At 41.3% G+C, this 288358-nt stretch overlaps 5 protein-coding genes and 1 pseudogene across 6 annotated transcripts; 4 read left to right on the top strand and 2 right to left on the bottom strand.

Moving 5' to 3' along the window:
* The first annotated feature begins 2886 nt into the window (after window positions 1-2886).
* On the top strand, window positions 2887-18930 carry tmem248 (transmembrane protein 248). Its single transcript, XM_080436352.1, has 7 exons — window positions 2887-3233; window positions 4405-4563; window positions 5353-5641; window positions 7929-8079; window positions 11870-12053; window positions 13808-13951; window positions 17426-18930. The coding sequence occupies exons 1-7, from the start codon at window positions 3231-3233 to the stop codon at window positions 17444-17446; spliced, it is 951 nt and encodes a 316-aa protein (XP_080292478.1). The 5' UTR covers window positions 2887-3230; the 3' UTR covers window positions 17447-18930.
* A 33618-nt stretch (window positions 18931-52548) lies between these two features.
* On the top strand, window positions 52549-202471 carry doc2b (double C2-like domains, beta; the record flags this gene model as incomplete). Its single annotated transcript, XM_080436351.1, has 10 exons — window positions 52549-52876; window positions 128582-128661; window positions 142389-142412; window positions 159443-159517; window positions 170012-170121; window positions 182613-182739; window positions 196688-196845; window positions 198995-199076; window positions 200835-200931; window positions 202335-202471. 10 exons carry the CDS (start codon window positions 52549-52551, stop codon window positions 202469-202471), a joined length of 1218 nt encoding a protein of 405 aa, XP_080292477.1.
* Window positions 118648-119744, bottom strand: LOC308091051 (adenylate kinase 2, mitochondrial-like; annotated as a pseudogene). The gene is made up of 2 exons: window positions 119176-119744; window positions 118648-119006 (listed from the first exon to the last, which is right to left on the bottom strand). The product of its transcript is annotated as an adenylate kinase 2, mitochondrial-like (transcript).
* A 14995-nt stretch (window positions 202472-217466) lies between the features above and the next one.
* On the top strand, window positions 217467-240393 carry castor2 (cytosolic arginine sensor for mTORC1 subunit 2). Its single transcript, XM_080436292.1, has 9 exons — window positions 217467-217770; window positions 226159-226229; window positions 227873-228066; window positions 231842-231974; window positions 233910-234033; window positions 235062-235172; window positions 236857-236939; window positions 238038-238132; window positions 238724-240393. The coding sequence occupies exons 1-9, from the start codon at window positions 217658-217660 to the stop codon at window positions 238787-238789; spliced, it is 990 nt and encodes a 329-aa protein (XP_080292418.1). The 5' UTR covers window positions 217467-217657; the 3' UTR covers window positions 238790-240393.
* A 1710-nt stretch (window positions 240394-242103) lies between these two features.
* On the bottom strand, window positions 242104-253157 carry rcc1l (RCC1 like). Its single transcript, XM_080435645.1, has 12 exons — window positions 252979-253157; window positions 250424-250715; window positions 249656-249785; window positions 249059-249187; window positions 248422-248488; window positions 247884-247935; window positions 246255-246339; window positions 245890-246071; window positions 245377-245464; window positions 244562-244735; window positions 244308-244393; window positions 242104-244175 (listed from the first exon to the last, which is right to left on the bottom strand). The coding sequence occupies exons 1-12, from the start codon at window positions 252984-252986 to the stop codon at window positions 244098-244100; spliced, it is 1371 nt and encodes a 456-aa protein (XP_080291771.1). The 5' UTR covers window positions 252987-253157; the 3' UTR covers window positions 242104-244097.
* A 1075-nt stretch (window positions 253158-254232) lies between these two features.
* Window positions 254233-287700, top strand: mybbp1a (MYB binding protein (P160) 1a). The gene is made up of 27 exons (XM_080436388.1): window positions 254233-254537; window positions 256458-256553; window positions 256813-256896; window positions 257008-257082; window positions 257353-257460; window positions 258240-258430; window positions 259827-260021; window positions 260547-260664; window positions 263399-263688; window positions 267070-267180; window positions 267693-267818; window positions 268644-268850; window positions 270529-270637; window positions 270944-271034; window positions 272553-272710; window positions 274395-274502; window positions 275018-275185; window positions 276821-277000; window positions 278567-278727; window positions 279995-280129; window positions 280380-280461; window positions 282972-283103; window positions 283714-283782; window positions 285050-285163; window positions 285330-285443; window positions 285761-285885; window positions 286341-287700. The coding sequence occupies exons 1-27, from the start codon at window positions 254346-254348 to the stop codon at window positions 286708-286710; spliced, it is 3909 nt and encodes a 1302-aa protein (XP_080292514.1). The 5' UTR covers window positions 254233-254345; the 3' UTR covers window positions 286711-287700.
* The last annotated feature ends 658 nt before the right edge of the window (window positions 287701-288358 follow it).

The following is a 288358-nucleotide window of genomic DNA, read 5'->3' as shown; positions in this document are numbered from 1 at the left end:
GTAGCGTGCTATCATTCTAAAGCAGTAGTTCTCAAGCTTTAAAATGTAATTGAATACTTTATTGATTGAACTTTATTAGAAGTTTGTAGAAAAAAAGCACATGAAGGTACAGTTCAATAGATCGATAGATAGGTCAGCTAATAGGATTTTTTTTTAAAAACAAGAAAACCATTGGCTTGTTTCCATTGGGGTTCTTTGTACTCAATTCATAGTGACATTAAATGACAGACAGATATACTCTACTATGCAGAACATCATAAAAACAGTTTAGGAAAAAGAAAAACAAGAAATATGAACAGTAAACAGGTTTTGACAGGTCTCCCCTTAAAGGGATATTTCACTTTTTAAAAAATTGGGTCATTTTATCGTCTACTCAGGCTTATGTGAGCCCCCCAGACAGTTTTTTAAGTTGCTTGATTCAGTATCTAGATATTTGATATTCATTTTATCAGACACACCCCCTTCCTATACAAACCCATTATAACTTCAAACTTCAAAAACACTGTCCTTGGTTCTGGTGACTCATCCTGCCCTCCTAGAGGGGGCCGTGTTTTTTTTATTGCTTTTTTCATTTATTTTATTTGAATGTATTTAATTCTTTTCATTTTCCAAAAAATATATAAAAAATAAATGAAAAAAGTAATACAAAAAACACAGTCTCCTCACGTATTAGAAGGACAATGTCAGTCACCAGAACCAAGGACGGTTGTTTCTAATGAATCTAACATGTTAAAAATTTAGTTTGAAGTTACAATGGGTTTGTATAGGAAGGGGGCGTGTCTGGCAAAATGAATATCAAATATCTAAGTACTGAATCAAGCAACTTAAAAACTGTCCGGGGTGCTCCCAAAAGCCTGAGTAGACGATAAGATGACCCAATTTCTTTTAAAAGTGAAATATCCCTTTAATGTAACTCTGTTACTCTATAACTCTGACAGTATACGAATGGAGCCAAATGGACCCGTTAGGGTCCATTTGGTTCCATTTGAACACTGTCAGAGTTAACTTACAGACTTGTAAGGGTCAATTTAGACCCCCCTAAAGGAACCAGTATTTGACAGATACAAAGAGGATAAACCAAGCTTTCTGTACAGCTGTAATGTTGGTGAGTTTAACGTATGATTAATACAATCAGATTATAAAAGCACTTTTCTGTTTGGAAGTGTTCATGGAATTATTCACTGTGTGTTATTTCAGGAAACAAGATTAAGTTCCTACATATTAAGTGAGAGAAATGCCAGCAGCCGTGTCAAATTGAATGATGAATGAATTCCATTCAGTTCTGTGACCTCAGTGCAGTGGAGAGGACAGTGGTACAGTGGACTGGACCTTTGGTTTAACTGTACCAACCAGGGGACAGATCTCATGGCCACAGATGTACATGTAACCCAGTTCAGCAAACTAGATTTTATGTTCTTTCTATCATGGCATTAGGACAAGTTCAACTACTTAAAAACAAACCCCCAAAAAAGTTCTGTTTGAACTATTAATACTAATAATACAACAAGCATGTAATTGTATAAACAAGTTCATATAGGTGGAACGAGTGCTCTATTTTTCAATAAGTAAAAGTAGCAATACCACAATATAGAAATACTGTTTCAGTGAAGTAAAAGGCCTGTACTCAAAAGTACAAATGTATTTGCATAACAATATACTTATAAAGTAAAAATGTAAACATAACAAATAAATATACAAGGTTTCTGACCGACATGATAGGCTATACACTGCCAGTGGATAAATGCATTTTTACAGGGTTTGACTCTGGGTCTTGAACCCAAATGCAGGCAACAGCAGGCAGAGAGATATAGTTCCATGAAAACATTTATGAAGTTGAACTCAAAATAAAAAAAGGCGCATATTTCAAGATCATTCTCATCTGCCTCTGCCAGTCACGTGGTTGTATTATGTAATACGTTGTAAACACAACGCTGTGGTACTCTGGTATCCTACGTTCATTAGAGGAAAAAAAGGAAAAGAAAAAAAGGTTTCCTACGTACATTGCGTACACCATGGCGATGGCGTACATGTGGTGAATACCTACTGTATCACAGGGAGGTTGGGGCGTATACGGCTACGGCAATGCGGGCAACCTAGAACAAAGATACCAAGGACAGGCCAGCAACGTCATAAAACAAGCTGAACTGGCCAGATTGAGCCCTTTTGCAAGTGTGTCCCAAATGACCAGTGGTGTAAAAAGTACTCAAATATTTTCATATTTATTTTCCTCATAAAGTACAAATGTAAAAAGTACAAAACAAATGTGAGTACTTTTTCCACCACTGATTATTAGTGATGTTTGTGACCTATCCTTGGTGAGTATGAACGGGGGATGTCGGCAGGGAGAGGTGAGTATAGGACCAAGATCAGTGTTGCCAGGTCCGCTTATTATAAGCGATTTTTGGCTTGTCGCTTGTAAAAACTGGTATTTGCGCGTTGCAGTTTTTTAGGCTTGTTTCTATAGTGTGACTTTGCTTATTTAGGCTTGCTTCCAATGTTTTGGTTTTATTTTATTTTTGTAATGTTTGAAGCCAATGTTCTCAAACATGTTAATGTCAAGGACCCCCAAATTAATATGTATTTGTCCTCGCCTCGGACCCCCATCATTTTGTTCTAGGGGACCCTCATACACGATTTGTGTTGTTAGAGAATCATGTTTAAAAAATATTCCACATTTTTCACATTTTCTTCCACATTTTTCTGATAATAGTAGATGCAGATCTACAAGCTCACAACACGTCGCGGTGCGAGGCGTTGTGAGCTTGTTAGATCTGCTATTTTCAAATTGCCGATCATGTGGCCAATAGTTGCTTCTTTTGGGCTTGTTTTCATAGACCTAGTTGCTTGTTTCTCTCGCTATATCTGGCAACTCTGGACCAAGCTAGATCATTGCGTTATGCAGACCTCAACTCACTGCATCCACACAGCAATAATAACACATCTGGCTTAGTTAGCGCAGTAAGAACGCTGTCATAACGCGAAAAGGATGGGAAAGAGCGACCGTGGAGAGAGCCTGTCTGTCCCCATCATCACCAACACCCGACCTTTGCTGTGTGACTGTCCTGCTTCATATCGCTGCAGCAGGAGCGACTAAAAGCTTGAGGGAAGAGACAGGCAGCAGCAAGCTAGCAGCAAGGCTAGCCTGCTAGCCTCACATACACACATAATTATTACACCCCGTCTCAACCTGCAGGCTGGCTAGCGTCCGTCGTGTGCGCAGAAAGACCAACATGGTGAGAACCGATGCTTTTTGTGATGATGATAGTGTAGCGATCTCACTTCTGACACCAGTGTAAATATCTGTGATGTAGCCTACATGTAACTATACTGTCTGTCTTCAAGACAGTCTTTATAGCCTGGTGACGTTAATGTCACTGTGGTAAATAATAAAGGGCCAAAGAAGCTGCCCTGCTGCCAACTTTAGTTAGCTGGTTAAAGTGGGATTGTGCTCTGATTAAAACTGGAGGAGACGACACAATGTGATGCTGTGATCAAACTACACAATGTGATGCTGTGATCAAACTACACAATATGATGCTGTGATCAAACTACACAATGTGATGGTGTGATCAAACTACACAATGTGATGCTATGATCAAACTACACGTTGTGTTGATAACGGACAACTGACAGCTCAACACAATGTCAAACTACCAGTCAGCTAACTGACAGCTCGACACAATGTGATACTATGAACACAGCTGACAGTTACCTGGCTCTCCATCAGGGTCATGTTGACAGCAGAGGGTAGGATGGATAGGCCTAAGTTAGTGTTACCATCACAAGCATTGCATTAAGACCTGAGGCCGATTCTACAAATGCCTTCTAAATCAGTAGTTTTCACACTTTAAATCTTTTTTTAAAATGTTCAAAAATGGCACGTGTACAAGCTCGCAGCTGCTGCGAGCTTGTAAATGATCTGCTGTTTTTGAATAGCCAAAGCTAAAATCTAAACTGACACAAATGCTTTACCGGTTTTAATGGGTTGACATTTTTATTTTATGTTGTTGTATTTGATTCCTTTATTCAGTGCTTAAATCTTTTTGTGGTATTTGTATTTTTTGCTTCCCCCATCTTGACTGTCTGCAGCCTTTCAAATTTGTATATTGTTGTAAAACACTTTTTATTTGTAATTTTGAAAGATGGCGCTTTATAATAAATAATGTTATTGTTGTTATAACAGAGCCTCACATCTTGAGACTTGAAAGCTTCTCTTGTCGACAGTCAAAGAATGTACATGTTAGAAATCTTACTTGTCCTTGCCCCTTGACAATGGCTGTCCATCCTTCAGTTCTGTTCTGTAAATCTTGCATGTCATTGTCATTATTAGCTGACCATGTTCTTTTGCCCATACTGTAAAATCCCTTTGTGGATGAGGCTGAACTAATCTGATCTGGTTTACAGGTTTACCTGTTGAATCCTTTTGAGCACCTGAGGAGTTGCATCCACAGCCGTCCACCGCTGGTCATCTTTATGGTCAGTGTCAGCGCCGTGGCCATCGCCTTCTTGACCATCGGTTATTTCTTCAAGATTAAGGAGATCAAGTCTCCAGAGTTGACGGAGGTAGGGGAGATACCTGTGTTTTATTTTAGTCTTTTTTGCCAAACTGTAGATTTGAAATTGAATGAACATTTATAGGATTATGCTTTAGTAATCACCTTGCAAAGAACAGTTCTTTGGACAAATGTGTTTGTTTATTAATAGAAGATTTAATTTGGACAACATTGCAGCCATTGTTTCAAACCCCCAATCAGTAAATTAAAAGAAGCAAGTGCAAGTTACATTGCTGTTTTCAGCAACCCAAATAATCCAACCTAAATTGGATTAAATTATTATTTAGTATTAACTGCTGTATTGTTCAAACTTCCATTGTATATCTTTAACCCATTAAGACCGGGAACGCATCTGTCATTTTTTTTATTTCTTTGGCTATTTTTGGAAAAATCACAAAAACATTTTTTTTTTGTAAAGCGAACATTTGTAACTCATATATATTCAAACTAAAGATTTGCACACATTTCCACGATAAGAAAATACAAATATAGCATATCTACAAGCTCATAGCGCGGCACTATTTTTCTATTGCCAAAGAAATAGCCAGTCTTAATGGGTTAATAACAGTGTAGTGTAGTAGATTAGTGGGGCCTGTGCTGTTGTTTTATGCATTATGTGCACTCTTATTTCGGATAGCTTGTTTGTCTCCTATAATTTGCTTCCAGGATGTTCAGTGCCGTCTGCTATCATTCGAAACCACTGCTAATGTAATAAATTACAGAGCCACACAGTATCCGATTGTTAATCGCAGTCCATTCTTCCCTCCGTCCACGTGCACTCACGCTTACACACCCTCAGGACTGGAACACCTTTCTGCTGCGCTTCAACGAGCTAGACCTTTGTGTGTCCGAGAACGAGACGCTCAAGCACAACCTTAACGAGTCCACCACATCAGAGAGCACGGTGGTGACCAGCGGCCAGGCACGTTCCAGCACCCAGGCCACCCTCTTGCTCGAGGACTCTGGTCCCATCAATATCTCAGTCCCCATCACCCTCACGCTAGATCCCCAGCGCCCGTTCGGGGGATACTCCCGCAACATCACCCATCTTTATGCCACCGTGCTGGGGCAGCAGGTTGGTCTCACTGGTAAGTTGTCCTCTACACCAGGGCTGTCCCGATTACAAAGTTAAGTTGACGATTCATTCATTTATTCCTGCGTTACCCAGAATTCCATTTGTTTTCACCGGAAGACGGAAGCGTTTCAAAAAGCGTTCTTTTAATTGTTTTATACTATCTGTGGATCGTTTCTCTTAGCCAGTGGAGCTTTAGTTACCGTGAGCTGTGTTTTCTTTTTCTGTTGTTTTTCGATCTTCAAATGCTACAATCTCTTAAAAACAGCGTGAGATTCCTTTTTGTTATTAGCGCGGTAGTTCCTGGCCAAACAGGAAACCGGTGTGGTAGTTCCTGGCCAAACAGGAAACCGGTGCATTTCCTTTTCCGTTTTCCGGCCGGATGACGTCATTTTCGCGGGAAAGGCTCACCGAGACACATTTTCAATAGAAATTATAATAGAAAAGGCTTTCGGGGGTGAAATTCATGGAGTGGGTGTTGTGAAACATTTGCCACTCACAAAATATATACAATTTAACTTTAGTTTTGTTGAAAAAGTTACCTAGTATTACTTTAAGGCTTCATAATACAAAAAAATACTTAAATATACAAAGAAATTATACAAAAATAATTGCGATTATCTCAAATAATAGCGATTAGACGATGTGTAATAATTGTGACTGGCCTACTCTACACTGCAGTTTTCACTTGATACATTTCAGCTTTCACTGGCGTTGGAAAAAGAAATGGAGTGTCCTCTATTAATTCCAACTATAATTGTGATTGGCTGGCTTTAATAGATCTAAGCATTATTGAGTGTTAGAATATTCATGAAGTTACAGCCTCCATCAAGCGATGAATTAACATCATCCATCATCATGCCTCTCTGTAAATGATCTATACCTACGTTTCCCCCCCTTTTGTATAGAGGTAATTCAGTCCTTTTACAGGAGTGTGTCCTTTTATTAATGGGTTTCAAGTTACCTCTTTGCATGATGACTTGAACTGAACACGGTCAGCAAACAGAGGCAGCATTGTGTCATTTTGGCTGGTTCCGTGTGTGTCCTCCTATAATCCTGTAGGTTCCAAAATGCAGAGCAAAGCACCCTAAAAGGGGATACAGTTGAAGTTCAGCATTTTATACAGTATGTTACTCCTATACCCTTGGAAACTTTGGTCAGTGTTTTTGAACTTTGTCTCTTATAACAAGAGAACAGTATGTGTCTACTAGTGTTTGATGTCACATGGAAGTACAGCCTGGGCTCCCGGTCGGTGGATGGATTTTAAGGATGTAGTGCTTTGGCACTTTTTTCATCCCTCTAAGGACTAAACGTTACTCTTATCGACCACCCGATATGGTTAAAATGTGTCTTTTGTGGTGTTTAAAAATATTTTCTATTTTTGTCAAAGGAGACAGACAAGTAGCTAGAGAAGTGCTTTGGAGAGACTACAAGTGGGCGGTGAAAAATGTCAAATTCAGTGTTTGTGTACTGGTGCCTGGTGGATGTGTCATACAGTTTTTGGAAGAAGGGAAACTATTATTTTGGAGGAAATAGCCCTGTGGCTGTCCATCTTGAACCATTTGGCTAGATTCTGGCTAGCTAAGTTATGTGATGTGCCCTGGACATGCCTCATCTAATAAAATCTGATCATTTCTAAACAACCCAAAGGGCATAAACAAGGCCTGGTTTTGTGTAGCCTATAGGTTTCCTAAAAAGTAAAGTGTTATTTCAAAGCACAACTCATTAAGATGATGGGGGGTTGTAAAGTTATTCGCTTTACATGTGTCACATTCTGATGGCAGTGAAACTGTATCATGCTGGTGTGCTAGAGTGACATACTTTCTTTGACTAAAGGTCAAATAGATCTGAATAGCCACAGGATTATTTTATATTTGAACAGTGGCCACCCAGGGCCAGCCCATGTTACGAAAGACCGGTTTCGTAGAGTAAAGAAATGATGACAAAAGAGTAAAGACATCTGAAATGCATGAACATCTCGATGGTATTAACCCATTGATACCTGGAACGCATCTGTGTCACTTTAGATTTCTTTAGGCTATTCAAAAATAGCAGATATACAAGCTCATAGCGCGGCACCGAGTGCCGCGCTATGAACTTGTAGATCTGCTATTTTTGAAAATTCGAGGAAAAAAAAATTGGGTTTTTCTTTCAAATTTTTTTTTGGATTTAGAAGACCTTTCTAGAATCTTCTCAGGTCTTAAAGGGTTAAGACGGAAATAGTCTGGAATAACTAATAAAGGGGAAATATTTAAATTGCAGAAAAACTACAATGCTTGTATTTGTTCTGTGTTTTTCCGCAGGCCGGGGTGCTCATGAGGAAATGAACATCACTTTCACCCTACCAGTGTCTTGGAGTTCTGATGACTGCGTATTGCACGGCCACTGTGAGCAGGTGGTGTTCAGCACTTGCATGACCATCACAGCGGCAAGCAATATCTTCCCTGTCACAGTGTGAGTTGGACTGCTTCCCTGACTCACAGGGGACTTTTGATTTTTCAGCTGAAAGTCATTTTATTTCGCCTGTATCCTGGCTGTGCTTCTGTTCCCTTCTAATGACCTACAGTAGTATTGACTATTTACACCACCCAGTACAGTTCTACTTCATTTGAGAAACAGTACTAAAAAACCCAATCCTCTTCATTTGTATTTTATTTTTATCTGCAACATGGCAAACAGCCTGATTATTCTCAGAAACCAGAGGGTTTTGTTCAAGTAAAAATATCCACTGTGTGCGAAGTGAATCAGGCCACACAAGTTCATATCTGTGAACTTTACTGATCTGAATGTTCTGTGTTAGGCTTATACTTGCGTGCCAGTGCTGTGTATCAAAAAGATACTAGATCTACAGTACAAGCTCACAATGCTTTGCGGTGTGAGATGCTTTGTGAGCTTGTTGATTGGCTATTTTTGATGTAGTACTCAATGTGAAACCAAGCATAACGAAGGCATTAGTGGTGCTGTGGTAGTCCACATTCAGCTAGCCCTTCCAATCAGTCACTGCATCTGCGTTGGCAGCAGTGTCCCTTTGCTAAAATGCTTTTTTTAAACTCAAGGATGTCCCATATGCTTCTCCAAGAGCATCTGCATAACCAACATACCATTTGGTGCATTGACTTTGCCTGCGGCAGTGCAGTAATACTTTGCTTTCAGATTAGAAATTGCTGCTAAATTAGCTGTCAGATTAGCTGTCATACATTGCTGGCTACTTTGACAAACCCATATCGAGTTGAGAAAAGTAATGGTCTCTCACATCTGATCTCACGCAGTGAGATCAGATGTGAGAGACCATTTACACAACTTACAAGCATACTCTTTTGTAGCTGATGGAATTTACAGTAGCTGACTACCTACAAGTGCTCTGCCAATGACTTGCAATGGATGTGTTGCGGCACTACTGCATCTTCTGAAATAGGAATAGCTTAAAGGTGCAGTAAGTGATATTATAAGTGTTAAAAACAAAAAGCTATATAGTCTGATAGTAATCATACCTATAGAGTGTTTGTTCAGTAACAAGGGTCTCCCTGTCTCTCCAGCTCTTTAATAATGTAACTGAAAAATGTGTACTTTCTCCTGGTGTAAATTGTCAATCCACCTGAAAATGTACTTTCCGTTTACTAAAGAGCTGTAGAGATGTAACTTCAGACTCCTGTTACTGGCCAAACACTTCACAGCAATGAAAATAAAATCACTTACCCTACCTTTAATTTGTGAGTGAGCTTTGCCTAAAGCTGATGTTTGCTTTATGTACCTGAGCAATTTTTGAGAATGTGGACCATGAACTAGAAGAGGCTTTTTTACAAAATGCATGGATTCAGGAAGTATTCATGTATTAACTGCATCTATCTATAGTTATGGTGTCCTCCAGGCCTGGAGGTTCGTCATTTTAGGGGCAAGGCCACTTGGCCTTTGCTGTTGTCCATTTTTTGAGGGCACAAATTCCAAATGCCAGGGCAGGAAGGCCATCAAATAAAACAAGATTTTAGTCCATTGAAATAATTAATTGAATTTAAGGGTTAAGGATGATTTTAAATGTAATATGTAGACTATCTGCAGTGAAATAAATACATTATGGTATTTACAATATGATCCATGCTCAGCCTTGCACCAATCAGAGTCACTGGTTTGGTTTAAAGATGGGGACTCAGGGGAGTTAAGAATTCAGAATCTCAACAAAAGACACTGGTGTCTACATGACAAGAAAGAGGCACTGGTGTCTACATATTGACAAGAAAGAGACAGAGGAGAAAGTGATACAGTCAGCTGGGGCATTAAGGCCACTGTGGCCTCAGGGTATGCCATTTTTTTAGGGGCACAAGGCCAAACTGCGGGGCAACGACGGCCATCCTCTCATTCACTTATTTGTTCTGCATCACATTTTGCAGTACTTTTTTTTCTCCATATACCATGGATTACCACTGAAAGTTTAGTTCAATGGCAATATAGAAATGTAAGTTCAGCACAAAATATTGGGAAGTAATTTCCCTCTGATTTTAGAAACATTTCATGGGGCAACTTTGACCTTTGCCCTCGTATAATAATTCACTCAATGATGAAACATACTAAACTATGTTTAGACAGGATTCTAGTGCATCTTTGGACACAATTTTAAAAGGCTGCTGGCAGATCTACAAGCTCAAAATGCATCGCTTCGTGCCTCGTTGCGAGCTTGTAGATCTGCTACTTTTGATACTTTTGTGTGACACTGTAGTATGATCAAGTAGGGCGTTAATTTATGAAAATAAAAAAATAAAAGTTAAAATATGGAGATAAGAGGTTTCTGCCTGACAGCAACGATATACAAACTTCACAGTTAAAAAGCAGCAGCGTGGGGAACAAGACAAGACCCAAGCTGGGTGCGCCAGACAGCCAGATATGGACACATCCGTATGCCACAGATTAACTAGGCTGGCACATCATAAATTGTCTTTTTTTAATAGACTGCTTGCAAGTCTTTTGATTTGTTGCAGGGCAATATTAATTTCAATGAGAAACGGTGCTATCACTTATGTGCACATTACAACAGTGCTGATTGCTTCTCCTGCCCTAGAAATGTTCAAAAGCAAACTCAGAGTTCTTATAGAAAGTTTGAGATTGATGTAAAACAAATGTTTATTTCATGACAACCTGTCAATTTAGATTTGAACCACTTTAACCATTATTTTATACAAAAAAATAGCAGATATACAAGTTTATTTGACAAACTGATGCATATTCATTTTAGTTAAATGCATGTCGTGCATCATTGTTCCATCTGTTCAGGTTTTTGGTTAATAGCAGTTAAAATGGTAAATGTTGCATTTATATAGAGCAATTTACAATGTGCGTTACATTCACAGTTCACGCACTGATGGCAGAGGCAACCATACAAGGCACGAAACCTGCTCATTGGGCTTCTAGGGGTTCAGTGCCTTGCTCAAGGACACTTTTAAACACGCAGCCAAGGAGCAACCAGGAACCTTGTGATTCCTAAGCGGCCACTGCTGCCCCAGTTCAAACACATGGAAGGTTTTAGTGCCCTTTGGCCCTTTTGAATAAGCCTCACTCATTTGGATATCGTTGATGTCGCCTGTCAGGCAGAAACCTCTTATCTCCATATTCCAACTTTGTGTGTTTTTTCGTAAATTAACGCCCTACTTGATCATACAACAGCGTCACACAAAAGCATCAAAACCGCGTTTCTAGCTTGTAGATCTGCTACTTATGAGGTTTCCACCCGACAGTGACCGTTATACTGTATGGTGTTTATCCGAAACAAGTCACGCAACGTTTGGATGCTTACCCAAATTAGCCTAAGCCTTGTTGATGGTTCTGTGAATCTACAGGTGTTGCACACTTTGGGTGTAATTTCCTTTAATGGTGTGGTGTGAACTGTATTTAGCAGTATAGTAATAATTATAGTATAGTAATTTAGTGAGCAACAAGCTCACAAAACTATACTCTACACAGTAAAGCATTGTAGTTGGTACGAAAATAGAAGAGTTGGTCGGAAAATGGGATATCTGTAAGCTCACAACTACTGGACTGTATAGCAATCTAGTTGGTCCGAAAATTGCAAATCTCCAAACTATGCTGCAAAATAGCAGAATTGGTACCAAAATAGCTAGATCTTAAAGCTCACACAACGTGTCGCATCACGATGCGATGTGAGCTTGTAGATCACTTTGATACACAATTTTGGTACAAATGAGTATAAAAGAACAAATCAGGCTATAGGTACTGATGTGTGTATTGTGGTTTGCAGGCAGCCGCCCCACTGTGTTCCTGAGACGTACACCAATGCCACATCCTGGTACAAGCTGTTCACCACGGCTCGTGACTCAGACACGAGATACAGCCAGGACTACAATCCCTTCTGGTGTTACAAAGGAGCCATCGGCAAGGTGTACCACGCACTCAATCCCAAGCTCACTGTCATCGTTCCAGATGTGAGTGGACACCTCATGTTCTCTGTCTAGTTGGCTGTGTGGAGCAGTCTCTTGATTATGGGTCTTTGACTAGCCTTTGTTCTACAGTATGTATTAGGTCTGGTATCTGACCTGCTCTGACCTTTCTCCTGTGTTTCTTGATCATTCTGTTCTTACTGGACTCTAGATGAGTCATCCTGTGTCTCAGTTTAACGATAGCAAAAGTTCACTCATTGTTTTCTAAACAGTTATGGGAAAACCAATTTCCCATAACCGCCCTTCTTTCTTTTCTTTGCAATAAAGACCTCCAGAAAACAGAGGGGAGAGACATTTAGTTTATTTTAGTATAGTTTATTTTAACATGTCTTCCGAGATAACTTGACCTAATTTGGTGGGGGGAAAAAATCTGCATCAGTAACATTTGTAGTATTTGCCCCTCTGAAGGGAATAATAATGATTATTAATTAGACCTATTTTATTCCATGGGGGAAATTTGTGGGGTGGGGGAGCAGTTAGGGGTTAAATGTCTTGCTCAGGGACACCTCGACACATTGCCGGTCCGGGAATTGAACCTGGTACCTTCTACTTTTTAGGCAGGCTCTCTACTTATTTATGGCCGCCACATGTGTTGTTTAGAGGACCCTCAGACACACACACACACACACACACACACACACACACACACACACACACACACACACACACACACACACACACACACACACACACACACACACACACACCCCCACACACACACACACACACACACACACACACACACACACACACACACACACACACACCCTGACAGATAGAAAGCATCAATGACAGGCCACTTAATTGTTCACATTGAAGGTGGGAGAATATGAACAGCTAAAGGCTGCATCACAATCATTCATCATTTAAAAAGCGCCACACAGACCTGAATGAAGCACACACACACACGCAAGCGCAAATGCACACACGCACACGCGCAAGCACAAACGCACGCACACACACACGGTGGGACTGTTGAATTTTATGTACCCCCGTCTCTCTCTCTCTGTTCTGCACACACTTTGACTGGCAAAGAGCTCTTGAACTTGAACCATGAACTTGTAGCAGGTTAGACTAATTTCACGTCGTTCTCATTATCCCATGTTTTTGCAGCTTAAAGTGTTGCCATCACACAGCTATACGTGCAGAGGAAGACAGGGCTGTAGTTTCACAGACAAACCGATTATTTTCCAGGAACTGATCTAATCTAAGAAGAGAGCCAAAATGACGTGATTACATTGCAGGTCAGGTGGAAGTGTACGGTGTGGTATGTGGTCAAAATATTGCAGCACCCACTTGATTTGACATTTGGTTAGTTTTTTATATTTATTTTATTGTTTTTATTATATTATTCATTTTTCAAAACACATGCTATAACAGGGGTAGTGGCGTGGGCTGCACAGTTGGCTCTTGCACAATTTGGCCCACGGCCCACCTATTGGCGATCCATGGTCCGGGGGCTGCTAACAGAGCCAGCAACAAATGATTACCGTATATTTGATTCTACCATGAGGCACACTGAGACAGCTTTTGTCATTTGCTTTTCAGTTACCTCTACTCATCTTTAAGATTTTCTAAAATGCATAATAATTAACCCTATTTTTGTCTCAAGTGGTACTTTTCTTTTTTTAAAGACTCAATTGTATTTCAAATACTGTTGAGTGTTAATTACAAAGGAAGAAATAGGTCAGTATTGTTTTGTGATAAAAGTAGCTTTTGCTTCTTCTTTTTTTTACCAGGATGACCGCTCGCTCATCAACTTGCACCTGATGCATACCAGCTACTTCCTGTTTGTCATGGTCATCACTATGTTCTGCTATGCAGTCATCAAGGGCCGACCAGGCAAAGTCCGGCAAGCCAGCCCCGACTTCTGCACTGAGAAGGTACAGCAAACACCTGCAATAACATGTGTAATACGACACCGCGCAGCAAGCTCTCTGTCACGTTTGATCACAGCCGCAGTAAAGCAAGGCAGCCCAGGCCAGTTCCGAGAGTAACCATGTTAAATCCCCATCTTGATGAGCTATGGCCTTCTGACCGAATCTGGCCAACCAGCTGTCTGTTCGACAAACAAAGTATTGTATTATGAAATTGTATTATGAATCAACAATCTATGATGCCAGCTACAGATGGCTCAATTTTCAAAAGAAAATAGTTTGTGAATTTGGGCTTTCATAGAGATTGACCTGTGTTTTAAAGTGCATTAATACATGAAAGTAGACAAATTGAGCAAGATGTACTGTATGTTACAATGTCTGCACCATTGCTTTATTCATCTAACAATATCTAATATAACATACTGGAAGTTGTTGTTATTATTAATTCATCTAACAATATATTCTAATATAACATACTGGAAGGTGTTATTATTGTTAGGCGAAAATAGGCAAACGTTTGACAAAAACAGCAGATCTACAAGCTCACAACGAGTCGGTCGGCTATTTTCGGTGAAGAGATTTGGTCTAGAGGGGGGAAAAGGAGGAGACTGAGAATAGACCCCTGGGGGACTACGGTCAACAAAGTATATAGGGTTTAAGTGGTTACGTTTACATTAGTCCAATATCAGTCTTTTTTTTTGTTACAAAAATGTTTGATTTTATTACAATTTTATCTTTTTTTCTCACATTCGTTCCACTGCATGGGTTCTGTTCTGCAGCAGTGATATTAAGACACATACTAAATTCTATTGCAGCCAAATACAGATGGCTACACATCCTCAGCTCATCGCTCGTTAATACATACTTGCTGTTAATACATTACCTGCCAAATACTCACTCATGCAATGCAATCCTCACTAATTACTATAGTTTAAGGCCATTAGTTGATTCAATGCAATCCTCACTAATTACTATAGTTTAAGGCCAGTAGTTGTAAATAGGGCCAACAGAGCTTGTGTATTTTAAGATAGGTTAGAGGGGAACCTTGGCGATTTTCCCATTATCGAGCGGACATTCCGCATGCCTGATAGCGTGAAACGAATGACGTCAACAGTGGGTATTCTTTTGCCGCACTATATTATTGAGCTTCTCACAACAGAAAAATGGAATTCCCTATAACTCCGGATCCTTGTGTCTGGAAGTTGAACCCAGCTCAACTTCACTTTGTATCTTTTGTAGCAGCTACAAACGTCGGATGTTGCTTTGTATCTTCATGTCGCTGGCTTCCATTGAAAATGAATGGCAGCATGTATCTTTGTATCTGCCCGTGTGAACGCAGCATTAGGAACTGGAAGCGCCACGGCAAAATGCGCGCGCAAACAATCAAACCCACCACAAAAAAAACCCCAACTAAAACACATATGGACTCGCAACGGGAGACCTGAGAGAGAAGAAAAAGACGGGGGGAGTAGTCAAAGGAAAGGTGAAAGATAACGGCACAAAGCCAAACCACCGCAGAGATGCCTGGCAACCGGTGGTAAAAATGGAGAGTAAAGGGAGAAGGGGGGTGGGGAGGGGGGACTAAAAGCACTAGGCACGGCTGACAGACATCTAAAGCCTCTGATTTATACTTTGTGTTTCGCCCCGAAAGTAGCAGATGTACAAGTCAGGGGGCAACATCAAGGGAGGGGGTAGGGGGGGGGGGCAAAAAGGAGTAGACAAGAGAATCAAATTGATTAATCAAATCAAACGAAATAATTTTCTTTGTACTTTACCTACGTGACCATGATGCAACCTATGGTTTGTCGACTAGGGTTCGTGATGAAAGCGCCTGCTGAATGCCTGAATTGTAAATTGTGAATGGAATACTGATGCCTATGTTTTACACATCCTTGTCCAATCAGTGCTCACCTTATCCATAGTAACCTGCTTAGGAAACCTGAGCAGAATTCTGAAAGTGGGAAGTAAGACCGGCATTGGCATTAAGTACCCTTCACAAAGTGCAGAGCATGGACCACCCTAGTCACTGCTAGTGAGGGGACTCTGGCCCACTCCATTACAGCCTGCAGGCATTAAGCAGTCGGAAGTTAAATCAGACTCATTTATCACACGTGTCATTGCAATACTCCAGTGTTCCCACTTTCATGGCCATTTTCACTCTCATCTAATAGCGCTTGTGTTGTTTAACCACTTACAACCGGGCATCCCTATTTTGGGCATGTCATTATAGGCAAACATTTTTTTACATTTTAACAATTTTTACTTTCCCTCACAATGTTTGAAGGCTTGAACTTGTACTTGTGTGCATTCATTTAACCTCTGTTAGTGCAAAATTACACTTTGGTAAATGTTTGGGTTGTGTAATGTATATATATATATCTTCAATAACTGCTCCACTGATTAAAAATGATAAAACAGTCTTCCCATTGACTTGCATTGCTTGGTGAAACACACTTGTGTACTTTTAGCACTCAACGAATGCAAACAAAGCAGATTCTGCCAATGTGTAACATTACAAAACCTGACTGACACTGCAATGCTTTTCAATTCCAATTTTATTATTTGAATTAGGAAGACGATTCGGATCAATGTGTTTGTTATTGTGTAAGAAATGACAATAGTACCTAAAAAATGCTGCGTCAGATTTTGTAATTGTATACATTGGGCATAATACGCTTTGTTTGTGTTTTTGTTTTTGAACTAAAAGGGTGTTTCACTGTGCAATGTAACTCAATGGGGAGACCATTTTGGATTATAATTTTTTTATCAATGCAGCAACTATTGAAGATATCAATATTTGGAGTACATCATGGCAAGAGTAACCGCAGAACCCAAATCTTTACCAAAGTGTAATGTTGTTGTCCCTGCCAGGAAGATACCAGAAAATACAAAAAACGCCACACATCATTTTAACCACTAGATGGCGCACTAAGCTAGGTTTTCCCAGACAATATCACAGTCTCTGTTGCAAAAGAGTGGCTCAGGTGTCATTTTGTGTTGGTGTCAGTGGTGGAAAGTAACTAAGTACATCTACTTAAGTACTGTACTACATCTCGGTGTCAAATATTGTACTTTTTACTCCACTACAATTATTAGAGCATTTTAGTTACTAGTTACTTTGTAGATTTGGATTATTACAAAATATACATTAACCACTTCAGCCCCGTTTAAACTTTGGTTATTCTAAAATAGCCGATCTACAAGCTCACCTGTGAAACCTGTGAAATGGGACATTCAAGGGTATTCATGGGTATATGGGTAATAGTACCCATAATGGGTACTATCACTTTTGGTATATACTTTTACTAAAGTAAATTTAGAATTCTGGACTTTTACTTGTAACAAGAGTATTTCTACATGGCAGTATTGATACTTTTATTGAAGTAAAAAATGTGAGTACTTTTACCACCACTGGTTGGGGCGTACCGCCTGCAGTCATCTGTCTTGTTGAGTGATGAACCCGTCTCTCTTGTCTTTCAGGCGGCCTTGTCAGAGGGTTAGAGAGAGAGACATCACAGCACCGTGTCCGAACTGAACTGTAAACATGGACAGAATGGAAAGAAAAATACATACCAGTTGCCTAGCAAAAGCCTGGAAATACAATAAGGGGCTCAAGACGCTCTGTGAATGCAGTTTCCTTGCAATGTTGGAGTTCTCCAACCAAAGATATCCAAGTGCCTGTATGTATGGTGTAAATATTTATAGGAACTCTGAAATTCACTACTTTTTCCCCCTCTTTTTTTTTCTTTTGCCTGAGTCCCTCTGTGCCATTGATCTCAGAACATGCAGTATATCGAAAACCCAGATGCAAAGAAGTGCACAGTCATTTTGTTATAAGTCAGTGGGCCTCATTTATCATTCATGATAAGAAAAAAACCCTTTGTACATAAGAACTTTTTGTTCATCAAGTTGGACCTATTTGGATTAGAGTGTCGTTTTCAGTTTTTGAAGACTGTATGAAGATGTTTCAACTCGAGTGAATAAAGCGTGAACATGTTTGATTTAATGTTTGTTTGATTAATCAAACATGTTTGAACCTTTAGATTAATGAAACATTCGATTCTAAAGGCTGAATATATGGGCACCTATTTGAATATAATAATATGAACGATTTGCATAACAATGATGAGCTTAATAACATTGCATTTCATGCATAATGCAATGCTCTACTGTATATGTGCATTTGGTATTTATCTTCCTTAAGAAAGATACAATTGTTTCTGTACACAACAACTAAATTCTAATTCAATAAGAATTTTGAAAGCCTATTTAGACGATCCCCATGTGCTCAAATTGAATGATTTGGCCGTTGAATTATTATCATAATCTTTGAACAGGCATTTTCCAAAGTTTTAGCAAAACTGCAAATGAATGTGTCCTGCATGTTTGAATGTGATATTCACTGAAACATTTGCACAGTTTAATTAAATATCACTAGCCCTGTGCAATTCTTTTTCGTTTCTTTGTTTCTTTCATCTTTTGGTGTTTGATTTTAAGCGGCTGCAATGTTTGCATTGGTCTTCATTCAAACAACCTTGCAAGTTTTACTATCCAGGAGACTAAACAGTCAACTCTGAGTTAATTTTTAGCATGACTGCTCTAGACCCATACATAATGCGAGCAACAAACCGAAAGATAAATGAGGTCTATCGTCTCAGTTTCACCCTGTACTCTGACATCTGACCAAGCCCATTTTAAGGGCAATATCCTTTGCCTAATTTCCTATGTCCAGTGGTGGAAATACTTTTGCTTCTTTGGATGTGGTCACACTGATTTTTTTATCCTCTCCCTCAGTGTCTTCATCATTCATCCACTGCTTAATTTTGCTTGCTGCCAAAGCCCCACAGCAGTTTGTCTCAAGAAATTATAGGCTGGCCTTTTGGCTCCTAGCGTTATAAAATGTGCTATAGATCTTATTTTTCCAGCACCTGGAGGAAGCAGCATATGCTTTCATCTTTCCCTGAATGGACTGAATTGTTGGGGGGGGGGGGAAGAAAAGCTAGAATTGAGGCTTTTCTTTCTGATATTAAGTGGCCAGTTCCTTTTTGTTCAACTGTCCCATTTTCTCATTTTCCAATAATGTTTAGCCTCTTGCTTGAAATCAAACTTGTGATCTCCTTGTCATTATAATGCTGTGAATGTCAAATTACCTTTGATTTATAGAAGTTTAGGACATCTTCATTTTAAGCAAATCAATATAATTTGCACATGTTTTTACATGTGTATGTAAATAGTCATACTAAAATGTGTGCACCTCTTGATTTTTGCTGATTTACTGTTGTTGTAATACGACAATGTAATTATTTTTGGATCGTCTGTCTCCGATCCATAAACGGTACTGTATGTAGTATTCTATGAACATGAATAACAACTTATTTTATAGTCTTAACAAAACCTGATATAAGTGGCCTGCCCTAAACATTTATGAGGGTGGGCTAGAGTGAGTGAGTGCTTACTGAAGCGTGAAAAAAAATCTGTATTGGTGAAAGGCGGCCTTGGACAGTAGTTTAATGAAATGCTTAAGACTCCAAAACAAAAGCTAAGCATCTTTCACTGCAGTGGTATTCCATCAGTCATGGGATTTTCACACTTAAGTCGGTGGAGCTTATGCAACATAATTTAGCTGAGCAGGGCATAAAGATTAAACAACCTCAAAAGTTTGACCGCATGAATTGTCCATCCAGGTGTGCTCGCCCAAGAATGAAATATGGATTTATCTCATGATTGGAATGTGGCACACTTTAAACGCATTAGTGATTCTGACAATCATATGTTTCATTATACATACATGTTCAACACATCAACTCTTATCCCATTCATACTTCCAGGACCTCAGTGAATACCATGATAATCTATCAGAACCCTGAGTCATCTTGTAGTTCTGTGTAGGTAAGCTTTGAAAACCTGTCTGTAAAGTTATAGTAAAAAAAAAAGAAAAAGACAGTCCATGTCCTTGGTTGGTGTACCCAAGCTACTGGAGGCATATGCACTCTTAGGCATGGATTTATATTTAGATAAATGCCTAGTGTCACACCCCCGAAAATGGCAGCACAACACGTGAGCTTGTGGATCAGCTATTTTCTGAGTGCAACTAAGTATAATTCCCGCTTTAATCTCCCTACGTTCTTAGTAAAGGAGAAATAAAAACACACGGAAAGGGGTACAATGCTCACCCACACATAAGCAAATAGTCTGAGACCGCCTTTACTGTCTTAGGTATGACGTAGTAAAAAGTAATACATTTTACCTCTGTGTTTTAGAATTGTTCCATTATGTACTTACTGAATGTACTTTTTGCAGGCAACATAATTTGCTACGGTAATGCAGCATTTATCAAATATTTGAAAAGTAAGGATTCCATACTATTTGAAAGTTAATGTAATTTGAGTTTGTATTAGCTTGAAAGACTTTAACTGGACTGATTTTCAGTTTTGACAATAGTATTCTTATTTCAAGTTATATCTTTTTTTCTGTGGGAAAACTAAAAATCTTGTTTTATTGTCAGTTTTATTGAAAACATTGTACATTATTGATTGAGTTGCTTATTTTTTTAGTTATTTGTTTTATCTGTGAATGAGTGAACCATTAACTCAATCATTTTTGTTTCAGTCCTGAGGATTCTGATACCTCATTTTCCACCCAATTCTTGATACACTGCTCCCACTTTTGCTTAGTATTGCATCCTGTCCGTTTAGGTCTTCCTAATTCTATTACTCATGATGTTTTAAGTTTATTGTATGCATTTGTTGTTGCATTCATCATCTCTTCCATTTTGAGTTACAAATTCATCTTTGCATTCACTAGCTTACACGAGGGAGCTCACTTTAGATGGAACTCTAAATGAAGTCACTCAAAGTGGAGCGTTTGAGATTATTGCCAAACTGTCAGCATTAATGTTGACAACCGAAATTCACCAGCTTCTTGCGCCTCTGTTGTTAAAGCTAAAATCCTTATGTTTGTTCAGTTGTCTCCCTCTCCTGGCAGAGAGAGGCTATTGCAACAATATCCGAACTACAATAAAGATGGTGGTGCATCCAGTGCATCAATCCTGTGTGCCGTCTACTTCAAATAACTTTATTGTCATTGTCAAGCAACAGGTGTCCTACCCAACACCAGGGTCTAAATTTCTCAATGGAAGAGCAGGCAGGAGACCTCCAACCACTGCAGACGTGCTAGTTTAATGCATTAACATACTCTACCATACAGATTGGTTCAAGTCATTTTTGTTAAATTAAGTCCCGGATTGAAGCTTTAGCAAATCATATCCGTTTTGTTGCAATGGCACCTCCATATTTCCAATTGTCTTAACATAATGGACGTTTCTTTTGTGTATTTTGATCAGTGATTTTTGTTTATAGTTCTATATATGATATCATATACTGACAAATTCATATTGGGTAAAAAAAATAAGATACGTTATGATATTTATCACTTCTAGCCCACTAGATTTTACATAATCAAAACGACTATTTCCTTGAGGCAAGGAAGGCAAAATTCTGCTAGGATTAGGTATTGATCTCACTTTACTGGCTTTATTCAAGGTATACATTTATATACATATTTTTGAAGTACTGCATTGTTGGAGTCATGGCATCTATAGGAGTATGTCAGTGTGGGATGTGTTCTACTATGTAAAAAACTATCCGATTGGATTCCTGGCATGATCTTAGGTCTAAATGTTAACAACCTCTGCTTCGTGGCCACCATTTCACAATGTTTTTTATTTTCATTCATTATCAGCACTTAGAAGCAAATCGTTGCTGTCGGGCAGAAACCTCCTATCTCCATAATTATTCTAACCTTTTGATTTGTTTCCGTAAATGAATGCCCTGCTTGATCATACTACAGCGTCACTTAGCACTGTGTTTCGAGCTTGTGGATCTGCTACTTTTGCTGTTTTTGAATTGAACCCATTGAGACCTGAAGCCGATTCTATAAATGTCTTCTGAATCCCAAGTTTTCTGAAAAAAAATATGTTTCTATATCAGTGGTTCTCAAACTTTTTCATGTCAAGGACCCCCAAAATTATATGTATTTGGCCACCGACCCCATCTCAAAATATTTTGTTCCAGGGACCCCCCAGAAGCAAAGATTTGAGTTACAAATGTTTGCTTTAGAAATATATATATTCAAAGATTTCCACACATTTTCACGATTTTTTTTAAAATAGCAGTTCTGCAAGCTCGTGAGCTTGTATGTCTGCTATTTTTGAATAGCCAAAGTGTAAAATAATGCTTTTTAGCTCAAATCAAAAAATGACACAGATGCGTCCCAGGTCTTAATGGGTTCATTCCTGAAAGTTAACAGTTTTGGACAAAATGAGGTTTCCACCCGACCACGACGAAGGTATCCAACCACTTATGTGCCTTCTGCACTATCAAGCTGCATCCTCTTCCCTGTACATAGCACCATAGATTTAATGTGATTAGGGTCAAAAGTTTGACATTGTGCCGGAACCTTTTCCTTTCCAGTGGAACTGCTGTAAATTATTTCAAGTTCAAATAAACTGTCCTCTGAAATTCAATTCGTCCTGCGAATTTTTTATCTCGCCATCTAATCAATTATACGGCTTTTCACCATCTTTTAATTAGGGAGATTATCATCTCAATGGTAATGGATAGAGAAATAAATCCCCTTGAAAAACTACAATAATAAATGCAGAAGCAGCATTAAATGGTCAGTCCTTGTGGCTGACCAGTATGCTATTATGGCATATGGTACAGTACCTGTGGTCTAATGCAGTGGTTTTCAACCTTTTTCACATCAAGGACCCCCAAATTGACACATATTAGCCCACAGGCCCCCTTTTGAAAAGATATGCCAGGTACTCAACCATTTTGATTTCTCGGGGGTCCCAATCTACACTGTATCATCATCGTTAGTGTTCATTTAACTCTGAGAGTGTACAAAATGGACCCGTTAGGGTCCATTTTGTACCGGTTTGTCCCGGTAGTTTCGCCATTTTGTATTTTTTTGTTCCATTTGTACACTCAGAGTTACAGACACATAAGGGTCAATTTGGTTCCTAACTATTAATTTGGCTGGGGACCCCCTGGAACCCCCTCAAGGACAACTGGTGGTACCCGGACCACTGGTTGAGAACCACTGGTCTAATGGTTTCACATCCTTTCCTATCCTCTGCACGACAACAATACCAACAACAACATAATGTTGAATTTTATATTAAAATTCAGAAGGCATTTGTTCCAAGACAAGACAAGACAAGACAAGTTTACTATTAAAAAACGATTAACCCATTAAGACCTGAGGCGATTCTTTAAAAAAAATCAAAATCATAACAGTTTTTGGAAAAAAATCTAAAGAAAATGTTTTCAAGATTTTTCAAAAATAGCAGATCTACAAGCTCATAGCGCGGCACTCGGTGCCGCGCTATGAGCTTGTATATCTGCTATTTTTGAATAGCCAAAGACATCTAAAGTGACACAGATGCGTTCCAGGTATTAATGAAGTATTGCATTTGAATTTAGATATTTTTCAGGTTTTTGGTTTGCGTTTTAGTATAACCATGTTAGCCCATTGATTACTTTATACATTCGGATTATTACATTTTTAGACAATTTGATGTGCTAATTCTGTGGCAGAGGCTGGAGGCAGATGCTTCAGCCAGTCTTGTCTGTAGTGGTTTAACAGCTATTGCAACCAGATAAGGAAATACAATGTTCTGCCCTTTTCTTAATCCATTAAGACCGGGAATGCATCTATGTCATTGAATGTATCTTTGAATATATATATATATATATTTTAAAGAGAACATTTTTAACTCCGATCTGTGCTTCTGGGGCGGGGGGGTCCCTGGAACAAAACATTTTGAGATGGGGGTCCACCGCCAAATATATCATTTTTGGGGGTCCTTGACATGGAAAAGTTGGAGTAGGCTACCACTGATAAAGCAACATGTACTGTTAGGATTTAGAAAACATTTTTAGATATGTATTTGTGTTTTCTTTTGTTCCAGGAACTCCCATGAAGCAAATATTTGAGTTACAAATGTTCACTTTAATATATATATCTCTGCTGTCCGGCAGGAACCAGCTAACTCCAAAATGTTCATTTTTCAGGAAATGAAAAAAACAAATGGAGTTAGGAGGTTTTGTTCATCATTGATAAGAACAGCTGAATGGACCTCCAAGCTCACAATGAGGTTGGAGGTCAAAAGAGGGTGGAGCCTGGAGTCAGCAAAACCAGCTAACTCCACCCCCCTTTGCTGGTGTTAGCTGGTTTAGCAGAAAGTTTGAGGATCCAATGGAGTTAGTTGGTTTTGTCATAACATAAGCACTTTTTAATACTTTTCATTGGTTCAATATTTTTTTTATCAACACACAGACGTAAAGGGTGTTCAATGGCACTGATTTATGGAAAATGAAAAAGCGGAAAAATGGAGTTAGCTGGTTCCTGCCGGACAGCAACGATATCAAATATTTGCACACATTTTCAAGATTTTTCTAAAATAGCAGATATACAAGCTCATAGCGCGGCACTCGGTGCCGCGCGCTATGAGCTTGTATATCTGCTATTTTTGAATAGCCAAATAAATCTAAAACGACACAGATGCGTTCCCGGATTGAATGGATTAATTCCAATGCCGGTCTTACTTGCCACATTCAGAATTCTGCTCAGGTTTCCTAAGCAGGTTACTATGGATAAGGTGAGCACTGATTGGACAAGGAATGTGTAAAGCAAAGGCATCAGTATTCCATTCACAATGTACTATTCAGGCATTCAGCACAGCCGACAACAAGCAGGTCAACAAACCATAGGTTGCATCACTCCTCAGTCCTCCCCTCATCCTTCTCGACCTATAGAATATCGTTCAAGCAGATCTACAAGCTCAAAACGCATTTGTTTCAAGCGCAGCGTTTCAAGCTTGTGGATCTACTACTTTTGATGCTTTTGTGTCGTGCTGTAGTGTGATCAAGTAGGGTATTCATTTATGGGAAAAAAAACACAAAAAGTTAGAATATGGAGATAAGAGGTTTCTGCCCGGCAGCGATATGTAAGATATCGTCGCTGTTGGGCGGAAACCTTGTGCGTCCAAAACTGTTACTTTTCAGAAATTTTGAAAAAGTGTATGCAATGTAGTATTGTTTAGTCACAAGCCCTTGTTAATACTTTTCATTGGTCAGACATTTGTAAAACCCACAGACAGACTTAACCACTTTGACTTATACTTTACACATTTTCAAAAATAGCAAAAACAAATAGTGACGCGTTGTGAGCTTGTAGAACTACAATTTTTTTGCTATTTTGTGTCACACTGTAGAAGAAGTAAGGCATTAATTTAAGAAGAAAAAAATACGTAAACATTTGAAGTATGGAGATGGAGGTTCGGCACTCAAGTGGTTCGCGTCCTACCTGACTGGTCGGACCTACCAGGAACTTGGCCCCTCCTTTTTATGGCGTGGCTCTGCAGGAGGCTAGCCATCTATGTGTGTGTGTGTGCGTGTGCGTGTGCGTGTGCGTGTGCGTGTGCGTGTGCGTGTGTGTGTGTGTGTGTGTGCGTGTGCGTGTGTGTGTGTGTGTGTGGGCTGTTCTCCTCCTCTCCCTCTATCACAAAGGTTGAAGAAGAGCGCATCGCTGCACGCCTGGCTGTAATCTCACAGTGGATGTCTTCCCACCACCTCAAGCTGAATGCAGATAAGAATAAGGTTGTAAGTCTTGCCCTATTACAGGATCTCTCCACTCCCATCAAGAAAACCCTGGTAAGTATAAGTCAACTTTATACAGTGCCTTTCAAAACAGGAGTTATACAGTACAAGGTGCTATACAATGAACAAAAACATATATAGCCAGCTGTCCTTCAATGCACCAATGGTGACAGTGACACAGTCACTCGATCCAGTATTCAACTTCGACACTTCGAGTTAGTGTCGAAGTGTCCTTGAGCAAGACGCTGAACCCCTAATTGCTCTTGATGAGCAGGTTGGTGCCTTGCATGGTTTCCTCTGCCATCGGTGTATGAATGTGTGTGTGAATGTAATGCACAATCTATGTAAAGCAGTTAGGATAAAAGCGCTATATAAATGCACCATTTATCATTTAGTATTGTACTGTTCAACATCTGGTGCCAATCAAAAGTGTCCATTTGATTCCATTTGTACACTCTCAGAGTTACAGACCCATAAGGGTCAAGTTGGTTCCTAACTGTCCCCCTGGGGGTCCCCGGAACCCATTTTTGAAAACTACCAGGGATACCAGGGGCTCCCCAGCAAAATTTTGTTAATAAAGCATCACGATCATTTTAACCCCTTTTTCCATATCTTATACTTCTTATACACATTTTTGCAAAAATAGCAGATATACAAGCTCATAGCGCTGCACCGAGTGCCGCACCATGAGCTTGTAGATCTGCTATTTTTGCAAAAATGTGTGCAAAAAATGTGTGCGAATCTTTAAATCTTCTATTTTTACCACAAATATTTGCTTCTGGGGGGTCCCTGGCACAACATATTTTCAGGTGGGGGTCCGCAGCCACATACATATCAATTTGGGGGTCCTTTGGCACGAAAAAAAGTTTGAGAACCGCTGCTCTAGAGAGACTCTTCTCCCTCCTGGCTCTCAAGCTGTGGAATGACCCACCCCCCACCCCCTCCAGTCAGGACTGCAGACTCACACACTCCCCCATTTTTCCACCGCAGCCTGTTATGTACACAGATTGTTGTTTAGACAGATGCTAGGTGTGATGTTCACCTGGTAACCTGGTTAATTTGTAGCACCAAATTGTTTTCTTTGCACTCACTTGACCGTTTACCCTGTCATTCGTTGACTAGGGGGGGGGGGTTCATTCATGCCAATTCTCTCTGGATGAGAGCATCTGCTTGACGCTTTTTTCACGTTTTTGTTTTTTATTTGTGCCAGAAAAATGTATCTGTTAAAAGAAATAGTGCTGCAGCGAACACTTATCCTAGAAAACTTCTTAGAGAATTCGGCTCAGAGAAACAGGTGTTCCAAGCAAGATAAGGGAAACCCCACCCCCCACCCCCCTCAGCACTGTTGCTATGGAATGAACAGTACAATCCCATGGGAACAAAATGACCAAATTGTACATGTGTGCAAATGTGCCAGAGTCAAACAGTGGTCAGTAATCCCAGAACAGAACTGCAGATGGTTTTGCTGTGCAAACTTCAGTTATCATACTGTATAGCTGTCCTTTATGCCAGTGGTTATCAAAGTGGGGACCCCCCAGGGGTCCTTGATGGGGTTCCAGGGGGTCAACATCAGTTTAACCACTTTAACCCTATACGGCTTTTTGAAAGAATCTTGAAAACAATTAGAAGAATTTGGAATATTAAAAAAAAAACATTATATCAACACAAATCTTTTATACTGTAGCACAATATATTTTCAGATGGGGGTCTGCGGCCAAATACATATTGACTTGACATGAAAAAGTTTGGAAACCACTGCTTTGTACAAAGGTTGGAAATCTGCTCCATGAAAACCAGCTTCTGTAATTACTCGTCTGCACTGGTGGACAAAGTGTACTCTGTATCAGACATTGGCGCATCTGGAGACGCACATTACCAACACCACGTTCATCCTGTTTATAGCCTTAAAGCTCAGCATTCAATGCCATCATCAACCACCTCAAATTGTTCAATAAACTCATACAAAGAAATGTTCACAATGCTTCGCCCTGAAGGAATATCCTTGACTCCTCCAGTCTGTCGAGGTGAACAAGCTGTCGATTAATTCCATTGCTCTGATATAATAAGAATGTCTGAGTGTCTCTGTTGATTCTGTTTTTATTTCGGGGGTGCAGTGAGTGTAAATGAAAGAGGAAAACAATTTTCTGACAAATTGCATGTCTTGTCTGGTGAAATCTGATTAATGGTTTCCTAATGAGCGCTCCGAGCTGGCCCTGACACTCTCTGTCACCCATAAGGATTCTGTATAAATGAACAAATCAATGGTGACCTTTCCAATTAAGCTTGTTCATAATTATCCATATTGACACGAGGAGCTCTGCACTTAATTTTCAATCAAGACACCTTAGTTTTTTTTGCATACACACTGGCGGGTGGAAACCTTGTATGTCGTTGCTGTCGGGCAGGAACCTCTTATCTCCATATATTTTTTAGCCGTTGTTTTGCTGTTTTTTTTATTTGAATCCTGAAAAGTAACAGTTTTGGAAATACGAGGTTTCCACCCGACAGAGACGGGAAAAAAAACGTTACTTTTCAGGAAATGGAAAAAACCTGAAAGTTCATTATTAAGTCAAAAGGTCAAACCTACAGATACTGTAGAGTATAGACATAACAATTTTCAACCAGGCCTCCATATTTTGGTCATGTCATTATAGGAAAATATGTTGCATTTTTCTTTTTATATTGCGAAAATAACCAATGTACATAAGCTCACAGTAAATCGGCTATATTCACTACCTTGCGTGAAATGGCGACAGTATAACATACAGGGCATTACATTATGAAAGAAGGAAAAAAGGAGGGAAAAAGAGATGAAATTATGGAGCTGCAAGGTTTTCTCCCCAGCTGCAGCGACTGATTGCAAGTGCACACATTCAATATCATGTGCGCTGTCACACACTGACACTGTTCTGCGGACTTATTGACATAAATGAACATCAATTCTCCATCACTAATTCACACTTGGACACGTGAATGCATAGAGGCATCTGTTCCAGACTGCGAGTAGGTGACTCACCGCCGCCTGCTGTCTATCTCCTGTTTCGATATGGTGATTTAACCCATTCAATCCGGGGAACGCGTCCGTGTCATTTTTAGACGTCTTTTGGGCTATTCAAAAATAGCAGATATACAAGCTCATAGCGCGGCACCGAGTGCCGCGCCATGAGCTTGCAGATCTGCTATTTTTGAAAAATCGTGAAAATGTGTGCAAATCTTTGAATATACATATATTTTCAAAGCGAACATTTTAACTCAAATCTTTGCTTCTGGGGGTCCGTGGAACTTTTTTTTTTTATTCTACAGATCCTAAATCCTAACAGTTAAAAAAAAAAAAAAGTATGTTGCTATATCATTGGTGTTCAAACTTTCTCATGTCAAGGACCACCCAAAATTATAGGTTTTTGGCCGCCGACCCCCATCTGAAAATATGTTGTTCCAGGGACACCCAGAAGCAAAGATTTGAGTAAAAAAATATATGCATTCATAGATTTGTACAAATGTTCAAGTTTTTCGGCCCGGACGGTTGACAGTGTGTCGCGGGTTCGACTCCCTTTGCTCCGTGTCACTCCCCATCTCTCTCCCCATTTCCTGTCAGCATTTTACTGTCCTATCCATTTACTGTCCTATCAATAAAGGCATAAAAGCCAAAAATGTATCTTAAAAATGCAAGCGCTATGAGCTTGTAGATCTGCTATTTTTTAATTGCCAGATAAATCTTAAAATGACACAGATGCATTCCCGGTCTTAATGGATTAAAGCTCTTATGCAAGGAATCAAGTGCTCACAGCCACGTCCTCCCATTCTCCCCTCGGCACACCGCTGGGTGTTTCATTATGCAGCCCTGCTCTGTCACTAAAGAGCCACTTACATTTATGAAGTTTAGGAATGTCCCTTCACCAGCCCTAGTGCTTCATTGAGACTGGTTCCCTCCCTGTTCATTGAGACTGATGCACTCATTTCAACAACCAAAGCACAACAACAACATATGGTGAAGTGGATAATATCGCCGCTGTCGCGGCAGAAACCTCTTTAATATCTCCATAATTTAACTTTTCTTTTTCTCGTAAATTAACGCCCTACTTACACATACTACAAAACATACATTACCCACTTAAAGGGGTAGTTCACCCCCAAAATAACTTTTTTTCTATTGATTACTGACCATCTGGAGCCTTGAATTCATAGATATTTTTTTGTTTTTGTCACATTCCTAAGCCAATAATTTGATTATAATAAATGTGTCCCCATTGATTCCGGTAGGAGACACAAATGCATTTGTGTCTCCTACCGGAATCAATGGGGCTAAATTTATTATAATCAAATAATAAAGGAAGGAATGCGACAAAAACAAAAAAATATCCATGAATTCAAGGCTCCATGGGGTGAGTAATCAATAGAAAAAAAGTTATTTGGGGGGTGAACTACCCCTTTAAGGCCTTTAATTATACAGTACATTTCGGCCATTTGAAAATAGTCGATATACAAGCTTACAATGCGTTGCGATGCGACACATTGTGAGCTTGTAGATCAGCTATTTTCAAAAGATTTTTATACATTTGAAAACTTGTGAAACGGGACATTCTGCATAATGAGTACTTTTACTTTTGGTACTTTAAGTACATTTTGATACCAATACTTTTGTACTTTTACTCAAGTAAATTTTGAATTCCAGACTTTTACTTGTAAGGGCGCGCTCCCACCAAAACATGGTCGGCTAGCGTTAAACGCAGGTTGTGCGCGGCCACAGTTTTTTTGCAGCCAGCGGATTCTAAAAAACGGGAGAGACGCACCTGTCACTCACTTTCAGGACCCTCCCCGTAGCCCGCACCGCCTTCTGCCTTGAGCACCATGGTGCTTCCTGAGTCTTGGGACGGTCCGCCTTCAACTCACCCGATTGGACAGAGGGGGAAAATCAGCTCCTGCCTCCAGCAGTTTTATGCTTCAAATGGACAAGTCGTGTAGAGCAGATAAACGCACGGTCTGCGCGACATGCGGAAAGATCCGCTCTTGCGTGAATCCACGCATTTACATTGACAATGCATTGGCAGATTCTGCCCCAGAGGTAAAATAAAAGTGCGGTGGGAGCGCGCCCTAACAGAGTATTTCTACATAGCAGTATTGATACTTTTCCCACCGTTGAACTTGAATCCTGAAAAGTAACAGTTTTGGACAACAGTTTCCGCCCTGACAGAGACGATAGGTGGAGATGTATGTAGATCCCATCACTTTGTTTGATGTGTTCACTAAAGCAATGACACTTGAACTGTTACTAGCCTACATGCCACATGTTGTTTTCAATTGCTTCTGACTGAGTGCACCAGCCCGTCAACCTCTCACTGTCAGTGTGCAGAAGCATTATCATCTGTTCTTTGCTAAAGCCCAGATCCGCTGGCTATAAATACTGTTGTTTTTTGGAGACGTCAGGTCCAGTCAAGCCCTTGGGGGGTAAAAAATCCCCATCATTATTTCAATTGACTGAAACGTTGTTTTGAGAGGGTTAACAAGTGTCACCGCGTAGAGCGTCACGCTGTGTTGAGATTTACTGGTTTTCTTTTTTTTTCCAAATAAAAAAATGTCTCGTCGCTGTCGGGAGGAAACCTTGTGGGAAATCTCCAAAACTGTTACTTTTCAGGAAATGTAATAAAAGAACCTGTGTTCCAATGGAGCCAATGTAGTTATTATTTAGTCACAAACTCTTGTTAATACTTTTCAATGGTTCTATATTTATAAAAAACACACTTAACCGCTTTTTAAAAAATGCAAGAAAAAGCCTATCTACAACGCTCACAACACATAGCATCACGACGTGTTGTAACTGTGAGCTTGTAGATCGGCTATTTTTGCTTCTTTTGTAGGACGAAGCAGGGCATTAATATACGAAAAAGGCATGAAATACGGAGATAGGAGGTTTATGCCTGACAGCAACGACATATGGTTTATGAGTGCTTTCATCTGCTCGGCGGAAACACCATATTTACAGTATTTACGAGTTACCGGCACATGAATGCCCCTCAAAGTTGTAATTACCGGTGGGAACTCCCGGACTGCGTTTGGTTATTGGTTTCAACATGCCCTCGTTGACTTGCCCTCGGGACTTGCCCTCAGGGCTGCTGCTGTGCCATTCAGTAAGTGTAATTCCGAGTCAAGTTTGATTTGCATGAAAAAAACTGGAGTGAACTTGGTGCGATCGACCCTCTGGGGCTGAGGGAGCCAATAACAATGATGGTCACTCCAGAGGGTTTTTATCACCCACAATGCATTTATGCATTATTTAAAATATATGAGTGAATATATGAATAAATTGAGCAAGGTAGCTTTTTCAATCAGTCGCTTTCTTATTGCAATGCCAGCTTTCATATATCGTTGCTGTCGGGCATAAAAACTCTTATCTCCATATTCTAACTTTTGGTGTTTTTTCGTAAATTTGCGCCCTACGTGATCATACTACAGCGTCACACAAAAGCATCAAAAGTAGCAGCATCGATAGTTTTGAGCTATTTCTTTATTTCCATCCTGAAAAGTAACAGTTTTGGACATATGAGGTTTCTACCAAACAGCGACAATGTATTCAATTCATCTCTCATAAAGTAAACCTTTTATATATCTATGTACTGTAGCCTGTTTATCTCACATGCCCAACAAACTTTACATTTACTCATCTGCTATGCCTGCGTTGAGGTTTTGTGGCTTGATGACATATTTTAATAGCTCTGATTGTTTTCATATCGTTATAGTTTCTGAAGAGGAGATGGAGTGCCTCATAAAGTTGAGAAGTAGAGACTCTTTTTACAGGGAAGCACAGTGCTTCCAAACTGTTTTAATTTATATCACAGTATTGCATCTTATCAATGAATTTCAAGATGATTCCAAAGACATGATAGATCTGATGCAAATTTGATCTGCATTATACAATGTTGTTGTTTTTTTGGGGCTTTTTTATGCCTTTATTGATAAGACAGTAGGCAGCAAAGGCCATCGGGATCGGGACTCGAACCCGCGATACGCTGTCAGGCTACACTGAGCCTAGGTGCCAGGACCGCTACGCCAGCGGTCCAGGACATTATACAATGTTTTCAATGTACACAGAATACAGATGGATTAAAGTTCTCAATCCCCAAGACTGATCAGTCATTTGGATTTCATAGAGGCCAGCATGTCTTTCTCTTGACCAACTGGCCCGACGCAATGTGAGCTTGTAGATCGGCTATTTCGGTGTGCGAAGTATAAACCAAGCAACCGACTAGGGCATAACCCTAACCCTAACCCTAACCTGACTGGTAAAGTCAGGCCCTACAGTATTAATAGATCATGTTACACTTACTCTACGTTGAAAGAGTATTTGAATTGGTCAAACTAGCAATAGAATACCGTGTTATGTTCAGATCGGTCTTGGAATGTTTCATAAAAGTAAAGGTTAAAGTGTTCAATCTGCTATTTCTGCAATATCTGCTTGGCTGTACGTAGAAGAGCAGAACATGCAGTATAGGTTTAGAATGATAATATACCAAAATATCATAATTGCACATATGGTGCTAATTGTTTTGGAAACAGAGTGCTCGTGTGGGGGGTTGCTCTCACGCTGTTTTACAAATCACAGATTGGGACTTGGCCTGACGAAACTTCCCAGTCGTGACGTTTTTTTCGCTGTAATCCCTGTGTACAGTTGGCAGGCATAACGCTTGACTTGAATGGTCTTAAGGTGCCAACAGGAAATGTGCACAGACGATGGGCCTGCAGGGGAGGCCGACTGGGGCACATACATGTAGGCAGCCAGGAAACGGGACAATCTGAAGGACAAACTCAAGGTCAATGGCATACATTTTGCCCAAATGCCTTTTGTTTTGGTAACCGTATTGGCCAGTGCTTCTCAAACTTTTTTGTGTCGTGGACCCCCATCTGAAAATGTTTTGTGCCAGGGACACCCCCAGAATAGAGGATCTGTGTAAAAAAATAAAAAATAATTCACATACATTTTCAAGATTTTTCAAAGGTATTCAAAAATGGCAGATGCACAAGCTCGCGTCGCTGCACAAAGTGACGCGCTGTGAGCTTGTACATCTGCTATTTTTGAACAACCTAAGTATAATGGATAAAGTGGTTAAAATGATTGTGTCGCTGTATTAACACATTTTGCTGGGGACCCTCTGGGACCCCACCAAGGACCCCTTGGGGGTACCCGGACCCCACTTTGAGAACCACTGCCGTAGGCCAAAGGTTCTCAAGTTTTGACCACGGACCCCCATAACTCTGACAGTGTACAAATGGATTTGGTTCCATTTGTACACTGTGACTGTCATGAGTTACAAACATGTAAGGTTCCATTTGGTTCCTAACTGTAACTATCCATTATTTTTGCTGGGGGACCCCCTGGAACACCCTCAAGGACCCCTGGGGATCCCCGGACCCCACTTTGAGAACATAAAAGCTACAGTATTGATAATAAACCACAATGGTTCGCGTTACCGTGCTGTGTAAAATCATTAGTGTAAATGTGTAAAAACTCCAGTGAGTGCACACATGGAACCAAATGGACCCACTCACGGGTCTACTTGGTGCCATTTGCACCAAATTAACACAGTTTATACTGTGTGTATACTATACAGCAGTGGTTCTCAAACTTTTTCATGTCAAGGACCCCCCAAAAAAGCAGATTTTAGTTTTGTAGTTTTAGTCTTGTCATGTTCTTGTTCACCCGTCTCCTGTATTAAAACACCCAATCGTGGGTTTTAAACACCACCTTGCCTGGCTGTCCTGCATTTTGACTCGTTCTAGGTTTCTGTTTGCCCAAGCTGTATCTGTTTTTAATAAAATGATATTTGGCTGCGCCGCCCCCCCATCTCAAACATGTTTTGTGCCAGGGATTTTTCAAAAATGGCAGATCTACAAGCTCATGTGCCGCGCTATGAGCTTGTATATCCGCTATTTTTGAATAGCCAAAGTGTAAAAGGTTAAAGTGGGTTACCCCTGGTGCCCCGCCAAGGACCCCTTGGGTCCTTGGCGGGGCCCCTTGGGTCCTTTGAGAACCACTGCTATACAGGACCTGAACCACCCCCAACCCCCCCAACAGGAGGGGCAGGGTGCATAGTGACAACAGCAAATAAACAGCTGACAGTGGCTTTCCCCTGATGCATGAGACATGATAAAGTCGCCTGTAAATATTGGTAGATGTGGATTTGTGTTTACTTATTTTTTTGGGCTTGTTTTTTTTATGTAGTTGCTTCCAAATGTTTTGATTTTTGTTTTTAAACCAGTGGTTCTCAAACATTTTCATGTCAAGGACCCCCAAAATTAATATGTATTTGTCCGCGGACCCACGTCTGAAAATATGTTTTGCCAGGGGACCCCCATACCAGATTTGTGTTTAAAAAATATTCCACATTTTGCACTTCTTTTCAAGATGTTTTTGAAAATATAGTAAATCTACAAGCTCACAACATGTCGCGACACGTTGTGAGCTTGTAGATTGGATATTTTCAAATAGCCGATATATGGATGTACTGTGTCGGTTTAAAGTGCTCATGTGGTCGCTTCTTTTGGGCTTGTCTTCATAGACCTGGTTGCTTATTTCTCTCACAAAATCTGGCAACGCTAACAGCCACTTGTCTGCCAGGCGGCCCCCCTTGAAATGTCTGGTGGGGGAAGAAACACACCTCCTCCACCAGCACCACATGACACTTCATCTAGTCATCATCCTCAACCGGAAAGTTATGTGCAGCAACGGCTGTATTCTACAGAAGAGTCTGACACAAGGTACGTAGGTGGGAGGACTCAGAAACAGAGCCCTGTGTTCTGGCGTGGCCAAACCCTTCAATCTCACGCCACTGAAAAAAACCCCAGATCTATCCAAATCGGAAAACAGTGGATAGAATGGAGTGGTGGAAGAAGTACTCCGATTTTCCTTTTCTTTATGTAAAGCGACTTTGGGCACTTAGAAATGCGCTATGTAAATCTATTATCATTATAATCAAACAGCCGAAGTATAAAATAGGGCTTAAATGGTTAATGCATGTTTTGTAATAATCTTAATCAATAAAAATCAAAAATAACTATTAACTAACTAAAGCTATCAAATAATTGTAGTGGAGGAAAAAGTACAATATTTGCCTTTGAGGTGTAGAGGAGAAGCAGTATAAAGTACAGAAAAATCACACCCAGTGTGAAGTGAGCGGTGCTATTTATGAGTTATTAATTTCATCATGCTTCTCGGTAGCCACGAGCACGTCCTGCGAAGTGACGTGCTTAAATTTTTTACATTATTATTAATTTCATCATGTGTCTCACTAGCCAATCACGGCACGTCCTGCAGAGCTTAGCCTATGGGCGTGTTTTCCACAGCATGGCGTCACAGCGAAAGACTAATTTTTACGACGGAAAGAAAAACTTTCGCCACGGATGGGTCCTAAACCCTCTTATAGGAGCGGTTACACCGCTCAAAAATGGAAATACTCAGGTAATGTAAGTACCTCAAGTACCTCAAAATTGTACTTAAGAACAGTATTTGAGTAAATGTACTTACGTAAATGTTTCTTTCCACCACGGATAGAATGAGCAAGCTGCATTACAGTGAGCTGGGAGTTGTGATTGAGTGATGAGGTAGAGCGTTACGTTACCACCAGAGCCCATTTGTGTGTTTCCGACAGGGTGGGAACCAAAATGTGATCGAAAACGTTTACTGTATATCAGTCAGCAAAAACGGAATAGAAATGTATGGAAACGTTGCATAGGTAATGAGCACTGCACAAAATAATAAAGACATCCATCTAAACCTGACAGTTGGCGTAACCTGTACTTGTGCTACAGCTGCTGTGTTTGTTTGACTGAGTAGATGATGTGCACACCTGGGTGAGTCCCTCCCCTCTATGGAACTCAATGCAAAACAGAAGTAGCAGGAAACATGTTGTTTTTACCAGCAAAATGTATTTGGAAGAAATCCTTTGGTAAGGAGAAAGAGATGAGGCACCCTGGAGGCCCAAACTGATAGACTGCTTGGAATCTTTGAGAGAGAGTGGTCGACAAGATGTAAACATTCAACGTATAAATATCTTTGTTGTAGCTACTAATCTTCTAATAACATTGTCTCTGGTAGAGATGCAATTTTGTTACTTTTTATCCTTTTTTATCCCTGTTGAGTGTCTGTGCATTTAAATAGACGCACAGACTCTTTCCATGTTGTTGTAAATAAAATAGAAATAAAAAAAGCACAACAACATATCGTTGCTGTCTGTTGGAATTTGGAAACCTCATTATGTCCAACATTGACGTGATGCGACACATTTTCAGCTTGTAGATCTGCTATTTTTGCTACTTTTCTGTGACACTGTTCTATGGCAGTCATCATACAATCATCATCATACTGTACAAACCTCTGTCTGTCCCCAAAATCGTGTCTGTCTCCAAAATCTCTTCTGCCCGGTCCTCCTCAGTGGCTGTAGCAATTGATCGGTATTTGCACACGGTCATTGACCATTATTAGCATGTGCACGGAACTGCTATGCCCGTTTTTCACTTTCCCAAAATGTAAGCTGTTAATTAGCGTTTTTATGTAAAATAATTCGGGCTACAGGAGCTATCGTCGGCATGCTTACAGCCGTCGCCATGGTTACAGCCCCCCAAGCCATGGGAGGAAGGGGTCCTCCTTGGGGCCAAAAAGGTTTGGGACTATTGCTGTTCACCACAGCACATAACCCAAAGTCTGTTAATATATACCTTGACTGCACACATCCCCAGTATGGACCAGTATTAATTAATTCACGAAAAAAAACATAAAAAGTTAAAGAGGTGGTGCCATGGTTTTGCACTTTTTCATGTGTCTATGAGGTTGATAGAACTTCATTAAGCCCCCTGGTGGTGTTTTTATGGTATTTTATGTCTTCTCTGACTATTTTGAGTTTCTTCCTGGAGACTGAGACCTTGAGGGTCAAACGTGCCAATAGAAAAACAGCACTTTAATGACACAGTAAAATTATACCCCCCCCCTCATTATCATAACACAACAGGTGTGGGCATGAGGAGGAGGAGGGACTAGGACAGGTGGGTGGTGCTAAGGTGGTGGAGGAGGTGCTAAGGTGAGAACCAGGTATACTGAATGAACTGGAGGGGCGTGTCCACATAAAAACATAATTTTAATACTTTCTGTACACTTTTTTGAAAAAAATCTTCCTCCTAGTATAACCATAATACCTGATGATTATGTTTTAGGGGGGGGGGAATCACTGAAAATCTCGGCACCCCGTCTTTAAAATATGGAGATAAGAGGTTTCTGGCCGACGACAACAGTATTTGCGTTGTATTTGTGACTGACTTATAAATAGTGGTGGTCTAGCAGCTGATGGATAGGTGCAGTCAGAGATGCAGCCTGCCAGCCTATTTCTCATTGCTGCTCCACTGACCTCTACAGCATGGCTCGTCGCTTGGTCGACATTGTGCCTCCATGCCTCACCTACCGAATCCTATTCAGTTATGCACAGTTCACACAGGAGGTAAATGTATTTCCAGAAGGATATTTATTGTTGGCAGTTGCCAGCCAAAGTCACGTAACGCCAACTCTTAACTCATAACTCTCTCATACCCACCCGAAGAAGTACTCAGATTCTACTTAAGTAAAAGTAGCAATATAACATAAAAAATACAAGTTACAAAAAAAAGGCATGTATTTATTTACTTAAAGTACCACAGTAAAAGTACTCAAAGTATTCAAAATCTACACAAGTGGGTGAGCTTGTACAGTAAATCAGCTGTTTTCAAGTAGTGTAAAATAATGTTTGAGTGGTTAATATATATTTTGTATAGAGAGCTAAATCTGCAAGGTAAGCAGTAACTAAATATGTCATTCTGCGCAAGTGGAGCTTACTATGACACCGTGCTCAGCTTGTGTGTCTGTGTGTCCGTGTGCACTATTGTGTGCACTGCCTGTGTGCAGCCAAGTAAATGTCCAATATAGACGTACCATACATCAAATGAAAGGTCTTTGAAAACTGAACACACCTGTCAAGGTTGCGTTTAAGCCCGCCCCTTCCCCCGGAAGCCACGCCCCGGAGAAGGCTCCTAAAAACTCCCCATTGAAACCCCATGTTAAATGAAAAGTGCCCGAATCGCTCCCAAACTTTTTCTACCCCCCCTAAGTGGGGGTCTACGAACGAATACTTTGGCCTCGGATTTTGGCTCCGCCCCCCGGAAGTGGGTGAAACAGGCACTTCAAACACTTTGTTGAATTGTTCAAAAACATTCAAAAAAACTTTTTTTTGAATTTGTATTTTTCTAAGATGCTCCTTTTAACGCAGATTTGTTTGTTGTTTTTTTTTGGTTACTTTAAAAAAAACTAAAATCATTAATATATATATATTTTTTGCGTTCGCTTCCCGCGTTTGCGCGTCTTACTTGTATAACTGCAGAGAGTTGAGTAAAAAGTACAATATTTGCCTATGAGATATAGTGGAGTAGACGTATCAAAAAATGAAAATACTCAAGGCAAGATAGTACTTAAGTACAGTACTCAAGTATCCACCACTGATAACAACTGTACTCTCTCTCTCTCTCTCTCTCACACACGCACGCACGCACGCACGCACGCACGCACACGCACACACACACACACACACACACACACACACACACACACACACACACACACACACACACACAGAAGGCGTGCCTGTGTCTGCGAGCACAGTCCAGTGATGTCTGGGTCACTTGAGGTGAGCTTCATTCTAAGGTTTGGTTCATTATCCATCCTGCATGTAATTAGTTTTTAATGGATGGAATAATAGCAATGGCCCACTAAGATTCACTAAGCTGGTCGTAAATAAGGTGTAAATAAAGTTACTAAAGGAGGGTGTATTTTCTGTAGGCAAAGGGGTGTGTAAAAGGGGTGTGTAAATCCCTCACAGGTGTACAGTATGTCATGATGAATCTGGACGGCTGCCAGCTGGTCGTAAAATCTCAAGCGCGTTCCTGAGAAGTTCATTTGCATTGTTCCACGGCCCATTTTGCACCATAAAAGACAACCGGAAATGAAATATCCAACTTCAACTTCACCGTGTTGAACAGTGTTGCCATATCCGCCTATTATAAGCGACTTTGGGCTTATTTTTTTGTGAAGTTGCTTGTACATATTGGTAGTTGGAGGTTGCAGTTTTTTGGGCTTATTTCTAAAGTGTAGTTGCTTATTTGTAACCTGACTCTGCCAGATGGAAGAAGCTTGCGTCACATTTGTTTCACAGGCTACTTCCACCTGGGACCTCGGTAGCACAATCGATGAAGGGGCGGTCCCTTTTTTTTTCTAGCTACTTGGCAGGTGATTGGATGATCCCGCCCCTAGCAGCCGCTGATTGGTTTGAACACGCAGCGGTGCGGGCAGCTCTACTGTCTGAGCGAGTCCAGATGGAGGCTGTATTGTGAAGTCAATACCGCCCCCATCTGGCGGAGTCAGGTTAGCTTATTTGGGCTTCACTGATGCCATCACTGATGCCTGTTAAGGTTAGCTGTTGTAGCTAAATGTTTCATTGTTTATAGATTATATATTCACCGATACAATTGTATTTCTGCATCTGCCTGATTGGGCATCGACTATATTCAGAGGTGTTTCTCAGATACTAAAGACAGTTTAGGTACCATTGCTAATATGCCATTGTAAACTCACACCTGCATCGAAGGCAAAACCATCTACAATCATTTACATGACATTCGGTTCTTGCTGAAGCTCTCTCACAATGCTGTGGTACCAATCAAAAGAACCTCTGACATTTTCAGTGAACCTACTCAGTCAAGGTGAACTTAGGTTGAGCTGAACATGAATCGAACTTGATCAGTATACAACTGTTGAACGCACGCACGCACACGCACACGCACACGCACACACACACACACACACACACACACACACACAGTGGGAACATTAACAACTAGAAAAAGTGCTCCTCGGAGCACAAGTCTCCGCCAGGTCAGGTAGGTTATTATGGCCTCCTGGTGGCGCTATAATAGGCCAATGTGAAAATAATAGGTGTCCTATAATAGGTGTCCTAGGCCGTACACGGCAATCGGACACTGCATGCATGATTTGAGGCATTTTGTTCTAAAAATGTGTTTTGCTAAATTTGACCTGCTGGTGGCGCTATAACAGGCCCATGTTAAAAGGGTGGCATTTGTTCCTCAACGTAGTGCAAATGTGCATTCAAAGTTTCACCGCAATCGGACGCTGCGTTCATGATTTGCGGCATTTTGTTCAAAACGGGCCAGTCCAGCATGTCAATGTTAGCCAATCAGGATGGAATATGAAAAATCAAACAGATCCGTCTTGATCACATGACTATAGAGATCATGTGTACTGATTTGCGTGAAATTTGGATCAAATCTGAAGGTTTAATATTTTAAAAAAATATTTACGTAAGTCTGCCTCCTGGTGGCGCTATAAAAGGCAAATGTGAAAAATGCAGGGGAAAGGTTTTTCCTTGGCCTTTAGAGAGTGTGCATACAAAGTTTTGCACTGATAAGTGCAGTTATAGGTAAAAACACAAATCGGCCTGTTACAGCGCCACCATGAGGCTGATTTGAACATTTTCAAATGGCATTTCTTCCTCTGCCTAATGGGAACGTGTGTGCAACATTTCACAGAAATTGCATGCTGTGTTCATGATTTGAGGCATTTTGTTCGAAACGGAGTACTCCTGCAAACTTTGAAAGACAATTTTTGCCAATCAGGATGGAATATGAAAAATATGAAATGAGCCGTTTCTTTTAATGACTATAGAGATACTGTGTACTGATTTGGGGGATTTTTGGCCAAAATCTGTAGGAGTGCTGTCCAAAAATGTGTTTTGCACAAATCGGCCTCCTGGTGGCGCTATAAAAGGCCCATGTGAAAGATTTGGAGCAGAGGTTTTGCTCTGGTATCCAGGGAGTGTGTGTGCACAGTTTCGCTGCGATCAAGCCAACGGTGCCAGAGATTAGCTGTACACAAAATGACAGAATGACGGACGGACACACGGACACACGGACACATGGACGGACAGACAGGGGGTAAAACATACTCTCGCCATGCCTTTCGGCCTGGCGGAGACAATAACTGTTTTTCAGAAGGGCGTGCCTGTGTCTGCGAACACAGTTCAGTGATGTCTGGGTCACTTGAGGTGAGCTTCATTCTAAGGTTTGGTTCATTATCCATCCTGCATGTATTTAGGTTTTAATGACAACCAAAGTCTTGTCCAGTTGGATGGAATAATAGCAATGACTATTAATGTCAGTATGTTTGCCAAACTGCCAATTTAATGTTGTGGTGCCCACCAGGTTTAGGTGCCCACTCCTGTATCCTGCCGAAAAGTTTACAGGAAAGGCTAAATATACTTTAAATCCCATTTCAATTATCTCAAGGGCAGATATGGCAGATGAAGATAATTCCATTTATAGAAGTAATCTCTCAGTATTATGTTTATACATGTATTCGACTTCATATTTAAATATTTGGCAGATTCCTCTGCATACCAGAGGGGGGCTCACAACCAGTGGTACGTGTACCATAGTTTGAAAACCACCGTCCTATGATGAAATAACCCACAGGAGGGCACAGGTGATTTGTGAATGATTGATGATGACTGATGATGATGATGTTTCTGGGTCCCTCTGGTGTCATGCACTGATCCCGGGGAGCCAGTAAAGGTGTCCAAAAAAACTTGCCTCCCCGCTGTCACAAACAGCTCGGAGCTGGATAGAATGAAATAGCTTTCTGTTTATGTAGTCGCTGGAGGTAGGACCTGCGGGTGCCATTATTCTTATGTGGCACCCGTTTAACAGCACACCACACAATTTCTGAATGCTTCAATTCTGAGCCAGTACGTGCAGGAAAGCCTTCCCCAGCTGCACCCAGCTCATTTAGGAAATGCATACTATGGTAAATGGTGCATGTATACAGTATAGCGCCTTCATCCAAGGCGCTTTACAATGATTGCACATTCACACACACATTCATACATACACTGATGGCGGAGGAAACCATGCAAGGCACCAACCTGCTCATCGGGGGCAATTAGGGCTTCAGTGTCTTGCTCAAGGACACATCGACATTAACTCTGGGGGAGCCCGGGAATCAAACTGGGAACCTTCCGGTTCCCAAGCGGCCGCTCTACCTTCTGATGCCCCTATGCATCCACTATTTTGCATGCTTGTTTTTGACATAATTTCAGTTGCATGGGTCACCAGCAAAAAAATGCATGGGTTCCAGAGGCTACCAGCATACAGTAAAGGATGCCCTATTACAGTGGTTCTCAAAGTACGGTCTGAAGACCCCCGAGGGTCTCCGGGGAACCAAATGGACCCATAAATGTCTGTAAGTCTGAGTTATGGGGGTCCGTGACTCAATGCAGAACTTGGGGGTCCTTGATAGCCTGGCATGGCCAGATTAATATCACTATCTGCCAAGGGCTTTTTTTTTTGTCTTGCACTGGCAGATTCGTCTGGTTTCCAGGCTAGGTCCTTGAAATCAAAAAGTTTGAGAACTACTGCCCTATGAGGCAGCCAATACACAAAGAATGTCCAGTCAAGGTTCCCAGCTATGGGTATTTTATGTGCCAAGTGACGGCCTGAAATCTATCATGATAACCTCCTTGCCGGATAAATCTCCAATAAATGGAACCGAAGTGTTCACCCCAGCATAACGGACAGTCTGGAATAATAAAATCTAATTCCTGAGCACTACTGAACATAATGAAACGCTAACAACCTGCTTTCCTCTCGTTTCAAATTGAACCAACATACATTATATAAAAAACTGACATGCTTCTGAGTCTGCAGGTTTCTGCATTATTTCTATATAAAAAAAAAAGCAGTAATTCACTAAACCTACAACTGGTCGATCCATGGTAGTTTGGCTAACAGTGTACAAGCTTAGGTGTCTTCCATTTAAATCCTCCCGCAACCACTTTCCCTCTACTCTCCAAGTGGCCTCTATATGACATAATGCTGTTACTTAATACCAAGGGCTGAGAGGAAGTGGAACTACTAATGGTGCAGAATTGCACTGGAAATACGAGCTTCCAACATAATTGTGCACTTGAAGGCACGGTGTGGAACTGTTTTCTTAAAGTCAAGCTGATACGAGATTTCGCGAGTAGGCAGGACATACCTTTGAGTGTTGAGGTGTGCACGTCAGCAACAACAAAAGGGAACAGATAAATAGCAACCGAGAGGTGGTCTTGGAAAAAATAAATAAAAATAGGATAAATAGGAACACAACAGCTGCACCTGAGGCGTACACCAAAGTGGCAATGTTATCGACCAACACAGAGTATACTGTATATACTGCACTCTCAAGGAGAGAGATAGCATAACAAACTACAGAGCTCAACTGACTTGGGAATAGTTGGGATGCTGAAAAGTGAAAACTATCAAACTTTTCTTAGCTCAAATATTTCCAGAAACATATATTTAGTGTACTGTTTAGCTGTAAAATAAGATTGTAACCTGGCCACCATGTTGCATACGGCAGATCAAAAACGTCTACAGCTCACGTCTGCAGCTCACAACGTGTCGCACTTGTCGATCTGCTATTTTATGTGAAAGCTTTCCCCACAATATGTGGTTAATCAAACGTCGTTTTCTTTCAGCTAATTTCCATCAGAGGTCGCCACAGCCGCTCCATCTACTTCTGTTTTCTGCGTCTTCCTCGCTCACTTGCACGTCCGCTCACTTGCATGTCCTCTCTCACCGCGCACTTCATGTTTGTGAATAACTTGGGTCAGGGTCTCGCGTAAGTAGCAGAGCGGCTGTATGACCGCGACCTATTGAGAGTCAACCCTCGATCAATGTTCCCTTTAAAAAAAAAAGAAAATTTTAAAAGAGTAAAAATAGACGATCTACAAGCTCACAACGCATCGATGTTTTGAGCTTGTTGATTTGCTATTTTCACACACTATAAAATAACTATCATAATCGTTTTACTTCGATTTGTTAAGATATAAGAAAATTATATTAATCGATTATCTGATTAAGTGAAAAACTAATCGATAGAAAATCGCTAAGAAAATAATCAATAGTTGCAGCCCTACAATACATGGGACTATTTTGTACAACCATGACTTATGCAAGGCACTTCATAATCACTTGGACATTATTCCCCATAGTTCAAACTCCACTTTGCAAAAACATGAATGCTTGAGTGGAGTTGTTTGCAGGGGTGGGCGGAGGGGGGTAGCTTAATTGATGGTTTTATTCCCATTAGTTTTAAAGAATCAATTTCACCAACCGTCATGCTCTTCAAGTTCAAAACTAGCCAAGGGGAACAAATCTATTATTGGCAGCAAATATACTTTCTAGTGGAGACATGGCTAAAGCTAAGCCTCTAAAGAAGCACAGCAATAGGAAGAAAGTGGCAGTGTTGTCCTTCCTTGCACAACAGTGTCAGGCAAATTGAACTAAGAGCTTATGGTGGTAATAAAATAATTGAAATGTGGATTTGAAAAACTGATATCAAAGAACAAATCCAACATTTTGTTAACCACATTAACCCTGTAGTAGTACCTTTTGGGCAATTAAAAAATACTGATATTTTCCCAAAACATTTTCTACAAGCTTGTAGAAGCTTGTCTATTTTCACTATTTGTTGTAAATAAATATATTGAGCCTTAAAGGGCAAGACCACTTTGTTAGAGGTTTGGGTTGTGTAGTTACCTTGCCATTATGTAACTCCAAAGGTGGACAAGAAATCAAAAATAATTGCTCCATTGATTAGAAATTGATAATTCAAAATATGCTCCTCATTGACTTACATTGTACGCTGAAACAGCTCTCAAAGTCACTCTTTTAGCACGTAAATGGACGGAAACAAAGTTGATTCAGACAATATAGAACATCACCAAACCCAGTTTTTTTATAAAAATGTTAGCTTCCTGTTGATTTTGCTATTTTTATTTAGAAGAAAACCCGGACTGGATCCGCGGATCCGGATCCGGATCCGGATCTTCAAATAGTAAAATCAACAGGAAGTTGACATTTTTATTTTAAAAGAAAACAGTACTGGGTTTGGTGATGTTCTATATTCTCTGAATCAGCTTTGTTTGTGTTAGCTTATGTGCTAAAAGAGTGACTTTGAGAGCTGTTTCACCGTACAATGTAAGTCAATGAGGAGCATTTTTTGAATTATCAATTTCTAATCAATGGAGCAATTATTTTTGATTTGTTGTCCACCTTTGGAGTTACACGATAGCAAGGTAAATACACAACCCAAACCTCTACCAAAGTGGTCTTGCCCTTTAAGTGATTAAATTGTGAAAAACACAGGTAGTATGTCAGGAGAAGAAGGTGGGAATGGATTGGCCACATGCTCGGCTCCAGAAGCCCAATGCAAGCATCACCTGACATGTTCTTAGATGGAACCCCCCAAGGCACAAGAAAGAGAGAAGAAGAAAGAACACCTGGCGCGTTGGGACCTCAAGGCTGACATCAAGCAGTGTGGGCTCACATGGAAACAGCTGGAAAACAAAGCCCAGGATAGAGGACCCTAGTGGACTGTAGTCAACGGCCTATGCTCCAGGAAAAGGAGCGATAAGCACAAGTAAGTAAGTAAGTAAGTAAGTAAGCAAGCAAGCAAGCAAGCAAGCAAGTATTTAATAAAAAAATCCCCTGTGTTAATTTAGCTCTCATGGTTTGCAAATGACACCAAATGGATCCACATTTGTACACTATGTATGTGCACACTGAATCCAAAAGTGGCATGTCCTGTGCCACTATAATAACCATCCTCTCCAATGTGGCATAGACTAAATTGCACAGACCTGCTTCAAAACATCTGCTTATCTTTGCCTATTCATTTGAAATAAAATATTCTCACTGTACTGGAGAGAGCAGAAGGCACCCATGCACTTATAGTACACCTGGGCAATAATATATCACAAGGTCATTTAGGTTCCCAAATACCAGGCAAAGGAATTATTACTATTAATTAATATTAATCAATATGCCATAACATATTCACAGGGAAGCCATGCCGTTATTGGACCCTGTCTTATTTAGAAAAAAGGAAAAAAGCATTTATGAATACTTTATGAACCTAAATTCAACGTATTACCATATGAACTTGAACTTCAAGTAGCCTCCTTATCTCATGGCTTGGTAAGGCATGGAAGTAACATGATTGTTGGCCATGCAGCTAAAGGGAAAATGATTGGACCAAATTGACTCACAGTGTACCGTACGTATACTTGAAAGTGCCTTGAATGGGACATTCATAGGGCTCTCAGAAATCTGTCAAGTGTGTTTAGTGTGACATGTGTGGCTCATTTCTACAGCCTGGACCTTTGGCTCACAGATAGGGATGCTTGGTAATCCGCATGTGCCTATGATATCTGTCCTTTGAGTGTCTTTGGTTGATAATGACAATCAGAAAGAGCCTGTACAGAGTAACGTCAGTAGATGGGAATGTTCGGGGGAAGAGATTCTCATATTCCAGCTCTCTGTTACTGGGTCATGATTATTACATAATCGCCCGATCGCAATTGTTTACGAGCTAATCGTAATTACTTTGCATAATCATTCGAATCATTTCCATTCATCTGTAAAAAGAAAACTGCTGGATGAAATGAACAGAAAAGTCATATTTCCATCATTATTTCCACGTTGTTGTCCGTGCCCTTTTAACCACTTTCTTTCAACCTGGCATCCCTATTTTAGGCTTAGGACAAATATTATCTCGTCGGGTGGAAACAGTCCAAAACTGTTATCTTTTTATGTTTCTGCCCGACAGCAACAACATATATTTTTATTATGTTGAAAGATTTTCATATATTTTCAAAGAAATACAAAAATTAGCTTGTAAATTGCCTATTATTGCTATACGGTATAAGAGAATGTGAACGTGATGCCGCGCCATGTTGAATTAATAGCGCCGTTCCTCATAAGAGGGCGTCCATCGAGCTGAAATGTATTCTTAATTTTTAAACATTTGTTTTACGTTTAAAATCATTTAGGTTGTTGCCTATTTTGTCCATAGTGCATTATTTATTTTGATTATTGGTACCAGTCATTTCTTTGTACTTTCAGTGACAGGCATTGTATATTTAAAGGTCAACTGTGTAACTTTTAGTCTATTTTGTAGCCTAGTTTAACAACACCTCCCCTGTTTGTACACACAGTTGCTTAGTTGAGCTTTAAGTTATTTGTCATGTCTGCACGGTACAGTTGTTGTTTGCAACGCCTAAAAGGCAAACAGAAATGTAATTTTTATTTATACGCATGTTCCAATTAACACATTGGGTGCCAGAGGTTTATTCAAATATTATACGTTCAGTGCTGGCTATTCTTCCATCCACTTACGTTGATACGTTTCGTGCTGTAGAAGCCCTGACGCGGAAGTGCATGTAAACAAAGCGTGCGTGCAAGACGGCGGAGGGTCCCGACTAACGCCTGGAACAATAATATTTCTAACGCGATCCTCCATTGCAGAGTGATCGCCGATCGAAAACGGCTCGCTTCCACCACGTTAAAAAGAAATGGAGATATTAAGCTTTTAGTCAAGGAGATAACATTGGAAAGGCCGACCGGAAGGATTTTTGACATGGATCCACATCCGGCCTCTCCTTCTCAGAAACTCCTTGGATGATCCCAAAGTTTCGTTAGAGCGCCCCACGTGGGCCCAACGTATAAAAATAAAATTGGGTCAAAAACGGTCCGGACCGTTTTGGGCACTCCTCGTTTGGATTCTCAAAAACGGTCCGGACCGTTTTTGGCACCCGATGTGTTAAATCATTAATTTCAATGATTTGTATGACAATTAACCCATTAAAACCGGGAAAGCATCGGTAACATTTTAGATTTTAGCGTTGGCTATTCAAAAATAGCAGTTATACAAGCTCACAAGCTTGTACATCTGCTATTTTTGAAAAAAAATCTAAAATATTGAAAGAACTACTGGTTCATAAGGCATTTGTAGAATCGGCCTCAGGTCTTAATGGGTTAATGGTCAACTAAAATGTCCTGATGGTGCCTGCCCTATCCGTTAGCCCTGCTTGGGAGGCCTATATCGCACACAGCTTACCAAGCCCTTCACCAGGTGGGATGAGATATCATGCCTTTTCTCCCACCATCATATCACAAAACACCTCATCTAATATAAAAGAGTCTGCTTATCTCCTCACCCCTTTTGCAAGATTTCATGTCCATCCCTTATCTCCAACTTTAAGTCCCAAAATAATCATCTATCATCTAATACCCAGCTCAGTCCAGCAGAGGTGCTTCAGCACAACCTTGGTGGTGGTGGTGTTTGTGTGTGTGTGTGTGTGTGTGTGTGTGTGTGTGTGTGTGTGTGTGTGTGTGTGTGTGTGTGTGTGTGTGTGTGTGTGTGTGTGTGACTTCATCCTCTCTGAGTCACTGCCAAAGACATTTGCACAATATCCTATTGGAGAAGAAGGTAAAAACATCCGCACACTGGTTTAAAGCTCCCAAAATGTATTTTCTTTAATGGCGAACGTTTCAACCTTATAGGTCTTCATCAGGCAAATATGCACACAATCTCCTCTGTGCACAATATCCTACTTGCCACTTTTCTATTTCTGTATTCATGTATATTCTCATAATAAATATGAAGCTTGAAGTAGTCAACAAGTAGTTAATTTGCACAGCCAACCAGAGGACAGCAGCAGGGGTAGCCGTCCTCGAATTCTTTAGTCTTTCAGACAAAGCGAGTTTTTTCAGCCTAGCCTTATTGTGTTCTCCAGCACAATGGGAGTGTGTATTATGTTTGTCGGACACTTTTGTTGTACAGTATTCATTGTATGTAGCCCTCGTGAAAATTGAAAAGGACATTGCAATTAGCCTGTTATCACACACTCCTCAGGCTGTTCAAGGAAGTTAATTACATGTGCTATTTAGTGAATAATTTCCTCCCTCCACAAATGGCCCCTATAAACTTAATATGGCCTTAATAGTCCTATAAGTCACTGAAATGATTACTCTATTATTCAGTCATCTGGAGGACTATGATGGCGCATTGAACAGATATTTGCAACGTCCCCTGGTTTGCTTCTGATCTAATGACCTGTGTGGCATGACCCTCCCTCTAAACTCAGCTTACTGCCTCCGAACTAAATCAAGAAAAACAGGGAGCAAAATAAATTATATGGATCTTGCAATCCAAATAGAAATGGCGTGGCTCCAACGTATACTCGGACATCATGTCATCATCAATGACATATCGTTGCTGTCGGGCAGTAACCTCTTATCTCCATATTTTTACTTTTTGTGTTTTTTTGTAAATTAACGCCCTTGATCATACAGTGTGACACAAAAGCATCAACATTTGCAGATCCACAAGCGACGTGGTTCGAGCTTTTCGATCTGCTAATTCTGCTATTTTTGAATTTGAATCCTGAAAAGTATGTTTTGGACGTATGAGAGACGATCTGACTCTATATATTGGGGCAAGGTTTCAGTGTGATCAGAGTCCCTTTGACTTCCATTATCAAACTGAAGTTAATTTCCAAAGATAGAACATAATGTGAGGGGAAATTAGTGGGGGTACTGCTGTGGCCTGCTGACAGTGTGCATGAAAAGATTGGCGCTGATCGGTCCAGTGGTTTTCGAGATTATAGCTCCAGACAGACAGACAGACAGACAGACAGACCCAGAGTCATGCTGTAAAAAGTGGTGGGACTTCAAAGGGGGCTCAAAAAGTGGAACAGTGCCCACAAGGCAAGAGTCAGAAGAGTATGGGTTATTATGAGCATTCGTACTGTAGCGCTCTCTCCACTGGACCAGCACATATAGTTGGTTGGTATCAACACAAACGTCCAGTGAGACCACAATGTCCCAAGGTTTGTTTTTCTTTCTGATAAATGTGTTCATTAATTTATAATGATTTGTACTATAGGGGAAAAGTACATTAAGCCGAAGAGAAATTTCTATATTGCATAAATATAATGGGCAGTAAAGTAACAAACTGTTATCTGAGCTTGAGCAGAATACACCAACTAAACCACATGAACTCTAGTGCCCCTATTCTGAGGTGAACATCTAGCGAAAATAGTAGATCTACAAGTTCACAATGCATCACAATGCGGCGCGTTGTTGTGATCATATAGATCGGGTATTTTCGGTGAAGAGATTTGGTGTAGAGGGAAAAAGGAGGGGACCAAGTATATAGAGGGGACCCTGTGTTTAAGTACAGTATAATAAGGTTTAAGTAGTTAAAACATTAATGTTGAAAGGAACTTTTATTTGACTCCCATAATCTCTCTAACCTGACTCCGCCAGATGGAAGAAGCTTGCTTCACACACTTGTTTCACAGCCTACTTCCATCTGGGACCTCGGTAGCCAAAACCGCTGCAAGACGGCAGTCCGTTTTTTCAAGCTACTTGGCAGGTGATTGGATGGGACCTTCTGTCTATCACCGTCTGGGCGTGCTAACTCCAACCAATCATATTGACGTGTCTACATGACATACAGTAGCTGCGCCAGCAGTAGTTCTTTTGTATACTATTCAACCATGATGAATCGTGAAAGCGCAATAAGCGCTTCTCGATGGCTTCACATCCGGTCTCGCCAAGATCCCACCCCTAGCAGCCGCTGATTGGTTCGACCCGCCGCGGTTTGGTGTAAGCTCCAATCTCTGAGCGATCCCAGATGGAGGCTGTATTGTGAACCTGTGAACTCAATACCGCCCCTTCTGGCGGAGTCAGGTTAAAATCTCTCCTCACGACTCAGTCAAAACACAGAAAATCTGCGTACACCTCCTGCAGAGAATGTGGAAAGATGTGCACCTTCTCACATTTCCTTACTATATCGATCGCTGCATAGATTTGTTCTCAGCATCATTTTCATGCGTACACACACCCGTGATACATAGCCCTTGAGGTGTAAGGAGCAGCACAGCCTCTGGAGCGAGATCCAAGCAGCGCTTTTAGACTCTTAGTCTTGTTATGACAACAATGCTCAGTGGTTTGGCACCAATTGCTCGGGGGAATCTAATGGTTATCTTTGCACACCGCCTTAGTTTACTGTGGACTTGCTGCACTGCTTAATTTAAATCAAATGGTTGGAGGCTTAGAAAGGGCCACTTTGAATACCCCAGAGTGCCACACTGCTTTGCCATCCTTCATTGAGCATAATTCACAAATTATCTGTCAGTGTCAGCGCACACGCGCACACACACACACACACGCACGCACACACACACATGCAATACGCACACACAGCCCTTAAGGATAAGACTTAAAAAGACTTAATCATTGTCTCACGTAATGAAACTGGAGGTTGGGGGGGGGGGGGTATTGATCTATCTTCTGGGTAGAGTATGTCCGCGCACGGCGCACGCATGTGTGCATGTGTGCGTGTGTGTGTGTGTGTGTGTGTGTGTGTGTGTGCTGCCGCCGAGCTTCCCTCCCACTGACAGATGGATGGGTTAATATCACAATTAAGCACCTCGGTCGACGGTTCCTGTTTACCGCTTGGTTGCTAAGCAGTGACATCATCTGATCCCTCCTTCCTCTCTCCTTAATCCCTTCCCTCTCCCTCACACCACTCTCTCTCTCTCTCTCTCGCATACGCGGAGATGTGGGCAGGGTGTGGGATATAGGGAGAGAGGGAGAGAGAGAGAGAGAGAGAGAGAGAGAGAGAGAGAGAGAGAGAGAGAGAGGTGGAGCAGAGCAGAGGGAGCGGGTAGATAGTGGGCAGTGAGTGAGTCTGTTAGACAGCATGGTATGAAGAGCTGAGCAGAAGCAGCAGGTCGCAGGCACAACTCTCCTCACAGACCAGTGTAGCACAGCCCACCAGAGCACCTGGACCGCTTCCCACTCCCCCAGCGCCCAGGACAACATCCACCTCTTGCAGAAGAACGGGGAGGGGGGGAGGGTCCTGTTTAGTTTTTTTGTTATTGTTTTTTTTTGGGGGGGTTTGTTTTTGTTCGGGAGGGAGGTCGGCTCTGCGGCCGGGCAGGGACTGCTCCCGGGGGGATCGCATGCATGACACAACGCAAAGGCGAGAAACCCACCATCAGCATCCAGGAGCACATGGCCATTGACGTGTGCCCTGGCCCTATCCAGCCCATCAAGCAGATCTCAGACTACTTCCCCCGCTACCCGCGGGGACTGCCGCCCTCGGTGCTGCCCACCGCCAGCCCCCAGCGCGCCGCCGCGTCCGCGGGGGCCGCGTCCGACACTGACCCGGTCCGCTGCGGCGAGGATAGCCCGGACCGGGCGTTGGCGGGCGGCGCCACAGCCGCCACCTCCTCGCAGGCCACTAAGAGGGAAGAGGAGCCAGATGTGGAGGGCTATGACTCAGATGACTCCAGTGAGTGACCCTCCCTCTCTTCCTCTCCTTTACACTCCTGTGCTGTGATTCTCTCATTGCCCTCCCCCTACCCCCCTCCCTTGATGTTGCCCCCTGACTTGTACATCTGCTACTTTCGGGGCGAAACACAAAGTATAAATCAGGCTTTAGATGTCTGTCAGCCCTGCCTAGGGCTTTTAGCCCCCCCCTCCCCACCCCCCTTCTCCGATTACTCTCCATTTTTACCACCGGTTGCCAGGCGTCTCTGCGGTGGTTTGGCTTTGTGCCGTTATCTTTCACCTTTCCCTTTCCTTTGACTACTCCTCCCGTCTTTTTATTCTACTCTCTCAAGTCTCCCGTCGCGAGTCCATATGTGTTTTTTTTTCCTTTTTGTGTGGTAGTGGGTTTGATTGTTTGCCGTGGTGCTTCCAGTTCCTAACTCTTGGGCTGTCGACAGCCAACTGTTGCTGCTGCTGCGTTGACTGACTCCAGCGGTTCCGCTCTGCTCGTCTAGTCTCGCCTAATGAGGACGAAAGACGCATGATGAGGCTTGATGATGATTTAATGTCCCTGGTGTAAATGTGTGCTGTGTGATTGTGTATAGCAGATTCCGTCCGTGTGTGCGTGTGTGCGTGCGTGCGTGCGTGCGTGCGTGCGTGCCTGCGTGCGTGCGCGCGCGTGTGTGTCCCTTTTTATTTCTATCTATTTATTTATCCAGGGGGTTTCTTGGTTCATGTGTCTCCACTGTCGATCACCAGTTTGTATGATTCATTGCTTTCTCTCTTTTTTCCTCTTTTTCTGTGTCTGTCAGAATGAACCAGCTGCCGGTTCCTCCACCGACTAATACACAGCAAAAACCCTCCGTGTTTATCTAACTCTGAGAGTGTAAAAGGGGAGTCCATTTTCACACTCTCAGAGTGAAATGAACACTGGGGGCTTTTGCTGTGTACATCTGTAGGCGTATTGTTGAGCCTCTGGGAGTAGAGGTTGTTTACATTCATACACAGGCTTTGGCGAGACAGGGAAGTTATGTGTCTCCGCTCTGAGCATAATAGGTGCGTGCGCAACGTGTGCGTGTGCGTGTGTGTGTGTGTGTGTGTGTGTGTGTGTGTGTGTGTGTGTGTGTGTGGGGGGGGGGGGGAGTGTGGGTGCGTGCATGCATGGATGTGTGTGTGCGTGCGTGTGTTTGTGTTTGAAGGCACTGAATCAGGTGCATATGCCTGCGCTCGTGTCAATGCAACAACAATGACTTGTTGATCATAGAAGGGAACATTCCTTTAATCTAACGCTAGGTTGTCGCGAGCGATAGAATCACAGAAGGAATTGAATCCTGTGCTGGACAACAAGGTACGGGCTCCGCCGTCCACACAAAACCAATGGAAAGTCACAGATGTAGAGAGATTTCCCTGTTAAGAGACTCAACCTTCTAATAACCCCAACAATACGAAACCACTTGTGCTCAACAATGAGGTGCAACAATTAATCAAATTGATTAATTGATTTATTCGATTATAAGAAATAATAGGTGATCGATTTTAACAAAATAATCGATTTTGTGGGGAATTTTTATATTTCGCTTTTCCCCCCCTCAAATTAAAGAACATTTTGAAATTTGCCAAGCTACCAGCTCACAATGCGCATTGTCTTGTAGATCAGCTATTTTTTGTTATTTTTGTGTGACACTGTTGTACAACAAACTATAATATGGGGTTAAAATGGTTAATCAGACTAATCAATTTAGTAGACTATAAAAAAATCTATTAACATTTTTCAAGTTGATTGTTACAAATTATCCATACGCAAAACAACACGCTTCTCGATTATCCGATTAACCGAATGAGTAATGAACAGAATAATCGCTAGTAAGTACATAATCGATAGTTAACTCAACAATGCTTTTTCTCACGAGGTGCACTGAAGGGAATGGCTCCTGGTGCTTTACTGTCAGGGTTCTCTCGTGATTGCAGGTTAACGCGTGACGGCAGCGAGGCTTCTCCAAAGAGTTAATCCATGTACTGTCACATGCACGAGGGCTTAGGGCATCTCTAATCCAGAACTGGACAGGGGGGATGGTAGAGAGCACAACGAACAGGTCTGGTCTGGCAGATGTTCATCTATGCCTTCGTGAAAGGATACTATCGTCGCTGTCGGGCAGAAGCCTTGTATCTCCGTATTTCATCTTGTTATGTTTTTTTTTTACCATAAATGCATGCTCTATTTTATATGTATACTAAATGTAGCAAATGTAGCCAATGTACAACTCACAACGTGTTGCATATGTAGTGAGCTTGCCTATTATGACATAATAGGCAAAATTCAAAATAGGGACGCCAAGTTGGAAGTGGTTAAGGCTGTTTGTGGGTTTTATAAATATTTAACTAATGAAAAGTTGCGACAAAAAGCTTGTGGTTAAATAATAACTACATTGGATCCGTTGGAATACTTTTCCCCATTCCCTGAAAAGTAAAACTTTTTTTTTTCTGCCTAACAGCGGAGATATGCTCTCATCAAGAGAAACAGAACAGAAGAGTAGTTTTCTCTCCAATATGAGAAAGTAGAGTTCCTTTCCACTCTGCCTGTCATATACTGCTGTGTGCAAATAGGATTTCGCTCTGGCAGTGGTATTTGTTTGTTTTCTGTCAACAGCAACGTGGTGTGTCTGCACAAGAATTTATGCGATTCATTACAGAAACACTTCAGTATACGTTACATGCTACTTAGTCTGAGAGAATTCTGACTGAATGTATAATATGTAAGAGCTACATTTGGTGGCTTTGACACCATCCACCACTTCTGTGGCTTCTCTGCAATTTTTCACATCCTTAAGCCATACTTATCTGTGTAAATCGGTGGATGAGTTGTTCTATGCACCAGCTTATGAATAGGCATGGGAAAATTACTATTCATGGTCTTGAGAGGGAGCTATTATACATCACATTAGCACTTGCGTCCAAAGGTGTCTGTTCGGCATGCACTGCAACTCTGCATGCTCTCTACGGACAAACCCAGCCAGACAACGCGTTCACAGTGGCACCAAATTAACGATCTGATGAACACCTGAGGAGACATCAGCGACACACCATCATTAATCTACCGTGTCGGTCTGAGACTGCACAGTGCATATACTGTGACAACGAATGAATATTAATAAATAAAACTCTTGGAAGGGACTGCTGGCGGAGGCACCAGAGACCAGCCTGCCATGACAAAAACCCTCACCTGCAGTGCTAAATGCGTCTAATGAGGGGAGACGCGGTAAAGAAAACAACTTGGCTCTGATGATGCAACATCCCAAATGATCCCTATAGGCACAGTTTATGCCAGGGGAATATGTGAGGAGAGAGAGGGTTACTCGCTGGAGGCTCACTCGATGGAGCAACTAACAAACTTCGCTTCAGACCTCCTATTTGACCACATGAATCCTAGAGCAGGGGTTCCCAAACTGGGTCCCTAAATTATTTTGGGGGGTCCCCAGATGATTAGCTTAATGTGGAACATGGTTTTCTCACTCAACAATAAACAATCCAGCATACAGTATTAGTGCATACAGGGTATCTACACATTTCTAAAGTTACAATTTAATGACTTTTAACACATTGAATGCCAAAAACGGTCCGGACCGTTTTTGAGGATCCAAACGAGAAGTGCCGAAAACGGTCCGGACCGTTTTTGACCCAATTCTATTTTTATACATGTGGGCCACGTGGGGCGCTAAAACGAAACTTTGACATCACCCAAGGAGTTTCTGAGAAGAAGAGGCTGGATCTGGCTCCATGTCAAAAATCCTTCCGGTCGGCGTTTTCAATGTTATCTCCTTGACTAAAAGCTTAATATCTCCATTTCTTTTTAACGTGGTGAAAACGAGCCGTTTTCGATCGGCGATCACGCTGCAATGGAGGATCGCGTTAGAAATATTATTGTTCCAGGCGTTAGTCTGGACCCTCCGCCGTCTCGCACGCACGCTTTGTTTACATGCACTTCCGCGTCGGGGCTTCTACAGCACGAAACGTATAACGCAAGTGGATGGAAGAAATGCAGGCACTCAACGTATAATATTTTAATAAACCTCTGGCACCCAATGTGTTAAGACCTCTTTGATACAAGATTGGACAAATCGTCAAATATTACGTAAGAAAGAGGCAAACATTGTGAAAATAGCCAAAAGCTTGTAGATTGGCTATTTTCACAATATCTGTGGAACCGAGTCAAACTAAATGTAATGCCTACAATTCCAAGCGCTTGTCAGGGTAGGGGGCCCCCAGTTCAAATATGATTATTTCCCAAACTTTTTAAAGTTTGGGAAACCTTTGCCTTAGAGTCCTTATTCTGGGGGCACAAAACATTTTCAGATGGCCATTTTGGGGGTCCATTTTGGGGGTCCTTCGCACGAACACGTTTTAGAACTACTGATTTAGGCATTTGTATAATATATATATATACAGTATATATATATATGCTTAAGATGAATGCATAACAGATGGTACAGTATAACAGATGGTAGTTCTATAAAGTGAACCATGAAATAATTTTGCTAAGCCACATTTGAAATAAAGGCTAGGGCTGGTTAAAGGGGAAGACCACCCATTTTCAATATTTAACTATGTCATTAATATAGCATAAAGGAGTTGTGTGGAAATAAGAAAATTTTTAAATGTTAAAAATTTTAAATGTTAAACCCAAATTGATTTTGGGTTTAACATTGCAAATTACACCATGATGAGTCATCACGGTGTAATTTGCAATGTTAAACCCAAAATCAATTTGGGTTTAACATTTAAAATTTTTAACATTTAAAAATTTTCTTATTTCCACACAACTCCTTTATGCTATATTAATGACATAGTTAAATATTGAAAATGGGTGGTCTTCCCCTTTAAGTAAAAACATCTCTAGAGTCTTTATAAAACTTTTTTAATTGAATAAAGAGATACACTTGAGTGTACTGTATAAATGGAGTATCTCACCTCGGGTTAGGGTCTGAGCACAAACCTTTCTAACTTTCAAATCAAGGCTACTTGGAACCATTTAAGAGCATGGATTTCAAGTATTCAGTCTCTTATAGTTTCTATCATCCTGGTGATTCAGAGCCATTGAACTCACACCGTGAAAAACTTCTCATCATCTTCTTGGCAGTGTGTAGTGGCAATCTTAGTTCAAATGGAACTCCGGCGGAGCACAGTGGGGCGATTCCGTGCAATCTGTTGCTTTGCAGCAGTTGGATTTGATTCGACTGTCTCTCTGTCAAAGATGAGTCTAGAACTGTGACTTGATCTGTCTCCACTACCGCATCTAAATGCCAGACCGCACACCAATGCAACTATTCGCAACTCCTTGCATCAAATCAGTTTTAAGGCCAGTCCACACCAATGCAACTCCTTGCAACTGTCATTGGAGATAATGGTTGCAAGTAGATGCATGTTGCAAGGAGTTGCATTGGTGTGGACTGGCCTTAAGAGTAGAGAAATGAGCTAACTCCTTCCTGTTTGTGATTTAAAAAAGAAGCAGCCGTGCCCTAAATTGGTTCTGCCGGGCCTTGTGGGACTTTATCTATTATCTCTATATTACCCCCCAAACCATTAAAACCAGGAAAGCATCTGTGTCAATTTAGATTTTAGCTATATAGCAACATAAGTTTGAAAAAAAGGACAGTGGTTCTCAAAAATGACTATTGGAATTAGTCCATTCAATTTCCACTGGACAAGCCAGTAATTAAAACTCTGCAACTTAGTTGCTGTTGTTGCTGTTGTTTTCATCAGTTTTATTTGATTTAATTTTACCCCTGGAGACCATTGGAATAACGTTTTTTTAAGAATAAGAATATAAGCTTGCCCCTCCGGACGGACACAAAGCGTCTGGAGGTGAACGAATGGCCCGATTCCAATACCCTTCATTTGTCTTCCAAATTATCAACAAGAAAAATAGGGCCCAGGTAAAAACCAGATTTCCCTTTAAATGAACACTGAGGACTTGTGTTTAGTGTACGTATGTATGAGTTGAGGGCACAGAGAGGGAATCTGTATGGACCTGATTATGGAGTTGCACTGGTGCCTCTGGTATCTACATGTCAGACCAGAGGACATTTCTGTCAAGGTTTCCCACATTTTGCATAATTTCCTTGCTCTGCTTTGCTGACCCTGTAGAGGTGGTAAAAAATATTTTTGAACATTTTCTGTTTTGTTTTGAAGAAGAACACAAATCTTCTCTTCTGGGGGTCCCTGGCACAAAACATTTTCAGATGGTGGTCCGCGGCCAAATACATACAATTTTGGGGGTTCTTGGCACAAAAAAGTTTGAAAACTACTGATTTCGAAGGCATTCGTAGAATGGGCCTCAGGTCTTAATGGGCTAAGGGTAGCAAATGGCAGCATTCTCGCTTACTGTACGTACCAGATCACACAGGGACACCGCTCTCCCTCGCTAGGGGACCTGCTTGCTAATTTGCATAGCAGCAGCGGCAGTTTATTCCTTTTTTTCCCTTTTTTTTCTCCCCGATTAAATGTGACTCAACCTGTGATTTTAATTGAAATGGAAAAGTGCATCACCCACCAAGGGTCCTCGCTCCCCTGTGATGGGGGAGCAATCAAAACCAATTGGATATCGGGATCTCTGCCACATCAATTAGCGGCGTTCTCCTGGAGGGTATACAGGCGAGCCGGGGGCACGTCACCGCCGGATCGCCACCTCATCGGAATAGTTGGGTCTGGCCCCCCATATGACAGGACCGGGCTCTTGTGTTTCGGCGAGATAAGCAAACGGAGCCACGTACGGCGTGTTGACAGGAGCGCGGTGCAGGTTGGGTGCGTTAACCGCTCTACCCTGAGACGTCTCGCTTTGCTAGGTCTGGCCTCTCCTCCGAGAGGGAAGGTGGAAGGAGCGAGGGCGCTTGGGGTTTTAGAACTGCTTGGTGAGGGGGGGAAAAAAGCAGTTAATTCAGTCTATTGTGTTGGATAGTTGACATTTTGATAAGGAGGTTGAATTAATATTTCCAGAGAAAAGGAAGGAAGATATGGAGGTGATGAATGAAGAGGATGGGGAGAGGAGCAGGAAAAAAAGGCAAACGTACCATAACGTCCCATTTATAAGTCATCGTACGATGATGGTGTTGCGCTACAAAAAAATAGCCAATCTATATACTGTACACTAACTGCACAAGCCCACAAAACTGAACATGTCCTCAGTAAAAATGTCACACTGGGTCTCATAACACACTCTTTAATGTAATGAGGGATTCCATTTGCTGCCCAGCCCAGTGGCCTAGAATCCTATTAAAGGTATCTGTAAACTGTCATCTGATAATAACCTGGTGTAACACACCAGGCATGGCTTGTGGTTTCCTGACTAGCCAGGGGCTAATAAAGGTGGGCGGGTGAGTGTGCTACCGTTCACAGCACACGTTTCATTTTATTTTATTGGTACTATTGGTGTTGTGAAAAGTATTGCTAATATTGGGACTTTCCTTCTGCACTGAACATTTGCCCGCAGTTCTGCCTTGATCACACAGAAAGTCTGCCTTTGCTTTCCCTTTATCCCACTATAAGCCCATTATGTAATCATAATGCCAGCTATTACAGTACACAGACCCAATTTGACATTGGGGATGTCGTGAAAAGGGGCAAATTGTGTTGTTGTTTTTTGTCACACTTTGCACACAGTGTTCATTTATCCATTTGTAACCCTGAGAGGGGGCAAATGGAACCGCAACGGTCCATTTGGATCCTTGCGGTTACATTTGTCCATTCTCAGTGTTAAAGGGGAACTTTGTTTTCTTTAAACCTGGGCCCTATTTTGAGATAATTTGGATCACAATCGAAGGTAGCCTGGTAAAGCCTCCCTCCGGAAATCTCATTTCCATTTGATTCCAGGAGTGAGTCTGGCATGATCGCCCATTCTGCAATATTGGCTGTGGGCTGGAGTTGGGCGGGAGTAATACCGTTGACTGACAACCCCTTCAGCCAATGATCGTTGTTCCCCTTCAGCCAATTGCAGTGCATTTTTACCACCTCCAGACTATGTGACGCAACAGGACTTTTGAGATGGCCATGACCAAAATAGGTTGCCTGCCTTATTCGGATACATGCGTGTCACTGCCCGCCCCTGCCGGTTCTCTGAATTTTTATTTTTAAATAGGCTCTGTCATGATTAATTGACCACATATATGAAGTTAAACAACTAAATTCTATCCAAACGATATCTTAAAAGTAAATTCCGTGCCTCAAAAAATAAGTTTGAGAGCGTTTTAAAACCGAAAGTAAGAAGTAAAGACATCGCACAACAACAATGGCTGCCGTTCGTGTTTTGTCGGCTGCACTCTGGCTGTACTCGGGTCCATTCGGGCTCACTCGAACTCGCCACCTGATTGGCCAACTTTTGCTGTCAATCACAGAACAATGAGCGACGACGCTGATAGGCTCGGTTTTTTGGTAATGTGCTAGAAACGCCCATACAAGCCTTCATGCCAGACTCACTGCCAGACTTTGATAGACAGAAATGAGATTTCCGGAGGGAGGGTTTACCAGGCTAAATCGAAGGGTGGCTGTGCTCCAAATTGGGTTCCAAACTACTGGAATTAGTCCATTCGATTGCCACTAGACAAGCCAGTAATTAAACTATACAACTTTGTTGTTCTTCTCTTCAGTTTTATTTAATTACATTTTACCCCTGGAGACCACTGGAATAAAGTTTTTTTTTAAAGAATATAAGCCTGTGTTTGGCAAAGAAAAAAGAAAAGGCATAATTTGAATTACTGGCTTGCCCCTCCGGACGGAGGCGAAGCGTCTGGAGGTGAACGAATGGACCGATTCCAATACCCTTCATTTGTCTTCCAAATGATCAACAAAAAAAATAGGGCCCAGGTAAAAACCCGATTCTCCTTTAAATGAACACTGAGGACTTGTATATAGTGTACGTATGAGTTGAGGGCACAGAGAGGGAATCTGTATGGACCTGATTATGGAGTTGCACTGGTGCCTCTGGTATCTACATGTCAGACCAGATGACAACTCTGTCAAGGTTTCCCACATTGCATAATTTCCTGGCTCTGCTTTGCTGCCTTGACCCTGTAGAGGTGGTCAATTATTGACTTGGCTTTTTTGCCGGTGTCTGAGTAATAAGCACACACACTGTAACATCCAGAGTGTTAATTTAACTCTGACAGTCTACAAATGTAACCAAACAGACCAGTAAAATGGATACATTTACACTGAGGATTGTACTGTGTGGCGTGTCTTTTTTTGTTTTTCCTCCAGCATGTCTTACATAAAACTGTGCAATCGTGAACGCTGAAATAAATGTGAAATATTACAAATAATATTATAGCAATATTTTAACATAAATACTGTGCATTACTGGCCATGCAGTCTACATGCATACTCTTCTGTCAATAAGATTAATTGATTGCAAAATGTAACTAATGCATAGCTAAATATTGATATATATATATTCCTAGTTAAGTTATCAAGACACTTTATAATTTCAAAAAGCTATAGACTTTGTAATTGCAAAGTCTATAGCTACCCAGTTGACCCAAAAAAATACATAAATCATTAATAATCCACCCCAAATATGGGTCCCACATTGAGGGGCCCTTAAACAAAACAGAGCCAAAAACGTATTCCACCATATCAGGTACAAATGATCTCGTGAGTCATGTGACAATGACCGACAAACAGGGTTTTGATGCTACAGAGCGCACCATCAAAAGCACTTTCACTTCTCCCCATAGGTGCCACAAATGCGACAAGTTGCAATTTGTGTCAGCATGTGCAGTATGTGTGTGTGTGTGTGTGTGTGTGTGTGTGTGTGTGTGTGTGTGTGTGTGTGTGTGTGTGTGTGTGTGTGTGTGTGTGTGTGTGTGTGTGTGAGAGAGAGAGAGTGGGGGGGGGGGTATTCCACATTACAACGTGATTCGACTGGTGTATCAAAATATCCACAAGTGATTTGACTGCTATAGCAACCCTCACAAATAATAAAGCTATAAAGCCTCAGTCAGTCATCCTCCGAAGGAACCTATAAAAACACATACTGCAGGTTAATGTCCTATGGGCCTCGCCAACAAAATCCATTACCAATGAAAGTCCATTCCCATCTATAATAAAATATGTGTGCTTTCTTCACACACAGTACAGACGAGAAGTGAAGAAGTGAGAAAAAAAAAATGTTGATTTTAAAAACAACACCTCAGATTGTGCTGGAAGTGGTTCAAAACAAGGCTTTTAGCCACCGGCTCTCATCACCGGCTCTCATCTCCACAGACGTTTCACACAGAATTATGCTGAATGTCTCATCAAGTGCTGTAGGAACATTGTTCCTATGGTTTTAGATTGCATCGGAAAATAGTTTACCCTGATTGTTGAACTCTGCCTTGAGTAGTGTTGAATCACAGTCGGTGCAGTTTTATTGGATTTAGGGAGGCTTTGTTCTTAACGTATTCTTTGGAAGTGATCTGAGTTTCTTTACATTATGTTTTTCACCCTGACCTGCCGGCCAAATAGATTTCTTCTTGCAGTATCCTTGAAGCTATCTGCAAAATAACTCAGGTGTGTAACTTAAGTTAAGACTTCTCGCTGCAGAAAAGCAAGTCATTAATGGCCAAACATTTGAAACATTTTCAAACTTTTGAAAAAATTGCTAAAATAGGTGATCTAAAAGCTAACCGGGAGTCGCATCATGATGTGTTGTGAGCTTTTAGATCTGGTATTAATTTTTTTATAAGGCTTAAGTTCTGCATTTCTATTAAATTATATGTTTTTGCAACGTTAATGCAACGCTATACTGAGGAGATTTACTACATTTTCTCATAGTACTCACCTTGACATATTGGATATTGGACTGTTCTGTCACACTGACAGATATCCGGTTTGGCATCTTTACATTTTGACAGTGGGCAGCAGTCTCAGGGGCTTGTTCCTAGGAATCCATACTGTAGAATGTAGATAGATAATGATGACTTCATTAGTACCCCATGAGAATCAATTTCAGACTAAGTTCTGTATTTTGGCAAAGAGCTAGTGGAATACTGCAGTAATGTGACACACACACGCACGCACGCACGCAAGCACACACACACATACGCGCACGCACAGCATCTTCAAACTTGTCCCATGACAGCTTAATAGACTTTTTTTTTTTGTAAAATGACAATGTATCATTTGGAGAGACATTTTCATCCCCTCTCAGCAGTAATGCACTGAGGTGATGATGCGGTTGTGTCTAAAAGGTCTGCTGTGCGCTCATTAATTGGCCCGAACAGAACTGGTTCCTGGAAATCCTAATTATCATGGATGGAAAGTGCTAGGAAGCTGCGTTCTGCATACAGACGGTCCAATATAGAACACTGGCGGGATTTGTCATAGCTTTCCGCTGGGGGGGCTCAACCTCATACATAGGCTTTGACCCCCAGAGCAGTGGTTCTCAAAGTGGCGGTCCGGGGACCCCCAGGGGTCCTTAAAGAGATTCCAGGGGTCCCTGGCAAAATGTGTTAACCCATTGACCTGAGGCCGATTCTACACAAAAACTAAATGCCTTCTAAATCAGTAGTTCTTTCAAGATTTTTAAAACATTTTCAAAAACAGCAGATTGTGTTTCAAGCTTGTACTGAAGATATGCTATTTAAAAGAAATCTTGACAGATTTGGAACATTTTTTAATATATTTTTAAACATTTTAACAACACAAATCCCTGTATGTCACAACAGATGGGGGTCTACATATTAATTTGGGGGTCCTTGACATGAAAACGTTTGAGAACCACCACTGCGATGTAGAACATTGGGACTTGTCAGCCCTCTTTCCACAGGGAGCACAACCTCTAGGGCTTTGACCCCCAGAGGACTGAGTCTCTCTCAGAGGGGTTATCTCAGCATGTGGTCCTAAAGCCCTGGGGGTCGGCTCAGGTCAGTGCAAGCAGCATTTGGCGTCTAAGCTTGACCAACAGGACAGCATCTGGTCGTGTCCGTGCATAGTTTTAATTTAGTTATTTTTTTACAACCGTTTATACAAGTGACCATGTGTTACAGTATTATACACACAGTATAGAGTTCCTCATAAATATCTGTATGGGCAGAGAGACAGCATTAATGCAACAGAATGTTGCAGCCAACTTCCTCTGAGAGCATAAAGACTTTATTAGGCTTTTATTATCTTTTATTGCCTTATCTGATTTTAAAAGCTCGAGTTACAGGCATGCTAAAGGATGAGTTGGGAGAATGTCAATGTTTTATGGTACAGTAGTGGTTATGTTTATTATTTTATTTTCATTGCTTTCATTAACGTGACCTTCTCTCCCCAGCAACCACCCTACACTCTAATTACCCCCCCCCCCTCCCCCATCTCAATAACTTTCCTTTCATAGTTTTGTCTTTTTTTCTATCTTGCATTTTCGTATTTAAAATGCTGTCATTTTGATCAGGTCTCGTTTGAAAAAGAGATAATTGATCTCAAGAAAAGAAATGGTCATTGTGGCTTCTCCTCTGGATATGCAACCCACGGGTCATTACACTATAATGCAGAATAAATATTATTGTTACACCATTAACCTGTGGTGTTTAGCATTTATCTTGCCAATGTCAACTATAAACCAACAAAGGATTCTTCTCCGTCGGCGCAATTACTGTAGACAGCGGAATTCACATTCGGCCTAAAGGGCAAAGCGGGAGAGAGCCCGTTAACATTAATGAAATAACATAGATTAATGGATGCAACAGGGTAGGAAAATGGGACAAACAAATCATACCAAATGTATGCATTCCACAGCCCTGTCTCCCTTTTATCTGTTATAAAGCTTGGCAACTTTCTATCCATTGGATAGCAACTTGGCAACTTTCTGGTTAATTTAATTGGAATGAACTCCCTCGGTGGCATGTGAAATACCTGAGAAGTATAGGTTTCTGTGTTGAGTTTGTGGTGAAAGCAATACCTACAGTATATTACATGATGAAGCTACTATGCTTTAAGCAGAAACAGGAAATAGGACTGCTAGTTGTTTGCAGCAGAGCGGTTGTCGCGCATGCATGTTTCAACAATGCGGAGGCAGTGAGTCAGTCAGTCAGTCAGTCAGTCAGTCAGTCAGTCAGTCAGTCAGTCAGTCGGTCATTTATCTAAATTGACTATTGTAGGTTAATCCCCTCCCCTCAAGGGTCCGGGAAAAAGTATGTGGATTACAATATGTAGGAGAGACGAGCAACTCCATAGCAATTAGAATAAGCCAACATAAATATACCATTAATAATGAAAAGGATACCCATTTGTTAATTGTTCAACACTTTATGACACATGGAATTGAGGCTATAAAGGTATGTGGCTTGGAATACAATGACCGCTGGACAATTGGACAGAGAAGATTCCATGAAAAAGAATGGATCACAAGACTTAGCACAAAATATCCAGGTGGTTTAAACTTTTAAACTGCCCAACAGAACTGAAACCCTTCACAAATTCTCACTAAACTAAACAATGGAGTTGATCACCTACATCAAACCACATAGTTGAGTGGGAGATCTCATTGTTGAGTTAGTGAGAATATTAATGAAGACACATTGATACCAAGAGCCATCAGCAATTGGGCCATCAACAGGGAGCTCATTGTCTTCCAAAATGGAGGTGTGAACAACAGAACTGTAGATATGCTAACTGGATTCCAAGCTTGTAACCTTTTAGCACCTATCCCTTAGTTATAAAATATAATGTAAACACATCTTTAACTGGAATTAAGAAAGAGTGGAAATAATTTTAAATCCGAGGGTCTGCGGTTACCATGACTCAGAGAATTGACGCCTCTGCCCTGCACAGTCAAACAGAAATCACAAACCTTTAAAACAGAAATAGTCTATGTAAGTTTAATTACACAGTCAGTGGGGCAAACGCAGTCCCCACCAATATTATTTACGATTCTGTGCTTATCGGTACATAACTCGGACGGCGCTGAGTCGACTAGCAGACCATCGGCCGGTCGCCGCGGGCACTCGCGCCTTGAGGCGCTCGGGCGCGACTCCTCGGCCTCAAGGTCTACTGAGTCGGCGCGCCTCTGTCATGGTCAAACTTTATTTTAAATGGAACTCACAAAGCCTTAATAACATAAATAGTTTATGTAAGTTTAATTAATTGCAAAACATGACACCTCTTATTCAAAACAGATGGCGAATGCACCTTCTCTTTATAGGGCCTACACAGATAGTACCACAAACTACCTGTGAGGCCTCTTTGAATTGAATCTCATAGTCAGCAGTCAGTCAAGCTAGTACCTCTGATTTTGTGAGGGGAGTCATCTAAAGCAAACTTTAGTTATGCACATTTGCAAGCATGGAGGTATATTCATGCTTGCAAAATGTTTATAACATTTCCTAAAAACCTAACCATGTTTATACATATATATAAACAAAGATTCAACACAAAGAATAGACCATACATATGGAACAGAGAAACATGCCTGAACATGAACAGGCCTAAAACAGGCACATGAGTCATCAAAGGGCCCCAGCAGGATGGGCCATCAACAGCACCAACCAATGAGGACAGTGGCCACAGAGAAGCCACGCCCACAACAGAAACACATAAATACAGGAAAGAAGACACAGGAACTCATTCTCACCCGGAGAATCGCATCTGATGAAGTACAATAAACAGTACGAAAACGTTTATGCATTTGAGAATGAACCGACGGACCCATGGACAAGGACAGGCCTGGCGGGAAAGAGCCAGACCAGATGGAGAAACCAGGAACAACCACAATCCCAGGAGGGATATGGAACCAAACCAGGTAAGCCAGGTAGGTAGGCACAGACAAACCTACATACACACACCACATGGAGAGAGAAACAATGATTTTCACAAATCAATTAGAGGGATAAACAACTTGATTGTTGCACTACACCATTCACAGAATGTAAACATAGACAAATACCCAGAGAGTATTGCTAGAAAAGAACAAGAACTGATGGATTTTATAAAACCAGCAAAACCAACAGAGAGAACCTTACTGCTACTACAAGGAAGTGCAAAGAATTGGTCTTACACCACTTTGTTAATATTAATAGAACACTTTAACACATTGATTGAAAACACAAAAAAGGACCTATCCCAGTGCTTAACACGGGAATACGACAGGGCCTTCTCCATTGCCACTAAATGGGCAAGAAAAAATCTAGGAAGGCGCCTAACAGAGAAGACACTGGGCTTAGCCCGTACAGCAGTAACAGAATTATATAGCACAAAAGCACACACCACAACACACCCCACACCACAGGTCCCCCGTCCTCCCCCATCCCCGTCCTCCCCTCCTTCCTTTCCCTCTACAGGCAACCCAGGCACGGTAGAAACAAGAGAAGACCCAACTGGAGGAATGGGGACCGTAGCAGCAACAACACAGGGCCCAGTAGAACTAACACAGGAAGAGTTCCCAGACCTGCCTACAACAAGCAGCAGAACACCCGAGGAGCCATGGGCAGAGATTGGACCGAATGGAAACCAAAGGAAACAGAAGGTCACTAACAGAACAGAACAGAACCCAAGAAACACACCCAAACCACAGAGGGATAATCCCACCAGGGGGCAAACTACACCACCCAGAGACACACCCCAGAGGACAACCCAGGAGAGGAGGAACAGTGAAGGGAACCAGACAATACCAGAGGGACCTACCGAAGACACTAATACACAGAGGGAGGCCCCAGCACGAGAAGAAACCAACGAGACAGAACCAAGAAAACCACGCCACTGGAGAGGCTTAAATAAGGAAACCAAACACAAATGGAGATTAGTACCAAACCGAGACATCATCATAATTGGAGACTCCAACCTGTCTCGGATCCCGACAATCACAGATGACAGAGTCCAGATAGAATCCTACTCTGGAATGAACCTGGAATGGGCCGAAACAGTCCTGAGCAAGGCTGAGAAAAATGAGACGGCCACACACCTCATCATCTCGGTGGGAATTAACAACAAGAACCAAAGAACTAGAAAAACAAGCCACACAGCCTTGAAGAAACTCCGCACAACAGCCAAAAAACAATTCCCCTGCGCAGACAGACGCATAGCACTAATCAACTACTCAGAAAGCCTAGGAACTGACCCGAAGAATATTCTGATAAGCCTAAATGAAGAAATAAAGAAAGAGCCCCACCTCCCAAAATTGCCCGCAACCCACTTCAAAACAGGATCAGACAACGTCCACTGGGAAGAAGACACAGCCAAACTGATGCTACAGCACTGGCTCAACTCTTTAAACTAATACGGCCCGACAGCTCAAACCGGCAGGGCCTTATGGAGTCGGATATAATTAATCTGTCTCATTTTTTCCGACCAAACGAACACCAGAAAACACTTTTGGAAAAAGGTTTGTCATTCGTCCCCACCCTGGACATCTACAAACAACAATCACAAAGCTTGAGAATAGATGTGTCAAAATACCATCGCAGACTCAAATTAGCTACACATTTTGGAGTTGGAAACAACACGGAAATTCCGCGCTTCCACCTTCCATCATACTGGGAACCAGAGGAGGACAAAATACCGGACAACCTAAAACAATTGATCCAGATGGACAGAGCCACAGTACAAAATGTACCAGGACACCTGAGAGAAAAAAATAACATCACAACAGATCAGGTGAGAGCTCTTAGATCATTAGCTAACAACCAGGACATTGTGATTAAGCCTGCAGACAAAGGGAGCCGTATAGTCATTTTGGACAGACAACAATATGTTTTTGAGGGTTTAAGACAGTTGAATAACTCAAATCACTATGTGGAGTTGGAGGCACCCATTTTTAAACAAACAGCAATAGAAGTTGGGGGTGTCATCACCGAATTAAGAAAGAAAAAATTTATAGATCAGAAACAAGAAAAGTACCTACGGGGCGAAAATTCCCCAAGAGCTAGAATTCTCTACCTTTTACCCAAAATCCACAAGGATCCTAGTACATGGACTATTCCTTATGAAATTCCACCTGGTCGCCCAATTGTTTCGGATTGTAACTCAGAAACATATGCCACAGCAGAATTTATTGAATTCTACTTAAACCCACTATCTGTAAAACATCCAAGCTACATTAAGGATACATATGACTTTATTGATAAAATAAAAAACATCACAGTGCCTCAGGGGGCCATTTTGTTTTCAATAGATGTTGACAGTTTGTACACCAATATAAACACAGTGGCGGGGCTGAAGGCAATCAGAGATATCTTTATAAAGTACCCTGACAGACAAAGACCAGACGCAGAACTATTAAAATTGCTAGAATTAAATTTGACCAAAAACGATTTCACATTTGATGGGAAAACCTTCCTTCAGATCAGTGGAACAGCCATGGGAAAGAAATTTGCACCATCTTATGCCAACATTTATTTGGCTTTGTGGGAAGAAACCGCACTCAAAAAGTGCAGATTCAAACCCACACATTATTTCAGGTTTCTAGATGATATTTTTGGAGTTTTTGAGCACTCCACAGAGGAATTTGAGCAGTTCATCCAAATCCTAAACACACATCATGCCTCAATAACAGTGAAATATGTAACTAACAAAGAACATATTGACTTCCTGGATGTGACAGTCTTCAAAGGAAAAGACTTCAATACCACCGGCAAACTGGATTTAAGGGTATTTTTTAAGGAGACTGATACACATGCATTGCTCCACAAAACTTCCTTCCACCCAACCCATTGTTTTGCAGGAATAGTCAAGTCACAGCTCCTACGTTTCAAGAGAATCTGCACACAAGCAGCAGATTTTGAAAAAGCCTACAAAACTCTGTTCACAGCATTAAGGAAACGTGGATATACAAGAACATTTCTCAGGAAAGCATACAACACGTTCCAGGAAGTGAAAATAAGAAATGAGAAACCCACACTAGCTTTAGTAACCACATTTTCTAGCCAAAGTTTACTGGCAAACAGAGCCATCAAAAGAAACTTTGAAAACAGGGGAGGGGACCTCTTACAGAACTTCAACATAATCTCGGCCTACAGGAGAAACAAAAACTTAAAAGACCACTTGGTCCACAGCAAATTGAAACCATGGAACCAGGTAATTAGGACAAGGCCTAACTACTTTAGCCCAAAACAAACTGTTAAAAACAGGACAAACAAAAATATAATTATCCTAAGACAGAACATCACATACAACACCAGAAATTGTGTTTATCTGATTACTTGCCAAGTATGTGGATTACAATATGTAGGAGAGACGAGCAACTCCATAGCAATTAGAATAAGCCAACATAAATATACCATTAATAATGAAAAGGATACCCATTTGTTAATTGTTCAACACTTTATGACACATGGAATTGAGGCTATAAAGGTATGTGGCTTGGAATACAATGACCGCTGGACAATTGGACAGAGAAGATTCCATGAAAAAGAATGGATCACAAGACTTAGCACAAAATATCCAGGTGGTTTAAACTTTTAAACTGCCCAACAGAACTGAAACCCTTCACAAATTCTCACTAAACTAAACAATGGAGTTGATCACCTACATCAAACCACATAGTTGAGTGGGAGATCTCATTGTTGAGTTAGTGAGAATATTAATGAAGACACATTGATACCAAGAGCCATCAGCAATTGGGCCATCAACAGGGAGCTCATTGTCTTCCAAAATGGAGGTGTGAACAACAGAACTGTAGATATGCTAACTGGATTCCAAGCTTGTAACCTTTTAGCACCTATCCCTTAGTTATAAAATATAATGTAAACACATCTTTAACTGGAATTAAGAAAGAGTGGAAATAATTTTAAATCCGAGGGTCTGCGGTTACCATGACTCAGAGAATTGACGCCTCTGCCCTGCACAGTCAAACAGAAATCACAAACCTTTAAAACAGAAATAGTCTATGTAAGTTTAATTACACAGTCAGTGGGGCAAACGCAGTCCCCACCAATATTATTTACGATTCTGTGCTTATCGGTACATAACTCGGACGGCGCTGAGTCGACTAGCAGACCATCGGCCGGTCGCCGCGGGCACTCGCGCCTTGAGGCGCTCGGGCGCGACTCCTCGGCCTCAAGGTCTACTGAGTCGGCGCGCCTCTGTCATGGTCAAACTTTATTTTAAATGGAACTCACAAAGCCTTAATAACATAAATAGTTTATGTAAGTTTAATTAATTGCAAAACATGACACCTCTTATTCAAAACAGATGGCGAATGCACCTTCTCTTTATAGGGCCTACACAGATAGTACCACAAACTACCTGTGAGGCCTCTTTGAATTGAATCTCATAGTCAGCAGTCAGTCAGTCAGTCAGTCAGTCGGTCATTTATCTAAATTGACTATTGTAGGTTAATCCCCTCCCCTCAAGGGTCCGGGAAAAAGATGACCATGTCTTTTGCCATTTAGGCATAGAGCTGGAATTGGTTCCGTGAAAGGCTGAAATGTTTTAATCCCTGCAGATTAATGCCTTTCTGTGAGAGTTATGTTCAGGGAACCTAAGGACAGCGCACACGTCGCACACGCTGTTAACACAAGTTCACAGTCTACAGCACATAGCTGTTGCCGGGGCCTGTGATCAACACGCCATTCAGTTTTGTTTTAAATGCCAAGTATAAAAATAGTTCTAACAAACCCAACATGATAGGCAGCGGTAATGATTTTTCATGTCCAGGACCCTACTTTGCATGAAGTAATTTTGCTTCATGCATTGATGTTCAGAGCTTGGAATAAAGCCTGGTCGCTCGCTGTCAATGACTCGTGCTACCGTGTGAGATTGGATGTTAACTGCTATGTGGGGATGTGCTTGGTGAAAACTGAATAACTTCTGTCAGAGTGAGATAGCACTTTAACCACTTAAGGCCTATTTTATACTTTGGCTGTGCGAAAATTGCCGATCTACAATATTCACAACGCGTCTATTTTCTGTGAGCAATTTTTAAATGCCGCCTAGCATTAGAACATTAAGAGATGCAAGGTTTGACGTCTACCTGCTATTCCATCTATCTATCTATTTACTTGACTGCTTACCCTTGTTGTTAGTTTACCGGATTTCATGCTGCTTTCTCGGGTCTTGCAATTTGTAAGTGTAATAACCTGACATGTGACTTCTCTGATAAGAGCATATCTGCTAAATGCCTAAATTATAACTGGCATAAAGGAGATGGATATACTGCATATATAGGCCACTGGTTCTCAATGTGGGGTCTGGGGACCCAGACCAATCAAATGGCTCTATTAGTTAAATGTGTACGCTAAAGTTAAATTAACATTGAGGATGCTTAGTGTGTGTGTGTGTGTGTGTGTGTGTGGGGGGGGGGGGGGGGGGGTCCCAGAGGGAAAGAAGTTATATCAAATGGGGGTCTGTGGCCTAATACATATCAAACTGTGGTTTGACAATCACTAATTTAGGCAAAATAGCCGGACACAACTTCATGTCATGTGTACGCCTGTTGAATCGGAGTGTAAACTAAACACGGACACATTGCTTTATCAAAATGTTTGTACTTTATTATTTCTTAACATGGGTAACCTCTTGCACCCTAATTACTGACATTGAATCCTCCACGTTTCTGTCGTGTAAGACCCTCCATTCAACACTAAGTAGGATTAGAGAATTATGGCATGTGTCATCATGTGTCATGTTGAAAATCGAAAGCCAAAGATTTTCTATCCATCTCGATCCACAGACCGTCGACCACTTTAAAACTCTAGATCTGCCACTGGTAAATTTAATCTTTAAAACTGAACCTTTAAAAATGTTAATGGTAATGGCATAAATCGATATCGATCAAGCACAATGCATGTCTGTGTTATGAAAATAACATGAGGAGGCATAGTTCAATGTAGACCTTCCAAGCTTTCGGCGGGCATTTAATTTTGATTGATTAAAAAAAAAGAAAAAGATTTTCCTCCGTCATTCCCTAATGTATGTTAGCGCACTCACCCCCCGCTCTCCATGTCTGAATCTCATTACGTTGGGATTCATATCTAGTGCGTGTATGGCTAGGATGCAGAACGCTTTGTGTCATGGCAGAGTTGAAACTCGCATTGCACTTCTCCAAGACAAGACAGTGGATGAAGAAGACATCAACCTGCGACGTGCAGCACATACTAAACGGGTGAAGCTTCCATTCCTTCCATTGGAATATTATCCGTCTCTCTCTACCCTGCGTGCTCTGAGACAACAGAAGGTAATCAATGTAAGACCGTGAATCAAGAACTAAAGAATCTGTGGTTGTTTACAATCGCCCCCCTGACTTATGACTAAAGCCTGGAGTGCACCATCAATCTAGCGCTGACCCCAGCAGATATTTCTTCATTTGGCACTTAATAGATTACTGACAATCTCCCAGTTTTTAAAGCCGAGTGGCCAAACACTTCTCTGATGTATTGATTGAGACAGATAACAGCAGAACTGAGAGGAGACAGCTCAGCGGAGGCTCACGGCACAGGAGTGGGTCTGCATGTACTGCAGGACCAGAGACAAGGTTCTGAACTCGTGTGCTATTACTGAACAACTGCAGATGCTTTTTCTTTTGTATATCTACCTTTCCAGTGGTGGAAGAAGTACTCAGATATTTTTTTTACTTTTATGTAAAAGTAGCAATAGCACACTCTAAAAATACTCAAGTAGTTACAAGTCCTGCATTAAAAATGTTACTTGAGTAAAAGTGTCAAAGTACTGGCATCAAACTATGAGCAAAAGTATTCAATTTCTTTTAGCTTATAGATCGACCATGATCAAATAGCCGATGTATAAAACAGGTCCTGATTAGTTAATGTATGTTTTGTAATAAATCTAAATCTGAAAAGTAACTAAAGTTTGTTGTAGTGGAGTAAAATCTTGCCTCTGAGATTTAGTGGAGTAGAAGTATATTGAAATACTCAAATAAAATAAAAGTATAAAGAATTGTACTTAAGTACGGCATTTGAGTAACTGTACGCTGTTCCCTGTTGCTGTCCACCACCGATCCTTTCAACAGCGATGTTCCCATAGCGATCCCTCCTTTTTGTCCTTGCGTTCCATTTCATCACGGTCCACTGCTTACAGTACACTGTCCACTCACACTCATTCAAAGACCCACCTTATCATCATGGCTTTGACATGGATCTTGTTTAGTTCCATTACCACTGTTGGTAGTCTTTCAAGGAGCAGAAATTAATGTGAGCTATTGGAAATTGGTTTAATGGCAGGAAAGGTCACACACACCTATACAACCACACATTTTTGTGCATTCTGTGCAATCTCTCAATTTGAGGATATATTATGGATCAAACGTGTTAATCTTGTAAGCAGGGCTTCAGCTCTCTATCCCTTCATCTGAGTTGAAGGCATAGGTAGCCATACATGCATACAACTCATGCTCCCAGGCGTGCAATTATTTGGTGCAATTTGGTTACCATACACTCATACACCTTGCCCAAAACATTATATATAATATACAATCCTCAGGGTCAATTTATTCAATTATAACTCCGGGAGTGTACAAGTGTAGGCTACCTAATATTTTTTAACATTTTTGAAAGATTTCACTTAAAATTACAATTTATCGGGTCAAAATAACTCACAACATGTCACATTGAAGTGCATTGTTAGCTAGTAGATCTGCCATTAAAAATATATATACCGTAATTTTCGCACTATAAGCCGCACCTGAATATAAGCCGCAGCAGCTAAATTGAATGATTTGTACATATATAAGCCGCACTGGACTATAAGCCGCGGGTGTAAAATCCATAGATTTAGGAGGTCCCCTAGTGGCCGTTAGCTGTAAAAATCCATAGATAAGCCGCACCGTTATATAAGCCGCAGGGTCGAAAAATGGGAAAAAAAGTCGCGGCTTATAGTCCGAAATAGGGATTTATTGGGTTACAGTTGCTAAATCCACACTCACAATGCTACAGTGTAGGTTTTTCTATAGATGTAAGTGCAGTTTGATCAGGTCTTGTATTGCCTCTCTCACTGCTACAATGTGCTGCTGAGCTGTCCCCGTGATCCCTCCAGAGATGCATCGATACCAAAATACAGGACCAGGGCCAACAGTAGCTCAACTGGCCCACGGGCTAAATTTAGTCGACATCGTAAAATCCTCAGCGCGACTTTAACTCTGAGAGTATACAAATGGAACCAAAATGGACCCGTACGGGTCCATTTTGGTTCCACTTGTATACTCACAGAGTTACACATGAATAAATTAACACTGGGGATTTTTTTTTTGTGTACACCGCTCTGAAACTAGAGAGGCTTTCCTTGGGAAGTCTTTCACTTTGAGTTCCAATCATCACAGTACTACCACTACAGCCCGCATTGTTAATGAAATTAATGCAGGAACATTTCCTTTATTATTCAAATATGCAATCAACAGCCTTGTTATAATGAATGGTAACAATATTCCAAGGTCAGCCATGCTAAATTATTCACAATTTGTCTAGATATTGCTACTGAAATCCCAAAGTGCAATCTCTGCCCCTTATGTCTATAGTGCAGGGGTGTGTAATGCCTAGGGTGCACACATGGGCATCATTTGAATTTATTTCGACAACTTTTACTGATAAAAGTGCAATTCAATTCAGCATTGGAGTTTTGATATCACTGTTAATGTATTCATAATGCCAGGCAGCCAGCCACTATCCTTCATTCTTTATTTCTAAATAATACTGCTCAAATTACATTTAAATGCAAATAGTCAGTTGCAGGTTTGACCCTATTACTGGCAAAATGTGATTATATTTCTATCTCGTAATTATTGGAAACAGAATGTACAAGTTCAGAATCAGAATATAGTGCTTCCACCTTTTAACAAAAAACTTTTTGTTTTACCCAAAAATATCACTTATCCTACCTTTAACTAGAATCTTTATTTATTTATTTCCATTTTTCTCCCAATTTAGTCGTTACGCAAATTCCCAAATTCCAACACACACGTGTTGGTCAAGTGGGAGGTCGTAGAAGAGCACATGTCAAATCCGATGCACATGAAGTCGACAGAATCTTTTCACCTGACCGCGAGGAGTTTCATCGGGAGGAGAGTGGAGTGTGTCCCTCCATGTGCGGAGGGACACACTATCCTACCTAGTTCTTCCCCGTACTGAATAGGCACCCCAGCGAAAGGGATCACCCTCTCTGCCCACGAACACGGCCGATTGTGTTCGTCGGAACGCCCGGCCATGTCGGATTCACTGCGGAGGATTCAAACCCAGAGGCGTGGTGGTGGGGAAGAACTTTTAGCCTGGCATGGCCAGACTAATATCACTGCGTAGATATTAGTTTGGAACTTCGGTGTGGAAGATTAATTTCTGCGGTTACAAACAAATTCAAACGTCACAGCAAAAAGTGTTCCACTTTGAATAGTGGGCTCTGATTGGTCACCCACAACTCTGGAGTGAGCGAAATGTAATTCAAACCGACGAGTGCCAGATCAATCTGCCCAGGGCTATTTTATTTAGCTGTGGCAGATTCGTCTGGTTTCCAGGCTAAAGAACTTGTGCCACCCGAGCGCACCCGTACCTAGAATTTTCATTCACATACTCTCACATTCTCTAAAGTGAAGCATTTCATAGAGTTTATTGGCACATAACTGTAAAACGCCACCTGCCCTGTGCTTCTTCTGAATGGGAATTGAGCAGGTAATGAATGGATTCTTGCGTTTGGGACCATGTGGCATTTAACTGAGAGGGGAATGTGAGTACACTAAAGCATCACACACTTTTTTCATTGCCAGACTACCAAACCAGACATAAATAGCAATATACAGAAATAAAATGGTTTCTACCGCAGCCTCGTAAAATAACAAAACAGACCCTATAAAATCCAAATTAGATGATCCAAATAATTGGAAAGCGGGGATCATTGCCATTCTAGCCAACTTTTCAGTGCAGGTGACATTCCAGCATCCTCTACTAAAAGGTAGCCTTTGTATGGGCTATGCACTAAAATAATGGAAACGCCACCTTATAATGGGAAACATGGGGTTATAGGCTGAAAAACACCAAATGCAGGCCACGAAAAATGGACAGAGAGATAAAAGGATGAGACAGAACAACAGAAAGAACAAGATCAATTAATTGGAGGGATAAAAGCAGACCCAGGCTGTGTGCTGCATAACCAGAAGTTCACACTGTGTCTATTCATTCAAAACACAGGTGTGGGTATAAACACTGCATTGTAATACAAAGCCCTTTGTATATCAGGTCTCTCTTTTACTGTTGTTTGTGTCTTTTTGAGCGGTGCAACCGCTCCTATAAGAGGGCTTAGGACCCATCCGTGGTGAAAGTTTTTCTTTCCGTCGTGAAAATGTGTCTTTCGCTGTGACGCCATGCTGTGGAAAACACGCCCATAGGCTAAGCTTTCTGTGATTGGCTAGCGAGACACGTGATGAAATTAACTTCAAACTTCGCAGACGCGCAGTAAGCACGTCACTTCGCAGGACGTGCTGTGATTGGCTACCGAGATGCATGATGAAATTAATAACTCATAAATAGCACCGCTCACTTCCCACTGGGTGTGATTTTTATGTTGTACCCTGTAAACTAACATACCGCCGGCGCCAACTGACTGACTGACTGACTGACAGACTGACAGTGGTGTAAAGTAACTAAGTACATTTACTCAAGTACTGTACTTAAGTACAATTTTGAGGTATTTGTACTTTCCTTTATTATTTCCAATTTCCAATACTTTTTCTTCTACTCCACTACATCTCAGAGGCAAATATTGCACTTTTACTCCACTACAATTATTTGAAAACTTTAGTTACTAGTTACTTTGCAGATATAAATTATTGTATTTCAAAACATACATTAACCACTTTAGCCCTATTTTATACCTAGGCTATTTGAAAATAGCCGATCTACAAGCTCACAACGCGTCGCTATGCGACACATATATTTTCAAATATTTTTGTACTTTTACTGTTGGTACTTTAAGTACATTTTGATGCCAATACTTTAGTACTTTTACTCAAGTAACATTTTGAGCACGGCCTTTTACTTGTAACAGAGTACTTCTACATTGCAGTATTGATACTTTTACTTAAAGACGGGGTGCCGTGATTTTCAGTGATCCCCCCCCCTAAAACATAATCATCAGGTATTATGGTTATACTAGGAGGAAGATTTTTTTCAAAAAAGTGTACAGAAATTGTTAAAATTATGTTTTTATGTGGACACGCCTCCAGTTCATTAAGTATACCTGGTTCTCACCTTAGCACCTCCTCCACCACCTTAGCACCACCCACCTGTCCTAGTCCCTCCTCCTCCTCATGCCCACACCTGTTGTGTTATGATAATGAGGGGGAGGGTATGTTTTTACTATGTCACTAAAGCGCTGTTTCTCTAATGAAGTGCAACCTCATAGACACATGAAAAACAGAAAAAGTGCAAAACCATGGCACCACCTCTTTAAGTAGAAAATGTGATAACTTTTACCACCACTGCAGACTGACTGACAGACTGATGTACACTAGCCTCGTTCCCAGCCTTTTCTCATCTCTGAGGAGAAAAGTCTGGCTCTGACTACCTATGCAGAAGGTGTCTATAGGGTGGGACTTCCGTCTTACGTACTTCGCCCGGAAACTGTCTTTTTCACAACACAGATATAAACAGAATGTAAACAGTAAAGTCTCAAGTTCAACGTAACTTCCTTTGGCGGTACTTCCGCCGAATTCCAATACTTCCGTTTTTAGACACTCAACCGCTTAGGTCTCGTCCAGCGTGCATGTCTATGCCATCAGTCGTCGGTTACACCGTTGAACCAATGAACTACTAGCCAATCACAGAGCAATCATCCCTCTAGGCTATGGGATGCCAATAACCAACCTTTTCCACTCATTTGACGCTGGGGCTGGTGCTACAGTATCATGGTCGAGTACAGATCTCTTGGTTCCAGTCAGCCTGGATGATCTATTTAACTGGCAGGCCCAAACCTCTTTGGGATAACATGAAAACTTGAACATCACTGACACTGACATCGAACCTACACTAGAGTGTCTCACCAATTCCTATATCCTTTGTTTCATATTAAAAGCCATCCAGCATTTCATACACAGTCCAGCCATATACTTTACTAGGTTTTGACCTAGTCTCGTCTTTTTAATCAATGAATGCACTTCATCACTGTCACTGAACGGTTCATGGCCAGAGCCCCCAGGGGAGTGGTTTTCCCTGACAGACATAAATCCTATAAAACACCAATACCGCCGATCTTTGGATATCACATACAGTAGATTAAATATTCATCTATACATATTCACTCAAGGATCTGAATGACGGTTGACTCGGGCATGTAGATATCTCTCAACATTTGAGCCTCTTCTTGGTTGAAATGGCTTTAAAGTAACAAAGTCTGCTAACACTTTAAAGATCAAATCAATGTTCAATTAAGGTAATTAATTAAATGAATTACTGTGTAAAATCTCTTTTTTACACAGTTTATAAAGACAAGGCAATGCAAGTTTATTTTTTATAGCGCATTTAAACAACAAGGCAATTCAAAGTGCTTTGCACAAAGGATTCACCTTAGCACATTAAAGATACTTTAAAAGGACATTTGAATACAATAAAAAACAAGAGTAAGTTAAAATGAATAAGAAATTAGAGAATTAAATTACAGTGCAGAAATGAAGAAAAGCCTCGGTAAAAGGCAGCAGCGAACAAGTCTTCAGCTTTGATTTCTAAGAACTGAGAGCTGTAGACCGTTTTCTGAGTTTGTGCAAGATATGTGGTGCATAAACACGTCTCCACGTTTAGTTCCCACTCTGGGTTCAGAATGCAGACCTGTCCCAGACGACATCTGAAGCCTGTAAAGTAACACTTTGGATTTTACTTTGTACATCTTTCACAACTTTCACTCTGAATGAGCTTTGTCAAATTGGACCAAGGGGATGCTGACAGGAACATGTTGGGCTGTCAGTCATATAGAGCACATTGATTGGCCTTTCTCGCAACTGTACAAAGTGAGTGTAGAGGGATGAAAGCAACGAGAAAGTGGTTCTTTCTCTTTCATACAGACCTTAACTTACCTCTGCTTGTGTAGCAAAGTAAGCACTGTAGCTTGCAGTGGTGGAAAAAGTACTCACATGTTTTACTTACTGTAGGTAAAAGTATCAATACCGCAATGTAGAAATACTGTGCTACAAGTAAAAGTCCGGAATTCCAAATTTACTTAAGTAAAAGTATAAAAGTTTAGTATTGGCATGTACTAAGTAGAAAGTACTCATTATGCAGAATGTCCCATTTCACAACTTTTCAAATGTAGCAGATAGCAGATCTACAAGCTCACGTGTGTGGCTGGAAAGTTTTCAAATAATTGTAGTGGAGTAAAAGTATAATATTTGCCTCTGAGATGTAGTGGAGTAGCAGTAAAAGTACTGAAAATTGGAAATACTCCAGTAACGTAAAGAATACCTCAAAATTGTACTTAAGCACAGTACTTGAATAAATGTACTTAGTCACTTCACACCACTGGTAGCTTGTTTAGCAAAGCATCCGTATTCTGGGGGGGGGTACATTTGCAGAAAATAGCTGACATACAAGCTCACAACGTGCCGCAACGCGCCACATTGTGAGCTTGTACATGGACTACCTACAGTATTAGCTGATTAACACAGTTCCATCAGTGTAGTAAAGAGAGCATTACAGTAATCAGTACTTGGAGTTAAACTGGACAGTTAGGAGGTGGTTGCGGACAGGAGGATGAGGAGAAAGCTGGACATTATGCTGAGGAATCAGAATCTGAATTTATTGTCAGCTTTACTGTCACATCACGGTTTACACACCTCTCATCCCTTTGGCTCTTTTCGAGTCAACCGTGCCTTGCCGTGAAACGTTCTGGATTTGTTTCCATGCGCTACGTTTCAGTTAAGCTTCTCAGAACATAATGTGGGCCCTGCTGAGTAGGTGGTACTATACCTCATGAGTTCTGGGAACCCAGAACTTATACTTACACATTTCTTCAGTTTGGTTTTTTGTTATGACGTACCTCCTCCTTCACAACTGGTTCTGGTTATTATAATGGAAAGCGTGAATGAAAAACCATCACAGAACTTCACGGGTATTCTGGAAAGTTTCAGGTTATGGAAGGTTATGGGTTAACCCTTTTGTAGTCGAAAAGTTTGAGTACAGTATGATGTGCTAGTGAGGATGAGGAGCACATTCAGCCACAGACTCATTGTTAATCTGCTCAACACAAAGCGACGTGGACAGTCCTTTGTGTTCTGTTCTGTTCTGTTCTTGGATTACTGACTCCTGCTTAACTCAGGCTCATTCTGGAGCGAAGTGTCCCTGAGCAAGAGAGAGACTATAAAACCTAACTGTTCCCCAGTGTGCTCATCTGAGCAGCACACTGCTGGGTCAAATGCGGAAAAGTTATTTCCCCTCTGGGATTAGAAAATACCCTTTAACCCTTTCGTTTGCACACAGACTACTGGGGGGTATGCACACTACAATACAGAACCATCACTGATGCCTGTTGTAGCTAAATGTTTCATTGTTTATAGATCATTCATTCATTGATATACCCACTATTGCAGGCCGGCTGACACTATATGACATAACTATTCTGCAGTTCTCCTGAATTCCCCCACCGGGTTCAAGGTCTCTCTGTCTGTCTGTCTGTCTTCTGTCTGTTTATATCTGTCCGTCCGTCCGTCCGTCCGTCCGTCCGTCCATCCAAGTATCTATCTAATAGCATCTGCCTGATTGGGCATCGACTATATTCAGAGGTGTTTCTCAGATACTAAAGATAGTTTTGGTACCATTTCTAATATGCCATTGTAAGCTCACACCTGCATCGAAGGCAAAATAATCTACAATCATTTACGTTCTCACTTTGCATTCGGTTCTTGCTGAAGCTCTCTCACTATGCCATGGCACCAATTAAAATAACCTCTGTTACGTCTTCATTTAATAATCTAACATTGTGACATTTTCTGAAAGTTTTCTGAAAGTTCTCTGAAAAACCTATGTTGCTATATATATCAGTGGTGCTTAAACTTTTTCATATCAAGGACCCCAAAAATGATATGTATTTGGCTGCGGACTCCCATCTCAAAATATTTTGGCAGGCCTATATTCAAAGCTTTGCAAACATTTTCACGATTTTTCAAAGATAGCACATCTGCTATTTAAAAAAAAAATGGTTAAAGTGGTTAAAATCTAAAATGACTTTCCCGGTTTTAATGGGTTAATGAACTAACATTGATATTGCACAATACAATTCAATAAATTGAATAAGATATATAGAATAAAATATTCAATAATTAAATCAAAATCATTGGACTGAAACAATATACCACCTTGACTAATTCAATCTCTAATCCAATCCATGCTTTCCAGCTTCTTTAAGCCCTCTGCTTCTTCATTTTTCATAGCCATATCCAAAACATCTTTAAACTTTTAATAACGAGCAGGTATCACAAGACCAAGAAGAATACAGTGACTAATTAGTTAGTTAGTAATGGGAGAAGGTTATTTTAAAAAACTAAAGAGAAACGGTAGGATACAGTGACATCAGTGACAGTGACAGATGATGATACGCTAACTTTAACCCTCAAGTAATTACCAGATCCAGAGTGTGACCTTTTATGTGATGTCTGTTGACATATTGGAGAAAATCAAAAGACTGAGGCAGATCATTAAGGTCTGTATGGCCATGTCTCATGTGCATGGATGGAGTTCACTGGGTGCGTTCATTGGCTGACTCCCTCAAAGTCTGACAATTAAATTCTTTCAGTTTTATAATAGTAGTCTCACTTTCTGGTTTGGATGGCAATTAGATAATTATTTTAGACCTGTTTGACCTATCCGTCTTTATACCTTTCAATCCGGAACAGCATATGTGTCATTTTAGAGTTTTTCAGAAAACTGTTTTGGAAGGCGTTTTTAGAATCGGCCTCAGGTCTAAATGGGTTTAGTAATTGATCGAGATGTAAATTGTAACGGCCATACTGTGACAAACTCACCCATGGCTGCAACTACTTGGCCACATAACGGTGTCGTGCAAAAAAAATGAAAATAGCAAATTAACAAGCTCACAACTGCTCAACGTTCCGTGCTTGTAGATCCCCTATTTTCACTATTTTGATTTTTTTCGCCAATAAGGATATATAATGACAAAATAAAGATTGATTATTAATCGATTATTATATTAATATTAACTTGTTTTTTATAATTGATTAGTTCGATTAACTGATGCACCCCTAAACTCAGCCTATTATTATCTTAAACCTAAGAAATATAGGATTTATGTCCAAATAAGACTTGTAACAATACTTATGCCTTTGTCTGTAGACTGCTGTACTGGTCTTGTCTCAGGTCTCCCCAAAAAGCCTTCAGACAGCTACAGCAGCTAGAGTTATATATATTTAGAAAGCTGAAAACAGACATCAATTCTCAGATCTCTCATCTCTGCACTGGCTTCATCATCTAAAGGGTATTTCAGACCGCTGTGATGTGCCAACAGAGTTTTAAATCCAGGCTAAAAACATTTGTGTTCTGAACTGAACTGCCATAAATAAACATTTCAGCCTACCTAAAATAATAATACAAAAGTTGTGAATTGTTGATCGTGATGAGGGGTCGTGTTGAAGTAAGAACGGAAAGCCATGAATTAAGAAAAGTACCCACAGAAAGAGTAAAAAGAAAAGAGTGTTGGGACCCTAATCGATACATTTGTGGTGCATGTGTACGTATATGTTCAAATGACGCGTTTTCTCTTTAACATTTTTTTGTATCTTTTGTCATAAACATACACATCTGTAACAAGACATGTAAAATAAAAATATAAAAATATACATTTATATGTTGTTGAAACAATGACCTTGTTTTGTATAACTCACAAATGTTAAAAAATAAATAAAAAAAAGTAAAAAAAATAAAATAAAGAAGAGAGCAAATGAAGGAAAGAGAAGGTCTGAGTAAAATAGTAAAGGAAAGCAAAATAAAAGGAAGAAGAGAGGGAAGGGAAGGGAAGGAGGGAAAGGGGAACCCTGCTGTCTCGCCCTAGTGCTCCATCCACTTAGGTCTCCTCATCAAGTGGCACCTGTAAACTCTCGTAATAGTCAAGGAAGGAGGTCCAAATCTCCTTGAACAGACACTTTAAGTGTGTATTTGATTTTCTCTAGTTTCAAGAAACTAGAGAAGATACTCTTTAATCCATCTGGTAAAGCTGGGAGGAGAGTGTTGCTTCCATGAAAGGGGGATAAGTCTCCTCGCGGGCAGAGATGTAAAGGCTATGATTAAGTGCTTTGCCTCGTCTCTGGTGAACGGGTCTCTGGTGTGAAGCCAAATAGCGCATAAATGGGGTTGGGACTTGGGAGTGATGACTTTTTGAAACATCTTTGAGTAAGCGTTGAATATATCCTTGGTGAGATTAGGGCAGGACCAGAACATTATGTATATGGTCTGCTGGTTGTGCTTTACAGCGTGGACAAGAAGGGTCTATAGTAGGATAGATTCGAGCTAATTTAGCATTAGCTAAGTGAACCCTCAGATCAACTTTAAGTTGTATCAGGCCATGTCTGGCACCGAAATGACGCGTTTTGAGCTTGTCGATCTGCTACTTTTGCTATTTTAGAATTTGAATCCTGAAAAGTAACAGTTTTGGACATTTTCAGTCAACCTACGGGTACTACAAAGTAACTATAGGATAGCAGGTATAGACACAATAGCACTATAACAACTAGCATCCATCTACTAGATAGCCAACCCGTACAGATACAAAGAAATAAGGGGGGGGGGGGGGGTGAATGGAATCTAAAGAGATGGGTTTTCAGACTGCGGCAGAAAAAGGGGAGTGAGTCTGCAGTCCTGACAGACGGAGGGAGTGGGGGTCAGTCCACAGCTTGGGAGCCAGGAGGGAGACAAGCCTATAGGTTGCTTTTTAACCAGTGGTGGAAAGTAACTAAGCTACAGGGTTTCCAGGGGGGAGCTTTCGCTTTCGGTTTGCGTGTCGAAACAAACACCGCTGCTGCAATGAACGTCTCGGTGTGTGTGTGTCGAAACAAACACCGCTGCTGCAATGAACGTCTCGGTGTGTGTGTGTCGAAACAAACACCGCTGTTGCAGTGAACGTCTACACTGTCTCTGTCTCCGATGTGTGGCCCAGGCTACTAGGGCCCCGCACAGCGGCGAGACGGGAGGGCCGCGCAGCGGCCCGAACCTCTAGTTTTATACATTTGAAAACTTGGGAAATGGGACATTCTGCATGATGAGTACTTTTACTTTTGGTACTTTAAGTACATTTTGATACTAATACTTTTGTACTTTTACCCAAGTACATTTTGAATTCCGAAGAGTACAGAGACAGATGATCAAAGTCTTATTCTTGTGCCGTTTTATTCTATTCCACTAATTCTTTATTTCTCCCTAAAATTCCTTTTTATGTCTCATGTAAAGCACTTTGCATTGCATGTGTGTATCAAATGTGTATCAAATGTGTTTGCCTTGGCTATCAACAGATAGAAAGGCTATGGATAAAGGGGACCTTTGTCTTAGGGGCACGGTGCTTAAGTCTGACGCTTCACAGAAAAAAATTAAATAAATCACAACAAAACCATGACAAGCTTTTCACATGATGCAAGACAGTTTGACTGTACATTTAACACTGACAGCATGACGGCTTAAATAATAAACTGAAAGAATTAAGTAAGTGTGAACACATGCGTCACAATGCAACACGTTACGAGCTTGTTGATTTGAAAAAGTTTTTTTTTTAATTTGTCTCTTTTTGTGGTGTGCGAATCTTTCCCCATTTTAGCTTTCTTTTCTTCTTTTTTTTTACCATGTTTGCCAATTTTCGCCTACAATGACATGCCCAAAATCTGGTTGAAAGTGGCTAACATTAGTGTTCAGCAGCTTGATGGAAACTGGATCCCTTGAAGCGCTTTGATTTGCACTTTGGCACACGGAGTCTTCTTCCTGGTGGCAGTGGTTCATATTCAGAGAAGATTGGATGTTGAGTGTCTGCGATGATTTCTGTTGCTTGTTTCATTATAACTGCCTACTCACTCAGGCATGGGCTCATCGTCTTTATTCCCCAAATCCTTCATCATGTTTTGTGCATAATACTTGGCAAGCCTGCTTTTCAGTTGCCAAGCCATGCTGTAATGCCATGTGACAATGCTCTCCAGCACAGGGGTTCTCCACCTGTGGGTCGGGACCCCCAGAGGGGTCCCCACTCCCCACATGATTTTGGAGGGTCCCCAGATGATTAGCTTAATGTGCAACAATGTTGTCTCACTTAACAGTAAACAAACCAACATGCAGGATAAGTGTATACAGGGTATCTGCACGTATCTGCAAGTGACAAATGAAGGACTCTTAAGACCGTTTTAATACCTAAATGTTTAGTAATAATACTAAATAAGACAACTACTGCGTTAAAAGTAATCAACAAACTATACTATAAAAAATTGTCAAACATTGGCCAAATTGTCAAGTATAGTAAGAACCGAGTCAAACTAAATTAAATGGCTCAACTCCAACAATTCCAAGTGCTTGTCAGGGTGGGGGGACGGGGGGTCCCCAGTTCAAATGTGATTATTTTGGGGGGTCGCGTCCTGAAAAGGCTGAGAACCACTGCTCTAGCAGGACAGACATTTCATGAAGGCCATGGCCGCCGTGCCCCCACAGTTTGGCCTTATGCCCCTCACAAAATGTTAGACCCTGAGGCCACAATGGCCTTGATGCCCCGCCAACAATGTATGCCCCAGCTTGTATTTCACTGTTTTCTCCTCAGTCTCTGTCCTGTCAGTAAGGTCTTTAAGGCACCCACCAGTGCTGAATTCTTATTCATTCTTATTGGGCAACTAAATCAAATTAAATGCTGCACACGTAACCAGTGGCGGGCTTGATTTTGAGGTTGGGCTATTTATGATGGTAGTTTGACACAATGCTAGTACCAGCCAACCAGGAGACTTAAATGGGAAGTAAGTGATATTTATTTGCTACAATAAGTCTTAAATATAGCTTTGTATTCCCAATGTACTGTAATCATGGCCATAGAGCATGTCAAGGACCCCCAAATTGATATGTATTTGGCCAAAGACCCCCCCATCTGAAAGTATTTCAATAATATATTTGTGCCAGGGACGCCCAGAAGAGAAGATTTGTGTAAAAAAATCATTTTTTTTCTTAAAAAATTGTAGATGTACAAGCTTGCAGCGTGTAGATCTGCTATTTTTGCATAGCCAACATTTAAATGCATGAGGTGGTTAAAATGATTGTGATAGTGTATTAACACATTTAGCTGGGGACCCCCTGGAACCCCCCCCAAGGACCCCGGGGGATCCCAGGACTCCACTTTGAGAACGAATGCGTTCAGTACGGGGTCTCCCCGTCCCTCCAGCTCTAAACAGAAAATACTTTTTCAGCTCTGGATACCAATTTCATCCAATCAGAAGAGAGAACTCATTCAGGATACATGATAAACAAGTGAAATTGGAAGTGATGAAACAAAGAAAGTGAACAGACAAAATTGGAATTGGAACATTATAAATTTGAAGCTGATAAATGGGTCCTCGCTCCTGAAAATCTATTTTCTGTTTAATAAATTGGCGGAGAGACGGGAGACCCCTGTTACTGAACAAACACTCTATAGCAATGATTACTATCAGAATAGAGAGCTACATTTTTTATTGATATTTTTTAGCAAAAAAAGTGATTTGTTTTAACCAAAGAATATCACTTACAGCAGTGGTGCTCAAACTTTCTCATGTCAAGGTCCCCCAAATCATTGGGGCTGTATTCATGTATTTGGCTGCAGACCCCCATCTGAAAAAGTGTGTGCCAGGGACCCCCGTACAAGATGAATGTTGTGAAAATGTTTTAAAAGTATTCAACATTAAAAAAAAAATTCAAACATGTTTTTCTTAGAATTGTCACATTGCGATGCGTTGTGAGCATGTAGATCGGCTATTAAACTGATTAAACTGATTTTGATGCTATTTAACTTATTTTGCTGGGGACCCCCTGGAACACCTTCAAGGACCCCTGGGGGTCCCCGGACACACCTTGAGAACCACTCGAAGTACCAAAAGTGACCAGACTGAGTGAACTTATGTCCATCATTGAAGACCCCCTCCTTATAATGTCACAGGGTTTTGTGCTCCTGCAGATTATCAAGAAGGCGTGGCAAAATGATGGGCAGGTGGCTTCACCAAAAAGAGGCCAAACATTCATCCTTATCGTCTCTGTCGGGTGGAAACCTCATATGTCCAAAACTGTTACTTTTCAGGATATTCCCAAATTCATAAATAGCAAAAGCTTTGACTGCAGTGACTGATTGATGAGCGTGTATGAACTTCTGACTCAGGAGTTTGTACAAATATTGGTATTTTGCTAATACCAGTAAATTATTTTGTGGGGAAAGAAAATATATCTTTTTTATTTCTTTTTTATTTCAGTGATAGTTATATCCATCCATCCATCTTCAACCTCTTATATGGAATTGGGTCGCTAGGCCAGTTGTTACGGCAGAGAGCTCCAGACTTCCCTTTCCCGAGCAACGTTAGCCACTTCCACCAGGGGGATCCTGTTATATTATGTATTAAAAAGGAAATCCTTAACTCTTAAGATAGAATTATTGTTTTATTTGATGGCGTTGCTGCCCTCCCTGGCATTTGGCCTTTGTGCCCTCAAAAGATTGACAACACTACTAAAGGCCTTGCCCCTAAAATGATGAACATCAGCATGATATAACAGTAAAGTCTCTGCTGTAGTCTATTGCATAGGTTATCAGTGTGTGTTTTCCAGCAATGAAGATTGTCTATGTGAGGAGGAAAAAATGTAGTTACTAGTTACTTTGCAGCTATAAATGATGTTAAAAAACATACAGTAACCACTTCAGCCCTATTTCATACATAGGCTATTTGAAAATAGCTGATCTACCAGCTCACAACGCGTTGCGATGTATTTTCAAACATTTGAATACTTTTACTTTTGGTACTTTAAGAATATTTTGATGCCAATACTTTTGTACTTTTACTCAAGTACATTTTTTATTCCGGACAGAGTATTTCTGCATTGCAGTATTGATACTTAAGTAAAACATTTGAGTACTTTTTCCATCAATGCTAGTGACATATACACCTTATTGATTGAAGGACACCTGAATGATTGTCTGTTTTTTGACGACCACACTGTCTCATGGTGAGTCACTTGCCTCAAGGTCAAGGATCATCTGCTGTGTTTTGGTGACATTTAGAATGAGATGAGTTGATGTCACTCAACTTGATGAAGGTTCAAGGTTGTTCTTTATTGTTACTTAATACTTATCTTGTGCCCAGGTACATCAGAATAAAACTAGTTTTTGTTGTGATATCACAAAACCTGTATCGCTGAGGTCTCTGACAGCATCCCATTGATCTTCACTAATTATGTCTATTAGTTCAAACAGAATAAAACCATCTAATCAGGGTCCTTCAGCTTCTCTGAAAGAAGCAGGTAACGCTCCACAGTAATAAACGCTGAACTGAAATCAATAAATAAAATTTGAGCATCAGCTTTTGTGTTCTCTAGGTACGGGGATACCTATAGTACCTACTGTATATATATATATATAAAATACTGAGCATAATAATAATACATGCAATTTATATAGCACTTTTTAAGGTACCCAAAGTTGCTTTACAAAACAAAACAACTTTACTAAGAAAAAGTAACTAGTTAGAAAAAGAAAAAGAAAATGAGTAAAGAAAAATAAGAAAACCACATTGATGTGAGCTGGGAGTGAGTTCCTTAGGGCCCTGTCACCCCAGGTTCGGCCCTTTGTCTTGGGGACCACCAGGAGGTTGGCATCACCAGACCTGAGGGAGCGGGAGGGGGGGCGTGGCCGTGGCAGTGAAGGAGGTGACAGGTCAGAGAGGTAGCGGGGAGCTTTGTTGTTGAGGTGGTGAGCAGTGTTTTGAAATGTATTCTATGTTTGACTGGTAGTCAGGGGATATCAAAAAAATCTGGGAATAAATTCCTTACCAAGAAATGTCTTCACCAATATGTTTGTAAAGGTGTCTAGTAACACATCTCACAAAGACTTTTCCCTAGGGGAATCTGTGACAGCTGCTGAAAGAAACAGAATTTTATTTAGCATGTGAGGGGTCACACTAGGGGTTTTTCATGATTCTAAATCCATTGCAAGCATTTGTTTTGCACAAAAACCACTCCTTGGGCTAAAAACAGCCATAGCCACTTTTCCAAGTCATCACATCATTGTTTGTGTAAAAGAAGAGAATCGTTCAAATGGTGATACAAGCGTGAAGTCATCTTTGGAGGTCACTCTCAAGAAACCGGGCCACTCGTAAATCAAAGATTGAAAAATTACTGATTTTGCATTTCAACATATCTTTGCCTACTGTATACTTTTGTGAGGTCAATCACCAAATCGCACTCCCATTGTATATTTTTTAACATTTTCAAACAGGAATTACCATTTATAACCATCCAAATTTTAATATTTCAAAAACACGCCACACAACTGTGCATGCTCACAGACAAACTCAGGGAGTAAAGCAATGTTTTTAACCCCACCTGGTTCTGTTTTCTCTCTGTGACTCCTGCATGTCCTCTCTCACCGAATCCTTAAACCTCCTCTTTGGCCTTCCTCGTCTTCTCTTACCTGGCAGCTACATTTTCAGCATCCTTCTCCCAATGTACCCAATCTCTCCTTTTCACATGTCGAAACCATCTTAACCTCGCCTCTCTTGCTTTATCCACAAACCTTCTAACCTGGGCTGATCCTCTAATTTAGTCATTTCTGATGTCCTTCCTTTTCACTTCTAATGAGAATCATAGCATCCTCAATTCTGCCACCTCCAGCTGTGCCGCCTGTCTTTTCATCACTGCCACCATTGCCCATCCGTACAGCATGGCTGGTCTCATTACCATCTTATACATCTTCCCTCTCACTGGTACCCTTCTGTCACGAATAACTCCTGACACTTTCCTCCATCCATTCCCTCAAAGTACTCTTTCATTGTTCTCAACACACTGTCCCCACTTGCTCAAATATTTCATCACCTTATCCTGTTGCACATCCTTCCGATCCCATTATCTTTGTCTAGCCAATCGGTGCAAACCATTTCTCCCTTCTTAGTGTCCAACCTCTCATCCTCCTAGCCCTCCCCACCCCTCTCTTCGCCATACTCTTGATTTCCTTGTACTCTTGCCTACATTCTTCATCTCTCTGGGTGCCTTTCTTATCTCCTCACTGAGCTCCACACAGCATTGGTCATTCTTCATATTTCACCATTTGATCTTTTTCTCTGTCTTCACACTTAAAGTAATACTAGGTAACTTTTTCAACAAAACTAAAGTTAAATTGTATATCTTTTGTGAGTGGCAAAAGTTTCACAACACCCACTCCATGAATTTCACCCCCGAAAGCCTTTTATTTATATATTTTCTATTGAACGGTGGCTCGGTGAGCCTTTCCCGCGAAAATGACGTCATCTGGCCGGAAAACGGAGGCGGAAATGCACCGGTTTCCTGTTTGGCCAGGAACTACCGCACCGGTTTCCTGTTTGGCCAGGAACTACCGCACCGGTTTCCTGTTTGGCCAGGAACTACCGCGCTAATAACGAAAAGGAAACTCACGCTGATTTTAAGAGATTGTATGATTTGAAGGTCGAAAAACAACAGAAAAATAAAACACAGCTCACGGTAACTAAAGCTCCACTGGCTAAGAGAAACGATCCACAGATCGTATAAAACAATTAAAAGAACGCTTTTTGAAACGCTTCCGTCTTCCGGCGAAAACAAATGGAATTCTGGGTAACAGAGGAATAAACAAATGGCCTGCAGTGACGGTAATGACCAGCAGAGGCTGCTAAAAATCATTATTTGTGGACCTGCACTGTATAACTTTAACATCAGCTCTCAGTTATTGACACTCAAGCCATGCTACTCATATGCTGAGTTGACGGTGCCCGGGATCAAACCTATGACCTTATGGTCTAAAGGTGAGAGCTCTACCAACTGAGCTACCCGGAAACATATGCTCATGCTCATCACTCTGTCTGACCTTCTCTTCAACTCAACCTGTTGATATACTCTTCCTTGGATTATACCTACCCCATTTCTCCTCTCGTCCACCCCATGGTAGAACAGTTTAAAACCCCCTCCAAAACCCATGGTCTTGCCCAAATCTTTTTTAGAAGGGAGACCTGAGCTACAACAATAGCTATAATAGTGAAATGTTTCCTAAAATCTGCAAGAAATATAGATATGACTTGTTGATTTGGCGGCCATCTTGAAAAATTACCGCCATATTGGATTTTTGGGAAAAAATAAAAGAAAATGCATAGCCTATGCAATGAATGAGCTGGAAAGGTGGGCTTGGACGATTTTCTGCCAAGGAGTGGTTTTGGTGCAAAACAAATCCTTGCAATGGATTCAGAATCATGAAAAACCCCTAGTTTGGCCCCTCACATGCTACTTAAAGCAGAATTAGTAAGAATAAGTAAGTAATAAGTTTGTAAATATTTCCCGCATAAGGGTACCCCAACTTTCAACAAACAAACATTAAACATTGGTCCAGACATTTCTTGGTAAGGAATTTATTCCCAGATTGGATTTTTTTTTTCCCTGTCTATGGGTCTGGGAGCCAGTGAAGGTCGTGGAGGATTGGTGTGATGTGGTCTGTGGATCAAGATGGTGTCCTCAGTGCTGTGCTGTGCTCACATTGTGAGCATGTAGATTGGCTATTTTTGCTACTCTGTCATAGGATGAAGTATAACATAGAGCATTCATTTATATTTAAAAAAACCCAAAAACAATATGGATATCGGGTGAATATTGTCGTATTCATTGAATTCGGTGGCCATGTATGGAGCATGTCATGGAGCATGTCATTAGCTCACAAGGCGTCGCACTGAAAAGCATTGTGAGCTTGTAGACTGGCTATTTTTGCTACCTTTGACACACAACACTGTCATACAACAAAATATAAAATATGGGGAAAATATATATTAAAATATTAAATATGGAGATACAAGGTTTCTGCCCAGCAGCACCAATACAAGACTGTGACACCATCCTCAAGCACATTTCTTTCAGAACAATTCCCAAGCCAATGTTTACACAAGGTAATGAAAGAATTTACATCTTTCATTTTGCAGAACAACTCATGAACAGTTTTTCAAAAAGATATTAAAGGGATACTTCACTTTCGGGACGGGGAAACATTTAAAAAATATATAAAAAATAAATGAAAAAAGTAATGGAAAATTCATGGCCCCCTCACGCATTAGAGTGTCCTACTAATGTGTGAGGGGGCCTTTATTTTGCCATAACTTTTAATATATTTTTTTAATGTTTATTTTATGTGAAAGTGAAGTATCCCTTTAAGATGGGAAACTCATTATGACTACTTGACTAACATACTTTTGTTTGCTCATACATTTGTAAAGCTTTTAATTAATTTGAATGTATTTCTCTCTTTATTTTCTTTCTCTCTTTTTGTTTACAATAGCTTTTATTCAATTATATGAACAAATAGGAGAGAGCTGCTAGGTGAGCCCATTTGAGTTTCTTAGCTCTTTCCATGCATTATTTAACCACTTAAACCTTCTAGACTTAGTAAATTGGACCCGAGTTGGCTCTGTACAGACTACATCAAATATCTTCGACAAGCTCACAACATGTTGCGTTGCGACACATTGTGAGTTGTAGAGCTGCTATGTTGGGCTTTTGTTCACTTCAGAATATGGATGCTTGGGTTCAAGTGGTTAAAAAAATCAAACAAGAGGAAGGATCGATTCATGCAGTGGGGTGTGCATGTATGGGGTGGGTGGTGGGTGTCAGGGAGAGTAACTGCTGAAGGCACTTGTGTACAGAGGGGTGAGGGTTAGGGTAGCCCATTTTCCTCAAGGTTCACTAATGTCTCTTTCAGATGGAAGCTGCGTTTACAAAGGGAAGTTCTATCACCTATCATCAGCTAAAAGGGTCAAGGTGCAATCATTATGATCGTTCTGAAGGGTATTTACTGTGTGCTTGTTGGAGAATTGATCATGCTTTTTCAACACAAACAAAAGGGACAATTTCACAATTTACAGCAGTGGCCTTAATGGACATGCCAATCCCACATCAGCCATTTGCGGGGCTTTCAGACCTTGCAGCATATGGAATGGGAGCAGGAGAAGTGTTTTCCATGTACAGCAGCAATAGAGGCAAAGTATTGTTGGAGGTTCTAACCATTTAAGCCCTATTACTGTATACTTCAGCTATTTGCTAGTCTACAAGCTTGTGACATGTCGCATCGTGACCCGTTGAGTTTGCAGTTCTCTTTTGAAAATTTGTGAAAAGTTTTATAAGCTTTTGAAAATTATCCACCTATGACATGCTCAAGAAGGGATGCCATGGTTGAAGTTGTTAATGGCTCAAATCTAACCTTTTTGTCAAGGATGATTAGATTAATGTGAGTTCTATTTCAAGGATAATTTTGCCTTTCAATAATTATTGATATGAGCGACCAAGGAGCAAAGGGGTGGTGTGGGTGGAGCGTGTGTAACATTGATGAGCTGATTTCTCGTCTGATGATGAAGGCATGCAGGCTAATGGACCATGATGCAACCACATGAACCACAGTTTTTATTAAGTACAGGTTACAGAACATAATCTTTTGCAACTGGTCTAGTGTGTCATAAGACATTAATTACAGATTGAAGTTTTTCTGACAACATAAAGCATTTTTATGCCACTGTGATTATAAAAAGTTATAGCTTCAATCTTTGAGTCTGCAGTGTAAAAGTGCTGTAAGCCTGCAATGTTAGTTAAACTTTTCCATGGGTTTTCCAAGGGCACATTTGTAACTCTATTGTTGGAGTACAAATTAAAAATAGGCTGGAAGTAGGAATAGGCAAATAGGCTCTATGCACAGCAGCCATATTGGAAAGAAATTGGGCCTCTTCCTTACTTCCCAATGATACTAGTTAAGGCTCTGTTCCATTTAGTGTAGCACAGTGGACCCCCATAACTCTGAGTTACACACCCGTAAGGGGCCATTTGGAACCGCCTCAAGGAACCATGTGGGTCCCTGGACCACACTTTGAGACCCACTGGTGTAGCAGAGTGTTTCCAGTGAGCCAACATGCACAATATCAGCACCCTGACTCTGTTTGACCAGAATGTAACAGAGCCTTCATTAGTATCATCGGTAACACCTGTGAAGGTAGTATGGAAGGGGCCCAATTTCTTTCCCATATGGCTGCTGTGCATAGAGCCTATTGATTCTAATACTAGTAGTTCACATTTACCATGATATCAGATGCCTCCTTAACACACTCTTACCTAACTTGCAAAATGAAATCATCACGTTGATTCAGAAAATGTACCGCATTACAGTGACTCATAGACCTGCACACGGTGACCAAAGTATCCAGGTATTTCTCACAACTATTTCCGCACTGCTTACGTCAGCCACACACAGTCTAACTAGGTCAGTCTCTTTTGCTCAAGCTACCCAAGTGCCCATTGAGCAAACATATGCTAAAGGTCACCCAATCATTTCAAGAAAATAAATGCGAGGGGCAATCAAATAATCAGTCTGAAGGACTGGACACTTCTACAGTTAGCACACCTGAGGAGTGTGCAATTGCACGTACAACAAACAGGGCTCAATAAAGGCAACCATTTCAAATTTGATTACTGTGGCCTTGAGAATAAGCCAGTGGAGTCGACAACGTGGGGGTTGTTTTCAGACCTGTGTGAGATGAGGCAGAATGTGAATAGTGCTTTATCTTGTTCAGGCTCCTTTCGACACGGCTTTGAGAAGTGATTGTGCTGGGAAATTCAAGCCTGACCACACAGTGTGTTCAGTCTGAACCCAGTGTGTGCTCCCACCACACCTAACCACTTAATAAACCCTCTCTATACCCTTGGTTCTCAAAGTGGGGTCCCTGGACCCCAAGGGGTCCTTGAGGGGGCTCCAGCTAAATGTGTTAATACAGCATCACAATCATTTTAACCCCTTTATCCATTTATATGTTGGCTATTCAAAAATAGAAGATTCTATTTATTATTTTTGACAAGTGAAAGATTTTGAATATATTTTTTTATTTTTTACACAAATCTTCTCTTCTGGGGGTCCCTGGCACAAAACATTTTCAGATGGGGTCTGCGGCCAAATACAAATCAATTTGGGGGTCCTTGAGATGAAAACGTTTGCTGCTCTATACTTGGTAAAGTAATACTTAAGTGACCATGGTTGGCTCTGTACTTGGTCCACTCTTTTTGGCATCTACAACAAATCTCTTCGCCCAAAATAGCCAATTACTGTCATTGATTGTTCATCCTCTTGCGAGCATGAATGTGCACAGCTAATTCCATAGAAATGCAGCCAGTATTTCTAGATAGACCAACATCACAATTGTCAGAGCCCCATATAAGAAAACAATTTTTGTGACTATGCATAACAAATGAATCACAAATAAAATGTTTATTTGTCACTCGATCAAGTGTATGCAGTGAAAACAAGCTGATCAATAGTCTGTTTGTTGTATTTCATCAGGGAACAGAGGCCTTGCACAGAATATTTATACTTCTCTTTCTTCCTATAACCATTGCTCGCCACTTTCAAAAAGGAGGTTAAAACATCCGCACACTGGTTTTAAAGGTCCCAAACAATTTCAATTTGTATTAATGGCGCAACGTTTTGACCATATGGGTCTTCATCAGGCTTTTCTATTGGATTCTTGCCTTGATGTCCTTCACCTGGCCTAAATACAGGTACTAGATGTGCACACAATCTCCTCTTTGAAACTACTTTCAAAATAAATTTCTGTGCCGTGGTAGACTACTAGAACGTAAACATTGGAAAATCATGAAATTACTGATGCTACGATGCATTGTGAGCTTGTAGATCTTTTATTGTCAGCGTGCAACAAAGTATAAATCACCCTTAAAGGAGACTCTTTGCGTCTCCTACCGGAACCGCTGCCGGTCATCAAATTATTGGCTTAGGAATGCGACAAAAACTAAAAAATATCCATGAATTCAAGTCTCCTCGACTAATCGATCGGGGAAAAAAATAATTTTGGGGGTGAACTATCCCTTTAAGCATTCTATGTAAAGGCCTCTATCGTTGTCTCATCAATCTACAGCATAAATAGCTTAACAAAATTATAAATAACCATTTCAATTAAATTCTATTCCAATACATCATCCACTGCATCAGTAGACGGACTTCTGCTATGAAAACCTGAAAACACCAAGGTCACAAAAGAACACCGCTACCATTTATTTATTAGCTTCCCCGCAATCCCCCTCATTTTTGGCAGCTGACATTTGCAGAGCAGCTCAGTGTACCATTAGACAGTTTGGTATTCAATCCAAGGAGTAAGGTAAGATGACTCAGGGCTCGTCTGACGGCAGGGCTATCGACCTGATCACTTTTTTACTCCTACTTCCCAAAGAACCAAAACCCATCTCTAATTCTCAGTGCGTCATATCTCCCAGCAGCACATGTGTGAGCTTGCTGGTTGATATGAGAGAGAGAGAGAGAGAGAGAGAGAGAGAGAGAGAGAGAGAGAGAGAGAGAGAGAGAGAGAGAGAGAGAGAGAGAGAGAGAGCGAGAGAGAGAGAGATGTGTGGGAGTGGAGCACAGTCTAGACGTGAAGGCAATGTTTGCCTGGTGTGGTTAAGACAACAGGGGCTGACGTATCGCTTCATTCGTCTATAAGCGTTCACTTTATGAGATCCACCTCTCTAAATCCCCCTGAGGGTTCTACTGCTGTGGGAGATGCATCTATGGAACACACAGCCTATACATACATATTAGGGCTATACATACATGGGGGGGGAAAGAGGGGAGACCTTTGTTAGTCGTGCGGGGGGGGGGGGTCAGTTTCAGCTTCAGCTTTACCCAGCTGATGGCTGCTCATGGTTATGATGAGCAGCATGATGGGGAGCAGTTAGGGGTTTAAAGGAGTAGTTCACCACAAAAAATGACTTATTTTCTATCAATTACACACCCCATGAAGCCTTGAATTCACAGAGATTTCTTTTGACCGGCTGAGTCTCCGTCTCCGGTAGGAGACTCAAGTCTAGGACATTGGTTCTCAAGGTGGGGTCCAGGGACCCCCAGGGGTCCTTGGGGGGGTACCAGGACCAGGTTATCATTTTAACCACTTTAACCATATTCTATACTTTGGCTATTCAAAAATAGCAGATCTACATATTTTCGGGGGTCCTTGACATGAAAGTTTGAGAACCACTGGGTACCGAGTCTCCTTTTGACCGATGGCCCGGTCATCAAATTATTGGCTCAGGAATGCGACAAAAACTAAAATATCTCCATGAAAAAAAATCTAGACAAACCTATGCCTAGGTTACTGCAGTGCTTTGAGAACCAATCCTGATACCATCCCAACATGAAGGACGGCCCTAAAGTCTCTGCATTGCTCCTGCAATGCTGTTATCTCTGAATTGTTTCCACGCAGTTCAAACCCCTATACATGGAATTTAGATCATTGGTTCTCAAAGTGTGGTCCGGGGACCCCAAGGGGGTCCTTGGGGGGGTTCCAGGGGGTCTCCAGCAAAATGTGTTAATATAGCATCACAATAATTTAAACCACTTTAACCTTTTATACTTTGGCTCTTCAAAAATAGCAGATATACAAGCTCATATAGCGCGCTATGAGCTTGTCGATCTGCTATTTTAGAAAAATTGTGAAAATGTGTGCAAATCTTTCAATCTTCTTTTTAAAGGCGAACACTTTTAACACACATCTTTGCTTCTGGGGGTCCCTGGCACAACACATTTTGAGGTGGGGGTCCACGGCCACATACATATCAATTTGGGGGTCCTTGGCACGAAAAAGTTTGAGAACCACTGATTTAGATGTCACCAGAAATACAGTTTTGGTATGGGGAAAGATCTCTGATACGTCTGGCTAATACAAGACTAATCGTCTCTGTCGAGTGGAAACCTCATATGTCCAAAACTGTTACGTTTCAGGATTCAAATAAAAAAAATAGCAAAAGTAGCAGATCTCCAAGCTCAAAAAGTGTCGATTCGTGCTGCATTTAAGCTTGCAGATCTGCCACCTTTGATAAAAATACGGAGATAAGAGGTTTCTGCCCGACAGCAACAATATACTATGTTACTATGTAGTGTGTACTACTGTAAACACTACACAGGTACGTTTGTGCACGCACACATGCACACGCACGCAGTCGCACACACAAACTTTGAAAACTGTATTTACCAGCCACCGTGTTGATGTCCTTCTGATTATGTTGTATGGGTTTACACTGAGGACTATTCCACCACTTTCATCGTGATTGAATTCAACCTTCTACACACAACCCCACACTATTTCAGCCCTGAAGCCTTTTGTTTTGTTTTGTTTTCAATTTTGACTCCACTGAGAAAATCTATAACATTTTTAAATCATTTGGACAAACAATATACTGCAAAGTCCTATAAACTGACAGACTTGTCAGATGCATTGTGTTCTGGTCTAAAATACTGTAATACATCTAATCATTAGAAACACTGCGTCAATACTTGACATGAGATCATAGTGTATAGAATAAACCCACAAGGGCATTGTAAGAATCATTTTTCTGTTATCTTGCTGAATAGTATGACCACGTTGCACTGATCTATGCCCAAAGGGAGTGATACTCTTTTTTTTTTGTGTGCCAACCACTCGCAAGGACTGACTTTGTGTGTGTGTGTGTGTGTGTGTGTGTGTGTGTGTGTGTGTGTGTGTGTGTGTGTGTGTGTGTGTCTGTGTGTGTGTGTGTGTGTCCGTATGTTTGCGGACTCAACATGTTTGTGTCTGGCCTCAACAGCTGCAGCTGATTGCAACACAAAGATGCAACCAGTTACACTAATTAAACACACTAATTAAACACAAACAGGAGTGCAACACATGCACATAATGAACTAATCAAAGGCACCACTCACTTCTTCACACTGGGTGTGATTTTTTTTAATTCTTTGTGCCAGGGATAGTTCACCCAAAAAATGATTGCATTTTTCTATCGATTAGTCACCCCATGGAGACTTGAGTTCATGGATATTTTTTTGTTTTTGTCCCATTCCTAAGCCAATAATTTGATGTCCGGCAGCGGTTCCGGTAGGAGACACAAAGAGTCTCCTTTGTGTCTCCTACCGGAACCGCTGGTCATCAAATACAATTTGTTGTACATGATATAGTGAAAACAGCCGATCTACAAGCTTACAACACACAACTTTCACCAGCCTATTTTCCCCAAATATTCACCTATTTTTTGCAGTATGTTTGCCTATTATGACATGCCCAGAATAGGGATGTTAATGTTCATGTGGTCAATATGTTCATGAATGTGTAGATGCCATGTATAGTGCAGCAGTTAAGCTCATTAAATGGAAGGTATTGTGCATTTTAGGAAAGAAGCATGAAACTTTCAGCATATCATCTACATACCCCAAGGTTTGATTCCAGACGTGGAAGCACTTTCAGATTGACCTTTGGTGACCTTGAGTGGTCATTGACCTCAGAATTGCATTTTTGGCACTTTTTGCCCCATTTTTCTCCATTATAATAATATATGCTTGATAAAATGTCAGTTTTGTTCTAATAAATGAAAAATGAAACCTAATAGTCACTCTACAGAAATGGTGATTATTACTATTATGATAGTTCTGTTATGACATTGTTATAACATTAAAAACATCTAGGAGAGAGAGAGCAGCAGTAAAATAAAGAAAGAAAGTGCTAATGCATTCAAAGTGCAATATAGGTACAGTGCTATTCAAAGGTGCTATTCATCTCATGTTGGTTTTGGTTTTGGGGGCAGTATATGGTGAGCGTTCAAGGTTCTGATGGTTTGGGGAAGAAACTGTTGGACAGCATGCTGGTGCTTGTCCCGATGCTCTTTTTATTTTATTTTTTTTACTAAAATTTTCATCCCACGATTTTGTAACCCTTATTTTTCACCCGGTGCCAAAAGTGATCCTGGGCATTATACTCCCCTCACCAGCCTGATGCACTTAAACCTCCTATCAGATTGCAGTAGTTCAAGGATATGGTGGGAGATAATATGGTACCATTTCTGTCAGAAACCTGTCTACGACTACCAGTGACATCGATGGGGAATCCAAGCTAATATAAACTGCAGGCTTTATATTCCTGGAAAGTTTGCATGCTATAATAGAAGCCATTGTTCTCGCATTAATAAAGAAATAAATGAAAAAAATGAAAGGCAACTGTCCACAGCCCTCCTCTGAGACACAGAATGAGCATGAGTGAGAGTGAGAACACTTGGAACCATAATCTAACACTCAATGGTCTTTTTCACTCTCTTCATCTTCTCTCTCCTTATTCCCTTCAGCCTCCTCATCTTCGTTGTCTTCATCTTAGACCATGGCAAAATTCAGACTTCTGCTTCAGTAAGGTTATTGCTGCTCAAGTGGTCAGACATGAGGTCGTTAGGGATTAAGGGTCTTGCTTATGTACACCCGACATATTGTCAGGGCTGGGAATCGAACCTGGTACCTTCTGTTTCCCAGGTGGCCTCTCTACAGCTATGTACCCTTCTTCTTAATGGGTTGTAGTGGACCTCTCCTCCTTCACACTTACATAGTCAGTCTTACAGAATGGTATCTGCAGTTTATTTCGCTGCATGCCTTCAATGCTCTACAGCTGCAGCTGGAGCCATTGCCTGGGAGTAAACAGTGGGCATGACAGCCCCTCCTTTAGCAACCTCCCACCCGGATGTAGTGATGTCTCTTTCCTCTGCAGGTGGCTCGATCCGATCTGCAGCTTTCCACAACATGACCTGCAGATGAACATGCAGTATACTGTGTGCAGAATCATATTTGTCTGTCAATACAATGCGAAGAAGAACTCTGCACCGGTATCTTTTAGGTCACTGTGCGTGGCATCAAGTTCCCCAAGCACTGTATTGAGACTAGTCATGGTACTTTCTAGGAGTACTTTAAGCACATACCTTGCCCTTCTCACAGGGTAGGAGACAGTATCACATCCTAACAGGTTCTTGGAAGAGGACAACCACAAGCATCCGATAAGCACAGTGTATTTTGTCTAGGATTTACCATTGAGAATGAAGGCGATGCCACCGCAAGCAATGCTTTTATCCCAGAAATGTTCATCAATGTTCCACTGCAACCAGGGAATGACATCAGAGTGCCAGTGGGCATCATGCGGGGATCGATGATGGTAAATGGACTGCATTTAAATAGCACCTTACTAGTCTTCCTGACTCTTCAAAGCACTTTACAATGTACTTCACATTCACCCATACATTCACACACCAATGGTAGAGGAAACACAAATACAATACAGTGTCTTGCTCAAAGACAGGAGGAGCCAGGGATGGAACCTGGAATCTTTGGATTCCAAGACTTCCGCTCTACCTCATGAGCCACTGCCACCCCACATGATGACAGACTTATATCGCACTTCCAGTCACTCAAATGGATTATACATGTCATGACGCTTGAGGTCCAGTGTGGGGTTCATACTTAATGGCAAAGCTTTTCAGTGATTTCTCAAGGTGTACAAGGGTTGTGAGCACAGGATCCAGGTGAGAAGGTGGAGAATCGATACATGGACATGGATCCAGATAAATTGCTTTTTTTTTGGCAAGATTAATTTCTGGACATTCAAAAATAGACTTAGTCTCTAAGAGCACCTTTCTAAATTGACTACCAGCTAAAACAAGACTTTTTCCTGGTCTTGGGCCTAATTATTACATACTTTATGCAAATTGTGCAAATGAGGAAAGGTTGCATGACTTCACCATGATAATAGATGAATTTCTGCACATCACAAACATGGGCTTTGACTCTTAAGTCACCTTTCTAAGTTAACTGGACGCAAAATGTTAGCCGCAAAATGTTAGCTATTTCCAGGTAATTTGCTCATTAAGCGATACATTAGCTGATTATGCTTATTACTCAAATTGCCCAATATGCAACTTTTAGGAATCAAGCTTAAACTCATCTGCTAAGCCTATATATGACATTTTAATCATAAAGGTTTACAGGAAACAACATTTCTGGTTTTAACATGGGTTTGACAGCCCAAAATGTGTACAGCCTCTGACAAGTCTCAGAGGTCAATTGAGAAATGCTTCCACGTCTGAAAACAGACTTCATGACATATAGAAACACTGTAGGAAGTTTCATGCTTCTTTCATAAAAATCACAATACCTTCCATATATGAGCTTATCTTCTCACTAGAACCCTGAACGCTCACCATATACTGCCCCCAAAACCAAAACCAACATGAGATGAATAGCACCTTTGAATAGCACTGTACCTATATTGCACTTTGAATGCATTAGCACTTTCTTTCTTGTTTTTCTTTATTTTACTGCTGCTCTCTCTCTCCTAGATGTTTTTAATGTTATAACAATGTCATAACAGAACTATCATAATAGTAACTAGACGCGTCGCAATTCAGGGCAATTGCAGAGTGTGGTTGCACCGACGCTAGTCGCAGGTCGCTGCCGCCGGGACTCGAGGAATACGCTGGGAGGAATACCGTCGGAGGCTGTGCCAATTACATTGTCACGTAACTCCTGAGATCACTTGCGTTTTTGCATCAAACGGTTACATTTTGAGCATTTGTGGCGCCCCCTATGGATCAAAGTGGAAATTCTTTTGGGGATTTGTTGAGTAAACCACACTTGACATGTGATTCAAATTTGGGATTGACTGGACGTTCTGTTCGTGATTTGTGGGCTTTTTTGTAAAACGGGCCCCTCCCGCTAACTTTGGAAGCCATTTACGGACGAACGGTATGGACTATCAAAATTCTGTTTCGGTCCAGATTATCGCATGGGTCCAGAGATCATGTGTACGGATTTTTGTGAAATTTGGACAAAATATATGGGAGGAGGAGCTAAAAGTGTGTTTTGAAGAAAATTCAAAATGGCGGAAAATCTATCCTGACGCAAATGGGTGTGGCCTATATGGGGAGTTGCGTCATGACCCAAGGAATCTAGGGGAAAATAAATTTTGATTTTACGACCTACGGTTCAAGAGTTATAGGCCAAAACGTAAAGGGGGCTGTTATAGCGCCACCATGTGGCCGATTAGTGTAATTATTTTTTCAATAATTTTGGACTAAATTATGAACCTCCCCTCCAAATCTGGTAACTCTAGCTCTTACGGTTTCTGAGAAAAAAATACTTGAATTTTAGTTTTTTCACTTTTTCATTAAAGCGGATGGGGACATTTAATGCACTAATAAATCAATATCAATTAAACTATTTAACCAATCTCTTAGCAAAATACAAGCACACGATTCCAGGTCAAGACGGTCATTTTGAGATATGGCACTACATTGGGGGATAAAAACTGTGGGAGGAGATGCGGCTCAAAGTATTGTTTATCTAGGAAAATAATAAAGCCGGAGGATTACTATAGTCTGGTTGCCCTGTTAGGGCAACCACACTAATAATCACCATTTCTGTAGAGTGGCTATTAGGTTTCATTTTTCATTTATTAGAACAAAACTGACATTTTATCAAGCATATATTATTATAATGGAGAAAAATGGGGCAAAAAGTGCCAAAAATGCAATTCTGAGGTCAATGACCACTCAAGGTCACCAGAGGTCAATCTGAAAGTGCTTCCACGTCTGAAATCAAACCTTGGGGTATGTAGATGATATGCTGAAAGTTTCATGCTTCTTTCCTAAAATGCACAATTGGTTTGCTTAACTGCTGCACTAGTAGCCATTCTTACATTTAAAATGTCTGTGTTGCAAACCTGAGTTAACATCAAATCTTACCCTTTCTGGTGGGTGGTTACATGTCATTGTTCCGACATGTCATTATTCTGACATTACTAAACCTATCCCTAACCCTAACCGCACACAGAAGCCACGTAGTCGGAGTGGCGAGATGTCGAAATGGAAGGCGGTTACCCTGGTGGGTGTCCTCATGAAACATCAAAATCTAATCTTTCAACGTTTTCAGTGACTGTAAGCATTAACCTCAACCTCTCTAGACCTCCGAAATGAGGGGTTCCTGTATCAAAAGAAGTCCCCACAGTAAAATCCTCAGAGTCAATTAAAAATGGCCGGATCACAAATGAGAATTACTCCCAATGTTGAAGCCTAATCTCAGGTTAAGTACAAATCATTTTGACCTCTGCTACTGTAAGCTTAAATCTTTAATATCGCCCTATAGCGGGGCATTGAAGGGTCATAAAAGACACATGCAGAGATTATATTTTCAATTATGGCTTTTTCTACTGCAGATCAAATGCATACTTCTCCTCTATAGCCCATAGTATATCTCACACACCTTATTAGATCAAGGCTACCCTCGATGTGGAAGGCTATTTTCTGGGTATGGAGAATTGTCTGTCTCAGCCATTCTCCAGCTTGGCCAGTTCCTAGCAACCAACAAGGTTATATAGGCTGTCTGTTTCTGAGTGGTTTGAGAAGGCATCGAGTGCATGGCAGATAATGCAATCATGTTGTACAAAATTTCACGTGTGCATGCGAGCGCAGGAGAAAAGAACACACACACACACACACACAAATGGAACCTGTGAATATAAGCAAAGCTTAAGATCTAAGGTATTGTACGCACAGGCAAATACTGTATACTGGCATGATTGATTGATGACTGGTTTTACTGGGTAATAAATGTATACGAGTAAAACACTATATATCGTCTCTGTCGGATTGAAAACTAATATGTCCAAATCTGTTACTTTTCAGGTTTCAAATTCAGAAACAGCAAAAGTAGCAGATCGACAAGCTCAAAACACGTCGCTTCGTGCCGCGTTTCTGCCCGACAGCAACGGTTTATATCACACATGAAGTATAATGAAATACTTATTTCCAGTGGGGTCCTAGTGTCAGTGCAACCAACCATACTAGGTGGTGAAGCACCATTAAAATTGATTTAAAAAAATGTCCAAATGTACATGACACGCAGCACGTCACAGCACCACCAGATATAACTAAAATTCTAAAAACACAAGAAATGTACCTCTAAAAAAACTACAAATACCAAATAAAACATGGATAAGTAGTGGACATGTATTCATATTTTGAGCACAATCCATATTATTTATTATACACAGAAATTCTCATTCTCTGCGTTTATCCATTCGTTGACTGTGTACACATGGATCCGAAAGGATCCCTATGGTTACCTTTGTACATGGTCAGAGTTCAATAATAGCACTGAGGATTTTTACAATGTGCAATACATATAAATCCAGAGATTGTTTTTTTACTTGAGTTTGTCCAATAAGCCTGCATGTCTGGTTGGCACAATGCCCAACTCTGATCAAAGAGCAAGCCTAACCCATTAAGACCGGAAAAGCATCTGTCTGATTTTAACCACTTTAACCATTATCTTATACTTTGGCTATTCAAAAACAGCAGATATACACGCTCATAGCGCGGCACCGAGTGCCGCGCTATGAGCTTGTAGATCTGCTATTTTTTTTTATATCATGAAACATTTGTCACTCAAATCTTTGCTTCTGGGGATTCTACAAAATGTCTTCTAAATCCTAACTTGTGTTTCTATAATCAGTGGTTATGAAACCTTTTCATGTCAAGGACCCCCAAAATGATATGTATTTGGCTGCAGACCCCCATCTCAAGATATGTGGTTCCAGGGACCCCCGGAAGCAAAGATTTGAGTTAAAAATGTTCGCTTGAAAAAATATATATATTCAAAGATTTGCACACATTTTCAAGATTTTTCAAAAATAGCAGATCTACAAGCTTGTAGCGCGACAGGCACTCGGTGTCGCGCTACAAGCTTGTATATTTGCAATTTTTTAATAGCCAAAGTATACAATAATGGTTATAGCTTTAATCTAAAATGACACAGACGCGATCCTGGATTGAATGGGCTAAGCACTGCGCCAATCAAGCTGCACTCCATCAAAGTGGAGAGGCTCAGCCTGTTTGCCATGAAGATTGAACATCTAATTGAAGATCCTGCAATCACTAACAAACAACAGCGCCGACCTCATAAGGAATCGCCAACTATTCATATTATAGCAGTCATTGCATTTCATGGCTGCATATCAGGATGATCATCATCTCTGCTCTCATTTACTTTGTACCCTATAGGTTTATTAGGACATGCGTTGTGAGCTTGTAGACCGGCTATTTTCAAATAGCTTGTGTTAATAGGGTTACGTTACAGTTACTGATTTTCATCGTTTTGGCTACTCTACTCACCTTTGGGGAGATATGCAAGGGATAATGTACGGGTAGCTGGTCATGGGATTTATTTTTCAATAATGACCAGCTACCCGCACATTATCCCGCTTATTACACGGCTACTTAATAAATAAATAAATAAATTGACCCAAAAGTAACAACAAAATGAAGTATTTCCTTGCTTACGGCAATGAAAGTATTCCATAAGTGTTGCGCTGGGCGGACACGGTCGCCTCGGAAAACAAGGAAGTGTAGTGGATCAAATAGAATACATTTTTGGTTACTGCATTGTCTATTTATCGCTTCAAATTAGAGATGCACCGATTAATCGGCCGCCGATTAAAAAAGCCGGTTTTAGGTCAAACCGGCTGGATCGGTGCTCGGCCGGTCACTGTCATAAATTCAGATTTTACTGCGTTGGCACTGCACAGCAACAGCATGATGATCAAAGTCGTGTGAGTCGACTCAGTAAACATTAGCAAGAGAAGCCCACAGATGGTGCTGATTACCATTGAAATATAAGGATACATATTGAATATCTATATAATATGGAATATATTATATTCCATAATGCTGCGCACAGTTATAACCTAGTCAATGTCACTACATTGACTAGGCTGTCGGTTCGTCAATCACGGGGAATTTAAAGGCAGTAAGTGCGTCACCAGGCTTCTCATACGGTCCATGCAAAAGATGTTGTAGACTACAGAAAAAAATAGCCTATAAACATCCCTTTTATTGTAGCCAGTTGCAAAGAAAAATCACCCCCTGACTCTCTTTGCATATGCTGTTGAAAAGACAACTTTGGCATGGACGGGTGGTGTGTGTGTGTGTGTGTGTGTGTGTGTGTGTGTGTGTGTGTGTGTGTGCATACGATGCGATGCGTGTGCGCGCACTTCTCTCATACAGACAGTAGCTGCTCATTCCTCCTACCTGCAGGGTTGCCTCTTATTCCAAATAAATTACTAGGCGCCATCTGAAAAGTCCTTAATGCTGTAAACAGCTTCCAACAACAACTCTAAAAGACGTTGTGATCATGATATCAGCCATCCACACTGCTGGTTTAATTCATGTGCCTGCCTATACAGACGTCTTCTCATCTATCCAGCTGTAGCCTATTAAAGCTCGTTAAGACTCGTCTGAAAGTTTAACAAAGTCCACTGAGCAACAGAGTAGTGTAACATTTTTAGTCAGAGGTTAAAACAAGCCAAAACAGTGACATAAGGTGAGCTGAGAGAGATGAAGCAGGGACCCCCTTCTATGAAATTTATATTTTTTTTACTTTTTACTTTGCTCTCTTTTCCCCTCTACACCTATATATCTCTTTGCCAAAAACAGCAGATCTACAAGCTTGTGAGCTTGTAGATCTGCTATTTTTGGCTTTAGTCCTCCTCAGAAATGGGATGCTAATGGTTAATGTAAAAAATATCATATCACACAAAGATTTGGCGGCCCCCCCTATAGTAACTCTGAGGACCCCCTAGGGGTCCCGGACCCCCTGTTGAAGACCCCTGGACTAGAGTGACATAAGGTAAATTTCTCACCTTGAAAACAATTAAATGCAGACATGTCCTGCTATGTGTCTGAATGGGAAAACCTTATTTATTTATTTTTGCTTTTAGTTCAAATAAGAAAATAATTTTGCATTAAGATAAGATTTTGTTAGTTAAAAAATATTACCATTTTTTATAAATAATAATTTCAATAACTGATCTCAATATGGACCCATAATAAGTTCTGCCAAAATCATGCAGCTCTATAAAAGTGACAGCCATAACAGCAATGGTACAAATAAAAAAATAAAAATAAAATGATATAGGCTAAAGTAGTATTCTTTTTCAAATTCTTCTTGTTTTTGTAATGACTTTAGGCCTTTCGTTGCATAGTTAGGGCATCAATATTAAAGCCATATCATGATATTAGACTGGATATCGTCTGTGATTTTGGATATTGTACTATTATGATATGGCATAAGTGCTCTTTTCCTGGTTTAATCTTATTGGTACTCTGTATTGGCAAATACACAAAATTACTTGTACTTAGCCTGAAAAATATCTAGTTCGAATCTAATCTAGAAAATCGGTATCGGTAAAACCGGTATCGGCAGGTCAGACTTTTAAAAAACCGGTAATCGGTATCGGCCAAGGATTTTGCAATCGGTGCATCTCTACTTCAAATGTTTTCAAAAACATTCTTGAGAGCAACGTTTAGTTGTAAATGACGTGTGTTTGTATACATGTCTGTCATGTTGGATACAGCATATCCAACATGACAGCAGGTTGATATGAGCAGGTTGATATGAGCAGATGCTCTGAGTCTTTGATTAGACAGCGGTCTGTTATAGAGCTCATCGGTCATTATCATGAAATAACACACCACTGAATTCAGCGATTGACCAATCAGAATCAAGCATTCAACCAAGCCGTGTAATAATCAGAGTTAAGTGTCTCGCTCAGGGACACTTGGACACGTAGACAGGGCGAGCCAGGGGTGAACCGGCAACCTTCCAATTCCCAGACGACCTCTCTATGGCCTAAGCAGCCAACATGTGTGTTCACTGCCATCTTATTTGCTGGAGGACCCAACGGTACTTATTTCTGTGGATAGCAGATACCATAATCAACACATCTTCATATCAAACAAGCGCGTCATGCATGCCCCCCCCATGGATTGATTACTGCCTCTTCTGTGTTTGACATGGAAGCACAGCATTACATTACATTAACCCATTAAGACCGGGAACCCATCTGTGTAATTTCTTTGGGCTACTCAAAAATAGCAGATATAGGCTACAAGCTCATACGATGAGCTTGTAGATCTGCTATTTAAAAAAAAAATTGTATCATGAAAATGTTTGCAAATCTTTGAATATAGGCCTATGTTTTTTAAAGTGAACATTTTAACTCAAATATTTGCTTCTGTGGATCCTACAATGACTTCTAAATCCTAACATTGAAAAAAACATATGTCAAACTTTTTTCATGTCAAGGACCCCCAAAAGTATTTGTATCTAAAAATATTTTGTTCCAGATCTACAAGCTCATAGCGCAGCACTTGGTGCCACGCTATGAACTTGTATATCTGCTATTTTTTTAATAGCCAAAGAAAGTGACACAGATGCGTTCCTGGATTGAATGTGTTAATGGAAATATCTGTCTTATATATTTATTGCTATGACATACAGTACACACAGTTTTCAGATTACATTCATCTAGGGAGGGGAAAGTATGGCATTCCAAGCAATAAAGAACCGCACTATACAATACGTATGTGCTGTCTAATCTCCATAGGCTTGTTGTCTGAGCTTTATTTAGTGTCAGCATAGTCAGTTATAAACTATAATGAATCTTTAGGAATCATGGACATTGAATTTTGCATACATATTGCGCATTTCCTCTGATGTGCATATCAAGGAGCCTCCTCCATTGTCATTCATACTAGAATGCAGCTGAGCCTATAATGCTACAGCGAGCCTCGCATCTCTTGACTATTGGGGGCATGTACAAGGAAACTAGAAAACTGTGCCCCTAGGAGTGCAGATCTCCACCAGGCAGGGTTGACTACCCAGGGCTGTGTCAGTCGTGGGGGGGAATCTGTTAGTACAGCTGTGGGGCAAAAGTGGAAGCGGTTTTGGAGGTGTGTTGTGTAGAAGCCACTCCACCTGCTATTCCAATTTGGGGATGATTGGATGTTGTGTTCCTGATAGCCTATGGTGAGAGGGTATGGTCTCCCCCGCGAAATGCCGTAAAATCTTGTCAACTTGCATTATGATCAATTTTTTTTTATTGTACGACCTACGGTTCAAGAGTTATGCAGTCTGTTATAGCACCACTATGAGGCCAATTCGAAGAATTCAGGGTGGAAGTTGTTGGCCTACTGGGACTGGGGGTGAGAAAAGTTTAACACTTTTAGGGGCGGCCATAGCTGAGTGGTTAGTGATCCCGCCTGGGGAGCCAGAGGCCCTGGTTGCCCCAGGTACGATTCCAGGCCAGGCCAGCAAATGTGTCGATGAAATGAAATATGTCCCTGAGCAAGACTCTTAACCCCTAATTGCTCACAGGCCCTCATTGGAAACAAGACCGCAAGGACTTTCATGAACAGACCTGTTAAAGGAATTATCCTTATCCTTAACACCATTCGGTTCAGTGATGCCTGATTAGCTGCTCATGAATATATGAATGTATTTTATTTCACAAAAATCTAATATTTTTTTCCCTAGGAGGGCGGGGCTAGACTTGAAAAAATTAAATAAGGAGCAAAGCGTCCTTGTGTTTGGACTCCTCCAATCACATTCCAGACAAGGCAGGTATGCGTTGACAGAAGCAGGCTTGAGCCTTGTGAGGTGCACCCAAGCGAGGCATCCCCCTAGTCACGTGAATGAACGCCCACGCCGCCGAGTTGTATACCAATAGGGTGGGAATCATGTATCTATTTCAAAATTGCACATAGGCCTACAGTGGAACTTGACAATGAGTCAACACAGTCCACCTCTAGTAGACAGGGCAAATCCTATAACTATTTGATAAAAGGGTGTACCAAACTTTTCTCAGTTGATCCTTATGTGATCTTTCCTGTAGAATAATCCATTTCTGCAATGTAAGATTTGTATCGTGCATATTTAATTGGATAATTTGCATATTTGAATAAATCATAAATAACGAGTAGAGGTCATACAACTTGTATTTTGGTGGTTTTGTGGTAAGTGAATTAATATTTTATCTCACTCAGGTGTAAGGACATTTGCTGTGTATCCATTTTGCATGTTTATTCTGGTCAATTAGCATACATTATGAATATCTAATGACTCAAAGCAAACAAATGTTTTTTTTCTGTTCAATATTATTCCAAGTATTTCTTTTTACAAATAGTTGTATTCCTGTAAAACTGATCGCTATAGATATATAGTAAATATCACAATAAAATATCATGTGTCCATGCAATAAGCTAATAGAGCCAAAATAACAATTTAATTTTGACTTAGACAATATTTGTGTTAACCAATGGTCACTAACAAACTTTTGATAAAAGGTTTGTTAGTGATCATTGGTTAACAAAACTATTGTCTATATGTCATAATAAATGACATACATAAATCATTTGTATGGCTCTATTAGCTTATTACATGGACAAATAATATTTGATTGTGTTATTTACTGTCTTTATAGTGATCAGTTGTACAGGAATACAAATATTTGTTAAAATAAGTACTTGGAATAATATTGAACAGAAAATAACCATTTGTTTACTTTGAGTCATTACATATTCATAATGTATGCTCATTAACCAGAATTAACATGCCAAATGGATACACAGTAAATGTTCTTACACCTAATTGAGATTAAATGTTAATTCAAGTATGACCTCTACTCGTTATTTAGGATTTATTCAAATATGCAAATTATCTAATTAAATATGCACGATACAAAATGTATATTGCAGAAATCGATTCTACAGGAAAAATCACATGTAAGATCAACTGAGAAAAGGTTGGTACACCCTTTTATCAAATCGTTATAGGATTTGCCCTGTCTATAGATATTGATATGACTATTATGACCCTTTTTTTTATTATTCAGAAACATCGACATTCAACATAATGTGGTCTGCCATTTAAACCAAAATCTTGCCATTGAAACGACTCTTTCCTTAAATGTGAAGTCTTCCCTTGAACGCGTGATGTAAGTTTCACATCACGGTAACAGGGGACTTATGAAAAGCAGAACAGTCATGACCTTTTATTCTGAAAATTAGAAGCTCAAGGGGTTAAGGTGAGGTGAGAGTCATGAGGCTTCAGCAATACAGCTTCTACACAAAGCCATATAGCCAGGAACCCAAACCCCCCCCCCTCTTTCTAATCCATTCAGCTGCCATGCTGAATATATTATATAGCATGGTGAAAGAGATAAATTCTCTGGGAAGGCTGCCAAACAAAAATTTTGATCGCTGCCATTTCCACTCAAATTTATGGTTAGAAAATAAAGCCAAAACATTGTTTAATCTACAGTAGTTCAGAGTGAAATAATGAACTTTGAAATGCACCTGGCAGACCCAGCCCTCTCAAGTGGAATAACGGGTTTGGGGTTAGTCATATAAGAGGAGGGTTTAAACCATTAAGACCAAATCTTCGAATATATATTTTTAAAGCAAACATTTGTAACTCAAATCTTTGCTTCTGGGGGTCCCTGGAACAAAATATTTTGAGATGGGGGTCCGCGGCCAAATACATCATTTTGGGTGGTCCTTGACATGAAAAAGTTTGAGCACCACTCATATAGAAACAATAGTTTTTCAGAAAACTGTTTAGAAGACATTTTGTAGAATCCACCTCAGGTCTTATTGGGTTAATGCAGCAGGCACACATGTGTGGACATACTGTAGCATTTGTCTACCCCTCTGGTCAATGGTCAGAGGCTTTTGTTAAAATAAGAGGCATGTAATCCGTGATAAACTGCGGGCAGCTCTTGGTTTGTCCTTGAACATTTTGGACAGACAGACACCACTGTCTGTCCAAAAGGGCACCACTCAGACACCACACAGGGGAAGGAGCCAAATGCACACGTATAGAGGCAGAGTAGGTGCAATTAAATGGATGTATTACAATAACAGAAGGTCCGAGGCTTACAGAGGGAGTCTGCATGCAGGCAAGGTCGAGACTAGTAAGGCAGTGAAATACAGACAATGGAATCCAAATAGTGAGTGGGCAGAAATTCAAAATTCTAATACAGGCAAAAAGTCAAAATCATGGACAGAATACAGAGGTTTGAGAGTCTACGCTTGAGACACAAGGTTACTTAGCTTAGCCGATATATACTTTTTTCCACCAAAAGTCAACTAATTGTCAGGTAACAACATCACATATGATATCTAATAACATAAAATAGCTATAATATCAATAAATTATCTAATAAATCTAATATAATACAGTGATGTTGCTGAAGTGAATGAAGTGAGTCCCGGGACTCACTGGTGGTCATTTGAATGAGTCCCACTAATCTTAGATTAGATGTTGGCCTATTTGACAGTGCACTGCAGAAGCATATAGGGGCGGCCATAGCTGAGTGGTTAGTGAGCCCGCCTAGGGAGCCAGAGGCCCTGGTTGCCCCAGGTACGATTCCAGGCCACGCCAGCATATGTGTCGATGAAATGAAATTTGTCCCTGAGCAAGACTCTTAACCCCTAATTGCTCACAGGCCCTCATTGGAAACAAGCCCGCAAGGACTTTCATGAACGTCCTGTTAAAAGGAATTATGCCTTGATGCCTATAACATTAACGAGCGTCAACAGCAAGGAACTCTCCAAAAGCCCTTGAACATGATGGAATATGATTAAGGTATTACTGGGATTATGGTAAACTCACATTTCATATCACACACACATACAGTAAGAACTCCTGTAATTTTTTTTTTTTTTAAACGATACAGATATTTTTCGATATTATATTTTTATGCTAATATCGGCCGATAATATCGGGAGGCTGATAATATAGGACATCCCTAGTATTTATCGCCAAAAATGCATGCTGGAATTCATTATGGATGGTCTACCCACCGACAATGATCTGGCACATTTAATTGTGCAACAGCGATGCTGTGTAAGACTTGTTTTCATTTTACCAACGAGTTTACTGTACTGTAGTCCTGTACAACTGTTAATATAGTAGGGAGTAGAGATTGAGTGAATGATTTCAGACATACAGTAGACTATAGACAGAGAAAGAGAGACATGCAGCTGGAGAGGAGAGACAGAGACAGAGAGACAGGTGTGGCTGGAGAGGAGAGGACAGACAGAGACAGAGACAGATGTAGCTGGAAAGGAGAGACAGATGTGACCAGACAGGAGAGAAAGACAGAGAGACAGTCAGACAGATGTGGCTGGAGGGGATAGAACGAGACAGATGTGGCCAGAGAGGAGAGATAGAGAGAGAGAGAGACAGACAGACAGACAGAGACAGAGAGACAGATGTGGCTGGAGGGGATAGAACGAGACAGATGTGGCCAGAGAGGAGAGATAGAGAGAGAGACAGACAGACAGACAGACAGACAGACAGACAGACAGACAGACAGACAGACAGACAGACAGAGACAGAGAGACAGATGTGGCTGGAGGGGATAGAACGAGACAGATGTGGCCAGAGAGGAGAGATAGAGAGAGACAGACAGACAGAGAGACAGACGTGGCCAGAGAGGAGAGATAGAGAGAGACAGACAGACAGAGAGACAGACGTGGTCAGAGAGGAGCGATAGAGACAGACAGACAGAGAGACAGACGTGGCCAGAGAGGAGAGATAGAGAGAGACAGACAGACAGAGAGACAGATGTGACTGGAGAGGAGAGACAGGGACGGATTGTGACACTGGTGGTGCCATCAGTAGGGACCCTGTCTGTCCCAGTCAGTGTGTGGGTGTTAAGTCTTCCCACCTTTCCACGGCTCTCTCCACATGGGAGTGGCAGACTGCTCAGATTGTAAGAGGCATTGCAGCATGTCCAATATGCTGTTCCAGCCTGTGCACACATCATACTGTGGAGATAAGTTAACCCAAGAGGAGCAAAGCTAAGCTGTTGCTTTCTAAGTATTGAGTAAATGCATTTGGCTTTCGGAGGATGCAGTTCCCTCACTTTTTTTCATCCGGTTATTCCAAACTCTGTATACCTGCAGGGCGTAACCCTTGGGTAAATGAGGTCATCTCAGCGACGCGCGGAACATATGGCGTACGGCCCATGACATGCCACGTTCTATTACCCTAACCCCCCTCATTATGCACATCCCCCATGACTGTCTTTTTAAAGAGGGTTAGACTGCGTGTCTTACCGTTACTTTTTAAGCTTGTTTTTAACCTTATTTTTTGTTCTTATTTAATTTTATCACAATCCAGTATTATCAGTGGTGTAAGGTAACTAAGTACATTTACACAAGTACGTAAGTAAGTGCAATTTTGAGGTATTTTTTACTTTACTGGAGTATTTCCAATTTTCAGTACTTTTACTCAGAGGCAAATATTATACTTTTACTCCACTACAATTATTTGAAAACTTTAGTTACTAGATACTTTGCAGATATAAGTTATTATAATATAGCCCTATTTTATACATAGGCTATTTGAAAATAGCCGATCTACAAGCAAAACAGTTTGTAGATCGGCTATTTTCAAACATTTTAGTACTTTTACTTTTGGTACTTTAAGTACATTTTGATACCAATACTTTTGTACTTTTACTCAAGTAGATTTTGAATTCTGGACTTTTACTTGTAACAGAGTACTTCTACAATGCAGCATTGATACTTTTACTTAAGTAAAACATTTGAGTACTCTTTCCACCACTGAGTATTATCTCTATGATATTATTGTTAGCAGTCTTGCAGAACACGCCACCCCAACATTTTCGCTGCTTGTACATATAAATATGACAAATAAACCCCTTTTGACAATGTGTAACCCAACTCCAACATGGCATCATTTATTGGCTGCGGTTTTCTTTTACACAAGTAAGACGCGCGAACGCGGTAAGCGAACGCAAAAAAAGAAAAAAAAGAATGAAAAAAAATATTTTAAAAAAAGTAACCAATAAAAATTAAAAAAAAAAAAAAAAAAAAATCTGCGTTAAAAGGAGCATCTTAGAAAAATACAAATTCCCAAAAAAAAAACTTGGAATGTTTTTGAACAATTCAACAAAGTGTTTGAAGTGCCTGTTTCACCCACTTCCGGGGGGCGGAGCCAAAATCCGAGCCCGATGTATTTGTTCGTAGACCCCCACTTAGGGGGGGTAGAAAAAGTTTGGGAGCGATTCGGGCACTTTTCATTTAACATGGGGTTTCAATGGGGAGTTTTTAGGAGCCTTCTCCGGGGCGTGGCTTCCGGGGGAAGGGGCGGGCTTAAACGCAACCTTGACAGGTGTGTTCAGTTTTCAAAGACCTTTCATTTGATGTATGGTACGTCTAAATTGGACATTTACTTATCTCAGAGGAGCTGCACACAGGCAGTGCACACGGAGACACAGACAGAGACACAACCCGAGCAGGGTTACATAGTAAGCTCCACTTGGTCGGAGGCGCGGATCATTTCCTTTTAGTTTCAGAGAATCTGCTCAACCGAATGGGTCTGCATGTCCAATTTCTCCATTGGCTGGATTGCGTTATCACATCTTTATCACGATGACAGCATGTTTACCACTTGGTGTTGGGATACACCTGCAACAGTTGCCTGGCAATCCACAATCATGACGTTCCATTTCTGTCATTATTTCTACAGTTGCATTTAAAAAACATAAATACAGTATTTTTCACCTTTTTATTTTTATTTTATTTTAAACGTATAAGTGGTAGTGAGTGGTTGTATGTTAATTTCATGGGAAGCTATCACATTACCCCATGATTTTAACTGCAACCACACAACTGAGAGCTAGTCGCAGATTATCACAAATGACGCGCTTGATTACGTGATTTTACAGCATGTCTATATGAAAGAGGTATCCGACTCTAAGAGTCTGTCTGTCTGTCTGTCTGTCTGTCTGTCTGTCTGTCTGTCTAGAGCTAATCTCACAAACCACTGTACCGATCAGTGCCAGATGTCTAGGCTATCGTAGAACCGCACTGATCTCTGTTCACATCATTTGAAATATATATTTTTTTGTTTTGTTTGAAGATTGTAGAAAATCATCTTTTGAGCTTTATTATTTTGGAAAAGCAGGGTGTCAACATACTTACAGTATTCCTGTCGGTGTCACCTACTTAAAGAAACATGATTGGCTGACATCCAGACCCACACGGCAGCAGAACAGGACATTTCCTATGAAGTGCTATATTACAAGAGATTACGCTCCGCTTCTTTAATTCCCTCCAAACACCCAACCATCTCTCCATCTGTTCACCCACCACAAGGTCTCTTCTCTCCGTAGTCAGGGTCCGAATGGAGAAGTGCAGGACTCAACAAGAGGCGGAGGCGCGGGCAGCAGCACTGGTCGCGGCGGTAGCAGAGAAGGCGGCTACGATGGCGGCAAAGACAACGTTGGGTGTCTGAGCGGCGTCGACTGCTGTGTGCAGGCCCCGTTTGCTGTAGTACTGCACCAGAGGCATTACATTACATTACATTACATTACAGTCATTTAGCAGACGCTTTTATCCAAAGCGACTTACAATAAGTGTATTCAACATAGGTAGGGAACGAAAACTACTAATCACCAGAAGTCTTTAGTGCATTTTCTGCAAAAACAAGCAACCAAGAGTATACCTAGCGCTAAGGCACCGTCTGCCGGTTGTACGCGTCCAGGCGTGAGCGCAGTGTCGACTCATTGTCATCGCTGCGCCTCATCAGGGGTTCGCCCGTCACATCATCTTTCATGGGTTCTTTTGGAGGGTTGAACTCTTCGTGATAGGGGCGTCCACTTTCCTGGTGAATTAGCCTGCCACAGATCCTGCGGACCAGCAGAGAATCATCAACATTGAACTCAATCACGGAGTCCAGCTTCTCTTGTCTCTTGTCCATCAAGTCATCGAGCATCTCTGCTTGTTTGACCGTGCGGGGGAAACCATCCAACAAGAAGCCCTTCTTGCAGGGTGGTGTGTCCAGGTTCTTCTCTATGAGTTCCACCACCATCTCGTCACTGACCAGTTTTCTCTTTAAGCCTCTTGCCGAGCGCAGAGCCTGATGCCACCACGGCCCTCAGCATGTCTCCAGTGGCCAAGTGGCATACACAGTACTGATCTGCCAGGCGCGGGGCCTGCGTCCCTTTGCCGGCCCGGGGCGGTCAAAATCGCCCGAATCCCCTTTTGCACGTCGGCCACGGCCTCTTTCAACTGTGTGCTGGGGGCCATTGTCTTTACAGTCGGGGGGGGACAAACAGGGCGACACAAACTTTATGACGGGCCATGTGGCTGAAATATGTTTTTAACACATAATATATTGGAAGTCAAAGGGGCTCAGATTGTCCAAATTTGGGTACGGATGACGTCATTGGTCAGACTCTTTGGATCCAAGCCAAACGAAGTGCATGACGGTAGAATTGGGAAATAACCTTGCCCAAATATGGAGTCATACAGTATGTCATAGATGACTCCCGTCAAACTGGCCACATGAAGTCCAAGATACATGTGAAGCCCAGTGTTAATTTAGTTGACTAAGACTAAGACAAAGGACTACGATTTTTATATTTAGTCGACTAAGACTAGATTAAGACTAAAACAATTCAGAAGACTAAAATAGGACTAAACTAAATGGTGTTATTCAAAATACTAAGACTAAGACTAAATCTGCTGTCAAAATTAACACTGGTGAAGCCACACATGTCATTGAAGCCTAATTTGCAGCATGAGGAACCTTTAAAAGCAACCAGCTCACACACACTGACACCCATGGTGTCTGTGCTGATGTCTGGCTGTGTGCTGCTTTAGAGGTCTTTTGTCATGTCTCTTGTATATGCACTTCTGTGATGGAGACCACCCTCCGCAGCGATTAGCAGAATGATGCTGACATGTACCCTGGCACTAAGAACTTTAGAACTCGCAGTCACACAGGTCATATCGACCATGGTGCTGGCCAGTTTGGTCACCGTGGAGGTACGGTTTGTCCCCGGAGGAAAGACGCACAGGCGAAGAAGTACTAGATATTTTACTTAAGTAGAAGTAGCAATACCACAATATAAACATTTTATGTAATTTTATTTATATTTAATTTTTATTGTATTTATATTTATTTATATATATATATATATTTATATCAGCAATGTAACTAGTAACTAAAGTTTTAAAATAATTGTAGTGGAGTAAAAGTACAATATTTGCCTCTGAGATGTCAAAGTACCTCAAAATTGTACTTAAGTACAGTACTTGTACTTAAGTAAATGTACTTTGTTAATTTACACCACTGCTCACGTACAACGGACCTGCCAGGGCATCAGACCAACCACCGTCACAGTCTGGGAAGACAAAAGGCTGTGGGATCAAACCCTTAAGAAAAAAGACGGGCGAGAAATAGCCTCGAAAGGGACTAAAGGAAACTATGGTTATTGAAGCCAGTCTTGTCACAAAGTAATCAATGGTCAGTCTGATAGCTTCTCTTGAGGATATCTCAACACGCTGCCGCTTGGACAAATCTACCGTATCAATTCTTCTCTGAGAAAAGTCTTTTAGATTATGCTCTCTCTTGATAGGCAGCATTAGATCTCTTTTATAGAAATGTTAACAAGGTCAGCTCATTTGCTTTGGACAATTACTGTGAGTCATCATGACTCAGGAAGCAATTCAATTGTAATCATTTAAGGCCATTTATTTATTTTCTTATTCTACTGGATGAAATAGGTAGTTATTCCCTTGTGTGCTGCAACTACTTGAAGGAAAGGGTCTCTCTCTCTCTCTCTCTCTCTCTCTCTCTCTCTCTCTCTCTCTCTCTCTCTCTCTCTCTCTCTCTCTCTCTCTCTCTCTCTCTCTCTCTCTCTCTCTCTAGAACACTGCAGTGCAAAATTAGACCTGGGGTTTCAATTATAACCTTTACAAATGCACAAAGGAGGCGTACACCATCACTTCCCTTGCAAAAGATCTGCGCTAGCCACTTTGTGTTTTGTGCATCCTTTCATATGGAATCCACGCACAGTTTTATGAGTGCCCCTGAACCCCTGAAATTACTAAAATACAGCATATACTGTACTGTAGGTTTCCCCAATTTATGTATGTATGTATGTATGTATGTGCAGTATGAAGCTTGAGTGTTTTAGTTTGTTATTCGTTTGTTCATTGTTTGTGAATTACTATGTCGGTTCATTGTCATTGTTTATGTCAAAGGAAATGCAAAAGTGTCCTGTAAGTCCATATGGGCTGGGCTTCCTTGGAAGCATGACGCTTAAATAAAGAAAAATCTATCAATCATTCTCACTCCCAACTCAATATAGACAACATATGTCGATGCCTTCATAAACAATTCACAATCTGCATAAAACTCGGACGGTGCTGAGTAAGCACTCCCTGCTTTATTTTCAGTGTTTTTACCTATGGTTGTCTATGTTTTAAATGGCAACATTGCTTTGCCTTTGCTTTTAAACAGGTCTGCAGCATTTCCGTCGTTGTGGGAGGCACATGCCTCATGCCTCCCACAATGTCTACACTGCACTGCACAATAAAAAGAATCATCCAGTGCGTTTAAATGTGATGTCAAGGGGTCCTAAGTGTCCATACTGTGTGTGACGCATTGAGAGGGAGAATGTGCTGCTTTCACAGTGCTCTCATGTGGTTAGCCAGATGGCTGATCCATACACAGTGCAAAAAAATCTAAGCTGTCAATACAATTGCAGACTGTTTTGCACTATACAGTTATGACCTCAAACACTTTCAGAAATGCTACAATTAACTTTTTATTCTTTGACAAAAAAAAGGGGGGGGGGGATTGGCAAGGAAACAAATGTAACTCTACTGGTTGACACATTTTTACCAGTGTCAATAAAACGTATTATTGTACATAAACTTTTGATAAAGAGGCCATTTTCCAAGAGAAGCTATATTTATGAAGATTGTGGATAAAACAGTCATGGAAAAGCACAGCAACACTCAGTGAAGAGCTGATCACATGGGAACATGAGTGGAATTAATAACAAGTTTCAACAAGATCTCTTGAAAAAATTAACCTACAGTTGAAATGGAATGGTTGTATAATATTTACAACAGAGTATTCCAAGGGTTCAGAACATAGAGGTATTAACAAAATATGGGCATATTCTGTACTTGAATCTGATTGTCAACTCAATGGTGCATTCAAAGAACATGGTATAATATTGTCTCTGTCGGGTGTAAACCTCATACTGTGTCCGAAACTGTTCCTTTTCAGGATTGAAATTAAAAAGTATCAAAAATAGCATACCGACAAGCTGAAAGTGCATCGCTTCGCGCCGCGTTTCAAGCTTGTAGATCTGCTACTTTTGATACTTTAGCGTGACGCTGCAGTATGATCACGTAGGGCATTCATTTCCGAAAAAACACAAAAGGTTAGAATATGGAGATAAGAGGTTTCTGCCCGACAGCAACGATATATTGTACTGTAAGGGGGCGCGTCTTCAGCGAGCATTTTTTCTCGAGTGACGTAGTGCTTTGAATATAATTTCCGGAGCGCTAATACGTCTCGCACTGAGCGAGAGACGCCTCTGCTCAAGGATTGTGGAAATGTCTCCCCAACCCTCTGGATAGGAAAGTTGATGAGCGGTGCTCCTCTCCCCTCTTGAGGAGCCGAAAGAGCGCTCACACACCAAAAAAAATGCTGAACGCCGAGAGCGCAGAAACGAGATGCTTGGCGCTAGGAAAATGAGTGCTCTTAACCCATTCAATCTGGGAACGCATACCGTGTCATTTTAGATTTTTTTTTGCTATAACCATATACCATTTATACTTTGGGCTATTCAAAAATAGCAGATATACAAGCTCTATGAGCTTGTAGATCTGCTGTTTTTGAAAAATCTTGAACATTTTGTGCAAATATTTGAATATATTTATTTTTTAAAGCGAACATTTGTAACTCAAATCTTTGCTTCTCGGTCCCTGGAACAAAATATTTTACAAATGATCGCTTTGAAAAATATATATTAAAAGATTTGCACATAGTTTCACGATTTTTCAAAAATAGCAGATCTACAAGCTCATAGCGCGGCACTCGGTGCCGCGCTATGAGCTTGTAGATCTGCTATTTTTGAACAGCCAAAGAAATCTTAAAAATGACACAGATGCGTTCCCGGATTGAATGGTTTAATAGTGCGTCTTTATAGAGGATGCATGGCAGAAAAGCGCTGGCAGCTAAAAAACAAAACGGTTTCTGTGGACCTTAGGCAGAAACATCAGAGACCATCTGGTAAACTCATATTTACATTTACACACTCCTCAATCAGTACCGACCCAAGCTACTTTTATCATCTATCCCCTGAGGACATACATACGGCTGCCGCGGTTGTAGTATAGTCAGCATACTGTACAGCATGTACGTCCTGCTGTAAGATACCGTTTTAACCATCCTAACATAAAGCTTTTTTTTATAGAGATCCCTTATACTGTGTAGATCACTTTTATAGATCACTATAAAAGGAGGTATTTCGTGTGTCACGCTAAATCGGTCATGTGTCTTATAGGGCGTGTATCTTAGTGGAGCGCAGGCAACTCGTATCACTGAACATACAGTATAAAGGACTATTAGATGTAAAAAACATGAATTATCCCCTAGCAGCACACTGTGTTGAATCAGCACATCCTATTTCCTCTCTAATAGATATACTGGTATTGAGAAGGTGTCATTCCCCCCCCCCCCCCCCCCGAGAGGAAGGTGTAACTTGGATGTTTTGCTCTCCAGGAGGGAACAGTATCGTCTGGGAACACTGTCATAACACCGTCATCTCATGGTTTGCGTCAATAAGGACTTGAGATGTTTCTCTAAACAGAAAAAACCTTCTTGGATCAGTATTATGTTAATCCATTTAAGACCAGGGATGCATCTCTGTCATTTTAGATGTCTTTTAGATTTTAGATGTCTATTCGAAAATAGTAGATATATGAGCTTGTAGATCTGTATTTTTTTTTAATTGTGAAAATGTGTGCAAATCTTTTTTTGCACACATTTAAGCGAAAATTTGTAAAATATTTAGTTCCAAGGACCCCCAGAAGCAAAGATTTGAGTTACAAATGTTCGCTTAAAAAAATACATTTACAAAGATTTGCGCACATTTTCACGATTATTCAAATAATACAAGCTGATAGCGCGGCACTCGCGCGACACCTTAAGGTCATTATAAGAACTTAAAAGAATTCTATTGGAAATAATGTGTTTTTACCAGTGCCTGTGTCCTACCATCATTGTTGATCTCGAAGCGTGCCAAAAAGAAATGCGTATGGAGCCTAGACACATTTTTCAGACAGAATTAGCCATCTTGCATGCAAAATATGGAACACATTGTGCATAAAAGCGTAAATACGGACAGACGTGTTTCTGATTATCCATCTGAGAGACCATATTTTATCACTACAATATATTATCAGCAGCCTCAGCATCATCCAGCAACAGCTGCATCAGCATTTCAGGAACACGCTGAAAATTCCAGGACAGTTTATGGTGGTTTTCTATCAGAAAGGAAGCAGGTCTCTTTGTTTGGTCAGCTTAAAACTTTGCAGAATAACTTCAATTACATAGCTGAGCAAGCCTCCGTTTTTTGTATTTCTCCCAGGGGTAGGAGACAATAGTACATATCTGCACCCTATCTATTCAAATGTCTGGACACCCAAACCGTTGCTTCATTGGCCACAGTGTCTGAGAACCGCTAATCTATGCCACCATTTGGCTTTTTTTTTTTTTCAAAGGTCAAGTGATAAATGAAGTAGGAAATGCAATAGCCAGGCTCTGTGGAAAACAGGTCATTATAAGATACAATTGTCTACAGTCAGTCTAAGAGGAGATAGTCAGGGCTGTCACGACTACGAATTTAAAGTTGTACAATGCAGAATCACAAATAACGATTTTTAGCAACCTCTGCTGGTCACTACCGTCACTGCATACAATTTCCCTAGTCCTCGATTACCCAGAATTCCATTCGTTTTCACCGGAAGCCGGAAGCGTTTCAAAAAGCGATATTTTAATTGTTTTATACTATCTAAGGATCGTTTCTCTTAGCCAGTGGAGCATTAGTTACCATGAGCTGTGCTTTCTTTTTCTGTTCTTTTTCGATCTTCCAATCCTACATTATCTTAAAATCAGCGTGAGGTTCCTTTTTGTTAATAGCGCGGTAGTTCCTGGCCAAACAGGAAACCGTTGCGGTAGTTCCTGAGGACGTCGGCCACGACGTCATGACGTTGGCCAGGAACGTCATTTTCCCGGGAAAGTCCCCCCCGTACACGTTCAATAGAAAATATATAAATAAAAGGCTTCCGGGGGTGAAATTCATGGAGTGGGTGTTGTGAAACTTTTGCCACTCGCAAAAGATATACAATTTAACTTTAGTTTTGTTGAAAACGTTACCTAGTATTACTTTAAGTTGACGGTTAATTCTCACAAAAATAATTAACGATTTCATTGTGTGATTTGGCATTGATACAACTTTACATTTTTGTTTGGTTTTTAGGCTTCATAATCACAAATTGCACAGGGCAGATATGACAAATAACTTAAATTATTTATTATTTATACAAAGAAATGACTGACACATTTAATTATATACTTTATATAATTATATACTTTCAAGAAAATGTAGCAGAAATAGTTGATCTACAAGCTTACAGATCTTGTAAGCTTACATATCTTGTCTAAGGTTGTAGATCTGCTATTTCTGCTAAATGTATGAACATTTTTCAACATTATGATGATTATGCAAAATGATTGCGATTATCTCAAATAATAGTAGTCAAAATTAGGCAATTATGTAAAGATTGTGAGGCCTAGAGACAGTGGTTAATTGAAGCCTACTGTGTTGCCGTCTTTAGTCAGTTTACTCTCAGATGCCTACAATTTAGCCTGGACACGTACTGTATCATAGTTTATAGAGAACCGACGACCATCCAAAAGTATTACAAGCGCGCTGAAAGACATCAATATGAAATGCATTATTTATTACTGTGAAATCCAACATTTTCACAGGAGCTTTGCCGTTGAACAAAGTGTATTTCAAACAATACTAGACTTTCGACTGCATAGTCCCGAGGCGAGTATGGGCGAGTTCCTTTCCACAGCGCTGTGCTTCTCAGACACCAAACAATACATACATACAGACAGACAGCAGCACACGCTGTTCAGAGTTTGCCTGTTGTTTGTCATGTATCAGGCTTTTCCCAAAGCGAGCCCTTTCACCTCAGTGTTCTGTACAGCACACCCCCGGAGCGGGGAATAGTCTCTATGCACAGGCAGCCTTACTGGAAATAAATAGGGCCTCTTCCTTACTTCCTTCATAGGTGTTACCCATACTAATGAAGGCTCTGTTCCATTCTGGTCAAACAGAGTAAAGGTGCTGATATTGTGAATTTTGGCTCACTCTCCAAATGGCCCCTTATGGGTGTGTAACTCTGAGAGTGTACAAATGGAACCAAATGGACCCGTAATTAGTACCATTGGTAACACCTGTGGAGTAAGTAAGGAAGGGGCCCAACGTTTTTCCAATATGGCAGCTGTGCATAGAGCCTATTCTGATAAAGTGGTGATGATCATTGGTGGAGGAAGTATTCAAGAGTAAAAGTCCTGTATTCAAAATCTTACTTGAGTTAAAGTACAAAAGTAATATATATACATACCTGTATATTGTATATACTTACAATATATACCTACAGTACCAAAGTAAATGAAATATTGAAAACCTTTTCAAAAACAGCCAATCTACAAGCTCACAACACATTGCGCTGCGACACGTTGTCAGCTTGTAGATCGGGCTATTTTCAAATAGCTGAAGTATAAAATAGGACTTCATTTGTTAATGCATGTTTTGCAATCACAATCTCAATCTGCACCCAATCCTGTCAAATAATTGTAGCGGAGTAAAAAGTACAATATTTATCTCCGATATGAAGTGGAGTAGAAGTATAAAGTATTGAAAAACAGTACAGTACTTGAGTAAATGTACTTTAAATTCCACCACTGCTGTTCAGCGTTGCCAGTTGGTTAAGGCTAAAACCCAAGGTGAGCCCCTTTGCACGGTTGCACCTCAGTGTTGTGTACCAGAGCCCAGAGCAGGGCATTGGAGTAAGGGGGTGATTGAGTGGGTGTGTGATGTTCTGTGCCATCGAGATGGCCTTGTTGTTTAGTTCTGTGAGGCTGGGTAAAAAAAGCAGATTGGAACAGTGCAGTGCAACTGCATTCAGGTGATTGTTTCTTTCATTTACTGGTAGCTCTGACGCTGCTTTTTCGTGCGAGTAAAGAACAACATTTTTGAATAGAAGACCGTATATTGTCTATTTGCGGGGAGTCATATAAAAGTATTGCAATTGAATTAATGTTAGACATTAAGTCTGTCGGGTGGAAAGTAACCTTGTATGTAATCTTTATGTTTTAATTTTTTTTGGTGAAAATAGCTGATCTACAAGCTTCATCTGCTATTTTCACTACTTTTGTGCAACGGTCTATGATGAAGTAGGGCATTCATTTACGAAGAAACAAGTTGAAATGTGGAGATGTGCGGTTTCTGCCCGACAGCGGCGAAATCTATAAATTCCAGGAATCCAGGAAAGTCTGCTTATCTGTCTGTCCGTCCTTCGCCCTACCTGGAGAACCGTTCAGCCGATTAGACTTCACACACTGTTCTCAGAACAGTGTTGTTGAGCGTGAAGTCGATCGGCCATCGGGTGGATGAGAGGTTTTCAAGAACGCTGCAAGCAGCACATCCCCGCCGGGGCCAAAGCAACTGTACCGCTCGAATGGACACACTCGCTCCCAAGGGCCACGCCACTGCACTAGTAACACACACATTATTATTACTAACATGGAACACGGATTTGATTTTACAACAGAAAACAAAAAAAGACACTTTATGAGCATGTAGAACAAAAAAAAATACATTAAATTGTTTTGCCTATAATGACATGCCCAAATTAGGTTAATGTGGTTAGAAGACGTTGCAGGCTTCTTCAGGTTCTGCTGTTGATGGTGTAAGACCGTTAGTGGAGCATTTTAATTACCGTTCTAATTGCTCTCTCTCTCTCTCTCCGTCTTTGTGAAGCTACCCTGGGGACCCTGGACTTCAGCCTGCTGTACGACCAGGAGAACAACGCACTGCACTGTACCATCAACAAAGCCAAGGTGAGAACCACTGATAAGGATGATACTGACCATGGTTCCTTATGAGAAAGACCTTGGGAGAGGCTTTTCATTACCTTTGTGTGGGGGGAGAAAAAATGAATAAAAACAAACTACTTTTGTTTAGTGACTGAATCAATATTTCAGTCACAGCCTGTGTATTGACTAGTGTGTGCGACACGGTTGAATAACAAGTGTGCATGTGCACGTGCGTGCTGAGACGTGTGTGTGTGTGTGTGTGTGTGTGTGTGTGTGTGTGTGTGTGTGTGTGTGTGTGTGTGTGTGTGTGTGTGTGTGTGTGTGTGTTCATGCGTGTCCATTCAGCTGTAGTATGATCAAGTAAGGCGATAATCTACAAAAGAACACAGAAAGTTAAAATATGAAGATGAGAGGTTTCTGCACCGACAGCACGGACACCCTTTCTTCTAAGGATGTGTGTGTGTCGTTTGTACAAAACACGATTCTGCAGTCTCAATTAAATCCTGTTTTGATTAACAGACGGCGGCGTGTTAAATCACCACAGAGTGCATAGAGCATTACCCAATGAGGACCATCGACTCAAACGATCGATATACTGAAAGGTTACAACAATGTTGGAACACAAAATGCATTACAACGTGTGTGTGTGTGTGTGTGTGTGTGTGTGTGTGTGTGTGTGTGTGTGTGTGTGTGTGTGTGTGTGTGTGTGTGTGTGTGTGTGTGTGTGTGCACGATGCAGATTGATATCACTCTCATTTCTCTGTAATCCACAAAGTGTGATTGTTAATTCCTTGTGTCAATTATGTTTTTATTATCAGTCAAAGGTTACGACTTTCAATGGAAGTGTCAGCTCTTCATTGCCTATGCTACAATTATTCAGTGTGCGTTCATTCAACTGCTTTTGAGAGAGAGAGAGAGAGAGAGAGAGAGAGAGAGAGAGAGAGAGAGAGAGAGAGAGAGAGAGAGAGAGAGAGAGAGAGAGAGTGTGACAGGCACAAATGCCTGTCACAAACTGATTCATGAAAATGACCACTAATACCATTAAGAACAAATACCAAAATAGCCGTGTCCTACAAATGAACAAGGCATGCCATATTATAAAAGCTAACGACCCAGGCTGTCCTCAGGTGGTGTTCCCCAGTATTTCTTTTTAACAAGGTTTGTCGTGAAACTATTCAAACATGGTGACTCTGACAGGCGCTCTCATAGCGCGGCACTCTGTGCCGCGCTATGAGCTATGAGCTTGTATTTTTTGAAAAATACAATTTGTGCAAATCTTTGAATATATATATATATCTTAAAGTAATACTAGGTAACGTTTTCAACAAAACTAAAGTTAAATTGTATATCTTTTGTCAGTGGCAAAAGTTTCACAACACCCACTCCATGAATTTCACCCCCGGAAGCCTTTTATTTATATATTTTCTATTGAACGGTGAAGGGGGGGACTTTCCCGGGAAAATGACGTTCCTGGCCAACGTCATGACGTCGTGGCCGACGTCCCCAGGAACTACCGCAACGGTTTCCTGTTTGGCCAGGAACTACCGCGGTAATAGCAAAAAGGAACCTCACGCTGATGTTAAGAGAATGTAGGATTGGAAGATCGAAAAAGAACAGAAAAAGAAAGCACAGCTCATGGTAACTAATGCTCCACTGGCTAAGAGAAACGATCCGTAGATAGTATAAAACAATTAAAAGATCGCTTTTTGAAACGCTTCCGGCTTCCGGTGAAAACGAATGGAATTCTGGGTAATCGAGGATTACGGAAATTGTATGCAGTGACGGTAGTGACCAGCAGAGGTTGCTAAAAATCGTTATTTGGGATTCTGCATTGTACAACTTTAAGCGAACATTTTCTAACTCAAATCTTTGCTTCTGGGGGGTCCCTGGAACAAAATATTTTGAGATGGGGGGTCCGGCGACCAAATACATATAATTTTGGGGCGTCCTTGACATGGAAAGTGTGAGAACCCCTGCTATAGAAAAGTTTTTTCAAAGAAACTGTCAGGATTTAGAAGACATTTGTAGGTCTTAATGGATTAACTGGTATCCGAGTTACTTCGTAGCACTTAAGCCATTAAGACCGGGAAAGCATCTCTGTCATTTTAGATTTCTTTAGCAATTCAAAATATACAGATATACAAGCTCATAGTGCGGCACCGAGTGCCACGCTATGAGCTTGTAGATCTGCTATCTGCTAAAAATCTTGAACATTTGTGCAAATCTTTGAATATAAATATTCTTAAAGCGAACATTTGTCACTCAAATCCTTGTTTCTGGGGGTCCCTGGAACAACATATTTTACTTATGTCAAAAATATATATTTTAAGATTTTTCAAAAATAATTGCAGATCTACAAGTTCATAGATCTGGTATTTTTGAATAGCCAAAGAAATCTAAAATGACAGAGATATGCGTTCCCGGATTGAATAGGCTAATTGCTTTCTTTGCACTGTGTTGACCTGAAGCATTTACCCTGATCGTGTGTTGACTGAGGCTCATGCCATTTACTCCAATCTCGCAATTTGCAAGTTGCTCTGCATAAGAGCATCCGCTGAATGCATAACATGTACATCAGTGGTTCTCAACCTTTTCTACATCAGGGCCCACTTGAGAAAACCTCCAAAGCGGTCGCGTGTTATAAGTGGTCAGGTGGGTGGGCCGTGTGCAAAGATTTTTTTTTTTTTTTTTTTTGTCGCATTCCTGAGCCAATAATTTGATGACCGGCAGTCTCTCCGGTAGTAGAGTCAAAGAGTCTCCTTTGAGTCTCCTACCGGAGACATTAGCATCTTTCCGCCGGTTATCTTATTATGGCTAAAGGTCCTTACACACCGGGGCGAATTCTTCATGCGAATAAATACGTTTTTTTTTAAACCTTATAAAGTCAATGCAAGCGTCCACATCAGTTTCGCGAAGCGAAAAAGCGTCTTTTAATTATTCGGAACGAGTCCGAATTTTGCGTATATTCGCATATTCGCCGGTGTGTAAGGACCTTTAGGAATGCGACAAAAACTAAATAATCTCCATGAATTCGATGCTTCATGGGTTGTGTAAGTCAGGGGTTCCCAAAGTTGGGGTCGCGACCCCACTTGGGGTCGCGGGAGACTGACGGTGGGGTCGCGAATTTATTTTGGGTCATAATTTTTTTATTCAACAGAATGGATTAAATACAATCTAAAAATGATTACAAATAGTAAATGTAGCCATTTTAATACATTACAAATGCGCACCGAACATGCAAGTTTATGTGCATAAATGACCTCCAGGTTTAGGTGGGTTCGCGAGTCAATTTCCGCATTATTTTGGGGTCGCGGGCTGAAAAGTTTGGGAACCCATGGTGTAAGTGATAGAAAACAAGTATTTTTTTTGCGGTGAACTACTCCTTTAACAATATATCTATTGGTATTTTTTCATTTATATAAAACATGACAATAGTATGACTATTGTGTTCCAGTGGAACTGACGTAGTATACTTTCAAGTTCTTATATATTGGCATTACTTTTTAATATTAATGTCATGTTATCGTTGAAAATCTTGCCAATTATTCGGGGGACCACTTGCAGCACCCTCGCAGGTTGAGAATGGCTGTTGTAAAATGGTATTGTGTGGTATTTCTCTGTATCTTACAATACCTTATTCCCATTCTAGGCAAGGACAGAGAGGCAGCCGAGTATAGTACGTCGAACACGCCAGTGGTGGAAAACGTACTCTCATTTTTTACTTTAAGTAAAAGTATCAATACTGCAATGTAGAAATACTCTGTTACAAGTAAAAGTAAGGAATTCAAAATGTACTTGAGTAAAAGTACAAAAGTATTGGTATCAAAATGTACTTAAAGTACCAAAAGTGGAAAGTACTCATGATGCAGAATGTCCCATTTCACAAGTTTTCAAATGTATAACAATCTTTTGAAAATAGCAGATCTACAAGCTCACGATGCGACGCATTGTGAGCTTGTAGATCGGCTATTTTCAAATGGCCGAAATGTATACAGGGCTGAAGTGGTTAATGTATGTTTTGTAATAATAATCTAAAGTAAATCTACAAAGTAACTAAAGTTTTCAAATAACTCGGCTATTTTCAAATGGCCGAAATGTATACAGGGCTGAAGTGGTTAATGTATGTTTTGTAATAATAATCTAAAGTAAATCTACAAAGTAACTAAAGTTTTCAAATAACTGTAGTGGAGTAAAAGCACAATATTTGCCTCTGAGGTGTAGTGGAGTAAAAGTAAAAGTACAGAAAATTGGAAATACTCCGGTAAAGTAAAAGTACCTCAAAATTGTACTTAAGGACAGCACTTGAGTAAATGTACTTAGTTACTTTACACCACTGGGAACACGCTAATAGCTTGACATAGTGGCCCTGCATCTGAAATAAGCAGGCTGTTAATTAAAACCCATAGATTGGGACTCCGGCTCCATGTCATTTCCTGGAAGAAGAAGCGGTTTGCTCCGAGAGCAGCGGAAACACCGCTTTGTGCTCTAATGAAATCTGGGGATTGTTATCGATCCATTGGTGAGTAGGAAACCTTAATGGGTTAAGGAGTGCGCCTTGTGTGTGTGTGTGTGTGTGTGTGTGTGTGTGTGTGTGTGTGTGTGTGTGTGTGTGTGTGTGTGCACGCGCAAGCGCGCAGTGGTGGAAAAAGTACTCAAATGTTTTACCTACATGTAAGTAAAAGTATCAATACTGCAATATAGAAATATTGTAGATCGGCTATTTTCAAATGGCCGAAACGTATGTAGGGCTGAAGTGGTTAATGTATGTTTTGTAATAATAAACAAAATATACAAAGTAACTAGTAACTAAAGTTTTCAAATAGATGTAGTGGAGTAAAAGCACAATATTTGGATCTGAGATGTAGTGGAGTAGAAGTAAAAGTATTGGAAATTGGAAGTACTCAAGTAAAGTACAAATACCTCAAAATTGTACTTAAGTAGAGTACTTAAGTAAATGTACTTAGTTACTTTCCACCACTGCGTGCGTGCTCTGCTGTAGAGGCAATCACAGCATTTATGGGTATTTATTTAAGGTGGAGCTCAAAACAAAACAAATGTCCGGGCGACAAAATGTTGCAAAAGAGGTTAAGACCCGGTCCACAACAGATAAAGGTGAATTATGCTGTTCATGTACATAATGTGAGGAACTGGTATAATGTTATTATTTTGAGCATAATATTGTCACAGTTGCTTGGAAACCTTGTATGTCCAAAAACAATACTGTTCAGGAGATGGGAAAAAATAACCTCTGTTCCAATGTAGTTACGTATCATTTATTCACAAGCTCTTGTTAAATACTTTTCATTGGTTCAATATTTACAAAACCCACAGACAGACTTATAGCAGATCTCTACAGCAGTGGTTCTCAAACATTTCCTGTCAAGGACCCCCAAAATGATATGTGTTTGTTTGGCCGCGGACCCCCACCTCAAATATTTTGTTCCAGGGACCCCCCCAGAAGCAAAGATTTGAGTTACAAATGTTCGCTTGAAAAAATATGTATTCAAAGGTTTGCACAAATGTTCACGTTAAAAAGAAAATAGCAGATCTACAAGCTCATATAGTGCGGCACTCGGTGCCGCACAATATGAGCTTGTATATGAGCTTCTATATGAGCTTGTATATCTGCTATATTTGAATAGCCAAAGTATAAAAGGTTGAAATTATTGTGATGCTATATTAACACATTTTGCATGCAAAAACATAAAAGTTGAAATATGGAGATACAAGGTTTCTGCACGATATTCTATGGCTGGTATAGTGGCGTAAAGCTGACACTGTGGCTGATTTATCCCATTCAGCGAAATTACACTGGCTGTGGATTTGAGTTCTCTCTGTTCTCTGGGGGTTTGTGTACCCTCCACTATACATCCACCTGCAACCTCTTAGCATTTAATAACATCTCTTACCTTTGAAGTGATGTATTGTACTGATACACTATCTATTTTATATACATATATACTGTATATGTACACACACACACACAGTATTCCTCCACCATTACTGTCTCAAATGTTGTGCAAATAAATCAAATCAAAACGGCCTATTTGTGAGCCATTGACAGCAAAACAGTCACTTTGTCACAAAGTGAGCTTTGTTTCACACGCACGCACGCACACGCACACACACACACACACACACACACACACACACACACACACACACACACACACACACACACACACACACACACACACACACGCACACACACATCAATGCCTCTGAACAAAATCACCACTCGAAGGGGGAAAACGTCACTCAAGCAGAACAAAAGACATGATGGTGGCATCAATTATGAATGAGATGTGTGTTCAAAAGATAAGTACAAGAACGATGATTATCACGCCATCCGTCACTCAAACACAAAGTTATTAGAACGAGCTTTGTGTGATTTCATAATGGTTCGCTGTTTTCAACAATTACTGTAGCTACTGTACATGGCCATTGCTTTACTAGGGAGTATTAAACCCTGCATGGCAAAAATAATAATTAAAAACAGTTTAATATTAATAACCATGTAAAATCGTAGATCATCGATTTTTCCATGTAGATTTGAGCAAACTACAACTTAAAGGGATTCTAGGTAACTTGAAGCCTACATTTTACAAATATTTATATATATATATTTTGCATTTTTCCCCCTCTATCAGCCAATATATAATGATGCTGGGGTGTTTTCCTGCATTGAAACACAGTCCTCTTTCTGATCCGTATTTTCCCAACTATTTATGTTTTGACATCCGGGACTGTCCGGGACGTAAATGAAATGAAGTGCATGTGCGTCCGTGCACGTCCGTGTCCGTGTGAACTGTCCTATCAGCGTCCTCGCTCAATGTTCTGTGATTGACAGCGAAGGTTGGCCAATCAGATGGCGAGTTCAAGTGAAACCGAATAGAACCGAGTGCAGCCGACAAAAATAAAAATTCAGAGAACCGGCAGGGGCGGGCAGTGACACGTATGTATCCGAATAAAGCAACCTATTTTCGGCATAGCCCCTTCAAAAGTCCCCTTGCGTCATATTGGCTGGTGGTGGGGAAAATGAGCTGCTGATTGGCTGAAGGGGAACAAACTGCTGATTGGCTGAAAGGGTTGTCAGTCAACGGTACTAATCCAGCCCAGCTCAACAGTTTGACAACAGTTTTTTTCTTTTTTTGATCTCTGAAGTTGCCTAGAACCCCTTTAAATTAGATCATGATGGCAACATAATGGAGGACTTTACCTTACAGTATCATTAACCATGTGAACAACGCACTGATGCTCTCCTTGCACTAAAGTCATGAACAGTCTCTGTCTCTCTCCATCTCTCCTTCTCTCTCTCTCTCTCTCTCTCTCTCTCTCTCTCTCTCTCTCTCTCTCTCTCCGACATGGTCAAGGCAGATGACCGCCCTCCTAGAGCCTTGGAAGAAACAGGGGTCCAGTTAAGGAGTATTTCCGTTGCGACTGTCACAATAATTGCTTGCTCAGGGTGGGACAATGTCGGGTCTCTGCTCTACATTTAAAGTGTCTTGAGACAATTGTTGTTATTTGACACTTTAATCAAATTGAATTTAACAGTATATACCAGCTGCTATGCTCACACACCTTAATTCTAAACCTCATGTACATAATGTTTGGATGAATATGCTGTCTGTTAATATGTAGATACCGATTGTCTCTTTTTTGAGACACCGCCCCCTACCCCCGCTGTGCCTTCTTTCTTTTCTTTCTCTTTCTGGAAACAATCAAAAACGATGGAGCTTGCACAAAAAAATTATCACCCACTGTTTTACACCTGTAAACCTGTGATGTGATAATAAAGATGATGTAGTACGTAATTAGGAAGAAGACATTAAACCTGATCATACTTGGAGTTGACATTCAGTTTTGCTCTCTGCTGCAATGTCACTCCATTTAGCTGTGCCATGTTTGCAGACTTGCAGTTCCACTGCTGTTCAAATTAAGCCATAGACAAAAAAAAAAGCTCATCACATGAAAATATCACATGACTGAAATTAGACAATTTGGAGCCTTTTAAGAGTTGTACCGATACCGACACTAGTATGAGCGGATTGTCCCATTTCACAAGTTCAAAATGTATTCAAAATATTTTGAAAATAGACGATCTACACGCTCACAATGTGTCGTATCACGACGCATTGTGAGCTTGTAGATGTAGAAAAATATACATATACAGTAATAGGGCTGAAGTTGGTTAGTTTCTTTTGTGTGAATAATCCAAATCTACAAAGTAACTAATAACTTAAGTTTTCATATAATTGTAGTGGAGTACAAGTACAATATCTTCCTCTGAGATGTAGTGGGGTGAAAATTGTAAATACTGAGGAAAGTAAAGTACTTGAGTACATGTACTTAGTTACTTTACACCACTGGCAATATCTCCAATGGCCAAACGGGGGTACATGTTTGGGCTCTGAAAAAGGTGTCACAAAGTGACGAAAGGCACGCACATCCTGTCCTGCTGGGCTGGGTGCTGGATCAAAAAACTCAACATGAAAAAACTATAAAATCTGCACACCAGAATGCTGCTCCCATATTAAAGGTTATTAAAGAAATAAGCCACAATGGGAGCAGCATTCTGGTGTGTCTTGGTTTCTCACACGGGAGCCCTGAGTTTGAATCCATGTGTAGGACGGTAATAGATTGCAGCTTTAAACTGAAGTGCTTCTATAGAAATGTGTGACCTCCATGATATCTAAAGGATTATTTGATTGTGACTAAATGTTTGCTGGTCCTAAATTACACAAGAACAAAATAAATCATTACACAACACGTTCATTTTATCGTTAAACATTTTCACATTAAGTAAATCAATTAAATTAAATTTCCAAGAGACAAAGGCTACTAGACCAAGTAATTGGCTACGATTTCATGGTCAGCAGCACAGCACTCCTCTCCTATTGGCCAGACCCGCAGGCGGCTAGTCTGTGAGAAATCATGGTCATCATACAGTATATCATTGCAGAAACCTTGTATCTCAATTATTTCAATAAAAAAAAAGAACAATCTTGTAAATTAATACCCTACTTCATTGTACCAGAGTGTCATACAAAAGTACCTAAAATAGCAGATCAACATGTTAACAACGCATCGCAGGCGTTGTGAGGTTGTACAGTAGATCGGCAATTATTTTTTAAGTGCAAGTGAAAGAGGTTAAGTATGTCGGTAAAGTTTATATATATATTGTAGATCGTCTATTTAGCAAATGTTTAGATTTTTTTTCAAGTGCAAATAAAAGTGGACTGTCTGTGGGTTTCATAAATAATAAATATTTAAATCTCTTATTATTCCAATATGTATTCTAATTCCAACTATACGCTATTAGAAGAGATGCTTTTGTGTTGTTAAAGTAATAAATACACTTTTATTTTTTAAGTGCTTGCATAGAAATGATTGAGCTGCCATCTAAAAGGCTATTTAATTACATGAGGATTGAGGATTGCTGCTATATAGACAAGAAAACAAATCAACAAGGACACACAACTAGACCAAGTAATTAGCTACGATTTCATGGTCATAGCAAGAGGTCTTTGATGCCAATGCTACCTGTCTTTATAAACAAAAACTGTCTGAAGACTGGGACATTTCAAAGAAAACTACGGCCGCAAAGGCGGTCTCCATCACAGACTGTTAGAAGTTGAAAGCTGCAAGGGATAGATAGACGTTTATTGATCCCACGTAGGGACATTCAGTCACCATGGTAATACAAGCACAGCGGATAACATGGAATAAAGCCAAGTAAAATCTCATGACTGAAACATTTTGTCAGGGCCCGCAAGTCCTAATCTGTGATTTGTGAAACAGCATGAAAGGAGCCCCCATCCACACTAGTTTCCTAAACAATAAGCACAATACGTAGAATTGTGTTCCTTCTAGTTCCTTCTCAAACTTTAAAATGTCGCGGTCTCCCCTTTAAACGGGAATTTTGGACCACGGTTTTCTTACCGTTTCTATGATGTTATGATATCTTAGGATGAATGGTCCAGTAGAAAAAAATCATAACTCCATCCCGGGGTGCGCCACAGCTTAAAACGTGCACCAATAGGCCTTGCGCTAGATCACATATTTTAATAGTTTTTTTATCTTTTTTTTTTATCTGACATTCATAGTGACAGAACATGCAACCGTCAAAAAAAACGGAAGTCTCGCTAGACGAGATTTCAATCTTGAGATTTCAATCTCGTCTAGCGAGACTTCCGTTTTTTTTTGTTTTAATTCTTTTTTTTGCATAGTGTTCTGTCACTATTTGAATGTAAGATCTCACAAAAATAAAAATAAAAAAAGCTATTAAAAATCTAAATTCCCCTTTAACTCTGACAGTGTACAAATGGAACCAAATGGACCCTAACGGGTCCATTTGGTTCCATTTGTACACTGTCAGAGTTACAGACTTGTAAGCGTCAATTTAGACCCCCCTAAAGGAATCCAGAGTCTCTGAAATTCATTTCAAGAACCACTGTTCTAGACCTATGTTCTTGTCGTTCTACAAACAGCCAACTAGTCGAAGAAATTGCAGGTTGAGAGGCTTTAACCTTTGCTTTTGTGAAATGTCTGAGACCCTTAGGGTTTTATGGAAGATGCATCTGAACATGTATTCTATGGCTACTTTGACCAATTCAAACACTCTTCAAACACTCTTTATTTTATTGCCAGTTTGACCACTTCAAATACTCTTTCATCTTGAAATAACGAATAACAGAAAATAGCCCATCTACAAGCTCAGGACGCGTCGCCTTGTAGATAGGCTTCGCCTTGTAGTCAGGCTATTTTGGGTGCGCAACATGCTTCCATAGAATACATGCTGGCTTCTACGGAATCCAAATGCCTGAAATCAGTCGTTTGCGTCTGAGAACTTTAATCCATGAGATAAGAAAAACTAGCCAAAAGAAAGATAAGGAGATGAAAAGATGAGGGGCAAAAAACTTGTTCTAAAACTTTCACAGGTTGACCTGTGAAAGTTTCCGACACCTGTATTAAAGATCCATTTTGTGTCAGGCCAAGCCTTTTTGGTTGGGGGGGGGGGGGGGGGCTAACCCCCTGCTGTTCAATTTGTTAATATTTTTCAACAGCTTAATTAAATGCATTCACCTAGTGGAACACTGTCATTGATGTATGACCATTATGTGCAATGTGCTATGACCTCATTGCACATTTCATAGAAAAGCATATTTTTATTCATTCATTATATCATACTTAAATATTGTTTTGATGGATTTTAATTAACTGGATTAAAGATAACCCTCCAACTGCTACTCTTTTGGTATAAAGAGATGTTTAATGTTCTCCCTCATGGTGTTCAGTATTAAAGGCAGTGAAAGATCTCTCCTGAAACTTTGGGACCCACTTTTGGCCTATAGCTCCCCTTTGAACTCTTCCTGGCTCCTTCTGAAAGTTCACTGCCCTTTTAGTTGGAAACCTTCCTCTCGACAGACTGACTCGGAACGTCATTGGGGACATGGTTTCTCATTCTTTAGCACATTGGTTTTCAACCAAGCCCCCAGAACCCAGTGGTTTCACTGAAGCCAATTGAACATGCTGGCCATTCATGGTAGTGCAGGCGCGTGCAGGCCTGGGGCTTCAACACATGAACGAGGAAACGGTTTCGACCAATGGGCTCGACTCACGAGCATGCGCACGAGCTTGCGCACGGGGCTGCGCGCTTCTGTGACGCAAAACGCGTCACTGTGACGCAAAACGCGTCACAGAAGTGACGCGTTTGGAGCCCCAAATAGGCCTCGCCCACCAAATTTCCAACCCGGAAGAAGGGTTCAAACAGGCCCATGCGCTGGGTGAGCAACTCAATGCAAGTGGATGGGAGGAGAATTCGGGTGCCCTCTCTATTATTTTTAACTCTATGTTTTCAACCCTTTTCATCTCAAGGTCCATTATTTATGGGGCATTCAGACCCAAAACTTAGAATGCTTTGTTATCCTTGTCCTTGGATAAGATTTTGTTCACAATTCCATGCTGTATTGATGTGGTACCATAGGAGAGATAACAATTCTTTTACATTCTGTAATTGTGGAGACTTCTTGTAAATTAAGTAATGGGTCCGTCCGTATGGGTCCATTTGGTTTCATTTTACACTCTCAAGAGTTAAAGATCTATAATGGTCCATTTGGTTACCAACTCTCCATCATTTAGCTGGGGACCACCTGGAACCCCCTCAAGGACCACTGGTGGTCCCCGGATCCACTGGTTGAGAACCAGTGCTTTAGCATCATTGGAGTCCCCACTATGCCTGGTAAAGATATGCAAGTGCCCTTGTCTGTGGGGGGTTTGTTCCCCTTTGCACGCAATATGCATTTTTGTGGCACTGACGGTGTTGATGGATTGCGGAATGTGAGGTTTATTTATTATAATTCATATTATGTACTTATTCTTCCTTTCATTTCATTTAGTCTCTTGAATTCTTCTCATGTCCCTTTTTATTTCTCCTTATTTCTTTTCTTGTCTGTTATGCCGTTTCAGAAAATCAATGCAATATTATTGAAAGAACATACTTATAAACATAGTTTTGTGTTAATGTTATCATCACTGATTTGCAAACCACGCACCATCTAAAGGAATTAAGATATGAATAAAGCATCTCTGGGGTTATCATGAAAGCACACATTACCATCCACTTTAATGAGTTCAGGACTGTCAGATCTCAGATGTGCTCATTAATGGTGAATTGACAAATAGTGGGGAGAAAGTGCTCCCAAAAAAACACAAGGAAAAAAAAAAAAAAAAAACACAGAATAAATTGAAGGAAGGTGTTGGTTTATTATGGTAGTTGCATTCTGAGCCTTATTATTATCATTTTTTTAATTCTCCCCAATTTTAGTCGTTTCCTCACCACACACATTTCTGTGTTGTTCACTCACCTAATAGGCTACTGCGGAGGTTGAACGTGTCTAACACACGGTGTAAATTGTTTAAGTCACATGGTTTTCATATCATAGATACGAACTTTAGCCAAAATCTTGCGTTGTGATTTCTTGTTATCTGAACAGCGTCTTAGTAGCTTGGCTGCAACAGAAGAAGTATTTCCTCTCAAAACGGCAGATTTCAAAATAAGAGCCTGAAAATACTCACTGAAAATAGTTGACAAAAATGTTTACAAAAACACAGACGAATCAAATAATGTGCGTGGACTGAGGGGGGTCTTCGACTGACCCTTTGAATCGTCAACTTTCAGGCGACAGGCCTTGACTAGTTAGTCTCCACCTCGGTTGTACCTCCAGCCAGCAGAAAAGTATCACCGTACCGCAACAAACAATTCTCACTTTCCTGTTCTAATATAGAATGAATTTGTATCTTCTGTACATTCCTGGATTTGACAATGATGGATTACATCTGTTAGTGAGTCTGTGTAGCGTTGGTGGAGTTACACACAGAACGGTAGATAAGGGCTGGAACGTGGCGGTGCCGAAACAAACAATACATTTGTGATTACATGGCAGCCTGTTGGCATTTACCCAAATGATACACTGTAAGTATCTTCCAGATGTCATGAGTTGTGTGTTTGTCTGTTTGTTTGTTTGTTTGTTTGTTTGTTTGTTTGTTTGTTTACTTTGGAAAGAAACAATGTTATTCCATCCTCTTATGCTTTATGTTTTTTTTCCATTTCATCTTTACTTGCATATCTGTTTACCTTTGACTTTCTTTTCAAATTATGTTTCTTTTTTCTCTTTTTCTTCCTCCACCCTATTTTCTTGCATGCTTTCATCCTGTCTGTGTGCTGCTGCTTTATCTTTATGGGACAACAGCTCCCTATCCCCAGATACAAGAAGGTAAGGCACTTGGATAACCGTTTGGATCCCAGCCAATCCCACCTAATCAACACTTAACTTTAGCAACCCCAACAAATCAACAACCAAGCCCAATATCCTAATGCAAATCTGTCTTCTGTCCTCTTCCATTACCCACAACATAGAAACCCTGAAATGTAGTGTTCCCTATTCAATCACGTTAATCACATTAAGCCTGTGTCCACATTTGGGGCAAATTCTCAAAACAAAATCTCAAATTTCTCAAATAAATGATTAAAAAAATAATTTAAAAAATAGCTCATCTACAAGCTCGCAATGTGTTACGGTGTGAGCTTCAGCTTGTAGATGGACTATTTTAGCAATTGGTCTAAATTTGAAGTACTGTATATAGGGCTTACGTGGTTAACCCTATCCACCCCACTGCCCTTATGTTTGGGAGTCTGCTTAGAATTAGATTGTTTACTAAGCAAACATGAGGGACAGATATGGATGGAGTCACTGAAAACATACATAATTACAGTCATCGTGTCTGGTTATAAATCTAGTGTCCCAGACTCAGAGAAACTGTATTCATTTGAAATATTGTATGACATTACTCCATTTCTCCCTCCAGGTTTTCAATTGAATGCAATTGTATAGAGAGCACGGTTTATTGTGTTCATTTAATTAAAGACCGGGTGCCGTGATTTTCAGTGATTCCCCCCCCCCCCCCCCCCTAAAACATAATCATCAGGTATTATGGTTATACTAGGAGGAAGATTTTTTTTTTTTAAAGTGTACAGAAATAGTTAAAATTATGTTTTTATGTGGACACGCCTCCAGATCATTAGGTATACCTGGTTCTCACCTTAGCACCTCCTCCAACACCTTAGCACCACCCACCTGTCCTAGTCCCTCCTCCTCCTCATGCCCACACCTGTTGTGTTATGATAATGAGGGGGTATATTTTTACTATGTCACTAAAGGGCTGTTTTTCTATTGGCACGTTTGACCCTCAAGGTTTCAGCCTCCAGGTAGAAACTCAAAATAGTCAGAGAAACACCATAAAAACACCACCAGGGGGCTTAATGAAGTTCTATCAACCTCATAGACACATGAAAAACAGAAAAAGTGCAAAACCATGGCACCACCTCTTTAACTTGTATACTATGTTTATTCCCTGTAGATATATGGTATTTTGTCAAGTTCTCAGTGAGGTTGCATTTTGTGCCACGGAAAAAACGTTTCTCCAACAAATCAATAATTCACCAGTCACCATTAATGGCATGACTGGCATTGAGACTGATATGCATGAATGTGTCACATTGACACTCCTGAGATTTATACATGAATTCTAACCCACTGAAACCGGGAACGCATCTCCATTTTAACCATTATTTTATACTAAAAAATAGCAGATATACAAGCTCATAGCGCGTGCTATGAGCTTCTGGGGATTCTACAAGTGTCTTCTAAATCCTAACAGTTAATAAGAATACGTATTTTGCTATAATCAGTGGTTCTCACACTTTTCATGTCAAGGACCACCCAAAATGATATGTATTTGGCCGTGGACCCCATCTCAAAATATTTGCTTCCCCCCCAGAAGCAAAGATTTGAGTTAAAAGTGTATATATATTCAAAGATTTGCACACATTTGCACGCTTAAAAAAAAAAAAAAATAGCCACAGAAATCTAAAATGAAACGCGTTCCCGGTCTTAATGGGCTAAACAAGCAGCCACCGCCTCAAGGTTCCAAGCCACTTGTCAACAGCACAATTCAACGTTGATAAACGACGCCTGTGTGTTTGCTTCTCTGTCATGCCTTCCTCCATCACTCCATCCCCTCATACTAATGGCAAGCAGCCTTGACCTGAGCACCTGTGTATAGACAGTTTCAAACTGACTAACAAAACCGTTAAAGGTGTTATTATGATTTGTTATTTATTATTATTGTCTCCGCCAGGCCGAAAGGCATGGCGAGAGAGTATGTTTTGCCCCCTGTCCGTCCGTCCGTCCGTCCGTCCGTCCGTCCGTCCGTCCGTCCGTCCGTCCGTCCGTCCGTCCGTCCGTCCGTCCGTCCGTCCGTCCGTGTGTGTCCGCTTGGAACAGCTAATATCCAACACCGTTGGCTTGATCGCAGCGAAACTGTGCACACACACTCCCTGGATGCCAATTCAGAACCTCTGCCCCAAACTTTTCACATGGGCCTGTTATAGCGCCACCAGGAGGACGCTTTTTGCAAAACAATTTTTTTGACAGTACTCCTACAGATTTTGTCCAAACGTCACACAAATCGGTACACAGTATCTCTATAGTCATTAAATGAAAAGTGTTTTTCAGATTTTTCATATTCCATCCTGAGAACAATATTTTCCTCTGAGATTTAGTGGAGTAGAAGTAAAAGTATAGACAATTGGAAATACTCCAGTAAAGTAGAAGTACCTCAAAAGTACAGTACTTGAGTAAATGTACTTGATACACTGATTTTTTTTTAGATTTCTTGTAGATCTGAGCTTGTAGATCTGCTGTTTTCGGGTGTGCGACACCCGTGCTCAGCTACAGTAAGCATAAGTCAGGGCTTAACGTTAACACTAAACTGTTCGATGGGAGCCGACATACAGCGGTTAGCCCCATGCTAACGCAAGAAAAATATTAACCAACCGACAGCGTGTGTAGGGATTTGGCCCGTCGCCTAGCAACATGAGGCCGTTTGGATGAAAGCGTCTATATTGATCTCGGTTGGCCCCTCGCAGAGTTAACACCTTCTAAACCATGACAACAGGTCAGCTCTGTCGGGATGAGACCAGTGGGCCATCTTATCCCTTCCATTAGCTACCGCTGCTGGTGATTGATGTCTCCTGCCCCGGCGTGTCTTCAGGCCGGGCCCCACGTATGCTAATAGTGATCCATGCCTTCAACCCATGATGCGGAAGCAAAGCCCAAAAACCACTGTGGAGAATAAGCGCACATAGCAGTGTTGATTTCGTCGACTAAAACTGTGACGAAAATTTTTCATCGACTACCTTTTTTCACAGACGAAAACTAAATAAAAACTAAGGTACGATGACTAAAACTAAGACTAAATATATTGACAATTTCGTCAACAAATAAAAACTAGACTAAAATGTTGGGGAGGGACTAGAAAAAGTACTTTAATTTGGTCAACTTTTGTGCTATCAGGCATATTCTGTATGTACTGTGTTTTCAAATGATCGTACAGTATATTGAGTGTCTCCTCTACACTATTTCCTTGTAAATAAAAAAAAAGGAATCAAAGGAAATCTTATTCATTAGAATAAGAGTAACAATATGTTTATTAGACACTGATCAGTAGTGGAAAAAGTACTCAATTTGTTTATACTTAAGTAAAAATAGCAATACTGCAATGTAGAAATACTCTGTTAGGGCGTGGTCCCACCAAAACATGGTTGGCCGCTGTTAAACTCAGGTTGTGCCTGGCCACAGTTTTTTGCAGCCAGCGCATTCTAAACTAGAAAAAGTGCTCCTCGGAGCACAGGTCTCCGCCAGGTCAGGTACGTTATTGTGGCCTCCTGGTGGCACTATAATAGGCCAATGTGAAAAGGGTGCCATTTCTTCTTAGGCCTTTCACGGCAATCGGACACTGCATTCATGATTTGAGGCATTTTGTTCCAAAAATGTGTTTTGCTAAATTAGACCTGCTGGTGGCGCTATAACAGGCCAATGTGAAAAGGGTGGCATTTCTTCCTCGGCCTAGTTGGAATATGCGTGTGAAATTTCAAGGAAATCGCATGCTGCGTGCATAATTTGAGGCATTTTGTTCAAAACGGAGCAATCCTGCAAACTTTGGAAGCCAACCTTAGCCAATGAGGATGGAATATGGGAAATCGGACAGATCCGTGTTGATCACATGACTATAGAGATACTGTGTACGGATTTGCATGACGTTTGGATAAAATCTGTAGGAGTAATATTAAAAAATGAGTTTTTCAAAAATCGGCCTAATATACTACTGGATCTGCTGTGCTGCTTTTTGTTGTAGCACGTCTGGGGTAACTAGATTAGGCAGGGGACCATAGCTATAAAATGACTTGAAGTTGGTGGCCACAAGACTGTGAGAAAAATAGTTAACCGTTTAGCCGTAAACCGTTAAGAAGTGTAAGTGAGAATCTGTCAGCACCACAGCCTTAAACATGTACATTGTTAGTAGTATGTATAAAGCTATAACAGGCAGATTTGGGGCAGAGGTTCTGAATTGGCATCCAGGGAGTGTGTGTGCACAGTTTCACAGTGACCGGGCCAACGGTGCCGGAGATTAGCTGGTCACAGACGGACAGGACACACGGACGGACGGACAGGGTGCAAAACATACTCTCTCGCCATGCCTTTTGGCCTGGCGGAGACAATAAACGGAGTGACCCACCTGTCACTCACTTTCAGGACCTTCCCATGCAACAGCTACAACCATAGACATATAAAGGTAGATGCCTCCTTCGGCTCTGAGGCGTGCGTATCTCGGCCGTGCTTCCGCTTCAGCAGGGCAAGCTGGAAACTTCCGCGTTCGTCACAAAAGGGGGCGGGGCGTTCGGTAGGCCAATAAGAGGCAGGTGGGGCGGGTCTTTTCTTAAGAGGCAGCCGCGCAGCAACTAGTCAGTTAGACGCGCTGTGACTGGCCAGTAGTCAACGCGCTGTGATTGGCCAGTAGTCAAGTAGCCCTGCGGAAGAGCCTTGTATTGCTCCAATGAACTGCAGAGGCCAATGAGGTATCTTGGTTTCTATATCTATGGCTACAACCAGTTGCTCTATCGCAAGCACCATGTCGCTTCCTGAGTCTTGGGACGGTCCGCCTTCGACTCACCCGATTGGACAGAGGGGGAAAAGCAGCATAGAGCACATAAACGCAAGATGTGCACGACCCTCGGAAAGATGCGCCATGAATCCACGCATTTGCATTGACAAAGCATTGGCAGATTCCGCCCCATAGGTAAAATAAAAAGTGCGGTTTGACCGTGCCATTACAAGTAAAAGTCAGAAATTCAGAATTTACTTGAGTAAAAGTACAAAAGTATTGTTATGAAAATGTACCAAAAGTATTAAGTACTCATTATGCAGAATGTCTCATTTCACAAGTTTTAAAATGTATAAAAACCTTTTGAAAATAGCAGATCTACAAGCTCACAACGCGTCGCATTGTGAGCTTGTAGATTGGCTATTTTCAAATGGACAAAATGTATATAGGGCTGCAGTGGGTAATGTACTGTATGTTTTGTAATCAAAATCTACAAAGTAACTAGCAACTAAAATGTTCAAATGATTATAGTGGAGTAAACGTATAATATTTGACTCAGATGTAGTCGAGTAGAAGTAAAAGTACAGAACATTTGAAATACTCCAGTAAAGTAAAAAAATATCTCAAAATTGTGCAATAGTACAGTAGGCTACTTGAGTAAATGTATTTAGATACTTTACACCACTGACACTGATAATCTGTCATCTGTATAGAGATCTGTGAAGTGTATTGCCTTAGATTTCCTGTCTCTGCGGTAAAATGTATATCATACAAACGTTCAAAATTATTCCAAAATGCACTGCCCATGCACCCCCCCCCCCACAAGCCCTGCTACCTACCCACTAATTTCCTTCAAATCAGGCTGTGGAAAATCATAGTTTCTGAGATAAAGAGAGCTTGACCTCCTTCAAAGCATTTCAATGGATTGCTGACAGGAAGTTATTACACCGTGAAATATGGAGTGCTAACGTGGCTCTGAGAGCGAACAAACGGGTTCATTTGGCTCCATGTGGACATTCTCAGAGTGACATTAGCACTGTGGACTTTGCTTGTGTAGGAATAAGTTAGATATGGGTACACTGATGCATGATACCCATCTGTCTCTCAGAATGATCATTATCTCCTTCTCCTCCCGGTAATTATGATCAACCGGGTATTCACACGATGCTTGTGCAATCAGTGGCATGACACAGCTGTCTGTGCCTCCTATTGCAACCCTCTAATAAAGTAACGCTGCTTACAGCTCAAGTGTCGGCCGCAATAATCAGCAACAGATAAAGGGAGATGCAGATAATCAATGGACATCAATCAGCTATCTATTTGACGCCATCTCAGTAAGCCAGTTGTGTGGTCCAAAAATGTCTAAATGTCTTTCAAGCCTTTGTTAGGTGGTAGGAAGGAGGCAGGGTCACATTTTGGACCTGGTTTCCAGAAGAAAGAGGGATCTAAAAGGGAACTACTGTAGTAGTAAACAATTTATAGGGGTGTTGGAAAAAATCGATTCATGTGAGAATCGCGATTCTTATTATCAATGATTCAAAATCGATTCACAATTTATTTATTTTTTGCTGGTTAAAGTTACAGGAGTTTTTACTCTAACTCTTGTGACATGAAATGTAAGCTTACCACAATCACAGTACACATTATCATGTCTTCAGTCATATTCAAGGGCTTTTTTTAGACTAACTCCAGTCACTTTCAGTTCAGCACAGCTGAGGTGTGTGTCACTGTCAAGCTGACACTTGTTGACACTCGTTAATGTTAAGGCAGGTACAGACTGCAGGACCTTTAAGTGGTCGGGGGGTCATCTGATCGTTAAGCATTACACACTGCAGGAGTTTATTTCTTGAAATCGACTGTCATGATATCGTTGTGGTCTTCACAACAGGATTGATCCCCGACAAGGGCTGACACACTGTAGGATAGTTCACTAGAATGCTATCTCCAGAGTCAGACCCAACATACATTTGAGTTTATTCCAATTCATTTTAATCGACGTATCCCGTGATATGCCTCTCTCCCTCTCCCTCTCCCCCCTCTCTCGCTCTTTCTCTCTCTCTCTCTCTCTCCCTCTCTCTCTCTCTCTCTCTCTCGCACGTCAAGTGCGCAGAAGCCGTCAGTGACAGCGTTGCCATGTCCGCTTATTATAAGCGACTTTGGGCTTGTTTTTCTGTAGAGTTGCTTGTAAATATTGGTTGTTGCGGGGTGCATTTTTTGGGCTTATTTGTGTAGTTGCTTATTTGGCCTTGTTTCCTAATGTTGTTTAAACCAGTGGTTTAAACAACACATAATATGTATTTGTCCGCAGACCCCCCTTCTGTAAATATGTTGTGCCATCATAGACCCCCATACAAGATTTGTGTGGATTTGGAAAATATTCCACAATTTTCTCAAGATTTTTATTTGAAAATAGCTGCGACGCGTTGTGAGCTTGTAGATCGGCTATTTTCAAATATCCAATGTATTTGTAAATAGGTTTAAAGTGCTCAAGTGGCCTTTTCTTGGGCTTGTTTTCATAGACCTGGTTGCTTATTTCTCTCGCAACATCTGGCAACGCTGTTCATAACAGCGTGCACATGCTGCACACACACACACACACACACACACACAGAGCTCGCTCTTGCTCTCACTCTCTGTCTGTCTGTCTCTCTCTCTCTCTCTCTCTGTACAATTCCTCTAAAATAAACAGCCCACCAGGCTCGCTCACTCTCTCATTTTGTTTTATAATGTTAACTTAATACAGGACTGGACGGTAATATTGCGGTAGGGACTGTTTGTTGTGGTCAGATCCAGCGACGCTCCCCTGGCCACGGTGGCTGTAATGTGCTCTCATTGGCTGTAGCGTGGATCTCCTCGCAGACCCTTTCATAATGTATGATACTGTCCGATCTCCTGTCTGGGACAGAGCTGAATATCTAACATGGTAGTTATCTGAAAACGGTCGGAAAGCCGTCGCAGAGCGGATAATCGCGGCCTCATCGTCTCGCGGAACCTTTCACACAGAGCGAGCATTATCTCGCAGATCAAAGGCCGATCTGCGTCAGATCGGGAGGTTTTGTCGGCGAGCGCCAAAAAATGTCGGCGACAGCAATATCGGACCCAATCTCCTGCAGTGTGTACGGGCCCTTTAATGTTACTTGCATCAAAGCAATTACGTTCTGCATCAAATAGATCTACACCTAAGATTCCATCAAAGCCAAGAATCTTTACACAACCCTCTCTGGTATTATAGAATTTTTTGTTTGAGCTGTTGGAAATAACTAGGCTACACTTGGTTGTTAAAGTCCAGATGAAAACAATATGACTGAAATAATTTGGATTAAACTGATTGGGAATCATTTTTTTATGAGATTTTTTTTATTATTATCGTTTTGTATCGAGATAAATCTGAAAAAAACGGAATCGAATGGAGAATCGTTTTGATTTGGAATCGCGACCCCAAGAATCCGAATCGAATCGTGAGATAGAAGACGATTCACAGCCCTAATAATTTATGTTGCTTTCAAATACAGTGTGGGTGCATCTTCATCTGAATGATGAAGATAATGTGGATAGAATCAGGAGCAGCAACTTCTTCTGATAATCTTTATTCTCTTATCTCTACAACACCAACACAAAATGTGTCTCCAAACAACTCAGCGGTAGAAAAAGTACTCAAATTTTTGACTTAAGTAAAAGTATCAATGCTGCAATGAAGAAATACTCTGTACAAGTAAAAGTCCAGAATTCAAAATTTACTTGAGTAAAAGTACAAAAGTATTGGTATCAAAATGTACTTAAAGTTCCAAAAGTAGAAAGAATTACGCAGAATGTCCCATTTCACAACTTTTCAAATATATAAAATGTATAAAAATCGCAGATCTACAAGCTCACACATTGCATCGCATCACGACGCAATGTGAGCTTGTAGATCGGCTATTTTCAAATGGACGAAAAATATACAGGGCTAAAGTGGTTAGTGTTTCTAATCTACAAAGTAACTAGTAACTTAAGTTTTCAAAGAATTGTATTGTATTGTATTTGCCTGTGAGGTGTAGTGGAGTAGAAGTAAAAGTACCTCAAAATTGTACTCAAGTACAGTACTTGAGTACATGTGTAATTAGTTACTTTCCACCACTGCCAGTGGCAAAACTACCCCATCACTCATCGGTTCTCATTAAACACATTACATAATTTTTAAATAAGAATAACGATATAACATTAAAATAAACGACACATAACACATAAACCCCCAATAAAAACACATTGCTCAGCACATTGTAACTAAACAATGAAGACGATAAAATACTAGACAGGGACCAGGGGCAGTCAGTGGAGCTGAACGGAACGGATTCCTGTCATTCAAATGTACCTGTAATCTGCAAAGTCTGTTAATTCATTGTGTCAGCTACCTTTTTTTTATCAGCAGTCAATCAAAAGGTTATCAATTTGAAACGGAAGTGTCAGGTCCATCCCACGCTTCTTTAGCGAGATCATTGAAGTGCTTTTGGTAGAGAGAGAGAGAGAGAGAGAGAGGGGGGGGGTGCTGGGTGATTAACCCACAGGATTTATTGTTATTACCCATCTACTGTAATTAAAAAGTCAATGTCTGCATATCTTATTAAAACGTATAGCCTTATAATTCATGATGGTTTAAAACTCGGGTGTGTTTTCTGACAGTGTCGCTGTCCATGGTTCTGAACAGCCTTGTGAGCTCGTAGTGGGATTCTCCCCCTCTCTACAAAGCCAATAAACTATAGGCCTAAAAGTCATCAAATTGGCTTAGGCAACACATCAAACATGCAGACAAGCAACACAACAATTTAAGTGTCTTATTTTCTCTGCAAGCAGCCGGTGCTGCTCGAACCACAATGCAACATTCAGTGATTCGGCTAGGCATCAAACAAGTACTGTAGTCTACATGCACGCTATACAAATGTAAATTTAGCCACCCTGGTATTTTCCCTGCTCTTCAGTAATGGCCCCCAAACATTCTGCCGTTACTCACTTAAATCATTATGTACTTTGTTGACACCTAGGGGTCTATACCAGTGGTGTAAAGTAACTAAGTACATTTACTCAAGTACTGTACGTCAGTACAATTTTGAGGGACTTTTACGTTACTGGGGTATTTCCAATTGTCTTTAATTTTACTTCTACTCCACTGCATCTCAGAGGCAAATATTGTACTTTTACTCCACTGCAATTATTTGAAAACTTTAGTTTTCCATCGTTTCTGTAAGAAACTTACTTATGGGATATCATCGCCCTCCGGCGATGGCAAAGAGCACAACACATATGTTCCCGGTACTAATTCTAATTTGTTCAGGGTCATGGGACGCGAAACTGGAACCGGTTCGGGTATAAAACCCCTCGCGTCACAGGGAACACCCTCTTCCTTCACTCTGCATAAGCGAAAGCGCACGGAGCCTGAAGCAACACTACAGCACGAGGAAACTTTTCGGATCCCAGCACTCCCAAAGCGAGGGCACCCAGTGTCACTCTACGGGTGATTCGTTCTCATAAAGTTTCGGTTATTATTATTATTATATTAACTCTCCCGAGTTACTTGATTTTCTTTCCTGTCCTCTCAAGTTTCTCCTGCCCCGAGGCGAAAGCTGCAGCGTTACCGCTGTAAAGTAGCTTAAAGCTAAGCTAAGTGCTAAGCCAGGCTAGTGTTAGAACTGAAGCTAGCTAGCCTTTTAGCCTCAAGGGAAAACGAGAGGAGAAGATGGAGGCGCCGCGTGCCTGCGCCTTGGACAGCTGCAGCCTCTTCATCGCCGCGGAAGATCGTCACCGCCTCTGCATCTACTGCCTGGGGCCTAACCACGCGTGGATAGCCCTGGATGGTCCGAAGGGTTCGGACGCCTGCGAGGCCTGTGGCGACTTCTCTCGACACCAGCTGGAATGTCGCTTCGACAGAGCCAGGAGGCTAGCGGCGTCCGCAAGTAGCAGTGCTCGCCCCGACGCTGGCCCCGCCACAGGCCCTATAGCGTCGGTGGTGAGCACGGGCCCAGGCATGGGCCCACCGCTACATGCTGCTCCACGTTCCAGCGGTGCCGCGAAGAAGACTCAGCGCGAGGCGCTCACCTCTTCACCGATCGAGGCTCCTCTCTCTCCCGCCGTCTCCCTCGCCTGGGACGGCTCCCAGCCGAACGTCATCGACTCGGACGAAGACGGATCCGAGGGAGACGACATCATGGATGAGGGGGAAGAAGGAGCTCACCTCCTACCAGGTCAGCCAGGAGGTGGCAATGGCCGGCCTGGATCCTCCAGCGGCGCCGGCGGCGACGGCAGTGGCGGCAGTGGCTCCCAGCGTGGCAGCGGAGTCCGCCGAACCCGTGGCGGCCATTCTGAAGCGGGCAATCTCCAGATGCGGACTGGAGCAGCCCATGGAGGACGTGAGGACAGCTACCGGGGCCCCCATCCCGGGTTTCCAGGGGTTGGTACCCCTCACTCCCCGAGTGAGGGGTACGGGGGGGAAAGAACCGGAGAAGCTTAGCTTCCCCGTTAAGATCATCTCCGGAGCGGACATGGGGGTCCTGTGTCTTCCTCCGATGGACTTCACCCTGGCGAGCGCCATCGAGCAGGCGAAGGGCGGTTCGGTGCGACACGGTCCGGAGAACAGGCCCATGTTCGTGGACCGCACCAAGAGGACGCACCAAGGGTCGGCCGCCGCGAGGCTCAAGGAGCTGGCGGCTAAAACTTTGCTACCTACAACGCTCGCGTCGGTGAACCACCAGGAGTGGGTAGAGGATGCGAAGGAGCTCGAGAAGCTCATGCAAGTCGCCATCCTCTGCACTTGCCATGGGCTGATGTGGACCGGTCGGGCCATGGCCCTCACCGCGGACCTGGAAAGGGTCAAATGGCTGGACCTCGCCACGGAGTGTAAGGCGATTCTGTCCACCGGACTCCTTGCCCTACCGCTTAAGGGGGATAACTGTTCAACACCGCCGCGGATTTGATCACCAAGACGCAGGCGGAGGAGAAGCAGAGGCAGGAGACCGCTGCAGGCCTCCTCACCATCACCCCCGGCCCGTCTGGTATAGCTAGGCCACGCCAGCCACGGGCCTCAGGAAACGTGGTTCGTCTACATCGTCCTCCGCGAGAGCCAGCTCCTGGGCGCAAGGACGAGAAACGTGCCCCCCCACCCCCCCCTTCGCCTAGGCCTCAACGAAAGGACAACATGGCTAGGCGCAAGGGGAAAGGCAAGTAACATTTCTCAGCTGGTCCCGTCACGGCCACCTGGCCAGTTTCGTGCGGGGTCATCTCCCCACTTGGGGGAATGTTCTGGCGCTCTTCTTGCCCCTCTGGACAGGGCCACGGGCGGCTCCAGGGGTACACAGAGACTAAAAGAGACGCTAAAAGACAATGAACGAGGTTCAGTCCCCACAGTGTCAATTTTTCAAAGTATTGCCAATACCACAAATGCTTTCCTTTCACGTGTGAGAGAAGACGATTCATGTCCCGAATCGATGAGCCCTCAGTGTTCGGTGTGTGTCTTAAGGACAAGCATTCCGGACACTGTAGGGACAGGTCCTGTGCATGCAATGAACAAGGTGACTCAAGTGCAGGTAGTACTACTTTTAGCTTTGAATCAAATTCCAAAAACTTGCATTCTAGGTGTAGAACTGGGCCCCTTTGTACAAAAACATTTCCTAACTGCGATTTTGCTGTTCCTTCTTCTGTTCGGCAGATGGCTGCAAAGCGCATCTGCAGGACAGTCGAGGCACAAAATGGCGGCCTCCTTCTGCTTCCCCAAAATGGCGGAGTAGATGAGGCGGATGTTTACTTGTCAGAGGGCCCCGGTGTTACACCGGCGAAACTCCCCTTGGGGGTTCAAAGTTTCGTTCCGGGTGACGTTAACAACACCGCACAAGAGGGCCGGACCAATCGACCTCACCATGATGGCGGACGATTGGAGACGGATGTGGTCAGGAGAGTGGTCCCCGGTGTCGCCCCGCCTACACTCCCCAGGTGTGTCGGGAATACCGAGATAGTCCTCATTGTTCTCGAACGCTGTGTGTACCACGTCGCAGGTCGGTTTACCCTGGATTAAGGGGTCAGTACCACAACGATGTGCTATGCCAACAAACAAGGAGACTTGGATCCCCTTGTATTGGGCTGCTTGGCGTGCGTAATGACGCAGTGGAGAGGGTCACTCCTGGCTCTACCACACGCCGTCCGGTCATGGAGCCTCCTGATTTTCAGGTTGGGCTCGCTGCCCGGGAGTGGTCGTCAGTACGGGAAACGGTCATACAACCCCCGGGTTATGGACCTTTGTCGCTCACTGAGACCCTGGCCGCCCGCTCCAGCGCGGCACGGGTGGAAGTAGAGGGTCACTCCTCCTCCCCGGTGCAAGCCACAACCTCCCCTATAGTTCGGAGACGTTCTGGAACGGGACGGGGTCGTGGGGTCCTACGGACACCCTCGGGCGCCAGGCCTAGGGGTCTGGCTCGTGAGCGGACGAGTCAAAGCTCCAGGGGCTGCCTCCTGATGTGGTGGCCACCATTCAGGGTGCCAGGGCTAGTTCCACGAGGTCTCAGTATGACATCAGATGGAACATTTCTGAGTCCTGGTGCGATAGACGCTCGCCTCCGGTGATAGCCTTCCAGGCGCCGGTGGCCAGCGTCCTGACTTTCCTGCAGGGCAGAATGAACCAGGGCCTGGCTTTCTCCACCATCAAGGTGTACCTGGCAGCCATCTCCGCTTGCCATTTGGGGTTCAATGGCGAGTCATGGGCCATCAATCACTGGTGCAGCGTTTTATGGCCGGAGTGAAAAGGGCCAAGCCGGTCAACAGGCCTTTGTTCCCTAAATGGGACCTGGTGGTGGTGCTGGACGCACTCTGCCTCCCTCCCTTTGAGCCTTTGGAGAATGTATCTCTGAGGATGATCAGTCTCAAAACTGTTCTTCTGGTGGCCCTGTGTACGGCTAAGCGCGTGGGCGACTTTCAGGCGCTCTCGGTGAGCTCTGACTGTATGCAGTTCTCAGGTGACGGCAGGAGGGTTTTGTTGAAAACTGACCTGGCCTTTGTCCCTAAGAATGGCTATAGTTATTGCTGGGGCCCCAGTGGAGTTGGGGGCTTTCCATCCACTGCCGTTTGGTTCAGTGGAGGATAGACGGTTGCACTGTCTCTGCCCGGTAAGAGCTCTGAAGCTTTACTGTCAGAGGACAGAGGCCGGCAGGGAGTCGACTCAACTGTTTGTCTCCTACGGCCCGGGCAGCCGGAGGAAGGCTGTGGCTAAGCCTACGCTCTCCAGGTGGATTGTGGAGGCTATCCGGTTGGCCTATGAGAGTAATGGGACTGTGGTCCCGGTGGGCCTCAGGGCCCACTCTACTCGGGGTGTGGCTTCATCTTGGGCCCTCTACAAGGGGGTTCCGATGCAGGACATTTGCTCGGCGGCAAACTGGTCGTGTCCCTCCACGTTTGCGTCCTTCTACAGCCTAGACGTGGCGGCGTCTGAGATGGCGCACACGGTCCTGGGCGTGGCGGCCGGTAGCAGTCAAGCGGTGGGTGTGAGGGCCTAAGCTCTTTTCGCCTTCCGTTGACGGGGCGTCCTCGGGCCAAGAGGATCTTGCCTCCGTGGCTTTCTACTAGCCTGGTAAACCCTCCCTCCGGAAATCTCATTTCTATTTGATTCCTGGAGTGAGTCTGGCATGAACCGCCTCTCTGCAATATTGGCTGTGTATGCCAAACGGCCGCGCCTATCAGCGTCGTCGCTCATTGTTCTGTGATTGACAGCTTACGTTGGCCAATCAGGTGGCGAGTTCGAGTGAGCCCAAAACACGAACGGCAGCCATCTTTTTCTTGTGCGCTATTTTCTCCGCAATTTTTTTACTTCAAAAAGCTCTCTTAACTTCTATTTTGAGGCACGGAATTTACTTATAAGATATCGTTTGGATAGAATGTAGTTGTTTAACTTCATATATGTGGTCAATTAATCATGACAAAGCCTATTTAAAAATAAAAATGTAGAGAACCGGTAGGGGCGGGCAGTGACACCCATGTAACCGAATAAGGCAACCCATTTTGGGCATGGATCGTCTCAAAAGTCCCCTTGCGTCACATTAGACTGGTTAACTGCTGATTGGCTGAAGGGGAAAAATTATCATTGGCTGAAGGGGTTGTCAGTCAACGGTATTACTCCCGCCCAACTCCAGCACAGCCAATATTGCAGAAAGGCGGATCAGGCCAGACTCACTCCTGAAATCAAATGGAAATGAGATTTCCGGAGGGAGGGTTTACCAGGCTAGCTTTCTACCTGGCCGTGGCGACACGGTGCTTCCCCTGGCCCAGCGGGGCTGGAGCTAGGGGGAAGGAGGACCTGGTCTTCTATGCCGGAGGGTGACCGGGGTCTTTACCTCTGTGGCTGGAAGGGGCAGACTTCGGTCTGTTGGGTCCTTGCCTTGAGGCCTTCCTCGCCTCTGACCCAGGGGGTCATGCGTACGGAGGCCTGGGGTCCTGTTCTTCGGTCTGGGAGACGGTCGAGTTCAGTCTCTTTTTACCGATAGAGTCAGACTTTGGTCTGTCAGGTCCTTGCTTTTGGTCCTTTCCTGTACTAACCCGAAAGGGTCTGGCACCTGGTGGCCTGGGCCTTGCCGGATTCAGGGTCCGTGGCCGTACGGTGTGGTACGGGTGGGGTTTCGGTAGGGGCTACCTCAGGGGACGTGTATGTGTCCCATAAGTAAGTTTCTTACAGAAACGATGGAAAACTAGGGGTTACGTAGGTAACCCCAGTTTTCTTAGTTTCATAGTAAGAAACTTACTGTAAACCCCTTTCTGTGTGCTTTTTAGGGTTAAGAGGGTGTTCCCTGTGACGCGAGGGGTTTTATACCCGAACCGGTTCCGGTTTCACGTCCCATGACCCTGAACAAATTAGAATTAGTACCGGGAGCATATGTGTTGTGCTCTGTGCCATCGCCGGAGGGCGATGATATCCCATAAGTAAGTTTCTTACTATGAAACTAAGAAAACTGGGGTTACCTACGTAACCCCTAGTTACTAGTGACTTTGCAGATATAAATGATTACATTATGAAACATGCATTGACCACTTTAGCCCTATTTTATACCTCGGCTATTTGAAAACAGCAGATCTACAAGCTCACAGTGTGTCGCGATGCGACGCGTTGTGAGCTTGTAGATCTGCTATTTTCAAAAATGTTAGTACTTTTACTTTTGGTACTTTAAGTATGTTTTGATGCCAATACTTTTGTACTTTTACTCAAGTAACATTTTGAACACAGGCCTTTAACTTGTAACAGAGTATTTTTATATTGTGGTATTGCTACTTTTACTTAAGTAAAATATCTGAGTACTTCTTCCACCACTGCCTGTATCTTTGTCTCATCCTCACTGTAGTGCTGCTAGACCAATGAATTTCTCTCAGGATTAATACGGTCTGTCTCATCCCATCCCACACAGACAATTGCTGGAACAAGGAGACAAAAAGTTCTTGAAACATTTCTTTCAGGGTTTCAAGGTTTTGATTTTACAGACCGCAGTTTTTTCAAAGCTCAGACACGAAGCAGTAACCTACTTTATACTATTGGAAAATGTACTTTGTGACTCTTCCCCTTTAACTGAGATCAAACTGCTGTGGTTTATCCATTCATCGGGTAACTCTGCCTCCAACTGCCCGTTAAAGACAGCCTGTAGTTTATTCCTCTTGTCAGTAATTAAATAGTGAATCAGATATCAGGCTTATCTAATGACAGATGCTGTCACGGAAAAGCTTATGAAAGATGATCATTGATGTACAAAGATCCAGTAATCTGGGATTTCGTCTGGTTATTATCACATTAAAACACATTAAGCCAAAAACAATGTTTGTTTTTAGATGTGTTGTTTGAAGCTCTTCACTTGCTGTTTTGAAAAGCCATTTAGCCTTCTTGACTGTTATTGGAAAGGTAACTTTCATCCTTCTCATTAGGGAGCTTAATTTGTCTTCTACAAAGTAAGATCCATTTCATCTAGTGCCAAATAAAGATGAAGATGATTCTGATTCTGCCAGACTGATACAGGATAGCAGCCATTATTTGACTTTTTCCGATGACATCGGTATCTGCAATAATGCAGGCACACCCTTCAAAATCTAGCAGATCTACAACAGATTGGCAATTTTTGAAACTTTTTGAATAGGGCATCATGTCATCTATGACACATCTATGATGTATCACTACAAACTTGGTCAAGGTTTCAACCCAATCTGACCAGCAGCAAAGAATGTCACAGGTTGTTGTTGCAGGGTCACTAACTAAGCCAAAGGGAAAGCCAGTGGCGTTACCTGATTATTCTGCTTTTATGCTTGTCTTCTACAGGGGCTCAAACCCATGGATCACAATGGCCTCTCGGATCCATACGTCAAGTTGCACCTTCTGCCCGGGGCCAGCAAGGTATGTACAGTACAGTACATCTTTCTTTCTTTCTTTTTCCTTTATTTATTCAGGGAAACCCATTGAGAGCAAGCTCTCTTTTTCAAGGACGCCCTGATGTACATGTATTAGTCCTAAGTGATACAAATCTAAGTGATACAAATATCAAAGGAATAATCCATTCATTATGCTGCTGTACATGTCCACCTTCTCTGCATCACAGCACCTTTACCTGGCCCAAACAATGAGTACTACAATACTACAATTCCATGACATTGTCCGACCTAGAATAGCTCAGATGTTTCCTCAGCAGAGGTCCCTCATTCGGCCAGGACAGTCTCCTGCACCTCTTCCCCTCGCTTTATTGCTTTGGCAGTGTATTCTGGCACATACATGTATGGCTGCACAGGCTGTAGCTTTCCAAGCGCCTCTAACTGTCAAACCACTAAACTGCATGGAAATAGGTTAAATATGTTCCTGCAATAATACAGAGAAAATGGACATGTGTAGCTGGTGATTTATATGTATGTATGTATGTATGTATCTATGTATGTATGTATGTATGTATGTATTGTGAGGAGTGCTGACCAAAACCAACCACAGAGTCACTTAATTTGCATAAACAGCAGTCTTTTATTGGGGGGAAACTATAACAAAGGCAGGTAAGGGAAAACTATAACACAAATTCCTCCCGGATTGGGGTATTTCAATAACAGTTCCTAGTCCATGCATGAAGTGCCCTATGGTGCCTAGGAAGAGAGTAGAAACCATAATTAGTCTTAATTCAAGTCAAGCCATATAAGGACACATTCAGTCTTAACAAGCCATATAAGGACACATGTTGGAGTGTGTTTTAGCTTACCGCCCGAGCCTGCGTCCATTCACCAAGGGAGTGAGTTTCATCTGAGGAAAGGTTCAGCAAACATTTATAGGGTTGGGCTGATCAGACCAGGCTGTCACCACTCTGGCAATCAGACCTGAGGTGTCATCATATCAAGCTGATTGAGGATGAAAACAGGCACATACCTTCCTTCCACTACTTGCCCAAGTGCTCTGCACTGTCTCTGGTGCTGAAACCTCTCCTCAGCCCTCTGCTCGCCTTGGTGGAGACGCCAGATAGCTCGGGCCCCAAGCGACACTCCACATATCCCCCCCCTAAGCTCGCCGCCTGGGTCGGGAGCTTCTGTTTCTTGGTCTTCATATAAGCGGGATAGAGCGTCCGCATTCTTGATGGCCCTGCCTGGTCGGTGCTCCACCTTGAACTTGTAGTCCTGCAACTCTAAAAACCAGCGGGTTACTCTTGCATTCCGGTCTTTACTGGTTGCCATCCACTTTAGAGGCGCATGATCAGTCACTAGAGTAAACTCCCGTCCCCACAAGTAATATCTCAGGTGATGAACGGCCCACTTGATGGCTAAACATTCCTTCTCCACAGTGGAGTAGTTGCGTTCATGTTTTAGGAGCTTTCGGCTAACGTACGTTATTGGGTGTTCTTCTCCATTGATCACCTGAGCCAGCACCGCTCCCACCCCGGTTCCAGATGCGTCCGTCTGCAGGACGAAGGGCTTCTTGAAGTCAGGGGCTACCAGGACCGGTCCCTCACATAGGGCCTGTCGGAGCTTCTGGAAAGCGGCCTCTGTTACCTCAGTCCACTGGACATGGTGTGGCAGACGGTTGCGGGTCAAATCGTGTAACGGCGCTGCAATAGTGGCATAATTGGAGATGAATTTCTGATAATATGAGACCAGGCCAAGGAACGATTTTACCTGCTTCTTAGTCGCTGGTCTGGGCCAGTTTTGAATCCTTTCCACCTTTCGGGTCTGCGGCTTCACACACCCCCGGCCTATGGTGTAACCCAGGTAATCGGTCTCTCCCAGGCCCATTCGACACTTTGTCGCATTGGCCGTCAGCCCGGCCTGGCGGAGAGCCCCCAGCACGGCTTCTAGATGCCTCAGATGGTCCGTCCAGGTGGGGCTGTGAATGACTATGTCGTCCAGGTAGGCAGCGGCATACAAGCGGTGGGGCCGCAGGATCCGGTCCATCATCCGCTGGAACGTGGCCGGGGCGCCATGGACCCCGAATGGAAGGACGGTGTATTGATAAAGACCCTCAGGTGTGGAAAAGGCCGTCTTTGGCTTCGCCCGTGCGGTCAGGGGCACCTGCCAGTAGCCTTTTGTGAGGTCGAGGGTGCTGAGAAACCGGGCGGGTCCGAGTCTCTCTATCAATTCATCCACCCTGGGCATGGGGTAGGCATCGAACAGGGCCACGTCATTTAGCTTCCTGAAGTCATTGCAAAACCTGATGGTCCCGTCTGGCTTTGGCACGAGGACTATCGGACTGGACCAGGGGCTGTGGGACTCCTCGATGACTCCTAGGTCAAGCATCTTTCTCACCTCCTCACTCACAGCTTCACGGCGAGCTTCCGGGATACGGTAGGGTCGCTGTCTCACCACAGTCCCTGGAGGGGTCTGGATATCATGTTCCATGACTGTCGTTCGGCCTGGTAACTCTGAGAACACATCTCGACTCCGGTCCTGGAGCTCCCGAAGATCCTGCTGCTGGGACGGGGAGAGCTCTTTCCCTATAACAACAGGGGTTGGTTCCTGAGGAGAGACAGATGTTAACAGGGCCGGACAAGGAGGGGCCTCCGCGGCCAGCCACTTCTTCAGTATGTTTACATGATAAATTTGATGGCCCTTCCGCCGGCCCGGCTGCCTTACCCTGTAGTTTACGGGTCCAACTTTCTCCACAACTTCATAGGGCCCTTGCCACTTAGCCAGAAACTTACACTCATGGCTTGGTACCAATACCAGCACCTGCTCCCCCACCTTAAACTCTCGGATCAGGGCGCCTCTATTGTAGGTTCGAGCCTGGTCTGCCTGGGCCTTTTGCATGTGTTCCCGAACCATAGGCCACACCCTCCTCATCCGGTCCTGCATCTGCTCCACGTGGTCGATGACGCTGCGATGAGGGGACGGCTGGCTCTCCCACGACTCTTTGGCCAGGTCCAGGAGGCCTCGGGGGTTCCGTCCATACAGGAGTTCGAAGGGGGAGAACCCAGTGGAGGCCTGGGGCACCTCCCGAATGGAGAAGAGTACGTAGGGCAGCAGTTGGTCCCAGTTCTTCCCATCGATGTCGGTCAACTTCTTCAACATGCTTTTCAACGTGCGATTAAACCTCTCTACAAGGCCATCGGTTTGTGGGTGATAGACCGAGGTACGCAACTGCTTGACCTTGAGCCATTTACACATAGCAGCAAGCACCCGGGACATAAAACAGCTGCCTTGGTCTGTTAAAATGTCTTCAGCCACACCCATCCGAGTGAACAACAGGAATAGCTCTCTGGCCACTGCTCTAGCTGAGGCAACTCTAAGGGGTATGGCCTCGGGGTATCTGGTGGCATAATCCATAATTACCAAAATGTACTTGTGGCCTCGGGCAGACTTTGGGAGGGGGCCAACAATGTCCATAGCTAAGCGTGTGAAGGGCGTCTCTATAATAGGCAGGGGAACCAGCGGGTTTCGCTGCTTAGGTCGGGGTGCCGTCTTCTGGCACACAGCGCATGCTCGGCAGTAGTCTTCTACTGCTTTCTTTATCCCTGGCCAGTAGAACCGGCCCAGGATCCGGTCATAAGTCTTCTGTACCGCCAGGTGGGCGCCCAGTTGGTGGGTGTGCGCTAGGTACAACACTCTAGAAACGTACACTTTAGGCACCAACAACTGTTCAACATTGTCCCCCCCCTCAGTTCTTACCCCACGGTACAACAGGCTATTTTTAACTAGGAAATGTGGTGAGGAAAGCACACTCACCCCCTCGCACAGCTGTCCATCCACCGCTGACACACTCTGGCGGGCCTGTTCCAGGTTGGGGTCGGACCACTGGGCACTGGCAAACTTCCCTGGCGTCCTGGACTCCGGGTTTTCTAACTGGGGAAACTCAGAGAACGGCTCTGAGGACTGGTCAGTCGCTTCGGCCTGGCCTCGCGTTCTCGCTCTGTCGGCGTCAGCGCCGCTCCTCCCTCCTTCACTGCCGGTGCCGTCACCCCCGGAGCTCTCACTCAGTGGACCTTCTGTGTCACCTGGGAACGCTGGGCAGGCAGGTAGTGGACGTCGTCTCGCTCGGCGGGCTCGTCCATGTCTGGGCCGTCGGGTTTCTTGACGCCTCCCTGCCGTCCAGTACCGTTCGAACAAGACACAGTCGGTGCCGATGAGCAGGGGCACCGGCAGCTGGGGAATCACACCAGCTTGCATAGTGGCATCTCCCCTCGGGGTCTGTATGTGGAGGCGGGTGGTTGGATACCGGCGCACATCCCCATGGACACAGGTCACCGGCACTGTTGTGGCATCTACTGTGTCCACCAGGTCTGCCCGGACCAGAGTGATGGCGCTGCCTGAGTCCAACAGGGCGCAGGTGTCTTGGCCGTCCACCTTCACCGGCAGTGTTGCCTTTTGGATCTCCTCATGAGCCCAGCAGGATGTCACGAACAGGCTGGGCCGGGGCGCTTCCGAGCTGACAGCGGACGCCATCGTGACGTCCTTGTCGGGACAGGACCAGGATATGTGGTCCGTCTGACCGCAAATGTAGCATCTCCGCTGCTGTGGCGCCCGTGGTACCGAGACCGGGGCCAGCGGGGCTCGGTTTGGCCGCGTCTGGGTCGCTGGCGGGAATCCTCTCCCTCTGTCTCGTACGGTTCTCTCTTCCACAGGAGCCCTTACGCTGTCAGTTTTAGTAGCCTTTAACATTTCAGTGCTCACTTGATAGTTTTCCAATAACGCAACCATCTCATTGAGTGAGTCGGGGCTCACTTGGGACGCATATCTGCGGGCATCGGGCGGCAAGGCACGGATACATCTATCTACCACAATGCGTTCAATCCAGGGCGGTTCTCCGTCGCTGGTTAGCCAACTTTGTGTATGTCTCAGCAGGGCGGCTACCTGAGGGCGTGGAGGGAGAGACGAGTTGTACACCCAGCTGTGATACCGCTGGGCCCGGGCTGGCAGACTGTAGCCCTGGCGGGACAAGACGGCTGTCTTCAACTTGGTGTAGTCTCTTGCGTCTGCCAGGTCGAGGTCTCGGCAGGCCCGTTGAGCTTCTCCGCTCAGAAACGGAGCCAGGTTCCCGGCCCAGTCGGCCTGTGGCCATTTCTCTCTGGTGGCGGTGCGTTCGAACAATTCTAAATAGGCCTCCACGTCATCCTCAGGCCCGAGTTTGGTAAGCACCTCACTGGGTGATCTTAAGACATTGGCATCTCTCTCAAACTTCTTGCACAGTTCCTGTACTGCCACCTGTAGATCCGCTTGGCTCTGTAACAGGGCGGTGAGTGCAACAGCATGTTCCATGTTTCCCCCCCGGGTCGGTGATGATCAGCAGTTACCCGTATTCTCCACCATTTTGTGAGGAGTGCTGACCAAAACCAACCACAGAGTCACTTAATTTGCATAAACAGCAGTCTTTTATTGGGGGGAAACTATAACAAAGGCAGGTAAGGGAAAACTATAACACAAATTCCTCCCGGATTGGGGTATTTCAATAACAGTTCCTAGTCCATGCATGAAGTGCCCTATGGTGCCTAGGAAGAGAGTAGAAACCATAATTAGTCTTAATTCAAGTCAAGCCATATAAGGACACATTCAGTCTTAACAAGCCATATAAGGACACATGTTGGAGTGTGTTTTAGCTTACCGCCCGAGCCTGCGTCCATTCACCAAGGGAGTGAGTTTCATCTGAGGAGAGGTTCAGCAAACATTTATAGGGTTGGGCTGATCAGACCAGGCTGTCACCACTCTGGCAATCAGACCTGAGGTGTCATCATATCAAGCTGATTGAGGATGAAAACAGGCACATACCTTCCTTCCACTACTTGCCCAAGTGCTCTGCACTGTCTCTGGTGCTGAAACCTCTCCTCAGCCCTCTGCTCGCCTTGGTGGAGACGCCAGATAGCTCGGGCCCCAAGCGACACTCCACAGTATGTATGTATGTATGTATGTATGTATGTATGTATGTATGTATGTATGTATGTATGTATGTATGTATGTATGTATGTATGTATGTATGTATGTATGTATGTATGTGCTTTTCATACCATACATAAATGGGGATATTTGGCCCTATTTGGGGGAAACAGCTGAACCTGAACAAAGAGACATTTTTGGAACTGGAGAAGTGGCACAGTGGTGAGATGGGTTGGATTAGGCTGAATTTATTATGAGTATGTTGTAGGTGGATTGAGCCATGGACAGTCAAATGACCACTTTATATTACCTTTAAGAGCAGTGTGCTGCAGCTGAGTGCAACAGCGTACTGGTAACTTCCAGTGTCATGGAAGAAAAGACTCGGAAACACATTTTCTCTCAAGAGACAACTGATGTCCTTGTGTGGGAGGTGCAGAGTTCTCAACAATGAATCTAAGGCCACTCAAACAGACTGCCAAGAGCAAATGATGTAAAGTTTTTTCTCGAGAGAAAATAACAAATGCATTTCTGGCACTGGACCATTGAGAAGTGTTTCTCAGTGTACTAAATGGTGCATCGAATGTGTTGAATTTGACTGTGTAATACATTTATAAGCATGTTGCAAGATCCCTTAGTAAATGCAGGTCCGAGGTGCACAGTGCTATCGGTCCTCACTAATACTCACTAATACCCACTACAGAACAGTACCATTTCTGTCTACTGACTGTGCCTCAGAGGCGTCTTTGGATAGCTTTCAATCTAATGGAAACTAGTGCCTTTCTCTTCCTGTAACATTAGCAAACTAAAACAATAGCCACAATAGCATCAATAAAAACAAAAGTTTATTTCCACAGCCTGCCTCGGAGACACATTGGTTCTCAAAGTGGGGTCCGGGGACCCCCAGGGGTCCTTGGGGGGGTTCCAGGGGGTCCCCAGCAAAATGTGTTAATATATCATCACAATCATTTTAACCTTGGCTCTTCAAAAATAGCAGATATACAAGCTCATAGCGCGGCACTCTTGTAGATCTGCTATTTTTGAAAAATCTCGAAAATGTGTGCAAAAAATCTTTCAATCTTTTTAACACAAATCTTTGCAAACACTTTTAACACAAATCTTTGCTTCTGGGGGTCCCTGGCACAACACATTTTCAGGTGGGGGTCCGCGGCCACATACATATCAATTTGGGGGTCCTTGGCACGAAAGAGTTTGAGAACGACTGACATATAGAGCAAGTAGACAGAAGCGGTACCGTTGTGAGCATCAGTGAGGACCGATATATATGGAGATACAGTTGAAAGATTGTTTCTTATATGTCATTGATTTTCAAAAACCAAGTCATGGCTCTCGTGTCATCCTTGTCACGGTGAAAATTGGATACTGTGAGTGTGACTGGCATTCCTGTTGAAGTGCATTGATCTAGTGATCAATACCAAGTAGAAAGTGGCCCAGACCAGTATACAATTTGTCAGATCTACCCCAACCTCTTAATTCATACAGTAAAACATACAGTATGTTGGTCATGCCCTTACAAAAGCCATGATGTACTACAGTATTTGTGCAATAATAATGATGCTCTTGAAAAGTTGAACCATTCTGTCCGTCGTGTGCCAGGACACATATTTCACTACACAACATAAAGCGTGGCGTTTAACTTTCACATTATGCAATTTCAAGGTTGTTAATCCATTAAGACCGGGAACGCATCCGTGTCATTTTAGATTTGAGCCATTATGCTACTTTTGCTATTCAAAAATAGCAGATCTACAAGCTCATAGTACAGCACCGAGTGCCGCGCTATGAGCTTGTAGATCGGCTATTTTTGAAAAATATTTTTAAAAAAATCAAATCTTTGAATATACGTATATTTTTTTGAGCATTTTTTTTTACTCAAATCTTTGCTTCTGGGGGTCCCTGGAACAAAACATTTTGAGGTGGGGGTCCACGACCAAATACATATCATTTTGGGGCTCCTTGACATGAAAAAGTTTGAGAACCACTGATATTATAGCAACATAAGTGTTTCAGAAAACGCTTTGTACATTAAGTAGAATCCCCAGAAGCAAAGATTTGAGTTACAAATGTTTGCTTTAAAAAAAAAAGAAATATATATATATATATATATATATATATATATATATATATATATATATATATATATATATATATATATATATATATATATATTCAGAGATTTGCACATATTTTCAAGATTTTTCAAAAATAGCAGATCTACAAGCTCACAGTGCGGCACTCGGTGCCGCGCTGTGAGCTTGTAGATCTGCTATTTTTGAATAGCCAAAGAAATCTTAAAATGACACAGATGCGTTCCCGGTCTTAACGGGTTAACTGATCAAGACAGTTTGTCTGACAGTGTTTACTTGCCATCTCCTGGCCTCAAAGTGCTGTCAATTGACAATATAATTGATCTGCTCCCTTGGTCTGCTTCTTTCCCTGCTGCCAGCAATCCACTTAGCAGCTGCCAAGAAATGCCAATGAAATGAGCAAGGTGTCCGCCAATAGTTTGAATCTCCTTGAAATCTATGGCCACATGTGTGTTCTGGGGTCGGCATGGACATAATTTTACAGTATGGACTTCATTTACTTAAAAATGACTCAATTAATAAATGTTGTGGGATAATAATTATACCCCATAATATTTAATGATATGCCACATCCTTGCAGAGGATAAGACAAAGCGATACTTGCCTTTCATGTTCTCAACAGTGATGTTACAGTATTGTGTGAGTGTGTAACATGCCGAGCACTGGCTCAGGTAGTAGAAAATGTACTTGAGTAAAAGTACAAAAGTATTGGCATCAAAATGTACTTGAAGTACCAAAAGTAAAAGTACTCATTGTGCAGAATCTACAAAGTAACTGGTAACTAAAGTTGTCCAATAATTGTAGTGGAGTAAAAGTACAATATTTGTCTCTGAGATGTAGTGGAGTAGAAGTAAGAGTACTGAAAATTGGAAATACTTCAGTAAAGTAAAAATACCTAAAAATGTACAGTACTTGAGTAAATGTACTTAGTTACTTTACACCACTGGGTGTGTGAATGAGTGAATGTAACGCACTTTGGATATAAGCGGACCATTAAATGGTCTGCATTTGTCATCCGCTTTCTAATCAGGTCTGTGTCCTTGACTCCTTGCGCGGTATATGCTTATTGCGCGTGCCCCATGTCTGTCTGAATTTGCATGCGCACGGTAGTGCCGTTCCTATGGGAGCGAATCACTTGATTGGGAGATAAACAATCCGAGAGAGCCTTATCTGGAACACGTCCGTCTAGCCTAGCAAATAATCACACCAGCTAATTGATTAAATTCAACAGAATCAGATTTTCATCACATGCAACATGACTTGCAGCACAACGTAATTATCATCTGGCACCGTTTTAATAAGTGTGGGCCCGGGGATATACCTTGACAATACTCTCCCCAAAAAGCTACACTATCACACTATTTTTCATCATCGTCATCACCAGTGATCAAACATGCAAATACAATATTATCCACCAGTAGCTCTGGCATTAGGCTTGAATATTTATGGAGGCATTTCCTGCTAATCATCTAACCAAGCTAATCACTGACTAGTTTATTTTTGTCTTGCTGATACGGTAATTCACGATCATGGTGATCTACGTACCTATAACATACAGTATAACACACATTGACAGAGCCGGGCCAAAACAATATGTAGTGAATAAGCGTGGTGCTGCATTGAGTGCAGCTTCAGGACTGTAATGGCAATGCTTGTGTCCAACATTGTGCTTGTAACTACGCCTGTCACAATTATTACATAATCATCAAATCATCTCATTATTGTGCAGTACTTGAGTAAATGTACTTAGTTACTTTACACCACTGGGTGCATAATCGTCATAATCGTTTCCACGTTGAAGAATGTTCACACATTTTCAAATATAAAAAAAAAAGCAGAAATAGCAGATCTACAAGCTTACAACGCGTCACACGTTGTAAGCTTGTAGATCTGCTATTTCTGCATATTTTTTTACATGCATACAATTACTAAATATGTCAATAATAATTCTTTGTATATTTAAGTTATTTGTCATATCTGCCCTGTACATTACAAAGCCTAAAAGGCAAACAGATTTATTCATATGTTCCCATGTTCAATGCCAAACACACAATTAAATCGTTAATCGCAATTATACGAGTGACAATTAATCGTCAACTTAAATTTGTAGTGACAGCCCTACTTGTAACTTGTGTCAAAGTTGTGTTCAAGGGTTTTTGATGCAGTGGCTGCTTAATTTCAATGAAACGCAAACACTTTTGAATACTTTAGTTTTTTTTAGCTCTGTCATCATGTTATTGTAGTGCAAATGTCCTTTCATTTAATTGTTCTGGAGAACCGCTCATCCAATTGACTTCACATAATTTGTGACATACTTCCTTCTCAGCAATGCACCTAGCAATTGTGTGAAGTCGTGGCTGAAAGGTTCTCAAGAAATGCCATACAGACATGCAGTGAATCCTGGTCGACGTAACAGGCTACTGTTTTTAACATTTCTCTTTACATTCTGTCTCTCCAAGGCCAATAAGCTCAGAACCAAGACCCTGCGTAACACTCTCAACCCCGTCTGGAGTGAGACCCTGACCTACTATGGGATCACCGATGAGGATATGGTCCGCAAAACACTCAGGTGCAGTGACAACCATAATACATTTTAACCCCACTTAGCACCAACGTATTTGGTTACAGCCTTTATCACTATTTTTAAGCCATTAAGACCTGTAACGCATCTGTGTCATTTTTTTATTTTAGCTAAAAATAAGCATTATTTTACACTTTGGCTATCCAAAAATAGCAGATATACAAGCTTGTAGCGCTGCACCGAGTGCCACGCTACGAGCTTGTATATCTGCTATTTTTGAAAAATCTTGAAAATGTGTGCATATATCTTTGAATATATATATTCTTTTAAAGCGAACATTTTAACTCAAATCTTTGCTTCTGGGGGTCCCTGGAACTAAATATTCTGAGATGGGGGTCGGCGGCCAAATACATTTTCGGGTCCTTGACATGAAAAAGTTTGAGCACCACTGATATAAAAACATACGTTTTTTAGAAGACATTTGTAGAAACGGAAGGAAGGATTAAGCCTAAAATGTCAACAAGCCCCCATTCATCCAGTAGGTCCATATTCTGGTAAAATGAACTGATATGGGCAGAAAAAAAGTGTATGACAAAAGGTTTTATTCGAAAACCAGTGCTCGACGGTTTCCATTCACTAAAGTGTAATTCACAATATAAGTAGTGATGGGCCAAGCCAAATGTGACTCTGTGATGCCCCATAGATCAGATAGCAGATGGGAAGCCCTGTGCTCATCTAATCTCAAACTAAATTAGTACATTTTGTTTGAATGGGTGTCCTAGCTCGCTGGTGAGATACATCTGTTTCCTTGACAACATCTGAGAGTCAGACAGCTACATGGAAAACAAGCACCACCGTTCTGAAATAAATGCTTCATTGTCTTTCTGGTGCTGTCGCCCAGTGGCTCAGTTATGACAATAGACCTAGAATGTGCTTCTCTTTTCACCAAGGCCTTATCTCTGGTGGTGAAATGAGGCAATGTAATTAGATGTGTCATTAGTTTGTTGGCAATGTATTCTAGTAACATATGGTGGGCTCTCTGCAGTCAATGGATATTCGTTTTTTTGTGTCTATACAACCTGTTGGGAGACTGGAGGGACCAGCAATGCATGTCCTCTCATTATCATAGCTGATGGTGTTATTAGTGGGATTATTAGTGAGGCTGTTTAATGTTTTTTCACTGATTAGATTTATTAGAAAAAGTGATATGGAAATAAATACAGGCACAGTATTAAACACATTAACCCTGGTGTCCCTGTTTTGGGCATGTCATTATACAGTAACGTTCAGACCTTTTTTTTACATCTACAAGCTCGCAAAAAATTGCATTGTGGTGTGTTGTGAGCTTGTAGATCGACTATTTTGTACTATTTTCATCGTACAAGAAAGTATAAGGTCAAAATAATTACTTCATAGTTCTTCTGAACGGTACTCGAGTCTACGCTGCATCAAAACATCTCGTCATTCACCCTGAGTTCTATGCATGACACAGTAAGATGGAAAGCTTGTTGAAACTGATGAAGGATGCATTAGCAACAGGCAAACAATGTCTGAAGTGCACATAATGTGCGGTGTAAAATAAACACACTGCATGACTGACTGCACTAAATGATGACAGTGGGATGCTCCGTTCACTATGGAGTCTAGACCACTGTTTCTTAACCTGGGGTGGAGAGGCTTGAGGCCTTAACTGTTTGGAAGTAGTCTAAATTTTACACGTGTTGCACAAAATAATCAGAGCATGCTTTCATCCACTTTCAACCTGGCATCCCTATTTTGGGCATATCGTTAGATTGTCAAAAATATTCAATCAATTTTCAAAGATTTTCAAAAGCAATTAAAGAGTAGCAAAAATTGCCGATATACAAGCTCACGACGTGTGGTATTGTGATGCGTACATGTGGAGGGTTTCAGCTTTTGTAAGAAGGGGGCTCCAAGGCAAAAAGGATGGGAACCTCTAGGCCAGTGGTTCTCAACCTTTTCAGGCCGCAACCCCTCAAAATAATCATATTTGAACTGGGGACCCCCCACAAGCACTTGGGATGTAGGAGTTGAGGCATTCAACTTTGTTTGACTCGGTTCCACAGATAAATATTGTGAGCTTGTAGATCGGCTATTTATTTATTTTTTGCCTCTTTCTCATTATTTGACAATTTGGCCAATGTTTGACCAGTTTTTATAGTACCGTAGTTGTATAGTGTCTTATGTTTATTTATTTATTTAGGTATTAAAAAGGTCTTAAAAATCCTTAAATTGTCACTACTCTGTCATCTGGGGACCCCCCCCCCAACACAGGTTGAGAACCACTGGTCTAGACTACTATAGACTGAAGAAGTCAATGGGAGAGGGAATTAATTTGATTTTAACTGACACTTGTGTAAATTGCACACTAGCATTGACCTGTATTGTACTGTACTGCTATTTCTGTCTCTCTCTATTTCAGTAGAGGAACCAGTTATAAACTATCCAACATTATTTCATATCAAAGTAGAAAAGTGCACTACACGGAGCGCAGATCTCCACCAGGCCGGGTTGCCTACCCATGGCTGTGTCAGTCGTTGGGTGCAGCCATCAGGACACAAGGAAAATTCAGGGGAAATTTGGGGAGTTTGTACGACAGAATTGCGTGCGTTTGTGGCGGGACCGATGGGCAGAAGTGAAAGCGGTTTTGGATGTGCACTCTACAGAGGCCCCAAGATGTGGGGGGGGGCTGTATATAAATTTCATTGTGCGACCTACGGTTCAAGATAGATAGGCCAAAATGTGAAGCGGCCTGTTATAGTGCCACCATGACACTAAACTTGAATATTTTGCGGTGAAGGTTCTGCCTTGGCCTACTGGGAGTGTGCATGCAAAGTTTCACGCCAATCAGTCCAGCGGTGCCTGAGGGGCGAAAACGTTTTAAAATGTGGACACAAACAAATATACAAGCAATATTAAGATGAAAATAGATAGAAACCACAAAGTGGAATGAAATATAAAACAAAAAACTATGTCCAAGAAATACAGAAACCAGAAAAGAAAAACAGTACACTTCTCTTATAAGGAGGCGGCCCACCAGCAGGGGGGGGGAATGGTCTTTGGTTTCTTCACCATGACAACGCTCCTTCTTCACAGGAATATATGTATCAAAACATTCCTATGATACCACACAACTCCTATTCACCTGATCTTGCGTGAGATTTCCACGTGATCTTTTTTTCTGTTCCCAAAAATGTAAATGAAGGTGAAAGGAGAGATTTAATGACAGACCAACCATCCATAATAATGTGCTGGCAGACCGCGGAGTCTACGGGTCTGCCAACACATTATTATGGAGTGTCAAACTGGATGATTTGGGGTTTTCATGTTCATCTATTATCTAGCTGTGTGTGGCAGGTGCTCTCTCTTCCCCTTGCCTCTGATGCACTGGCAAAGCTGCCGCTGTGCTGTGTGTGTGTGTGTGTGTGTACATCGAAAACAAGGGAGGCAGCAGGTAACCACACGCTGTGTGTAAACACCTACAATACCACGAGGGCCCCATTTACGTATTCTCACCCCTGTGCGCCTGAAGGCTATGAGGGAGAGAGGATCAAAGACCTTGCAGCAGATTCTTTTTTTCTTGCCTTCTCTATAAGCACCAAGTTTTTTATTGCCTGCTCTATAAGCACCAACAACACTGACCCCAGGCAGGGTTCGAACCTACGACTTTGATTGATTGATTGAATACTTTATTTGGAAGTTTGCAGAGAAAAAGCACATGGAAGTACAGTTCACAATACAAGGTCAACTGAATAGGATTGAAAAAGCCCATTTGAAACAAGCCAATGCAGCTTTTCTGGGCTTTTTCAATCCTATTTCTTGTATTCAATCAATCAATCAAAGTCGTGGGTTCGAACCCTGCCTGGGGTCGACGTCAGCAAGGGCATGCGGTCACAACCGGTTCCTAACGCCAAATCAAATGGGTTCAGATCTGAGCCAAGTCTCTCCTGCAGGAGGCGTGTCTGAAGCTTGTCCTGGACAGGAGTCTCCGGACGTAAAAACAGAGGATGATTTACATTTTTGGCAAATCTGAGGGTATCTGAACTTGGCCTATTGAAAGAGCAGACTAAGGGACCAGTGTTGCCAGATTCAGTGAGAGAAACAAGCAACCAGGTCTAGGAAAACCAGCCCAAAAGAAGCGACTATGGGCCACATGAGCACTTTAACATATACATCAGCTATTTGAAAATAGCAGATCTACAAGCTCACACCGCGTCGCAACGCGACGCGTTGTGAGCTTGTAGATCGGCTATTTTCAAATAAAATCTTGCAGGGAAATTATAATAAGCAGATCTGGCAACCCTGTAAGGGACGCAGGATTTGCATGGGGCCTGGACAGATCGAACAATAGTGAGCACATGAGTGAATGTAAAGGTGACTCTCCACCAAACAGACTACTTCAGACTACTTCACTACAACAGACTGGTAGTCTGTGGGCAAAAGTTGGCATTTAGTTCAGCACAAACTGCCGGCCGAGGTGCACATTGTTGTGCAAATGCGTTAGAGCTGGCAGGCTGGCCTGCCAGTGTTGCCAGGTCTAATTATTATAAGCGACTTTGGGCTTGTTTTCCTGTAAAGTCGCTTGTAAATATTCATAGTTGCTGGTTGCTTTTAGTTTGGGCTTGTTTCTGAAGTGTAGTTGCTTATTTGGGCTTTCATTGATTTGGTATGGACATTTTTAATAGGCCTTTCATATCAAGTGGAAGGTTTTATTGTTATACTTAGAATATATGCAAACCCCCAAACTCTACCTCACGTGCAGCTGACAAATAGTGTAAGACAGCCATTAACTCAGTGTGCATAACGGCTGTACTCATTGCTATGGCAGTGAATATGTGGACGTGGTCAACTTCCCCCAGCTGGATAGCTGAGAATGCATGGTTTTGGTAAACTTCCCCCAGCTGGATAGCTGAGAAGCATTTCAGCCTACTTACTATAATGAGCATTCTGGACACTGGACAATTGGTATTCTGGGCCAAATGGTTAGCCAGCATGAGTTCCCTCGCTGACAAGGGCCCTGGACTCTCTATAACCAGAGGGCACCCACAAGCTTGCTGGCAAAAGCTGAAAGCATCCCGTATGTGACTGCTTAATTAGCTGCTGTTAGGGGGTGTAAAAAAGACCTCAGATTTTTCATTCACACATCCATGCACTCAGCAGCCCTAAGGTGTAAAAAGGTTATACCATCATGGACATTCAACTACTGTATGAGCTTGAGACTTTGTTTGCTTGACTTTGTCTTCTGGGCTGAGGCGTCACAACAGAAGTTAGGCTCCCAACTGGTCATGCATGCTTTAGGATAATAATACTAATTTGTAATTTGGTCAACATGCTATGAACAATAATTTTTTGTGTGTCTTGGATTGTGTCCAGTGGGTCTCAAGGACGAAATATATTCATCCATAATGTTCCCCCTGAGAGGAGCAACAGAGTGGGCACCATGCCATGCACAACCATTGTGGAAATGGAGGGACAGTTTTTATTGCTGCATTACCTCCAAGGACAGCAGTATGTTTTGTCCCCCAAGCAATGAGACCACGACGTTGATATCAGGCGTCATGTGGCCAAACTATGAGAGCAGTCGTCTATGATCTACTATGTGACGTCAGTAGTACTATAATGTCAGTAATCTCCATGTTTGGGCAAAGTTTCAGCCCAATCCAACCTCAAATGACACAGTATAAAATGTAACATTTGAATAAGTTAAATATTAAAGTATAAAACATTAAACAAAGTATTCAGGGGGTTCCTTGGCCCTCTGCATGGCAGTGCGCATACACAAGACATTTGGTGCTTATCGGCCGAATGGTTTACAAGATTAACTCCAGAAAGACAGACAGATAGACCCTCTTCTGATCTAGATGGCCCGGCTCCTTCGGTGCCGCATCATAAAAAGGGGAGAAGCCACAATTTGCTATAGTCTACCATGCATTAGGCTCCGAATATACAGTAGTGTGGAAGTGTAGGATTGAATAGGTGATAGGATAGGTGGTGAATGTAATTCTGCACGTAAATGCATCCGTAATTGGATGTCTATTCTTTATTTTAATATTTAATGAGATATGGCTCGAAATCTTCTAGTTCAAGTTGTCTGTGGCAGTGTTTGTCTGTGTGCCCAGATTGCACATATGGACATGGCTGTCGGCAGCTCAAATCGACGTTATTAGGCAACGTTGTATGTGATGCCAGACCAGAGCTCGATCAGCAAGAGAGAGAGAGGGAGAGCGAGCGGGAGGGAGAGACATGGAGAGGAGGGGGGAAGGAGAGTGAGTTAGAGTAAGAAAGGGAGTGAGAGGGAGTAGAGCTTTAATCGGGCCTAAATATTTGAGCCCAGCCCAACCCAGCCCGACAGAACATCAGCCCGAGCCCGACCCAAAGCCTGTTACATAATTGACAAATTGGTTCCGAGTCCGACCCAGCCCGAAGCCCGACATACAGCAGCAGCCCTTTTCTCCTCATTAAATATTATTGGCTAGGCTATTCATGAAGAACAATTCTACCTTTTCACAACTAGAAGATGCGCTCATTCTATTTTTAAAAGTGACTGTCGCACTCTGTAGTTATTATTGGATTTAACGTTCATTTGGAGTGCGCTATGCCTCTGATGTGAGGAGGTGCGCTGATTCATTAGTGAAAGACTGTTGACAGCTGCTGCCTGCAGCACTGCATTTACTCCTGTTGGATTCATTCAACATATGCTTCTATATACAATGTTGCTGGCTGCCAAGGAATCTATCAAATGTATCAAAACAAATGATCGATCGATCGCTTTGTAACTCCTAGTAAGTTTCATTCATTTTCGTTTATGAACGAAGGCTTTGATCTGAAATCATAGTTGTTGTTACTGACACCTGGTAATCCACACGGCAGTAGAAAACATTTTGCTTTAGCCTCCTTCCATTTAGACTGTTAACGAAGGCTGTTAACTTCATCTACTGTAGCTCTAACACTATCTACTAGCTCTAACACTATCCACTGTAGCTCCAACACTGTCTCATCAGAGGCAGGCTGTCTGTCTGCTTTGCTGCTCGCTGCAAACTGACGGCAGCTGCACTTCAGTTGCTCCTGGGTCCTTCTCCCTGTATATACTACCGCTGGGAGAACTCATCGCCGATCACGGAGTGAACTTCCATTTCTATGCTGATGATACCCAGCTGTATCTTTCAGTAGCTCCAGACGACCCCTGCGATCTAGACCCATTGTTGACCTGTCTGTCCAGTATAAAATGCTGGATGAGTGAGAACTTTCTTAAGCTAAATGAGGATAAAACAGAAGTTCTCATAATTGGCTCCAGTGAGCAGAGAGAATCAATAACAAGTAGACTTGGTAACCTGGCTGTAGAAAGTAACACCACAGTAAAGAACCTGGGGGTGATTATCGATTCTGAATTGAATTTCAATACACACATTAATCATGTCACCAAGATTGCTTTCTTTCATCTTAGAAATATTGCTCGAATTAGAGACTATCTGTCGTTAGACGATGCAAAGACGCTGATCCACGCTTTTGTTTTCTCTCGGCTTGATTACTGCAATGCACTCTACTCTGGCCTGCCAAAGAAAACAACTGACAGATTACAACTTGTTCAAAATGCAGCAGCCAGAATTTTAACTAAAACCAGGATGAGAGAACATATCACTCCAGTTCTTGCTTCACTACACTGGCTCCCGGTTGTTTTTAGGATTGATTTTAAAATTCTTTTAATAGTTTATAAAGCTCTAAATGGTCTGGCACCTACCTACCTCTCAGACTGCCTAGAGAGATATGTTCCAAACCGGGCCCTCAGGTCTTCAAGTGCTGACCTGCTCGAGGTGCCTACAATGACATATAAAAAATACGGTGAAGCAGCATTCTGCTTTTACGGACCGACAGTGTGGAATAAACTCCCATTACACCTAAGACAGGCAGCCTCTGTCGATAGCTTTAAAGCACAGCTCAAGACCTATTACTTCACTCTTGCTTTTAGCTGATTCTTTGGTTGATTTTTAATTCCTCACTGTATTCCCTATTTTAATGTTGTTTTATGCCTTTGCTTTTGCCTTTGCTTTTATTTTATTTTATTTTATTTTTGTTTGCTTTATTGTTAAATTGGTTCTAACTGTAATTGTATTCTTGCTCTGTAAAGCACTTTGAGCTGCATTTCATGTCATGAAAGGTGCTATACAAATAAAGTTTATTATTATTATTATTATTATTATTATTAGTGCCCTTGGTTCATAGGCTACGCTGCTATCAAAATGTAGCCTATAAATGTACCGCCCAGCCTGGCCCGAAGCCCGGCAAATATGTGACAAATTCGGCCAGGGCCGGCCCGGTCCTGGCTGGACCCGTCGGGTCCCGACAGAAATCTTAAAGAGGGAGCCTATTCCACCCATACATTATCCTGGTTTGCAAAGCGACTTGTCAGGACAATAACCCTGACAACGCAAAAATGCAGCACTTAAGGCACTCTTAAGGCCAGTCCACACCAATGCAACTCCTTGCAACACGTAAGTACTTGCAAATGTACTTGCAACCATTATCCCCAATGGCAGTTGCAAGGAGTTGCATTGGTGTGGACTGGCATTAAAACTGTTTTGTTGCAAGGAGTTGCATTGGTGTGGTCTGAGAGAATGCGAGGGTGGGTTGTGTCTGACCAGAGCTTGATCAGCGACAGAGAGAGAGAGAGAGAGAGAGAGAGAGAGAGAGAGAGAGAGAGAGAGAGACAGGTGGAGAGGAAGAGGTAGTAGGGGAGAAAGACTGAAGGAGATAGCCTAGTGGGAAGCTGATAACGCTGTGCTCAGTGCCATGTCTTCTGCTTGTTTTCTAACATTTTCTACCTTCCAAGAAAAAGATTAGATACGTATTTTAGATTCAAAAGTGCATTATTGTTGGAGGAAATGCCTAAATGAAAATTAATGTCCTTAATACAACTAACTTTATTGGTGATGAAAAAGTAATTATCACCTTTTAATTAATCTTGGAACAATTTGCATAGTAACTCAAGCACTCAAGTGTATGGAAGGACACGAGTCGATGTGGATGTTCAATCTCAGTTTAATTGCGTGCAGTCAGGTTACAAACAGCATAGCAGAAGCAGGCAGTGCTCACAAATGCTCATCTCCGTTCAATTTTCTTTGAATATATCTTTAATCAGTATTTATAAAAAATGTATCTGACTCAGTACCTTTGGTCGGGGCCCCGTCCTTCCTCATCTATGTCTGGCCATTTCTCAATCTATCAGGCACATAACGTAAATTACCTATTTTCTGAGAATTTAAGAGTTCGGTCTGACATGATATTAATTCTGAGAACTACCCTTGATTCCGAGAAATAAGAGTTATTGGTATGACAACATTCTTGATCATGAAAACAGAAATGGACTTCAAACCCTTGCCTATTGGGGCTGAATATTCGCTGAACTCTGAGTAGACGTTTCACCATCTAATCTTCGTGCATAAATACTTTTACTTAATATCCTGCTGTCTAGAGGCCTTCTAACCCCTATCCCCTTTCTCTAGTTTTACATAGGACTACTAGACCATACCCGTCGGGGGATATGAGCACCACGCGCGCGTCATGGTCCACTTGTTTCACGGATGTGGCAACACCGGCGCTTGTTTGACGCACATGATTTGGCAACCCAGGAGCCAGCGAACACAAAAACGTTAATAAACAGCTGACATTTGGGGAAAGCTAAAAACGGGCTCCGGTGTTCCGTGCACATGGTAACGGTCAATGGCTGTGTGCAAATGCAGATCAATTGCTCCAGCCACTGAGGAGAACCGGGCAGAAGAGATTTTGGGCACAGACAGACAGACCTACAGACGCACAGAGCTTTGTAGAATTATAGGATGATGATCTCACCCCTGCATTGGAGGTTTCTCTTCTACATAGGATCTCGCCACTGCATAGATTTTCTGCCACTACTTACTGTAACCCCATGAACCCCAATTACTTGACTCCCCCATGGGAGTCAAGTAATTAAAATGCTGAGAGTGCTTACATGGACCATACTGTACATACGGATGCTCTGTTGTTACACACTATGGACTGGACTCTGTGAACTGTACACATACAGTAATTGGCAACACAGCCATGCCATTAACCATGAAAAAGCACTCTCATGTTATTGCTTAAATATCTCACTGGTTTGACATGGACAGTTACTACCATTCACCATCATAACTTCTTTTGTTAAGCAAGTTTTGTTAAGATTTATTCCTCTGATATTATTTGGCAATATTCTCTGCAGGATCTTTTCAATTCAGTCTGATTTTTTTGTTGTTGAAATACAATCACGTGTTGTACTGTATGTTAGGGAAATATAAAGAAAACATGATAATCAATACGAAAACTTTATGTCATGTGTATAAAGTTCTACTCGGTACACAATTTATATTTCAACTGAAGTAATTCAGTTTACCACAATTCTTCTATTATTATCTCTGCCAGGCCGGAACTGCCGGGTGAGAAGATAATGTTTTCTCCCCTGTGAGTCTATCTGTGTTATTTTGGCAAGATAGAGTCTAGGTCCAGTTGCAAATTGCAGACCTCTTTTATGACATCACATTTTGGTGGCATAATAGTAGAATGAATTCATCCCCATGTTTGTGCCGAAATCTGGCGGTGTTTCTCACTCTTTTGAAGTAGTTTGACAGGTGCATGGGCACTGGTCCCTTGAGTATCTTGAAAACAAAGCCCATTGCAAGTTGCTGTACTCTGTCCTCTACCTGAGCCATCCAACCCTAGCATAATGAGAAGTGGTTAGGTAAGTCCTGTGTGAGGTCTGACTAATTTGTTTTGAGGTCTGTAGTTCTTATTTTAGTGCCTTTGGTGCATGCTAGGGATGTTAACGGCTAACCGGATAGCCGGATATTCCGCTGTTCCACACCGGGAGCTTACCGTAGTCAAAACTAAAAGAGCGAGTGACAGCGAGACGAAGACGAGATTAACACAAAATGTCGTATCAATGAAGTGGACAACTACTTTTTCTGCTACCTTGGCATTAAATCCATTAGACTGGTGGAAAGTTTACAGCCTCCATTTCCCCAGACTGGCTACCTAAGCCAGGCACTATCTCTGTGTACCAGGGACGTCGATTCCCTCGCAGAGTGTTTTCTCGGGAGCAAACCTAACAGTCAACATACTATACCACACACTAGATTGACACCAGAACAAGTCGACATGTTGATCTTCCATAATAAAAATGCTTAGCCTAAGCCTAAGGTAGTGCTGTAATAGAAGGACAGTGTCGTATTTATTATTTATTTCTTGGAGTCAGTGGACCCAGAGCTGTAGGTAGTAGTGCTGTCACGATACTGAATTTCTAATTCCGATATCTTGAAAGATTACGATATTCGATACCATTTTCGATACTACGGGGAGGGGGGACAGGTTGATCATCATCAACCTGCAATTTGTTCTTGTCCGAGACCAGGAAAGCCGAGTAATCCGCGAACAAAAACAAATTGCAGTCACATGCTGATGTCATGAAGTTAATGTAATTTAGGAACAGTAAAGGCCCTACCTAGTATGCTTCCTTGAAGAACACCACAGCTCACTGGGAGGGGGAGGACAGATAGGATTCCGTTCACATCCACCAAAAAAAATGTATAAATCCATGTCTTCCTTAGATCATGACGCAACATCCCATATAGCCACGCCCATTTCTTCCAGACACCATTTTCGGTCATTTTGGGTTTTCTTCAAAACACACTTTTTGACTAGTGCTCCTACAGCTTATGTCCAAAACTCACGCAGTTTTCATATTCCATTCCAATTGGTTTTCACATTTTGCAAGAGGGGTAAAAAATCTCTGCATGAACGCAGTGTCCAATCTGGCCCAAATGTACACGTAATCACCCATTGAGGAGCCTCAAAACAACACGGAGACAAAAGCGATTTCAATTTCTCCACAATGCTACAAATGCCACGTTTGTTGCAGATTTTATTTGTCATTTGACAAAGACGGTCAAACAGGGTTTTCATACGCAACAGCATTTGCCTATAATTAGGTTAATACAATTTGGGGACGGCCTATTTCTTACAAAAAATGACATTATATCATGAATGCAACATCCAATCATCCCCAAATTGGAATTGCATGTTGAGGGCCCTTTACACTTCCAAAAAGAAAAGTAGCACTGTCTGTCGTACAAATTCTATTTCCCCCAGCTTCCTTGTGTCCTGGCGGCTGCACCCCACGACTGACACAGCCCTGGGTAGGCAACCCGGCCTGGCAAAGATCTGCGCTCTGAGGAGCACACTTTTAAAGACATAATTGTCATTGACTCACCTCATTCCACGAATAGCTGCACTCATTGCCTTTCAATGCCAAGTTCTGTAAATTTGTAAATCTTGTCTTTCAATGCCAATTATTTCTAGCTATCATGGTATCTTTTTGACAATTTAGGGTTGAATGGTTCTTGTGTACTGCTGTTCATACAAAACCTTAATCTGACCTTCTGCACATTAACTTCCTCTGTCTTGTGTACTGTACCTTTAACTTCCTCTGTCTTGTGTACTGTCCCTTTTAGGATTTCCGTGTGTGATGAAGACAAATTTCGCCACAATGAGTTTATTGGGGAAACACGAATTCCCCTCAAGAAGCTCAAACCCAACCAAACAAAGAACTTCTACAACTGCCTGGAGAAACAGCTACCTGTAAGTATGCTCTATGCTAGCATCAGTACTATTCATTTCCTCCAAGATGATTGGACAGTACTGGTAGTTAATACTTCAGTACTTACTGAAACCTAAAAAGATATGTTGAAAATCACAATAATAAAGTATTCAGATGGAGTGTGCCCTCAAACTCTAGTCTAATTCAGTCTGAACGCCATAGGGGACTGTATCTGATCATACACTGCCACTACTTAACTTAATTATAATGTGGCATCCGTTTTTTTTACGTCTGGAGTAATGGAATGCAATCACTCAATCATAACGGTGAACATTGGAATGATTTTAGTCTGCACCTTCTCACTGTGGCTCAGCTTTTCTCCGATATAATTGGGGCTCAGAGGAAAAAAAGTTGGACACTACTGCCTTAAGGTGCATTCACATTTTCTGTTACTACATGGCTGCATGGCGGTCGATACCAGTGGTTCTCAAACATGTTCATGTTAAGGACCCCCAAATTGATACAAATCAGGCAGTGGACTCCCATTCGAAAATATTTTGGAGAATATTCATTACATAATTCTACAACTATCTATAATGTAGGTGGAGACACTAGTGAAACCTATGATCTAGTCATTCTAATACATCATCTCATTGGGCTAACTTCTAGCCAGAAATATAATAGTGACATTTTAACTATTCCTCATTGGGGTCCCCGAACCCCACATTGAGAACCACTGGTCTATACTAACCAATGCTCACAAAATATATGAATACGGGTCATATCATTACTTTTTTGGTCAAACTTTTATCCAAGACAGCCGTACGTTAGTCTATGCAGGAATCAGCTACTGCATATCTTCTTAAACCATTCAGGCTCAAGGAATGGAAATGGCCAAGCCCAGTCCTAACATTGGCCATGGCCCTGAATGTACTGGCATTGATTATACCCAGCCCAGCCACACTTACCATTAACACAAAGGATGGAGTCATTATGTGTAATTCCCTTGCTTCGACTACAAGGTCTTTCTTGCAAAAGAGATGTTTTATCTCAATGGGATTTCTTGGAAACATAAAATAAAATAAAACAAAATAATTAAACAAGAGTATAATTCTTAATAAAAATCTTAACGCCATTAAACTTTGAAAATTTAGGTTTTTATCTCCTGGGGAATCAGGGACACCTGCTCACTGCTTTCACTTGCTCAATAAAGATTTAATAGCCAACGCTTCAGTCAAGGACCTTCTTCAGGCATTATGCTGACAAATGGAACCAACACCATTATGTACAAAAAGCAAGGTCAACAGTGACCACTCATCTCATACACTTCATTAGTGGCAATCGGCTCACAGTCAACTCCTACAACAGTAGATCACATGCAGTAATTTGACCTCAATCGGAAATACATCTGCATAAAACATCTCGAAAGTTTAATTTCTCAGCTTAATGGTAATCTGAGTAAGTCAGTCATTGACTTACTCGAAACCCTTAAGCCATTAAGACCTGAGGCCGATTCTGCAAATGCCTTCTAAATCAGTAGTTCTCGCACTTTCAAGATTGTTAAAAAATGTGAAAAGAATTGCAGATGTACAAGCTCGCATATTTTTAATAGCCAACGCAAAAGTCTAAAATGACACAGATGCTTTCCCGGTTTTAATGGGTTAATCCTGTCATTGAACACTAACAATCATAAAAAAGGGGGGATGTGTGTGTGTGTGTGGGGGGGGTACATCATCATATGACAACCAGGCTATTACAGTATAATGTTTAGTCAATCAGAAACACACCACCAGTTGGGGTTGTATTAATAACATAAAACTGAGACACAGGCTGAGAGGATAAACAGGCTTCTGGTACAACAACACAGGAAGCAAGATACTGTACACATGGCCAATGCAAAGAAGCGAACCACACTCCAACTAAAATAATATGACACGAACCGTGGTCGGTGCTGACACATAATTATCTATTTGAGATCACATCTCTTGGACTATACAGTAGTCTCATATTGCAATGTCATATAGTGCATGTACACAGGCAGATAACAATGTGCAAACACGTTTTGTCATAACTCACCATTAGTGGCGGTAGCCCTGGCCTTCTCACGGCCCGGTGGCATACTGCGGCCCGCCATTGGTCTGGGGAGCAGGGGTTGTCTTGCAATTATTTACTAAAGAAGAGCGACAGAAAAGAAGAAATGTTCACAAATACATATCACCACATATTCTCTTAATTCACAGATCAAGTGAATCTTTAAGAAACATTGGCACAACCTGATTCCAGGTCCTGAGTTGGCAGTTGGCACATACTGAATATTTAAAGATCCTCCCCTTTTTTTTTTTTAGATGGTGCGAACCATTACAAATAATTTGGACCAACGCTGTCTTTCAGTTCCAGAACACTGCGACACAGAGTCAGACACCTTTAATTCCCCTGCCAAATGGGAATTAGTGGTCACTGTATGCAGTCAGTGCTTAATTTGTAAATGATTAGGTGCCGGAGCTCAGGAACCTGTTAGTCTCGCCACCCCCCCCCCCATTTTTACATAAAATAATAATTGGTTTTACCATCAAATGGCCCCAGAAAGCGAAGGGACATTGAGGGGGAAATGTGAAAGCTGAATTAATAATAAATAGACTACATAAAAACGTATCGTATGCATTTGAGGTGACGGTACGCCTTCTAGAGGTACCGGAGGTCCCGGAGGCCAGCTCCGCCGTTAATTAAGCAGTTAATTAATGCAGTGCAACAACACTTAGCCACCAACAAACACAGTAAAGTTGACTTTTAAAAGTATGATCACTTGATCGCATCTAACCATGTGATAGATTTCATACGTTGTCCCTGTGGACCGGTGTATGCAGGCAAAATGTCTAGACAAATTAAGCAGAAGATCAGTGTATATTTTACATGTTGTCCCTGTGGACTTGCGTATGTAGGCAAAACGTCTAGACAACTTAAGCAGAGGATCAGTGAACATAAAAGTTCAGTCACCAGAAATGATCAGGGTTATCCCTTTGCAGTTCATTTTAATGAATGAACCCCGTTTCTACCTTTTTCTTGGTACAGTTGTCCGGCCCAAGAGAGGAGGTGATCGTGATCTTCTGCTTAAGCAATGTGAATCCTACCTACACACATTACAAACCCTCACCTCTAAGGGTGAACAATTACTGATGAGATGTTGTAATTATAGGATGGCTATTCCCTGATGTTGCCCTTTGTCCTGATTCTCTCTGTCAAGCTGTATTATGCACATCTATTTCAGATTGAGGTCAAATTACTTCCTGTGATGTACTGTAGGAGTTCACTGTGAGCCTATTGCCACTAATGAATTGTATGTCACTGTTGGCCCTGCCTTTTGTAAATATTGATGGTTCCTTTAATCGCCATGATTTGCCTGAAGAAGGTCCTTGACCAAAATGCTGCAGATCTACAGTGTGTGTCTACTCCACTAAGATTTTATTCAGGTGTGCAACAGACTTTTGATGACCAGGGTTTTATCTAGAAAAGAACATTTAGCTATAACTGAATTTCTTACTTTTTAAAATAAATATATATATACTGTACACGCACGCACGCCAGGCCCGGCGCCACGGGGGGGCCTGAGGGGGCATTGCCCCCTCAGTTTCAAATTGTGCCCCCTCAGTTTATTTTGGGGAAAAAAATAAAAATGTAAATTAATTTTTTTATAATTATTTTTTTGATAAGCAATCGGTAAAATCAGGCAAAAATAACAATTAAATAACATAAGCCTAACCTAACCCTAACCCTAACCCCGAAATAAAGTAACAAAAAACGTCCAAAAACGGCCACAATCCGCGCAATTAACCACAACATTTTGCGCGCACGGGTCCCGCGCCATGCGCGCGCGTGCATGCTGCGCGACTGGTGTGCCCCCCCACAATTTTCAACTGCCCCCTCAGTCATTTCATCCTGGCGCCTGGCCTGACGCGCGCACACACACACACACACACACACACACACACACACACACACACACACACACACACACACACACACACACACACACACACACACACACACACACACACACACACACACACACACACACACACAGCATTGTGTTTTGAGTCCAACATAAGCAGGGTTTAAGTGAGTATGATGTGTGTAAGGGTGGGGAGTGCAAGTATCATTGAATAAATATACCCTTGTCAAGTAAGCAAGATTTTAGCTGTGATAGGAAATGGAAATCTGTTGTTGACTCATCCATGAAGAACCCACGCCATCAGCAAATACTGTACACTTCAACTTCATCCACATAAGTTATGAGAAAATGTTACATTATGAAACAAAATTCTCCTCCAATTTGTGACCTCTGCCCAGGCAGATAGTAAGGTTGGCTCATTTTATGCACATGCATTGGGCCTGCAGAGATGTCGTTTCTCTATCATAGATTCTAAATTTTGCAATACAGTACCTTGTTCTAACATTTTTCGAGAAAATTATGTCACCCTTAATGTTAACCCTTAACCCCCATATGGTTGAGCAGAGTCCCTCTATACTAATGTCTTTTCTGTTTTCTGTTATTGTGGGGAAAGCTTTCACAGAAAACCGCCAATCGACAAGCGTGGCGTCGCGTTGTGAGCTTGTCGATCTGCTATTTTCAGCGAAGGCTTTCCCCACAATACGGATGCAATTTTTTTGGGGGCAATTTTGGCCAAATGCTAATCTATTTTCACTAAATGTTCACCTATGACATGCCCAGAATGGGGACACCAGAGTACATGTGGTTAACATGGACATCTCAGTCGCTAAGATGCATGGTTACAAAGGAAAACCCATCTCAATTTGGGCAGACTTTAGTTCAATTTGATTTATTGTGAGTTGCCTTCAAGTGAAGGTATGTGATTATAGACTAATTGTTTGCAGGGATGCCACTATGCTCTGACCACCTGGTGCATTTTCCTAGATGTCTGTAAACCATGCGTTTTCCCGCGTAGCCAGACAACTATTCCACAATCTCCAAATGCTGTATAGCCTATAGTCTGGAACTACACCTCCCGAAATCCGAGGCAGGAAGCTGTCATCTGTTCGTCATTTCCGTTCACAAATATCTTATTTTAATTTTAATATTTTAATTTCCATTTCTGCTTGGTTGATTTTATATTAGGATAAATGTGCGCTACTGTAAAGATGAAACAGAAGTGGGGAGGAGGCGTCACATCCGCTTTATCGCTTGATAATTTTCAGAGCTTCCGTGCTCCAGACTGTATGACCGGAAGGAAGCATTCGAAAATTGTGGGAGGCAACAGTCTGGCCACATGATCTGTCTCTGATCTACAGTAATGTTCAATATCCCCTCTCTTGTCGCCTTTATAGTTGAAAGGATGTTTAATAACTTTTGTCAGTATAACATTTCAGTGCTCCTGAAATGCAAAAAAAGGCCCCTGAAAATCAATTAAGTGGGCAAAACAGTTACACTAATTTGTAACCCTAGCACTTTGCATTACTGCTAATGTGCTAACATGCAATAGCATGTTATTGGCTCTGGTTTCTCCCAACTAAGACAGCTTGCCAGATTGCTCAGAGGAACTCATTGCCTCTCCTATAGAGCGTGCCAAAAATCCTGAAGGGGGCGTCAACAAGTGTCTTTTGGTAGCAGCAGACATCTTTGAGGGGTATAAACCAGGTTGACTTAACATTGCCCAGAACAAACACGTCTGCGCTACTATGCCGCGCCCCCCCGGTGGTGACGACGCGTTGGCACGCTCTATAGGCTCAGGATGACGCTCAACTATGAGAGTCATAGAGCCTGAGTCATGACCCAACACACTTCTCTTACAGTGGTCCAGAGTGTCAAGCTCAAGGTTTCATTCTTCCTGTGTAGGTGTAGGACTACCAGCGGAATCACTGCCCACATAGCCATGATACTCTCTGTACGAAATTGATGCTGACCTTGTAGATCGGCCATTTTTGCTACTTTTGCACGACACTATGAAGAAGTGACTTCATGCGAGACTATGAAGGAGTTGGGCATTCATTTACAAAAAACATACAAGGTTTCTGCCCGACAACAATGAAATATGTAAGAGTTCATGCCTTTTGGTGGACAGTAATACTCAGATGGTGAGTGCACCAGTTGATGTAACAATGTTGAAATAAAAAAGAAAATGTCTATGAAAGCACAATGCTTTACCCCCTGAAAAGACAGCATCTATCTGCCTTATCAGCCTTTACCAAAACAGTAAAGGCTGATAATTTTGTAAAGTTATTGCGAGTTTTTGCGGTTAGTTTATGGCAAATAATGATGTTTTAATGGGAATAACAACGTTTTGATCTGTTAGACCTTCACCTTTGACAGGTTATCATTTAAAAGATAACCTGATGAACGTTGTTATTCCCATTAAAACTTTTTAATTGCATTTGAAGACATTGTGTGGGAGTTTTTTCTTTCAGTACGTTGGCGCCCTTGTTTGGTCTTCTCCTACGCACCTGTCGCCTTTGTAGGTGTGCAAAAGACTTGCTTTTTATTTTAATAAATGATGTATGCAAAAATTGCATACATCATACAGCCATAAGCTGTTTTTGTAATATAAATTAATGGATCAATTGATCATTAATGTAATTGACGATTGATTAAAGAAATTACTTACATTTTTCATACTGTAGCTATTTAGGTGCTGTTCCTGCCCTCTATTTCCTGCCAAACTTTTTTTTTTTTTCTCCACATTTGCATGGATTATAAATACCTTCCGTGATATTGGTCATTGCAGGGCCTGCTTTACAGTGGGTTTTTGGGGGCCCCAAGCAAAAAGGTTTAAGAGACCCTCTTTGTAAACAACAAAGTAAAACAGAGATGTAAACTGGCCAACACTTACCAGCAGTGTCTCTACCAACAGCATGATCATCTGTGTCTCCAGTCTCCGCTGATTCTGTGTCTATGGAAATATGATCAATTATTGTAATTGTATACATTGTGTTTGCAATCTATTACATGGCAACAAATGGAAGCTCTTACAATTGATTGATTGATTATTTTTATTAACAAAAATGCATATAAAACCCCAAAAAGCTCCAGTGTGGTGAGGTCCTCTAAACCCCAGAATCCGTATTCTGTGGGAAGCTTTTGCAGAATATAGCCGATTCTACAATGCCTTAGTTCTCAAACTCATGTCAAGGACCCCCAAATTGATATGTATTTGGGCATGTTTTGTGCCCATCAGAAAATGTTTTGTGCCAGGGACCCCCAGAAGAGAAGATTCTAATGGGTTTACAGGACTACATTGCAAAAGAACATCGTGTAGCCTAGGCCTAGGCTGTACCTATATAACAATGGACCCTTTTCTTTTCTAAATTTTTATCCCGCGATTTTTGTAACCCATTTTTTTCACCCGGTGCCAATTTCCTAAGTGATCCTGGGCACTACACCAGCCCTACACCAGTATTACACCTGTCACCCCACAGTAGGGAGGCCAGGGCCGAGCTCATGCTTCCTTCAGGCATGAGAGCCAACTGACCTTCTTGTCACCTGACAGGGGGGAGTTTCCCTGGTTGGACGTAGCGCGTGGAAGGAACACGTTATTCCAACCAGTTCCCTTCCCCTCCATCAGGCGCCCCGGCTGTCATGGGGGAGGCGGTATAGTGACCAGGATTACTACATGTTTTTGTGAGGGTATTAACTACCCTAGGAGACACGGGGAGAACATGCAAACTCCACACAGAGTAGGCCCTTTCGCCAACCCCACCTAGGGTATGGGCGCTGATGACGCGGAGGAGAAGACACGCCCCCAGTGCCCACAGCGTCCCCGGCGGGAATCGAACCCAGGACCTTCTAGCTGTGAGGCGACAGCGCTACCGACTGCGCCACCGTGCCCCTTAACAATGGACCCTTTTCACATGACATTTTGATGGGTAACAACAGTAATAATGTTAAAGGTAGTGTAAGTTTTTTTTTTGTTGGTTAAAACAAAAAGTGTTTTTGTTAAAAGGTTAAAGCTCTATACTCACTTAGTTATCATTGCTATATGTGTTTGTTCATTAACAGGTCTCCCTATTGCTCCATCGCTTTTATAAACAGGGGGGAAAAATCAGGTGGGTCGCCAATTTCATCCAATCAACAGGAGTACTCATTTATTAGCTTAACATGTATAGTGTTCCAGTTGTATAGTGTCATCACTTCCAATTTCACTTGTTTATCCTGTATCCCGAAAACAGTATTTTCTGTTTATTAAAAGAGCTGGAGAGACATGGAGACCCCAGTTACTGCACAAACACTCTATAGCAACGAGTACCATCAGAATATAGAGCTATTTATCTTATTCAACACAAAAAACTCACTTACTGCACCTTTAAATGGATGACGTGTTTCATTTAGGTGTTTCTGTGTGCCAGCATAAAGCCTATAGACCAATTATTTGTTTACCAACATTGGCACTGGACACACAGGTGATTGTTTCATGCAATCAATTCTCAACCTGTTGTTCTTGTGTGTTGGCTAGTGAGGCGCGTACAGAATGGGTTTCATATGCGCGCAATGAACCAGTATACTGGTTGCACGCATACTGTTCTTAACATCGTCTGTTAAGGGGTCTATACAGGAGCTGTCCATGGTGGCACACAGTATCAGTGGTGGAAGAAGTACTCAGATATTTTCCTTAAGTAAAAGCAGAAGAAATACCACAATATAAAAATAAATAAAAGGCCTAAACGAACAAAAGCATTGGCATCAAAATATACTTAAAGTGCCAAAAGTAAAAGTACAATATTTGCCTTTGCAATGTAGTGGAGTACAAGTAAAAGTACTGAAAATTGGAAAGTAAAAATACCTCTAAAGTGTACTTAAGTACAGTACTTGAGTACTTACCGGTACACCACTGGAACTTCTTAACCCTCATTCAAGGCTTCACATAGGGGCATTTTTAACCAGCTACTAGTAAACTTAGCCTAGCTAGTACACATTAGTGAATTTGAACACTTTGCAGTAGCTAAATAAACACAACAAGACATGCGTTTGTTTAATACGCAAAACAAACAGCTGTACTGTTTTTAGTTTGACTACTATACTCTGTATCTAGTTTTTCATTTTGTGTCGCAGATGTAATTTACCTTCTGTCCAAACCATTCAGCAGTTAATTAACGAGTCTCAGGCACACACACGTGTGCATAACATTCACTCACACGTCGTCAACATCGAGGTTGCCAGTTTGGTGTTTTTTCCAGCAGTAGCGATCAGTAATGTTCTAACCAGTGGCGTAATGTAACTAAGTACATTTACTCAAGTACTGTACTTAAGTACAAATCCAAGGAATTTTTACTTTATTGGAGTATTTTCCATTTTCAACACTTTTGCTTCTACTTCTATTACATTTCAGAGGCAATTGTACCTTTTCTCCCCTAGACCCCTACAATTATTTGCAAACTTTAGTTACTAGCCTACTAGTTATTTTGCAGATTTTGATTATTCCTACGGCAACATACACTCACATCAGCCCTATGTATACTTAGGCTATTTGAAAATAGCAGATCTACAAGCTCACAACGTGTCGCAAGCTTGTAGATCATTTTTACACATTTGGAAACTTGTGAAATGGGACATTCTACATAAGTACTTTTACTTTCAGTACTTAAGTATATTTTATTGCGAATACTTTTGTACTTTTACTCAAGTCAATTTTGAATACCGGACTTTTACTTGTGACAGAGTATTTCTACATTGGTATTGGTACTTTTACTTACAGTAAGTGCAAACTGTGAGTACTTTTTCCACCACTGGCCAGTGCTGAGGATTGAGGTTGCCAGTTTGGTGTCTTTTCCAGCAGTAATATTCAGTAATGTTGCAATGATGAGGATTGAGGTTACCAGTTTGGGTATCTTTTCCAGCAGTAGTATAGAGCTTTACAAGGAGTTTCCGAAAGTAAAAGAATCCCATCCCTTTCCTCCGTAGAGGATTTCATGTCGTAATATAATGTCGTAATATAATGCCGTGATAATGTCGTAACAATCCAATGTAGACTTGCCAGTAGACTCCTGTTTGTAAAATATGCTCCTGTAGAAGCCACACATCTGTATGAAATCAAAAGTTTTAAGAAAAGCATGTTTAATATCACAAATATCACAGCAAAGTAGCTACTGTTCTATTTACAATGCTAAAGTGTATCATCCGGTGACGTCGACGTCTCTGATTGGTGGAGCTTGTGTTACTAAATATTAGGGGAAGGCCTGTAAGCACATTGTGCACAACACAGAGGGGAGCTAGTGCTCCCTACAATTACCCCTTTCACTCATGGTTTCCCCCCAAATTTATACACATGAAATGATTAAATTAACACAAACCAACGACATCAATCACAAGCAACACATAAATTCCCCCAACACATTCCCCATGGCAAATAATAACACAATGACAGAACAATACTGTGATTGTGCACCCCAAGGCATGCTGCCTAGGAAGTCCCTCTCTCATCCAATACGCACCCCAGGTCCAGGATGCTACAACATCTTTGTGTGTCTGGCAACATTCACACCCGAGGAGATGACTAATACCTATGTGGAACACAAACAATTTGCTTGTGCTATTATTGAGATGTGTTGCCGTGTTTTTTTGCTGGCCTGTGGAGCACAGAAAAATATAATGATTACATCCACACAAATAATTAGTTTGAGGCAACATTGCAATTGCAGTCTCTACATGAGAGAGATGTTATTTGGAGTGATTCCAAATAACACACGTTGTCAAGATCAGCCTTCTGTATGCTTTGTCTCTAATTCAAATAAGCGTGTTTATTTACCGTTTGAGTTCTTTGCTCTATTTAGTTTTGAGCATGTTTCACCATACAGTAGGCTATGTGAAATGGATGTATACTACCCAGGGAGTTGTGCGTACTTGATCGTTCTGTAAATACATTGCAACCGGATTACACTTGATTCTCCAATGACATTCCACATGCTTTCTGATATACAATCAAAAATGTCTTACTCCTCAACATTCAGAACTGGTTGGCATTATACCAGAACAGCTATTGCCATTCGCCTCTTACTCAATCAGATTGTAAACTACATAGAGCCTGGACCACACACTCACGCCACTTCAGTGGTGGAAAGTAACCAAGTACATGTAGGCTACTAAAGTACAGTACAAGTACAATTTTGACTGGAACTACATAACCCCAGTGTACCCCTTAAGTACTTTGAGGTATTTCTTACTTTACTGGAGGATTTCCAATTTTCAGTACTTTTAATTCTACTCCACTACATCTCATAGGCAAATATTGTAATTTTTACTCCACTGCGATTATTATACATTTTGAGTTACTAGTTGCTTTGTAGATTTGGATTATTAGAAAACATGCATTAACCACTTCAGCCCGATTTGGCTATATGAAAATAGCCGATCTGTGAGCCTGTAGATCTGCTATTTTCAAAGGATTTTTATACATTTTGAAATGGAACATTCTGCGTAGTGACTTTTACTTGTTGTACGTTAAGTACGTTTTGAAACGTAAAAATAGCAGATATACATACCTGGTGCCACGCTCATGCCCTGTGCCAGGGACCCCCCCAGAAGCAAAGATTTTTGTTAAAAATGTTCGCTTTTAAAAATATATATATTCAAAGATTTGCACAAAATGTTCACGATAAAAATAAAATAGCAGATCTACAAGCTCGTAGTGCGGCACTCTGTAACGCGCTATGAGCTTGCAGATCTGCTATTTTTGAATAGCCAAAGTATACAATAATGGTTTAAGTGGTTACACAGATCATGTTCCCGGTCTTAAAGGGTTAACATGTGACTACACAGATGATTTAAGACCGTACCTTTATTAAGATAATAAATAAAGGTGTTGTTAACGTGATCATGATGAGAATATTCCTCCAATCATGTGTGATATTTGAAACATTGTGTTTTTAATTGTTTTCATATGGTTTGGTTGGGGTATACTCTGGTCCAGTACGATACCTAGAAAGAGAGGAATAGAAGTGGATAAAAACTAAACTGATTATAAAACAGATTTTGAATTATAAATGGTCATAAATCTGTGAATGGGAGATCAGATATTAGATAATATGTGCTGTGTCTGTGTCTTTCTGTTCCTGTCATGTTGTCAGACAATCTTGATATCATCCAGTCAGCAGGTGGTCTGTGTTTCCTCCCTGCCTGTCTGATCCTATCTTGTATTTCCATCAGTCACTGGTATAGTCCACCTATAACTGTGTTTTGTTAAGAGAAGAGAGAGTCATTGGTGTGGACAGTAACGAAGTACATTTACTTAAGTACTTTATTTAAGTAATCTAAGCTCACAATGCAGCTTTTTTCACTATTATTGATGTACCTACAGTATGAAGATGTCTGGAAAATGTCAAAAGTTTAATACAGCAAAGCATTGATATTAAAAAGAAAATGTACTTTGTTATTTATACTTTTGAATACTTACGTTTTTTTAAAAGCAAGTACTCCAGTACTTTAACTCAAGTACAGGTTTGACTGAGCAACTTTAACTCAAGTAACATTTGACCAGGAGTATCCATACTTTGACTCTATTACTGGTGTTGAGTACTTTGTCCACCATTGGAGAGAGTCATGCACAGTAGAAATCCTCAGTTTCAATTTATATTTGTAACTCTGAGAGTGCACAAATGTAACCAAATGGACCCACATTTGAGTTAAATCAGGATATTATTGTGCACAGACTGAAATGTGGGAGGCAAAGAGACAAAGAGGGTGGAAAGAGAGGAAGAAGAGAGAGTGAGCAGAAGAGTTGCAAAAATGAAATGCATCCAACGAGGCAACATTAATCTGACAACCAGCAAGGTTCTGCTGTTATGTCAGATGAGTCAGACATGAGTGTCCACTCATACTGCTTGTAACTCAGAGGTAGTCAGCCAACTGTGTGTGTGTGTGTGTGTGTGTGTGTGTGTGTGTGTGTGTGTGTGTGTGTGTGTGTGTGTGTGTGTGTGTGTGTGTGTGTGTGTGTGCGTGTGCGTGCGCGCGTGTGTGTGTGTGTGTGTGTGTGTGCATGCCGTGCGCTTGTGTGAGTGTGGATACCCACTTGTATGAAGAAGAGTTAAGAGCTGGTGTTGAAATCATTTCTATCTTGCTGTGGCAGAGCCTGAACAAATTATTGAACACAATTTCATCCCTCTGTCTCCTTCTCACTTGCGTTCTCTAGTTTTAAAACACACATTCAATTTCGACTCTACACTTCGAGTCTACACAAGTGCACAAACACTATTATGTTTGTCAAAGTCAATATACAATGTTTTGGAAATGGACTCTTCAATTGTTTTCAGTGTAATTTTCTGAAGGTGTCAGTTCTAGATATGGTGTGTGGGCCTGAGGCGGTCAGGCAGGCCACTGCACTCAATAAAATACAGAGAAACTGTGATACCTGCAGAGAAAAGGTCCATTTTGAAATCACTATGTTCTGGACATGATGTGAAAACCAACCATTTCGGCTACACAGTAAAAATCCTCCATGTTAAGTTATCCATTTATAAGTATAAGTATAAATGTAACCATATGGACCCAGAAGGGTCCATTTGATTACATTTGTACACTATCAGAGTTAAAGGTCACATTGATGTTATGTTAATGAATGCAAATGAATGTATATGAATAATAAACAATGTAATAATATATCCACAGAGCTTTTGAAAAGGTGTCGATTAAAAGTATTGCTTTTCCCCCGTCCCCCCCAATTGTATGGTCCACAATTATTGTTTTGTATAAATTGTATACCAATGCAAATTGCAAATGCCAATGCAAATTATTTTCATTAGGTAAGGCTTAGACAGTCATTGCACGTTACAACGTTGCAAACTAGATGATTGCGCTGCCTTGTGTGAATTGTGGAAATAACAACCCTTATGCAACAGAGGTGTTGTATAAGTGTGACATCTATTGGCTAAATGTTGTCTATTTCACCTTTAAATGAACAGGATTTTACTGTGTGCGACCTCATTCGGAAGAGGTGACACTTCTCCAATGTAGTTGAAACATCAGCTGACTCCTCTGTTCACCTGTTGCAACAGGTCAACAAGACAGAAGACAAGTCGTTGGAGGAGCGAGGACGCATCATGATCTCCCTCAAATACAACTCGCAGAAGTCTTGTCTGGTGGTGGGCATTGTGCGCTGTGCCCACCTCGCCGCCATGGATGCCAATGGCTTCTCTGACCCCTATGTCAAAACGTTAGTACACGCACACACACACACACACGCACGCACGCACGCACGCACGCACGCACGCACGCACGCACACACACACACACACACACACACACACACACACACACACACACACACACACACACACACACACAATGTAACCAAATGGACCTACAGTATGTGTACACTGAGATGCAAATGGATAAAAACCCTCTTTCTTACTCTTTATGAACAAACATAGGAATTGTATTACCACCAACACCAAATTATCCTCAGCCCACAGAACAATGTTCAGATAGATTCTGGCATTGGCCCTGAAGGGGGTCATTATACTGCAGGTGGGCCAAGGCCATGGTAAATAATCATGAATTTGAAACAGAAAAGAAAACAGTTGCGTACACTTGCTTAAAATGGGTAGTACATGTTCACATTTTAGCAGGGGAACTGTAGGCAGACTCTCCATTCAGTGATTATCGACAATTATGAAAGAAGCAGACTGCCCCAAGAGTGACAGGTGAATTATGTATCACACCTTTTAACTTTTCCCAAGTCTGTCATCTGGCAGAGTCATGCAATCACAAAACATTTTGGACTCCATCAAGCATGCCCTGTGAACAAAAGAGAGACTCTTTTTTGGAAACAGTGCAAGGGTTCAGGGCTTGCAACCATTCTCTAACAGTTTGAGGCTGGTAGCGCCTCCAGCTGAAGCCTGAAGGACACAGAGACAGATAATAGATTTACTGGCTGCCACGTATTATGCAAGAACGTTTAAACAGAATGTAGTCTGTGTCAAATAGATGAGGGCTGGGTGATTTTCCTAAATGCATGCAGTGAACAAAGAAGTAGACAGTTGTCTGATGTGACAACTTTGACACATGCATAGTTATCAGTTTGTTGTACACTGACATTGTTCACTTGTGCTGATAACCTTGGGTCTTTGTAAATTGTTCACATTCTTACAATGGACGTGAGTGGATAGAAATGTACTGCATATACCTATTATAGGTAGGCCATCAGATATGTCAGTTTACTCTCAGATGGACCAAAGATAGAGTAAAATCCTCTTGGCTGGCATTTGTATTTCCAGTCCTATAATACAAGTGGAAAACACATTTTAGTACCAAAACTTTAATGGGTATTACCATCTTTAACAACAGTTGCTACTGTTGCATAAATGTTCATGTTATTATAAGATGAATACAATACATTTCAATGTAAAGCTCTCTTGTCCCCAAAGCCTAATTCTCCCCCATTCTATGTTTTTATTTGTTTGGGAACAACCTGCCCAGAACAGTTCAAGTGAAAGATTCATTTTCTCAAATCCAGGCAGTTAGTTGAATAGAGCCGTGCTGGGCTATCAATAATGCAGTTGATTGATATAAAATTCAATATGCTAATCAACCTGATGAAAGTTTGTTAACTGAAGTGCCTATGTGTTGTAGAATGGACTGGTAGGCAGTGCCACAGCACCCTCTGGGGGATGGAATAGTATAACATCTAATGTATAACAGTGGTGGAAAGTAACTGAGTGCATTTACTCAAGTATTGTGCTTAAGTACAATTTTGAGGTACTTTTACCATACAGTTTTCAATATGTTATACTCCTACTTCACTACATCTCAGAGGCAAATACAACTTTAGTTGCTGTGTTACTTTGCAGAACCAATTAAGCCCTATTTTATACTTTGGCTATTTGAAAATAGCCGATCTATACAAGCTCACAATGTGCCGGGATGCAACGTATTGTGAGCTTGTAGATCGGCTATGTTCGAAAGATTTCCAGATATTTGAACATTTGTGAATTGGGACATTCTGCATAATGACTGCTTTTACTTTTGTACTTTAAGTATATTTTGATGCCAATACGTTTGTACTTTGAATACAGGACTTTTACTTGTAATGGAGCCATTTCTACGTTGTGTTATTGATACTTTTACTGAAGTGAAAAATCTGAGTACTGCACCATTGCTGTAAAATATGTCTACATCTGATAGATTTTTTTAGGCTGTAGAGGACCGATGAAAGAATTCTTAATGGTTATTCTGAATGATTTCTACTTAATTCAGAGTCTAAATCAGAGTATAATGCATTACAGTGCAGTAATACACAGGAATAATACAAATTTAAAAGAACCCTGGGCTGAATAGTTGTGTTGTTGTCTGCTTTTCTGCAGGTACCTGAAGCCTGATGAGAACAAAAAGTCAAAGCACAAGACTACTGTGAAGAAGAAGACGCTCAATCCAGAGTTCAACGAGGTAACCACAGCTCATGTTAGAACCTTGCAGGTGCAACAGTGTTATTTTATCTGAAGATTTTAAAAAAAACATTACTGAGTGTAGGCTACTTTGTCCTTTCTGTTAAAGCAGCGCTCAAACATTTCCATCCAAATTGAAATGTAATTGGCCACGGACCCCCATCTGAAAAGATTATGTGCCAGGGGCCCCCATAACAGAAGATTTGCGTAAAAATGTTCAAAATTCTCTTAAAGTTTCAAAAATGGTTCACACCGTGTCACATCGGCATACGTTGTGAGAGTGCAGATCGGCTATTTTTGAATAAGTGGTTAATCAGATTTTTATACTATATTGGCTAATTTTGCTGGGAACCCCATGGAACCCCCCCCCCCTATTTCCATAACATGGTAGAGGTTGAACATATGGTTCAACGTTCAAAATTAATCATCTTTGTTTTAAGGCGACCTTAATAACTATGTTTTAGCCGTCGAGGAAACTAGTCCTAGCTGTCCAGGTTACAGAATATCTCCTTTTCCAGCCAAGATGAATCACCTCAGAGGCTCACAACAGGTCAAACCGCCTCAGAAACCTATCCTGGAAGATTGGCTGCCGAGCTTGTGTAACACTTCTCAGAAAATGGATTTCAGACCCCCTCTGCAGATTCATGTGCTTGAGGCTGCCATGTGCCCTCAAGCGTGAATGGGGCCGTTAGTGCTTAGTAGTACAGTGTGCCCTGGCCCCTGACTAAAGTAGTATCAGAGTGAAGGACCATGGTGGAACACACACACGGGCCACATACGTACTTGACATTTCCTTTGACATTCTTCCCGTGAGTCCTTTTCCAGTGAGTCAGCATGCACAATATCAGCACCCTGACTCTGTTTGACCAGAATGGAACAGAGGTTTCATTAGAATCCCAATTCTAAAAGCCCAATTTCCTTCCAATATATATGGCTGCTGTGCATAGAGCCTATTGGCCGTGTTTGTGAGAGGGCGATCTCTGTCACTGCACTAGCCACTCCTACAGGTTGGCCGGGACACTTGATAAGTGGGGTGTGGGACTAGGAGAAATAGTGTATACCCGTGCATTTTAAAAAGAATGAACCTTTACCTTACTTTGCACTGAACTGACAGAAAATAAGTCTGTTTCATACAGAACTAGGTTCAAAACATCAGTTCTGGACACTAATTACAATATTACATCCTCCCGGAGAAACTCGTAACTGTGAGGTGAAAGGGAGCAGCCTTGATGTCATGTGTATCGGAGACACATGATTGTCTGTGATTGTCTCTATTACCTACTGCAATGTAACATCCTGAATGAGTGCAGGGAACTGCTATACGAGAGCACTAGACCGTAACATTGCCTAATATTTGACTCTTAATTTTGTAGCCAAATGCAATAAAAGATAACAATAGTTTACAATATTTGCACACATATTTTAGTCCAACTGAAGAAAGAATGAGTGTGTATCTTGTTGGGTATCTCTAGTACTATAGCAACTCGTGGTGGTATTTGGTGACAACAAGTGTTAACCACTTGAGTCCTAGCATCCAATCCTTGGGGAACATTCCTAGAAAATAGCAGATCTACAAGCTCACGACGCGTCGCAACACGTGAGCTTGTAGATCTGCTATTATCAAGTGGTTAATACATTTTTTTCTTCTTTTATTTAAGTTCATGGGTCCCAGGCATACCAAATGTATCTTTTGGGTCTCGAGATGAAAAGTTTGGGAAACACTGCCTTGGATGTTTTTTCATTTTGTTTTCCTTCTTAGGAGTTCTCTTATGACATCAAATATGCAGACCTCACCAAAAAGACCCTGGAGGTGACAGTGTGGGACTATGACATAGGCAAATCCAACGATTTCATAGGTAAGCATGTCATGTTTTTGGCGCAAAGCAAAATGTGAAGGTCAAAACAAAATGGTGTGCGAATGTTAGTCACCTGTTACGCCAACCCTGGCTAACCTAGCTCTGTGCAACCGCCATATACAGTATACTATACCTGTATCACAAACAATGGGCAAAGGTGGGAAGCACTTGTCTTAGTAGCCTATGCTGTCAACCAATGTATGATAATGTGACGAAGCATTGTGAGCTTGTACATGACATGATACACTATTGTAAAACTATAAATCAGGCTAATTTGTCAATGCGACTTTTGTCACCAAACACATCAGGATGCAGTGACTGTGGGCTCTTGTGTCAGGTTGGATCTTGGCTGAGATCCGATGAGCCAGACCACATGCTGAGGCGGCCTGGCTCACATTGATTTCAGACGTGTAGACAGCATTTGATTAAACCTAGGCCCTTCGTCATCTTCCCGCCACACATTCAGTTTGTGGTGAAATGGTGACATGTTTTCCTATTTTTATTGTGTAACAAAAATATTGCAATGCGGTTGTACAGTATGCCTCTGCCAACCAGTTGCCGTTTACGTCTGTCTGTCCAGACTCATACAGTATAGTGATTGAAGACTTTATGGAATGGAAGGAACGAGTTATGTGAGGTCACAGTGGCCGTGACCTTTGACCACCTATACTTCTAATAAATTAAAAGTTTGGCCTTGAGTCCAAGCGGACATTTGTGCCAAATGTAATGAAATTCCCTCAAGGCGTTCCTGAGATATTACATTCACAACAATGAGAAAGACATGGGTCACGACCTTGACCTTTGACTTTTGACCACCTACTTCTAATCAGTTCAAGTGGACCTTTGTGCCAGATGTCATGAAATTCCCTCAAAGTGTTCCTGAGACATTTTGTTCTCGAGGTTGGGACGGACGTACAGACAGACGGACAACCTGAAAACATAATGCCTCTGGCCACAGCTGTCCACAGGCAGAGGCATAAAATGTACAGTATCTCATGGACCTTATTATAAAAGGTCAGTATGGCAACAAACAGAATTTGATTGGTCACCAATGGCCATGTTAAGGGTAGACTAGACAGACACTACCCTCCACTGTTCTCTCCTCAAAGCATGTCTGGTAGTCTATGAGCCATGCCACCATTACACTACTAGATGCAGGCATGTTGTAGTGTGAAGTGTGGACTCCCACAGTGTGCATACACTACAGTATACTGTATACTGACACAGCTAAGCTCTGATCAGAAGTATCCGATCATAAAAGTCGCATTGAAAAGACAAGTGTACTCATGGCCACTGTATAACTCTTTGACTTTCTGCATGCATTTTTGCACTGTAGTCTTCAGTGAGAAGTTGATTTCACAACTGTAATTTGTTTGGTATATTCTCCTCATGCCTTCCCACAGGTGGCGTTTCTCTGGGCATCAATGCAAATGGGGAGCGGCTCAAACACTGGTTTGACTGCCTCAAAAACAAAGACAAGAAAATTGAGCGTTGGCATACATTGACCAATGAATTGCCTGGTTCAGCGTTCAACGACTAAAGACCCACAACCTATTGTCCAATCAACTGGCCCCTACCTGGATGAAGCAGATTCTGTAGGACCATGGCCTTGATGTCTTATTCCTCGCAGCTCCGTGTTCTATCCAGGCTGGCCGTGAACTGTTCAGTGACCGATGCCCCCCCCCCTTGTGTAATCCTCTATATCTACTGTATAGGGCTTGTCTGAATCAAAATAGCAGAAATCTCATGTGTGTGTTCAACAAATGCATCACATATAATAGGGGTTGCACAACACCTGCTTTTTACAAAATAGACCAAGCTTGTTGCCCACTCAAATCAAGTCAGACCGGCTTGGGAAATCTAGATAGGGGAAGTCAATAAGGTGAAATGCTCTCCGCTCCCCGGACAACTATAACTGAGGGGCTCTTGAGCAAAACACTTAACCCTCTATTTCTCCTGGGGAGCTTCCCAGTGGCCAACAGTAGTTCAGACTATGGTTGCACTCAGCACCTTCGCAGTGTGAAGTGTGGGTGTGAAGCAGGGTATTGACGTAAAAAGAAGCATCTGTGCTTATTCAACTTTCCCTGGCTAAATAAAAATGCTTTCAAACAAGTTTAAAAAAAAGGCAGCATAGTCATTGCTATAGGAGCTGTAATGTTGTGAATTGTTTTCAACATGCATGATGCATGACGTCAAACCAATTGTAGATAGATGAAGCCCCTAAAAAAATAAGTTAATACACTGTACAAATGAAGTACGATAGTTACTGTCAGTTTGATAGCAAAGATATTAAATTAATATCTTTTGTATGAATCGTACCACTCTTGTCGGGTCTATTTTTAACTTAAATGCCACAAAATCAATCTATTTGACACAATGTGCAGATTGTTATTGTAGAATATGAATGAATAAACAAAGCTGCCATCAAATACTATTGCAATAAGTGTAGATGTTGCATGCTATTACAAAGCAAGTGCAAAACAAGACCTTGAGCAAGGTACAGTATGACAAAATATGGACAATGGCTCTCAAAGTATTTTCTGACCATTTTTCTTGTGAAGGTAACTAATTGATGCTTTGGACTTACTAGTTATTTTTTCTGTGCAACCCCTAATGTATAGTGTGCAGCCTACTAAACCCAAAGTTTACACTATGGAAAATGTGTTTTCACAAATCGTGCTGATTGCATTTTCAACTGTAATGTGGAGAACATGTACAGTATTTATCTTAAAAGGGCAGACTTTTAACATAGAAAGTTTACATCAGACTGCTAAAACAAAAGCATGTAATGTTTACAACAGCCACTCTTGCTGAAGTTCAAGTTTGCTGCTGAAAGGGCAAACAATTAAGCTCTTGTTAACGACGTGAGACGAGTCCAGCTGCGGCCTGTAGCACCACAAACCACGCCCACTCACGCCACAGCCACCTCCACCTCCACCTCCACCTCGGTTGGCTCACCCAGCTGTTGAACGACGACTTTTCTGAACCAAAAATAAGTTTAATTCATATCAACATTTCTATATTCTGCATTGCAGATCATGTCGACTCAACCCAGTCTATGTGGACATTAACCCCAGGTGTAATCTCATTTCCTTAATTTTCAAGTACTATTTGCAGAGTTGCTTCAGAATGCGGCCATTGGCACCTTGGCACCTCACTGGGCTGAAGTCTGCATCTGTCGACACACTGCCATTTCGAGGCCAACATTTCTATTGAGTTGGCATGGTCCGCATTGTTCAGAAAGGTCATCATTCAACGTATCCGTGAATGTAGAAACATAACCGGGGTGCAGAGTGGTGGGGCGCAGTTTGAGGGGCTGCGGCTTGCTGGTGCTACAGGCTGCAGCCAGACCTTATTGTCAAAGTCGTTGCAATAGTCCCGGCCTGCATTGTAAGCTTTACTTAGATGGATAGGGGTTGAATGGATGAATTCTTATTGTAGCTCTGTATGTATGTTGTTAGTATCCTGTAGCATACACGTATGTTCTTTGAGGTATTTTTTTATGTAAGCCACTCCATTATAAGTGTATTTAACAGAATGTACATTTAATCCTCTCTATACCATAGTTAATCCACTGAGAATGTGCACCTTAGTGCTGCTCTGTGTTGTTGATATTGTTTATGCATTGTTCAAAGGTCTTTGCTTGGACACACATGTGATGGAACAGAGACAATTGAATTTATAGCTCAACAATAATACATTGGGCTTTATAAATAAGATTGTATACCAGATCATATCTATATTTTTACTTGGCCTCCTAGTAGGCTTTTACATAATTTGAATGGCCTCACCCGCTGTTTGGCTTCAGACCTGTACTAGTGATGTTAATTATACATTTGATACTGGCTCATGACCTTTGTTAAAGGGTAATTTACTTAGTTGCATGCCGATGTCACGCACTGAAATTAGCCGATCTTCAAGCTCACAATGCATCGCGGTGCGCAACCAAGTATAGCAGGCCCTTTATTTGTCACCCCGTTTTAATATTTCCATCATTCCATGCAGCATTTATAATTCCTGTCAGATCATGTTTAAAAAATGCAGTACTGTATGTCTATATTGTTGATTTGTTCATCTGTACTTACATGCAAGACAAGTATAAGCCTACTGCTATTGTGCGCTACAGTTTTTGCTTACTGTATGTCTTTGTGGCTGACAGGATTTCAAAAAGACATATTAGAAGTACTCATTTAATTTGAAACATCAGGTGCTACTGCACAGTGACAACCTTTGGAGACCCCAAACAATAGGTATTTAATTGCTTTTTAAATGATTTAGACTATCTCACCTATTGTTTAATTATTAGCATAGTGCTATTTTTATTGTATTACTACTATGACTTATGAGAAAAGGTCTGTGAGAAATTTTCATTGTGACAAAGGATTTTGGTATTAGATATTCAAAGCAGGTGGAGGCAATGTTTATTACTTCACATGAGCACTCATCAGCTTACTCCAATGGCTAATCACTGCACCCATTTGAATAAGCCTTACAGTCTCTCTATGGACGGTGTAACGTTATGAGGCACAAGCTGGACATGAAATCTTGCTGGGAGTCCAGTATACCCCTTGAGAATATGGTGGCCCCTCTTTCTCCAGTGATATACAGTACTATTAATACAGCCAACATGTGATATTTTGTAATCTGTCTGCCTTTGTACTGAAGCTCAATATTATGAAAAGACAAAAACAAAATGCATGCATATGTTCTTGGTTTGTCATGAAATGACTTTGCCTAATGTTTGATACTGCTGTTTTTTCTGTAAAACACAACTGTGTATGCTATATGATAATGCTACAAGTCAGTCTTTATTCTGGACAACATTTTGTACCTTTGAAGAATATTGCATTGCCTGTTAGGCCTGTATTGACTATCTGGAAGCGTGACTTGATGTTAATTAAATACTATCCTTTGTTTTGCTCCTTTTTAACTCAGGCGATTGTTTGCATTATTCTGGTGGTTTTCTGTAACAAAAACAAAATGTGCTTATTCACTTATATCTTAGTCTTGCACCAAATGACCAGGTTCTGGTATATATACACTGTGTGACATTTGTTGTTGGCTGTGTTAACAATGCAAGGTTGGAGTATAGGCATACAGTACATCACATTTATGATCAATGTGTCTGCACACAGACAAACGTGTCTGTGACAAAGAATCTTTGATTATACATTGACTGACTGTCTCCAGGTTTTCTTCAGAATAGATTGGACACTGATTTAATTAATGCAGGAATACCAGTGGTGTAAAGTAACAAAGTACAAGTACTTTGCTTCAATACTAATACTTTATTTGAGTTTATACCCTACTCATCACAATTTCACTTTTACTTCAATACATTTAAAATTATTCTTTTACTCTACTGCATTATCATTGGACCTCGTTACTCAAATCAAATCAGAATATAATTGCAAGTCACTCATCATCATGATATTGGATTATCCACACTGTTCATATTCAGAACAGGAAGTCTCATCAAGACAAGATGCCTGCTGTCCATTGTTGTATGCTGATGTATAAAATAGATTTAAAGTGACATAACTGATTTTGATGCTATTAAGCAATTTTGCTGGGGACCCCCTTTAAACCCCTCAAGGACCCCTGGGGTCCCCAGACCCCACTTTGAGAACCACTGGCCTAAGGTGCCACCCAGAAACACCACTGCCGAGAACCATTCCAAAAAAGAATCTTACATGCCAATGAATTACCTGATTTTAACTTAGTTTAACACGATAAGAGTTTCCCAAATGCCCATTGACATCAACATTCTAATAAAGACATGGTCAAACCTTGTTAAACCAGGTATCAAACAGTGGCAGACAAATCTGTCTGAACCCGAGTTTTTTAAGCTTAGATATTATAAGCTTCCAGGCTCTCGTCATCTCCCGCCTGGACTACTGCAACTCCCTCCTTGCTGGTGCTCCGGCATCTGCCATCAGACCTCTGGAGCTTGTTCAGAAAGCTGCGGCTCGTCTGGTGTTCAACCGCCCCAAGTTCTCCCACACAACCATCCTTCTCCGTTCTCTACACTGGCTCCCCGTAGCGGCTCGCATCCAGTTCAAAACCCTGGTGCTAGCCTATAGGGCAGTGAAAGGAACAGCTCCTTCCTACCTCCGGGCTATGGTCGATGCCTACACCCCTGCCCGACCACTTCGGTCTGCCACCTCGGGGCGACTGATTGCCTCGTCACTCAAGGGTCCTTCTGGCCGATCCACACGGTCACGACTCTTTTCTGTTCTGGCCCCACAGTGGTGGAATGAACTTCCCACTGATGTTAGGACAGCAGAGTCACTGCCCATATTTCGCCGCAGGCTGAAAACCCACCTCTTCAGGAAACACTACCCTTCCTCTCTGCCTGACCTACTTGTTGTTAACTAGTTGTACGAACGCTTGTTTTCTATTGTTGTATTGTTTATTGGATCTTGTTTAGTCGATACACTTAATTGTTTTAGCTCATGCTCATTTGATTTAGCTATTTTGTCTCATCTGTTTAAGGAAATAGGTAGCTGATATATTGCACTTTTACCTTAGCGCTAGGTATACTCTTGGTTGCTTGTTTTTGCAGAAAATGCACTAAAGACTTCTGGTGATTAGTAGTTTTCGTTCCCTACCTATGTTGAATACACTTATTGTAAGTCGCTTTGGATAAAAGCGTCTGCTAAATGACTGCAAAAAAAATTATAATATGACAACTCTTCTCACTGTCTTTAATGCTTTGAAAAGTTCAAAGCCATAATTAGTTCAATTTAGAAAGAAGAAGAAAGTGAAGTAGAAAGTAGACAAAAGTACAGAGATGGCCATAGAAATAATAACAATAATACACTTGACTTTTAAAGCAATTTCTTAAACTGGGTTACAAATTTCTCCATCTACGGCAGGGGTGTCAAACTCATTTTGGGGTCGGGCCGAATTGGTCAAATGGTGACTTGATGTGGGCCGAGACCAGTTGCGGACGTGCATGCGCGCTCACACACATTCAGTCAGCATCTTTTGTCTCAGACACTGCCACTAACTACGTAGATCACTTTTTTTTTAATGTATTAAGAAGAATAGCTACTTCAATTATTGACATTAAAAACAAACAATGCATTTTGTAAGGAGCCCCAATAAACCATTTTAAGTAGATTCTACGCCTTCCCTCTCAGCTTTCCTACTTACCATCTTAAAAAATTAAATAAAGTACAAAGGGATGAGGACTAAAAACACAGCATGTGTTCTCCATCGTGTCTACTGGACTAGTATACATTTAGCATTTATGGTAATATTATTGACCACTAATTTTGTATGTCAATGGTTTGTTGATGATCCCAGGGCTGACAGACTGAAACCTGTCTTATAACAAATTGTATGCTGATAAGAATGTTGGTACATTTCTCAGCTTACCACTTTGATGAATGTATAGCTTTATGATTTTGATTTGATGAGCATTATAAATGTAAATGTACTACATAACTAAAATGCTGTTCAGAAAGCAGATAACTTCAGATAAGTTCAATTTATAAACAAGGATTCATCATCGCAGTAACATTATAAATGTTCTCAAAGCCATTTAAAAGGTATCCATTTATAACTTTTGACACCTCTTTACTCCCCAGGCCATGACTACTGCTTTTTTGTATGTCTCCAAAGGGGGTCTTTTGGGGTATAATTGGACTCAATGCCAGTGGGTCAACCCCCTGGGGGCCATGCCCACCAGTGTTTTTAATGCCGCCGAAGGAGACCTTGTGATGTACAGTATCTATTCTGGACTCAGGAGCCACGACTTCCAAGTTGCCCTCCCCGGGCCGCGTACTTTCGCACAATGATAGGCTGTAAATGTATAAATACAATACAATCATTATTACAATACTCAACGTAGCGTTGTAAACCGCAATGAAATGCTGTTGCGTTGAAATATAAAATGTAGGCTTTGTCCGAAATCCCTCCCGACTCAATAGTGCACCATATGGTGATGATTACGCTACGTAACGTAGTGGTGTCCACAATGCATTGTGAAACGTTTGGGTGCAAATAATGATCACTATCGCAAATCATGCGTTGTGCTGAAAGAAAAATGCAGACGTTGAGCTGGCATGTTTTAATTGTGCGACAACAATGATTTCATAAACGGTGACCTGTGTAGTGTCCAAAATGTTTTTTGTTTATGTTTCACAGATGAATTCACTATAGTCTCCTACATAGAACTCCCTATAGGGAGTAGGGAGTGGTGAATGAGTGATTTCGGATACAGCCCTAAAGTCCTCAGTGCCAATTTAATTTAACTGTATGGAACCAAATGGACCTGTAATATGGTCCATTTGGTTCCATTTATACACTCCCAGAGTGTATAAAGGTCACACTCTGGCAAGAATGTAGACAAATATGGATTCAAGGCACACTGTTGTATGAAGATCAAAAAGATTTTCTGTTCTGGTAGCATTTTCTTGAAACTTGCAGACTGGTTATGTAACTTCCCATGGGAAATTGTCTGGACACCAACAGAAGGATTTCTCAGTTTGAATATCTAAAGACTGTATCATACATAATTCATTTTTCACCACACTTAATATTATACTTAAAAATAGTATATTTTTCCTAGGTTTCCTGGAAAATTGCTTGATGATGATATGCATATGTGCTGTAACAACTTTCAGTTTGTTTGTTTTTTCTATTGTACGTCTATTTCTTTTTGACAGCAATATAGGGAATGCCAAACACAAACAAAATAAATTGGAAATGATGTGGCTTCAATGTGGATCTCAGCCTTCATGTGACCAGCCTGTGACATCAGTCATCTGTGACGTATCTACTGTCTATCTATGACATATGACTAAAAATGTGGGCAAGGTTCAGTATGAGTCCTGTTGACTCGTTTCAGAGCCATGCCACAAAAAAGCAATTGTAATGTAATACACATGACAGTTTAAACATCTGAAAATGAGCTACAGAATGTGATCTCTTTTTATTGAATATTGTAACGACCTGGCCTGGGGCAATATGGCACAACATGATTAAGTGGGACTTCCCTCTTCCCGGCTCTCAAAAACCACCAGCCACAAACTGTTTTCAGGCCTTTTCATGGGTTTTATTAAAATCCTGTAGCTGCTCCAGGGTGGGCTAACAGTCAAAACAATAAACAAAAGAAACCAAACAGGAAACCAAAGAGACAAATCACTAAACCTAAAGCCTAATAAAAAAAACCAGGAGATAAAACGGGTTACTCACCCCTACTGTACCAACAAAGGCTTTTAAATTCAGTGAACACTTTAATCAAACATTTCACAAAGAGTGACAGTTGGCAGTCTGTCTGGGAGTGGGGAGAGGAAAGCCCACAGCAGCAGAGGAAAGCCAGCCCTTTAAACACCCAGCTGGAAGGCTGGAACTATCAGCTGCCTGGAACCACCTACACTCTCAATCGTCCACTCATAAGCCAAGCACACCTGCTGCTACATTATTGTTTTTTACTAAACCAGTTGGGCAATGACCAACCCCCCTCACTAACCCTGGTCCTCACTAATACTCATTATAAAATGGTAAATAAAAAAATCTACTTGGTCTGTGTCTCAGAGGAGGGCTGTAGACAGTTCAGAAACCCGTCTACCAGTGACGTCATCGATGGGGAATCCAAGCTACAGTAATAGAAACTGCAGGCTTTCTATTTCTGGAAAGTTAGTATGCTATAATGGAAGCCACTGTTCTGGCGTTAATACAAATCGAAATAAAAAAATTGAAATCTTGTTTGGAAAAAAAAAACGATGATGTCACTGGTAGACGGGTTTCTGAAGTGTCCACAGGCCTCCTATGAGAGAGTGAGTAGAAAAAGATTGTACCATTTCATCATGAGCATTAGTGAGGACCATTTATATGAAGATAGGTTGAAAATGGGTGAAGTCGTCCTTTAAAGTTAGGCATAGTTTTTCTGAGGTTAAGGTTAGGGTTAGGCAGGGCATAGTTGCAAAAACGCAAATAAGTTGGACATAAGGAACATGCCAATCACAGCAACTACTGGCCAATCACAGTGGGTCTTGGCTGAAGTGGTTTAGTTAAACAAAAAAGTGACACAACAGAGAGATACATCCGCTAACCTAACACAGCACAGAGAAGATTAAAAACATACAAGCATAAAATGAGCAACACAACCTCAGGGTAGCAACAATATGAATACGTCATGTCATGTTGCTCATGTCATCATGAACAAAAGATACTTGTTTGTACTGAATTGTTTTGGGCCTGTCAATATTTGTATACTTCAAGATACTGAATTATACAACAAAAAAAAACTCCCATATACAACATTTTCAATGCAAGGTGTTAAGTGAAAGAAGGTTACAGAAGTGTCAAAATAGGAATAAATCATCTCAAACATTCATTGAAAAGCCTGTATATGCAAATGTGCCTGAATCATGTCCATTGAGAAAAGATCTCGGCTTTATATCGCCTTCAGTTGTCACATTTCAAACCAGACTATCTTTTCCACAATCTTTGAAAGCTACAGAGAGTCAGTAATAGGCTCTGTGCATAACTGTAGTTTCAAGAAAGTCCATGTAAATAAGGAAAGGGCAGATATGTCACTTTCTTGGTCTGGCAATTCCAGCTGGCTGATTCCATGAATCTGTGAAAGACCATTTGAACAGATTTATTTTGTGTGCACTGGAAGGGGGGAATAGTTTTAAGGTGAGAGCTGAGCCCTGCCAACAGTGGTGTTCTCAGTATTTCATATGGGTCATGCGGAAGAGATTAAAGACCTTTCCATGTCTTCTATTCAGCATGCTTTTTGTCCTCTAGTTGATAGTGTAATTAAATTCCTAAAAGTGAATGAAGTATTTTAGAGATAATCATATTTAGACAAGTTCTCATCATTTATATAATTTATACAGTGTTTTCGTTTTTATGCTGTGGTCTGTTGAGGCCTGAAAGACACTAAGCTGTCTATAAAAGTCTGTGTATCTGTGCGTCTATCCGATGCTGATCTCACAAACCAATGGACTGATCAATGGCAATGTTCTTGTGCACACCAGGCTTACGTATCGGTAACCAATCAAATTGTCTGGGGCAAATGCTGAAGTTTTACCTTACTAAAACACGGGGGGCACACACATCCTCCCGGCAGCGGCAGTCAAGTAAACTCTCTCTCTCTTTTTTCCCATCCCGTACCTCATGCCTCGGTGCCTGTGTTTGTGTGTGTGTCGTGAATTAAACCTTATCTGTGCAGGCGTGCACACCAGAGCCTTAACATTAAAACTAGGCGGAGTCAACGTTAACTGCTGGAGGCTGAAGAGGTCCTTTTTTTTGTCCAGATCACCACCAAATGGTAAATGGTGTATTTATATAGCACCTTTATCCAAGGCGCTTTACAATGTGCATTACATTCACATTCAGCCAAATCAGTATGCATTAATTACGAAAACATCGTCCAGTCACATGGCATAATTGAGGACGATACCCAAACAGACTACTGTTCTTATGCAAATTCTGGATTTGCAACAGCAGTTAAACATTTTTAACAAAATTACAAATAGGCTGCTCTTGACCTCTGATGTCATCGCAGACTTCTCAGCTTGAAAAGAAAGAAGGGCTTCTGAGTGAATAGATTTATTTGAGTTAATACATTTACTATTGTTGATCGGTGGTGTGATGTAATAGGAGTTAATGGAAATTGCTGCAAGGGAGATACTGTATGGGAGGCCACTCAGGTTGGAGTACACTGCAGAATAAATAAAAGTCTGGACTGCTCACTCCCTGAGGCCAGCCTGCCCTACCTTGTCCAGGATGTGTTCCTGCTGAAACATCACAACTGGAATGAGAGTGTCATCTCTGACAGTGCGTGGTTGCTCACCGGAGGCCCGCTGGTGGTGAAAAAGTTGACTCGGATTGTAGTGGATAGTGTGTTGGCACTAGATGGAGAGCGATACCCTGTCATGTTCATCGGCACTGAAAATGGCTACATTCAGAAAGCTGAAACTACGTTATATGAGGACCCTAGTCAAGTTAAGACTCAGAATCAGATGCTGGCTTGTACACCTGTGACTCCATAGAGCAGGTCAAGAAGAAAGAATACATCAGGACCATGGCGCTTTAACAATTACAGCCCTGCACTGATGGTGGACAAGTTGATCCAGTCCAGAGGCGGTCCATATACACAGCTCCAGTGATTATGGCTCTGCTGATGCTATCTCTGTCCCTCGTTGCCGTTTAATCGTAGAACCACTGGGTTTGGTAGAACCCAGGTGCAGGGGCCGTCCGTTTAGTACACGGAAACTCAGATCAGGACTGCAGACTACTGCCAGTACATGCCCTGCTATAATCACAGCATGAACCTGTGACCGTCTAGACTGGCAGCAATGATGATTCAGAGATATGAACGTACTGCGAATATAAGGGCGGTTTCCTTCCTTATACTGCTGTTCCTATAACTTAGGACAGAGTGAGAGACTAAGAGTAGACAATAGCATAGACAATTCAACACAGACTCACTGAATGAACAGGTATTGGGCGATGGGGCCTTCCCTAGCTGAGTGGGTAGAGACTAGGGCCTAGGCCATCATCTGGTATAATCAGAAGGTTGCCGTTTTGGAGGGATTCTAAGTGAGCCTGGTGAAAGCGTGCAACAATACCTTTGGTATTTTAATAGATGAAAATGGTTAAAGTCCCCTTTGGCCTAGTGGGTAGAGAGGCTATCTGGTAGTCAGAAGGTCATCGGTTCGCCTCCCGGCCCCGCCATGTCTACGTGTTGAATTGTCCCTGAACTAGACACCAACACCCCCCTAACTGATCCCCTCCGACCATCTAACTGAGCAGCCATCAACTGGGTGAAGCTGAACAATGGTCTCCCCTTCACAATTTCTTTTTTTAATTGAAATTAAAAGAACCCCTTCCATGGGTTCTTTAAGTCGATGCCCCTGGAGACCCCCCCCCCCACACACACACACACACACACACACACACACACACACACACACACACACACACACACACACACACACACACACACACAGATGGGGTCTCAATTACCCAGCTGTTAGCCCCTATTAACTCCTATTTGTGGTGTCTAAATATTTGTGGGATGCCACTATGGTCAATTAGAGTTAAAGCGTTAATTTGATATGTTGGCAGGAGACAATTTAGCTATAGTCATTTTGCTAATTAAATACAGCGTGCGCTTGTCACAAAAATGCCCTTAAATGTCACAATGTCATGGCCTAAATGGTCTCTCATAACAGTCAGTAGAGCAGGGGTCTTCAACGTTTTTTCAGGCCAAGGACCCTTTAATAGCTGAGAGAGAGACAAAGCATGGACCCCCCCCCCCCCCCCACTACATATTGTATAAAATTGTGTGTTAACCCCTCAATATTAGTCAACTTGACTGTTTGCTCTGTACTTGGTCTGTCGCTTTTCCCCCTCTACACCAACTCTCTGAAAATATTATATATTAAACTATTTTCGGCTATTAAATGTTCCCCCATCACACAAAGATATGGTGGACCCCCTGTAGGTACTCTGAGGACCCCTTAGGGGTTCCGAACCCCCTGTTGAAGACCTCTGCAGTAGAGGATCACTCGGATCACTCATTCTATTTTGGAACCTGTGATATAACTACATGTCCCAGCATGCCCAGCTGCACTGCAGGTCCTCCCCCAGCTTTTGAATGGCAAGTTGTTTGTTTCGCTGTTAGCAACTGCTGTCCCTGTTGGAGAGTAAACATAAGCATCCTCCCCAACATCTTTACTTCCGGAATTAACGTTTTGCCTTCAAAATAAAATCACACACAGGCCTATATTTAAGCTTAATAAACGGCCATTTGTCTGAGTTTTTAGAGAAATCACACAGGCCTAATAATAGATTCACAAAGAAATGTTTCACAAATAAGTACAATTTACAATTAGGCATTTGGCAGATGCTATTATCCATTCCAGAGCAATCAGAGTAAGACCCTATAGTCAACAAAAGATCTAGTGTATCACATATGTTTAGTGCAAAGAGAAAAATGAAGTGCTATTAAGAAACATGGATTACTAAGTATACACATTAAAGCTGCATATCTGTCTCTAAACAATATACTATCAGTGGTTCTCAAAGTGGGGTCCGAGGACCCAGGGTTGAGGGTGTTCCAGGGGGTCCCCAGCAAGATTAGTTAATATAGCCTCAAAATCATTGTATCCACTTAAACCCTATATACAATGGCTATTTGAAAATAGCAGATCTACGTGTCACAAAAATAAAATATTATTATAATTTTTCAATTTAATATTTGTTTTGGGGGGGGGGGGACATTTTTCCCAGAGTAGGCTGGGCCTATAAAAAGAAAAAGTGTTAAATCTTCAGCAAAAACTAAAGTTTCTATTGAGAACATTTCATCTATAAGCAAACAATTGCCCCAACCACTTTATCAGGTCGCTTCACAAACAACTTTCAGATAGAAATAGAATAGATTTTTTTATTAAACATGAATCTTCATAATATGAAAAGAACCTTCACCTTTAATTTTACAATGAACAAGCAAACAAGTAGGCTAAATATAAAATACACACATAAACTGAACTTTATTCAATAAAAAAATCTAGACATATTGGCTGAATTGTTGATTCCTATGTCGTCACAAAAGTCAATTAGCCATATGGCTGATGGCATATTGAACAAACTGATATATCAGGTGTAATGCCCGGAATTCGAACCCTGGTCTCCCGCGTGGAAAGCCAACATCTTAACCACTATGCCAAAGGTATGTCCCTATCGCATGGGGGAGATATTAGTCTTTGACACAATCAGGCTGAGGTAGTGAACCACTCTGTTACACTCACCCCCCTTTTGACCTCCTCCCACGGGGAAACCCGATCCGGGTCACGGCACCATTGTAACGCCCGGGATTCGAACCTGAGTCTGACGTGTGGAAATCCAACATTTTAGCCGCTAAGCCAATGAGATATCCCTATTGCTCGGGGGAGATATTAGAGTTTCAGGCCATCAGGCTGAGGTAGTGAACCACTCTGTTACACCACGGGCACTAGACCAAAATATGATGATTGAGAAAGATGTGGGACAGTTTTCATGTTCATCAAACTTATCAATAACTGTTATCCACTTCTTCCATCAAAACGCATGCAATGCATTAAACCTTAGGATAAGCCAATTATGCTGTGGTCTGTTACAACATACAACACTGAAAATAATGTGCATTTCAAGATGGGGTATAGGCTATAACTCTCTGGAATTATCTTGATAAAAATATTAAAGTTTTCAATAATATTTAAACAGTTCAAGCGCTCCTATAAGCAGTCACTCATTAAAAATGATGTACAGTTGGACAGTTGATTTTATATTGACTATGAAGCTTTGCTTTATATTATGTATTTTTCTTTATTTAATTAATTTTATTATCATTGATTTACATGTATGTACCAAATGTTAGGGTCATTTTAGTAATATAAAATACTGTTGTTTTATGAGAAGGTAAGAAGGGGGCCATAAAAATAAGCTTTTGCTTCTCTCTGCCACTTCTTGAACAAAAATGATTGTGCTCTGTTATTGTGCTGATGATGTATGGAGTATGGAGTCTTCTGTACAATGTTTTATTTGTCCAAGATAAATAAAGATACAATCTAATCAAATCAAAATAAGAGTTAATCCAGGATAGTTCTTGCAATTATAGTCGTTGACATTTACAGAACACTATCTCTGTTGGCCAGATCTAAATCATGCCAAGCAAACAGGTTATATACTGTAATGAGCCTTAAGCCCTAGGCTTTTGGTTAAATCAAATCAAATTACTGAAATCGCATGGAATTTCATTATCATTTGTAAAATGATAATTCATTTATAAACTTACTTGCTGTTTTTATACATGATGTATCTTCTTAAACGTGTCAAATTTGGGGAACACTTTTTGGTGGATTTGTAACTATATAATGGCTGAATGATAGAAGTTTTTGTATGAATAGTCTGCCTTCTTGAGCACTTTTTTTTACCCTTTATTTTGTTTTCATTAGTTTTTATAAAAATCTAAATAAAATTGTTGTTGTTTGTTGTTGTTGTAACCATAAACTTTAATTCAGGGGTCCTCAACGTTTTACAGGCTAAGAGAGAGAGATGAAGCAGGGACCCCGACTACATGTTGTAGAAAATTGTGTTGCAGATTAAACGTTTTCATAGATTTAATGGATAGCTTCATAGTCTTGTTTTACAGCACTATCATGTTGGATTCATGTTGTGAATGTATTTTCAGACATTTAACCACTTCATCCCTCAATACTTAGTAAACTTGACCTTTCACTCTGTACTTCTCTTCTCGTCTTCTCTTCTTTCTCCTCTACATCAAACCTCTTTGCTGAAAATAGCCGATCTACAAGCTCACAACGCCTAAAAAAATCCTATCAAACAAAGATTTGGCGGCCCCCCTGCAGTGAGGACCCCCTAGGGGAACCGGACCCCCTGTTGAAGACCCATGCCCTAATTTATTTCACAGTTTATGTCCATAGTTTAGGTCTCTGCTAAAGGACAAACGTTTATTTTGAAAAACAAAGGGCGGAAGTCCAAGCCATTCCGCCGCTTCCGACACGGGGTGACTTGACACTTTTTTAGTCCCGGTTTACCTCATTGCTTTCCTTTATTCCACTCCTTGCTTCTCTTTCTTTCTCTATTTAATAACCCCTTTAACCCGTATGTGTTCATGTTATTTATCCATGCCTATCATTTGAAACCACGTTAGGTGTATATTTTAGCTTTTAGTTCCTCAAATGAGAAGGCGTAAAAGATGGAGCTCCATATTCTAGAGCACAGCCTGAAAGTGGCGAGCATAGAGAAAGAGGGGATCCAGATCTGCACTCACGGATTAATAAAGCTCGCTTTCCTGGCCTCTAAAACAAGGTAAGTTTAGTTCACATGCATGAATAACACGTACACACACACACACACACACACACACACACACACACACACACACACACACACACACACACACACACACACACACACACACACTGATATCATGGGTGTTAATGCGACGCACGTCAGGTTATTGCTGTCAACGTGATTGCAAACTGATGCTATATGAGGATCTCCTATCATAAGAAGCACTGTGTCATTCATCTTGTATTGATCCCTGTATAAAGACACAATCTGTGATATGATGTGATATGAGCAGCAAGCTGCTGTACATGTAGACATGTCCATTTTGTAGCTATAGCTGTGCCATCTGTAGCTCTGTGTGTCTGTCGACACGAAGGGGTGTGTGTGTGTGTGTGTGTGTGTGTGTGTTTCTTTTTTGCACTGTACACAACACAGCTAGAATCTGCAATGTTAATGTAGCAGCCAGAGAGTGTACAAATCTCTCTCTCTCTCTCTCTCTCTCTCTCTCTCTCTCTCTGTGTGAGACACACACACACACACACACACACACACACACACACACACACACACACACACACACACACACACACACACACACACAGTTAAAATCTGCAATGTTAATATAGCAGCCAGAGAGTATACAAATCTGGTAATAAGCCATTTGGATACCCTGGGTTAAATTAACATTGAAGGTTTTACTTAACTCTACTGTGTGTGTGTGTGTGTGTGTGTGTGTGTGTGTGTGTGTGTGTGTGTGTGTGTTTTGTTTCTTTGTTGCACTGTACAAGTACACAGCTCAAATATGCAATGTTAATATAGCAAGCTTGGGAGGGTACACATCTGGTAATAAGCCATTTGGATACCCTGGGTTAAATTAACATTCAAGGTTGTACTGTGCATCTTAAAAATGATGTTGAATGCAACTTAAACAAGCAACTAAAGCAATCATGCATGTATTCAGTAAGTGCAACAACACCCTACCATGCATGCACAGACAGGCAGGGGAACTGCATCTATCTAGCTGTTGTAATGGTTTGTTAAAAAAGCCTGTTACTTGAGCCCATCGCTGGATCTGTTTCTGGGGGCTTTTTTTTGCTCTGCTGGCTGTGATGCCAGAATGCACTGATGTGTTGTGTAGTTTTAGTGCTTGGTCTGGCCTGCTTAGTTGTATATCACTGACCCTTCAACACCCTGTGAGCAGCAGTGCAACCTAAGATCTTAAGTCTGGAACCTTCTCATTCCAAAGTCAAGAGGAATCACAGGCCTCTGGACCTAGACTTAGCTATGATGATGGTTACTCTTTCTTAAATATTTTATTCGGTTGGTGCTTGGTGGTGATACTTGTTTGTTGTTTTGTTGGCCCGTGGCGTGAAGCAGTTGGTAATGTTTTTATGTGTGGTCACTGGCCAGTGCTTCTTCATCATTCTACCATTGTACTGAGTAATTCATTGACTTGTTTTATCATTTTATTTTTAACAGATTGGGGTCCCAGAGATACAAATAGGGTGTCAAATGGGGGTCTGTACCCTGATGCATCAACCCGGGGTCAGTTCTTATTTTCAAGGGTCCAATTGGTTCCATTTCTACACTCCCACAGTTACAGCCCTGTAAGAGTCAATTTGGACCGCTGGTGGTCCCCAGACCAGACATTGAGAACCAGTGTACTATTCTCTCAATCAGTGGGCATTAAAGTTCAGATCAAGAATGCAATGTAGGCCTTAATGCTGATCATTTCACAACATTGTGAGTGATCAATTTCATCCAGACTCCCAGAGGTGTACCATGCCAATTCTCTCTCACCCTCGGGGCACTGAGGGCAGGTCATGATAATAAAACTCATCACCATCTCAATCCATCTCAAACAACACATTTCAGTCCAGTTACCTCACTTATATTGTAGACCAGTAGTTCCCAATTGGTGTGCCGTGAAACAAGCCCAGGCGTGCCTTTGGATTTTGTGACAGCCACCACACATAATTATTGCAATATATTAATTATACAAAAAGGTCATTATGTTTTTATTTACTGTATCATTATTTAGTGCACACTCATTTCCCAATACAGAGGCAAATGCTATACCCCCCAAACCTGGCGTCCCTCCCTATCTTGGGCATGTCATTGCAGAAGAAAATGTATTTTTCAATTTATTCATCTATTTTTCCACACATTTAAAAAAAAATGCTAAGCTCTGGGAGCTTTTAGATCCGCTATGAATAGTGAATACAGGTGTGCCTTGAGATTTTTGACTTACCCAGGATGGCCTTCCTGTCAAAAGAGTACTAGTCTCATTATCCTACCACTTAGAGCTCCAGATAGACCTACTGTAGGCAGAACATGTCAAGCACATTAACGCAGTTCCCACTGTTGTCAGTGGCCCAGCATTATGCGTTGAGTTGGATACCAGAGGCCAGTGTAGAGGTGAAAAAGTTAATCAAACTAATCAATTTAATTGATCATGTAAAAGAAAATAGGTGGTCCGTTAAGAAAATAATCTATCCTTATTTTGGGCATGTCGTTAGGCAAAAAGTAAAAAAGTTATAATTCAAAAATAATTCTATTAATCGAAAAAGTTAAATCAGTAGTCACAGCCCTTGTCCAACTACTGTGTCAGATTCCGTTCAATAACCTCCCCACAAAAAGCCATGCATGAAAGCCTAGACTGATTTTTGTAGTTTTTGTTTTCCAGTTCGGCAACTACAGCAGGGTAAAACATGGCAGGCTGCATAAGGCTGACCTCATAGTATACAGTGCTGTACAGCATTGGTTCTCAAAGTGAGGTCCGGGGACCCCCAGGATCCCTTGGGGGGGGTTCCAGGGGGTCCCCAGCAAAAGTATAGTTAACATAGCATTACGATCATCTTAACCACTTTATCCATTTATACGGTGGCTATTCAAAAATATTTGAAAAATATCAAATATTTGGAACATTTTGAATAATTTGTCATTTTTAACCCCAAATCTTCTCTTCTGGAGGTACCTGGCACGAAATATTTTCAGATGGGGGTCCGCGGCCAAATGCATATCAATCTGGGGGTCCGTGGCACGAAAAAGTTTGAGAACCACTTATGTACAGTACAGCAACTGTAAGCAACACAGCTGCAGCTAATGCGATTAACAATGGGCGTGTTAGATTTTAGGTGTGTGAATGTGCAAGCATTGAATGACCAGTGGCACACCCATGGCTCTGGGCACACCTAAATCTAACACACCCATTCATTTAATTAGCTGCAGCTGCGTTGCTTACCAGCCTGCCAGGGTATTATAATAGTTTTTAAGCTGAACTGGAAAACAAACCTTAAAAAAATCTGCCTAGGGTTTCATGTCCCTTTTTAAATTGGGGACATGAAACCCCAATATGCCACAAGTTAAGTGACAGAGTATGACCTTATATCTTCTTCAAAGCTTATATACCTCCAAGGTGTGCTTGAGGATGGTTATACACAAGGCCGCTGATTCCTTTTCAATTCAAGGACCCCAAGTTTGCTATGCATTAGGCCACAAACGCCCATTTCATCATTTGTATTATCTCCGGTTGCGACCCCAATCTATAATGTAAAATCTTTTAGTTAGACTTAGTTTACCTCTGAAAGTGTGAAAATTAGATTTGTACACTTTCGGTTTTGGATTTACAGACACGTAAGTGTCCATAGTGGTTCCTATCCTAACTATCAATCATTTCCGCTGGAGACCCCCAGGATCCCCCTCAAGGATCCATGGGGGTCTCTGGACCCCTCGTTGAGAACCAGTGTTTTAAGAGACATCATTTGTGACTTAACCTCAGTAACATCTGTCCAGTCGTAATGTTTGGATGAAATGAGGTGGCAGACATCTGTTTATCTCCTACACAAACTGTCCGAGGGAGGGCCATTTCAATTCCCCTCACTACAGTATAATATGGCAAACCTCTGAGATTTTCACTCAGGTCTTCTGGAATAGTGTAAGGCACGCCATATTGGGATATTATTTTTTAAATTTCAGATGGAGTAAGTGTACTTGCTACCAACGCGACACGTTGTGAGCTTGTAGATCTGCTATTTTTGCTGAGAATAGGGATGCGAGGGTTCAAGTTGTTAATAATTGAACAAAGGAACAGAGGACATTTAGCCTATATGCAACTCTCGAAAAGAATGAAATTGTGCAGTTTGAGCATATACTATTCTAAAGTTATAAATATTAGTTTAGTATTGATGGCTATGATTGGGATTTGTTTCCTAATTGGAGCATGCGCTCACTAAATGCATTTAGGTGCAATATCCTGTAAACCAAATGCAATTTGTGAGACCGGCGTGTTAAGTTTCTCACATTTATGTGAGGAATGCTAATTAAGTGTTGAGTGAATTAGCAGCCTCACAGAGATTAATATTCCTCTCCATTGATTTGCTATCTTGTTCCGGCTATGAGACCCCACTGACTCTGTTGACGGTGTTAGATCCAGATATAGAATGTCATGGAGAGGTGTTGTTTATGACATGATCATAATTAGAAAGTGATTCTAGAAGATAATTCTCAGGGTATTAACTGAAGATGGCTCCAAATCAGAAACACAGTGGTCATTAGTAGGGTTGTCAGACTTGTCACAATCATAAAATTGTACTTGATGAGTAATTGTCATAGAAATAATTGTGATTAATGATTTAATATAGTTTTTTTCCAAAATTTTGCAAGACATACAAACATAATACAATAAAAAGGAAGAGAAATAAGAAATAAAAAACGGAAACGACAAACAAACAATCAAACAAACAAAAGAGGTCATGGGACATTCAATATCAAATAACAGAAACAAATGTTTACAGGATTTGAGATACAGTAAAAAGAATGTAACCGATAATTAACAAGAGATCTGGCCCGTTACTTAAACAATCTTAACCATTTCCCCCATCTTTTTTTGCCCAACTCTTTTTGGAGTCTTTAAAGAATAGGAATAAGAATAGTGCTTTAGAATATGCAACTGTTTCACAATAGTGCCGAATAGGTCTCTATAGTACAACAGTTATTCTGCAACCAGTTCTTTGTGATTAGCTTTTTTGCTTGCTGCAAGACAACTAGAATCTTAAGCAGATAGGAATCATCCTGGCTCAGTCCATCTGGGATTTGTCCAAGATACAAGGATGCAAATGTAGTACTAGTGTTTCTACTTCCTTCCAGAAAGGTTGAACAGGACGGGACCAAAAGACATGTGCATGATCAACCAACCATGGTATTTCCACATTCTCTCCAGCAATTCAGCTGGTGACCAGTTTGTTTGGACTTCTGTTTGGGAGTAATAAAGAAACTGATCTGTTTTTTCCAACAAAAGTCTCTCAAGGGAGAGAATTAGTGGGTTGATTGTGTTTCCCATGTATTCAACCACACGTCTTAACTTATATCAATGTCCAGCTCTTTTTCCCATCGTTGATTCACATAATAATTGTGGAGTCCTTATTCAATGATATAATTCCATTATATAGCTTACTTACAAGACCTCTATTACGTCCTGAGTTATAAGTAAATATATAAATTATAATTGGTGTGCTCCCTGGATTAGACCCCGATTTTAATTGTGTTTTTGACATTGAACTTTGGAACATACTGTGTAAAATCAACCAACACAATAAATAATGTCTGTTGGCCAAAATGGACCACATTTAATAATTGTATACTTTCACAAAGTAGTGGAAATAGACAATCTATAAGCTCACAATGCATCGCGATGGCGATGCGACGTGTAATGAGCTTGTAGATCTGCTATTTGCACAGTTTTTGAAAATGTAGCAGATTCAACAGCATTTATGCAGATGGACGGAAACCATTCTAACGATTATGCAAAGATTATGGTGATTATCTCAAATAATTGCGATCAGGCAATTACATAATTAATAACTGTGACAGGCCGACAGTATAAGATGTACGAAGAAAGAGCCGCTAAGAATGATTCTCTGTCACTTGAACTTCCTGTGGTTCTTCACACTTTTCACCCACATTCAAAGTGGCATTCAATTGCAAGCGTATAAACATCTGATTATCACTTTGGTGGTGTGTGTGTTTCCCACTCTGCAGCTTTCCTTTCTCAGAAAGATGTGTGACTCTTCAGAGTAATTTAAGGCAGAGTTTAAACAAGAATTGCTCAGTTAAGCTCTTAAGTCCTTTCCTGTGAAATGGTACCATTAATTATGCATTTTGGGAAAGTCGCTGGGAAGAGCTGGTTCTGAAGATGGGTTCACACAATTTGTCATCTGTTTAAATCTGACCAGAATATGGCTCACCTAGTAAGAGAGAGTGCATACCACATGAATAAGGCCATAGACCTTCCCACGGCTGACCTGGGTTTGAATATGACCCAAGGCTCCCCCACCCCTCCAAACACCACCACCTTTCCGGTCTCTCTGTTCACTGTCAGTCTGAAATAAAGCATAAAACTGAACGGAAAACAGAAAGAAAGAAATATCAGCAACACAGTCACATCACATTTAAAAAAATATATCCTTGTAACCTAGTAAGCAGGGGGCAGAGAGGGGACCTTGAAGGTTGAATTTGTATTGTTTTTATTTAGTTTTTATCAACCTTGAACCTTGTTTCATTCATTGTAATAAACCACTGTCTTGCTCTCCTAGCCCACACAATTTGGTGTTTTTTTTCTCCAGTATTTATACCAGCTGGTTGTAGGTCAATTTGTGATGTGACCACACACAAATTGAACAAGTGAACTCAATCAAACTTCTGGGAGTAACTATTGATAGCTTTTTATCTTGGTCTAAACACATAAACAATACTGTCATCAAAATGGGAAGAGGAATCGGTATGACTAGGAAGTGTTCTGCTTTCATCACTCCTCTATAATGAAATCAGTTATTCATTCTTTGGTTTCTGTCTTAATTTAGAATATTGCCCTGTAATCTGGTCGTCAGCTACAAAATCTAATTTGAAAAAATTACAGGTTGCTCAGAATAAAGCGGCTCATCTGGCACTAGGATGTTCATACAGGACAAGTATTAGCTATATGCATGAACATCTGGCATGGCTAATGGTTTAACAAAAATGATCTGTGAGTCTTCTCATGCTGCTGCGGAACATAGCACCAATAAGCCGTCTAGCTTGGCTCACCCGTTACAAATGACTTCTGAACACGGGTACAACACCAGAGGAGTAGCTTCTGGTAACATAGGAACAAAAACGGCACCAAAAACTAATTTTCTAAAACTCACTGGTGTGTGTATATATAGGTCAATAGAACTCTGGAATGCTCTGCTCAAAAACATCTTCTCTACAATCCATAACAAAATTACTTAAAAAAAACACATCAAGAGATATCTTGCCAAGTAACTTGTCAAGTATGTAACTGTTATTTGTGTATTTGTTTAATTTGACTGAACTGTTGGATTTGATTTTATAATGTTAATTTGTCTTTTTGTATTCATTTTTATTTGTATAATATAGTTTCTTCTTTATTTACTTTTATTTGTATTTTTAGTTGTACTTTTGTATTGTATTTGCTTTGTTCAGGACCCCAGGAAGACTAGAGGCTCATTCATGTGTCTCTAATGGGGATCCTTTAATAAACATAAACGTTTGCATTGAACGTCGCATGGAACGAGAATATTCAAAAATAGAATAGAAGTATCAACTTACATGCACAGATGTATGAAACTAAAATATTAAAAGAAAAACATCTCTCCCTCGTCTCTAAAATTCCTTTCCCAGCACGGCTTTGCACAACTGGACCAAGAGCCAGGCAGAGTTATATTGTCAGCTGACTTGTAAAAGGGTTTGTTTTTCTGTGTTGCCTTTATGACTTGGAGATGTTATTAGGCCTGACACAGTTATTACATAATCGCCTAATCGCAATTATTCGAGATAATAGCAATAAGATAATGTCAGTAATTTATATGTATATTAAGGTTATTTGTCATATCTGCCCTGTGCAACTTTAAAGCCTAAAAGCCAAACAATTTTTTAATTTATATTCATATTCATACCCTTCCAGTGCACAATAACAAAAACACAATTAAATCGTTAATCGCAATTATTTGTGTGACAATTAATCGTCATGTAAAATGTCATAATCGTGACAGCCCTATAAATGTTATCGTCATCGCCAATGATTGTGTAAAGGAACTTATACAGTACGTTTTTAAGCTTTGGAGCACGACCCAGTGTGCAGACTTTATTCTTTTTGGATTCTGACCTCAGCCCAGCACCTGGTTTTAGTGAGTGGATGTGCGTTGCGCCGTTGCTTTATTGTTTGTTTCTGTGCTGAGTAGTATGTGCACATTTTTGTTCCAACCCAATCTGTGTCCTGTGTGGAAGTTTCCACTTTAACCCTGGTGGCCCTATTTTCTTAAACATTTTTTTTAAAAGTATGGCTTTCAGTGGTTAACCTTTTATCTGGCCTCTCTCTCAACTTCAACTCTTCTCTCTCACTTTCAGATGCAAGTTCTTCAGTTTGACGGAGACTCCGGAGGACTACACCATTATCGTAGACGAGGAAGGATTCAAAGGTGAGCCTCTCTCTCTCTCTCTCTCTCCAGGCAATTATTTATGGATCACTTAATGTTACTGCAGCAACCATGGATCAGTGAGCAGCAAAGTGACACATCGACGTATAGCCCTATGATTTTCTGCAATTCCATACAGCATGCTCGCTGGCAATGTTTGACCACATATTGCTTCATTGCTAGTCCCATTACAGATTAGCCCATTCAATCCGGCGGGAACGCATCTACAAATGTCTTCTAAATCCTAACAGTTTTCTGAAAAACGTATGTTGCTATAGACTGTGTATCAGTGGTGGAAGCTTTTTCATGTCAAGGACCCCCAAAATTATATGTATTTGGCCGCCGACCCCCATCTCAAAATATTTAGTTCCAGGGACCCCCCGGAAGCAAATATTTGAGTTAAAAATGTTCACTTAAAAATATATATTCATAGATTTGCACATACTTTCACGATTTATCAAAAATAGCAGATATACAAGCTCATAGCGCGGCACTCGGTGCCGCGCTATGAGCTTGTATATCTGCTATTTTTGAATAGCCAAAGTATAAAATTATGGTTATAGCTAAAAATCTAAAATGACACAGTATGAGTTCCCGGATTGAATGGGTTAGAAGCCAAGCTGCCACGCTCTGCGTTTTGTAGTTGGTTGGTTCAGTGAGTGAATCCATGTCATTACTGGCCATTTCCAGTGGTGACCCTCGTTGGTCCCCATGGATACTACGAGCTATTTGTTACGAAACAGGTGCAGGTATTTTCTGTTGTGTGCATGTTTTCTGTGGAACTCATTACGCATTGTGAAATCCAACATAGCAGTACAAGATTTACTGGATATTGCTACATAAAAAAAAGTCCCAGGTAGCGAAGTACAGTAGCAATAAAGTACAAATAACAGTACAAGACTGTATTATATTGCAATATAAAAACAAGTAAATCCATCAGATATACGTAGGCAGATTTTATATGGGGTGGCAGTGGCTCAGGAGGTAAGAGCGGCCCTTTGGGAATTGGGAGGTTGCTGGTTCGATCCCCGGCTCCTAACTGCTTCCGATGATCACGTTGGTGCCTTGCATGGATTCCCCCACCGTCGGCGTGTGAATGGGCTTTGGCGAAAGGCGCTACCATTTTAGATTTATTTAAATTTCTCTTGGAGAGACCACTGACAGATCACTAACAGCGCTCATTTTAAGGTTACATGTAAAATGATGCATGTGACACTCTGCCCCATTGTTACGTTTTACGAGGTTTGCTTGGTGATTTGTTCAATGTTTTTGAGTCAGTGGTAGGGCTGAGCGATATGGATATGATATTACGATATCCAAAAATCCCAGACGATATCTCGAATCTCAGATTGTTTCCAAAGGTGCACAGCACACCGGTCCTTGTGAGGTGCCAGCCAACGGATTAAACACAAAATAATAAAAAAGAGTATAGCCGCACACTCGTAGCTGCCGATGCAAGTTTTATTGTATTGTGGACACAATAAAACTTGCATCGGCAGCTACGAGTGTGCGGCTATACTCTTTTATCATTTGATATCTAATCTCCTCAGACCACGATATGGAAATAACGATATCAGTATATTGCTCAGCCCTAGTCAGCGGTACAGTAGCTCACGACTGACGCCATTCTCTGTTGTCTCTTCCAGAACTACCCCAATCGGAGCACATCAGTGTTGCAGACGCAACGTGGTTGGCTCTTAACGTGGTGTCGGGGGGCGGGAATGCCACCAATTCACAGCCAATCGGAGTTACCAAAATTGCTAAATCGGTCATCGCGCCACTGGCCGATCATAATATCTCTGTATTCATGCTGTCGACATATCAGACAGACTTCATTCTGGTGAGTGCAAATCCATTGGTGGCTTAATACACCACTAGGCCACTGATTCTGAACCTTCTTTTTTATTTCAAGGACCCCCTGTAAACCTGTGAGCCGTGGGCCCCCAAATAAATGGCAAACACAAAGATTTAATTGATAATATAAAATGAATTTAAAAAACGACAGAAGAAAAAAATTAAAGAAACATCTCATGGTATTTTTTTCCTTGTATTAGCTATAAATAGGAACCGTTGTGGCGATAAATTGGATGCACATGGCCCACCCACCTGACCACTTAACACGGCAGTCGAGTGGCTGCCATGTTAAGTGGTCAGATGGGTGGGCCTTTTAAACGCTTTTAAAGGTTTTCAAGTGGGCCCTGATCCAGATAAGGTTGGGAACCACTGCATTAGGCCACAGAGACCCTGCCTGGTTCCAGCCCTTGAATCACTAGCCATGCCCATTAACCCATTCAATCCGGGAAGGCATCTATGTCATTTTAAGCCGTTGGTGCTCATAGCTCATAGTGCGGCACAGAGTGCCGTGCTATGAGCTTGTAGATCTGCTATTTAAAAAATAAATTAAAAAAAGAATAAACAACATGGAGAATCAGCCGTCTGGTGTGTCATGGTCTTGTTTGCTGCGTTGTCTTGCTTGAAATGGAACCAGGCCGATCAGCATCCTTTTGAATGCGATGATGGAAGTAAACTGCAAGACGGTATGGAACAACAATGGCAAACAATTGATGTTGTTATTGAAGCTCCCAGGAATAATGGAAGTGAAAGCAAATGGAACGGAGTGTCTGGCTTTTCAGTTGATATTTTCTACTGAAACAGGAAATTATACCTCGCAATTAAGTAGTTACACCAAATTCGGTAACTAATCAAATTCTGTGACTGGCACTGGATTGTGATTGGTTTGGAGATAATTGCGGAGGACTCCCTCTCCAGTAACAGCCATCTTGTAAAAAGGCTGCAATGGGAGCACATTCAGACTGAATAATGAAGTGAAGCCTAATGGAAATTCTGGCTACCACGGTCCCCCATTTCATACCACTATTGTCTCGGTCCCCAGTCTACACGGTAAAATCCTCCATGTTCATTTATCTCTGAGAGAGTAAAATGGAACCAAATGGACCATTTGGTTCCATTTGTAAACTGTCTGAGTTACAGTCCCATAAGGGTTCATTTGTGGCCTAACTATCAATCATTTAGCTGGGAATTCAAACAATCAGTGTACCACATTAGTCAATTCAGCTTGGAAAAAAAGAAAGGACATTGTGCTCTTTTCATGATGCCTACTTCACGCAAGTGAAGATTCAGGTCTGATGTAGTGTATATATTGCATATTATACTGATACAAGTAATAGCTCAGTTTATACAAAGAGAACTGATGTACAGCTTCAACATGTGCAAAGGCTTACATAAATACATCGTCTCCGAAAGCTTGAGATGGCAAAGCAATATCAGTGGATATGCTGCGTTCTCCCAGGGCTTCTGTTTTTGTTTTCGGAAGAATATTTTCATTTTGTCAACGGCACTATTAATGTCTCATTCCAGAGCCTTTTTGGCCTCGGGGAGCAGTTTGTTTTATTACACTGCTAAACAAAAATACACACACACGCGCACGCACACGCACACGCACACGCACACGCACACACACACGCACACAAAGGCTTCTTAAAGACACTGGTGTGTTTTTTATAAAGAAAGAAAGTGTGTTGATGTGGATAATCGGGCAGTAGTTATGTAAAGAGGATAAGCCTGGGCTCAGGCTGTTGTTGTTGGAATTCCAGGTAACATACATGGGTGTACCTCTTCTCTGTACACCAGCTGGCACTAGTACTATCCACAATCCTAATGACCGCTTTAATCATCTGCCTCTTGTCTTCCCTTGACCCATAAGCGTCCGTTCCCTTCTGAGAAACATACAGGCTTCCTTTGAATGTGCGTTTTTAATGCGTTCTCTCTGTTTGTCCCACACGCTGTCTGGGTACATTACCGAGGGTCTGAGTCAGGTTGACGAGCGAGCCAGAGTGCAGCCTGTGTTTTTCTGTGTTATGATTATTTGCGTTACATAAACCTGTAATGCCTGACCTAAATGTTGCATGCAGTCATTTAGAGGCAGTCATAAAGCACTGTATGCTGCTTTGGGTCAAGTCACTCAGTGGGGCTGCCAGCTCTTCACCAAGTCCTTAGATTTCTATTCGTAATAGTCAGTGTAACTCAGATTTGGATCTATTTGCTGCTATGGGCATAGAAATGGAATACCTTCTCACCTTTGGTTTACCAGAACCAGGGTATAGGGACGACCATACAAGAGAGGGCATTCTGAGCCTTCAAATGTAAAGGTATACATATACTGTATTTTTAGTTTAACCTGTCCATAGATAGACTTATTTACTTTGATCAGTATTGAGACTGCAGCATTTGAATATAGGGTCTAGGGAATTTTCACTCTTAAATATACAGTAATGTATGTAATTTATTATTGATTAATAGTTACACAGCCATAAGAACCACTTATCTTCAGTGTTTACTTAAGCACTTTGCAGTACCCCTTGAAATGTCACTGAATTGTTTGACATTATTGACATCCGGGTGATAAAAGTGTTATCCTATTGTGAATTTTGGGCATGTCATTACAGGCCCAAAATAGGGGCCTATAATGTATGCTATGTACACTAAGGGCCTTATGATGCATGGCGAAAATAGCAGATCTACAAGCTCACACAATACATGCGATGCAACACGTTGTGAGCTTGTAGATCTGCTATTGTCATATAAATCAGGCTTGACGTTGTTGAGGTGTAACATTAATTGAATGAGCCTGTTTGAGTTAGAAAGGTCATCCTCTCTGGCCTTCTCACATTACCTGAACATTCCTGTGTGCTCTTTAACACACATTCGTGTCAGGAGTATCACCTGACCTTTGCTGCTCAAATCAGTGGGATGTTGCTCTAACTCAGTGGTTGTCTAACCATTTCGTGTCAAGACCACCATAATTAAGATGTATTTGGCCACTGAAAATGTTTTGTGCCAGAAACCAAGTTTGTCAAAAAAAATCGCTTAATTTTTTTTCTCCAAAGATTTGCACACATTTTCAGGATTTTTCAAAAATAGCAGATATACAAGCTCATAGCACGGCACGCTATGAGCTTTTATATCTGCTATTTTTGAATTGTATGGTTAAAGTGGTTAAAACTACTTTTGCTGGGGCCCCCCTGGAACCCCCCAAAGGACCCCTGTTAGAGCAGGGTTCTTTGAGAACCACTGCTCTAACTCACTTGGAGAAAAATGCGTGTTGATTTTAAGTCTTGGCCTTCATCATTTGCAAAGCCTTACACCATAAAAAAACAGTTTATGTATGTTTTGAACGGGAAATGGAAATGTGAACATCAAGGGGCTGCTTTTCAGTTGGTCCAACTCACACATGACCATGTGTTCTACATCAAGCACTTTGTTGACGACAATTTATATCGCTATATCCTTTTTGTGTTTTCTTTCGTCAATTAATGCCCTACTTGATCATGCTACAGTGTCACACAAAAGCATCAAAAGTAGCAGATCTGCAAGCTCGGAACACGACACTTACGCTTTGAGCTTCATGCAGTACTCTTTGTCAACCAGTAGTGGTCCTTCCTGACCACAGGATATAAACGTCAATCGCTGTCAGTTTTGTTACTTAATTTATTAACATGCTCTACCATACAGATTGGTGGTTCTGGATCGCAGCATGCTGCATTAAGTCGTCCAAAAAATGAAAATGAACCCCCACACATTGTTTTTGTCCTCAGGTTCGAGAGCGAGACCTTCCCATGGTCATGCACACATTATCTTCTGAGTTCACGCTGCTGAGGGTGGTGAATGGAGAGACCGTCGCTGCCCACACTCTGGGAGTCACCAACGGCTTTGTAAAGCCAAAGCTGGGTAGGCGGAAGAAGTTCATTTCATTTCAGTACTGAATGTTAATATCGCTGCTGTCGGGCCCGAAACCTCTTATCTCCGTCATTTTTACTTTTTTTGTGTGTTTTTGTGTGTAAATGAACGCCCTACGTGATCATATCACAGCGTGACGCAAAAGTAGTAGATCTGCAAGCTTAAAACCAAACTTGAGCTTGTACTGTGGCTCTGCTGCTTTTGCTATTTTTTTCAATTTGAATCCTGAAAAGTAACATATGAGGTTTCCACCCGACAGAGACGATATGAAAGAATGTGGATGACACACTCGATCTTGTCTACATTTTAGTTTTTAAAAACAATATTGTAGACTTTTAATGTGGATACATCAGTTCTACTTGCCGTTGATGCATACAGCTTTTCTATACTGAAACAATGAAACCGCAAGGGTTGGATTTGCTGGGGGGGGGGGGGGGGGGTGAGGGAAGAATTCATGTTTCTGCTTTAGATATCCCCCCCACTCTGGTCATTCAGTGTCGCTAGAGAGGATATGTTTTATCCCTGCTTCTGTTCAAACTGAATTAAATACAAATACATTTCCTTTTGGGGAAGGTACGTTTGATGATATCACAATTTATTTAACAGTTTAAAATGTATGTTAACCACATTAACGCACAATCTAAAAGCGGTTATTTTCGCTAGTTTTCACACGACAAAAAGTATGTACTGTAGGGCTGGAGTGGTTATGCTTCTTTTTTTTTTTACAAATCGAAACCTGGAAACAATCATGTATGTACCATTAGGGATGTATGGTTGACATTCGTATAACCCTTAAGTTAATTGAAAACATTCTTATTGACAACAAAGCCTTTTGTTTATGCTGGGGATTGCCCTGGCAGCACAATCACAGACACATATACTACTGACCCACTGCGCCGCTCCTTTACTTTGAACGGCCCTTGAGAGTGCCTTGCACCTTTAATCAAGGACACTCCAAGGATATTACCCCCTAGAACAATCTGTGCAGGCAGACCAGATGTGTATAGTCCATCCATGCTATATTGTTTTAGCTTCTAGATAGAAGGACTGGGTAATTCAAAATAACACAATCTGAGATGATAGCTCTAGGAAACATTGATCGTCCTCTTTAGGCTCGTACTGTTCTGCCATTGTGTAAAGACGAATGAAGGAAAGAATGGCATTGTATACGCACGCACGCACGCACGCACACACAAAAAAAATCTAATCTGTTAACCATTTAAACCCTACATACTTTGTTCACCATCGTAAAACAAAGTATAAAACGGGGCTTAACACTTAAAACCCTACTTGCTTGATCAGATTCCCAAGGGCTCTATACCAGGCCCCTCTCCCATTTTCGCTCTACACTAAATATCTTTGCCGAAAATAGACGTTCTACAAACTCACAGTGTGCTACAAACTCACTTGTCGATCAGCTATTTTCGCCCAAATGTTCACCTATTATAACACGCAGAGAACAAATAAGGCCAGGGTTTATGTGGTCAGATCTGTTATCGGGGGTCATTTATTTGGAAATGTTCATAAAAACGTGCACAGTGAAAATGCTCCTTTTGTTATGGCCCTAGAACTGAGCCCTCACAGCTTCCACCTAGGCCTGTCACAATTACTACATAATCGCAATTATTTTTGCGACGCATTGTGAGCTTTTAGATCAGCTATTCCCACTATTTTGTAACACATTTTGAGTATAAAATATTAAATATGGCGTATTTTGGCCATAATACAATATTAGTTTTGATTATCGGTCATTGTCAGTCATTTCTTTGTGTATTTAAGTTTTTTGTCATATCTGTCCCGTGCAATTTTTTCGTTTACAAAGCCTAAAAGCCACACAATCACAATTATTTGTATGACAACTAATCGTCAAGTAAAATGTCATAATTGTGACGGCCCTACTGTACTTTCCACCATTTTATCTTCCAGTGCCCCGGCCCATCATCCACCCCTTATCTAGTCCCAGTAACATGTTCTGTGTGACCAGCCTGGACCCAGACACACTGCCCTCTGTAGCCACCCTGCTCATGGATGTCATGTTCTACTCTGGCGGGTGAGTGAGAGGGACCACTTTATTCCTTCACCTTACACTTAACCTTATCACAATTTACCATGAATGATGTGTGCGTTAAAGGTGCTGCAAGTGATATTTGTTGTTTGAAATAAATGTTAACTAGCTCTATATTCAGATAGTAATACTTGCTATAGAGAGAGTTTGTTCAATAACAGGGGTCTCCACTCTCCTCCACATCTCTCCAGCTCTTTAGTAAACGAAAACAAAAACTAAACTTTTCAGGCCAGGGATACCAATTGTATCCAGTCAGGAGAGAGAACTCATACAGTACATTACACTAGATAAACAAGACGTATAGAGCTAAATACTTGCTAAATGATCTTTGTGGGGTTCTCTCGACTGATTGGATAAAATTGGTATCCTGGCCTGGAAATGTATTTTGTCTTTACAAAGGAGCTGTAGAGATGGGTAGTTACTGAACAAACACTCTATAGCTATGATTACTATTGGAATATAATGTAGAGCTTTAACTTTTAAACAATACCATTTGTTTAACGCAAAACCCACCTTTAACTTATTTAATTATAATATGCTCAAAGTGTTATCAACAGACAATAGAATCCTCAGGTAGGCAGGGACAAAGGAATTTGAGGGGAATCTAGCACCATGTTTCCTCAGATGAATGAAAAGGGAAGAAAATGCTTTATCGTGTCATATTAACTGTAACAATCCTTGCAGACCGATTGTAATTGTAGCATATCGTCTCTGTCGGGTGGAAACCTCATATGTCCAAAACTGTTACTTTTCAGCATTCAAATAAATAAATATCACGTAGGGCATTAATTTATGAAAAAAACAGAGATAGGAGTTTTCCGCCCGACAGCGACGATATGTGTAGCGTAAGGATGTATTGCAGGGATTCTTTATTATCTTTTTCTTTGGTTGTTATTGAATTGAAATGAGCTGGCCAAAATAGGATAGATCATAAAGATAATTGTTCCTTTGAGCAGATCTGGTCACTACTAGGTATGGTTCATAATATGAAGTGCTCTACCTCTTCTTTTCAGGTCCAAGGAGCCTGGAACATCAAGTGAAGACCCTAGCCACATTCGTTTCTTCTCTTTCTCACTGATCGAGGGCTACATCTCTCTGGTCATGGATGAACAGACCACACAGAGGTACAGTAGCATTGTGTTTCATCCTATTTCTTTCAACTTGCTGTGCCAATTATTTGTTTGAAAGAATGACACATTATTATGTGTATTAGAGTGTGAACAACTGTGGCATTTCTGTTTGAGCTGGCCTTGTTGCTAAGCAATGCTAGAGTAGTCGGGTACATACCATGTACATTTGACATTGTGCGTTTCTCGCATGCGGTATTTTATGTCTGCCGCTGTTCTATATTCTGACACTCTCATGGGAGACTGTCTGTGCAAAAAGCGATAAGACAAGAAAAAGGCGACATAACAAGTCAATATAAGTCATTTGATGTCTCTAATTTGATCGCTACATTAGCACTTGTTCGGATTGTTCATTCAGACATGGGAGTTACTGTATCCTTTATATGGGTCAGTGATTTCTCCAAGCAGTGCGGTTTCGCAATAATTGGACCAGACATTCATTTTTTAAGTGATTGATTTTTCTCAGCAGCATGTAGGGCAGCCTTAGCCCCACATTTACATGAGACCCATAATGTTGCCTAAAGGGATAGGTCACCCATTTTACATAATTTTACGCTTTTTCTCTTACCTTCAGTGTTGTTGGTCGAACCGACGTTATTATCCGACACGAGTTTTGAGTGGCTGTTTTCCATTTCACTAAAGAAAGAATTCTCCTTCTGCATCCATTAGCTTTAGTGGATTTTGTCCAACTTCCATCTTCTACATCTTCATCCACTTGAAGGTTTTATACAGTATGATTCATTCATCCTCAATAGCCTGGGCTGAATAATGGTCTAACTCTCAACTCATGGTTCTTGAAACGCATCATAAGAGCTTGCGCTCTTATCAGCCGGATGCTCAAAAACACAAAAATAAAGGAAAAAAACCTTCCTTCATACGAACACTTTCACCTTGCCAGCCTGTCTCCACTACTGTTCTCTCAAAGACGCTTCCATGCAGAGAACACTGAAATATTTACTTCCTATTTTCTCAATATCCAAATCAAAGCCTGTGCATTATAAATGACTGGCACAGAAATTATCATTTCAAACATCAAACGTCATAAATGCAGTATGAAGCAGGCCCTAATAAGTTACCATAATGGACATAATATGTCCATTGTTGTGTCCTACTGTATATAGCACACACAACAAACGGTTAACCACGAACACACTGTTTTGGCCCCATCTTCAAGTCATTTTACAAGTGTGGCCCCCTGCCTAATCTAGTTGAGTAATTTGAGTTGAGAAAATTTGTTGCGGAAAGGTACTATATGCAAGTTGTGGAAAGGAACTGTTGTGGTACGGTAATGTATGAACGTGGTTCGTACAGTACCGTACCGAACAGGTATGGTACTGTACAAAAGGTACTGTCAGCTAAGATTCCCTTCATCAGATCTATCAACCTTGATATTATGCATTATTAATTATACCATTATGTCATATTATATCAGTTACTATTGCAAAGGCTAAAAGACCATTGTTGACCTGGCATCCTATAGTGTGTATAGTTTCAATGTACAGGCTGATGATAGGTTCTTGGTTTACTTATGTATTAGTTTATTATTAGATTACCATTTCTATGCATTTGATGTATTATCTTGTGTTGTCCTGCTTGCTTACTTGCTAAGTGCCTAAATTGTAAATTGTAAAAGTCTTCTTGTTTGACGTGTGTTGGTGTTTTGCTGCATTCTCTATTTTAGGTTTCCAGCCAATGTCCTTTTCACCAGTGCTTCAGGAGAGCTGTGGAAAATGGTTCGCATTGGAGGACAACCTTTAGGATTTGGTGAGTAGCAGGTTTTGTACATTCACGAGAGTTAAGGTCAAGAATAATGGACCATTTGTTTTAGTTTCTTTCAACTTGGGCCTTATTTTCCAAGTTGTTTCCATGGTGAGTGGTTGCCACAAAAAACACTTCACTATTTAAATGCTGCTGGCTTTAAAGGTAGTGTAAGTGATATGTTTTGGGTAAAACTAAAAAGTTGAAGCTTTATATTCTGATAGTAATTACTATAAAATGTTTGTTCAGTAACAGTGGGCTCAGCTCTTTAGTAAACAGAAAAGGCATTTTAAGATCTGGATACCAATTTTATCCAGTCAGGAGAGTGAACATACAGGATGCAGTATAAACAAGTGAAATTGGAAGTGATGACAAAGACATAAAGCAGACAAAACACTATACAATGAAGTTAATAAATGCGTACTCTCCTGCTTGGAAAAAAATTGGCAACCTGAAAAAGTATTTTCTGTTTACTAGAGAGGAGAGATGGGACACCCCTGTTACTGAACATTCTAGATCTGTAATTACCATGAGAATAAAGAACTATCCAACACTTATTTTACCAAATGAATATCACTTACTGCACCTTTTAACATACTGGAATCACTATGTTCTACCTCATGAAGCATTTAGGCACATTTTAACTTTGAAAGACGTGATGTCAAGAACTGCAAAATTAAGGTCCAGGTTGGAACAAAAAAACTCCTCCATTAACCCATTAAGACCTGGAACGCATTTTTGATTTGTGCAAAAAAAGCATTATTTTACACTTTGGCTATTCAAAAATAGCAGATCTACAAGCTCATAGCGCGGCAGCTTGTAGATCTGCTATTTTTGAAAAAATTTGAAAATGTGTGCAAATCTTTGAATATATTGTTTTAAAGCGAACATTTGTAACTCAAATCTTTGCTTCTGGGGGTCCCTGGAACAAAATATTGATATATTTTATATAGAAAAATAAGTTTTTCAGAAAACTGTTGGGATTTAGAAGACATTTGTAGAATCAGCTTCAGGTCTTAATGGGTTAAGAATGTATTATTGTGTGGAATTAATGCCATGCCCAGATGTTAATTACCTGTGGACATCTCATTTGCCTTTTCTTAGATGAGTGCGGTATTGTGGCTCAAATATCGGAACCCCTGGCTACTGCTGACATTCCAGCTTATTACATCAGCACCTTCAAATTTGACCATGCCCTGGTAAGATTTCATTTCTACGATTTCATTTAAATGAGGCAGTAAAACCTGATGTATACTTTATTGTGCAACGTGTCCTGTGCCGAAATTTGCCCACCTACAAAGATGGGCTATTATAATGGGCCTTGTCCATAGGAAACGTTTTTCTGTCATACATTTCCATGGTAAAGACTCGCTGCAACACTCTTCTTTCCCGGCGCCCGAGCATCGTGCTTCAACACTCTCGGCATCCAGCGTTTTTTTGCCGTAGTGCCCTGGGCGCTTCAAGCTGAAAATAGTTCAACTTTTGTTGAGGAGTGCTGCTCATCGTTGTCACATTTAATCCTCCTGACCGTGTCTGACAATCATGATGTTTACCGATGTTTCAGCTAGGCTATTTGTGCCAACAACACGACATTTGAGCACCTCAATGGTTGAACAGTACGGGCATCAATAAATGCTCAGTGCGAACACTCTGGACATGATATCCAAAGCGCTCCACTGCACATTAAACGCTTTCTATGAACATGGCCCTTAATTTAGGCTTAAGAGATGTAATGACACCCCCCCCCCCTCCCTCCCTCTGCCACACCCCTCCACTGTTCACCCTCACAGGTCCCTGAGGAAAACATCCAGAGTGTGATTGGAGCTCTGAGGACCAATGAGAGTGCAGGACATTGAAAGGAGGAGGAGGAAGAGACATTGGAAACAACCGTTTTAAATTCATTGTGTTCAGACGTTGATTTATCATGCCCAAAAAGTGCCAAGAGCTTATCAGTGGACTACTATGGACTGGTCGTGAAAGGAAGGGATTCTAACCACAACGCTTGTTGTACAGGGGAGATGGAAGAGAGGAGTATGACTGTGTTTAGGATGCCTTTGTTCCCTGATTAACTTTTTCTCCCATCCATGGCACTCGAGGCCCTTGACTGCCTGCTCTGATAGTTGTTGCTTTAGTTTACCAGACTGAATCTTTCCCTTTTGACGTTTTTTTGTGTTTTCTTTAGTTTTTCACGCCGAAGCTGCTTTTCCCCACCCCTGCATATCGACCATACTTTTATCAGTTAAATACACTTCTGTGGTGGAAGGAACAAGAATGTACTCTCAAAACAAAAACGATTATCAAGCTGTTTCCCCGCCCCCACAGGTTTTTTTCTCAGTGCCAAGATGTTTTAATGCCTAAACTGATGCCTTGTCAAAAATGTATGTGTGCAATTGAAGGAGACATTTTTGGAGTTGCCAGCAGCAACGACAGTCCGTGTGGTTTAAAGATAATGGTGTGGTTTTTGCTTTTACTTGATATTTTAATTTACAGCTCCGATAATGATCCGATTATTGGAATCCCTCAGCCTTGGGGAATTAGATCGAGAGGTCTTGCGATGCTGGCCCGCCGAAAGATGAAGAGATTTCAAGGTTCCCTTATAGCAGCGGTTCTTTAAGTGGTGGTCCAGGGACCGTCAGGGTTCCTGTAGGGGGTTCTAAATTGACCCTTGGGTCAACAGAGAGTGTATTTGGTTCCATTTGTACACTCTCAGAGTTATGGGGGTCCTCGAAATTAGAAGGTCTTGTGAACCACTGCCTTATGGAAACCGTCATCTGCGGGTTCCTAATCGCTTTTCAAGAGTCAGCTCTGACAAAGACATCCAGTGACGACTACGTTTGCATCCGGTAATAAATGACTGAGCCACTTTTTTGATGATATACTCCAATAATGACAAGTGTGTTTTACATAAGCTAGTGTTCACCCAGGGAGCATTTCATTTGAAGCCCCTGGTGTCCATTTTAGGCCTTCAAGAAGCTCCCCCTCCCCCATCCCAGTCTGCACTTTAATACAGGTCAAACCCCAGAGGCCTGATGTACTGATGTGAAAAAGGGGGGAGGACTATTTACTTTTGAAGGATTTATCGAGTAGGGGAGACGTTTGTTGGTCTTAAGCAAAAGGGTGAGGTTTTTCTCCGCCTCACGTCGCACCCCAACAAAAAAAATAACTTTGTTAGATTTCAATTTGCCGAAAACAAGTATTTATCAGTGTTAAAAAAAAAAAAGTGAGAAAGGCAACAATTCTTCTGATTGAAAGAAACAAGAAAGCTTTTCGTTTTCTAGCTTGTGTGGAAAATAAACATGAAAGCTTTTTTTTCTTTTTTTTTAAGCTTGTGTGTTCCGTTTTGCAAGGACATCATGTGTCATTTTTACTTTACTGACATTAGTAGGAAATCAGAGGAATGTCCTCTTACTGTTATTTGCTCCCAATGTGTACTTTAATCAATAAACTGGTGACAATAACATTTCAGCTTTTAATAAAATAATAGATCCTTTTTTGGGGCCAAAAGTTAAAACAAAAGAAGTGAAAATAGCAGATCTACAAGCTGTAGAACTGCTTGTGTCTGGGCTTGGACCAATGGAACTAACGTAGGAAACTTAAAGCTCCTATAGTATTTATCGGTATCCAAATGAAACCACATTTGTTCACATTTTTTAAAGAAATAATACTATGAAATTGTTTCTGCTTCATTTTAATGTCACCATAAAATTGTTTGTGTTTTCCAAATTGTTTGGGGGGCCACTTACAATATCCTCACAGCCCAGTTTGAGAAAGTGCCTCAAATTTTTTATCAAGCACAGTACTTGAGTAGAAGTACTCATTTACTCTCCACCGCTGATAGAGATTAAATCGACCCACAAATTACCCTTTCCTCCTTGGAACATGACTGCAGCGTTACCCACCCCTGATCCTGTGTATAGCTTCTGTGATTGGATAGACCTCTGGGACACCAGTGTGTGATTGAGAAGGGAATTCTAATGCATCACATCTTAACCCAGCAAACCTCAACCTGTGGGCCCTGAGAATATCGTCGCTGTCGGGGAGAAACCTCTTATCTCCATATTTTAACTGTTTCTTCCCCCGTAAATTAACGCCCTACTTATCATCCTACAGCGTCACACAAAAAGCATCAAAAGTAGCACATCTATCTTTTGCGCCGGGTTTTGAGTTTGTATAGTGCGTGCCAACGTGTCGTCACCACGGGGGGGCGTGGCATAGTAGCTGCAGACATACTTGTGGGGGGCAAATGTTAAGTCGACCTGTTTATACCCCACAAAGATGTCCGCCGCTACCAAATGACACTTGTTGACGCCCCCTTCAGGATTTTTGGCACGCACTATATGTGCTACTTTTGCTATTTTTTCATTTGAATCCTGAAAAGTTAGTTTTGGATTTATAAGGTTTCCACCCGACAGAGACAATATTGCAATTGGCAAAACAAAGATTTGAATGATAATAGAACAGAAAAAACAAACAAAAGGGGGTTAAATAGAAGCTTGTAACTAACTATGCCGAACTGGAACTCAATCGGAGCACAATCGATTGATCATTAAAATAAACATGCTGAGAAAAAGGGTCGTGGACGCTTTTATGATGTTCAAGTGGGCCCTGATCTACAAAAGGTTGAGAACCACTGTCTTAACTTTAACCACTTAAGCCCTATTGTGCTGGTGAAAATGTCCAGAAAAATGGAGGCTAGGTTTAATGTGCTCAGTCACTATCCACATTGTAATGTGGAAATGCACCTGGAGCCTCAATGTAGAAGGGATTTCTATGCATGTTATGTATTAGTATGGTTAAAGAAGCATATCACGAATGTCTCTCCTTAAATAAACCCCTTTAGTTCAGACAATTTGAGTTATGTGTCTCAGTGGGTATTCCACTATCCTATATGGTTCATTGACTGGAGTAACCCGGGCCCAATGGTCTATACTAGGCATCTAGGCCTCCTCCTTTTTTCCCCTCTACAGTCTACACCATTCATGACCACTTACTGAAAACAGCTGATCTACAAGCTTACAATACATTGCAGGCTTGTAGATCTATTTTCACTGAATATTTGCCCCAGAATATTAGGGTTCATGTAGTTAAAATGGGTGACTTCTCTGACATCATTGTCATAATTATAGATATCTTTGTCAGCTACTGTAAATGAAGAGCCAGAAGACTGCACTTTGAGATTGGTGTTATTTATTCACAACTAGGAAAGAAAAACAACAACAGTTTACTTCTTGTCACAATTACTGTCCTCTCAGCGCTTTTCATATTAGGTCTTACAACCGTTTTAAGCAGCTCTGTGATCGACCATGAGCCGTGTATGTAGATAAAGGTTTCCCAAATGTTTTCAACTCTAATCCCAAAAGAGAAAACTTACATTATACATTTATTACACAAATTAACCACTCTTGGTAGTTCACTAATATGACATTTTATTCGATCAGTTACTCACCCCATGAAGCCTTAAATTCATGGAGATTTTTTGGTTGTTATAATATTGCAATATTTGATGAATTGAAGTAAATAATAGGATGAAGTAAAACTAAATAAAAATGATAATTTATAAACTCCAGAAGAACTCTGTGTAATCCGTGGAGGACTGCACTGAGGTTATAAGCAAATGTTTAAAATATGGTTTCACTCTTGTATAATGTGTCCTATTTATTTCAATTAATCAACAATGCGACAAAAAATCTCCATGAAGGGGCGAGTAAAGCCTAATACAAGCTCCTTCCAACGTCCAAACTTTATTTTGGCAAGGGAGGTGATATAACTAAGTTCTGATGGGCGGTATCAGAACTTTCTCAGAAATCCTACCCCTGACCCTCCGAAGAAAGCCCGTCTGAATCTGATCTTTTCCGACGTTGGAAGGAGCATGTATTGTATTTATAGAAAAAATAAGTCATTTTGGGGGGGAACTACTGTAAGCACTATTACAAATTTGCTGATGTACAAGCTCACACAACACATGGCATCACAACACGTTGTGAGCTTGTAGATCTGCTATTCTCTTTTTGAACATTTTTGAAAATGTTTTTTATTTCTTTCTGAAAAATATTTTTTGGGGGGGAAAAAAAAGAAGAGAAAAGAAAAATGACAGTAAAGGTAAAAAAAACAAAACAGGATACAGTAATTACCCCATTAAGACTGGTCTGAGACCCAAAATGGGTCACAGAGGGGCTTTTCCAGACAGGGAGTGATTGACGTGCCTAGTAAATTCACTTACAATGACAGGCAAGCGGGCAGATGGGGAGGCCTGGGCTATCTGACAAGCGGGCGCTCTCCCGTTGCGTTTGTGCTCGTCTCAAAGCTCACACGCCCGCCCACGACCAGAGTTGAAATGTGTTGAGCTTTTTTTTTCTGCGTGACACGTTAAAACGGTGCGTCTATTCACACGAGGAGCGCAGCGCCACCTCATGGATCCCAGCGAGAACGCAGGCGTTGTGTCGTTTTCCAGTCTGAAAAGCACTTAATGTTTGGGAAACAGAGGCGTAGATCAGTGGTTCTCAAAATGGGGTCCTTGAGGGGGGGGGGGGGGGGGTTCCAGGGGGTCCCCAGCAAAAGTAGCTAATATAGCATCACAATCAGTTTAACCAATTTATCCATTAATATGTTGGATATTTAAAAAAATAGCAGATCTACAAGATCACAGCGCGTCACTTTGTGCCGCACTGCAAGCTTGTACATCTGCTATTTAAAAAAATCTAAAATGTTTCGGACTTTTTTAACACAAATCTCTTCTGGGGGTCCCTGGCATAAACTCTTTTCAGATGGGGGTCCAGGGAACAAAAACATATCAAATTGGGGGTCCTTGGCACGAAAAAGTTTGAGAACCACTGGTGTTAGATGGCTACACAGCCGAGATTAAACCGACCTCCTCCTCTCCTCACCACACATGCAATGAGTGCTCACTGCTCTCCACAGTTGCCTGAGAACTGAGCCTCCGGTCGGCCCGGCTGGCTGCGTGCTGAATGATACCAGTGCAGGAGAGAGAGAGAGAGAGAGAGAGAGGGACAGTAGGGTCGGTCTGCCCCCCCCCCTCCCCGTGGAGAACAGCTGGCTCAAATCACTCAGTGCTCTAAAAACCAGCCCAGGCCCTCGTAAGGCATGCCCACTCCCTGCAGTGTGCAAACATCACGGCTTCAGTCCACGGTGCTAGGAAGGAGCGGGTCAGATAAGGGACTTGACCAGCGCCACCGTGTGGTCAACGCCACACGCTACATCCACCACATGGCCTGGCACTGTCACCTGGAAGAAGCAGGGGGGGGGGAAACAAAAACAGGTTTTGTATGCTCAGTTTTGCACATGAAACGGTAATTACATTACTGACTTTATCATTTGTTGTTACTTTATTTATGTTTATAAATGAAGTCATCTTACTCGCCATGGGAAGTACTGATCCTCTTTCTTCCCGATGCCCAGGCAGCCTCGCACATTCTTGCCCCACGCAAACAACTCTCCTCGATCTGGAAAATTACCGGGTCAAATATCATCTTTGACCTATCGGCAGCCATTTTGCTATTACATCATACTCGGGGATGGGAAGACCCACCCCCAAAAATAATACAAATATAAAACAAAATAATATAGGTGACGGCATAACAATTGTCAACAGAGAAAATGTATCATCTCACCTGTGATTGCAGCAAAATGACTGAGTCCACACCTGATGCTCCGGACAGCCACAGATGGGTTGAATTCAGATTGTCCAAACAGCGACTGGGGGATCATCTCAGGGGTGGAGGATTCAGAAAGCTCTGGTCCTTTTCCAAGAATGCCATAGCCCCATACAAACACCTCTCCTTTGTCTGAAAAGGTTGCACAAAACAAAATGGCACTTTCAAACACAGAACCCATGTTTTTCATATGTTTGAAAATGAACAACGTGGGGAGGCAGTGCTAACATATGTGATGCCAAAAGGATACAAAAGATGCATGGGCTCATTATATTTACTATGAATTTGGTATTTGTCGATTCTGTCCAGCAATTGAAGAGAGAATTAATCACATCACCAGAGTGCATTTTTTATTACATTGATTGTACTGTAACTAAAAGTTTCATAGTCTTGCGACTTCTGTTTTAGTGTGCAGTCACTCTAAAACTGTTTGTTTTAATATGGATAATCACTCAAAAAAACTGCTTGTTTTAACTTGGATAATCACTCTATAAACAGTTTGTTTGAATGTTGATAATCATTCTAAAAATCTGTTTATTTCATGTGGATAATCACTCTATTAACAGTGTGTTTTAATGTTGATAATCATTCTAAAAATCTGTTTATTTCATGTGGATAATCACTCTATTAACAGTTTGTTTTAATGTGGATAATTACTAACGGTTTGTTTTAATATTGATACTCATTCTAAAAATCTTTTCATTTAACGTGGATAATCACTCTAGAAACAATTTGTTTCAGTGTGGATAATTAGGTACTTTGACTCAACTGACCGTTGAGAATGGCCACCTGGGTTCCCCCGCATGCTGCCTGGACCACTTTGCCAAGCCCTTTCAAAGGAATCTGCCGGGGGGTGTTCATCTGATGGAAAAGAAGAATAGCAGAGCTCAATAAACAAAAGACAAAATGCATATCATTATGTCAAAATTCACATCATGGTATGACATGATACCAGTACACATTTGTACAGTATACCTCCCAAACAAAACCATGTTTCATGGATCATGCAATACCCCCTTATTTGGGTAGAAAATAGAATTGCTTTTTATTTGCTTGTTTTTCCTTGTCATTATAGGCGACAAACATTTTCAGAAATAGCACTATAAAAGAGGGCTTTAGTGGTGAATCGACTAATAAATTAAAATATTATAAAACAATCATTTAAAATGTGTTCACGTCGATTCGTTGATTTACATAATAGTATATATATGCGTGATTGCGTGTATATACGGTAATCGATACAAATAATGCATAGTCGCAGCCCTACATGCGATAAGCCCTCATACCTGTGTAGCGTCAGTGACTGAAGCCAGCTGGCGGTATTCAGAGTTGCCCCAGCCATAGAGCTGTCCATCTCTGGACACAGCCAGGCTACAGTCTGCATAGGTGTTGATCTGCTGCACCTCCACCCCGGACAACTCCCCTCCTACTTGGACCGGCCTGGAGCTCATGTCGTGGTGTCCCAGACCTGACAGGACAGGAGAGCATTCATTGATATCGTTGCTGTCAGGTAGAAACCTCTTATCTGTTAATATATATATATATTATTTTGGGGGGGGTCACAGCCTGAAAAGTTAAGGAACCCTTGGGTTAAAAGGACTATTTTAGACTCGGCCAGGGATTGATGCTTTCGTTTGGATCAAGACCTTACCCGTCTGTCCGTCAGCTCCCCATCCACACGCATACACCTTCCCCGTCTCAGTGAGGAAAAGACTGTGGTCTTGTCCACACGCCACCTGGAAGGAACAGACACCATGCCACTTACATACACTGTGAGACATGTGGCACAAAGTACGTCAGAACATGCAGCTGTCGGGCACAAACCTCTTATCTCAATATTTTAATTTTTGGTGATTTTTTCCCCCCGTAAATGAACACCCTACTTCAGGGGTGTCAAACTCATTTTGGTGTCCGGGCAAGATTGGTCAAATGGTGACTTGAGGTGGGCAGACTGGGCACGCAGACACGGAGACACGCATGCACGCTCATGCACATTCAGTTATACATCATTGTTTTTCAGTCTGTTGTCTCAGTCACTGCTATAACTACAGCATATCACTTTAAAAAATGTTATGAAGATTATATACAAATTAATTATGAATTAATTAATTGCACGTCCCACTGGAAGGAGACCCCGGGGCAGACCAAGGACCAGATGGGGGGATTACATCTCCACACTGGCCTGGGAACGCCCGGATAAGCGTTTGAAGAATCGATGGATGGATTATAAAAAAATGATAAATATTTTCAGTAAATAGCTACAGTACACAACATTATTTTTTTTTGAGGCCTACTATCAGCAATGCAACTCAGACAATGAACTCAGTTCAGTCGTTTTTATTGAACAATAACGAAAATTCAGAAAATGTCAATGAATCAAAATAATGACACTCAATGCTTTTTTTTCGGTTTTAGAATAGAAAAGAAATAACCCTAACAGTAAAAGCTCAGGTCAAAACAACATCATTTTATTTTTTTTATTTTTTTTACAAAAAAATGATGTACCTGACATCTCTTTGCTTTAACTGACCTGTCAACATCAGGGACCAGGTTCTGAGCAGTAGCTTTCATAATGTAATAATTACTATAAAATCTCCATGTCTTTTCAGCTCTTTATAAACAAAAAATGCATATTTATTTTTTCTATTCTTTTGTCTTTGTTTTAGCCAAAATGTATCACTTGCACTACATTTTAAGTGACCTTTTTACTTTTGGAAAATAATATTGAAGAAACTGTTAACTGGTTAATGTGTGTACTGTCACTTTAAAAGCGCAATTTATACTTCATCGTACAACAGTGTCACGCACCAAACATGGCCGATCTCCAAGCTCACACCGCGTCTGTTCGCACCACGTTGTGAGCTTGCAGATCAGCCATTTTCGGCAACGATAGACTGAGGCCTACTTGATCATACTACAGCATACTACATACTACAGCGATCATACAGTACTACACACAAAAGCATTAAAAGTAGCAGATCCACAAGTCGTCGATCTGCTACTTTTGCTAAAAAATAATAGATTAAAGAAAATTTGAATCCTGAAAAGTAACTGTTTTGGACATATGAGGTTTTCCACCTGACAGCCACGATAAATAAAACCTGAATTACCCTTTCGTACGATGGAGTTGCGCTCCGAAAACAGCCGATCTACAGTACAAGCTCACAATGCATCGTGACGCGTTGTGAGCTTGTAGATCAGCTATTTTAGTTAATTACGCATTGTCAATGCATGACTGAAGCTCGGTCTCATTACTCCACATCTAAGGGACGTTACATACCTGGATGAGCCTCTCATCGAAGCCTCGGACCTTGTGAATCACATGACTCCCACTGGGGGGGCGAGAGTAAACCAGATAATTAAGCACAGAAAAGAGAGCAGTCTTTCCAGAAAGGGTTACCTGTGTTTCTTTACGCTTCACGTCATTACACTTTAATTGAAACAATGTTATATGTAAACATTCCATGAATAGATTTGATCTTACATTTTCTTTCTTTCTTACATTACAATTAAGCAACGTGGTACAAGGAAAGCAACTGATTAGAATTGTCCACTGTTAGTTGAGGGAACTGGAACGCATTCCAGAAGAAAATATGCATATTTGGACAATGAATAGAGCTATTGAATTCCCACTGTGACTGTTTTACAAAACAGCAACTAAAACTACACCCACCACACACACACACACACACACACACACACAAGTATGATAACAGTGGATCTGCTGTAGGCAGCAGCACTGCTGCAGCCTTGCTGCTGTGTGCTTCTTTTGGGGGGGGGGCTGTGTGTAGTGTACATGCGTGTGCATTGAGCTTTACCTGTAGACTTCGTCTTCAACTATCCGTCTCCCACACTGTCCGTAAGCATTGTTTCCCATGCTGAAAGCTTAATGTGAGAGACAAAATGGATAAGAGAACAGAGATTGAGGGCAGGCTGCAGATCCAGAGCGAGGTATCATTCTCGCCCTCGCCACGAGGACTTTCCTCAGTGACACTCGTTTCTTTAGCTTGAAAACTTTGTCATACACAGTCCGTGTAGGACTGTAGGCCATTATGCTAATCTGCATTTCTGCCACCGTCAACAGGTGTTGTTACTATATTAGCACCAACAGTGTGCTGTCGATGAGGAATGACAATGAGATAACACACACAACTGAGTTGTATGACGTGAATGTTGAATTAATAGTATGTTTTGCTTACTTTAATATAATGAAGTATGATAGACACTGCAACTGGACTATTCACAAGCAAATAAAGTCAACACGTGAATGCAGCGTGACGTCAATGGAATCGTCGTCATTTAGAAATGAAATCGCATAGATGTATGAATTGAGATCATGATTATTTTACACTTCATTGTGCAGCCCTAGATGGGCCTTTATTTTCATTGATCTACAGAGTTAATAGGCTTTCTTGATAAGGTCTACAAAAAAAGGGTAAGCATGCATCATCTTACCACCCTCCATGTCGGTGAGCACCAGGGAATGAGCGCGGCCACAGGCCACCTGGAGCACTCTGGTCTCCTGCGGCTTCCGTAGCGGCAGAGCCACCGGTGAGGGCTCCAGCACATAGTCGTAGCTCTTTTCTGCTCAGAAAGACGGAGGACATGACAAGAACATAAGAGGAACATCGGGTTGAGTTTTTGAACAGTAAGCTCAAATGCAGATGATTTCAATTTCAAAAGCCAGTTAACCCACTAAGACCGGGAACGCATCCTTGTCATTTTTTTATTTCTTTGGCTATTCAAAAATATCAGATCTACAAGCCCGAGTGCCACGCTATGAGCTTGTAGATCTGCCATTTTTGAAAAATCATTAACATTAGTGCAAATCTTTGAATATATTATTTTTTTAAGCGAACATTTTGAACTCAAATCTTTGCTTGTAGCAGATCTACAAGCCCATAGCGCGACACTCAGTGCCGCGCTATGAGCTTGTATATCTGATATTTTTGAATAGCCAAAGTATAAAATAATGATTAAAGTCGTTTCACAGATGAGTTCCTGGTCTTAATGGGTTAAAACACACAAGAGGCTGATAATAATTCCTCTCACGGCGATCATGTTGGGTCCGTTGGAAGCCCAGCTGAGAGTCCTTGTTGAGGCCCATGCCCCACACCTTGGTCACATCTCTGGTGGACGAGGCTATGAGAGTGAAGCCATAGCCACACGCTGCAGATGAGATCTATGGAGAGAGAAGAAGATTTGTGTTAAAAATGTATCTATAATTGTCTGAAGTTGATTCAGACAATATAGAACATCACCAAACCCAGTACTGTTTTTTTTATTTTTATAAAAATGTTAACTTCCTGTTGATTTTACTATTTGAAGATCCGGAGCCAGATTCACGGATCCAGTCCGGATTGTCTTCCTAATAAAAATTGGAAAATCAACAGGAGGTTAACATTTTTATTTAAAAGAAAAACAGACCTGGGTTTGGTGATGTTCTATATTGTCTGACTCAACTTTGTTTGCATTTGTTTATGTGCTAAAAGAGTGACTTTGAGAGCTGTGTCAGCGTACAATGTAAATCAATGAGGAACATATTTTGAATCTACAATTTCTAATCACTGGAGCAATTATTTTTGATTTCTTGTCCACCTTTGGAGTTACATCATGGCAAGGTAAATACACAACCCAAACCTCTACCAAAGTGGTCTTGTCCTTTAAAAGAAAACACATGACAGACATGCTTCTAAAAAAAAAAAGAACATCAAGGATAACAGCACAATAAAGTCAAGACATATTTCCATTGTGGTACTGTACTTGGCCTCGGACAAACAAAACAAAAACAACAACAAACAAAAAGGAGTTGGAGTTTACCTGATCTTCAGTGTCCAGTCTGTATGGAGTGAACTGGTATTTTCTGGGCGTCTTCCTGCCAGTGTCAGGCACTACAAAGCTGGGGATACCCAGAGCACCGGTGTAGCTGAATCCCCACACAAACACTTTATGGTTTGGTTTCTTGTGCTGGCCAACATACTGAAACACTGGGACATCGTCCAATTTCTCCTGTGATTTGGACGTAGTACCGCCGACTGTTGCGTAGCAACGAAGCCCAAGTCCCGCTCTCCTCCCGGGCGGGGCGCACAGCCGAAGACACGGCAACGCCATCCTGCAGAGACAAAATGACACAACACCCGAGTTACAGAAGCTACAGTACGTACAGTATACAAAAGGGTCAAAACGTTGTTTAGAGCATTGGTTCTCAAAGTGGGGTCCCAGGGGTCCTTGAGGGAGTTCCAGGGGGTCCCCAGCAAAAGTAGTTAACATAGCATCACGGTCATTTTAACCACTTTATCCATTTATACGTTGGCTATTCAAAAATAGCAGATCTACAAACTCACAGCGCCGTCACCTGGTGCCGCGCTGCGAGCTTGTACATCTGCTACAGTTTTGGACACATGAGGTTTCCACCCGACAGAGACGGTTAAAACTGATAATCGGCCGACTCGTTAACCAGATCCAAAGCCACTTCGAGAATATGTTTTAGGCTGTGCTAACCAACCATTACTGGATTCTCTTTGATGCTTCTCGTCCTTGTATATGCGATCCGTGATTAACTGGTTTGTAAGGCCAGCTAATCGTCCTGGTACTCTGGGGAGAGTTAAGATGATCTTCGAGCGTCGCTGAGGACACGGGTTTAACCTGGGCATCCAGAGTCCTTTATACCGTTGACGGTGGCCCCTGATGTCACTACGGTGATGTCAGGTAGTGTCAGGCATATCCATATATGGAGCGGGCTATGTCAGTTACTACGATGTCAGTCCTGGAGGTTTCGGTTATCTCCATGTATGGAGTTCCCAGGAGGGGTGTTCTGATGTCAGAGCTAGGTACGTTTAGGAATCTCCCTTTCTAGAGATTCTATGCTGTCAGACTTCGTAGGTCGATCGACTCCATTTATGGGGATCTCTATATATAGGCTAGTGCTGGCAAGTATGCCCTGAACGTTCGCAACAGAGACCATAGAATAGAAAAGCAATACTCATTTGTTGTTATGCATTTTGGGCGGTGAAACCGCCCCTATATGTGAGGTTTGGATTTTGCACCCCCCCCAACCCTGCGCTGTGATTGGCCACCAGTGTACCCCCCTAACCCTGCACCGTGATTGGCCAATCACAGTCTATTCAGGACTGTGATTGGCTAGTGAAACATGACACATGTGCAAAGCCCTATAAATAGGACTATGCACTTAAAAAAAACACATTTATGTTTTTGGGCGGTGAAACCGCCCCTAGATGTGAGGTTTGGATATTTGCACCCCCCAATCCTGCGCTGTGATTGGCCACCAGTGTACCCCCCTAACCCTGCACCATGATTGGCCAATCACAGTCTATTCAGGACTGTGATTGGCTAGTGAAACATGACACATGTGCATAGCCCTATAAATAGGACTATGCACTTAAAAAAAAACACGTTTTTTTTAAAGTTAGGGGTGTACAATGGTTGGTCCATAATATTACTTTTCTTTAAGTGAACTTCCATCACTGTGATGACCACTGTGACCACACCGCCCACTTCACACTGGGTGTGATTTTTTTTAAAGTTAGGGGTGTACAATGGTTGGTCCACAATATTACTTTTCTTTAAGTGAACTTCCATCACTGTGATCACACCGCCCACTTCACACTGGGTGTGATTTTTTTTATTATTTTGAACATATCGACATCAAAACTTGACTTACTGAAATGTTATGGCCACAGTTTAAAATAAATATACTCAGGAGGCAATCATTGCAACTCTTTCACTCCATTTCTTATTTGTACCATATATTCTTCAAAAAGGTGGGTTATCTAACTATGGTTTCTCTTGCCATTTTCTAAACACAATGTTGTAGTTGGATAAAAGGGGAAAGCCAGAAAAAGAGAGAGAATCACTGGTTTAAAGGAGTGGGGAAACGAATTTGTAAATAAATGCATTTTTCATTAGTTTGGAATTCTGTTTGGTATTCTGTAGCTCTGGTCCAGAGCTAGGTATTCTGTATCAATATCAACAATATTACTCAGAAGTATATTGAAATAGCAGATCTACAAGCTCACAACGCCTCGCGATGCGACAAATTGTGAGCTTGTAGATTTTCAAAAGATTTTATGCATTTGAAAACATGTGAAATGGGATATTCTGCATAATGAGTAATTTCTACTTTTGGTACTTTAAGTATATTTTGATACCAATACTTTTTATACTTTTACTCAAGTCAATTCTGAATTTCAGACTTTTATTTGTAACATTATTATTTCTTGCAGTATTGATACTCAAGTACAAAATGTGAGTACTTTTTCCACCACTGATACTGTCATTACTGTGTAACCTGGCTACACTACATGTCCATTCCTTCTCTTGTCCAGTAAGCCACTATAACAAGGTTAAACTCATACCTCTGCATCCAGTCAACCAGACCCTGTATTTCACCAAAACACTGTAGTACAGTCCTACGAACAGACAACAGCAGCTATAGTAAATGATCCATACAATGATCCATTATAAATAAGTGGTACATGAGTTGATTGTCTAGTAGAACATAATCATATCATCATGCTTTCATTTCATGCTCACTTCACTTCCTCTACTGCTGTTCTTCTACGCCTCCTCGCACAAAACATGACAGACTGAAGCATACCACCACCTACTGGCAGGAAGCATGCACTGATATTCAAATAAATGAGCTCCTAGTAGTGGTGTAAAGTAACCAAGTACGTTTACTCAAGTACTGTACTTTTACTTCTACTCCACTACATGTCAAAGGCAAATATTGTACACAATGCTCACAGCGACGCATTGGTGAGCTTGTAGATCTCCTATTTTCGAATTTTTTTTTATTTTTATACATTTGAAAACTTGTGAATTGTGAAATGGGACATTCTGCATAATTAGTACTTTCTACTTTTTGTAATTTGTACTTTAAGTACATTTTGATACCAATAGTTTGTACTTTTACTCAGGTACATTTTGAATTCCGGACTTTTGCTTGTAACAGAGTATTTCTACATTGCAGTATTGATACATTACATCAATTACGGTACATTTAAGAATAAAATACAAATCCATCAATAACAAAATAGCTAGACAGTACCGCTAGGGGGCGCTATCGGATAATAGTGACAGCCGTCAACCATCATCATCATCATCACCAGCGTTGCCATGTCCGCTTATTATAAGCGACTTTGGGCTTCTTTTTCTGTACAGTTGCTTGTAAATAGTGGTAGTTGAGCGGGTTGCGTATTTTTTTGGGCTTGTCTCTAAAGAGTAGTTGCTGCTTATTTGGGCTCGTTTCCTAAATGTTGTTTAAACCAGTGGTTCCCAAACATTTTCACCCCCAATTCAAATGAATGTGCATTTGTCTGCGGACGACCCCATCTGAAAACGTTTTATGCCAGGGACCCCCATTCAAGGTTTGTGTTTATGTTTAAAAAATATAACATTTTTTATTTTATTTTTTATTCCAAGATTCTTTTTTAAATAGCCAATGTATATCATATACATTGGCTATTTAAACATTACAGTATTATATGTTTAAAACGGCGAAGGGCTTGCTTCTTTTGGGCTTGTTTTTTCATAGACCCTGATTGCTTATTCCTCTCGCAAAACCTGGCAACGTTGCTCCGGAAGGAATCAGTTCTAGAGGGTCACGCACGTTTCTCTCTCTCTCTCCCTCGTTTGCCACCAAACCAGCATGGAGACGAGCTGTGTTGTGTAGAACAACACTGTTGTCACCATTACTATTATTAACGTGTTAGTAAAGCCTATGGACAGCAGCAGCATGGGGGAGATCACTGAGACAGTAGAGCAGGCTCGGCCCAAAGTGTCAGACCCACGAGGCATACTGCAGCAGAACCGAGTCTTTCTGGACTTCTTCTGGGACATAGCGAAGCCCGAACAGGAGGTCCGTCTGAAGGCGATCCAGGACCTCATCACATACCTGAAGAACAGTGACAAGGTACTACTTTACTTCAAGGACCCCCCCATAACTCTGAGAGTGTACAAATGGAACCCTGGGTTCAGGAGGAAAACATCAGACATCTATATCAATGGTTCCTTTTGTATACTGTCAGAGTTACATATTTGTAAGGGTCAATTTAGACCCCCCAAAAGGAACCCAGAGAGTCCCCGAAATCCACTTTGAGAACCACTGATCTATATAACTCTGAGAGTGTACACATTTGTTATATAGAGTTATATAGACCCAGGGGTTGACATTAAGCCTTGTCCCACTTGTCAGTTGTCCTGATCAAGCAATACATCTTCCAAGCACGAGTCCAGCCAGACCTGTGTATCTGGGTCCATTGAACTGATCTGAAGAATAGTGACAATTGTACTGAAGATCAGTGGTTCTCATGTCAAGGACCCTTTAAATTAAAATGGATTTGGCTGCAGACTGGGGAAAATAATTCACAATTATTTTTACTGTGGACCCCCTGGAACCCCCCAAGCTGGACCCCAGGGGGTCCCCAGGCCCAGACCCCACTTTGAGAGAACCACTTTGCTGTGTAGATCCACCCCCAAATGACTGACATCTAGAGATGGACCTTTATTTATCCCTGTGTGGGGAAATGTAGGATAGGTACAGGTCCGAGTAGAGGGAGAAAATAACTTGGCCCTAGCCATCTGCACTTGGTCTGACTGGCTTAGCATAATTTACATTTTATCAATATATGTTAGTGTATATATTTGCACAAGGCAATACAAGGTCTATTAAACTAAAACAAATCTCAAATCAGTGTGAATACAGTGTTACTGCAGCAATGAAAATGAATAAAACTTGAAGTAAGCATGTGAAATGATGCAACAGTTTATCCATTCTCTGAGTCGTGCTGAGCCCGGGCTCTGATGCCCCCCGGTGTCGTTCTGACATCGGGGGGTCTGGCTGCCCGGCCCTCGGTACCGACCCAGTGTTCTACTGGGCCGGCTGCCGAACCGGGCATGCTGGGATCTGAACCCAACGGTGAGCTTCTACCGAGACTTGAAATGCTGATTCTGATCACATGCTTCTGTCAGAATAAAAATAGATTTACATGTTGCTCTTGTGATGTTTCAGTTGCAGGTTGTCAGTTCATCTAAAAAAATATTCTAATCTTGATCCCAAACTTGTTGTTGTTTCAATGTTTCAGAATGTTTTTTTTTCTCTCCAGAAATGTCCACTGTTGTAGGATTAAGTATAAAGTAATAACCGTCCAGCACCGATAATAAACTAAAGAGAGTAAAGACACTTTGTGACAGACTGTTCATCACCTTGGCTGGGTGGCTGCGGTTCATTCCCCGAACTCCTATTAGTTGTGAGAGGAACGGAACATCGACATCCTCAGCCTCTTTATTTATGATTATTATTTATTTCATCATCTGATTACGTGTTGTAAAAGAACAAGGGCATGGCCTCACTATCTTTATATTATGATCCCATTTGTTTCTTGATCTGATGTGTTGTAATGTAAATTGCATTTCCCTTTCATTTACTGATGGATCCTCTCATCCATTTCCATAAACTCCCTCAACACTAGTGGTTCTCAATGACCCAGGGGGTCCTCAGCTAAATGCTTGATAGTTCAGGAACCAAATTGAGCTTTATCAGTCTGTAACTCAGAGAGTGTGCAAATGTAACCAAGGATCCATTTGGTTTGATGTTGTACACTCTTCAGAGTTAAATTAAGACTTTTAGATTTTACAGTGTACATTGGGGTCCCAGAGATTAAAATTTGTATCAAATGGGTGTCCGTGGTCTAATGCCTGTTAAACTGGACATCCTTGAAATTAAAAAGGCTGAGAATCACTGGCCTAGACTGTTTTAGATGAAACCAACAGCGACATCATAACCTTGGGTGAAAAAAATAACAACATGATAATGGGTTTCTCTGTCCTGCAGGCAGATGAGTTGGACTACACCTTGAAGAGGTTGGTGGAAGGTCTGGCACACACCAGAGAGGTCGCCCGTCCTGGCTTCAGCTTGGCTCTTGGACAGGTTAGCTGATGTTGCATTGTTAATGAGATGAGATCTAATGCCTAATATAAGCGATCTCTTACGACGGTGTCACGACTCACATGCTGAAAATAGCAGATCTGTAAGCCCACAACGTGTTGCAAATGCACCGCTTTGTGAGCTTATAGATCTGCTATTTTTGGCATGCGACACTAAATCCGGCTTTAATCCTCTGTTATCACCAACAACTTTGTCTGAACTTAAAAACAAATATTTTTTGTTTGCTTTGCGGTTTCCTTAGCTGCTGAGCACAGATGAGGACATACCTCTCCAGGCTGTCTTTAATAGGATCAAAGAGACACACAATTTAGAGTCGGCGAAAAAGGTAAAAACAAAAAGGAAAAGGAAATAAATGTTTATGGACAGTTTGACACATCTTTGTATATAACTCAGGTTTGACCTCTTGAGTGTGATGACTTTTTTTTTATGATTTCAGAAACTAATCAGAAATGTTGCATTTGGGAACTTCTTTGGCGTTCTTGCACTGTCACAGTCCACACGTCTCCCCAAGGTAAAAGCCACTCCGTTTCTAATCACTGGCTTCTAAAGATGATGTAATGTAATACTGTTAACCTGTGTCTTTATGAAACTTAAAATGAAAAAGATCAGTGGAGAACTTGCAAATTAAATGCACTTGAGAGCAATGTTTAGTCTCAGATGTATCATAATTTTACATCTCCAATAACACTATAACATCAAAAGCATATTAGCCCAAGAAATCTACTGTAACCATATTTTAAAATACATCTTTTGTGTGCGTGTGTGTGTGTGTGTGTGTCAGGAGCCACAAGTGGTGTTGGGATGTGTGCAGTTGTTGCAGAGTCTGTCAAAGCACAGAGAGCATCTTAAGGACTTGCCCGGAAAGACCATGGTGGACATCTTGTCTGAGGTGATTTGATGCAGTTTTCACTTAGACTGCTGGGTCTGAGTCCATTAGTGCAGTCTGGTGTCTAAATGGAGCTGCAATTTCTATTTGGCGATTTTGTTGCAAAATGAGACAACCACTGTTTTGGAACAAATCTTAGAAATTGACTGTAGGGCTGGGCGATATGGACAAAATCAAATATCACTATTTTTCACCAAATACCTTTTATCAACATTTCGACAGTAAATTGTGATGATATACTTTTTTTGTTTTGTTCATTTTTCTAAAATAGCAGATCTACATGCTAATTAATTCCGGACTTTAACTTGTAACAGAGTATTTCTACATTAATTTTTCTACTTTTTTTTCCTGAAATAGCAGATCTACAAGCTCAAAACGCATCGTGATGCAACCCCTAACCCTATATAAAAAAAGTGATTAAAATGTAGACATCACTTATGTCATATCACGATAATTCATATCACGATAATTCAATATCCAAAATCCCAGACGATATCTAGTCTCATATCATGATATCAATATAATATTGATATATTGCTCAGCGCTAAGTGTATCCGCTAGACGACCGTGGTGTTAAACTGGCAGTGGCGAAAGAATGCTGCCCACGAAGGGGTCCAATCCGGCCAGTGGAATGATTTTGGGAGGAATTTCAATGGGGTTGGGGAATTTCATTGCCGTTCTTAAATTCTGATGTCCTCCACAAGTATAGTAATACGTGTGTGTGTGTGTGTGTGTGTGTGTGTGTGTGTGTGTGTGTGTGTGTGTGTGTGTGTGTGTGTTAGACACCAGAGGAGGTGTTTGATGAGGTGTTACTGGGGGCTCTGCAGTCGGACCTGTCCTCAGCCTTCAGTACACCAGAGCAGCTGCAGCTCCTCCTGGTGGCCATGGAGCGCTTCCCTCAGTCCCTCAAACCCAAGAAACTCAAGAAGCTCCTGGGAACGTCCATCATCGTCACCGAGGACAACATCCCCAAGTGAGAATAGCCATAATATGGTCGCTCTCTGGCAGAAACCTTGCATAGAGAAGTTAATAGAACCAACATGGTCTGAAAAGAAAAAACTAGAAAAACATATCTAAGAGGTATGAAGGTTAAGTAAACACAAAACCTATCAAGCAAATTGGTGTGTATAGATCTAGAGATGGACCTTTATTTATAACTTTGTGGGGAAATGTAGCCATCTGCACTTGGTCTGACTGGCTTAGCATAATGTACATTTTATCAATATATGTTTGTGTCTATATTTGCACAAGGCAATAAAAGATCAATTTAACTAAAACATATCTCAAATCAGTGTGAATACACTGTTACTGCAGCATTGGAAATGAATACAACTTGAACTAAGCATGTGAAATGATGCAACAGTTTATCCATTCTCTGAGTCGTGCTGAGCCCGGGCTCCGATGCCCCCCGGTGTCGTTCTGACATCGGGGGGTCTGGCTGCCCGGCCCTCGATACCGACCCAGTGTTCTACTGGGCCGGCTGCCGAACCGGGCATGCTGGGATCTGGACCCAACGGTGAGCTTCTACCAAGACTTGAAATGCTGATTCTGATCACATGCTTCTGCCAGAATAAAAATAGATTTACATCAAACAGAAACTTGATTTAGAATATAAACTTGATATCCGTAAGAATCAAAAGCAAGAAACGTAACAGCTTCCAATTAATATCCCTGTTCATTCACTACTGTAACTAAATGTGACCAGAGACGTTGACCGTTGGCTATGTTGACGTTCTGTTAGAATTTATGAACTAAGCTGCTCTGTCTTGGGTTTGTTATCTTTGTTTTCCTGCTGAACGTAGTTTTTCGTATGTCCAAAAGGTTTGTCTTTTCAGGAAATGGAAAAAGAAGTTTCGTGTTCTAATGGATCAAGTGTAGAAATAATTTTGTCACAACTAAGCTCACACTTTTCATTAGTTCTGTATTTATAAATAGCAATTGCATAAAAATGTATAAAAACAAAAATAGGCATTTAGCAGACGCTCTTAATCCAGAGCGATTTACAGTAAGCGATCTACGTGTTGTGAGCTTGTAGATCGGCTATCTTTGCCATTTTTGTGTGACGCTGTAGTATGACAAAGTAAGCCATTAGTTTACAGGAAAAAATTAGAAATGTAAAAAGTAGAAATATGGAGATACAAGGTTTCTGCCCAACACCGAACACACACAGCTTACCCCTGAGTTATACAGAAAATAGCCGATCTACAAGCTCGCAAGTTGTGAGCTTGTTGATCTGCTATTTAATTTGATTAAATTATTGATACTTTATTCGATTATTCTTTTTTTTTTAAATAATAGATTAAATCAATTGGTTCAATTAACAGTTGGCACCCCTGAACTCATGCAGTGTGTGGTGTCCTCTCCTGCAGGCTGGCGGAGGTGCTGAAGATGGCAGCGCGCTCTGTGAAGAATGAGCCGCAGCTTCCAGCCGTGGCCCTGGACCTGCTGAAGATCTCTCTGAAGGAAGGCACCTTCCAGCTCTTCTGGACCAAAGCCATTGTTCAGAGCATGTTCCCCGCTGGCGCGCCGAAGAACAAGTTTGAGGAGCAGTCGTCACCCACACAGTACGTTGTCATGAATGAAATGCCTGAACCCATTAAGACCCATTCTACAAATGCCTTCTATGTCAGTGGTTCTCTAGCTTTTTCAAGTCAAGGACCCCTAAATTGATATGTATTTGGCCGTGGACCCCCATCTGAAAATGTTTTGTATCAGGGAAGACCCCCAAAAGAGAAGATTTATGTTTAAAAATTCAAAACTATTCAAAATAACACAATGTTCAAAAATAGCAGATGTACAAGCTCGCAGCGCGGCACGAAGTGACGCGCTGTGAGCTTGTACATCTGCTATTTTTGAGAACCACTGCTTTAAACCACTGTTCTAAATCCTAAAGAGTTTTCTGAGGATGCTTTCCCGCTATTAAAGGGTTAATTGATGTAAAAAAAAGAAAAAGAAAAAAAGAAGTTCCTATCATGCAAAGATTTGACTGTAGTAACTCTCAGGACCCCTCTCGGGGGTCCCGACTTACCCCCTGTGGAAGACCCCTACGCTAAATGTTGACTTAGTCTTGTTCGCCTGCATCTCTCCAGGTTCTTAAGCTTCCGTCTGCTGGGAAGCGCCCTGCCCCTGCTGTCTCTGTCCCAGCTGAAGGATGTGCTGTCTGGGGAGGTGATGAAGCGCTATGGGGAGCATGTGGTCTCTGCTCAGGTTTGTGGAATCAAAACAATGTTGGCAGGGAAAATGCAGGGTTAGGGTTAGGAATTTAAGTGTTTAAAATGTTCCCCCTTTTTTTGCACATTCAAAAACAACAAATGTGTAGCAACAGCATAATATTGGGTTGGGATGTGCAAAAACCCTGTGTGGGTTATAAAGGTATTCTCGCCCCACTTTACAACAAAAAATGAAAAGTAATAAAAAAAAAAAACATAATTTCAGTAATTGTCTTGAAGAAGTTATCAGACAAGACAGTGACCTGTGTTCCCATTTGTTTGTACTGGACCAAAAAGAAATGTTTTGCATTTTAGTCAACCCAGCATATATATTAATAAAAATAAAGAAAATAGAGGCGGGGGGGGGGGGGGGGGTATTTTGACATTCATACTTTTTAACTTTAATGTAATGTTTTCAGTTCTAATATTCTACATTACACAGAACCTACACTTTAGTGAAATTGGCAAAGTAAACTGAAAAAGTCATTTACGAAAAGTATTTGCTCATCCTGACACACTCCAGAGTCCAGACGGCCTGCACTGTGTTCTACATCCGCATGCCCAATCACATGCTTGCCTGCATTAAGCCCATAACTACTCTCTGAGCCACTGGTTCTCAAAGTAGGGTGCTGGGACCCTCAGGGTCCTTTGAGTGGGCTCCAAATGGACCCTTACAGGTCTGTAAAAAAAAATCTGAAAACTACAAATCGGCTGCATAATTTATATATATAAATATAGTATAGTATAATAGTCAAATAATGGCAGTTATATTGGCCTGGTCCTACCCCACACACCCCGGTCACATTGATACCTGACTCTGATTCTCTCATTCTCTCATTGACCGCCCCCCCCCCACCAATGAAAATGATTGTCCCCAACTAAGGATTTGTTTAGTCTACTCTAATTGGCGACTAATTGCCAATAGTCGACTGGCAGTCGACTAATAAAAAAAAAAATATATATATTTTTTTTTGGGGGGCCAAAATACATTTTATTTCAAAGGGCCAAGTCTACACAGTTTGTTTTGTCTCCAGCAGAGTTTCTAGTGTCTCTATCTCTCTCTGGAAGAGGTTGCACATGAACTCTGCAGCCGCACTGAGGCGCTCCAACACAAACAATACCAATACAAAGACGAGGAATAAGAAGAATGTAGTGGAAGTTACGTGTGGTTGCAGGCGTAGACTTGGCCAAAAAACAATTTAAAACATTTTTTCGACTAGAGTCGACTAAGAGACACTTAGTCGACTCGGACCCCCCGCGACTAACCAGTCGACTAGTCGACTTAGTCGAGGTCAGGCCTAAAAATGAATAAAACTTGAAGTAAGCATGTGAAATGATGCAACAGTTTATCCATTCTCTGAGTCGTGCTGAGCCCGGGCTCCGATGCCCCCCGGTGTCGTTCTGACATCGGGGGGTCTGGCTGCCCGGCCCTCGATACCGACCCAGTGTTCTACTGGGCCGGCTGCCGAACCGGGCATGCTGGGATCTGGACCCAATGGTGAGCTTCTACCAAGACTTGAAATACTGATTCTGATCACATGCTTCTGTCAGAATAAAAATAGATTTACATCAAACAGAAACTTGATTTGGAATATAAACTTTATACGTCCTTCCGTAAGAATCAAAAGCAAGAAACGTAACGGCTTCCAATTAATATCCCTGTTCATTCACTGCTGTAACTAAATGTGACCAGAGACGTCGACCATGTTGAAGTTCTGTTAGAATTTATGAACTAAGCTGCTCTGTCTTGGATCTGTTATCTTTTATTTTCTTGCAGAACTTAGTTTTTCGTATGTCCAAAACGGTTTGTCTTTTCTGGAAATAGAAAAAGAAGTTCTGTGTTCTAATGGATCAAGTGTAGAAATAATTTAGTCACAACTAAGCTCATGTTAATACCTTTCATTAGTTGTGTATTTAAAAATAGAAATTGCATAAAAATGGACCCTTACAGATCTGTAACCCTTGAGAGTGTAGAAATGGAACCAAATGTATCCATAAGGGTCCATTTGTACTCTGAGTTATGGGGGTCCTTGAAATTTCTGAAAACTACAAATCGGCTGCATAATTTGCCTATACCGATGTAGTCAGAATAGTCAAATAATGTCCGTTATATTGGCCTGGTCCTACCCAAGGGGCCAGCTTGAGATTTTTACATTGACTCCAATACGGAAGAGACAGTTCATATGGCCTGTAGTTTCACTGTTTTACCCCTGCAGGTGTCAGAAAAAAATTATTAACGCAAGCGGATGGGTTTTTGACAAACTTTAGACTAGATTTGCTTACCTTAATAAAAATTGTCATAAATTCTATATGCTTCCAATCGCTAGTTTAAAGTCTCCTTTCAATCATCATGATATGCGTTTTGCTAAATGATGGTCCCATTTATTCTAAAATTGACGATAAAGTAGGCTATTCTCTAAGAGGGGCGGGATGATTTGATTGACAAGCTACACAACCAATAGCATTCATTCCCCGCCCCCGCTCTTGATTGACAAGCTACCCAACCAATAGCATTCTTTGGGGATTGTTTTCCGGTTCCTGTTCCCGACGTGCTTTTGGGCTTATATTAAAGGTGGCGGATTTCAAATTCCTGAACAATCATTTTCGGTCTGTAGAAACCAGCTTTGTCCATCTCTTTTAGACAGTCTATGGTCCTACCCCACACACACCCCGGTCACATTGATACCTGACTCTGATTCTCTCATTGACCCCCCTCCCCCTCCCTCCCACAGCAACCCAAACGCTTCAAGCTGGCCCCGGAGATGGACACCTACGTGGCAGACTTCCTTCAAGGCTGCGAGGACCCTGACAAGCAGCTGGCCGTGATGCTCAGCTTCTCCACCCTCACCAACGAGGGCTACCCGGTGGTCCCGTCGGTGTGGCGGGTGGTGCAGCACCTGCAGCCCGTGGCGCTGCAGCGCTACGTGGACTGGCTGAAGGCCATGTTCCTGCACCCCCAGCTGGACATCTGCCTGGACTTCAGCACCCGCAGGCAGAAGGACAATCCAGGAGAGAGTGGCCAGTGAGTGTTTATTACACAGCCTTGTTTACTTAATTGACAGTGGTGGGAAAAGTGCTCAAATGTTTTACTTAAAGTAAAAGTATCGATACTGCAATGTAGAAGTACTCTGTTACAAATAAAAGTCCGGAATTCAAAATTCACTTGAGTTAAAGTACAAAAGTATCACAATGTACATAAAGTACCAAAAGTAAAAGTACAAGTGAAAATAGCAGATCGCGTTGTGAGCTTGTAGATCGGCTATTTTCAAATAGCCTAGGTATAAAATAGGGTGGCTATTGCACGTTTTATAATGTACCGGTAATCATTTATATCTGCAAAGTAACTAGTAACTGAAGTTTTCAAATAATTGTAGTGGAGTAAAAGTTGAAGTATAGACAATTGGAAATACTCCAGTAACGTAAAAGTACCTCAAAATTGCACTTGAGTACAGTACTTGAGTCAGTGGTTCTCAAACGTCAAGGACCCCCAAATTAATATGTATTTGGCCACGGACCCCCATCTGAATTTTTGTTGTGCCAGGGACCCCCCCCCCCCCCATACAAGATTTGTGTTATTAAAATGCTTCAAAAGCAGCCTGAAAAATAGCCGATGTACAAGAGGGTTAAAGTGGTTACATTTATTTTTATGCTATATTAACTATTACATTAATTTAGCTGGGGACCCCCCTCAAGGATCCCTGATCCCCCGGGCCCCACTTTGAGAACTACTGGTGCAACTCACTGGTTTTCAACCTTTTGGGCCGGGGCCCACTGCTGGGCCGAGAGGATATTGCAAGTGGGCTCCCAAATAATTGGCAAAACACTAAAATTATTATGATTAACACATCAGGTGCCAGCATTTTTTCATAACAACTTACGTTGGGTGCCAGCATTCTCCCCATTGACTGCGCTTTGCTGTTTAAAGCTCTAGACTCCACGAGGAGCAAATCCATGTAAAAAAAAACATCCATTCATGTTGCGCGATGACCCTGGCTACAGCCTGGAACGATAACATTTCACTCGCGAGTTACAATGGGGGGGGATCGCGCATCGCGCATGACCGGTTTTCCCCACCGGAAACAGATTCGGAGATATAGGTGTTTTTAAAGAAGGAAATAGACAGGAAGTGGATGGGAGCCATGTTTTTGTTTTTCCGGTGATCTATCTGGCCTATCCTTCTCAAGATCACAATGGGTACTCCCAGAGCTGCTCTAGCCCCACCCGTGTGGAGAAAAACGAAAAAAACAAAAAGACATATTTCACGGTCTGGACCGTGTTCGGCACCGGACCGCTACTCTGCGCAAACACGGTTCAGACCGTGTTTGGCACCCGATGTGTTAATATAAATATATATTTTTTTATAATGTGAAAAGGGTATTTCATGGTATTTTTCAAACCTTGAAAACACAGTTTTCATTGTGACTTTCATTGTGCCACTAAAAATGTTAGTTCCATTGATCCAAGCTGGAACTCAATTGATTGATAGTTCATTAAAATAAACATGCTCTGAAAACGGCTGGTATAAAGGTCTATATTCTGATAGTTATCATTGCTGTAGAGAGTGATTGTTCAGGAACAGGCGTCTCCATGTCTCTCCTGCTCTTTAATAAACAGAAAATACATTTTCAGGTGGGTTGCAAATCATTCAATCAGGAGAGAGTACCCATTTATCAGCTTCAGCTTTGTAGTGTTCCAGTTCCAATGTTGTCTGCTGATTTCTTTGTGTCATCGCTTCCAATTTAACTTGTTTATCCTGTATGATATCTCTCTCCTGATAGGAACAAATTGGTGTCCTGACCTGAAAATGCAAATTTTGTTTACTAAAATAGCTGTTGAGAAAGGGACACCTGTGTTTTTTTTTTTTGAAAAACATGTTCAGAACCCAAGATATGATGATTTGAAGATTTGCTGCTCCATTCACTCTTTGTTTAACTTCTTACTGAAAAACGCTGTATCTCGGCTCCTAAGCACTTTTTTTTTACAATGAATTTTGGCTGTGGCACTCAGAGCCAAAATTCCATAAATAAGCTGGGCACTGAATGAGGTAATGAACAAACACTCCTATAGCAATGATTACTTTCATAATATAGAGCTATTTAACACAATTTAAACAATAAATATCACTTACTGCACCTTTTTTAAAGTTCTAACACTTTAGTTTATTTGAATTTCAAATGCCAAAGACATGATGTCATGTCTGTATTTAGTTAGAGGCTTGGTAATAGCTGGCACTGCCTTGCCTGCAGACATAAGGTTGCACCTCGGCACATAAGGTGTTTGATGTTGCATGCCATATGGTGCCGCTACACAGTCAAATCTCTGAGTGTGTAAAAATTGACCTTTAACCCATTAAGACCGGGAACGCATCTGTGTCATTTTCAGATTTGCACAAATCTTCAAGATTTTTCAAAACAATAGGAGATCTACAAGCTCATAGCGTGGCACTGAGTGCCGCGCTATGAGCTTAAATCTTTGCTTCTGGGGATTCTACAAAATGTCTTCTAAATCCTAAGTTGCTGTTTTTTTTAAAAACGTATGTTATAATATCAGTGGTTCTCAAACTTTTTTCATGTCAAGGACCCCCACAATTATATGTATTTGGCCGCCGACCCCCATTTGAAAATATGTTGTTCCAGGGACCCCCCAGAAGCAAAGATTAAAGACGTTCGCTTGAAAAAATATATATATTTAAAGATTTGCACACATTTTCACGATTTTTCAAAAATGGCAGATCCACAAGCTCAAGCTCTATGAGCTTGTGGATCTGCCATTTTTGAATAGCCAAAAAGATCTTAAAATTACACTGATGCGTTCCCAGTCTTAATGGATTAAGGGGCCCAGATGGACCCTTAACAGTTCTGAGAGTGCGAAAACATTTTTCCTGTGTGTAGTTTCTTAAAATAGTTTTGAATTGGAAATGAGTGTCTGCTGTTTTGGATCATTAGTGACTGACTCTGGGCACACGTACACACAGTCTTCACAGTCTTCAGTAAAAAGAACGTAGTGTTCCAATGTAGTTATTATTTAGCCACAAGCTCTTGTTAATGCATTTTTTATGTTTATTTTAATAATCAATCAATCGCTTGTGTTTCTTCTCGGATAAATGGAACCAACCTCGTATACTATAGTGGTATCACTATGAAAATACATTTTAATTGTTTTGAATATTGATGTTATTTTATCATTAAAATCTTAGTGTTTTGCCAATTATTTGGCACACAGGTTGGATTTGACTTTTTTGATTGACTTGAATACTTTATTAACAGTTAGCAAATAGTACAGTGGGCTTGTTTACATTGTGGTCCTGTGTATTCAATTCATCACTGTGCTATGACACCTGAAGTAGCCAGTAAAGGTTTAATCTCATCATCTTCTGACTGTTGCTCGTTCTCTCTCTTCTCAGGAAAGAGAGTGGCGCGTTTCGTCTGAGGAAGTGGATCGTTGCTCGGCTCACTTCCATCGTGGAGAACCAGCAGGTGAAGAGAGACGAGGACCTGGTCATGGACGTGGCGAGGTCAGACCTACTTCTTTGTCTAGTTCTGTCAAGCACTTGGTTTTCCTTCGCCCCGAAGAAATGACAGTGACGTGTAGGCCTGTCACAATTATTACATAATCGTCGAGTTGCAATTATTTGAGATAATCGCAATTATTTTTGCTTAACCGTTATAATCGTTTCCATATCGTGTGTAATCGTTTCCATTCGTTTCCATTCGAAACGTTTCCACAAAAAGCTAAAAATAGCAGATCTACAAGCTTACAACGCGTCACTTTGTGACGTGTTGTAGGCTTGTAGATCAGCCATTTCTGCTTTTTTTTTTTTAAACTTTAAGTATGAAATTATATCTTTGTATGTTTAAGTTATTCATCATATCTGCCCTGTGCTTGATTACGAAGCCTAAAAGGCAAACAGAAATTGTATTTAATTTCATTTTAAATCGTTAATCGCAATTATTTGTGTGATAATTAATCGTCAACTTAAATTTGTAATCGTAACAGCCCTAGTGACGTGTTGTTGTGTGGTTCCAGGTTTGTGTTCTTCCATGCATTCTTCACTACCCAGAAGGTCACTCCAGACATCCCAGAGACCAAAGGAAAGCTCTCTATGCCGCTGGATAACAGGACTAGAGCCGTTACAGTCGGTTCCTTCTTTGGGTGAGAACTCATTCATTATAAGCTCTTTAAATAACTATTACATACAATACCTTTTACTTACAATAACGTTACATAGAATTTGTGAATATTATAATCTGAAGCTACTTTGACCCTGTTCAGACTGGCAGCCCAAATCCGGCCCGAATCTGATTTCCTATCCAGATTGGAGTCAGATATGGTTTTATGCAGTCTGAACAAGGCTAAGGAAAGTGATTCAAATCTGATTTGCAAAAATCAACTGCATAAAAACAATGGGACTCCAATCTGGATAGGCCACAAATCAGATTTGTCTGGCTGCCAGTCTGAACAACATTTGACCTAAACTCAAAGTTTCTTTCTGCCAATTTGGCTATGTTGTATTGCAGTAACATCCATAAGTGTGTTATACAAGCATATCGCTTCAGACTAGGGTACAGGGAATAGAACACAGAGATCATTAAGAATTAAGGAGAATCAAGAGGGTTGTCACTCACTCGTACAGGTACAAGTAGCGAAATGTTGGTGCAGCATGTCCGCAAGACTACATCAACAGCAATGCAATATATACAATATAATAGAGGAGTTTAATGAAATAAACAAGAACAATAAGATGGGATGAAAAGATGGAAATGAGGTTTAAAAAGTGCAGGCTAAAACCACACTCTGAACCTCCTGTAAAAGGGACTTGAGCAGCAAAAATACAACACAAATCTTATAAAATATTTTCAGATGAGGCTCCGCAGCCAAATCCCTATAAATGTAAGGGTCCTTGATATGAAGTTTGAGAACCACTTTTATAAAGGACTGCAGCATACCTAATGGCTTTCCAACTGTGCCACCCTCCAGGCTGCTACAGCACATGCATCACATGCCAATGCTGGGGGACTCTGCCGAGGTTGCAGCCCTCAACCAGAAGCGCGTCCTGGGAGCGACGGCGGACGGAACATTATGGGTCTACTGCCTGGTGCAGTACGCCCAGATCCTGCTCAACCAGCCAAAATATGTCCAGAGCGCTGAGCCCTTCAGCCCTGAGCAAAGACAAGCCTGGGACGGGTAAGGGGAAAAAAAAAGAACCATGGGGGTGCCTGGTGGCTCAGCCACGGACCATATGCTCCTGTAGAGCGAAATGACCCTGGTTCAAATCCCGTCTGGTCTCGCATGTCTATCCCTCTCTCTCTCTGCACTTGGTTCCCTGTCTCTCTATGCTGAAATAAAGAGTAGAAATGCCAAAAATAAGTCTTAAAAAAAGAACCATATTGAAATGATGCTGGCTAAGGAAGTGAGCTCTCTAATTGCAGTGGAAGTGAAATGGAACAAGCTATCCAGCTTTAAGAAACGTTCATTTACCATTAACTCATTCAGTGCCACTGGACGTCCGCTAATATAAGCCCTGAGTGCCACTGGACGTCTAAGACGTCCATTTTCTTTTCTTTTTTTGGGGAAAAAAATGTTCAGAACCCAAGATATGATGATTTGAAGATTTGCTGCTCCATTCACTCTTTGTTTAACTTCTTACTGAAAAAGGCTGTATCTCGGCTCCTAAACACTTTTTTTTTACAATGAATTTTGGCTGTGGCACTCAGAGCCAAAATTCCATAAATAAGCTGGGCACTGAATGAGTTAAGATTACTTGACATTGTGCCCGCCCTTCTACATCATATTTGCTTCTAGTGTTTGGTTTTCATTATTTTTGAGCAAGCCTCGATGATTCAGTCCCGTGTAGGGATGGGACTGCAATCATGCAGCAATCCATTCCATAGACTCAAAAGTTTGATACCCGTCATAAGGCTGGGTGATATGGCGTCAAATCAATAGCATGATTATTTAAAACTCCCTTACGATTAATGAACGATTATTAACTCACCAGCTGCCAGAGTTATTTCAGATTTTTAGCTGTTGGCTGCCAGAGATTTTTAATTGAAAAACAAAAAGTACTCAGGAGCCGAGATACAGAATTTTTAAGTTTTAAGTTAACAAGGAAGTGGATAGGAGTCTAGATCTTCAAAAAATCATATCTCCTAGGTCTTAGGGTCAAATTTAAAAAAAAAATGTTTAAAAAAAATCGAACGCATTTATGCGTTATTGGCAGGCAAGTGATGTATTCAATAGAACGCATATATGCGTTATTGGCAGTAAATGAGTTGTTAAGAACATTTTTTATGGTGAAAATAGAAGATCTACAAGCATATAACGCGTAACGTCACATCGCTGCGCGTTGTGAGCTTGTGGTTTGGCTATTTTAAAAAATGCGTCACCATTGTACGATGAAGTATATAACCCTTTGAAACCCACTCCCACCTCACATCAAAGCCGCCCCCACTCTCGCCGTGTTCAAAGGCTCCCTCAAAACCCACCGTTTTAGACTTGCTTTCCCTGCCTAACCCAAACCAAATCTCCCTTTCTTCCTCTTAGTCTTAGCTTATTGTTTTTAGCCTTTTAACGTTTTCTTTTCTTTTGCTCCTAATAAAATTGTTTTAAGCTGTTTTGTAAAGCGACTTTGGGTACTAAGAAAAGCGCTATATAAGTCTGATGTATTATTATTATTATCATTATAACACAGGGTTAAGTGGTTAATTAGACTTCTCTGCTTCTCTCCTCTGCTTCTCGGTTAATCGATTAACCTACATTATAGATTAAGTCTGTTATTGGTTCTAAATACAGGTTTCGATAATATTTTTCTGATAATTGCCCAGCCCTAACCAGTCAGTCTGTTTCCTGTCCCCTCTTTCAGCATGCTGGAGTCGGTGGCCGCTCTGATGAAGAAAGCCAAGAAAAGCAATGCACCAGAAACCAATGCTTTCCAGCAGCTGTTCCTGTTGGTTGGCATCCATCTCTTCAAGGTATCACTAACATTTCTTTATTACTGTGCCTTGGCACAGCAAAATAACACACCGGACCTCCACAGCCCTGGAGAAAACACATTAGAAATTCAATTCTATCTACACTTTACAGACCTTGTTGACTGGGACTCGTTCCAAGAGCTTCTTTTCAGTATAGTGCATGTGTGTGCGTGGCACGCACGCAGCTGTGCACATGGACACCAAGCTGAAGCCACTAAAACTGCAATGAAAACATTTTGAATATCTTGGCCAGTAAAATAGACTTCCATAAATCCTCAATAAAACATTTTGTGTCTGGCTGTTAAGGCCCCAGAGGAGCTGGTGGACATAATGAAGGACCTCCAGAACTGCATGGAGAAAGCCCAAGACAAGAAGTCCAAGAAGAAAAAGAAACCAGGTAACGTTGCTCTTCCTGTTTGTATCGATGCTATCAGGTATCTGATGGAGGAAACTGAATAAGTCGAGCCTAATGCATTACAATCGCTTGCTGAAAAGAGAAGGTTTTCAAGTTAACAATTTTGGCTTGAAAATCTGTTCTTCTTGGCGAGTGACACTGTAGTGCGAGGGAATATAGATTAAACTTTAGTTGCTGTTACAGTGTCACAGTTAATTTTGGATGAACCAAGACAGATAAGACAAGTTGCTTACAGTCACTTACTTAAACTCACTGTTAAATAATGACTTGTATAAGTGCTGAAATGCTCATTGCTGCTGTAGCGGGTTAACTCTGAGTGCCAAAAACGAGTTATCCCGAGTTTTTTCTGAAAGCCCTCAGTGCCAAGAACAAGTTATCCCGAGTTTTTAATTATTTACTTTTTTGGAAAAGAATGTTCAGAACCCAAGATATCGTGATCCGAAGATTTGCTGCTCCATTCACTTCTTGTTTAACTTATTACTGAAAAAGGCTGTATCTCGGCTCCTGAGCACTTTTTTTTTACTTGGCACAGTATGAACATATTTTTTTATTTCATTGGCACTGAGAGAGTTAATGTAAGGAGATTAAGAAACATATATTTTTTTTAAGGAAAAAACGTAATGCTTACAGTGTGTTTATATTATGGATACTTCAGCATTTGTTCTGTAGTCAACACAACTTTGATAGTATTTAATAAACATAATAAATAAAAATAATACATAATGTAATTGGGTCTACCTCCTCTTTGTTTTTAATGTAGTTCTTGTGTGGTTTATCGTAGGATAAACACAGAAGCTGTAAAATATAATAAAATTGTAATTTAAGCAGGCAAGTTTAAAACTCCCATGGGGCTTGTAAAATAACATCTATCTCACCTGAAAGCATCAAACGGCGATAGAGGAAAAACAAACAAGCTGACAAACTGGAAGACAGAATCCAAATGATAACAGGACACAACGTTTAATGAAGCGGAGCGGCCATGTAGCTGAATAGTTAGAGAGGCCATCTGGGAGTCAGAAGGTCCCTGGTTGGCCCCCTGGTCTGCCCAGACTTACGTGTCCCTGAGCAAGACACTTAACCCCTAACTGCTTCCCGGGTGCTGTATTAACTCTTTGACTGCCAGATAAATATTGTAATGGTGTGCTACTGCTGCCAGCAAAAACTGCGATTTTACTGTACCTTTGCAAAATCATGGAATATTCTCTGTGACCGCTGTCCTCACAAAGATGGGCTCGTTACAAGCACAGGGTTGTCGTAGTAGAGGGGGGGGGAATAGTCTGGTCGCGATCCTCCATTCAAGAGCTATGGCCGTTTCAATGAGGCCAGAAATAGCCGATCTACAAGATCACGGAGGTTGTAGATCTCCTTTTTTTTTCTCACCGATATGTTCGCCCCTAGAATAAGGATGCTAGGGTCATGTAGGTAAAATGTAATGCCGGGTGAGTGTGAGGTGAGAGAATGAATAAAGTATAAATGGTGTTTAACCCCCCCCCCCTACAGCAAAAGACCAGGAAGAACCCCACTGGGTGGAGGTGGTGGTGGACATCTTGCTGTCCCTCCTGTCCCAGCCCAGCCGCCACATACGGCAGGTCTGCAAGACGGTCTTCGCTTCAGTCTGTCCCCACATCACTGCCACGGCGCTCACTGCCATCCTGGACGTAAGTGCTTCTCAGTTTTAATGTACCGTCCAAAACAAACGTCGTTAAAACATCGCTGAGCTGCAGCGGGGGGGGGGGGGGGTTGGTTTATTATGGTTGTTCCCACTGTGCTCACAGTCCTCTAAAGCAGTTGGTTCCCAACCTTTTTTGGATCAGGGCCCACTCGAGGAAATCTCGAAAGCGTTCGCGGACCACCCACCTGACCACTTAACACAAAGGCTGCCGTGTTAAGTGGTCAGATGGGTGGGCCGAGTGCTATTTCAGAGCATATTCATCTGTATCACAATGAACTCATTTTCAAGGTTTTAAACCAAAAATCACCATGATTTTTTTTTTCTACATAATTCTTTTTTTATATTAACACATTGAGTGCCGGACCGTTTTTGAGAAGCTATGCGTTTTTTTTTTTTTTTTTTTTTCTTCTTTTTTTTTTCTTCTCAGCACCAGGAGAGATCATGTATTTTGGACTATTTTCGACTATTTTCAACTGGCTGCAACTATGGAACGGATTACCTATGTGTAATGAGGGGATCACCTTGAGGACGGTGATCACTGAAAATATTTTGTGACTACTTGAAAAAGGTTCAAAAATGGTTAAAAATCCAGGCACCGACTGTACCCTGTTTTTAAAAAACCCTGGCACTCAATGTGTTAACTCTTTGACTGCCAGAGTATTTTCATAAAGTACTCCCCCAGTGCCAGCGATTTTTGTGTTTTTTTGTTTTGTTATTGTTATTTAATTTTCATATAGATTGTCTAGCTGCGGTTTTGAACACATACGATGGTTCCACCAGCAGAGAGCAGCAAATAGACACATTCATCAGCTCGCTGACTCGCTGCCCCCCCCCCAAACAGAGCCAAACAGTGAAATACGTCAAACCGGATGTGACGTGTTCTCAGATTCTCCGATCGGCCAAAAATATAAAAATATACACGACGTCGATGACTGTTCGTCACCCAGACTATAGATTATAGAAGTGGACCTCTCCGTTCGTTTTTTATACCGTGTGAAAAACCGTGTGTTTCCCTATTCTGGCCGAAAATGACCAGGAAAAAAAAAAGAAAACCGGAAACGGAATCTGCGTCATAAAACCGGATGCAGGTGTGGGTGAAGTAAGTGGAACTCGAAACCTAGAATGAAAAATGATCAGAATAGCGCGATCAGAGATTAAACAATGAACGCGCGTCCAACGCGTCTAACGCATCGACGGCCAACTGGACAAACTAGCAATTGACGCGTTATCGAGTCAACCGCAGTCAAAGAGTTAAAGGGATAGTTCACCCTCAAAACGACTTATTTTCTATCGATTAGTCACACCATGGAGTCTTGAATTCATGGATATTTTTTTGTTGCATTCCAATAATTTGATGACCGTGTGTATTTCCGGTAGGAGAAACAAAGAGTCTCCTTTGTGTCTCCTACTGGATACATTAGCCGGTAGGAGACGGTAATCAAATTATTGGCTTAGGAATGGGACAAAAACTAAAAAATCTCCATGAATTCAAGGCTTCATGGGGTGTATAATTGATAGAAAATAAGTAATTTTTTGGGTGAACTAAATGTTATATTATCATTCAAACCGTAGTGTTTTCACAATTATTTGCAATATCCTAACATTCCACCAGTTTGGGAATGGCTTCTCTAAAGTTCAGCTGTTGTTTTTGTGTTGGTTGTGTTGTGTAGGTCCTGGACCCAGATAAAGATGCGGACGAGAGTGCTGTGGTGGTTACAGACGACATGAAGACGAAGAAGAAGAAACCACAAGAGTTCGATGAAGACGAGGACATGGAGGTGGAGTCTTGTTTGGAATGGACATAACACAGACTGATCTACACATTGTGCCATTTACTCAACATGCTCATCAAACTCATCTCTACTAGGGCTGCAGCTATCCATTATTTTCTTAGCGATAAGATAAGATGTTTATTGTCACTGTATTCAAAAACAACTACATTTTGTTTGGTGCACCCACTTCAAATTAAATAGCAGCATCCACATAGCAATTCAGATACAGCAACTGTTAGGGCCGTCATAAGTCAAGTCATCATAGTCTGTTGTCAAAAATAATATATAATATAAACAAGGTGACGTGACGTGTGTGTGTGTGTGTGTGTGTGTGTGTGTGTGCGTGCGTGCATGTGCAGCGAGCTGGGGAGATCTGTGTTATTGAACAAACACACTATAGCAATGATTGCTATCAGAATATGGAATATGAATATGGAGAATATTTAATGCTGATTTTAACAAAGAAATATAACTTGCTCGTATACCAGCTTTTAATACATTGCTGCACTGGCAAATTCTAGGAGGAAGAGTCTGGTGAATCTGATGATGACGAAGAAGATGATGATGACGATGATGATGATGATGATGATGATGATGATAATGAGCTAATGGAGGAACAGGAGCAGGCCGACGTGGATCCAAACTTCCGCCTGTCGGTGATGAAGGTCCTCCATGATGAAGATGCCTTGGTGGGTTTCTAGTGGATGCTATATTTTATTATACTCTTTAATGAGTTTAACACATTGACTGCCAGAATTATTTCAGATTGTTTGCAGTTTATTGCCAGGGTTTTTTACATTGAACAAAAAAAAGTACTCAGATACAGAATTTTTAAGTTTTAAGTTAACAAGGAAGTGGATAGGAGTCTAAATCTTCGAAAAATCATATCTCCTTGGTCTTTGGGTCCAAAAAAAAAAAAAAAAATCTTTTTTTTTTACTAAAAACGAGTTAACTCGATCTTGGCAATCAAGTAGGCATGTAACGATTTATCGTATATCGATTTAAATCGATTCAAAGTGGTGACGATTTAAATCGATGCAATAAAATATGACATCGCGATGCAACCAGCAGAGGGAGTCAGACTCCATTCCTTGTTATCCGCCTACTATTTTGTCCCCTCAGGGCCACCATAGCTGCCTGTCGGTCTCTTCTTCACTCACTCAACGGCAGGCTATGAACGGCAGAGTTGGGTTCACGTCCTCTCAGGCTATGAAATCTAAACAACTAGGCGATCGCACTGCATAAAGAGGGAAATGTGCGTCGCATGTAAACATGTTTATTTGATTGATGAATAGCCCAAACTATACCGTTTACCCCCTCCCCCATCTGACAATGTTGTTAGCTGTTGTTAGCCTGTCTGATTTAAACTCTGTAGGAAACATACAACTGATAGACTTCTAATGAAAACGGCTAATTCTGGAGCGCCTCGGTGCGGCTGCCGCTGCAGAGTACAATGAATAATAATCTATATGAATAATAATAATTTAACAATTGTATCAGACTGCTGACAACGTCAAACTCCTTTCAACACTGTCTGTCAGATATATAGCGAATTACATTGATATTAATCAATACATTTTTTATCTAATCTCATTTGGAGCAGTTTAAAACAGTTTCCCTTATTACATAAATGTGTACAGAATGCTTTGAATATATCATAGATAAAAAATTACTTGTAAATCCCAAGCTTGGAACAAAGGCTAAGCCTTAATTTGTTTATTTGAAGGTTTTCTTTATAATTTATTTCATCTGGGATATATGTTTTAAAATTCATTTATTTCATAATACTTATATATTTAAAGTTATTATTTTACAGATAAAAAAGTATATGTCTTAATGTGTACCTTACAGTTAATGCATGTACCTCATGAATAATAAAAAAAAGGCTTAATTTCATATATTGAAAAGAGGATAAGAGAAAATACAGTTGTTAAAAAATACATGATTTTTGTAAGAGAAATAATCAAGGTTTTCCAGTAATTTGTCTCGAAAATAAATGTGCTTAAAAATCGTGAAAAATCGTATCGTGAACCTCGAATCGTGATTCGAATCGTATCGTGAGTTGAGTGAATCGTTACATGCCTACAATCAAGTGATGGATTCTAAAAACGAGTTAACTCGATCTTGGCAATCAATGTGTTAGTAGGCTTACGTGCTCTTGAAGATAAAGGATCCAGTAAAGACTTTTTAAAAATGTGTTCATCCTAGTGGTATCCTACATTGGCTTTTATCAGAGTCTTATCGGCCTTTAAGCAGAAATGTGTTTTAATAGGTGTGTGAAGTGAGTATGTTCTAACATCAGTCGCACTACATCCCACACGCAGCCCACAGAGGAAGATGGCAGTGATGATAATGATGAAGAGCTGGACGATGAAGCCATGATGAAGCTGGATAAGGGCCTCGCAATGCTCTTCTCCGAGCAGAAGAAAAAGATCGAGGCCAAGAAGGATGAAAAGAAAAAACTGCACAAAGAAAAGACGCTGGTCCGAGACTTCAAGATCAAGGTAGAAAATAAGTTTTTAGCAAGGTAGAAAATACGTTTTTATGCTTAACCACATGAAACCTAGTGTCCCGAGTCCTTATTTCATAATAGTTTTTTAATGTAATGAGAAATACAGTGTTCAGTGGAGAATAAAACAGGATAAACAGAAATATATAAGTTTGGGCGACGGTAAGTAAGTAGCTTGGAGCGGCTTATAGTATACGCAGGAGTTTATCCATGTTACAATGTGCTAAACCCCTGGGAGATGGAATGCTGAGGTGGAGCGCCACGCCTACCATCAGCTCCCAGTACTTAACGGCACGGCTTGCCAGCTAGTCCATGAGCCAGACAAGATTTCATTATCGAAAGAGTGGGCAAAACCATACCTATATTAAATTGTTCATAGGGTCAGTACGAGTAAATAAATATATGATAACCTTTCCACTGGAGCAGCTTTTTCATAGTTATCACACATTTTGTTATTTTCCCCATACGTACATGACAGGTGAAAAAATGTCAAAATTTAAAAAATAGTTATCATAATGAAACTTCCTGAGTTGATTACTTACATGAAGACAATGATTTATCGTATTACAAGTTTTCTGAAATTGTATATCTAAATATGCAAATTGGGCATTAGGAAAGTATGCCCGAATTTGCATAACTTTCCAGAATCAACATTGGAACATTGGACAAAGCCAGAGTCAACATTCTTATTTAATTTTGTTAAGATGTTGGAGTCGAAGGTTTTTAACGAGGGAATATTCAATATCTGGCTCAATTTTTGGGCTCTGGCTCATGGACTAAATGCTTAATTTGCATATTTAAATATACAATTTCAGAAAACTTGTAATACGATAAATCATTGTCTTCATGTAAGTAATCAACTCAGGAAGATTCATTATGATAGCTATTTTTTAAATGTTGTCATTTTTTCACCTGTCATGTACGTATGGGGAAAATAACAAAATTTGTGATAACTATGAAAAAGCTGCTCCTGTGGAGAGGTTATCATATATTTATTTACTCGTATTGACCCTATGAACAATTTAATATAGGTTTGGTTTTGCCCACTCTTTCGATAATCATTGCTCAATTTTGGGGCTCTGGCTCATGGACTAAGCACCCAAGTAGTGCCACTCACTCATACACTGAGTTGGCGGTGCCCGGGATCGAACCCATGACCTTGTGACCATTACCAAATGCGAGAGCTCTACTGATTGAGCTACCCGGATACAGTGGATACCCGGACTCAGCAGATAAAGCGTCTCTCTTAGAATCGGAAGGTTCCCGGTTTAATTCCTGGCTTCTGGTCGAAGTGTCCTTGAGCAATACACTGTGAACCCCTAACTGCTCCCGATGAGCAAGTTGGTGCCTTGCATGGTTTCCACTGCCATCGGTGTGTGTGTGTGTGTGTGTGTGTGTGTGTGTGTGTGTGAAAGGCGGGGATTGGGAAATACCCTGTAAAGCACTTTGGATAAAGGTGCTCTAAATGCAGTCCATTACATTTGCAGTCCAAAAAGGTGTTGTTTTCTCAAAAAATTAACTCCTCATGAGGCCGCTCACTGTTGACATCACTTTGTTGTAGGTGTTGGATCTTTTGGAGGTGTTTTTGGACAAGCAGAGCCGTAGCCCCCTGGTCCTGGGCATGGTGGAACCCCTCCTCACCATCATCGAGCGGGGCATGAGCTCTGGTGACAGTGACCAGCAGGAGCAGGATTTCCTACGCAGGGCTGCAGACATCTTCAAGTAAGTATTTTCAAATGCCTAGTCTCGTGTAGCCAGATGATCAGAGATCTCAGCCTACCTCTGGTGACCTCTGAATTCAATGTAGTGGCTAAAACTGCATGGATAGAATTCAGAGATCTAAAAAAAAAAAGATATTTGTATGAGCTTAAAGGAGAATTCCGGACATTTTAAGTGTTGTCTTTGATGTGTCGTTACTCACCTACCGACGTAAAAAGTGGCATTGCTTTTTTCCAGAGATTCCCCTGTCGTCATTTTTTCAACCCCCTCCGTTGTCATAATTTCTCTACCTGGCAACCTTGCCAGGTTCTGGAGAGAAACAAGCAACCAGTGTTAAATCGTTCGGCAGTAGCGCTAGCCTCTCAGGAACTTTCAGCGCATGTTTGACTATCATGAGACTCTACAATGAGTAGTAGTAGAGAAAAAAATAACTTTGCATCGGTTATAATAGACGAATTTCCCTAAGCCACGCGCTCCCATTATGACAACGGAGGGGGTTGAAAAAATGACGACAGGGGAATCTCTGGAAAAAAACAATGCCACTTTTTACGTCGGTAGGTGAGTAACGACACATCAAAGATAACACTTAAAATGTCTGGAATTCTCCTTTAAACGGAAGAGAGCACTAGCGCTAACAAATCTGCGGCCACTGCTTTTTACTTATACCGTCCCAATATGAATGCACCAGACTATGACATGCCTTACTTAACCCATTAAAACCGGGAAAGCATCTGATCGATTTTTGTGTTGGCTTTTCAAAAATAGCAAGCTCACAGCGCGCCACTTCGTGCTGCGCTGCGCTTTTTTTTAAATCTTGAAAGTTTGAATTACCCCAAAAATATTGAATCATTTAGAATTGTTTTAACACAAATCTTCTCTTCTGGGGGTCCCTTAGCCTCGCGTAGCCAGACTATATCACTGCGTGGATATCGCTGAGTGCATTTTTTTTTGCACTGGCAGATTCGTCTGGTCCCAGGCTAGGGGTCCCTGGCACAAAACATTTTCAGATGGGTGTCTGTGGCCAAATGTAAATCAATTTGGGGGTCCTTGCCACAAAAACGTTTGAGAACTACTGATTTAGAAGGCATTGGAAGAAATCGGCCTCAGGTCTTAATGGGTTAAATGCTAGAAAATCAGTACCGTTTGCCATCAGAATTAATAATCGGTGTTCTTAGTAGACGCATAAAACAGGAACACAATAGTCAAGGCACCATTGTAAACTGTACTCTTTTGTGTGTGTGTGTGTGTGTGTGTCCGTGTGTGTCCCTAGGAACCAGCTGTGCAGGTCCAAGTCTTACTGTAAGACAGTTGGAGACAGACAAGGGGAGCTCCATGACCTGATAGAGAAACTGATGACCAAAGCCAGGAAGCAGGCCGACTCCTCGGTCTCCTACTACTTCTTCAGGTTGGACCTCGTTATCACATGACTAGAATGAATAGAGACACGCTGTATTTATCAAGAGTACTTAACCACGCATGCAAAGCACAATTTGTGGGAACGGGCACATCCAGACATGGAAAAATCTGCACAGGCCTGCAATCTTAAATGAGATTGAGGCATCTCATCCGTTCCTAGCATTGGATTTTTATGCTAATCAAGTCTTTTACACCGTCACCGGTTTTGAGCTGACAATGCTGTCTTTGTTTTGCTGCAGTGCATCTCTGTACCTCGTCAAAGTACTGAGAAGTGCAGCTGAGACCAAAGAGGAGAAGACATCAGACACACCTGCTGAGGAAGTACGTCTCACTTTAAGCCTTTTGTAGAGATTCCTCCATTTTAGCCCAAAGTTTGATAATTGGCCAATTTTACCTCCTGTCAAAATGGAGCTGGCAGCCTGGCACCTCCTAGAGGATTGGATTTTGTCAGAAAAAAAGTGTCCATTATAGTGGAGATACTGGCCCTCATTTATCAACGCGGTGCAGCCCAAATAATGGGCGTAGAGCGAGATCACCGCACCTTTCGGCATTTATCAATATATCCTGACGTGGGCTTCATCCTACCGTACACTGAGATCTCACGTCTGGTCGAGACCAGTTGTTGACGTTGGCTGCGCCCGTTTATTCCATTCTAGACCTGCGGAGCAGCATTGTCTGACTGTCTGACAGGCATCTGGACACATAATCCACTCCTAAATGTATATCTACACACTAATAATTAATCCCTGTGAAAATATAACATTTTATAAAGTAATTTAAACAAACTGCTTTAACAGTCATTCAGTTGCATTGGCTATTTTAAAATAGCAGATCTGCAAGCTCAAAAACGGGTCGCATCGCGACGCGTTGTGAGCTTGTAGATCTGCTATTTTCAAAATATACGAGCGCTTTTGCGTCGGGACTCGGGAGTCCCGCGGTCGGGACTGCCGACGATCTTTTCATGGACAGTGAGGTGTACAAACTTACAGTAACTTGTCCTATGTTATGGAGTTATGTCATAGAGAGTTACGAAGTCTACAACCTGGCTGGGTTAAGGATATAAACCCGACGCTCCAATCTCTTATTAACGTGGCGGAATCACTGCCGCGGAATGACTGCCGCCCGTCCGAGTCTCACGGGGAATATCCTACAGTCATTGCCTATTGACTTTGTCGTTTTTTTTCTGTCATCTCATGCGTGTCACGCAGGACATGTGTTATTTCCACTTATTTCCACTCTGTGCCACTAGGGGCAGCAGCGGTCTACTGCCTGTCTGTCCGTCCACACTGCCTAGAGCTGCCTACAGTTACTGTATCCTCTCATAGGCCTACTTTACTTTACACTTTTGTATTATGTTTTGACACTTGCTTTGGAAAATGTAAACGTATTTTTTCTCATGCCATAGCTCATTTGAATTGACAAATTGTTTGTTTGTTTATTTCTGTGGTGGTGTTTCAGTGGCACTGATGAATAAAATAATGACTGCTTGTGCACTGCTCGGTATGGGTTAAATAAATTAATATACAAACGTATTCCATTCATGGCGATGTGATTGGTATCATAATATGTCATTCATGTAGGCTACAAGCCTACGTGACAAAGATTGTACCGCTACGGATTACATGAAAGACACAGTTGGGCGTGTGTGTGTGTGTGTGTGTGTGTGAGTGAGAGAGAGAGAGAGAGAGAGAGAGGTGAGGCGTGTGCGTGTGTGTGTGACTTGACAGGCAGCGAGGCGAGGCGATCGGGGGAAACTCTTTCTTATTGGCTTTTGATGTCTTTGGTCGTATTCTGATTCTTCTTCATGTCGTAAAATCGGGGCGTTTTGAGAATATTTAAGGGCGTGTTATTTAAATGACGCTCGTTTTCAGACGTGAGATTTATCAAAGCTCCGACCTGATGTACGCCAGGATTGGCTGTGTAGGATCCGTTGATAAATGTGACTTTGACGTTGGTGTACGCCGAATATATGGAAAAATATAAGCCGGTTTATACGCTGCGTTGATAAATGAGGGCCACTGTGTAGTGTGTAGATTAACCCATTAAGACCGGGAACGCATCTGTGTCATTTTATGATTTATTTGGCAATTATATTTTTTATCTTTGTGCAAATCTTTGAATATATATATATTTATACATTTTTAACTCAGAATTTTTTTTGAGATGGGGATATGCGACATATCATTTTGGGTGGTCCTTGACATGAAAAAGTTGGATCACCACTGATATAGCAATATACTGTTAGGATTTTGAAATTTTAGATATGTACTTGGCCGCGGACCCCCATTTCAAAATGTTTTGTTCCATGGACCCCCCAGAAGCAAAGATTTGAGTTACAAATGTTCTCTTTAAAAATACAACTATTCAAAGATTTGCACACACTTTCAAGATTTTTCAAAAATGGCAGAAGATCATATCGCGTAACTCGGTGCCGTGCTATGAGCTTGTATATCTGCTATTTTTGAATAGCCAAAGAAATCTAAAATGACTCGGTACGCGTTCCCGGATTGAATTGGTTAAAGGAATTTGGAAGGGGGTAAAAAGTGCTTAAACCGTGACCTACGCCAGGGCAGCAGAGGCTTCTAGATTGTGTTGTGAGCTTGTAGATCTATTTTTGTCGATTTGTTTGAAGAATGTTTGCCTATTATCACATTCACAGAATCGGCATGCTGGGGTTCATGTGGTTAACCACTGGGGTTTGTTGCTTTTTCACCGCCATAAAATGAATAATGAAAAAAACGCTCCATGATGTCACAGTCCACCTAGAACCACAAAGAGTTGCAAGGAAATTCTTCCCCAGCGTGTAACTAATCGCTCTGTTCTATGTACAGTTGCTGTCCATGGGGAGCTTGGATGTGGACCGGGTTGTGGCCATCCTTAAAGACGCCCTGTGCTCCTTCATGACAAAGAGGAAATGTCCATTAACTGCACAGATGTTCATCGACATCCTGAACAAATTCCCCGTAAGTACAGTGTTAAATAAATAAAAGTGAAATGATTACTTTTAATCTCCTATTTCAGAAGGTTAACTTCCACCTAAACCAGTGGTTCTCAACCTGTGGGTCGGGGTCCCCACATGATTTGGGGGGGGGTTTCCAGATGACAGTGAAGTGACAATTTAAGGACCTTTAAGACCTTTTTTAATACTAGAGAAGAAAAAAGACCATTACTGCATCAAAAGTAATCAACAAACTATACAATAAAATCTGGTCAAACATTGGCCAAATTGTAAAATGATATAAGAAAGAGACAAAATCAATTAAAATAGACGATCTACAAGCTCACAATGCCTCGCGTTGTGAGCTTGTAGATCTGCTATTTTCACACTATTTATCTGTGGAACCGAGTCAAACTAAATGTAATGCCTCAACTCCTACAATTCCAAGTGCTTGTCAGGGTGGGGGGTCCCCAGTTCAAATGTGATTGTTTTGGGGAGTCGTGGCCTGAAAAGGTTGAGAACCACTGCTCTAAACGACTTCAGTGGTCACTGACTAGAGAAACAAGCTCTGCGTAAAGTCTGGCAAATACATCAGCATACCGTGTTGATTGTGAACGTCTCTTTTTTTATTCCAGGCTCTTTTTATCAAACTGTTGGACACAGCAGTGGAAAACATTACATCTGGAGTCAGAGAACACCAACAGGTAAACAATGGCATAATACATGTACTTCCAATATAGAAATCCTTGGGACAAATAATCACATAAGGCCATATTGATTTTTTTTTATTATCCAATTTTACAGTCATTAATAGAATTTGATAATGTCGTCCATGTTAAAGGGGAAGACCACTCATTTTCAACATTGAACTATGTCTTTAATACACCTTAGAGCTGTTGTGTGGACATAAGAAAAAAGTCCCCCCCCCCCTTCTATGTTGCCTAGAAAAGGATAATTGATTGAGGTCATCTGATCAGTAGCCTGAGGCTACGAGCTCAATCCATGGTCTTGAAGGGCGGACCCAAACACAGCCGCCTGGATTTGTGCGTGGCTTCCTATTGCTTCACCAATCTATGTCCCCGCCTCCCCTCCCCTCCCCCCCTCGGCCTGTGCACGGAGCACGCTGACGTCACCAAATTTAGAGCGACGCCCCTCTGCACTCTGATTGGTTAGGAGATAACAAGGTCCAAGACCATCGATCCTGCATCGCTCCCCCAGGCTTTTCTTTTTTGTAACAAAAAAAAATGCATGGGTTTCCGAGGCTATCTGATCAGTGACATACGCAGGGTGTACTTTTGGCTCCGCCCCCTCAGTCAAAAGTACACCCTGCGTATGTCACTGATCACATGACCTCAATCAATTTTTTTCCACACAACAGCTCTAAGGTGTATTAACACATCCACCGCCAAGGGCTAATCTCATAATGTACTCACCAGTGCCAAGGTTTTATTGTTGTTTTTTGTTTTTTTCAGGTCGCCATAGGCCCCGTTAAAATCCTTTAGATTGCGCGATCCACTGTTTGTAAACAACGTGCACATGTCCTGGTGTCTACTCGTCGAGACCGCGTGTCAAACGGAGCCGCCATGTTTGAGTTCTGACCGTTTATGTTAACATGGGAAATGCGAGGATGAAAAACTACATAGGTTTTACAGGGCTTTTAGTGTACGACTTAGAATGGAGGCCGACGGGAAACAAAAAACGGGATCGCACTTCCGGTCGACTTCCGATGGTGTTACACTGAAAATGGTCCCCCTAGAAAATTGAAGAAAAAAAAAGAAAATCGAAAAAAAGGAAAAAACACCCGGACCGGAATGAATACACTAGTACACCAAACAGCCAGTTTGAGTTGACACTATAATTATGTGTCAACAAGGACTTGGGTTCATGCCATTTACTCTGATCTCGCACTTTTACAGATAAGTCGCTCTGAATAAGAGTATGCTAAATTGTGTGTGTGTGTGTGTACACCAGGGCCAGGCGTGTGTGTTGGTGCTGCGGTCGATGCAGAGCAGAGAGGTGCAGCTGTTGTTAGCAGGAGCTCCATGGACTGAGCTCTATTGTAAGACTACATGCCAGCTGGCCCAGGTAAGTTATTACAAATTGTGGAATCATTATCTTTTGAAATATTATGAACTGTGTATGTAACATATCAACATATCCCATAACAGCAAGACAAACTGATACCTGTCACGCAGGTTATCCTTTATTGCGTCATCGATAATAATAGGTTAATGATGTACCCACTTCTCAGAGTTTTGGAAAGCTGGAGCAGGTGGAGCAGGTGGCTCAGAACAAGGTGGAGCGAGAAAAGATGGAGAAATCCCTGGAGCTCTGTAAATTCATGATCAAACGCATTCACCAGGAGGTAATTTAAAGTTTTCTATGCAGTTTCAATAGAATGTCAATGTCCAGTTCCTTTTCATTGCAACACATTCAGCCTTATATTAGAAACATAATATATATATATATATATATATATACGTATATTGTAACCCTGATATATCAGCATAATCGCTGTTTGTGATCCAAGGTTTGTAATTAAACATCTCAGAATCAAAAGTTGGCGTTTCCACTTCAGGCAAAATAAAAGCTGTGGTGGATGCTTGGGCCTGTCTTGTTACTGTGGTCGCTGTCTTTTGTTTAGAGTCGAACGTTTTTTCTTTTGTCCTGTGTGTTCTGTAGAAGTTATCAGTGGACGTGGAGCCTCTGAAGAAGGCTCTACAGCCCTTGACTGGAGCCCCTGATTTAAATAAAAGTGGTCGTGTGGCGGACACGTACTGGGCCATCATGAAAACCTTTGGAGCCATGTGAGTTATCACCATGTGCCGACCAGTTTTGCCAGACAGCTATATTACCTAGACATTACTGATACTTAAAGGGATAGTTCACCCAAAAAAATACTTATTTTCTATGGATTAGCCACCCCATGGAGACTTGAATTCATGGATATTTTGTTTGTTTTTGCCGCATTCCTAAGCCAATAATTTGATGACGACAGCGGTTCCGGTAGGAGACACAAAGAGTCTGCTTTGTGTCTCCTACCGGAACCGCTGCCTGCTGGTCATCAAATTATTGGCTTAGGAATGCGACAAAAACTAAAAAATATCCATGAATTCAAGTCTCCATGGGGCTAATCGATAGGGGTGAACTATCCCTTTAAGTATTGTATTAGTAACTAAGCATGTACTCAAAATCTTCAATGTTTTTATTTACAGTGTGAAAAACATTGAGAATTTACAAGTTGTGTTGCCTGTTTTGACAGTAAGCCTAAAATGGAAAAGACTAAGAAGATGGAGGGAACAGAGGAAGCAGGCCAAGAAGACGACGGGAAGAAGAAGAAAGGTTTCTTGCCCGAAACTAAAAAGCGATCGAATCATACGAAGAAGAAGATGGTCATAGAAGGCCCACAAAATCCCTCGTTCTCCAAGAACAGACCAGAGGGAGACCAGCAAGGACAGGCGAGAAAGAAAAACAAAAAAAAGAGGTCTGGAGACGGACAGGCACCTTCCCAGCCCAGCCCAGCCAAGAAGGCCAAGTCACAGCCGGGCAGCACACAGGCCAAGACACCACCCACACCCACAGGCAAACCAGCCAAGAAGAAGCACAAGAAACAGGGGGGAGGGCATGAGTAAACAGGACAGGCTGCTACTGTTTATAACTTTGAATATCGTTGCTGTCGGGCAGAAACCTTGTATCTCCGTATTAAAAGTTTGTTTTATGTTCATAGTAGAAGAGCATTGTGCAAAAATAGTGAAATTGGCCGATCTAATTGTCGGAAGTACAAAGTCAAAAGAATCTAGCAGTTGAGGAAAGGCTTGAGGTTAGGTTAAGGTAACGGTGGAGTTTGGAGAGGTTCAGGCAGAGGCAGAGGCAGATGGTACCATACAACAGATGGATGATATTAGCACACTGGAAGTACAAAAGCCAAAAGAATCTACCAGTGAGGAAAGGCTTGATGTTAGGCTAGAAGAGGGCACAGAAGCGTTGGGTATGGTACAGCGTCTTTCCCCACTATTTTTGCAAATTTTAAGTTAAGTGTGTTTTATAAATATATTGAACCAATGAAAAGAACAAGAGCTTGTGACTAACTATACATTGCATCCATTGGAACGCTTTTATTTCTTTAATTTTTTTCATTTCCTGATGATTCTGGACATAGGTTTCTGCCCGTCAGTGACGATATGAAAAATGTATCTCTTTCATGCGTTTCCAAGCCCCTTAACTCTCCATGCCATTTGTTTTATTTTGATTATGTGGTTATTATTTACCTTTTTACTGTAAATCACTTGCCTCTGTGAATCTGGCGCCAGTGTTGCGGTGTGTTTTAGAACAGGGTTGTGGAGGAATGAATGAACCAGAGTGCAGCTTTCTGGACTGCCTTGCTTGAGTCTTTGGACATCCTGCTGCTCTAATTTTCTTCGGCTCAAACCCTATTATCCATTTGGACGGTTGGACTGGACTGATGTGTAGGTGGCGCCTTCCTGTCCAAGAAGGATAATGTGTACACTTCTGGCAGCATCCAATATATGTGGTTTCAGAGGAATAAACATTAGTTTTATATCTTGCTCTGATGTACGTGATCCTGTTCTCATTGTCTTACTCCACCATAAAGCTTTCTGACCTTCAAATGTGATCGAATACCTTATTAGTCCGAAATGTAAGACATTAAGGCTAAAAGGAACACAAAGTCCTGGGGACTTGTTTCTATTGTGGTCCTGTTTATTCAATTCATCAACATAGCATAAAAAGTAACACAATAATACATGTCATTAACAAATACGAACACTGTACAAAAGAGATGGGAAAATTACATTGATAAATACAAATATAAAATGGCGAAAAAAGACAATCCATAAGCTCAATGCATTGCGACATATGTGCTTGCAGAATGGCTATTTTAGATGATGAAACTTACCGCCTTACATACCCAAAATAAGGGACTCCAGGTTGATAGAGGGGTAAGACCACATTCAAATTCAGATCATGGCCAGTGCCAAGGCTTTGTCCCTCTGTCCCGTGTTCCTGTCACGTGTGCCATAAAGAATAACATATTACCACAGTGTATTCTAGTTTAAGTGAAAATCAGTGGTGTAAAGTGACTAAGTACATGTACTCAAGTCCAATTTTGAGGTACTGTTTTACTTTCTTCAGTATTAAAAAATGTCAATAGTTTTACTTCTACCCCACTGCACCTCAGAGGAAAATATATGAAAACTTAAGTTTCTAGATACTTTGTAGATTTTTATTATTACAAAACACACTAACCACTTCAGTCGTATA

Source organism: Gymnoscopelus braueri (assembly GCF_963280865.1).
Source record: "Gymnoscopelus braueri genome assembly, chromosome: 8".
Classification (NCBI taxonomy): Eukaryota; Metazoa; Chordata; class Actinopteri; order Myctophiformes; family Myctophidae; genus Gymnoscopelus; species Gymnoscopelus braueri.
This window is presented reverse-complemented; position numbering and strand designations above follow the sequence as displayed.

Excerpts from the sequence above, each read along its gene's own strand:
- castor2 (XM_080436292.1), top strand. The coding sequence starts at position 217,658 with ATGGAGCTCCATATTCTAGAGCACAGCCTGAAAGTGGCGAGCATAGAG. Across the intron at positions 217,771-226,158 it reads TTCCTGGCCTCTAAAACAAG|ATGCAAGTTCTTCAGTTTGA; the intron begins GTAAGTTTAGTT and ends TCTCACTTTCAG. Across the intron at positions 231,975-233,909 it reads CTTTGTAAAGCCAAAGCTGG|TGCCCCGGCCCATCATCCAC; the intron begins GTAGGCGGAAGA and ends TTTATCTTCCAG.
- tmem248 (XM_080436352.1), top strand. Across the intron at positions 4,564-5,352 it reads AGTCTCCAGAGTTGACGGAG|GACTGGAACACCTTTCTGCT; the intron begins GTAGGGGAGATA and ends ACACACCCTCAG. Across the intron at positions 8,080-11,869 it reads AATATCTTCCCTGTCACAGT|GCAGCCGCCCCACTGTGTTC; the intron begins GTGAGTTGGACT and ends TGTGGTTTGCAG.
- mybbp1a (XM_080436388.1), top strand. The coding sequence starts at position 254,346 with ATGGACAGCAGCAGCATGGGGGAGATCACTGAGACAGTAGAGCAGGCT. Across the intron at positions 257,461-258,239 it reads TGGTGGACATCTTGTCTGAG|ACACCAGAGGAGGTGTTTGA; the intron begins GTGATTTGATGC and ends TGTGTGTGTTAG. Across the intron at positions 260,665-263,398 it reads AGCATGTGGTCTCTGCTCAG|CAACCCAAACGCTTCAAGCT; the intron begins GTTTGTGGAATC and ends TCCCTCCCACAG.
- rcc1l (XM_080435645.1), bottom strand. Across the intron at positions 249,188-249,655 it reads ACGGACCCAACATGATCGCC|AAAAGAGCTACGACTATGTG; the intron begins GTGAGAGGAATT and ends CTTTCTGAGCAG. Across the intron at positions 244,736-245,376 it reads CCAGGTGGCCATTCTCAACG|ACAAAGGAGAGGTGTTTGTA; the intron begins GTCAGTTGAGTC and ends CAACCTTTTCAG.